The sequence below is a fragment of the Trachurus japonicus genome, chromosome 23 (assembly GCF_045865225.1).
Source record: "Trachurus japonicus isolate A0001 chromosome 23, Traja_1.0".
In the NCBI taxonomy this organism is placed as follows: Eukaryota; Metazoa; Chordata; class Actinopteri; order Carangiformes; family Carangidae; genus Trachurus; species Trachurus japonicus.
Window position 1 is genome coordinate 10,184,762 of NC_140929.1, and position 259,250 is coordinate 10,444,011.

The 259,250-nt window shown below is 43.3% G+C and overlaps 4 protein-coding genes across 6 annotated transcripts; 2 read left to right on the top strand and 2 right to left on the bottom strand.

Annotated features, from left to right (window-relative positions):
* Window positions 1-37,192: 37,192 nt before the first annotated feature.
* Window positions 37,193-209,406, bottom strand: snd1 (staphylococcal nuclease and tudor domain containing 1). Of its 2 annotated transcripts, none has more exons than XM_085769868.1 (24): window positions 209,241-209,406; window positions 206,150-206,299; window positions 205,155-205,275; window positions 204,698-204,779; window positions 200,517-200,677; window positions 198,393-198,484; window positions 197,636-197,794; window positions 197,439-197,545; window positions 196,778-196,868; window positions 190,961-191,065; window positions 180,708-180,806; window positions 171,674-171,774; window positions 169,209-169,319; window positions 167,360-167,432; window positions 163,093-163,234; window positions 152,848-152,957; window positions 101,991-102,179; window positions 77,056-77,197; window positions 62,989-63,112; window positions 61,101-61,170; window positions 58,527-58,640; window positions 53,832-54,035; window positions 40,590-40,634; window positions 37,193-38,267 (listed from the first exon to the last, which is right to left on the bottom strand). In XM_085769868.1, the coding sequence occupies exons 1-24, from the start codon at window positions 209,313-209,315 to the stop codon at window positions 38,202-38,204; spliced, it is 2,733 nt and encodes a 910-aa protein (XP_085625994.1). In that variant the 5' UTR covers window positions 209,316-209,406; the 3' UTR covers window positions 37,193-38,201. The 2 variants fall into 2 exon arrangements, with proteins under 2 accessions (XP_085625994.1, XP_085625993.1); XM_085769867.1 differs by having other exon boundaries at window positions 180,708-180,809.
* On the top strand, window positions 127,128-132,517 carry lrrc4.1 (leucine rich repeat containing 4.1). Its single transcript, XM_085769865.1, has one exon. The coding sequence runs from the start codon at window positions 129,076-129,078 to the stop codon at window positions 131,938-131,940; it is 2,865 nt and encodes a 954-aa protein (XP_085625991.1). The 5' UTR covers window positions 127,128-129,075; the 3' UTR covers window positions 131,941-132,517.
* A 5,450-nt stretch (window positions 209,407-214,856) lies between the features above and the next one.
* Window positions 214,857-218,016, top strand: pax4 (paired box 4). Its single transcript, XM_085769020.1, has 9 exons — window positions 214,857-215,010; window positions 215,124-215,339; window positions 215,421-215,502; window positions 215,684-215,827; window positions 215,923-216,005; window positions 216,087-216,150; window positions 216,296-216,378; window positions 216,716-216,821; window positions 217,286-218,016. Exons 1-9 carry the CDS (start codon window positions 214,909-214,911, stop codon window positions 217,594-217,596), a joined length of 1,191 nt encoding a protein of 396 aa, XP_085625146.1. The 5' UTR covers window positions 214,857-214,908; the 3' UTR covers window positions 217,597-218,016.
* A 3,513-nt stretch (window positions 218,017-221,529) lies between these two features.
* hgfa (hepatocyte growth factor a) lies at window positions 221,530-240,820 on the bottom strand. Of its 2 annotated transcripts, none has more exons than XM_085769133.1 (18): window positions 240,562-240,820; window positions 236,546-236,708; window positions 236,280-236,392; window positions 235,497-235,611; window positions 231,161-231,303; window positions 230,915-231,035; window positions 230,605-230,723; window positions 228,185-228,356; window positions 227,848-227,981; window positions 227,014-227,107; window positions 225,720-225,859; window positions 224,493-224,525; window positions 224,145-224,253; window positions 223,975-224,049; window positions 223,044-223,181; window positions 222,820-222,926; window positions 222,570-222,703; window positions 221,530-222,342 (listed from the first exon to the last, which is right to left on the bottom strand). In XM_085769133.1, the coding sequence occupies exons 1-18, from the start codon at window positions 240,623-240,625 to the stop codon at window positions 222,166-222,168; spliced, it is 2,151 nt and encodes a 716-aa protein (XP_085625259.1). In that variant the 5' UTR covers window positions 240,626-240,820; the 3' UTR covers window positions 221,530-222,165. The 2 variants fall into 2 exon arrangements, with proteins under 2 accessions (XP_085625259.1, XP_085625258.1); XM_085769132.1 differs by having other exon boundaries at window positions 227,848-227,999.
* Window positions 240,821-259,250: the final 18,430 nt, after the last annotated feature.

The window sequence follows — 259,250 nt, forward strand, 5'->3', positions numbered from 1 at the left end:
CAGCAGCTAAATGACCTGCGCTTAGGTATTAATTGCAATCTCTTCGTTATACGTCTTAATTAACCCCCACCCCTCCCTGCTCCACCACCAAAATAGACCCGTTTTTCTGATAAGATTGATTTTATAGCTGCTTTGTACTGTGAGTGAGTCTGTTTTGCAATTAATTGGGAAATCCTTGAGAGAGACACAAGATCAAAAGTAATAAATATAACAGCAGGGAAGGGTTTACTCTATCTTGAAGAATTATAGATTAATCACTACAAATGGGTTGAAAAAATCCTAATTTGGCTAACACAATGAATTTGCTCTTAATCTCTCTGATTAGTTTCTAATAAAGTATGAAGCTGAGTTTCTCCATCACAAAATGCACAATAACTTTTGTGCTGAGTTTTTGTCTAAACCAAATAAAACCGACGCTTTAAAGAGTTTTGGAGCGCTGGCGTGTTGTTGGCACCAATTATGCATATCAATCACCTAATACGCTACTGCAGAGTGCATGTGAAATCCTTATAGTAGAGTGGAGTCTGAATACAGCAAGTGCTTTCAAATGTGCCTGAGCTGCAGAAGTTTTAGCAGTGAAAAGTGGAGTAATTAGTCTAGTTAGGAGTTGGCAACATGCGAGCCAGATCATTTCAGATTTGGAGGATAATCAAAGGGCCAAAGAGATGGAAGGATTCCCTAACCTAACCGCATTTTATATCTGACACAGACAAGCGAGACGTGGCTTTAAAATTTGGGCGCCGAACAACAGAATTAAGCTGCGTGATTATAAAAGAGATGTTGTCCTCACTCAGGTGTTTGAGCGGGTCGAGGCCTCTGTCAGAGCAGACGGCGACTGGTATTCAGGCTGACAATACGAGGTCCTCTTGACATTTGTGATGGATCTGCTTTGTTCCGTGAATGTTTAATAACTCGCCCTCGGTTCTGCCACAAAGTAGATGGATAGTTTTCTTTTTATTGAGGCCTCTGTAATTAAATACCAAGAGATGAATTCAGATATTGTGCTTGAAAAGAATGGTGTGGTGTCATGGAGCACAGCGCTGCAATTTATCACTTTATGTTTTATTTACTTTATAATTGACATAAATACTTGATGGACTTTAGGAGAAACAACAAGATCATTTATGAATGAATAATGCAAATGAGTATGAACCTCAAACACATGTTGCTCATGCAAACTTTAATATGTTGCTGAAAATTGGAAATAATCCAAATTGCTCCGATAAAGGCGGGAGTTTTATACATGGTTGAGTCCATGTTGGCAAGTATCTCTGCTCGTGTAACCTTGGCCCATGGATCCCGATGCGATGCAGGGAGAAAGGCGCAAGGACACTTTCTGTGTAGGATCAATAAAGTATCACTTTATTTTTATGAAAGTTACCCCGGGCCTTTACACCGGCAACTTGTTTTCAGCATCAGTTGTAATGGAGTGTTTGCTTGGTCGCTCACACAGTATGCACGGTTAACTCCCCCTACATAAATGCTTTAATCAATTCCCTCTCTATTGCTGTAGACCTTTTGCTTAAAGAGTCCATAAACAACCTGCATTTACCAAGGAGGGGAGAGGGGGCACAACCCTCAGCGCCTCATGGGTGGGATCAATTGAACAGCTGTAGCACAGGCAAAAAAAAAGAAAAGAATGATTAATTAGTGCAAACAAAGTGAATTTAGTCTAATAATGTACTGTACATCCAAGGTAAGAAGTGAAATATCACATTGACAAACATTAGCAGTCTCTTTGCTCTATCACTTGATGTTCAACTCAGGTTCCTCCCATTTATCTTGGACCATTTGAAGATGTTTCTCCCCCTTGATCGGAGCCGACCTGTGGTAAATTCAGCTGATTGGACGTGATTGGGAAAGGCACATTCTTGTCTATGTGAGGTGTCACAGCTGACATTGCTAAAAGAAGTGAAAAAACAAAGGCACAAGGTGGAAAAAGTGTCTGTAGAGATCGGAGAGGGGACAGAGGAGCTGACCGCCAGGCCCATCTGATCAGTCAGGGGTGGAGGGAGATGGTGACCACCACAGCTCGGCTCTGGCTCCGCTCCAGAAATCCTGATTTTTGTTTCCTTTGTAAAGCTGTGTAAGACAAAATGTACCTGTGCACTGGAAACACTGTGAAATTGCTATTTCTAACAATATAACAAGGTCTACACAGTTCTTCATCACCTTGTATGACAAACTGTATTGTTCATGCTCTTCAGTGCACACTTCGTGTGCCTATACCTCACAGACAGAAGCCACACCTCACCCATCACTCCCCCAGGAACAGGGGAGGGGGGCAAAACATTCACCACGCAGGAGGCTATGGCAATTCTCAGAAGCTTCCTCAGCTCCATTTTTCTTTCCCTTTGCACTTGAGAGCTTCCTTTTGGCCTTGAACTCCAGTTTCCACTCATTCTTCTTTTCTTTTCATTTTCTGGCACCTCTTTTACTGGGGGCTCTGGAAGGATGGAGCTTATCCCTCCTCTTCGTCTGTCTCTGCAACAAGTTTCCTCGATCCAGCCTCAAGAAAAGGCCTAACTCAAACAGCTCAACACTGAGCGGCCAGCGGCCATGGACACAGAAGAGCCAGGGAGTCGTGGGCACAGACCAGTCAAGAGTGGAAATTGTGGCAGTCGTTGGCTCTGGACTATCAGTGACGAAGCCTGAGGCAAAGACATCTTTACTGAAGATATCACAGTTGTGTGGCCAGATGCCTCTTCATCTTAACCCTGATGTTATGTGAAATGATGTCACTGTATATCACACTATATGTGATATAATTAAACAATAAAAATGCTTTTAAATACATGCACTAACCCGAGGAAAGTTGTCCAAATTACAAAATACATAAATCATAAAAGTATCTATAACATTAGCTATATATATGATGTCATGATGTTTCATGTATCTGGCAAAAACAACAATAAAAACGCCACTATTGATCTGACAGATTGTGGTAGTTACGTTACTGTAGCCTGTTTTGCTGTCAGGCTACACACTCAAGGTTATGTGTCATCATGACCGAGTGCTGGCAGAGCCCATGGTGTTTCTGACCGACCTGCTCTCCTGTAAAACATGTCACTTATTTTGCAGTTTTTAGCAGCTACATCCATGATTATAGGGCTCTTCATTTTAACCCCCTCCACCTTCCGCTCCTGTCCGCCTTTCCTTTTTTTTTTTCTGTCCTTCCATTTCTTGTGTCTTGCATTTGAACACAATGCTGCAGATTTAAAGAGAGGAGCTGAAGCTGTAATACATTTGATTGCTGTGCGTCACCAAAAGACATCATTACATTGTTTGCAAGGAAAGTGCATTTGATTGGTCTGTCAACTCATTCTCACTTTTCTATCTTTTCACAGGTGAAGTTGACCGTTCAAGGCCAGAACGACAATCAAGCCTCCACAATCCTGGTGCTCTCAGGTAACCTGTTCTTTCTTTTTCTTAGTTATATATCGGTGTTGGGTCACATGGCAGATACTGTATAACTGCAACACCTCTGACTGACCTGCTGTGTCCAAATCCTCAGCAGCCAGGTCAAACATCTGTTCCGGATCTGTTTTCTGTGTTTGATACAGTATTTCAGCCTGAATGTTTTTCATTTTATGAGACAGTAACTACGTCTTTTTACTGTTTAAATGAGGTGGTTAAAACATCTAAGTAACCCTGTAGTTTGACAGCTACACTTCAATTTCAGTTTGCACTCGCTGTGAGGCTTGTCACATGTTTCAAAACAATGTTGCGTTGCAGGCAACAAAATGGTGATTTGTGATTTTTACACATACATCTTAGCAACTGAAAAAATGCTTGTTATAGTATGAGAGAAGAAATTACCTTCATACCCTGAAAAACACTCTCAAGCGCAGATTTTCCTCGAAACGCTGGCGAATCCTTCTTAATTTTCACTGGAAACTCTCTGACAATTGTGGGAAAGTGGCCGAAAGCGCCACGCTGCTGCTTGACCTTGTGTAAAAGAGTCTGTATTAAATTTTGCCCCGTGTCAGGTTGTTCCTTTCACTCCCTCTGTGTAATTGTAGAGTGGAGAGTTACAGGGCACGTCTGTTAAAACAGATCGCTACTTGGGGATGGAAACAGTCTTCTAATGGTGAAATAAAAAAAACAACAGCCTTGGCAACGGTTTTTTGATGTTGGGCCAGCTCCAGCCGTTTGAGAGCTGTGGAGAAATGATTTCCTGACCCCACAAGGAAATGCAGGACTTAGAGTAGATTCCTAGTTTGGTTTGTTGGGGACTTGTTGTTATTTTTCCAACTTATCAACAGTGTGACAAACTCATGGAGCAGTTTAAATTTTATTTTAGATTAGGAATTCCTTGGCATGAGCTTGAACTGTAAAATCTGTAATAAAACTTCATTTGTAGTCCTTCATACCTTGAATTACAGTTCATGTTAATACCATTTGTGAGTATGTATGTTGATATAGAAATGTCCTAATGAATGCGTGGACCACCTTGATTATCTTAATTGACCTCATTAGCATAATTGGTTATGGTTAATAGTGGTTATGGCAGCACATTAGGCGGCTTAAGTGTCCTTGTTCAAATTTTTTTTTTTGAGGCTACCTTTTTGATTTTTGCCTGGCGGAAGGCTTTTATTATCCGGAGCAGCTCAAATTATTCTCAATGACACCTAAAAGTAGAGGAGATGGCAGTCGTGACTGTATTTCAAAGAGAAAGGAAGAATAATTATGTTTTCTGAAGACACGGACTAAAGTATAATTGCATCTTTCTTACAAACAGTATTTATCTTTAAGCCTTTTTCTTTGTGTGTTTGGTCTCTAGTGTTATGTGCCTGGATGCAGTGAGTGTGTGTGTGTGTCCCTGACTTTTATGTTTTCACAGTTGTGAATAGTTTTTTTCCCCCTCCAGTCTACACATCAGTCTGTAACTCAGTGTTAACAAACTTATATTCTCTGTCAGGCTTGTTTGTGTGGTAGACTCAGGCTGTGTTCACAGTCGCATACATGCACAGAGTGTTGATATGTGTGTGTTGAAATGAGGACTCCTTGTCCCCTCAACAGGATGTCGCTCCTACTTAGACCCCATATGACTTCAATCCAAAGTGAACAGTGCTGGCCTGTTCTGTAGCCTCAGTTCCTCTGGTAAATGGCTGGCTGAGTGGCGGTAATTGCCTCCCGCTCTGCCAGTTCACGCTTGGAGCGGCTCCACAGAATGTTTGCGTTAAAAGAATCAAACCACAGCTCCCGTTGGATTACGCTAAGCAAGGTGCGGCGTCGACCGAGCTGCCACCCCTACCTACCTAGCTCTCGCCGGCTGAGGCTCCGCACCTAAATGTGTCGAGAAACAGGGGCCGCGCACATATCAGACAAGGTCATTTTTACAATGAGACGCAGAGTTGGGAGCGAGATGTTTACTTATTTAAACAGAAAGGTCATTAGCATGAGACGTAAAGAAGCTCTGACAAATGAAGTCAGGCCCAGTTAATGTTCCATTCTTGGAAAGAGGAGGAGTTCGCTGACGGAAGATGAAAAAGTAAATGGAAAATCACCCTTAATGCATATCTTGATTCCATCAGCTAGGCTAGCGTGGAGCTGCTTAACCAGAGCAGGCATCTTGAAAATGGAAGAAATAAACACAATTATATAGCGTATACACACAGTATTTTTCTTTCATATGCCTCAAACTGCCTGCGTATCCCCAACAGCCCTCAGGCAACAACTCATTTGATTTCCAGCGAATATTGTATTCTCAATATATGATGGTGCGATGCTTCTTTCCTTCAGTTCCAGTCCAGACATCTGTTTGTATGGATGAACAGATGGGGGGGAGAATACTCAGGAGGGTCTTGGCTATTGAGAAAATGCTTGCGTGACTTCCCATCCCCCTAACACTTTTGCTTTCTCAGTACATCTTGCCCTGCAGGACACAAGTGCATAACTGGCACATGCAACTATCCCACCTACAGTGTAAGACTGTAACACGCACTCTTGCATGTACACGTGCGAATACACGACGCGCACGCTCACACACATGGTCGTATACGCATGGACACACATACGAAGGCTGCAGGCCAAACTCGTATGCTACTGTAGCTGGTGGCGCACGGACGGATTTGTGGGTCAAAGATGTGTGAAAGTACACGTGCACATGTCAGTGTGATTTCTTAATTCATGCAAATGCAATCTTAAAGTGTGTATGTGATGATGGTGGGAAACAAGAAGGTGTGTACAGGAGGAGGATCTCAGTGCACCAAAATGAGGCATGCATGATTGAGTTATGTGCAGATCTGCAGTATGGCTGCTAACCACATGTCTTAGTATATAAGCAAGCTGGGTGGAGATGGTTTCAGTGTGTGTGTGTGTGTGTGTGTGTGTGGCTGACTGTGTGTGTGTGTTCTCGGGGGACTTCCTCCCTACCATCAGCTCATCAAAGTAGCATATTAAAATGAGATGACTCAGACTGATGATGACGCTGTGAGACCTGCTGTGCCAGCAGTGTAGCAAAGAATAACATGTTTGTCTCATTCCCGTCTCTCTCCCTCGACCCTGCTCTCATTTTTGATCAAATGGAGAGAGGGCGTTGTCGGTCTTACACACCCACAAATCACAGGATGCTCCATACGTGACAAAGAAATGTCCTCTTCACGGCTTTATTGATCAGATCTGTATGATCGCCATGACTGATATTAGGTCAGTTTCTAAGAGAAGGGTGTCTTTATTGTAGCTTTCAGTGACAGAGTTAAGATTGCATGTTTCTGTCAGGCTGAGTGATGCTCTCAAGGTGGATACATCCTATAAACATCAGTTTAATTTCACAGGCCTCATACTGCGGTGGCCCTGAGAGCTCAGTGCACTGCAGTGTAAGAAAATACATGCAAAGACATAAATGTGCTATAAATTCAGAAAACAACGCACATGCTGCAAAAACCCACAACACCTGCATATACTGAACACAAACACACACAAAAAAGTGACTGATGCAGCTGTTTGTTTGATTTATTACAACATGATACAGATATTGTTGAGTACTGTAGTGTAATCTAATGTTATCTCAGCACGGCCCAATCAGGTTCATCACTTTTTGTGTCCAGTTTTTGCAGCACGTGCGTTGCCCAATGATGAAGTTGTTTCCTGAATTTGCAGTGCATTGCAGCACTGTGTCGAGCTCTCAGTGGTATTGCACCTTTCCATCATCATTGTCAGTCCTATAATGATTAAGATCTGGCCCATTAATGGGCCGTCAGATTCACAGGTAGCAGTTGTAACTGGGGAGTCTGGGCTGGCACCGGGCCAAACTCTGCCACTGTGACTGGGAGTTAGACGAAGAGACTGATATCGTTTAATCTCTGTGTCCTCAGTACAGAGAGACGGGGCTTCACATATTTAGCCGAGTATTGAACAAAGACTATAAACAGAGGTTTGCCTCCTTTAAGTGAGGGAATGTGCGTCTATAAATACCAGGATTTTCTGACTCACTGAGTCATCTGAGAGTCAGCGTGGTTTTGTTCAGAGTTTAACAAGCAAAATATTGTATTTTCTAACATTCCTGCATCTGTTAAATATAGAGACACAGTGTAGAGCATTGGGATTGGGGTGGATGGAAGCCACATACAGTACACATACTGTATCTTGGTAACTAATCTGTGCTGAAATCCATATCCTCCCATACAACATCTGTCAAAAAAAGCAAATGATCACATTTCCCTAAATACCAGGTCGTCCTTTAACCGTCTCTCCTTGCGTATTAGAATCTGAGTCAAACCCAGAATGTAATCCACTGTTACGTAACAGCAGCTGCACGGCAGATGTTGTGACCCACTTGTCAATTCACTTGAGTGTCACAGCGGTGATTGGTATGGATTTAGAGTGATTATTCAATATTTAATCAGATTTGCATATGTGATCACAGGCAGGTGTGAAAGACAAATGGTCTGCCAGCGATGACCCCTATAAGGTCGCTTCATACATTAGCAAAAAGTGAAATCTGGCAGGATGAGTAGTGGGCCGTGGTTGCATCATGAAGGGTTTTCTTCTTGGAAGTAGAGCCACCTCTTGAGGAGATTTGTTAGTAAATAACAAAGAGGAAGAAAAGACACCAAATTGTGTAACAGACGCTAAATAAACTTCTGATTACTCTGGGAAACCTACAGCCATCACCACCCTGCCAGACCATCATTTTGTCTTGTTAAATCTGCATGCCTGCTAGCGCTGTGGTCGGGAGAATGCTAAGCTTGCACAAAAAGAAAATCTTTCTGGTACACACTGTGAAAAGATATGGCCTTCCAGAGTGAAATTATACCTTTCATGCAGTTTAAAAAGAAAATTGTCTAAGTGTGAAAGTTTTTTACAGAGAGAAAAAAATCTTTAGTCTGAAAAAAAGATATGCTTTTGAAGTAGCTATGGTTCTTAAATTTATCATTTGGCATTTTTCACTCATCTAACCCCCCCCATAAGAGTTACAAAAATCAATCTGGACAACTTTATTTTTTGCCACTTTTTTTTTCTGGATGATTTCTGGTGTTTGCAACCAGCAAAGCCTCCTCTGAAATAAATCGTTAATGACCTTTAGTGCCTAGGAGGGCTCCTAACCACGGCTGGAGACCCAGGGTGATGGGCACTGAGCACTGGAGTGAGTACAGCCGTTCCACACTGATAGTGCTGAATATATATGCCCTTGACATGACAAAGAGAGGTGGAGGGCTGAAAGTGGTCACAATGTATTAGCGTCGAGCAGGCTTGACTGGCTGACAGGGTAGTCTGACTGGAGCCCAGTGGTGGTAAAGGCAGAGAGGAGGAGGTGAGGGGCAGAGGGGGTCGGTCTACCATCCTCGGGGGCATTACGCGGGACAGTCGGACGGGGTCAGTCAGCAAAACCAAGCAGCCACCCATCAATAATTAAATCAGTCACAGACAATATATTTTGGCATGAGCGCCCAGGCACTTTGATCACAACAGAAGACGCTCACAAGTGGCATTAAGGAGAGAGAGATTAAGCTGCTTGTTTGACAGCAACCAAACTAGGTGCTACATAGATGCAGTGGTCTGTGCACCTGCTTGCGTGTGTGTTTGTGTGTGTGTGTGCAAAAAAGCAACAAGAAAACGCAGTGTGACTCTGCTTTCTCCTCCGAGTATGTGCACAGCATGCAGCACATTGCTCTTTATGGAGAGGATGGCTTTTCACCAGAGCTGTGGCCCCTCTGTCAAATTAGATTAAGGGCTGCTTACTCATTATTGACAGGAGCCGCTTGCAGTAATGACCCATAGTGAGGGAGTCGTTTACTTTGATGGTAAGAACACAGGCTACACTGGACATATCCCACAGCACATCTCTTTAGGGGGAAAAGCGCCCTTTGATGGCCATTAGATTTCTTGCGAATTATTTCACATGGCTGTGCTTGTTCTGAGTCTGGACAACTTTGATCTAAAAAGCGGCCTGTCTGATGTGTTTTTTTATTTCCCACTCCCCTTCTTTGGCCCACCCTAAAGTCAGCTGACAGGGAGGTTAGACTTCTTAAAGGCCTCTGGGAGTAGGTGTCGGTATTTCATTTGTTTGAGCGGGAAAAGATGACAGAAGTCACATTTAATTACAGGCTTCTTGTGTCAACTGTAGAGATAAGAGGGATATGTTGTGAATGCTTGATGCATACAGAACGAACTGAGTTGATTCTCCTCCATATGGCAAAGCAAAAAAAAAAAAAAAAAGGATCTCTGACCATCAAGTAAAGCACAGTGACTGCATCCGTTCCTTCCTCACACTCTCTGCAGCTATGTTTGTGCATATGTGTCTGTGCATCCATGCATTATATACCATCATGTGTATGTTTACATTATCTGTTCGCACACCTGCTTCGCTATGTGTGGCGCATTTCTGATCGCAGAGCGGTTTCCCAAGCCCCCGAAGCTGTGCAGCCACCCCGCGCAAAACAGCAGGGCGCTCAGTCACGTGGTAATCCTCACATTGTGTTCAGCCCTGTGTGATTAACATTAACTGTTCCGCCAGAGGAAGCGGCTACGTGCCTGTGATTAGCTATTAAACACTTGGTGTGCATTCTTTAAACCACATACCATATGAGTTAGACGAGTGGCGCACGTCCTCTGTTCTATTGTGTAACTCCTATTCATATCACATCCGTGGAGAAAATAGTGCAACGTGAGATCTCAATTGGTTCTGGCAGTTGGGCAGAGGAAGAAGTTGCTAATCAAGGTCCAGCCTCCAGAGCTGACAGCGTGCTTTACCGCCAGTGACAGAGACTGATCTGTTGTACAGCCTTGGTACCGTATGTCTCCGCAGCTGTAGATTTAAATGTGAGATTTGAGATGCCTTCCCTGTAAGCCTTGGCCTGCCCCACCTGTCACCACGACTTCAACTCCAAGACTTGACTCATGTGCCATCTCTCTTCATCTCAGTGCATATGTTACCACTGACCTTTATAGGGCGCCCGTGATGCTAACATTTCTCATGACAGCATGGTAACATTTTGAATGATTTATTTGTTTACCGTTAATGTCCATCTTTTTTTCATACGACCCTAAGGTGTATTGATAAAATCTTGCATGGGCACTGCAGGACTTTTTTTTTTTTTTACTCCCCATAGGATTTTAAAACGAGGGAATAGCACCATTTATGTGGCTGCTAGCGATAGTGGTATGCATGGTAAAATACAATAGCAAGTGACAAATGGCAATTAGTTGATGCTCTCAGGATTATGCAATCATCTCCTCTACTGACTGCTGCTGGGTATGGCCTGTGTGGTTGCTGTAATCACTGACCCACTTACATACATTATTATGATAGTTTCAGGTGCTCAACCCATATTCAGTGAGTTTGCTCCTTTAAAATCAGAGGCAAATGAGAATTGAAACACTTCAGTGTGTTGTAGTGCAAACATAGTCTCACATAGCCAGAGCTAACTCCTCAGTGCTGTCAGTTCTGGAGAAAAAGTGGAAACATGACTGCTGGGAGTGTTATACTGAACAACTTTCCTGTGTGTAGTCTTAGGCGGAAACAGATTTTGCAGGGGAGAAAAAAAAAAAACATTAGATTGTAGCTACAGAACAAATAACCTCTCCTTGTTTTTCCACCCCAGCCTCCATAGCTGTATCTGGCTCTACGTGCCCAGTTCAAAGCAATCTGGCAGGTGGAGTTAGAAAAAAGCACAATGTTGTCAAACAGAAATCTGATTTGCTCCACTCTCCATTAGCCTTAGCCCCTTCACTCTCCCCCCTGGAGATCACATTAAATGACATCTGCTATCATCAGGATAACCTGTGTCATCTCCGTGACAAGACTGCTGATGCCGGGCCACAGATTGTGAGGGGACGGAGGGAAGAGAATAGAGATGAAGGAGATACAGCAAGCTTAGGAGTACTCATACTTACATTAGCGCTTGTTAGATCTGTCCCAGGCTGTAATTAACATATAAATCGATGCTGGTTCATAAACCAGGCATGGCACGGTGTAGAGCAGGTTTATACCACTGGGTGGATGGAGAAGAGGGTGTACAGCTGCAGCTCTAGCTTCTATCGCCACTCTAATAATGCACTGTTGGACATGGAAAATGTGATCAGAAATCATGCACGTTTCACAAGAACATCTCTGGGAAATGTGGTGGGTTTCCACTGCCAGGCACAGCCCTGATAAGGGAGTCCACTGAGTGACAGCAGACTGAGTGGTTGTCAAAAGTAGCGATGCATGACCCGCCTCTGGAGCATCAGCCCCAACCAAATAGCTCTCCTTATCTTCTGACAGTACCATTTGGAGAGCTCACGCTCTTCTATCTGTCTCTCTCTCTTTCTCGCTCTTTCATTGCCGTCGCCCCTCCCCTTTCTTTTGGCAGTGCAAACGGGCCACTTCTGTTGACTCGGTAATGAGAAGATGGCTCTCTTTGTCACACTGCTTCAGCTTCCACTTCGTTTTAAGCAGCTCCCCTTTGTTGCCTATTTGAACATCTGTTTCCATCTTTTTCTCCTTCTCAAAGGCCTGTTTATCTCTCATGTCACCTCTTTACCAGCAATAGCTATCTTAGCCAAGCGGGTTTTATCCCTGCAATGCCTTTTAAGAAAACTGCACAGGACTATCTTTGAAACATGCATACATTGTGTTTCTGTTGAATCATCCAAGCTGCTAACCTCTTGAGGCCCTCTTTGAGCAGTCCTTCTTGCAAACGGTCCCTAATTGTAGTTATTGTGGTGTATAGTATGCACGCTTTGTGGCTCTCCACTGGATGTAACACTACCTCCAGGCTTCTGTCCAAGATGGTTCCATTGAGTACTAATCATCTGGCAGAATGTGGATTCTGCTTTTCTGCAGGAAATCATTATAGAGCCTCACAAAAAAGCAGCCTCCAAATAGCCAGGGCCCAGACATTGTTGGACTGAGGCGTCTGCACAGGCGCCTGATTAAAAAAGAAGCATGGGCATTAATTGGCCAGCTGATGTTAGGTTGTCAGCAGTAGCTGATGGCTCATTATGCTGCTGGAGCAGAATAGGAGGAGGAGGAGGAGGATGAGAGATGAGCGCGCCTCCTCACACATTCCGTTCTGGCCATCCTTAAACCGAGCACATCCTGTAATTTCAGCATCAACACATCATTCAAAGGATCTGGGGTATTAGATAAATAAAATCTGTCATTCCCATGGCTACGAGCTCGGCGGGAGCCGCGGTGGAGAGATGGGTAGGACTCTGCATGTGTGGCTGTTTGTTTGCAAAACTGGGATTCATGGGGATAGTTCGGTTGGCTAATGGGGTTGGCGGGCAGCACAGTGCTCTCTCAGGCGAACAGCTAATTAGCAAGAGCAGATGAGAACATAGCGAGTGTGTGTCCAGGATCCAAAGACACACTTGCTCAACCAACCAGGAAGGCACTGTTTCCCTTCTGTCCAATGAGAGGCCCTAAGCTGATGTCTCTCTTCCTTGTTTAGTGTCCATTCAGCCAATCGCTGACACCTTAACCTTTAACGGACTCTGCCGCCTCTTCAGCGAAGCTTCCATTTACCATGGAAATGGCATGTGTCAAATGGCCACTTAGCCCTGAGGGAATCGCGCAAAAACAGAATCCATCAAGATCAGGATCATTTAACGTTCACGTTTCCCTCTATGCCGTTGCAGATGAACAATTGGAATGTGCGCAGGGCTCGTCCTTGAGACGGAGCTGAGCTTTCGGTCCAATAGGAGCGGCTCTAGCAGCACAAAAGCTGAATCTCTATGAAAGCACATGTCCATGATGTACACCTTTCACATTTGAAATAAACAAGACCTTGTAGCTCCCGGGTAGAAAAATTCTTACAGTTTTACATTGGCTTATGCCATTGACCAATGAGTTGCACTTAACACAATGAAGGAAATAACTAGTGTATAAAAAATGTTAAATAAAAAAATCTTCCAGATTCATGTCTCTGCACTGAACGACTGGATTTCACTTAGCTGTAACTCCCATTCTCCAAATTACTGCTCGGGGAAACACAGTATTTTAAATGAGACTATGGAATATATCTCAGATTGCTTGCGTAACCATGGCAATGACTGCTGTTTCTCTGAAAGACTGAACAGTTTGTACAGACCAGCACCAGCTGCAGAATAGAGAGGTGAAAAAAAATCTTTCTGATTTTTTTCCCTTCAGCTGTTGTTAATCACCAAGTTGATTCCCAAATCAATCGTTTCTGTATTTCTTTTACACTGAGCTGGTGAAATAAAAGTTAGCAGCTCACAGTTTTGCTAGCTGGTTAGCCTGATAGCCTTGGTTGCTTTAGTTTACAAGGCCCAGTTTAATTGAAAACAGCTAAATGCTAAGTGCTAAGCATGTGGTGGCTGGCAGCTTCGACACTCACAGGTCATTTTATTAGGCACAATTTGCTAGTAGTGCTAGTTGGAGCTCTACTGGACACATTCCTCACAGGCTTTAGTCCATATTGACATGACAGCATCACACAGCTGCAGTGAACTCATTGTCATGCTCAAGAAACCAGTTTGAAACGATTTGAACTGTGACGTGGTGTGTTTATCTAATCCCTGGTCATCCCATAAACGGATGGACACGGTCAGCAAAAACACTCAGGTCAGAATTATCCCCCAAACCATTACATTACCGGTCTGAACCACTGATACAGAGCAGGATAGGTCCATGCTTTCATGTTTTTATACCAAAGCCTGACCCCACCATTGAGAAATGGGCACTCATCAGACCAGGCATCATTTTTCCAGTCCTCTATTGTCGTGTTTCTGTGAGCCGGGGCAGATTGTAGCCTCCAGTTCCTGCAAACATAAGTCACTGTCTCTTGGTAATAAGACTGCTGAATGATGCAATTACAATAATTGTGACAGTTGAGGCTCTGAAGGTCTTTTGTAAAAGAGGAGTTCTTTAATATGATTCACATACACAGCAGCCCTTTGCACATGGTGAAAATCTAGTTTTTTTGTCCTTCTCTCTTTTGAATCACAGCAATCCTGTGACACTGACAGTTATGGTATGGCTGAGGATTGCACACACAAGACCTCGACTTACACAGCTCATTTATCATTCATCCGAGGTTGGCCCAAGCCAGCCAGAAAATATAGGGGAATGAGATTTCCTTGGCCTCCTGGCATGCTATCTTGCTGCATGCACAAGTCACAGTCAGCCCTGCAGCGTTAGCAACACCATTTTTTATCCCCTTGCAGATATGAACACAGCTCATCACGACATTTTTCTTTTTTTCTTTTTTTACCGTGCAACTCACCTGGACATTGAACTGGCATCTCTGGGTTTTAGCCTATTTTTAGGCTTGGAGCTCACAGTGTAATCTGAAACACTAATCTGGCCATTTCCTATCCATTTTGAAGATAATGGATGATGGAGCGCTGGTAGAACCTATGATTCACCAGGTTATTAGGGGTTCTACTGTTAAAAATAAGTTTGATGTCCTATCCTCCATAGAAATAATATGATATGCCCAAAATCCTATTCATCTTCCCCGGTCCTCTCTACAACAGCCTGGGATAAGTCCCATCATTGCATTTCCTCAGTGAAGAGACTGTGCTTTCAAAGGCTGGACCCCACTACGATCCTGTGAAAATTGCTTTGTTTCTCAACAAAATCTAAATAAAAATCTTTGTTCATATCAGCTCCCTTGAATTGCCGCTGCTCATAAGTCGCAGAAAAAGACTTGTGTGTGTGTGAAGAAGTCCTAGTTTAGATGGAAAGCAGATAAAAGATAGATTGCGGAGTGCAGGCCCACTCTCGCATCTTGAAGGTGACAGATACTTGAAAAGTATAAAAGATGAGACAGCTTCATTTCAAGCCTGGTAAACAAAGCAGAGTACATGTCAGACATTTCCCAGCAGGGCACAGTGAGACTTAGGGGATACGCAAAACAGCATAGTGTGTGTCATGCACCAACATATACACACACATGCAAACTGAGCCATACTGTCCTCAACACGGCATACGTACAGCACACTGCATCTATATTTAAGAGGCTGAGATCCTGATGTATATTTCAGGAGTGACAGGTTCTTGATGGTAACTTTCGTAGCACAGCGGTCAAAGCAGTTCAACAATGTATCACTCAGCGTGTCGTCCAATCACGACGCCGGATTTTCTCTCCCCTCCCGCTCCCACGCTACAGGGCGAGCTGTTTCCTTCCACCCCGAAGACAGACAGAGAGAGAGATGCACATCTATTATACATGGTATATGTGGCTATGTGGAATGAACCGGCCACAGCAAATTGGGCACATTTCGCTCCGATGCTAGCCAGTCTCCGAGGGGAGCCAATTACTACGTCTCTCCTTCAGAGCCAGGGCCAAAATAACCCAAATTCCCCCAGCTTCCCCTGAGCACAGACAAGAAGCAGCGAGGAAAATGTCCACTCACGAGTTCCCCATCCGGTTTGCCCCACAGACACTTGCCGGAATCACACACCCCCTGCTTTCATTACCTGCTAATGACTCTCCACCCCTTAGGGACCACACGGAGAGAGAAAAGTGAGGGAAATTGAAGAGAGGGGAGGTTTTAGAGGTAAAAAAGAAGTATAGATAGAAGAAGGGGAGGCCCGTCATCACGGAAGATGGATGTTTCCCAGGAGCAGGTGATTTGCAGACTGGAACGCTGAACATTGGAGACATGGTAATATCTGATACGGCTGGTTAGTCCACGTCTGCTGGTGGCTGACGACGGTCCAGGGAGCCTGGCACTGAGAGCTCAACTGCCCACACACCTCGGCCGACCTTCACCTTGAGTGGGGAACACAGGTGCTTCACTTAATGTTTCAACCTGGAGAACATTAGACAAAACATGCACTGAATTTACCAACAGATTTCCCCAATTTACTGACATCAGACTGCAGCAATATGGAGAAAATCCATTCGTCTGTAGTTGCTTTTTTGCTTCAGCTAGACTTAGAGCCTTTAATTCACTCTCAGTGGATCACTGCAGTCTCTTTTCAAAATAATGATTGTGTGACGCTTTACTCTCTGAAAGACCTAAACACCAGCCATGCAGGCACACAATAGTCAGGTTTCCATCCACATGTATTGACATTTTTGAGCAAATCTTGTGAAAATGTGCAAAAAGAAAATGTATGCCCGTTTCCATTCGTGTTTTGCAATTATTTGGAGAAGACCTGCAAGTAAGTTCATTAGCGATTGTTTTCTCCCCTGGGATGACGACGCAGGTTCACCGGCCGCGCACCTCAGGAGACGGGGCTGCTGCCTCTGTGATGACCAGTCGCTGCTCACAAAGGTGGAGCTTCACTTCTCTGAAAAACATCGTAGCAAACTTCTAAACAGCCGTCATTTGGATAAACTAACCACACATTAGGGATCTAAACAGTTACTTTCTTGCATGAAAAAATATTAAAACAAAGTGACGTAATAACAACAGCGCTACAGCGGGAAATAAAACAGCTTTTCGCCTGTTTTACAGCTGTATGTCCCTTTTGCATTCTGGGAAACTTGTAGACTTTATACTGCGGTGTGAACGGCGTCGGTCATCGTTTATTCGCAAAACCTGTTTCCATAGCAAAAAGTTGCATTTTTCTTTTATCGATACGCTGACAAATCCACCCCCTCGAAGCGTAAAAACCTTTTTTGCTAATTTTCTGCCTTTTTTCAAATTTCTGGCGTTTCCATCCAAGTTTTTTTCACAAATTTTGAAAATGCAAATAAGAATAGGTGGATGGAAACCCCACTAATGTCGTGGTTCACTTTAACAGTCCGTACCGTGACCACAGCATTAGACATACTGCATGGACAGAGGATTATTAAGAGAAAGCTTCTTGTGTGTTTGTCCGCCTACCTGTGAGATTGTATTTATTCTGCACCTGCTGGATATTAATTAGAAATTGTGTCCAGTTCTGTGCCTCAGTTTTCTAGCCAGGGCTGGTGAACACTGCTCATATCAATTATCCAGTCTTTCATCTTCATATGCCAAACAAAAGAGCATGAGAGCATAGGGACGTGTGCACCTTCAGGCACATGGACTTTAATGAATTATCCTAGCTGATACCCTTACATGGCAATGAGAGGAGTGAGGAGGAGACTTTAATCATTCCTGCTCATCAGAAGAATCACCTGGATCATACGCTGACATGTGGAAGTAAAAACGTACACCAGTTTCAGAATCTAAAGGGTCTATGTGCCATTAATCTGTCGACTTTTACAGCTCATCAAAACACACTGGTGCACAACCATTATCACTTTGCTCTGGTGGCAGGTTTCTATTTTGGGGCATGTGCAGCTTGTATTGTTACTGAAGTGGCCTGGAGCACCCTGACAGCTCACCTGGTAGAGCCCATACCACTTAAGCTCAATCCTTTCTGAGGTGGCACAGGTTCGAGTCCGACCCATACAGGCTGATTGCTGTCATTTCCTCTTGCTTCTCTTGTTTTGTTACTGTTCCCTTCCCAGTAACAGCAAAAAAAGTGGCCCAAACTCTGCTTTACTGATTCTAAACAGCCAACAATGCTGTCCCCTTTTCTATATTGATTCACATATAAACATATATGCTGCAAATCAGTATACTTCAGGACGTAATAATAAAACTGAACTGAACTGAACATTTTGCCTTTCATGTGACAAAGAGAAGCAGCAAATCCTCACATTCAAGAAGCTGGAATTAAACAATATGTAGCTGTTTTGCTTGATAAATAATATTAATTTTTCAAGGTACTTGGTGATTTTCAAATTGACAAATAATTGCCTGATTGTTTCGGCTCCCTTAGAGACCACTCAGAGTGCTTCACAATTCACCCATACATACACACACACACACACTCTGATGAAACAGCCACCAGGCACAATTTGGGTTTAATATCTTGCCCAAGGTCATTTCAACACATGTGCTGGAGGAGCCAGGGATCAAACCACCGACCCTCTGATTAGTGGATGACCCACTCTACCTCTTCAGCCACGGCCCCTAGAGTTAACACAGATATTTAAGGATCTAGGTTTCTGACACTCAGAGCAATGGAGTTAAAACCTTGTGGTCAACTCATGAGCAGCAATGTTATTGTGTCCTGGTTTGACAATCACTTGCGTCATGTGCTTCATGTACTTTTTATACAAAAAAAAGAAAAGAAAAACCAAGAAACAATCAGCACAATTCAGTCTTTCTGTTCCTATAGAGCTTCACAATTAAATAAAATTACACCCATATGCGTCAGTCAGTGCCTGGTTAAACCATTGTGTTCTCTTTGTCCCTTAAAACAGAAAACTACAAGGAAGCTGGCAGTGCTCAGTCTTGACAAATTGAAGCACAGGCTGCGTTGTGCACTAAAAAACCAGCCATGCTTTGTTTTTCTACCGGAACCAAAATGAAACGTGCAGATGCTAATTACTCTCCACTCCAGCTAAAATGTATGAGCCACTTGTTCACAATTATGGTTAAATCCCAACCCCTACGGAGAGCTAAATTATTGCGATAGATTTTCTGTATCATCAAATGAGTGTCTTTAGAGAGCAAAATGGTCTTTTTTTTCTTCTTCTTCTTTTTTTTTGCGGTGGGTTTGACTCACACCCTGCTCCCTACAGCAAGAGATAAGGTGGGTGTTCACTGCGACATGATGAAATGATTGTATCTTTTCTGTAAGAGGTCCGCAGGGTGACTCAGAGAGACATAGGAGCATTTATTCTCTCTCTGTCTGACTACCTTTCTGTCTTTGAGTTTCCTGCCTGAAAGACAAAGTGTGTGTTGGTGTGTGTGTGTGTGACTGTGTGAGCACGCGGACAACACAGAGAGAAGGTGCATCTCCAAATCACCCTGTGGACATGGTACAAAAAAGATAGTGTTTGTGTGTGTGTGTCTGCAGGTGTGTGTGTGTTTGTGTGTCTGGAAAGTTTGCCCCCGGCTGTCTCTCTGTCCACTGTCATTCACAGAGCTCTAACCTCGGAGGACAGAGACTCTTCTCCCACAGGCCCCCTCCCGCCCCCCCTTCTCCACAAAATCCTCCTCTGATAAACTTTGACTGCTTCCTTTGTGAGCTGTTTCTCTGAAATTACAAAGCATGTTTGAGGACGAACCACATTCTTAACATCTTCACAGTTCTGCAGCACCTCTGTCAGACCGCGCCGGCTTGTGTCTCTGTCCGTCAACACTTTCTAAAGCTCCTTTCAGACGTGGAATTCATACTTTCCCTACGTCTGTCTCTTGAAGTGATGACCTGTGGTCATTAAGTCATGCAGCTTCGTTTCTTGTCATTCATTGGAGATGAGATCTGCTTTTTATTTTTGTGCGTCAATCGTTGCTTACGTATAGAGTGAGATAGTTAAAGCTTATACACTTTATATACACTTATGTGTATATACAGTATACATTTTATAACATTCTCTGGGTACAGCTCTGCAGATGTGAGGATGTTTTCTGTGATAATATTGTGAATTCAATGTACAGAGATTATTTTGGATCTAAAACACCCAGAACTGAGATTGTTTTTGTTTTAAAACAGTTTTCTAAAATGAGAAGGTATTAGCGTGGGCGCAGTGAGACACAGCGTGGAGACAATCAGCTTTTTTGTCCTTTTTGTTCCCAAGTTTAAAAAAAAGTTCCTTCATGTGCCGGAGTTGAATAGTAAAGAACTCGGTGCTTCTGTTTCTGCTGGAATCAAGATGATCGCAATTGGCTCTCGCCTGACTGTCGCTCTCACACTGTGTCAGAGGATATTTCCATAAAGCCGAGCCTTCCTCAACTTTCCCTTGTAGTGGAGCTGGGTGCGATTCAGATCTCTTTAGCTCAGTGTGAGGGGGGTGGGGGGCTGCAAAGCCATGCAGGTCTCACTCCCAAATGAATAGCAGCCGTCCCTGCTGCCCCTTTTGAATTCAGATCTGTCGGAGAACATCTCACATGTGGAATCCAGTGTCACCACGTTCACCCTGCTGATTCCTGTATTTTTTTTATTTGATTATTATTATTCTCACAGAGTTGTGACACAAAGCTTTCATAAGGTCTACAGTATAAATCACTGTGAGGTGCTGCAGTAACATAAAAGTAATCTAACCAATATCTAATACTAAAGGCAGAGCACATCTTTTATTCCCTTTTCAGTCTTTCCATCAAAGGAGCTGCAGCAGCCAAGGTGAAAGTGAAGTGGACACGGAGGGGGAGTATCTTACATCCCTGCCCCTACCGCGAGTCACAGTGAATCAAGCCCATCTGTTTAAACAATATGCAATTACCAGCATTTAAACAGCTAAACTCGTTAAAGTGATTAGCCAGTGTTTACCAAAAGCAACATTTTGTACACAAGATAACAGCACTCATTTGCATATGCTAATGCTTGGTAATTAGCTATGCTCCGCCGGGTAATTCCTATTCAGCCCCAACCTACAGGCACTTTTTTTTTTCACCTTTTTGAGCAGATAAAAAAAAAACTGCAAAAAAAATTAATTAATTCAATCAATCACGTAAAGGCTAATATATGCGTAACAAATGGCAAGGGGACAGTTTTAATGTCAGAAATCAAGAGGCAAAGATCCAAAGGATACTCTAAGGCATGAAAGACTCGGCCGCCGCCGCCAAGGTAGATTTAATTGTGCTCCTCTGACGACTTACAATAACACAAACACCTTGTTTTTTTCCGGATTGTGGGATGGCGGTTGTAATGCTTAGTGTTCTGCGGGGAGCAACATGACAGCCACTTTATCCAAAAAAGCTTCCCTGTAATCACTTGCCCACACAAACCTGTTGACGGTGTTGTTACAATAGAAGAAGAACAAAATGGCTTTTGTGTGCTTTCGGAATTAAGGTAAATCTCATTCGCCCTCCAGGCAGACATGGCTTAGAAGTGGTGACGAGAGAGGCGCTGATCTAATTTAAGTATAATATGTGTTTGCACTCCTAATTTTCCCTCTTCTCAGACATCGAAAGGCATGATAAACTCTGAGACCATTATCTGTGAGGCAAGCAGACGCCACCTCTGTTCATCTCTCTTGTCCCATTACCTCACTGCGCAGGGGTATAATGACACCCAGCAATATATCCATTCCCATCAAAGCTGAGGCCAGAGAGAGGGCAGGAGATATTTTACCCTCACAACAAATGCCAAAACTATTAGGGAAATTGAAGGCGTGCGAGCTGCTTATGTTTGTGCATGGTTTAAATGTAGTTGTGATTTTTCTCTGTGGAGAAAAAGAGAACAGCCGGGGTGTCATTCGTCTGTCATGAGACAGTTAATGCAATGATTTAGAAATGAGATTATCTGCAGCTAGAGATTGGAAATGCAAATATTTGTTCTTGTCCTCACACCACAGGGCAGCAGCAGCTCTTCTGACTTTACCTGAAATGGGAATTCATGCATGTTAAGTTTATATTATATAGAATCCAACCCACAGAGCCTCTGCTGCACGGATGACTGAACAGGTGACTTCAGTTTTTATTATGAAACTGTTATTTAAAGGCAGTTGCATAAGGCAACAATCAACTGTTTCACAAGTTGCTGTATTTTTTTTGTGGTGTCTGTGGTGCTGAATCCAAAATGTCTCCTCACTGTGGACATGATTAAGTTCAGTACGGCTCACTAGTTTCTTCGGTTTTGTGTTGAAGACGAGAACAATAGTCTAAATTTGCTGAGGGCACCAGGGCATGCAGTAGATCAGAGAGAGCTGAAGCACTGACTTCAGGTCAGCTGATTGACAGTCTTAAAATTGCAAATATTACCAATATATCAACATGATGTGATTTTGTTGGACAAAAGAGGCAGCTAGGACATTTTACAGAGTAACTGATGACTAATTAATAATGAGAGAAATCATTAATTGCAACCAATGCTGTCAAAGTTAATGCAATTATACCACAGATTCACTCTGACATCGCTGTTTCTTTTATGCACAATTAGCGCACATTCTGTTATATTGGCCCATATCGACCCATAGTTTGAATCAGATGCCAGACATGAATCATCAAGCAGTCACAAACTTCACCCCCCCTCCCCACCCTCCCCACTTTCAAACACAAGTTCACAGTGTACTGACGTGGAGCAGATGGAGCAGAAGACATGGCAGCCAGCGTTCACAGTGTCCACAACCTCATCTGACCTGATTCAGGCCGAGGAATCAAACCAATGCCAAATTTATCTTCTTCATATCAACTTGTATCGAAGTAACGCCTCATTCCTCCTCCCACAGCAACACATATGTCATTTCTTATATATATATATATCACTATGTGGTTTCTCCTCTGACATGAAAAAGGACAAATATGGTTGTCATGGCAATGCCAGAAAAAGCAACACACACACACCTCTTTTATATTCTATTAATCAATACTGGATTCAGTGTTCGGTGTCTCACAGCAGCTGCTCTGGCTCATAAGCAGCTTATTGACAGATACTAACTTATTCTTCATTAATGATGATTTCTCATTTCTTGGCCTTGACACTGATGTCAGGTAACCTACCTCTCTCGTTCACTTCAAACTGAAACATAACTGAACCGTGACAGAGAAGTTATTTGCATGTTTGTCACACAGGAATTTACCAGAAATTAGACAGTGTTCTGTATTTTCTCTGAAAGATGTTTTCATTAAGTTGAAATCAAACCCAACAAGTTTGAATTTCATTTTCACTTATCTCAAGTCTCTTGTGCCCTGATGAGATTAAACTGTGTGTGTGTGTCAGTGTGTGTGTGTGTGTGTGTGTGTGTGATGGCTATAATTCAGCAGCAGAACAGGGGGATGCAGCAGACCTGCTCTGTGGGTGGAGGTTGCCTTGGAGAATCACCTGGTGTTACCAGGGAAACAGACAAGCTGGTGGAATGGCTATTTATGTAAATTCGTGATAGCCATGGGTGGGGTGTGTGCATATCAACGCACACCTGACAACAGAGCCAGTTTCTATGGTGACCAAGAATTAAAATTGGATCAAGAAGGGGATTATTGCCGCTGCACAGGAGTCAGAAAAACATGTGGTTGCTTCGGTGCTGAGAAATGAGAGAAGAGAGAGTCCTGGTCCATTTTTTATTCTGAACGGATCTGATACGGCTCCAAGTATCAAGGAAATGTGCAAATGAAGAATTTAATACACGTTCCCTGTTGGTGCCTGGTACCTGGTCTCAGTCTGTCAGTGATAATAGCCCTCGGTGCTCCATCATACATTCAGACAGTGTGGCTGGTTGTGTTAGCACAGGACAAAATTACAAGGAAGCCGCCATGACAAGATAAATACAATAAATCTAATGTGCTCTTTGTCAAATTCATGGCTGGCTAATGAGTTCTGGAGGCTTTAACAGTAAACAGCACCTTCTTATTTCAAACAAATGGAGGGTATGTCCTCACATTACTGTCAATGTACAGTGAGTGATAGCTCAGATGGGGAGCAGTAAAGAAAGTTGCAGGTTTGTTGAAGTCAGGAGATTACAACAGGGCCTTATGGGAGTTGGGTGTTGGGTATGGGTACTAATGCCAGGATGGAAGAAGAAGAAGAAAGAAAAAAAAAAGCAAGTGCAGTCCTCAAGTTTGAAGAGATCAGAAAACGAGTATCTCGCAACTCGAAGCTCCAGATCTGCTGCGTTCAGGTCACACTTCATGGAGTATCGCAGGAGAACAGTGTGAACCGGAGCGTTTCTGCTGTCATGACAAGTGTTGTGTAGGACCTGTTATGTAATCGTACCATGTCGGCACGCTACATTTCGACATGCAGACTTCCAACTAACAGGCTCACTTGAAGGCCTGTGATGTCCCCAGCTGCCACCTGCCGCGGCAAGCGCCATCTCCAGAGTTGCAGGGCATCAGCGTGGCATGAAGCTGGCACCGCACCACCAGAACTTGCACACAAAACCCTCTGGAGGGAGAAGCAAGGCCAAGGGTGTCTCTTCTGCTTCTTCTGTTTTCTTTTTTTTGTTGTGGGATGTGTGGCTGGGTGTGTTTGTGGGCAGTGGGCACCCCTAGAGCAGTAGGATGTACAACAGAAATCTTGCAAACCACAGCAGGCACTAAGGGGGACCGGCATGCCACTTGATAACGCCATATCCCTTGGGTGGCTTACGGGATTGGCAAGCACATGCAAGCTCGGAGCAATGGCACTGGGTGAAGGGATGTGCAGAAACAAGTGTTGGCTGGGCGCTTAAAGATAGATGTGTGTGATGGGTAAGATACTAGAAGTGAGTGTGTGTGTGGTGGACTGAACTGAGTAGAGACACATGCATACCAGTACATATGGCACAGTAGTTATGTGTGCAAACTGGAAGACGAGGAGGAGGAGGAGGAGGAGGAGGGGGCATATGTGTGTGTGTATGTCCTTGTGTCGCAATGTCCTTGTGCGATATGCTTTTCTAATGCGTATGCATGCGTGTCATGTATGTGTGAGGGTGTCCTGTACTCGCATTGTGCACGCTCGGCTTGGCCACAGTGTACCGGAAGTACTGCGAGGCTCGGGGAAAAGCGGCGGCCGGCCCGGCGTGCTCTAGCAACGAGGCTCGCACCCTCTGGTGTGTGCTGTCACTTCAGTGGAGAGGCTGCACCAACAAGGTGCAAAAGGAGAAGACAGCAGAGGAGAGCGGGCACTGTTTTTACTGTCTGTGCTTGTGTGTTGGAGGAGAGGGGGGGGCTTCAGCCATGTCTGGTTCTTCCTCGTCCTCCCTCCCTCCCTCCCTGTGCGTGTTTTTAGCATTCAGTCCAGACTGCGTGCAGCTCTCCAATCAAACACATTTTAATTTGCGTCCTCAATCCTGAGTGTCTGTACAGGTGCAGCCATTCAAATTGCTGAAGCCACTGTATATATTGTGTTAAATTATACATGAGGCAGATAATTACGTCTGTCTCATGAAATGTCATGGAACACTTCTCTAATTAGATGTTCTGTGTATTGACCACTGCGCTCTGCTTGGAGACACCTTTCAATACTGCAAAAGTATCGAGCAAAGAAGCAGCTTGATTTTTAATTGACCAAGGCTTGTGTAGTTAATATATTAGCATATTTAAAGTGCTATGCATAATTGGTTTCTTACTCCATTTGCACATATGCTTTCCAATTAATGATTCATTCAAAAGTATATTGATGCTTTTTTTTTAACTTAATGGTAGACATTTTGAAGGGAATAGAAATATTTTGAGGAAAGCTGGAAAAACATTATATTTTTTATATTTTTGAGATGCTGTTGGTGCTCTTTAGTCTGCTAATTCCTTATGTATTTTCAAAACCAGCAGGTCCATCACTTTTCTGTGTCTCTGGAAACACTTCCAAAGTGGTGAAGTTGTTATCTGAACTGGTCGTGCATTTATGTCTTTGCATGTATTTTATTAACCTCCTTCAAGTGCACTGAGCTCTCAGTGCCACCGTGCGTAGTTTTGTCTAAAGTCTGAGTTCAGTAACAGTGTCCTCAGTTATCTTTACTTCATGTCGGTCTGAGTCCAGTCTCCTCTCTGTTGCTTTTGTGTGTCGTGTGTGTGTGTGTGTGTGTGTGTGTGTGTGTGTGTGTGTGTGTGTGTGTGTGTTTGCCTGCACTGCAGCCTCACCTTACAGAGAGAGCAGAGAAGCAGTGACACCGTAATAAATGTTAAATAGAAAATAAATACAAGGCTGTTAATAGTGATGAGAAATTGTAGGAGCTCTTAATAGCCTATTATTATAATTGTGTATTTTACAGATAATAAAGTCTATTAATTTGTCTGCTACTGAAGATGCTGCAGCCCACAGCCTGGGGGGTTGGGGACGTCTACCATAGTGAACGGTGTATACTGTGTGCACACACTAGTATATATTTACTATATGTGCACAGTGTATAAATCCAGTTTGTAAATTTCCCACGTAGTCACTCACCAACGTAAACATGGCTCTTTAACTGCAGATCTCAAGTCATTTACTGAAGTTTAAAAATATATTTGAAGTAATTTCACTTGATGCCCTGTGAAAATATAAATCAGTCTGTATTAAGTAGTTTGCAAAATAAAAGCCCAGGCAGTATGTCATTCTGTCAATGTTGTTCCCCTCAGCTAAGGTGAGATCAATAAGACGATGTTTAAATGCACCGACGTTAGCAGCCAACCTCACATGCTTTTTGAACCTGAGTTCTGGGTTTGATGACTTCTTCTTAGAAAGTCGCCTCCAACGACAATGACTTTCTCATTTCAGCAGAATATTAAAGCAGCATTTATCAGAATAAAACACACCAAGACACTTTTAACTGCTCTTCAAATAAGTCTGGGAGGTTTAAGTTTATCTGCCAGACAGGACAAAAAAAAAGAAAAAGGAAGAAACTTTCTTATTTGGATTATACAAAGTGTGGAGAAGGAACACAGGGCGGATGGAAAAACAAACAAATAGCACAAGTGCCTCCTTCTGAGTAGATACAGTCCACCTTAAGTCACGTTAGAAGAAATGGGCTGCTGCTGAGACACCGCTGGGAAATAACATGTCCACACAAATATGTCCTGACCCACAGGTATCCAAGTACTAACACTTAGTGCATGCACACCTTCACACACTTCTAAACACAGACAGGAGCCAGACAAAGGTGTTTGAAAGATGTCTGGAAAGCACTGCAATCTGGATTGTTATCGGGATTGTTAATGCTTATCAGAGCCTCAGAGGACTCCTTGCCCCATTGGATACATGATTAATCTCTGAACAAATTATTGTTCGGCATCCTCCGAGTCCTCTTTTTAAATTGCAGGCGCACTGTCCCTGATAGAATACCAAACCTGGAGTAGGAATATAATTTGTCTGAATTTCCAGAGTTTGCCATTTCTCTGCAGAGTGGAGTTATTCACTCTCTGTGCACTCGCAATAAACCAAACCTGCACCTGTCCCACTCATACCGCTCTGACAGCTGATGGTACATAAGTGGATTATGTAATGTCCAACCAACCAACAGACAAGTGCATTAGTGTCACATTCATGCAGTGATAGACTACTGTACTATACGTCCAAGTGGATCAGTGTGTATACGTGGATCAACACTTAATTGCTTGGTGAAGAGTCTGGAGTCCCCTTCCCTTTAAATTCATGTCGGAGTGATGCAGGGTGGGTGGGAATGACAATGACAGCATGGCTTTTTAAATCACTGTGTTTCTCCTCTTCTTCTTCCACTTCTGTCACTCAACCAGAGCCTGGTGATTTGGCAACGCAGCGAGTCATCCAATCGGATGTGTGCAACATAGAAGCCAGAAATGGCTCTTTCTTTCCTTTTTCTGGCTGGGCATATAATGAGTTTTGTCATTATTGATTAATCTGCCAATTGTTTTTGATTAATATTTTATTGTTTGATCTATTAACTGTCAAAAAACTGTTTCTCAACATCAAAAAAACCCCCAAAGATATACCAGTTGACAGCCACGCAAAACAGAAAAGCACAAAACCCTCAGAGAATTAGGTAACTGAGCTGAAGAATAACTGAAACAACACATTGATTATCAGAAAAGCTCCCTCTGATTATCGACTTATTAGTTAGGCTAATTGACCAGTCATTCCCTGCCCTGATCTGAGAGCTGAGCTCACAGTCAAAATCTTCTTTACTTATTATTATTTAATCAAATTGTTTGCTGATTTAAATCAGAAATGTGCCAGTTTGAGACCAAATCATCAGCGGCAGGTTCTTGTTCAACTGCTGTGTTTAAACAAGCAAACACGAAGAACAACGGCTTCTCTTATTAAATGAAAATGGGTTTTCAGGTTTGTTAGGTAGTGGTTTAGAAATGATCATATCTCCATTAATATAATAAGATTTAAAGCTACAGAACTATCCAAAGTTGTAAAACTGTCCTCAGCACACCCAACTCCTTTATAATAAACTTTTTATTATACAGAGCTACAGTGAAGCCAGAACTTCCAGTTTCTGTACCAAAAGTAAGAAAACGTTGTTCAAAAATCACAATGCTTACATTTTGCAATAACACAGTGATCTACTCAATATGTTTGTTTTTTCAGTATTTCTGTTTTTAGTGGCCTTCAGCAGATACAATTTCCCAACACCTTAAGCTTTCACTTTTATTTACAAGCTCCATATTTTTTTTGTGCTTGAAAAATAATCTTTGTCAGCTACAACACATTTTTCAACTTCTTATATTTAGCAGATGTTTAATGCAACTCCCCAGACACTTTTGCAGAGATTGCATTGGGTTAGAGGCCAGTGAAGGCAGCAGCTAACCCAGAGTTGACATTAAGAGTTTGGCTCATTTGAGAATTAATGTTCATCTATGTTTATTAAGGGACATTAGTTCTTCCAGCAGAATCATTGCTCCTGCTAATTTATTTAGAGCAAAGCCTTTCCTGCCAAATTGTGATTCTGTGAGGTTGGTGCGAACTCAGCCTTTGGTGATGCGATGCATCCAGATGGGTCATTTTCCACGAGTTCAAATGTCAGCATCCTAATGTGCAGCTGTGATCTTAGCCACCTCCTCGTTAGTGTAACAAGAAGAAATACTGAAATAATGACTTGACGAATTTGCATTTTGCTGGTTTTCTTTAGTTTCAATAATTCTAGGTACAAATTAAATTCTTCGCTTTGGCTTGTGATCACATTTGAATATAATGCACAAAAGCAAGTCCCAGTTAGCTCAACCCGCTTTAATTAAATTAGACTGCAGGATCAAATCCCCATTTCTGTGTCCACCAACAATAACTTCTTCACTATCTCAGACCTACAATGGAACGTACCCGCGGTCGGAATAGGAGCTTACAGAAAAAAATACTCTGGGGTGGTGAAATGTTAAGAAGCAGGATTACACTGAAAACTGAAAAGGAATTACACGTTTCTATATATTCTGGACAATGCCTACCTAATTAAACTTGAATTCTGGCTCTCGGGAGTGTCGTCTACCAACCAGTAATTCTTGAAGTGAGTAGTTATACCACAGTGTTTTTTTAAAAACTTATTTTAAGGCTGAACCTGCTTTTTCACACCCTCCTTTGTGTATTCAAAACAGTAAATTGTCTTTATGGTAGAATAATGAGCAAGTACAGCAGAAAAGCCCGACGCTCAAATTAAACTATGAGCAGCAGTTAAGACTATTGTGGGTCTGCATTCATTCAAATAATCTGAGTGATAAAACAGAAGATGAGCTGTATGTGGACACTGCTGGTCCAGTGGGAACACTGATGGCGGACTCAGATCACAGACACTAAGTCCAGCACCTCGTATTTTATTAACATTATGGGGCTTGAGGACGTTCAAATATAATGGCTGGGATAGAAAAGTTCACAGATGGCTCACTGGAATAATACTGATGAGATTGAAAAGGCAAACACCTCTCGTGAGTATTATGCATTTGAATCCCACATCGGCATTATCTAAGCTGGTTTAATTAAAATATTAATTGACAAAGATTAGCAACAACCATGCGGACCCGCCTGTTTGAAGCATTAAGAACGGTGTTAGGGCTTTCAGGAAAATCATTTCTCATAATTGAGATGCAAATTCATGCAGTAATGTGCTTCTACATACAGTCCATGGGAAATTCGCTTGACATAGATAGATAGATAGATAGATAGATAGATAGATAGATAGATAGATAGATAGATAGATAGATAGATAGAACTCTATTAGCTTTTCCTGAAAGTCTGTACAAGTATACTAACTAATGCAAACTTTAGCCTGCATTAAAACGTCTGTTGTATTTAACTAGCATGTCTACTTAAATAGCTTGCATTAGGATGCTATAGCTAACTTAAGATAACTTTAGCTGTGTAGCCAAAGGTCACCACTTCTGAATGAAAGGAATTTCAATATGAATGTAAAGTTACAAAAAACTGAGCAGGATTTCTAGTTACAGATACAAACTTTTTAAGTTGCCTTTAATTAAAACACCACCAAAAACATTTCTCAGTTAATCCCTAATTAAACAAGAATACGTTTTAAAATTTTATAATCTCATTTAAATTCTCATTTCTTTTGTGTAATTTAAAAATAACAGTTAGTATGTGTCTAATATAATGAGCTGCCAGACGGTGGCTCAAACCCTTTCCTGTGTTCATCCTCACATTAGATTGTATTTTCCGGCGTATTCTGGTCATGACAGTGAAACTACAGGGGGTTTGATGATTCACATGTTTGAGCTCTTGTTGCTGAGACTTACATTCAGTGACTAAGATGACAAATACATGGCAAGCTGAGGCTTTATACAACTCAACAGGCCTGACAGAAACATGCATTGCATAGCAAGATCCTGGTTTGAATCCACAGCCGACTGAATTGTCAGAATAGTGGAATACGTGAGATGATGAACACTAAAAAAGACACATGCACAAAGAGCTCACATGCTGGGGGTGGGGATGTAGTTTGCACTGTTGGACTTGATTGTTCACAGTAGGTAGACCAATATGAAATGAAACAACAATTTAATCTGAAAAAAAAACTGTTTATGCAGGTTGGAGAAAAGAAGAATAAGAGACACATGAGGGGAGCTCGGTGACTTGCTCAACTCTTTGTGATACACAAGGGAGGCAGTTTGAATCACCTCTGATCTGCACAGCTGTGTGTTACCATTGTGTGTGTCGTCGTAACATGACGATGTGCAGAAACGCTCTTGAAGTCACTCGGGGATGGAGCGGATGGCATCCTCCTTAAAAAGCTGTTTCAGGGTAGATTTCACCTCTGATGGTGGAAAAGTTATGTCGATAAAACACAATGTACTGCAAGTCGACAAAATGGCACGTTACGTATTACTGCACAGGTTGAAAAAGGCAAAGAGATTACACGCAACATGCACCAAATATAGTTTATACGCATTAAGAAGAAGGAGGCACAGAAAGGACTAAAAACTGCAACCACAACTACACACACTGGCACTCTGCAGAAACTAATTAGGGAAAAAAAAAAACTTTTTGGGCTAATGGCTGCTATTTCTAACTTACTTGTTTGTAGAAATGTTTTTTAATTGTCAGCCAGCTTTGGCTTTTCTCTTCCACTGCAATATTTCCAAATGATTTCAAGTGTCTCCTGTTAATGCTGCCGAGCTCCCAGTGTCTCTGTAACCTGGAGCTGCTGCAGAGTCCATTCATTCAGTCGAACATACTGATTCTGACCTTGTTTCCATTGAGCTCTCTTAGTCTTTCAAATGCAAGAGATGTTTTAGTGAAACAGATTCTTGTGGGAAAACACATCTGTAGTTTAAAAGGACATGTTGCTGCTGAGCTCGAGCTTCTTGATTTGTAATACAACCATTAAAACTATAATCTCATTACTGCTAAATCCTATACCATGACTTGACATTTATTTATTTTAAGTAAGAGATGCTTTTTACAGTAAAGAGGAGACATTAAATTAAAGTTGTTTTGAAATGTCACATTCTGACACTTAGATTTAGATCAACTAATCAAAGACAAAAAGGTTGCACAAAAAAAAAAACACGACACGTTTGGTTGAGATTCACAACAGCCAGTGATGAAGGTCAGTTATAAAACCAACACTTGAGTGAATTACACAGTGGGAAAGAAAGAAAGAATAGAAAAAAGCCACGTTTGAACCGCTGATAAGCAGCGAAACCTGTGATGAATCATTTAACCCAGAGTCATTTCATTCTAATGCTTCAATGGCATTTTATTTTCTTCCATTAACATTTTTTTAAGTTGTACAGTAAAACATCAAAATGCTGCACAACACCATCTGTTCATATCCATTAAATGTCACACACATTTCTATGTGTGCGGTCCAACTGACACCATTAAAGGCCTTTGTGCAGGTCTGTCCCTCTGACACAACTCTCAAATCTGGTTTATGCTATACATAAAAACCACGTGTGATATATAATCAGTAAATCCAAGCTCGGTCAACGTCCCTGCTGTGTTAACGTTTCCCGCTAAATTGTAAGTCACACCCAGTTAGTCACGTTTTAGCCTCTGGATTTATTGTTAGCTGTAGTGTTGTTGTGGTTTTTTGCAAGAAAAGGTGTCCATGTCACTCAGCCCCCGGGTAACACAAAACCACTCTCCTCAGTAAATACATCTGTCATTCCCAAACTCTGGTTCACTGAAACACTGCTCAGCTTGACAGCAGCAGCTAAAACATACATTAATACAATCACATTCTTTTAGTGAAAGTCTAGAGGAGGATTTAAAGGTTGACAGCCTACAGTAATCCTGCACTCAGTCCTAGGATACTCTGTTAACATCCTTTTATGACGATGTGTTAGCTTAACAGTGGGATGATTCTTTATTCTACTTCCATAAATCTGTGTGGGAATGTTGGCCTGAATTTTTTCCCTCACTTTTTTCCCCTCCAAAAAAACTGATACTATAGCTTATTATTATAACGAGAGTGACAAAACCCAACGTTTCAATAGGTTTGAATGTTTGGAGTGATGACAAAATAAAGTATACTCACAACAAGACAATCTGCCTTATAATAAAACAACTTAACACAGGTTACCTGGTGTAAATAAACTCAAGTAAACTGACAAATCAGCTCCAAGCTTTTGCCTTTTTGGTGCTTTTTTTAATACAGAGCCCAGACAAGAGAAACCCACTCAGACAGGATCAAACCCTTAAAATCATAAGTCGATCCTGGAGGAGCTGAGTGGATGTGCGCTGGCCGGCTGTGCGACCGTGGCTGGGAACCGTGGCAGCTGAAGCAGGTACGCTCTGGACACAGACTGCACCGGTGGAGGACTGAGGGCAGGATGTGAGCGGGTGTTACAGAGAGATAAGGAAAGACAAGGGAGCCATGCAGTATTTTTTTGAGGGGGACGGCATGAAATTAAGAGGCATGAACAGTAAATTAACTATTCAGAAGAGCAGATTGACATTATAAATGGAATAAAATTAACTTTGTCTGGCTCTCTTTACCCCCTCAAATATCACTTCATTTAAGCCCTTGTAAAAGAAAATCCTGCTTTGGAATGAACCAGCAAATATTTTATACAAGTTTGGCTTCTTCTTCTTTCTTTTTTTTTAATCTTAAAATGAAAGAAAACAATAAAATCCAAGGCAGAGAAGCGTGATAGAAAAGTAAAAACACAGTTTGACAACTCACATCTCTTTGCCCAGTGGTGCGTTCACTGACAGTAAAGAGAAACTGTACACATAGAAAACATATGCCTTTTAAAAGCATTTTTTCTTTTTCCCGGTCTCAGTTACTGGGATTCTTTCGTTCTCTCCTTAAACCTCTCAGAGGAGAAACATGACTTGGATTCATGACAGAAACATATTTCCTCTCTGTTCGCAACAAATTGAGTTTTTTTAATTATTTATTTTTATTTGAATTTCCGGGGCTGCCTTGTAGCCGCACTGGTGGTGACACATGTAAACACGTGGATAGATTACAGAAAAACACCATTTGCCTGATTGAATAAAGGACCTCTGTGATGGGCGCTTTTCTCTTACAAATCCTTCACAAGGCAACATTTCATGGTCTAATTGTTGTTGACACAGCTTTGATTTGGCTGCCTCCGACGCCGTGGAGGGCCCCCCCGAATAATCGACATTTCTAAGCAAACAATTTGCTGACAACGGCTCTCTGTAATCTGCCTGTTACGTCTGCTGGGCGTTGTTTCAACTATGACAGCTTTACAAGCAGAGCGGGAGATGAAACCAGAAGGCTTTAGCTTACAACTCCAACAGACAACCACTTTTCATATCTCCTATCATCACTTTCTCTCCCTTCCTCTTCTCCTTCTTTGGGCCCAGTCTCTCTCTAATCAGCTCGGAGAGGGAGAAGCAATGAGGCAGAGAGGGAGGGAGGGAGACGGGTGGAGGGAAAGTGTAGGAGACGATGGATAGTTTGTGACAAAAAAAGACAGAGGAAGGACATAGATCTAGAAGACAAAGTCGTCTCAGCCAGTCCATGAGTCAGCTGACAGGACAGACAGGATTCTTAATTGCCCTTAGAGCATATTTCTTATTCCAACCTCTGGTAATTGGACATGAACACTGGTGATAAATTACTGGAGCCATCTTTGATTTGGTGGCTCTGAGTGCTGCGTGGCACCTGGAATTAAGACTGGCATCGGGTGGGAAGGGATGCTGGCAACACTTTCTTCTTCTTCTTCTCCTTTAGTTTTAACCCATCTCACTTGAAATTCCCCACATATATTTAACAGCTACTATGTGCTGTAGTAGAACGCTCACTCATGAATAGTCATTTCTGCCTCTGGTTTGCTGTGATCATGCAAAACCTACAGTGTGTCATCTATCAACCACACAGGAAGTCATGAAAAATAGAAGTGCTCCTGCCATGTCTAATTGAAAAACATGTCTTGAAGGCTGGAGCTGTTTTTTAAAAACACAATTTGAATGTTAAGTAGGTGCATTTCTATCTTGGTTAGCCTCTTTCGGGGTAGTTTGCAATAACAACCTCTGGTCACTTCTTCAGAGTGTTTAATTTCAAGAGGAAAACATCCAGGCGCTTCTTTGTTCCCCAGTTGCAGATGTTTTTCATTTTTAACTCCAACTGAAATTAAATTGCTTTTTTTTTTTTTATACACATACACACACTATATATATATACTGTGTATGTATATATACACTGTACTTTAAACAGCTATCTCTCTACATTTGTTGTATGACTTGTGCACATATTTGCACCTTCGCTTGTTGGGTAAGTCCAACGTCATTTTCTCAAAACTGTCAGATTAAACAAGTAAAAAACAGGGCCTGACCGGTTTTAAGGGTCTTTTGGGGGCCAATATCAGGGAGTTAAAATTGCAATTAATCAGTAGATATTCCTCATGTTTATGTAAACACACCGTTTTTGCAATGATCCATTAAATATGATTTGAACCCTTGTGACAGATAGGTATTTTATGTTTAACAATAGCTTTTATTATTAAAAAATCAAATGGACTGCAGTCAAATCTTGGAAAATGTAAATAAGTTTGAATGAATGAATATACAGTAGTTGAATGAATAATGACACGCCTCCTTTCACAATCCCCCATCGGTCCTACAGTGTTGAGTGGAGCAAACCTGCAATAAATGAGAGAACCACAAACTAAATGAACTTCAAACTACATTCAACCTGTTTGTAGTCGCTCACCTGCAAAGTTTGAAGGCACAAAAAAAAGCGATCAGTCGGCTCTTATCTGCCAGAGCTCAGACTGATACTGATATGTCTGAGATCAGCTGATTAAATCAGTCGGGCCCAAAAAAAATAACTTTTCAGAAGGTGAAATTTTAATTAGTTGAGAAGTCAATGTCGTCCGTACTCTCCCAACACCACGGCAACAACACACTTTCTGATCATGGCTCTTGTGAGCTCGGCTCCAGTTCCCTGTGTACTTTGTATTAGCGGTTTCCTGCTGGGGCCCGGCCTGTCGTGGCCCCTCGCAGGCTGTGGGGGGGTGAGGTGGGGGGCCACCGCCTGCCTGTGAATGCTAAAAATCTATTAACAGTTCATTTAAACGTGACTAACACTTTTTGACTGCGGAGACTAGGATGCCGTCGATTTTGAGGAAATGAGCTGCTCATGTGATTTATTGCAGACTCGCCACCGTGGATACGGCGCTTCATGCACCGAGCTGTCATTCAGAATACCTTTAAACTGATGGGCGTCCATTGTGGCTGTACAGTACGTCTCAGACGGATGTGCCACTTCCACGTCAACAAGACGGTGAGTCACAAAAAACCATGTAAATGCCTCTTGCATCACAGTGACCTTGATGATACAACAAACTCCTGAATGGCTGCAGGCTACAGTACAGCAGCGTCGCTTCCTGTGACGGCCGTGTCCTCTTTAGCTTCCACCGCTCAGTTTCATGAAGTTTACTTTAAAACATATAAGTGATTATATGAGGAGGCAACGATGTGGTTTATGTCAGATTTGGCAGAGCACCGGAGCTCTGAGCTTAAACAGTCATTTATTTATATGGCAGGTCATATCAAATGTTTATGAGCACTTCATTACAGCTGTTTTTTTGTTTTTTTAACCATAACATGGAAGATGCGGCTGCAGAGGCTGGTGAGTATGCCCAAGAGCACAACTCAAAACTAAAGCTACGGTGCATTTAAATCCACGCCAGCTGAACAAATATAAAGAAACATGCAGTATCTTGCTGCATATTTAATGTAATTCTACACTTAGCAAACCCATTAAAGTAATGTTACAGAACATCCTCACTAAAGGATTAAGCCCACTTAGACGTATATTAGGTATTCACCCCCACATTTCCCATTTTAACTCATCTACCTTAAATTAAACCATCTAAAACATATACTTTGGGATCACTTCTTCCTGCATTAAAAAGAAAAAAACACAAATATAGATTTGATATTAGCAGATCAGATATAAAGGATTTTATACCACATGAATAAATTAGTCAAAGTTTTTCTCAAACTTCTATTGAGATTCATGTTTTATTTTGTTTCTAAGGACTGAGATCACAAAAGCACTCTTCTAACTAACCCCCTGAAAAAGAAAAAAAACAAAACACATCACCTTATGTAAATTCAGATGTTTCCCTTCTGCACCACTCACATCTTTTAATGAATGGAAATGGTCTGTTTGACACTATTGTTTGGTACAAACAGATAAGCTGAACTACTTTGAATTCATGATAAAATTTTAAATGAATTAAAGGTGAGGCTGACCTTCACCTGTTCAAGTTCACAACTGTGGCAGACTTCTAAACATCATCTGCATTGCTAATTTCAAATTCTTACCAAAAAAAAAAAGAAAAAAAAATCTGAGTATTATGCATCACAGGAGACAAAAGCTTTTATCTGTGTGAGTGCTTTTTCTTTTATTGTGGAACGAATCAAACATCAAAACTCAGGATTTTACTTGACCTCAGCCTGTCAGACTTTGTTCCACCGACTGTCAATCAATTTGAAAATAAAGACAAAAAAAACCCCTCTAATATATTTGTCAATGTTCTTTAGAAATAAATGGCAACAAAACACTTTTTACTTTGCTTATTTTTATTCAGCAGATTTTTAATAGAATGCAAAGGTCCATTATGTGGAAATAAATTCAAACACTGTTTTCGCTATGGCATACATAGACAGAAGAGAAGAGAATGCCAGAGACAGGATCATAACCATTATTAGAATGTAAACTTTACAGAAGAAGAAGATCAATGATAAAATGCCACATGACTGTGTCCATATTTACTGGTCATAAAAGTGACAGTGAATAAACGACAAAACACTCCCCACAAAAACATCCGCAAATGTCATCACCACACCGATATACACCAAGACAAAAATAAACTCCTTTTTTTTGTTGTTTTTGTTGTTTTTGTTGTTTTGTTTTGTCTGTGTGGCTCCACCTACAGTATTTCTCTAAAATAAATCAATTTACACTTTTCAACATATCCTCACATTTACATGAAAGTCATTAGGGAAGCATTTGTCTGCAATTAATGGAGTGATCTCCACCCAAAACACCCAAGCAGTGAGAGTCAGAGAGCGAGGAACACGATTGGCTGAACCACATATCTAAGTATGGTAATTATCATTCAACACAGGAAGTCTGCAGGAAGGGTAACATGGTATAAAACAAAAAAACAAAACAAAAAAACAGATTGGCAATAGTGCAGGCTGCTTTAAACTGGCAGTGGCCCGTTGGGGAAAATAAAGGATGAATGGATATTGATTCTTGCAAGATTCACTTTTTTTTTCTTTTCGCATTGCTAGCATGCTCTATTTGGAGATACAGTGGCTAGCTGGATTAAAAAAAACAAAACAACAATGATAAAGGTATACACAAAAGAGAAGTCAGGACCGGAGGGATAAAATGTCAAAAAGGAAGAGTGAGTCAATGCTTGTCGTTTAGTTATTCATCATTTCTCGATTTTGTCTTCTGTCCAATGCGTCACTCGCCGTCCATGTTGGTCTTTGGAATGGTGTTGATTGGATGGTCGGTTTTTTTTATAATTTTTTTCTCATCTTCTCCTTTTTTTCTCCATTTTTAACGGCTGTAACCGAACTCATCAGCGTCGTCCGCACGGAAGTCTCCGTAGCGCCAAATGTTGAGCTAAATGGGAACATGGAGACATATTTTAGTGACCGCAATGAAACAAATAACCATAAAAAGCTATAACATTTCCAACTGCTTTTAATAGGGCCGCAGTAATTTCTCTAGCACATTACATGTTAAATGATCAAGAGCGAAAAGAGGAGAGAAAATGCAATGTTGACGGAGACATCACAGAGCAAAGGCTGCTGCTGCATCATCATCACCATCATCATCACTGTTAAATCCAACTCTTTGTGCCTCCCCATTCAGACTGGAGGCTCACTCTCTCAAACACCACCCAGTCTATTACTTCTCCTGTTCCATTACATTCACGCTCCCGCGTCGCCTCATAAACCGTCACATGCATTTCCCTGCTAAATGTTGCCTTTATCACAATAGGATTGGCAAAGTGTGTGTGTGTGTAGCTTGGAGCAGCTTCCAGTTTGGTATGGGTTATTTAAATGTGATAGAAATTGTGCAGTTTGAGGGGTGTTTGTGTGTGAATGTGTGTGTGTGTGTGTGTGCGAGGGTCTGTGTCTGTGTGGGATGTTTCTTTTCTGGCTCTCAGAGGCACGAGCGCTCAGCTGTTAATGCTGTGATTCATAGCTAATTAGTGACTGTGCTAATTAGCACTAGTTATTAGGATGAATGAATGAATGAAGCCATTTGTACGTATTGTCATTTCCCGTCTCTCACTCCGCTGCCTTTTTTTTCTCCCCCCTCCCTGAAAACATGCTCGTAACTCTGATTGCGATTAGAGTCGGTTCCACCTCTGACTGGCTCTTTGTCTAACTTCGCTGTACAACCACGAGCTAACTGAAAAAAAATAAAAACGGCGCTGGAGGGGCGGCTTGTGAGAGGATTTGGAGACATGAAGCTTGACATTTACATGAGTAAAAACAAAATAGGATCCAACAGACTGTGCAGGCTCAAGGGTTCCTGTGAAAAGCACCTTGGATTTGTACAAACATGTCGCTGCCATTGTCTAAAAAAGAAAATTCAAAAGAGATCCACACTTTGCTGACAGGAACCAACACTCTGGAGTTAGATTTAGACAATTATTATTAATTGTTAAATTAAAAAGGAAGTCTTAATTACTTCCTAAAACATCTGGGTGCAATAGTTTTCATCTCGTTTGTGTAGCTATTTGTCGGGACTATTCAACACAGTTTGACACTCACAGGCACGTCAGCCTGTGCTAATGTCTGGCCCATTATTGTGTTTATGATAGTTTTGGGACAACTACAGAGTAATAAGCTATATTAGGTTCATAGTAGGATAGATTAATTGTAGTGTGTGTGTTTACACAAAAAAGGCTTTTAACAGACTCACAGGATGATTGAATGATTCTTTCTGGCACCTATGACCAGGTCCCTTCATGGACTATGGTACAGTATGTACTAAGATTGTGCAGTGTGATGTGATGATATGTATTGTGTTATGATAGAAAAACATCTATCTTTCATTTTTTCATCATTATCTCATTGTAACTTAAACAAAGTTGAAATATGTTAGCCTACATAAAGTTTTGTAGGCCTTATCTTGATTAACATACAGGCAAATGCACCTAAATATTAAGAATAAATGAGTTTGTGTCTGTTTAAAGAGTAAATTTAAACTTAAAAAATTCAATGTTTGTACATTACGCCTCCATTCATTATTTGTTTAAAAAGTTTTTTTGTTTTTTTTAAATTTCACATTAATTTTTTACTTCTTAAATGCTTAACTGCACATTTCCCCAAAGGTTATGAACAAAGAGAGAAAAGTTATCAAAATATTAGTATCTTTTTCAGGTATACAAATCACACTGTAATAAGAAATAATCTCATGTGCTGATTTTATATAAACTATGAATTAATTTTTATTTAGAGAAAATGTGCTGCATCATGACCTGGGTGCTTTACTGGGATCAGCTAACTGTCTCATCTCTGTCCTGTGTGTCACATGCTGCCTCCTGTTCATTCTTATCTTCTTCTTTTTTCCCATTCCCTCTTCACATTTTCACACACACCCCTCCCTCCCCACCCCCCCCATTTTTCACAGTATGGACCTGCACAGACTGTGGGCACCAATCCATATGGGACAATAGTGACTGCCAATGTAATGTGTCACATCTTGAGAGAAAGAGAGAGAGAGGGAGGGAGAAAGAAAGAGCAGAGAGGACCGACACTTTCTCTTTGGTAGTTGTTGTTGTAGAAAAGTAATTAGTGTTGTAATGTATTCTTGTTTTGGCAACATTAGATTTCTCACACACAAACCAGAGTTATTAGGAGGAGGAGGCGGCGACAGAAGCTGAAGAAAAGACAGAAAAAGATGGTTGGCTGGGATGGAGAGACTCACCCTGGCACTCTTGGCAGATTCTTGAGTGTTCAGGTACTCTGTCACCTAGGGCAGAAAAAGACGAGTCATTAGCATATCACATCACATCACTGTCACACATCGGATTTTGAAGGATTAAGGCGAATCAATGCATTCTTTCAACCTGCTCTGCCCCTGGAGATATTTCTTTTACCTGCTTACATGGAAATTTCACAAGTTTTTTTTTCTTTTTCTTTTTTTGTTTCCTTTTCGCACAAAGTTCACGTTTTCTCAGAAGGACACCGTGCTCAACCTTCGAGCCAGTGTGGATGCGAGGAACACGGTGTGCTCTGAACGTCAACACGATGGAGATTAACAGACACAGAGTGGTTATGTCACCGCGGGGAAGTAGGGACCCGCAAACAGGGGAGCGAAGCATACGGAGAGGCCGACGCCATGTCACGGCTCGGAGTTTGGGGGTCACCGGTTTATCCACAGAGGGACGGCCGTCGCTCCTGTGATGTCGTCATGCTACAACTGTCAGTCTCCTCCCGCCTGTCAACACCTCGCCGCTTTGACACTCGGGTGCATTTGCAGATCGTACCTGTGCTTTGTGTTGCAAAGCAGAGCTCCGTGGTTCAGTGTGGTGGTGGGAGCCAGCCAGAGAGTAAACAGATTAATTATTCATTTAATGAGGAATAAAAAAAGGCACCGCTCTTCAATTCAATGTCAGAACATAATGAAAAATGCTTCTCACAACTTCCCCAAAGCCAGAGTTGACAGTTGACATCTTAAAAGCTTGTTTTTTTTTGTTTCGCAAGTGACAGTACAAACCCCAACGAACAATCAGCATGTAATTAAGAAGATTAAGATGATGAGGAAGAGCAGCAGATCCTCACAATGGAGACGTTGGTGCCAGTTGTTTGAGTTTTTTAAAAATTGAGAGAAAAGTGAGAGAATAAATTAATCATTTCGCAAAATAGCTCCAGCTCCAGTCTGGTCTCTGACCAGGAGCTGTTGGTGGTTGATGTTGATAAACCTGCACTCAGACACGAGAGAGGAGCAGTTCATAACTTTGTGAAACTTGTAGGTACATTGTCTTTGTTCAGCACAAGTTACAAAAACTTACAGGCAAACACACTAAAACATTAAGTATGAATGAGTTTGATTTGTGTTGTGTGTCAGTATCAAACTGTCTGTTGTTGGAAATATTTCAAAACTCAGTGTGAAAATATTCATAGATGAGATGGTGATGTCCTGTGAAATGTGATTTTATTTCAAGTCTTAAACTTTACAGACAAACTGGTCACTTGTGTTGTGGGCCAATGTGATAAACGCCTCTCTCACAATCAGCAGCATCAGCCACTTTAAATTCTATTATTTGTCCAATATAAATGTGTCTGTTTGTCTCGGTGGACACAGAGAAGTGGACATTATGGAGAGGACATAAAACAGTTTGAAAACGAGAAAGAGAGAGAGGAGGAAGCCGATGTGCCGTGTTGAGCATATTGACTGTTTCTGCTAGAACAGCCATTTAGCCTCATTGAATGAACCGGTGATGAGTCATAGGACAGTGGGGGACGGGGGGTGGGGCAGAGTGAGAGAGGCCACGTTTGGTCAGATGGGTTCAGTGTGAGTGGACGTTTGGGCCTTGGAAAAGCTCGGGCAACAGACCCAGAGAGAGTGGAGCCGTCCTCCAACAAAACACAGTCATCAACACACACAGGTTGTTTGACCCTGAACAACTCACACTTTGTCTGTGAAGGATGACATTACGGCTCCGTCAGATTTAGACAACTGAGTTTGAACCTGAGTAAATTTCACTGGATTCTGATTAAAGGGAATTATCGACATGACAGGAAAAGGAAAAATCCTCTGAAGAACTATCAGCAGAAGTCAAGGAGACTTCACTAAAAAAGTGTCATTGTGAGAACACAATGGATTCAATTGTGCACCACAGTTTGTAGCTTATTATAGCAGCAGATGAGCTGGCTTTCACACTCAGAAGGACACACACACACACACACACCAGAACGAGGATGCCAGATGTTAAAACTGTCGAGTGTGGATTGGGCTCTAGAGTTTAATTGCTTAGCTAGCTTGTGCACATAGGTTGATTAGATTGCTACGCTGCACACGCCACCGCCAAGACAACACAACCTGCAGCTGGATCGCACAAGTCACTGTATATTAGCGAGTGCGTGTGTGGCTGTGGGAAGTGCAGCGGTTGCACAAGTCATCCATCAAAGCCAACTAACAAAAAAAAAAAAAAAAAGGAGAGATTTTTTGGAAGGAGCTGGGATGTGGCATCTTGGTCCCATCAGGCAGATGTCACCATATGGAGGAGACCACCAACGATATTTCACCGACACAAAAGGCCACTGATTCCATTTGGGCTTCGTGGTGGAGCGGCCAGTTCAGTTCCCACAGCGGCTTCGACTCCTCTTCCTGCAGAGCTGCAGTCGGTAAAGTCAAGAGGGAGGGCGGCTAAACTGAAGCCGAATAGGGTTTCACATCTGCCAAAGTAGATTTGGCAAAATTCAATCGCGAAACAGGAAAATACATTTACAGGAAAAACTCTTACACTTAAAAGAAAATATATTCCATCTGCACTTTCCCTCCCCCCAAAAACCTCTACACAGCTGAGAGTCAAGAGCACTACAGCACAATACGCTCAGATGACGGCTGCCGCGCTGGAACCATCACGGTGAGACTCTTTGTGCTCCGGCTGGAGGGGGGGGGGCTCTCCTGGCTCGCCCTCATCTTTCACTGTTCTGCTCACTTGAGCTCGGTGTAACACAACAGCCAATCAGTGCGCAGCTGAACACCGATGATGATGATGATGATGATGGCTGCCTTTTAGCCGTTTCTGAACAGCGCGCGTCGTATCCTGTCACCAGATCTGGTCTTTTCATGGCTTTCTCTATCGGCTCCAGTGGCGAAGCAGAATGGCTCATTTACAACACAAACAGGAGTTAAAAGTCGTGCAGCGATGACTTGGAGTGGTAAAGGAGAAGAATGTTTCACTTCAGGGGGAAACAAGTGTGTCATTAAACACAGAGGGAGGAGGCTGAGGGTGGGGTGGTGGGGGGTGGGGACGACGGAGGTGTGATGATCCATCAAAGCAGAGAGGCCGAGGAGGAAGTTTATGTCTGTTTGGCTGTTCAGGTGAGAAGAAGCAGAGAGGAGAGTGTGATGGTAATGACTGAAGGGAAAAAGGAAAAGAAAATTCAGTGTTCAGAGGGGGGGTGGCAGAAGGCAGCGGGTGACAGCGTGCTTGTCTGGATGACCCTACAGAGCTCCCATATGTCAGACAGATGCCATGTTTGGTGAGCAGTGGCCGCGGACGCTGGCAACGAGCAGAGACTTTGTGCCGATCGGCTAAAAGAGGAACGCCATGTGCAGAGGAGTGCGTGTGATCATTTCGTATCCTCAGTTAACTCCAAAATAAGCATCCAAACTATATTAATATGAGAAAAGTTTTGTTACAGAGGTCGATTTTCTTTTAATTTCACACCACCAGTTTACATCTGAGTGAATTCACAGCGTTCTGAGGCAAGAAAACAACTCGTCTGATGCTCCACGCACATTCAAGAAAAAGATGATTTAGCCAGAGGCTGTGAGGGCATATCTGATGCACCTTTTATGTTAAATTGATAATATAAGCAAATCAACAAACTGCAAGCAGCTCTTCAATTAAATAAGATTTCACCCATTTAAAATAGTAAAACAAAAATTGAAAATCAATGAGTAGCAGTCAATGTTGAGATTGTGGCAGGTTGTCACAGATAAATCGATGTATAGGGAAATGCTAAAAGTCGATTTGAAGTCACAGAGGCAACTTTCTAGTGTGAGTGTGCTGCTTCTGGTGAGATGAACAACAGGTGGTGTGGGTCTGGTGTTTTGGCACAAGTCTGTGCGTCTGTCTAGCTGTGAATCTGTCTGCCCGAGAGTGAGAGCCCGCGCGTTTCCCTATGCTGGCCGCTGCGCCGTGCCCAGGTGGCGTTCTGGTACGCGTGGTGTGAAAGTGATGGATCTGAGCGAGAGCTAGCGTTGCAGCTTTCCGACAGGTTGTGCGCGTCTGGTGCGTAGGTGAGCTGCCACTTTTTTCTTTCTCTTTTTTTTCCCCCTTCTCCGTTTTTTAAAGATATCGAGCAACGGCACAAAGTGCAACCAGGTTTTGGAGAGAGTGCATATGAAAAGCAAGTGACTAATCAAAGTTTCAGCAGTGGCAATGCTCTCTTGGTCCTCGTCGCTGCCGAGATGGGATGTCGGGCGACGTGGAATCCGCTCGAGTGGAAAAAGGGGAACAATGAGGCTTGTCCTCCGCGCATGTTGAGCTTTACTCATTAACAGCAATGACGATCAGACACACAGCCTCAGACAACAGCATTCAAACTCCAACCAGAAAACAAACTGCCACTAACTCCCTTTTGTCACCGTCTCTTTGTTGTTGCGTTGCTTTTGTTTTTTTTTCACCCTGCTCTCTCAATCCTCATTACATCTCCTTTCATTCTCCTTCCACCTGCCATCTCTCTCTCCTTCTGACTGCACCTAAAGCAGAAAACTGCACAAGACAGGTTGTCTTCAGAGCGGCTGCCGCAACACAAAGCCTTTTATGTCTGTAACTCACACCATTTCAGTTTGAGTGTATTTGGCTGAGCTGCGGATTGTAGTCCTAAGAGACATCCCTCATTCAACATACCACTGCATGAATACTGCATGGAAAGCAGAGAGGGGGCTGGCTAAGGTTTGGGTAAAGTCTCTTCAGGCTTATGCACGAGTGGTTTGATAGAGAGAGGCTGTTCGCACATCCACACAGGGTAGCCAGGTGGAGAATCCTCTAAAGCCTGTCCTGTGTGTCTGAGGGACAAAGGAATTACAGTGTGTTTAAGTCAATGTGGGATATAAAGACTGACGATGAATTGGCTTATGTTCAAAAAGGTTTTTTATTAAAAGTCAACAAATCATCTAAAAAAAGGTAATAGCTGAGATTAAAAAGTACAAAAATCCAGGTTTCTTGTATTCAATAACTTGTGTCAGCACCTGGTTTGAATAGACTTCCTTTTATTCTCTTTATCTTGCACTAGTGAAAATCCCTGTATGTGCTGTCATTGCTGCATGAGAACCTTGTTTACTGTAAACTGAAGCAATCGCTTTGTTTTCCCATGAGAGGAGACAACAACAACATCTGTTCATCCCTCTCTTAAATCCGACCATTTCTCCGCGAAAGCAGGAATACGTCAAAAAGCTGCGATCCCTCCACGTACGTCATGTGTACGAGTGTCACTGTCCCTATCTGAGGTAAACTGGGATTACGCCCTGTTGCATGCTGGTCCCCCCTCCGCCCGCCCCCCGGCATGACTGTCGGAGGAGATCAGGCACTTCGGCGGGAACGTGGCGTGACAAGCCCACCAGCATGGGCTCGTTGAGTTAAGGAGGACACACACATGTAAAACATGTACACACACACATAACGAACACAAGAACTAATAATGGACAGCGGAGAGAAAATTCTCCACTTCTCTCCCAGAGGCACAGGAAAGAAAACGGGTCTTATGTAAACCCTGGTATCATACAAGTACGTCACACACACATTTATATTTATAAAGGCTGTGTAAAGAGTTGCTCTCCTTTTCCCCCCAGTATCTCTTCTGCGTGGTCACACAACTCGAAATAATGTCAGTTTGAACAACCTGGTGCTTCCACTGCCCAGCTGTCTGTCAGTCCTCCATGCCCCCGGCCCCCCGGGGTGAGTGGGAGGGATGACACAATGTGACTCTCTCTGTGTGTGTGTGTGTGTGTGTGTGTACGTGTGTGTACATCTGCAGAGGATGAAATTGCGTTTGGGAAGTGGCGAGTGTCAGCTAGGACCCGTCAGAAGGGTCGGTCCTCAGAGTGGCGGCAGCAGGGGAGGCCACCGCCTGCGTGAGTGTGTGTGAGAGTGTGAGTGCAGTGAAGTCAATAACAGGGAAGCAGAAAATGTCCATTAAAAGGTCCCATCTCCAACTCCACTTGTAAATGAGGTATTGAGCCATTGGTGAGTAGCGGTCATGCTGTCACACACCCGTGAAGCTCAGTGGGTGTGTGTTTAGATGTGCCCTGTGGTGATTTTTAGGGGAGAGGTGGTGGTGGGGGGCTCTTGATGAGCTGTGACAGGCCGGCGTTGGGGTTGAACAGGGAGGGCAGTGACCTAAAAGTCAGTCAGATACGGCTAAAGGCCATTCAGAGATGACACGGTGCAGGAATTGGAGATTGCGGAGGTGGCGATGGAAACCTGACAGAAAACCTGTACTTACCATTTCCTTTTAGAGCTACAACAATTAATCTAACAAAAATTGATTATTAAACTAATCGTCAACTATTTTGATAATTGAATAATCGGTTTGAGAAGTTTAAAAAAAAAAAGTCAAAATTCTCTGATTTCTGCTTCTTAAATTATATATAATATTTCTGGTTTCTTTGTTCCTTTTTGACAATAAACTGAGTCTCTCTTTGGTTTGTGGACAAAACAAGAGATTTGAGGACGTCATCTTATGATTTGAGAAACACTGACATATTTCAACATTTTTTAACATTTATTTGACCAAACAACTAATCGATTAATCATTTAAATAATCAACAGTTTAATCGATAATGAAAATAATTGTTAGTTGCAGCCCTGTTTCCTTTTTTTTTCTTCGTCATTTTCGTCCTCCATCAGATTTTCTATTTCTGTGCTGCACTGTTTTCCCCTTCTCTACATTTCAGACCAAGAGTTATAAGTTCATGAGGGACCCCCTCCCCCAACCCTCCCCCGCACATGTACTATGTTTGTCCTCTCTGCCTGGGGGACAGCCCATAAGCAGCAACAGTCCCGCTACTACATGAAACATAGTTTGCCCTGGAGGCCTCATTTTGTTTGTGTGGACCTGCTGTACAGACACACCAACGCTCCCATGGGGCAAATCGTCAGTGTCCAGACCGGCTCCGTAACGGTGCGGGGGCAGAGAGGGGGCCAGATCACATGCACCACCTCGCCATGGCGCTCTGGATGTGTAGCAAACAGCACAATTGTACTTTGATAAATGGAACAGCCCATCCCTGGAGGCATCCTGTGTGTGTGTGAGAGCCTCCTTCCTGATTTCCTGTATGGATTCTCCACATGCCGCTGTAGGTGTGCCTGCACCACTCAGCACGCCATTTCATCTTCATCTACGGATTCCAACCCCCATTAACACAATCACTGTGCGATGCAACTGCTGCGCTATTAACTACTCGGGAGGTGTGTGCATGTAGGGGGGGGGGCTCTAACCGCAAGCTGTAAGAAAAACCACATCTCCCATGAGGCAGTTGTGAAAAGACACGGATAAATAAAAATTCCAGTATTTCATGTGAGCCGCCACTTAAAGGCTTCTCCTGGTGGCGGCTCAGAGCTACTTAAGAGTCCTCCACGCTACGTTCATACGTGGAAAACAAGGCCTCGGTGTGAATACAGAGAGAGAAAGGATAAAAGAAGAAATAAAACTACATTTCTCAAGGGGCCAGTGGGTAATTAAAGATTCCAGGACTCTCATCTGTAGCTTTCACTCTCAGGGAGCCACCTTGCAGCTGTTTTCCCCACAGTCTCTCTTCAGCTTTCACACACACATTCACGCTGTACTGTAACATTTTAATAAAGATCTTCGGTGTGTCTTCACAAACATTTGTCTAAGGTGTGTGAAGTCTGTTTCTGTACTGAAATACTTTCAGCAGGGAGCATATCGGAGAATTGGCCAAAGTCAATACAGCAATCGCTGGTGGTGATTGATAATAATTGTGCTGGCAAGGGAGTGACAGACCCTTGCGTGTTTGTAATTGACTTGTAATTAGCAAACGGGAGATTATAAGCTTGTAACGCTAATGAACTTTGGGGGCTAGCACCGATGTCACTTAGCCGAGGTGACTGGGTGAGACGGTTAGCACCCGGTGGCCTGCCAGGGTCTGAATCAGTCATGTTGTTGGAGGCTGCTGACAGGAAACAGTGGGGGAAAGCAGCAGAGCACAGAGGAGTGTGCGCCTCCAACTGCACAGCCATCCTCCAGTTAAACTGCCATGACAGACTCATTTCAGCTGCATCTGCAACGCAAAAATACCACATCTGGGTTTGAGTTTCTGCGCGTTGGTCAGAGACCGCTGCCTCGGGCGCTCACGACTCGCGTCTCCACTCAGGTAGAAATAAAAAGAAATATTAGGGCTTCTAGTTTTCTGTTAAGCTTACTACCTCTATCAAATATGACCCAACAGAAATGCAGCTCCACTGTATGGCGTCGCTTAAAAATCATTTTAACAAAAGGCATGACTTTTGAGTTCACGGGGCAGAATTGGCTGACGCAAGTTACAAATAATTGCAGGTAACAGCGTTTAAATCACAGCTCATTATGAGGCCAACGCCGGGTCTGATCTGAGCGCCTCTCCACTTTAATACCTGGAGATTATTGTTCATCATGACATAGCACTGAAAGACAAAATGCAAATTAGCACATGCAAAAGCCAAACAAGCCGCCTCCCCATCGCTGTCTAAAGAGTGCTGAAGCTCATATTGGATAACATGAATAGCACAGACAAGAGCAGAGGAGGGAGGGTGAGTGAGTGAATCTCTTGGTGAAGTGAAAAAAAAGTAATAATGACAAGTACGGTGGAGTGAGCGAGTGATGTCCAGAAGGCGTAGAAATGGAGGAGCGAGAGGAACGGAGAGTACGGGAGCGAGTAAACAAGAAAGAGGTGATGAAGAGGGGAGCACTGAAAGATAAGAGGCGGTAGGACGGAGAGCAGAAGATATTGAGTGATCTTGGGAAAGTGGTAAAGATGGGGGAGGAAGTGCGGAAAAAATCAGAACCCCGAAGAACAATGAGCAGAGAGAGACTTTAAGAGGAACGAAGGACGAGAAAGAAGTCCGTTAGTGAGTGTCGTCGTGCCAAAGTGGCAACCTGCCATTCTTACAGTGGATAGTTGATGGTGCCAGGACAATTTAAGGCCCATATAAAGATGGCTTAGTGCGTCTAGTCTGCAGTCAGCGTGAGAGAGTCTCGGGTCAGAAAACTAAATGTGGTATTTTGTGCACAGAGAACCCGACAGGAACTCTGGCAAATATCCTCCAGAGTTTCTCCCAGACTGTTGAGCTTTGCTTAACGGCTCATTTACGATGTGGAGACGATCATAACATGTACAACTGGATGTACCTGACAGTCAGTGTGCAGCATTACTGTGACTTAGGGAACAAAAGGTGAAACAAAAGACCTACAAGCTCACACGTACAGTACTTCTGTGCTACAAGGTAATTTCCACAGAAACAGAAACGGTTCTGGAGCTCTGTATCCAAATATAAAATTGTCTGAGTGGTGACAAATTTCAGGAGGAAAGAGCAGACAGACGAAATCTACGGGGGAGAAAAATATGGCTGAGAGAGAATAAAACAAAGGCTTCTCAGGCTGGAAAAGGAAATTGGTAGCACTCAGCTCGGCCTGAAACACTGCAGCTACTGTACATGAGGTAAAGTACATCGTGTCCCCTCGGAGCCGGCGATAAAGTAATGATATCACTCACTGATGATAATCTAAATATCAAAGCCTCATAAACAACACATGCAGAAGGACAACACATGATATGCCAGATGTATGACAGATTAAACTTTATACTGTGACATTAAAGCTGTTGGTGTCGGTGCACTGCAGCGTGCGAGCAGCCTCGACATGTGTGGTGGATAAACTGTACGTAATATAAACTATAAACTGGGTTATCAGTTTATTGGGAACAACGAGCTCAAACTAACAACAGTGCTGCTATAAATCCTCCTGCTGAACTGTATTATATCAAAACAACACAGAAATAATAGCAATGTGTGTTAACATAATGCAGCAGTGGCTAAAAGGACCGCACAGATGAATTAAAACCTCTTTAACATAGTTTCTAATAAAAACTGCACATTGAGGCCTTATGAAAGGGGGATTTATTATGGGATTTGTTTTATTACACTGCATTAGTTTTAGTTCAGCGTCCCTCATAAACAGATGACTGAATGTATATGATCCACTCTCTGTATGTTTGGGTCAATTCCAGACCACAGGACAAAATGTCATTGTTGCTTTAATCCACTGCTCTGCTGTCCATCCACACCTCCAGGTCAGTGTCAGCCTCCCCTCACCGACTACACTACATCACTCGTACTGTAATTTGGCTTACTGTTGGTCCACCCACCTCCCACTTCCTGTGTTTCCTGTGCCTCCCTCTTAATACCCCACTGCCCTTCAGGCACCAACCAGCAGCTGGCATACCATTATCTTTTTTGCCTTTACTTTCACAGTGACTGTTTATCCTTTGGCATGATATTGCCGTATAGCTGCAACAATAGCCATCCAGTCCATATGGTGCATATGCATAGTGGGCATCTATAAGTGAGGGGTTTAAGGCTAAAATGCGCTTGGAGAGAAAAAAAAAAAGAGAAAAACCCCAAATGGATGAATATCCCTCTCTGCTCTCCTTCTCTAGGGACAATGCTATTCTCAAAGACTGGTGTTAACCTTCAGTGCACTTATGAATGACTATTGATAGTCGCTGAAGTGCCAGTGAACATTACAGCCCATCTGTTATGCAATGCTTAGCACTACAGATTACAATGACCATGTTCCAATCCCCTGGAATGGATAATGAATAAAGAATAGAGCTAAAATGGAGCAGATAGGAAGGACAAAAGTCACTCTACAAGGAGGCTGATAGTCTGGATGAGTGAAAAGGGAGAGCGGAGGCGAGAAAGGGAGCGGGGTGTGTGCTGGTTCGGATACTCCACTATCAGAAGCTCAAGGGTAACTCTGTGGAAGATGAAAAGAATTGGGGGCACGGATCCAGAGGTCAACAAAAGGCTGCATCTTTGAGCGTTTTTGGTTCCATTGCTCCCGAAAAGATAATGTTTGCTGTTGTCGCACTGGCAGCAGCTGGAGTACTGCTCATAAATATTTGAGCCAGAAATGCACCTTGCAAACAAATGATTCTAGGTCAACTCCAGTAGATCACAGGGAAAAAAAAAAAAACTAGGATGCAGCAAATTAAGAGATTAATTTGTAAATGCCTTCATCCAAAACAAGCAAAAATCCAATAGCGGATATCAAACAGGAACAGATAAGACTGAAAGTAAAATGAATCACAATAGTTTTGACTATTTCCCTGTTTATTCCAAGGCAATTAAACTAATCTGTGCTTGATTTCCTCAATTCACTGATTGTTCTGTCCAAGGTGACGTCTTTAAATGTCTTGTTTTGTCTAACCAACAATCCAAAACCCAAACACATTGAATTTACTTCACAAAGGAAACAGAAACAATTTAAAAAGCTGCAATTAGAGAATATTGGTGATTTGGACTGTCAGAATAGTTACAGGTTGATTTCCCTTGATTAACCACTCAATAGCAAGTCATTAATGAACCAAATTGTATCAACTGCAAGAGATCTATCAGGCCTAATGAAGCCCATAGAGGAACCGCAGTAGCAGCACCTTTCTATGAATCAAGAGAAGTAGAATTTCCTCCATCCAGAGGTGTGAAAGTGGACGAACAACACTTTGGTTTGCTCGTACTGTCTGAAATATGGAGGATCTGAGCGCTGGCTTTGAACTGGGAAACAGGTGGAATCGACAAGGAAACGTGCTGCAGAACTTACTTCACCACACTCTTGTAAGAACACTGGCAACCCTGCTGCTTGTTAAATTTCCTCCAAATCAAAATATTTGTCTGTAGCCAGTGAGGAGGAAGCAAGTGGTGGAGAGACACAGCTGCTGAATACTAATGAGGAACCATTGGATCCAACAAAACCTGGATCTGTGCAGTCTATAAGCCTATTAGTTGTATGGGCTGGGAGGTTTTAATCACTGTCCATTACCCGGACACTGCATTATGCTCCCTGGCTACTCTTTAGAGGTCAGAGGTCAAAACACTCTCGCTGTGATGCACAGTGAGGTATTGACGGGAGGAGCTTTTATTGGTACCGTGCAAAAAAAACAACGAGTTAGTAACTACATGCGAGAGAATAAATTGTGTGCAATAACGCACTCCTCCCACCACCTTCTAATTTGTATAAATATACATTTCGATATGTTTATAAATAATTACACTGGTGGACACATTCCTCCATTCCCTTTGTGTGTTTCAATTTTTAAATAAACAGCAGAGTGACTAATATCAGGGATGTGCGGAAGCGGTAATTGCAGAAGAAATAAATATTCTCCATTTTTCTTTATCTTTCAAGTACAGAGTGGCTTTGAGTCTGCTGGGCGAATTAGCATAATGAGAGGGAAGTAAATGAGCAACGCTTCATGGTTTGACAAAATGGCCGCCATCGGAGGGAAATTGTAGCGTTGTGTAAATGTATACAGTGAATTGACAAGCGAGGAGAGGTATTATATCTCGCGTAGCACAGTGTTCACAGAACAGAACCCACAGGCATGTAGTGGTGTAATACAAGTTTTCATGTATCAAAAAAAAAAATCTATACATGACAAACGGCGAGATGAAAGTGGGTGGGTGGAGGCACGCAGGCGTGGACGCGGTAATTATTGGACTGTCGGAAAGCCACGGGCGGCTCGTGGACCTTTTTACGTCAAATAATCCACAAGGGGACCATTTGCAAATAAAAATGCTAAACACACTCAAGTTAAATAGCACCTGCTCGCTTCTGATCAACTGTCTTTTGTCACCGTCTGTTCTGAGCGGCGGTGGCACAAATATTGACCCATACTGTGCATTTTGACAACACCGTGAGCCGCCGAATAACAAGCAAGACACAGGTGGTGACAAATGATACCGGAGGAGATGGATGGTCCGATGGGCTGAGGCAACAAACAACGCCCGGAGCGGGGCTGGAAATATGAATCTAGAATTTACCAAAAGCGACAGTCTGACCTGCTCAATAAACTCAACCTTCCTCACACCGACCCCTCCACCTTTAACGCACCTGCTTGTACAACAACAAGTCACATCTCACCCGCAGTACGAGCCAGGAATCGCTGTCGGTCAGCACTGTTTTTCCAAATGTTGGAACTGGTGCCAAACAGAAAGTCGAATCTGTTGTTGTTCCGCAGGTTTTGGTGATATAATTAACCACGACTGCCCGCTCCACAGTCCCAGTGAGACCAGAGTGTGTCAGTAATTGGGACAGAGGAAGAGAAACAACACCAGACGCCTCATAATCAAGCTAGACTTCAATTTTAGCCTGAGCTGGAGACTTGAAATAACTGTGCTCTCCGTCTGTCCCTTCTTTGTTTTCTTTTTACACTCACCATCTTCTGCAGGTACTTTTCCTTGCGGACGTCCACCATGACCAAACCCTCCTTGACCAGGTTGAGGCCGACGTCGTCCTTGGTGTCGCCGAACTGTATCGTGACGTGTGGGCAGGTGGCACCGGAGTACTCCACGTTCAACAGGCACTGGCTGTTGTGGATGTCCCGAACCACGCAGTCCACCACGTCCGCACGGGCGTCCTCCTGCAGAGATAGAGGTTGATAAGCAGGTGGGATTAGGAGGAAGAAAGAGGAGGTGAGAGGAGGAGAAGGAAGAGGTGGGGGGTGTGGAGGAGAAGAAGGTGAGGAGATAATGGAAAAGAGGGAGAAGGTGGGAGGGAGGGGAAGCATGAGGAAGAAAGGTGAAAGGGATAATTAGTATGTTATCACTGATGACTCCTAAACAGACACGCACACACACAAACACACACACACACACACACTTGCAATGCAGAGGCTGATAAAAAACACACACACCCTCCATATGCATGAACCCAACTGTGATTGGATTTCTGTTGGAGGAAAAAACCTTTAAAAAGTGTGTGGGCAGGGGGGGGGGGGGGGCTGTCAACACGCTCACTAATCTGGCCAGTAACAACATAATCATACACATCATTCACCAATCAATAACAATTACATGATCACTCACACAGCAATCTGTCAGACTTTTGTGTGGCTGAACTATCCAACAGTCTGACTCCCACCTGCCCTCCTCCTCCTCCTCCTGTCCCTTTCTTCTTCTCCTCCTCACTCTCCTGTTAGTTATCTCACCCTTTCTTATTCTTAACCTTCTTGAATGTGAGAGGCCAACATTTTGATTGAACACATGGTGGCGAAGGAGGTGGAACAGCTGCGCTGCCGTCCTGACCTCACGTCCTCTGGCAGTCAGGGCGCCAACCAAGAAAAAAAAAAAACACACACACACACAAAAAAACTAAAAAAAACAAACAAACAAGGGAGCTGCATCTTCAAAGGCAGAAAGACACTTTAAAAACAAAAATCGGTCCCTGGCCATCATCCATCCCTCCCTTACACCATCCATCCCTTTGCTTCCCCTCTTTCTCTCGCCCTGGTCTTGTCTCCATGGCAACCCCCTTCGAGCTAGCCGCCCTTGGGTATGTGCGTGTATGGGGTGTGTGTGCGTGTGTGTGTGTGTTTTTGTGTGTGTGACAGAGAGAGAAAGAGAGCATGTGTGGGCAGAGAAGCTTGTTCAAGGCACAAAAACTAAGGGCCTTTTTTGTCCCCGCTCTCCCCCTGGTCAGCTTGTCACAGGCGCTGCAGGGGAGCTCAGGGCAAGTGAGGGAGGGATGTGAGGCAGAGGAAGAGTTAGTGTGACAGAGAGAGAGATGGCCGACACGGGGGGAGAGAGAGAAAACACAGGGAGAGAGTATTACAGAACAAGAATGCGTCGACACTAGTGAGGGGGTCATACAAAATTAATGAGAGCCTTCTAGTGACCCTCTCTTGTCGACCATGTGTGCAGTGAAAACCTGGTTAAAACACTTTGACACATTAACAACAGGCTAAAATATTTCACCGGTTACTCACTGTGAGTCAGTGTAATTGGATGTAAAGCTGTACAAGTGCTTTTTTTCATAAAATATGCAGCGCTTGAGCTAATTTTACACCTCGGTTTGAGAACCAGTACTTTATACGGTACTTTGATACTTTCTTTTAGGATTATACAATAGGTTTTTGAACAAAACCTTGATTTTTCTTTTAACAATATAACATCTCAAGTGCATCTGCGTTGAACTTTGCCTTAAAATGTGAAAGGAATTTGTAACAGGCAGCCTAAAAATGAGACAAAAAGATATTTCTGGAAAAATCTGATTAAAGAAAATGTAAAAGTGTTCATTGCAAACTTTTGATTTGTGAGGGCTGGAGGGGAAAAACACAGAATCAATAACTAAAAAGTTTAAACAAAACACATGAAAATGAGTTAAAATACATAGATCTACTTTAATTACTTTTCCCATCACAATCTAAGTGAAAAGGTAAATTCTACTGGGCTCTAAGTAATGCCCAAGAGCAAAACTAAATGAGTAGGAAAGATGCGTAACCTCAAGCAACCTTTTAATTGGAGTAGTTTCTTTCATTTGTCTGCAAACCAGTGCCATTAAGGAGTGGCTATTGTGTGCCCGGACTGTTTTATGTGGCATTTTTAAGAATTTATTCTGTTGTTCATCTTTTTTACAAATGCCCTCTTGGCATAAACTACTTTCTTTAATTAGCTGACGAGGCATAATAAAGAAGTGGCAGGGTGTCCTGAGTGCAGGCAGCTGAGAGTTCACAGCGTCCGTAATAAAACTGGATTGAAGGGCTCCAACGTGGTTTCTGGGCCCGGAGCGGGCGGCGACGGTGGCGGTCATTTGCCAAGAGCCTTGACCATCACTGCGTTTATAGATGAGGTGCAGTATAGAGGAGCAGTGCTGCTTCTTCAGGCCAGACTGGAGGCTCTAGTGACTCCCTATCAGAAACTGGTGCTAGCTCGTTAGCACGCTAATTTCAGAGGAAGAGAAGAAGTGGTAGAAACAGAAGTAAAGCAAGAGTGGTATTGGCATTGCTGGAGAAAGCTGGACTCACAACATTGCTTCTAAGTAAATGGCTGTTGATGCTACACATTTGCTGTGTAGCTTTAGCTGGAGCTGCTTTAAACAGCACCAGATCCATGGCTGCATTTTGGTTGTTATGATAGAAGTAACTGCTACAGTGAGATAGCATGGAAATAACATGCTGTGTAGCTCCTGCTTTGCCAAGTTACAAGTACACGTTTCATTTAAGACTGTTTTTCCTCACAAACCAGCCGACCAGCGAGAGCACACTGCACGCCTGCAGTTTCTTGAAGATATTGTCACTTTATGGAACATCCTATAAAGCTGTACTGGAAGCAGCAGAATGATCTCATACTGCTGGCAGAAATTTTTGGTCTTGAGCAAAGTAAGAAGAAAGATTTTAAATGCTGACGATGGAGCCCTATACGTTGTGTAGACAGACATTTTGAGGAGGGCATCAGGTGGCAGGTTTGGAGACAAAAGGCAGCAACCTTTCCCGTGGCACAGCAGCGAAGGCGCAGTGCAAGTGGGACACGGTGCTGTCAGTGTGAGTGACACCGTAAAAAGCTTCAGACAAAGCAGGCGGCACACACATGAGAGAAAAACTAAGAGAAAATAGAAAGAACGGGGGGAAAGGGTTAGATAGATGCAGAGTGACAGTGAAAGAGTGAGAAGGGGAAGGTGTAAGGTGCGTGTCAGCTTTCAACATGTGGCAAAGCTCTGTGTGTGTATGTGTGTGTGTGTGTCTGGGGGCTGTAAAGTGTAGGTGATGCCTGTGTCCCCCGGGTTGGACCAACAGATGGGCCACTTCATCCTTCAGGAGACACTGACTCATGAGACAGGTGACAGCATGCACCCAGGCACAACTAGCCTCATACACAAACAAACACACACATGCACACACATACACACTCATGTCTGCACAAATACCTTGTACCGAGTGCATCTTTGAAACTGCACGAAGCCAATGGGTTCAAATACTGGTGGAAACATATCAGCGCCTCCATCCAATAATAAACAATTTAGAATTCACTAACACTGAGGTTTATATAGTATGTCATTAACGCTCCTCAGCCACATGATGCCTGAACTTGATGCCATTAACCAGTCACCCCCCTCCTACACCAGTTTCTAATTAATAAACACAGTAATAATGATGTTTTTAATAACTACCATAGAAAAATATTTTATAAACTACATTTTGTGTTACGTTTTCAATCACAAAATAACACCACAAATTAAAAGCTTCTTTAAATGACCGTTAACCTGAAGTCAAATTAACCCCTTTATAAAAGAGTTTCTATAGAAACTTAATTATATAAAATAAAAAAAATAAAAAAGAAGAAGCTGCTATTATTGGCTGCTAATTCGTTCTAAGCACATGTGACACATTACAAACATGCAAAGTGGAACAAATCCTCTTTAAACTGACACAATCTCCAGCCGAACCAATTAAAGACCGGGGCTCAGCGCGGCGCCAATCAGGCACGTAGCGAAAGAAAACATGTTTGTTTCCAGCACTAACTTGTTCGGGATGCTGCCGGCTCAGGATGCTGCCAACGGCTTGACCCTCTGACACACTCAAAACACAGTCAGTCACACACACACACACGCAGAGACAAACACTCACCGGGGGTTGAGTAAACACACTTGAATGTAAACAAGAAGATTAGGGGCTGCAGAAGAAGCAGTAACTGCAGCTCGGCTGTCCGATGGACATTTATGCACCAACACACAACAGGTACCTGGATGATTAGGATCTGTGTATGGAGACTTGGTCGCGGAAGAAACATCTCTCCGATACTGTGTCAATTATTCTTTTTTTTCGCAACCAGGTAAATCAATGGCTCGGTGTTTGTCGTTGCTCTGTCAGCTTTGTGCTACATGCATTATGTATGAGCACAATTTTCACAAACACTTACTTGGAATGAAAACTCGACCCCGCGTCTGTCAGTTATAGACTTATCACCTCGTGCGATAAGTGAAACTCAAACAGTTTTCATGTCTTGCCAGGAAAGTCAACTTTCAAAGGCTGGCAGGAAATGAGACTGAAAAACTTGATATCTCAAAAGTTAATTCTGAGGCTTTTCGCCGGCGACACATATCTCCACTTGGCATGCGCGCTCGTCCGTGCACTTACGTCCTGCGGGACCTGGATGAAGGCGAAGGTATACTCGGTGGCCTGTGCTGGCAGGGTCCTGGTGCTGAAGGCGGGGGGGATGGCAGCCAGACGGGTGGACGACACAACTTCTCTCTGAGGAAGAGGGATGAAGGACAGAGAGAGAGATCAGACCCAGTGTGGCACATTTTCAAGACAGTCGGCGTGATGCTGCATCCACACACACAATCAAACACAGGCACACAGTGGCATCTGTTTTTCACTCCGGCGGTAATACTTTGAGTAAACACTGTAAAAGTAAAGTCCTGGTTCATGGTTTGAAATATTTACTGTGTGGAAGTGATTTGGTTCATAAGTTTGAGGTTTTGAGACGGCGAAGTGAAACTGAACAAGAAGCAGAGTGTTTGTTTGTGATGCTGACTGCGTCTAAACAAACATGTCAGACTTCCATCTCTCGCTGCACCTACAGTAAATAAGAAGTCAGAGGAGAAATGTCTCGTTCAATAAGGATACAGAAAATGATGTTGTTGAATTCTCACAGTTTACATTCTGAATTTCTGACTACAAAGTGCAGCTTTTTAAGTCAATCGGACGTTCAATGACAAAAAACAATCTCCTGCTGTACAGTATTTCCTCCTGTTACCTGTACTGTACTTCTACGTTTTCCTGATTCCTGTTCAATTCTGCGATCCATATGTCACCTAAATGATGATAGTTTACAACCGCAGAAGAAGGACAGATGCCATATTGTAGCTTGAGGGCTATATGTTGTATATGTCACCTTACCAATCATCTCACAGCTGTTTCTATAGCAGTACCGAGCCTCCTTTCACTGAGCTCCATCTGCTCTCCAGCTCACATACAAGCTACGAGTAAAGAAAAGAGTGAAGACGACTATAGACGTCTGCTTGAATCTCCAGGCTCTTGTCAGATTAGAAAACACACCAGAATGAGTGAGACGTGGAAAAGGCAACGCTGCTTGTCAGAGTTGTTGTTGTGTATTTGCATATAATGATGATTGAAGGCTCCAGCACAAATATCCATTTCGGGAAAATGAATAACATCAATTTATAGACAAACATTTTCGAAAAAGTGTTTAACCCCAGTATAACTGTGATGATTAATAATGTCATATTTATATTTGTAATGATTATGAGCAACTCATTTTTTAAATTCATAATCTTTGCTATGACATTAATTGTGCAAAACACCAGTTTGTGTATAAACTAGTGGATCTATGTCACAGTACAGCAGCCTCATCTGTACCTTGAAATGCTGATCGTTCAGTAATGTATTACACTTAAAACATATTCACTATGTTTTACTGATATGTAGCTTTGAGGAGGTAAAGTTAAGTCAGCCTGACAATTTGAAGTCAATGTGAGTGATCAATCACTGATCACCATGGGCTACGTACTGGGAGAACACACTGGTGGAAAGTCAGACAAATCTAGCCATTAGAAGTGGGTAGTTAATTTAATGACGCCCTCATCTTAGGTTAATGTGTTCATTGGACTGAACAGTCTAGACAGAGAATACCTTCAAAATTTATTATGGATTCAAAGGTTTAGATTTATCGAAGCCATATTCGTCCCTGACAGCACTGTAAATGTGGGCCTTAAAACCTAAAGACAAAAGCGCTGTGCTGTGTTTTCAAACAATCAAGTAGTAATTCAGGTTCTGAGCTGCACCTGAGACAGGTGGCGATACTCCCAACTAATATCTTATGACACAGCAGCATGAAATCGAGGCCAGAATGACTCAACCCGAAATGACGCAAAACTAGAGAATGAGGTAGATATCAGCTCCACTTTTTTCCCTTCTTCTTCTTTCTTCATGTGTGTGTGCCAGGTCGGCCTCGGAGAATCACACTTTCAGCAACATGCCAGGACGCATCGCGTCTGCCAGCCAAACCTCGAGCTGTCCCCCCCACCCCACCCCACCCCCCCCACTCTAAGGGCAGTCACACACTGTGCCGCTCCACTGCATCATGGGAAATCTCCCGCAGGCCAGGGGTTGGCTGCATGAGCCACTTGGTGATGCAAGCATGTGTGTGCACGTGGGTAGAAACACAGACAATAACGCATCACAAGGATTGAGATGGAGCGTCTTCGTCATCAGAGTAAAATATTAAAAAAAAAACAAAAGGCCCAGATAGAGGGGGAGTTCTGCTTTTGTCGTTTTTATGAAAAGAAATAAAAGTGATACTCTGAGTAGCATTCGGTGCTTCAGTCAAAAACAATAAAGGGAAAACAAACAAGGCTGAATTGTATTTGTCCTGAAAGCTCCAGCTGTAAGGACACATAAAGGCTGTTCGACTACTTTGAACATGGAAATAAGCAAAACAAATGGTGTCTGAATAGATGCAAGAAGCAGAGAAGAAATCCCTTCTCAGATACTTGATTGCCTCTGGCTGTGGCTTCGGCTGAAACAAAACTTTCCTAATGGACGTGTGTTTTGAGCCTCAGACAATCCCAGTGTTTTTTAATGATGACAATGCCACACTCAGACACACTCCTTCCTCCAGCTCAAGCTGTTTGTCACATGTACACACAGACACACACCTTCAAATTTTGTGGTTGCAAAGTTACTCACGTTGCCGTAGTCGATGTAGAAGACGTGAACCTTTGCCGGTGACTCAACTTTCTCCACTCTGGCTCTGTACCTGCAGCGGGCGAAAGAATAATTGGAAGAGAGAGGAAGACAGAGAGAGGGGAGAGCGAGAAGAGAGAGAGAGAGAGAAAGGATACAGGAGAGGGAAACAGAGATGAAGACAGAGGGCACAAGAGGTAAAGGAGATGAGTAAATGATTCCGTGCTTATTTCCCTGGGGAGAAGGTGTTGGAGGATCTGTCTGTTGTGATCGGGGGAGAGGAGCAGGCGAGGATGAGCAGGCCGGGGGAGTGAGGTGTGGAGGGGGGGAGGGAGGGCAGAGGGGATCTATCAGGACATGGCAGGGCTGTGAAAATTGCACAGAGGCCTCTTTGCAATAAAGGGCAGATATTTAAACCTATTTTCGCCTTGTAGCAAATAACTTCAGTGCATTAGCGCTAATCACAAAAACCCAGCAGTTTTCGCTTTGGAAGGTTTGATCTTCCAGCACATTTGGCAAGAAGAATTTGAATGGAAACAAACTTGATATTGCAATGACAGACAGATTATGGGCGTATTAAAGGGAAAGCCAACATGAAGTGACTGAGTGAGAGCCAAATCCTTCTCATGGATTCCTACAGATGCTACAGAGGGGGCAGGGTTTTTGTTTTGTTTTTTCCCCCCCAAGTCGGTTCATTTGAGGAAGCGTCTCTTCATCTGACTATCGCCTGTCTGACGGAAAAAACAAACGACAGCGAGAAATTGGCGGCAAACCAAGGACAGGCAGGAGAAGGCCAAATAATTAGGCCCACATGGGCAAGGAGAGAGAGACGAGAACAAAGTTATAAGTGATTAACAGGAAGAGATGAAGAACGGTAACGAGCGCAGAGAGGAAGAGTGAGAAAAAGTGCGAGTGACTGATGAACAGAGGTTTGTTCCTTTCTATTCACTCTGGATGCGTGGCGCTCTAAAAGGCCTTGAAAGGCAACGAATTTCTAATTAGCCCCCTAATGAAACGAGCCGACATTCCACAAAGATATGGACACACAAGGAACAATGAGAACATGAACATAATTAGCTTGCTGAATAATATGGAGCTGGTGTATAAGAAAAAAAAAGGAAAATGTTAAAAATATCAGACATTAGCCACCTGCTGCAGTTTTGCCATTGAAAAAGCAACGAGATATAATTGTCTGTACAAACAATAGGTTAAAGGAAGTAAAGGTTTACAGCAGATGGTCTGTTTAAAATGCTCTTTGTTTGGAGCAAGAAGACAACTTTTGGATTTGTCCCCAAAAAGCAGGAGCAGAAGACAGAGGGAGAGGAAGGAGAACACCTGTGTCGAGGGAACATTTGGTTTTTTAATCAGTTTTGTGATCTTACTCTGCCGTCACCTTCTTGACATAGACGCCCCCCCCCCCTCCCTCCCTCGATCAATGTGACTTCTATCTGTCCCCATGACCATCTGTAAACTTCCAACATCCGGTGTGTGGACAAGATGAAAAGGTGTGTGTGTGTGTGTGTGTGTGTGTGTGTCACTGTCAAGCGACTGCTGATTCTACAGGGCCAAATCAGTGGCAGAGAGCTAATTACACCCTGTGGGTGTCTGCAGTTAACGCATCAGAGGCTTAAATAGAGACAAGGTAAAAATGAAATGTCAGGTGATTATTAGAGGCAAAGAAAAAAACAACAACAATAAAACATGTAGCTCGCAAAATTACCTGTAATATCCACGTTGGAGAGTTTGATCATTTTAGATAAAAGATGCTCAGATTTACTCTTTCTGTCAAACCTTCTGATACTTGAACTCATGCTATCTGCATGTTGCCATGGGTTACGGTTGCTATGAAGCTCTCCCCGGTTTTGTCTCGGGTATGAAACTGTTTGCTTACCATTCGCCGTCAGCGAACTTGGCTATGCAGTAGTCCCCTCTGCGTGAGGCGTAGGATCCTTCCACTGGCGGCTGGGCGGCGATCTCTGCTCTCATGGTCTCCATCAGACTCTCCAGCTGACCGCCTGAAAAACACACAGTATCCATACTTGAGCTCACGGCTGCAGTGTTGATTCTTGAAGTTGCCTTTCATTACATCACTGAGTGTTTACCCCCCCCCCCTCTCTCTCCGTGGCACCGATGCCTTCACCGTTTTTGCCTCTGTTATGGTTTTATCTAATTGGCCATGTGTTCCTGCTCCCCACAGAAGACGGTAGAAACGTGAAGCTTTGATTGTGTAAAATGGCTCTAAAGTTCCAGTTAATTCTCTCAGCTTCAGAGGTGCAAACATTTTCGAGCCTGTTTGCATGTTGACAGACTGACAGGGAGCGGGTCCTAAAACTACAGCAGAAATTGAAAACATTTGTATCCCACCCCTGCAGAGCTCCTAAATAAACGCATCTATATGAATGAAATGAAGTTAAGTCTGATGCAACTTTGCAGAGCACGACTCTAATAGCACACAGTCATTTTTCCTAAGGTTGCTGTTTGTATCTGAACACTGAGTGTTTGTTATTTCTCTGGTGTTTATTATAAAAGGAAATAAGATAAATGACTTTATTTGAATGCTGCTGTATAGTATGCAATAAAAAGTGGTACTAGAAAGCTACTGTCGAATTGCATCATTGTCTCAGAGTAAGTGCTTTGAAACTCCATTCATACGGACAAGCACAAAAAATAAAAATCATCCTTGTAAATAAGATTTTTTTTTTCCAAAATGTGGATAAAAGCTTCACAGGAAATAGAAGAGATGTTGTTATTCAGGATTTTGTTTTCTTCTTTAAATACTGCAGCACTACAAGTATGAAAATATACTCAAAGCCATATTATCTCCAAGTGCCCTTTAGAGACGGGGGCCAAAAATACACAGAAGAAAAACAAAATGTGGTTTTTGTAGCCGTTAACCCATCAGCACCATGCAGCTAATGCTGGTTTGACCCTGCTGGAGAAATGCAGCTTTGAGTAAAGCAAGCCAGCTCTCCCAATGGGCCTTTATGGCCTATGAAGCCATTATATCATGCACTGCAGACCTATTATGGTGGATTCAAGCCGAGAATGTGGCTGTCGATATGGTGGGAGTTGGGAAAAATCAGATAGTGAGTCACAGCTCCATTGATTCAATCACCGCAGTAAATGGCAGTCAGATTCGCACCCGTCGGGAAGCTGATTCTGAACTCAGTAAGTATGTGCATCTCCGAGACTCGGTCCCAGGTGTTTGTGTAACACATGCGGCACATTTGTTTGCGCACATGGGTCTATTCCAGTAAAGTGGCTCGTATGAAACTCTGTGGCTCCATTTTTTGAGCCCATTTTCACCGAGTTGCCACCTGAAGGGGGTTTGTGGGCAGGAAGACAAGGATCATGAGGTAGACGGTGCATCTTTAACCACACGCAGCCAACAGCAAGAACATTAAAACCCAGCATCACTGCTGCTGCAGTGAAGAGCTTTCTAGTCACGGCAGAGCGTCCTTGTACTCCTCAACATTTCAATCCAGTGATACTTTCAAACCATCTGTATCTAAGAACCTGTAAAAACAGATTTCCACCCGTCAAACTGCTGAGGCCATAAGAATAACCTGCTTGCAAAGCCGGGTTTTGGATTCACAGGTAAATATATTCTCAGATTTTCAGTCTTAACCTGATTTCTTCCACTAACCTGGTTTGTTGTTTGCACACAAATACAGTCAGTGTGTGTGTGTGTAAAATGAATGAGTTCTGCTTACTATGCGTGTTACTACCAAACAAACAGCTTGGAGGCAGAGCACGCACCTTTACTACTGTAAGGCTGTGAGTTGTGATTAACACCTAATATTATTTGTGCTCGTATATACATAATTATATATATAATGATGCTGTTTCCCCTGTGTTACCTGTGCTGAGGCAGCCAGGCAGCTGCCAACTGACAGCAGACAGGAAATCTTCATTAGCATACTGCCAAAGTCAGAAAAAATTAATAAATAATAATAAAAAATCAACAGCAGCAAAGGGGTATGAGGGGATTTAGAGTGTGAAGCAAAAGCTGGGAGCTCAGTTTGACTGGGGAGGGGGTCAGGGCAAGAAGAGGGGGGGGGCGGGGTGGCCGAACACCTTGTTGGCCACCCACTGCTACACCAACTGCTGACGAATGCAGCAAGGGGAATAGGAGTATAAATACACACTCACGCACACACACATACACAAGCAAACAGATGCATCATCAGCCTTTTGTAGAGAAAGCAGTTTTTGGAAAACATTGTCAGATGAATTGCTTCCCAGACTCCTCGCCTCGTACGCATACACAAACACGCAGAGGTGGAGCGGCGGTTGCATCATTATGCTCCGAGCTTTTGCCACAGCGACTTGGTGCAGATGGAGCCGAATGGCACTGGGCTCTGGCCGTCACAGCCAGCCACCTCCTTGATTTATTAATCTAATTAAAAAAGGTTAGTGCGTGCCTTCCTCCCCTCTCTCACGCTGTAGTAGTGTACATTTGGGTGTGTGTATTTACACTGAATTATATATTTATTTCACTTCCTGGCCCAGGCCGTGCTCCAGTGTGGGTCCAGAGAGAACCAAATGAATGACACATGAGCTATAAGAGGGTCCTTCCTGCTATATATACAGAGTATACATATATAAATGGAGTCCTAATGGATGGAGCCTCTTAGCCTAGCCTAGTTAACAATGCTTTATTCATGTAAATGGTAAAAGCAGCACTGAGTGACCATATGTAGTTGCTGCTCCAACATGTGATATATGAAATGGAGAAGACTTCAAACATGCCACATCATGAACAGCGTCCTGATTAGCTGATGGTGAGATGATGCGACTGCCAAGTCTGTCAGAAGCTGAGCAGCCGATTCCTTGCATTCAAATCAGATGGTTAGCTTAAATGCAATACGACGCCACCCCGCTCCTGGCTTTGCGCTACACTTACGGTACGGTCATAAATCCCAATCATGCTTTTCCCGCACTACGTGCGAGCTCTTATTATAGCTCGAGTTGATTCCTCATGCTCAGATGTGTCGATGTAAACCACCTTGAAGAGCTTCGGAAAACATTCAAGTCGATTCCTTATTTTTTATCACACAAAGAGCTAATGTGTTTAATCTGATTTTCACACGTATCGTACGACGTGTTCCCGAGCAAACTAAAATTTGTTTCCCCCTGCGAGGAGGAGACACCGATCATTGCTCACTGTTTACATGATTTATGGCTTCAAAAGGAGCTCCTTTATGCAGCCTGGCCATGGAACAATGCATCCGACGTGTACATTTACAGTTGCAAAACACACATTGTTTCATGATTACCTAAGATGAACATGTTTAACCCCACTGTGTAATCAACAGTATGGCACTAATGAGCTTTCCACAGTCGGTGGCTGTTATTTTTTCATCGGTGGAGCATGTGTTAGAAATGTTTGGACTCATTTTCCTCCTGTTGTTTGATTGGTGAAAAGAAGTTTGGACGATGTATGTTAGACTATAAGTATTTTATGGTTTCACTCTGTGGTCTGGAAACACACTGCAGACTCTCTATAGGTTCTGGTTTGGGTTGGACAAAGTCAAAGGGCACTGACAGCGCCGTGTTATGGATCACCAATTTTAACAAGCTGATTTATGATCTGCTGTGACCCATAGATTCACTTCAATTACTTCCAAGTCAAGTCCAGTCACAATTTAACAATAAATCCATGCCCATCCACTGACTGACGTGAAGTCTGTCTTGTGTCTTTTCTGTCTCTTATAATGTGATTCATGATTACAACAATGTGCAATAAACTACAGTACTGTGGAGAAATCAATATGTGTGTACAGAAATGTATAATTTGTCTTTGTACATGTTTGTGTGTATTTGATTTAGTATTCAGTGAGTACTTCATGCATTATCATTACTCTCTGTTGGGATTTAGAATTTGCTGTCTAATTTGCTGTGCAGGCTTTTTGGACAGAGCCGAACCGGCCGTGGTTATGAATTGATCGGGAACACGTCATCCTTGTGTGCAGGGAGTCCAAGTTCATGTCCAGAGAAAATCATCTATGTGGTATAAATATGCATATTATCCCAACACAAATAAATCCACAGGAAAAGCAAGGAAATCGGCCACAAATGAGCACAAGAAAAGATAGTTCTCTGACTGGATCAAGCGTGGAGGGGAAGTGAAATGAGCTTTAAATGCTGCAGGCCGGCACACAAAGAAAATCCAGGGCCTCTGGGGTCAATTGAGAAAAGTCTTATACAAGTGCAGCATCCCAGTGAAATTCTGAATGAATGTGAACAGTTGCATTAGGAAGGAAGAGTGGCTAGGAGTCTGCATTACAGAGGCAGATACCCATTTAACGCTGGCATAAAGACAACTAAATATCTGCGTGCAGAAGGGGTAAACCATGTCGAGCGTGAGTGCTCATTTTGTGTTGGAGGGAGAGCCAAAGCAATGATCCAAAAAACAGCCGAACCACTGACTGCGTCTGATGCTGGCCAAATTCTCCATGTCTTCATCTCTTTATTCCTCTTTTGTTTTTTTTCTACCCCTCCCTGGTTCTGTAATTTATTTATACAGCATTACGGCTACAACTGTTTGTAAATCATATGTAATTACATCGTGAATGCCCAGTGCAGAGTGCGGGAGCGATTAGGCTTAAAAAACAAGAAAACAATGGAGAAGGGGAGAGCGAGAGAGAGACAGAGAGAGAGACTGACAACAGTTTTACAGGTTGGTTATGATCATATTTGATTATACTGTGGCACAGCGTGTGAGCAGGGGGGGGGGGGGTAACAGAAAGCCTGTGAAAACAGTGAATCATGTGCTCTTTCGCTACACATCCCAAGGCCGTACTGAATTCTATTAAGCTGTTTACGAAAGCCATTAAACCACGGAGGGGTAAATAATCACAATATGGCAGAGGCCAAGAGAGCAATGGTTGCTTATGAAAGCATTGTCATTTCTTGGCTTATAAGAACGAAGGAATTAAGAGACAAAAGTGGAGTGCATGATCTATGAAAAGGACACCTGCGAGGGGAAACGAGCGGCAGCAGAGGATCCGGAAAAACATAAACGCCGGCTGTAATTGACTATAATTCATGGAGGAAAAGGGAAGACCACATCCAGAGGAGTGAAACATCATCAAACCGAGGGCCAACACACAAATATTTTCTCTTGCCAACAGTCCTGCTGATGTTTATTAGCACCGCAGTGCCTTTGCTGTGTTTGTGTGTGTGTTTGCGTGTGTGTGTGTTTCCTGGCTGCTTGGTCAAAGACTGTGTGGACATATGGATGGTGCACCATCTACCATCTGAGAGATTCACAGCCGCTGCACAGAGCTTTTGTGCTTTAGCTCACCTGTTGCAGTGTTAAATATGCATGAGGTTTGGACAGGCTTTATCCTCTGGGGGTAGAGGAATGGCTGCGTTTCAGGACACGCGAGCAACACTTCAAAGGTAGGGCCGTGGCGACAAAACACAAAAAAACAAAACAACGGCTTGGTGCAGTATGTAGTGGCTTGGGAGGCCTTTGTTTGTTTGTGTGTCTATGTGTGTGTGTGGGCAAACATACAGCTGTTAGGAGTCGAACACCCCCCTGTGGTTGGTCAACAACGACCTGGCACTCACCCGGGGGATATTTGTACACTTTCTGAAGACGGTGTGACAAGGAGGGAGCTAAGACAAGAGAAAGGCCATTTACTCCCCCTTCCTGAGTGATGTTTAAAGTGGTGTCAGCATCTGCCAAGCGTTGAGAGGCCACTATAAAAAACAAATGATCCCCCTGCTTGACTAATGCTGCTCCACTCCCACTGGAGAGTGATATGGATTATATCTTATGTGATTCCCCCCACCACCACCACCAATTACCCTGTTCCATTCCACCCTTCCCGGCAGTCTGGAGCCTTTTACGGCAAATTACTGTTTCTGTAATTGGAAAAGCCATCACTGAAAAATCTAAACAGAGGCAGCATCTGTGGCTTCTCCTTTTGCATCAGTCTCTCCTGCACTTCTCTCTGCCACCTGTCGAGCCTCATTGACTGCAGCTAATGCCCTGTTTTGATTGTGAGGAGTCCAAATATACTCATAAGATGGCCCTGTGCACATTTGGGGAAGAGGACCGTGGGTGTGTGGGTTGGGGGGAAATGAGCCAGGCCAATTTTGAAGAGAACCCCCATTTGGGGCCGTAAAGTGGCTCACCACTGAGAAAAGTGTCATCCAGGCAGTCGGCTTTTCGGTAATAGACCCAGTAGTTGACATTAGTGCAAATCATGCGCACTAAGGAAGTGAAGGACGAGGACGAACACGCTTGTTTTCTGCCTGAAAATCAAGAGCAGCCCGTCTCAAACCGACAGGTGAGCTGACCTTTTAGAAGCTAAGTTGCGTATCAGATTTAATAATGAATGTCTTGGGGGGAAGGAGGGGGGCACAGCAGGGGGTGCTGGGGTAGTTGGGTGGTGTCATCTGGGCAGGGTCTGACCGCTAAATATTGCATCTGCTGCGGTGGCAGAGAGCAGGAAAAAGTGAAAAACAGCAACATCAGCTGCTGCTTCTGCTGCTGCAGCTTTCACTCACCTGCTTGGTTACTTTGTTCTCTGCAGGTGTATGGTCGAATGGTACCACAACACGGTCTTGAACACACTTGAGCTGAATTAAACATGAGAGATAAAAGGTGGATGGACAAAGATACACGGTTCAGGATGTGTGGAAAGACTGCGCTGAAAGAGGACCCTCTCTTTCTTCGGCTTGTTGAGAGGCAGAGCAGGCTCTCTTTAGTCTGAGTCTAAATTAAAATAACAGTCTGCTAATTAAAGCCATTCTCCCTGAATTTGAGGAGGCCATTAAACTATTCACCATAATCATTAATTCGATCCTCACATTTAGCACTTTGTTGCGTTTCTTATGTCGATTGCCAGTAATCCGAGTTCATTTTTTCGTTGTACAATTAGTTCCCTTACTTCATTGTCTTTAATTGGACTACTCAACAACCAACTTACACAATTAATGAAAAATTACTTTTGCAGATGCTTTAGAAAAAAGAAAAAACGGAATAAAGTAGTTGTGTACCACACCAGAGTAGGAGTTAATTATCTCAACCCCTGACTGACTTTGGCATGATGCCCACAGTGCCACAGAAAGATAGCTCATCCAAAATGGGGAGAAAGGAATAATGAAGTGAACAATACTAGCAGCAATGCAACAACCATTATTAAACAGGCACCCATGTTTTTTATTTATTTATCATTAAGCTATTGTATAAAGTAATCATCACTTTGCCGCCTTGACATGACATCCAATTAGCGGGCCGCTCACCCTGATCAATATTAAATGCCACAGTAATTCTCATGTCCTCATGTTGAAATGAACACCATGAATACCAGGGTTGCTCTGCAGACCTTGTACATGAAAAGAGATACTAATTCAGTGGCACTGCAAGTTAAACGGTAGGGCAGCCATATTGGCTGAAGGTGTCGTCGTTCGGGAGTGCGTGCGTTTAAGAGAAAGCCAACAGAGAGGGGAACGAGTAAATAAACCTAGATGAAAATGGTCGAGTTGCAGTAGCCCAACGAGCTCACGACAAAATAAGATTGAAACGTAGCATTTCTCAGTAATGAAATTCAGTTTCAAAAGGCAGAAAGAGGTTTGGTTTGAAGTCTAGCCAGAGAGAGAAACAGCTCCCTGCCTGCTTTGCTTCATCAGTAGCTGAGTCCAGCATCATTAGGTGATGAACAGCTGCTGTGTGTAAAAGGTAGAAGTGTGAATAATGCGGACGGAGTGGCACCTGGTTGGGGGGAACGACTCCACTCATTACGGGTCTGTATGGATGCCAGGAAACAAGCACTAGACAGGATGTACCGCCAACTGCGCTGCAGCTGAGGCTCGGGGTTGGGCAGAGAGTGTGTGTTTAGCTGAGCCGAGCCGGGCCAGGCCGGGCCTAGCTGAGCGATCCAGTCCCACGGAGGTGACGACGAAGTGAGGTCCAAATCAGTGGGAGGCCGCTAGCGAGGCAAAACAAAAACCCAGTAGGAGTGTTGCCCAGCGCTACAATCTGTTGATGAGGACAGCCCATGCAGGCAACACCTAACAGGCCGGTGTTTAAGGATCATACACAGGCATTAGGTGTGTGTGCCACATTTTAACATATGTGATAACTATGGTCACATAAATGGAGCTAAAATGTTACGGATAGCATCACACTAATTCAGTTATTATACAGAATAAGTGTACAGTATAGATAATGCTGTTTGCTGTGGGCCAAAGGAAATAAGTCAATTAGCGATCGTTTTCCATGATCTTTGTGTTTTTAATTCTCGTTTCATTTTTACCATCATCACCATCACAGCTTAGGACTAATTGTGATGTTAGATAAAAGACTTGTGGGAGAGTGGAGGCTCTCTGCCGTCCACACCGCTGCTGAAAACCAAACCTGCGATCAGAGCCTCGGACCCGGTGTCGCAGCTCTCGTCTCTGTGGCACCGCGAGTCCGCGACACATACGTGTCCCGTAAACAGTCATCTCTTGTTTATGACAGATACAGTACGACTGTACACATCGTAACATGTATATGATAATCCATCGACCCATTGATTGATTATCAAAGGCTTCACTGAAAACAAATGCACACAACCAGAGGAGGGTTAGCAACAGCGAAGAAGCGACCGGACTTGCAGATGCGCTAATGATGCAATTTATAAATCGATAAAAGTCGTATTTTAATCAACATTGCATCTGAAATTAATTATTTCACTCATAAGGCCCATAATAAGCGGGATCATGTAGAGTTAGTCTGTTGTTATGGAGAAATAAAGACTGAGACTTCCTTCATTGTAACCCATACAGTCTATGATCATAGGTGTCTTGAGGTAGGTCCTCAAGATGGCGTTGCATGATTTGGCAGTTTGACTGACAGATGGGCCATCCAACCAAGGTTGTCTGAGACCAAATTGAAATTGAAAGGACAAATTTTGGCCCCTGCTCCTACACAGATGACCAAATTTCAACATTGATATGTCAAATCACTTATGTCACTGATTACTGTCTAATACTTACCAGATATACTCAGATTTTTATAATTTTGCCAAAAATGAGCCACCATGTTTTTTGGTGGCTCTCAACAAATGCTACAGGGATCGGTCCTCATGGCAACTGAACAATGATCAGGCAAGAAAGAAGATGAAATGCAGGTGGAAGCTCAAGGAAAAGCTAGAAGGAGGACTTTAGCTGGTCCTACTTTACTGTTTTCAAAGTCAAGGATCTTCTTCAGTGCTCTACACTGTGACTATAATAGACCGTGTTAGATTATGTCACTTTCCCAGGATAAAAGTACATGGACACATCTGCACCAACCAGCTGAGTTATCCCTTAATCAAAACCTACCTATATACTACTCCATTTTGTGCAGCTGGGGCCAGTTTGAGTGTCTGCTTTATCTGTAGCTCATGTCTTTGACTGAAGAAAGCAGCGCATGCATTACTCAGGTTAGAGAGAATACTCACATTACAGCTACGCACCCATAAAGACTTCAGGCCTATATTTAGAAAGTTTTTAATTACGTCTTCTTTCCATCATAGTGGCAAAGCAACAACAACAGCGTATGTACAACACACAGCCACTTCCCCCCTGTGCCTGGAGTGGCCTCTGTCTCTAAGTGTCCAAGGTCACACAGATCTATGCAGGTCCCCCTCTGACAGTAATTACATATAGCCTCCGGAGAGAGAGAGCAACACACAAGAGGAAAATGGGGAGAGAAAAGAGAGACGGCGGTTCAAAGGAGGAACAATGTGTCGGGAGTGAGGAGAGTGAGACAATGAGAGATAAAAGCAAAGAGCAACAGATAAAGACCCTCAAAATAAACTGAGGATTAAAGAAAGCAATCCCTCAAGCTTCTCAGTGACTTGGAAATAAGAAACGTTGCCAACGTGAAATTAATCACTTATCGAGCTCGTGTAAAGATATCCATATATGAAAAACCCACACTTAAGAGTAATTTAATGGTAATAATTAAAGGGGGTAAAACAGAGCGCTCAGGACCCCAGGAGAATAAAGATATTACAAACTGCATTTCCTTCAAGAAACACTTAGAAGATAATAGCATAAAAAGTTTATAACATGGGCCGACACATGTTCATTAAAAGCATAACAACATCTGGGAGGACTTTTCTATCACCACTAGCCTCAGTGGAGCACATGAAAGAAAATAATACATCCTGTTTTAGTCAGCCATGACATCTGAACGTCAATGGCTGTAACCACACTGTTGTTATGACCTTTCTTCTCCTCCGTCCTCGTCTTTCTTCTACTGTAACAGGTACTTCCTGTATGCCACTGCATTGCTTATTATTACTACACTGCAATATCTGCTGCCATCTGCCTCAGACTTTATATGCTCTTATCAATGTAAGGCCATTATGCATCATTTTTCTTTATTGCAAATGGTGCTATCTACAGCCACCTGACCCGCATCTCCCATAACCCGCTCTCGCTAAGGTACAATTTTTATTCATTTCTCTTTTCTTTATCGTTGAAAACAGCATTTTATATAGCGCCTTCTACATCCTGCTCCTTATTGTTAGTATCACCCAGCGACCGAGAATATTCCACTACTTTTTTTTGTTCTCTTCTTCTTGCCGCTGACACTTTAATTTTCCTATGTGGAATCAATAAAGTTCATCTTATCTTATTGACGCAACGGCTGAAACAAATGGGAGCTTAACTGCAGACAGAGAAATGACTCTCTCCTCCAGAGCCAGCTGTATTTTAATCATTTTGTTTCTATAAATACATCTACCTTTCATGATCAGTTTTACACCCACAATAAAAGCCGGCGATTATTGAAGTTAAGTAAATGGCTTCGCTCCTATCATCATTATCATGTCAAAAAGCAAAGTCGTGGCAATATTGTTTTATTCTCTTACTTACACTTAGGCGTGTTGCTGGCTGCCAAAGTGAACATCAGGTGAGGCAGAGAGCACGGGGAGCAGCCAGTTACTGTAGGTTTCACTCCATGTCATTAGTGTGCTGTACCTCAAGGATGGTCAAGGAGTGCTCAATGAAAGCGTTTGCTCCATCTGGCAAATGAGGGTGCCGGCAGATGCTGCCAAAAAACACGGACTGAATTTTGTCTGAATCTCGATGTTAATGTGTAACGAGAGACACGACGAGCGGATGTGTAGAAAACAATCCAACTCTGGGGATAATGTGGGTCTGAGAAGGTCAACGCATCAGGGAAGGGCGTAGATTCAACTTCGCGGTAACTGTTGTTCATGCACCAGAGAGGTCAAACTTATTAAAGTGCCGGTTTATTGTATTATGTTAAACTGTTGTGTTGCATGCACCGTCTCTTTGCTTTGTGTAATTTTAGTTCAGCGGCTTGATTGACGCGACTTGTTCGAGGTTAATTGGGATGAGGACACGTGGGCACAGCACATACATGACGATCTGTTGTCACATGGTCTGGACTATAAACTGTGGTGTCAACTCTACGAGGTGCCGTGTTGTCATCAGTTGCAATCACAAGAGTATTTACAAAATCCAGCCTCTGCTTCCGAGCTCATCCGAGTATATAAATTATTTCACTTCAGAAATTGAGAAAGGGGGGTAAGAGAGACGGGTGGTGGTGGGTTGTTGAACATGTAATGATATTGCAAAGCACTCAGCTTGTATGATTTTACAGGCCCTAACACTTTGATGTGCTCTTCAAGGGGTTGGTATGACTTAATGTAGCTTTGAGGAAACGTCAGCGAAAATGAAAGAGACCAAGGGAGAGGAGAAAAAGATGGAGGAGAGCAGGGAGGGGCGAAACAACGTGATAGAGAGGGAGATGAGGGGAGCGAGGCAGGGGGTGAACACGGGTCAGGTTTTGCCTCCCTGCTGAGAATAACACTTTTTTTTTTTTTTCTTTTTTCCAAACTAGCACATAAGCCTCTTGGTGGAAGAACACGGGCCAATTAAAGGGGGAAATAAATAAATAAAACAGCCGCAGCATTGCTGGATCATCTAAAAATCAAGCCTTTATATGAGAAAAGATTAAATAACTCACAGCTCTCCTGTCAAAATACACTGAGAGCAGCAATATAAAAAATGCAGTTTGTGTACAATTTCTTTAAATGCAACACCTCAGGTTGCCGCTGAGAAAAAGTTGTAAATGCATTGCATCTTGTAGTTTCCACAGGTCCCTTATAGATTCAAGGAATTCAAGAGAAATGCTTTAAAGGAAAAAGCATTGATTTGTTCTTGCTGTACATGTGTGAACCGAGCACTACATGTTTCCCAAACGCTTCCAATCTAAAGCTGCCTCTTAAATTTTCCATAACATGGAATATTCCTGTAGATTGTCTCTGCTGACGGTAAGTGATGCTGAAGGCATTAACCCTCGCTTCAGGTTAACATGTGCCATGTTTCAGCCTCTTCCCAGTGACACGTGATTTTGATCAGTGATAAAAAACCTTGCACATAACCCCTCACATCACACTCAACTTGCAGGGGAGTGGAGCTGTAGTAGCCAGAGGTGGTGTAAGGGCTTTAGATTTAAATCTACAGCTCAGGGCGAGAAGATGAAGAGCAGATTGTTTCTGCACCCTGGGTAACACCTGGAGGTTTCAAGAGGGGGAGGAAAAAGAGAAGGAAAGAATGAATTCGGGGTCCAAGCGTTTTCCACATTTGTACATGTATATGATTGGATTATTATAGTCTGAACGATGCTCGGGCTCAAATTGGCAGTAAATGAAGGCAAATTAATTAATTATGGCAGTGAGGCAAATTAAGAGGTGGCCAAAGTCAATTTCATGGCCTCTGACAGTCGGCTGCCAGTGGAGCCAGATGTGGGGGGCGGCTGAGCAAGGAAGACCTCCACATCCTGTACGGCTCCCACACACACGTACGTACACACACACACTGGCAGACGATGAAGGGAGAGTGATTGGCGTGAAGGCTTCAGATCTGTTCCAACTAGTTTGTGAATGCAGGTTTGATTGTAATTGTGCGTCTCCGAATCGGCGGATTGTGTCGGAGGATAATTAAGTCACAAAAGGCGATGAGTCGATGATGGGGAGGCTCAAATTCCAAGGCTCAAGGGTCAAAATTCAGTCACATCGAATCAGCCAAAAGACGCGCTTTCAGGCTACGCTGCCTTTCGCTGCACATCACTCTGGATTATTTCAGAAAAGACAAATCTATTCTCACATTATCTGGGAGCTTCACATATCGACTGCCGTGGTACTAATATCAAAAAGCGCAGCTCTGTGAAGTGCTGCTGAAGCACAACCTCTACCTGCCCTCGAGTTACTGTTGCAACAAACTGCTCTGTGTGTGTGTGTGTGTGTGTGTGTGTGTGTGTGTGTGTGTGCGTGTGTGTGTGTGTGTCAGTCCTTATAATAAACACAGATATAATACATACTGTACATGTACACGACACATACACACAACTTGATTTTGATATTGCGGACGATGGGCCATTAAGCAAACTACCTGAAAGATGGACCGTTACCCAGCACGAAAAACAGCACAGGGGGAGGTATTACGAGTGCATTCACTCGTGTGTACAAACACAAACACGCACGCACACACTCATACTTTATACAGACATAAACAGCTTGTCAGGGGGGGCAGCCATGCGGGAGTACCAGGGATTGTTAGTTTTCCAATCTCCAAACTTTTCTCTCCCTTCCTCCCAGTGTCAGTGGTGACAAGAGGGGCCGGGGTGATTTATTCCTGTCATTCAGTAGTAATAACAAGTGGGACGTCCTTTCTTTTGTCTCCACTGGTGGGAGGGATGCTGCAGCAAGGGATGAGGTGAATGTCTGAGTGGTAGAGATAATTGTCATTCATAAAGTCAGTCTGGTGTTAACAGGGAATAAAAAGCCAGCGAGCCCTTGTGTGCATCTCTGTGTGGAGAGATTGTTGATGGCGGCGTTGCACAGGATGATGAAATAGTCAGTGTAGCATTAAATAATAAAACGCATTTACAACGCTTTAAACTAAAAGTAATTCTCATTCAAATTAGCGCACGTACCTGTCTCTACGTCCTGGGCGTAGAAGTGCAGAGTGTCGGCGATTTCGGTGACGAATACTGCTCTGTAGTTGGCCACGCGTTCCTTCTCCTCTGTTACATGCACGACCTCCTCGACTGGTTTCTCCTCGTAGTTGGCCCAGACCTACAACACAAACACAGAGGGGAAAAGGAGAGGTCAGTGACTGCAACACAAACCAAAACCAATGCATTACAAAGACACAACTAAGCCAAGATACTTCTGATTGTTCTTCTGAATACTTTGGGAAAAAAGAAAAATACATGTAAATGCAGACAATAGATGGTGTGATGCTTCATTAGTTTGAGTCATTCTCCAGTCACTAAATGTTTCGAATATTTGTTGTTTTTTTTTGCCACCCACTAGACACATAATAGTGATTCACACATTTTGCACCGCTGACTGATTTCTAGTATTTATGAGAGCACCAGGATACCGAGAGCAGCCAGATATACGGGGCTCTGGTGATGTATTACCTCAGCATCAAAATCAAATCAACATTCACATTGTTACATTTTTGTTACTCATTATCTTGAGCCAAACTCAAACCCATGACGCTGCCAGTATTTTTTTTTTGAACTGTCTATTGTTTTTACTACAGCTTTTCTGAATCACCATGATGCCGCAAAGCTTCAATTCAGAGCAGATGGTCTATGAATAATAGCAGGAAATGATCCACTGGTCCAACTTTCTCCACTGATCATTTAAAAGTAATGATGGTTGTCATGAACGACTCTGCACATTATTAGGACCTGAATAATTCTCATGATGAGGCGAGGCAATCGTTTGTATTGTAAAGCGGATGAATGGGAGTCGACTTTCTTTTGTTGGCGAATTCAAAGTGTGCGTTTCTGTTTGAAGCTGAAGATTAAAACATGATAGGATTCACAGGACTGAAAAATATATATAGACAGATAGAGAGCGACGAATGTGAGCATGAGCAAGCAGGAATGAGCCCAGTGTGTCCCAGCTCATCCCCATGATTTCCAAGGACAGGGTCAGGGGTCATTCTTCGCTTGTCCAGTTTGGCCCAAACAGGATCCACGGGAATTAACTCTGTCAGGACATTAGTTTGTGTCCTTCATGTGTGTGTTGTTGTGTGTGGGCATGTATTTGTGTGCGTCTCAAAGCCAAACTGGCTCTTTTCAGGGTTAAATCCTGGGTTAGGGTTACAGTAAGTTTAGACATTGGAGAAATGATGAAAACATCACACGGATGGGAAAGATCGTAGTTAGTAAGGTACTACCCCACAAGCATAGCATTTGTGTGTGTGTGTAAGCAGGTTACATCCTTTCTATGCTGCATCAAGGTTAGTTCTCTTTTGGCTGCCCAGGAGAAACAGAGGGCAAGAGGCTCATTAGGGAGAAGTGCTTTGCCTTGGGCCACATATCAAACTGCATGGATGTCAGCACGTGTGTGTGTGTGTGTGTGTGTGTGTGTGTGTGTGTGTGTGTGTTTGTTTACAGAAAGCAAGGGATGCGGCAGGAAGAGTGGGTGGTTGTTAAGACTGAATGCAGCTTGTTTGTATACAGCTTCGAGTATAGTAATAGTATTAAGGCATGTGCATAAACACAAGATGGTCAGGGATGAAAGCGAGCTAATCATCTCCCTGCAGATGAAACGCTGGTGAAGGGGATGTATAGGAAGAGACAGGGAGTAGAAATGGGCGGGGAACCCAAAAGTCAAAAAGTGCAACCGAGCTTCACGGTGCTCCAACTTCTAGTGCAGCGGCAGCAGCGGCGGCGGCACAGCTTGTTACCATTCATTTCTCCGGGCTATTTGGGAAGTGTTTACTTTGAAAGGTTACATAAAGAGAGGGAAAGGAGGCAGACAGATTTTTTAACAGTGCAGCGATATTAGCCAATTAGGTTCTGGCTAATTATTTAACTGCATGGTATCGTCGAGCTAATTAGATTAGCTAGTTTTAATGTTGTCATTTTTTTCACTCTGCTTTAGCTCATCTGCAGAGCTACGCTAGTGTTAAGGCTTAGTTAATCATACCCCAGGCTTTTTCTTTTTTTTTTTTTTAATATGCCGGCTCTTCAGCATGCTTATTAGATTATCATTTTACCTCATTGATGTGGTGATGTACAGCGGCATGAGTCTTATAGCTGCAAACGGTGTGTGTGTGTGTGTGTGTGTGTGTGTGTGTGTGTGTGTGTGTGTGTGTGCACAAGCAACTGAAAATGGTGAAAGAAAGAAAATCCTTCCAACTGTTAGCAATGAAACAAGCACCAGAAGAAGTGAGAGTCGCTGCCCTATCTACCCGCTAACAAAAGACAGGGTCACACTACCCAATTACATTCAATTATTCATCCCACAAATGCTGCAGAAAAAAAGAGGAGTGAGAGAAGAGAGGGAGGAAGGAGCGAAGGAGGGAGGGAGAGAAAGCAGGTAGAAATTCTGCAGATTGTGGGCAAGCAAGGTTAATGAAGACTGAAAACACGGCCACGCTTCGTAAACCCCGAGATCAGCCATGTTTTTTTTTTTGTATGGCATTATAGGCATGTGCATTATTAGCACACACACGCATAGAGCCATTTGCACACATTATATGCACAGTCACAAATGCTGGGATACACATTGCGGGGATAATAAGCATGCTTCCCGCATTGCAATGGAGCTGACATGGCTTGGCTTTTAATCAAACCTGCTGCACCACTTAGGGATGACAAAGATTAGAGTGTCACCATTCATTAGCCCGGTGGCCGTCACTGCAGCACCTTTAGGGTGGTAACAAGTGGCGAGGGCTTATGGGTAGGATCGGTAACCGAGCAGAGCTGCAGGGCCTCCTGTTGACCTCTGGCCTCGTGATGAGTACAGGTGCCACAGGAACAAGAGACGAGGTTCAACCATTTGCCTCGCTAGTGAAAGTTCTCCACACAACAACGCTGCTTGATTCAAAAGTAGAGGATGTGCAGGCGGCCAATCAGGAACAGATGAGCTTAAACAGATGCAAACAGACCGGCAGCCTCCTGCATTTCACTCAATCTGTTTTCTGGAGGATGATGCAAGCGGCCGTTTCTGCTCTCAACATGTTATGCACACATTGAGTTCTGCCTCGGCAGATGGGCAGTTGTAAAGCTGCTGTGTATTTGTTCTCCCGCGCCGGGCGACCAGCATAAGGGTTATTGTTTGATTGGAGTTGTCGAAACCAGCGTGCTTTTCACACTTCTAACATTTCTTGCCATCTTGTGTGGCAGGTTTCCACTGAAAATGACTGCTGCCTCCTTCTATTCTCTTTGAAGCTACATGTGTGAAATGGGGCTAACACTGTGTCTACACAGGAGGCGTAGCGTTAGCAGCACACTGGCAGGGCGGCTTCAGAGCTCCGTCTATAAGCTTGACGCTGCAACATACACACCCAGCGGGGATGTAAAATAGAAAAAAAAAAGGACGCGAAGCATAAAAAATGCTGTAGGTCAAGTTCACGCAAATATAGTGCGAGACAAATAGACTGGTAAAAAAAACATTAGCTGAAATAATTGTAGTCGTTGATAAATATTAAATGGTAAAGCCCATAAACTATAACTAAAACAGTCACAAAGGAGGCGACGTACACACTATTGATTGTCTATGAGCCATTTGTGGCCAAGAGCTGCTAAAAGGCTCCAGTGGTCAGTGTGATTACAGCAAGTTGAACACAGGATTTGCCTCGTCTCTGAGAGCACCATTAGAAACACTATAGTCTAATCTCCTTTTAAAGTACAAATAATGCACACACATACACACACACACACTCACACATACACGCACACACATACACAGGCTGTGCCCAGGGCTGATGACCTTCCGTGAGCAGCCAACCATCCTGTTTGTTCCACTTGAATGCAGGTATGTGACGGCTGCTTCTGCTGCTGCTCTGCAACTGCAGCCAGACGCTAGAGCCACTAAGCTGCCAGAGACAATGAGAGAGAGAGAGGGGGGGGGGAGAGAGAGAGTGAAGGGAAGAGAGAAAGAGAGAGGGGGTAGATAGAAAGATGGGGAAAAGGAAAAAGGCGGCAGGCCATTAAGCTCAGGCTGAAAGGACAACAAGTCCTAATAATGGAGACCAAACAGAGAGATGGCAGGTTAGGCTGACCTTCACAACTCCTCAATGACAAAACACACTTAGAGCCAAGTGAGTGACAAGCGAGTCCAGTGGGGTAATGTGATGATGGGGCAGGGTTGCTCTACTGCTGCACATGGCGACTATGAGAACTCACATGAAAAAGGCTGGCAGAAGTGCTCAAGCATGTGTGGCAGGGATTAGGCCTGTTCCCATTTCCATTTTACAAAATCAGTTTTTCTTTTCTTCGCCTCAACCTTTCATTCTCTTAATCTTCTATTCCCCCATTCTTTTTCTCAGGCTACACATCGGTAATCGCAATTTCAGTCCATCTTTTTAATCATCTGATTCTTTTATATACACTTACTTTAATATTTTCATATGAATCGATCGCTTCACAATTGAAATACATTTTCTTTTCATAGAAATTGCGAGAACCTTTATATTACAGCTGGATTTTAAAAGACAAATTGGTTTTCTTAGAAGTGCCAAGTGACACCTGGAAGCAAAACGCCTGGCCGTGAAGAAAATACCAGGTTATAGCCAAATTGTTGCAGCAATTTACTGGTGGCGAGTCTTCATTTCGCTGGCTGGCACGCCAGATACCTTACTGATGGAAGAGCTGCTCTTCAGCGGTCGGTAAGTGCAGCTCTGCTTCAAGTAGTTAAGTGGTCCGCTGATTAGCTTAGTGCTGATTTCTCTGAATATTTCTAATTTGATGAAGAGCGCCGCAGCTTAGAGAGACTAAGCCTCGGTGCTACATTCATAGATTTAACACATACAAGCACAGGTGGATGAATACACAGACAGATGGATGACTGAACCCACACGTAGTGCCAGAACGAGGGGGTGAGGGCTGGTCTGAACACTGATTAAAGGTGGCAGTGTGTCAATTCTTGTGGTGTGTGTACAGTCTGTAGAGACCAAAGAGGGGGGAAAAAAATTGCCATTTCTACCCACAGTGCACTTTGTTACTAGGCAGGTACCAATTTTTATAGCCAAGAGGGCCACATTAACACAAATACAGGACTATTTGGAAAAAAAGTTTTATTTTTATTCCGTCATCATCGTGTTGCACTCCTCGTATGATTACCATGGCACACTTGATGCACACACACACACTCATAAAAGCACTTGACAGCTGCAGGACGCATATGTCGCTGCACTCTGATTCAAACACACCTCAGTGGACAAGGTTGCTCTGCCCTCGCAACCCGTGACAAACTTGCGCAGGTCTGAAACAATGCAGCTGTCACAGACGAGTCGAAGCGGCGAAGTGATCCGAGAGAGATACTGCAGAGCGCGCTAGGGAAACTTACATGGCTCCATTGTTCATCTATTACCCAATCACACTTGGGGAACAATTGAAATCAATAGGAGCATGTTATTCATAAGAGTTCACTTTGTAAATCAATTTAGCCCCTATTATATCCCTGATGAATCCCCTTTAGAGAGAATGGTTCATTAATTCAATCGAGGGCACGTTTTTCTCTTTCGGTCTTTCCATGTTCACTTATAGCCTTTTTTATTTTTTTTTAATAAAGAGGCTCACATCAAAGACTCTTGGCTACGCATTAGAATAGAAAAGGAACATTTTACTTATGACTAATTTCATCTTGTTTAGAGAAATGGTGGGTGAGCTTTACTCAAATAACAAAACAAGAGCCACCATCATATCAAAGGCAAGTGTTGGTGAGTGAGTAAAGGATACATATAAAAATGAAAACCTATTCTAGTGTTTAAAACTTCACAAAAAGTGCTGCATTTTCTTCATTTTTTTAGCTTTAGAGTTTCCACGTTTTGATGTACAAATGTTTTCCTCTAGAAAGCAGTTTGATCGGCATACAAAGTGAGTGAGAGCTCATTAGAAATCTGCATTGGTGTCACATTAATGATTGGGAAAGGTTGGAGTGGTAGAGAGGTGGACGACCCTGGATTTGCTGTTGCCCGATGATGTTGTCTGTATTGACTAAGCCATTAGAGGCGGAGAATGATCAACGAGACGGACAATTGCTTCATCGAGAGGCGGTTCTGTCGCATCACATCTGAGACCTGGGACCAAACGCCGCTCTCCATGTTTGAAGTGGGAAGCAGGTAACTTGGGTAGGAAGATACTTAATCCTGTTCTTGCAGCCAAACAGAAATTGGTCAAAATTGCCTCTCCTTCCTCTTGTTTGGTGTTAAGTGCAAATGTTCCTTTTACAACTGGACTTTCAGACATTTATGAGTCAATACCAGGAAGAGATGTGATGTTATGAGAGGAGGGTGCCAACGGGTAAATCCTTGTTTTGACAACCTTCAATTCAAATGGAGTAAGTGAAAAATAATAACCTGATCCTGATTGGACAGTGAGTTTCATGACAGCTGTCATGTCAACATAGCCTGATCGTTCTTGTACACTAAAGAGAAAAGACATCATCCCAATGCAACTCGTGCCTCGCCCCTAAAACGCCTGCCTCCAAGGTTAACAGGGGGTTATTGATGGTGCGTTAACCTGGCTCACCTTGTCGTAGCGGGCCAACCAGGATATGAAGGGGTGGCGGCGGTGGTGGTGGTGATAAAAAAATAAATAAAAAACAGATTTATCGGATGAGGAACACGCTTCCTTGTCATTTCTTCCCAGTGCATCCTCATATTCACATATAATGCATGGCAGCCTCGAATAGTAAAACATCCATTCTAGGGAAAAAACACACACGTACGTGTACGAAAAACGCAAACACACAGTGGTGGCCTTGGGAAGAAATGGTCCTGTTTGAGCTACAATGTGGTACCAACATCATTCCTGCCACAATGGGCTAATACAACATGACTGCTTATAGGCCTGCAAGGCCACACACGTGGACACGGTAACAAAACATGTCAGCGGCACACAGGCCTATTTGACAAGCTGTAAAAACTGGAATCACACAACACCACTATATCATGTTTGATGCAGAGGCAATTGGTTTAACACACCAGACATCTAAAGCAATTCTTTCTCATAACAAATGCATATAAAACTAACCTGATTTGAATAACAATTTGATTTAAAATCATCTTTATAAGCAGCAAGAAAAAAGTAATAAGACAACAATTCACAGTTTGTTTGTTTTTTACAGATAATTTTTCACTGGGAAAAACTGTGCTGAACACCATGCAAGGTTTCTGACATTTTAAAAAATATATGGAGAGAGAGAAGTCTAAGGCTTTGAGACAGCGCCTCCAGCTAAGCTTCAACAGTGATCAATAAAATCTGTAAATCTATCACATTTTTGACTGCCTGCCAATGGAGAGAGGTCAAAACAGAGGTTCTGTGGTCTGTTGGTCCGGTGCCAGTTTAGCTCAGCGGCTGCAGCGTTCTCACAAAAAAAAGAAAAAAAGGTTTTGCACAAAGTAGGGGGAAAAAAAGCGCATTAAAACTGCATTCAAATAAAGTAACAACTGTGTTTAAGACCAGAGGTTGATGTATTATGAACACAGAGATACAAGCCTAAGACAGAGCGGGGTTCAGGCCGAGGCCACGGGGAAGTGTGGGTTTCAACACTTGGCTACTCCGACCACCACTGGAACCCAATCAATCCTAATCTTCTTAAATAAGAATATTAGAAAATAGGTGTCCACTTCCACGTCCCGAGCCAAAACCGCACCGAGGGGATCGAGGTGGAGGGGGGGTAAAGCAAGCGACGGATGGAGGGATGAGTCTCTCGGATGTGGTTACTTAGCAGATAAATTATGCATTAAAACTGCACAGGTGGCGCGGGACAGGGTTTTTAGGTGAAGGGAGGGAGGCGAGCAGCTGGGGAATTCATAACAGAAATGGGAGAGCGAGCGGAGAGAGAGAGGGAGAGAGAAAGAGTTACTTCCCAGCTTCATATCACAGCCAACAGATGTTCTCCCATCAAAGAGGCGGCAGGCAGGCGGCGAGGCTACTCAACCCCGGCTTACACGGCGAATATGACCCCCCTTATGCTGCCACACACACACACGGAGACACAGACACACAGAGACACACACACACAACAGTGGAGAGCTTGAAAACGACCCCGGGCTATCATGGTGGCAACTTGTTACACTTTTTTAAATTGACAGAAATTGATCCACTTAGACATGTGTGTGTTGGGGTAGGGCTGACACTAGTACTATTAACAACGAGCGCTAACTTCCACCTGACAGAGATTGGTAGTGGAGTGGTGCATGTGAGCTGAAGGCAGGGAGGGGTGGGGGGGGGGGCATGGTGTTACCATGGAAACAGGACATGTGGGTGCATATGTAATTGGGGGTGATACGTGCACACAAACGTACACCTGTTCCGCCGCCGTCCTCATGGGCACCACCCCTCTCTACTCAGGTGGGATGGAAACGCAGACGGCTGGGAGAATGAAGCAGGCATCACACGCACACACACAAAACCACACACACAGAACCACACACACGGTCCCTGGAGGCGCTGCTGCATACAGAGCATACAGACCCCCCCCCCGCCCCAACTGACTTAACCAGAGCATTGTCTATCTGTGGTCATTAAGAGATGATCAAGACAGGCAAGATGTCGTCAGAGCAAAACAAAAAAGCAGTGCGGAGGGAATAAGCGTGCAATTAAAGCTTACCAGCTGCAAGGGCACATGATACACACGCACACACACTCTTCAAATGGCCTAGACAGCGAGGCAGAGGAATAGAGATGGAAAAAAAAAGAGAGGGAGAGAGGCAAAATAATTAAATGCTCGCCAAAACAAACACTTTGTCTGATTGCGTATCATGATAACCTTGATAAAAATGAGGTGCTGCTGCACGGAGAGATGAGGGGCTGTATTGGGGGGGTGGCGGGGGGATACACTTATTTAGAGGTTTGCTTGATTTGTGTGATTATTGTTGATTATTATGTTTGTTTGCCCTCCGCTGATTCTGAATTTGTACGTGTGACGTGCCAGATGACTTCTCCTGTTCTCGCTGGCCCTGTTGTTTTCACTCTGCTCCGCGTCGGTTCCAGTCTTTCTTATGACCTTGGTGCCGAGCGGCTGAAGCTCTGTCTCCCTGCGAACACGCCCACCTGGACGAACACCATGTGGGTTAAAAAGTGGGCTGGAATTAAGAATGAATGCACAGTGTTTTTAGCCCACCCCTCGTCCCCTCTGCTCTGTTGTTCCTTTCATCCTTCCTCTATAAGATATGTTGATCAACACACTCCGCCTGATTACTGGAAATTATATAAGAGAAAGGCAAAAGAGCCGGTATAAAGCAGAGTGATTAAGAAATAGGACTACCTACATGTTACAATGTATAAGTATGCAATTAAAAGGCAATTAATCAACTTTTTAATTAACAGGCTAGTCGGTCCCAGGTTGCCACAGTGTTGCCATGACGACTGGTTTTCCAGGAGGTGGTATCTCTCCTTCGCTCTCCTCCTCGGTGGAGGACTCCTGATCACACCTTCCACTCCCTCTCCTCTCTTCATTTAGAAAGAGAGAGAAAAAATAATGGAGGTATGAGAAGGAGGGAGCCACAGAGGGAGGGAGAGAGGGAGGGAGGCAGAGCTAGTGGGGATTAAGGGAACAGGGAGAGATGCAGGATAGCAGAGAGAGGCTGAGAGTGACAGGGAGGTTAATATGGATCTGGTCATGGTGAGGAACAGCGATGGAGAGCGGGGGAAAAAAAGAAAAAAAGGAGGGAGAACTGGGAGGAAAAGGAGAGAGCCGGAGAGAGGAGACGGTGGGGAGGAGGACTGAGGGGAGAAAGAGATGGCAATATTATCACATCAGAGGTAAAGCCCCTTGATGTCTCTGAATCGCTTCCCACATCTCACAATTTGTAACACGACTCAAAGGTCTGGTGTCGCTCCTGTGAAGAGATTCTTTCCCAGTTTGAGGAAGAGCTCAGAAAACCAGCTTCTTTGTTGGTGAGACGAAGGTCGGCATCAGAGACTATGTGCCGGTATGTGAGACAGAGAACAAATGCAAACTGATAAATCTGACAAAGCTGAATCAGTCCTGAGATTTTCAGCACAAAGCACCGAAGGCAATTGTTCAGGATATCATTTTCACTTTTTAAATGAAAGAAAAAGTATCAGTCTGGTGGTGTCTACAGTTCATATAGATTGTTGGAAGTATCAATTGCATAGCCCAATGCTGTGTGTCCAAACATATTGGGCCATGGGGAAGTATTTGGCAAGACCCACACTGACACATAGAGGAAAATAACAGAAATGTGCAGGAATGGCAGGTAAAAAAAAAAGAAGAAGAAGAAAAAAAGAAAAGAATATGGGGGAAATGGGGGAAAAAGACAAATAAAGAGAGAAAAAGAGAGGTAGAGAGAGACTAGTTCAAGCACAGGAATCGGAAACGCAGAGATGACGAGAGCCTGTTTATGTAACTGTCTCTCCCTGAGGCAGAGAGAGAGAGAGGGAGAGAGAGAGCGAGAGAGAGAGAGAGACTCCCAGTAAAATGCACAAAAAAACACAGTCCCAAAACTAGCAGAGTGGTCCCATTCTCTAGATTTAGAGTGTTTTCTGCAGGCTAGCCAGCCAGGAGACTGAGCAGAGTAAAAGTGGACTGACCTAAATTACAATGGAAATGCTTCAGAGTTCATCAGAAATACTCTCAAATCTGAATCTTTACAAAAACAAAAGTGTCATATAAGTGATAAGCAAGCATTACACTTCAAAAGCCACACCTCTACATACACACACACACCAAGATTTGATGTTACTCGTGAATAACAACAAAAAAAACAACACATCAAAGATTATAAAAGGATTAATGTGTAAATCTATGGAAGAGGAATACAGATGAAATGATTGCACTAACTGTCCCTCTGCATGCATTGATCATCAACCATGACAGCATAACTCACAAACAATCCAGTCTGTCAATCCTCGGAGCAATACAGCAATCTTTCAAAACCCTACATCTTTTCCCTGCTTCATTGTTTTCATCCATCTGTTCCCCTTCCCGCACGTCACCATACCCCAGGGTTGATAGCCCATGAAAAAGGACCCATCAATTTTCTATTAGGGGCTAGCATTTTCTTATGGTCTGAGAAAACATGCTGAACACCGTGCCACAAACCAACAATGACAATCTGCAGTGCACTGGCATTTTATAACTAAAATGGGGGTCATGAGAACATATTTTATTTTGTTGGACAGTGTGACGACCCCTGAGACTTTTATTTCATGACAGCGAGAGGCCACAAAAGACACTAAAATATGAGTCTGACAGATAAAACTGGAGCTGACAGGTACAGCCCTTAATAGTTGGCAGAAATGTGGCTCGTATCATCCCCGTGCTGGGAAATAACGACGCATAAACAATACAGAAAACCTCAAAGCATAATGTAGGGTCACACAGTGAAGCCAGCAGCAGTAACCCAGTGAGCACTTCCAGTGTCCACTCTATCAAAGATCCATTCAAGAGACAAATGAGCTGGAGGAAAAAGTGTCTCACTCTGAGAGACGGCAGGGACCCAAACTTCGTTCTGGGTGCTCTTGTAAGAAATTGCACTTCGAACAAGTGCCTTTAGAAAGACCAGAGGACAGCAGGAGGGGAGAAAAAAATGCATCAATGAATCAATGCACTTTGCATTTTCCTCACAGTGAGAAAGCATTTGAGAGCATGTGAGGTAAGAGGAGAATAATAAAAAGAATGTCTAATTCAGGACTTAAGATTGGGAAAGTGTAAAGAGGGGCGAGGGAATAAGGAAGAGGGAGGGAGTTTGAATTAAAGACATGATGGGAAAAGAGAAGGATGGGGATGAAATGCTGTAGGTGCTGAGGCAAGTGCAAATGAATGACAAGAACAGTGGAGGACTTGGAGGGAAAGTGAGAGAAAGGAGAAGAATGAAAGGAAGTGGGCGAAGCTGTCATAAGGCAAATAGAGGGAGAGAATAAGCAAATGCATTTAGAAGCGGAACTGGCTGCTCAACCAAGACTGGTCTGCCAATGTGTAGAGGACTCAGTGTCTGTGAGCAGGTAATAAAGAGAACTGATGAGGCGTTAGCATCCACATTGGCTATAAGCTTCCTGTTCTGTGGAGGAGGAGGAAGGAGAAGAAGAATAAGGCGACGGCTAGAAGGATCTGTTTATTGCAGTAGCCACAGCAGCAGCAGCAAGAATAACAATTATTATAATAATACATATCCAGGAAGGTCAGAGATGTCAAATGCAATGAGCTCCTGTCAGAGCCCTTTTAGGTGACAAGGAAAAGTCAATAAGGTCTGATCTTAATGCCTTGGAACTAATAAAACCACAACTCATTAAATGGGGAAAGGTTTGAAGATCCCAACCAGCAGAGAGCGCATTTAAATGGTGCCCTCCAGAAACAAATATTTAGCATTTCATTAGACAGCAGAGAAAAGCAAGGGAAGCAGGGAGGGGAAAAAAAAAAAAAAATCAGGGAGGGGTATTTCACTGTCGACCCATATTAAATGGAGTTAAGTGTGGCTCCGAGCAGGGGCCCTAAAAAATGTCAAAGTGTGTGTAAATGACTATAACTTACGTGTCTTATTTTTAGTGCAAACGCAGATAGGCCACACTGTTTTCCTTCTTTCCCTGATTAAACAGGGACGATTAGAGAGGACACCTGAAGCATTGACGGAAAGAAGGAAGGAGGGAGGGAGGGTGGGGAGGTTTAATGTTTTCACAGCATCTGCTTGATGACTCCAAAAATACATAAATGTCAGTTATCTGCAGGGGGAAAATGTCATCGCTGCTTCTTCTCGTAATGGATGTTCACATGAATGGGATGGTCAATACATCTTAGCTGGGATGTCGGTACAAATGGCTGCAAGGACACAGGAATGTCACCAACACAAGAGCATCAGAACAATCTGAAGTATTTAAAGACATCGGTGACTAAATGAGTTTTTTTAGGATAAACTTTAAAAATATGCCTGCAAGTAGAAATTTAAAAAGCGGTATTCTGAAGCGGAGGTTTTCAAGGATAAGTGGTTCCAAATAAGTTTGTAGAGGCCTGTGACAGCATCTAAGTAAACACCCATAATGCTGCATCAATTAACAGCCGCTGCTCAAGGTAATAACCTTTGCTGCAACTGACTAATCAAAGCTCTGCAGTCTGAGGTCAAATATGCCCCCGTGTTAAAATTCAAGCCCCGCTGCCTGTATTCCATGCGGTCGTTCTAGTGGAGGTAGGAAGGCAGTCAGCCTCAACCAGTCCTCAGCAAACCAAGTGGAAAAGTGTCTCCTTACAGTGTCCCAGGAGGGACAAAGCAGAGGGAAAAAAAGGAGAACAAATAATCCGCTAGCCCAACTCCAGTCGGTGCATGTCCTTCACACTCACTTTCATCAGCAGAGATGGGGGAGAAATTGGGGCAGAGGAGGAGAGAGAGAGAGAGAAAAAAAAGGAGGGAAGCCCCAAGATATAAGAGGCAGGGGGGAGAGGAGGGGGGGACGGAGAGAGAGGCAGGCGGGCAGACCTGGGGGTTTGTGTTTTTCTATCGCGGGTGGCGTAGCTGAGCATGTGTTAATCAGCCATAATGCAACGCACTGTGTCATATCACATCATGTTCTCTCCCAGCATTTCACCTCCTCTCACTCTTTCCAGCCCTCTCTCCTCCCGTGGCCTCAGCCCCTTCATCCCGAGAGCAGAGTGAAGGGGTGGGCGGGGTGGGTGCAGTGGGGTAGGAGCGGGGTGGAGGGGTGGAGGGGGGGGGTTGGAGGGACTGCCTGAGTTATTTCTGCACTGATGAACCGGAGGCAGCCGCAAACCTGCCCCTGAGGACCTCTGCTAAGAGCCTCCAAGAATCCTGTGCATGACTGGAGAAGGCAAAGCACAAGGCCAAGGACATAAAGACAAACGCATAGAAAAAAAAACACATGCGCAGGATCAGTGGAACATAAACATGCATACAAATGCGAGTTAAAGAGAGCAACACAAAACGATGACACATGGACGGCGAGGGTCCATATGCACGCTGCTGCAATGACGAAGCAGTCCAAGTACACGAGAGAATAATGCACTAAACAAAAAAAAGGCCGACTTCCTGTTTATATGCTTCATCAAGTAGAATATTTCATCTAAAAGAGAGAGTGTGTGTCTGTGTGTGTCTGTCTGTGTGTCTGTCTGTGTGTGTCTCAGGATTGTCCTGAATGTCCTTGTGGCCGGATGCATTTTTCAGATGACATTTTCAAAGTCAGCGTGTAATCCTGCAACTCATGTGAATGTATAATTCAGCACGCAGAAGGTGAGACTGCTGAGACGGACTCGCTTCATTGAGTGTGTCTTCTGGTTCTTTTTTTTAGTGCCTTGCTCATCAAAACTAGTTTGTATGTGCCACCTTGGCCGGTGACCGCCATGCGCACGCAACGCAAACGCACGCAGCGCCCCGCGTTGTGCCGTGCAGATGGAGATAAAGGCGGAAAGGGATGTTTGCATGTTTATTCACGAGACTGCGAGTGGAGCTGACAGACTGCTGAATTTGCAGCTTGGAACTGGGGAAAAGGAGGATGAAGACAGACAGAGAGAGAAAACTGGGGGGTTGGGGGGTGTAAATAACACACACATCACTGGGCCCACTGATCTCTTTCTCTGTCTTTCTGTCTCTCTCTGCCTCGGGGCACTGAGGGTCCAGCTTGCCGTCTACAGTGGGGAGGGTGTCCCCGGAGAGAGAGAGCGTGTGTGTGTGCATGTGCATGTGTGTCTGCACTGTCGGTCTGCACATGCTCAAAGTGTGTTTGAGTAAGCAGGAAAGAGACAGTGAGAGTATGGTGCGTGCACGTGTGGCGCTTCCCTCCATCTGCAAGCAAGTTTGTGTGTGTGTGTGAGTGCAGATGTGTACACAGTGCACTGAGAATCATATTATGTAATCTTTTAGCCATATGAAAAAGCCTCCGTCAGCTCTTTGCCTTTGTGTGTGGTAGGTGGTTCATTTTGTGCACGCAGCGCTCAGAAGAAAAGGCGAGGGCTGGAGTAAAAACTCACACACGCAAAAAACAGGCCCATACAAACATTTATGGCACAGTAAACAAACACAGAAAGGAAAACGATATGCAGCTGCACACAAATCCAGACACATTGTGCGCGTGTGAGTGCCAAGACACAATACAGACATGCAAACTGAAGCGTATCTAGGAGTTTGGAGATGTATAACGAAGCGTACAGTTTCCCCCCCTCCATCTTTTCCAGAGATGTGAGGTCTCGCACGGGTCACCTCTCCCATTGTGGCCACCCTGCAGGCAATAATGTCCCCTTGCTGTGAGCCCGCTGTCCTCTCACACTTGCCAACAAACCCTGCAACCTTCATCTTGCCTGTGTATTGACACGCTGGCAATGGGGCCAAACGTTCTCTCACGAAGTATGCTGATGATTTCCAGCATGGGACGGGGGCCCCCCGGAGCCACTGATCTGAACGCTAACAGTCGATCACGAGAGCTTAAATATTGTTCTGTCGTCTCGTAAGGCGTTGCTCAGTACCAGCGAGTTCCTCTAAATCCCAGCTGATTTTTAAATGGACTGGCTCCCGTGATTTAATTTTAATTAAAACACGGTCGAAATCATTACTCAGCTATGAATTTAGCAAATTGTATGACATCTATATTGATTAATTTTTAAACTTATCTCGCTATTATGCTGTACTTTATTTTAACCACTGCAAACTAATAACCCTGCTGTGGTTTAGCAGCGGAGCAAAAAAGAAAAGTTTAGGAGCTTGAGGCATGTTCATTAGATCGCAACAGATATTTTCTGAGCGTGCTGTTAGTTAGCTTGTGCTGCGGAGGCATTGCGCTGTATTGTGCTCTGGTTTCTGAAGCTATTTCATCATCAGATAATAATCATCATCATCATAGTAGTAGTGGTGCTCTGGTGTATACCTAAAAATAGTTGTGATTTGAGCACAGTAGGCTGAGGACTGCTGCACCATGAGTCATCGAACTGTACTATCCTACTCACAGTTTAAAACATTGTGTTCTAATGAGACAAGGAGGTTAGGGCTGATTTGACGACCGGTTGCTGCCGCGCTGCACTATGTAATACTGTGGATGATGTATTCGACACACAAGCAAGACTAGCGTCAATAGATTGCCCATGGGTGAAGTGATGGACGGTGACTTTTGGCGCAGTTTTAGCAACTCATCTCCTAAAGGGCAAAAAAATGCAAATCGGCAGTGACATAATGATTCTCCTGATCCTCCATCTTTCAGACGTGGCCGCAGACACCATTTTATTCTCTCACTAGTTTTCTGCGATTTTAAAAGACCTCGCATGTCAGTGGCGTTAAACATTTGGTGTATTTTTCAGCAATTTAAAATACAACCTACAATATGCATCCTCTGCAGGATGAACACAACTTATTTAAATCCTCTTCACTAGAGGAAAAAGATGGACAGAGCATAAAAAAGGGAAAGTAAACCTAAAAAAACAGTGTTGGCAGAAGTCCTAGTTTATTAAATTAAGACGAGGGAGTTCGCTGGACTTGGCACTATATAACCAGACAAAGTGCCTTTCTTTTTTTTCCCAGAGTTCACCCATTCAAAGCCTCACAGCGGACTGCCCTGAAACTGGTCCAAAAAGCAATCGAGTAAATGCAAACAACCTGTGCATGCTCATGACCCTGAAAATACAACAGAAGCTGCAAAGATATATTAGGCTATATTAAGTAATGCTTCTCTTTTATCTCATTATCCCATTCTAATTTACTGGGGAGAGTGGTTTGTACACAAGGCAAGGCAAGAAGTCAGAGCGATTTCAAACAAATGGAAAGCCACGTGTCGAGAAATCAAGTCTTTAATGTGTAATTCATAATCAAAGACCCCTGGCGCTTCTCATTTCCATCCAGGCAGAGGCTGCGGTTTCCTCAGGCTTCACTTCTGTTCCCTGTCAAACGGGACTGGACAGGTATCTCGCCCGCTCGTTAATTGAATATCACTCTGTGTGATTGGCCATGTCATGGTCACTGTACCTGTCTCCACACCACACAGCTTCCATTTGTTAAATCATAAGACAACAATGACAGCAGTAAGCAATAGGGAGGGGAGAGGCGGGGGAAGAGGGCTGACTGGAATGATAATATGGGTGAAATCATCTTGTGTGGCCCTGGATGCCACTAAGGCTCAATTCCTCATAAGGCCTGATGCTATTTGGGTGAGAAAGGTAATAACAGTAATGATTTCATGTGCATCATAAATCTCCAGCCAGGGACTAAAACCAGAATGGCTGCAGTGAACAGGAGATAATTTGCAAGAGCAGCGAAGAGATTTGGCCAAAACAGAGCTAAATTGGAGAAACAATGGGCAGACTAAGCAACAGAATGAGTCAAATTTATTTTGTTATTCAGCTTGAAGCCTCCATAGATGAGCTACTTTAATATTAATCCCCAGCATTTTTCCATGATATTGCCTGATGACTGCCACAGGTTATTTCACTATGAGAGGCCAAGAAAAATGGGAAGGGAGAGAGAAAAAGATTGCAACCCTGAAAGCGTTTCAATGGCTTCGGGGCTTAACCCATTTAGGCCTAAAACGCCTGGAAAAAATGCCTGTAAAACCTATGGACGATTTTAAAATAACCCCCTAAAACCTGAAGTTTTTCTGGAAATTCAACATAAGTGTCAACGCCTACTAAATAATTGATTTCTCAGGCTCTGTAGCAGATAGAAATGAAATTCAAAAAGTATTTGAGAGCTTATACCTGTGGCTTTCATGAGAAGTTGAGTTTATTTGTCCAAACCTTCAATAAAGTTTTTAAAAAAATCAACAAACTCAGCAAATTGAGAAAAAAAGGCTTTTTCGCCTTTATTGAACAGGAGAGTTGACAGGAAATGGCAGTGAGAACCATAGCCTCAACACATGGGGCTAAACACTGCCCCAAGCAGCACTATTTTCAATCAAAAATGTAAAAAAATAAAGTGTCAGTACAAGAATAAGTGCCTGGGATTGGGCAGTGAGGTAGTTCAGGAACCAGCACATTTTCCAGAGCTTGTCATCTCTGTTCACATCTGCTGCCTGGTTGTTCTGGAGGTGTAGATACCTGAAAAAATATAGACACAGGTAAGCTACCTTGGATGAAAGCATAATATAAAACATAATATTCATATAAAACATAATATTTATATATTCATATAAAACATCATATTCATAATTCTCATGTGTTGTGACTATGTGACATGTAGGCTACTGTCTATATTGTAAATTACATTGGACTGTAAGCTACTGTTTACAGTTGAATAAAAATCCTATGCATAATAGGCCTACCATCTATATTGAAATTACATTGGACTGTAAGCTAACGTTACTGTTAATACTAGTACTGTATGTGATGATGACTGAATAAAAATCCTATGCATAATACAAATACATGCCCATTAGCAAGATGTAAACATGATACAACATAGGAAGAAAGACATACGGTAGCTCTCATTAGCCTACTGTAATAATAATAAACAATAATAAATACCTCCATCGGTGATCGGTGTTGCATCTGCAGGTGACTTTCGCCCCTGGGGTGCGGTTGAATCACCTTCGAGGATTACGTTAGGGTGGTAATTATTCGTCCTACTCGGTTTCAAAACCTAAAAAATCATCGTCCTCATCTTCGTCGTCTAAAAACTTATACTTCGTCCATAAATACCGGTCAATTGGTTCCAAGGGTTCAAAGTCCGGATCAGCAATAAAACTGAGTGAATAGTTTTCATCAAGATCGCTTTTTTCACTCACTTCGGAGCTCCCTCCGTCTTCCGCCATGATTTCAAAGTTTTTTTTTTTTTTTTTTTAAAGTCCCATGTGGCATTGCGACGCTCCTACGTGTATTCTGATGCATTTCATTGGCCAAGAGACCGGAAATAGGCGGAAAAAACTACAAAGACTACAAAATGACGTATCCGCTTTCCCGGTTTGAAAGGTAGAATGACGCAACAGCGCCCCCGGTTTTAATGGTAGAAATGCGGTAATGCTGTCCCGGTCTAAATGGGTTAAGGAAGCAGTGAGCATGGTATTAATAGAAAAGAGACTGTCATCCATGGAAACCAAACAGGGCTGTCTGTGTGCAATTCTACATAGACTATTTACAGACGACTGAGAATCAGCATGCCACGTATATATCAGAAAATGTTCCTTCATTGTACAAATCACATGTTTTCTTTTTAAATAACGCTCCAGGTAAAACACAAGATACCACATACACTTTCATAAAAAAATCCTATTATTGGAACTGGACAGAATGCGGCACATAGCTAATCCCTGAGAGTGAAACCAGTCCTCTGGAGGTAAACTTCCTGCATCCTGAACTAAGAGACACAAGCCTATTAGCCTCGCTAAAAGCCCAATTATCTTGATTCATCCACAGCATGTTCCTGTTTAGCCAGGTGTGTGATGTGCTGACTGCTGAGAAGACACAGCTTATATGGGAGGACAGGGAGATGCTGCTTTTAAAAACTTTCAAAACAATAATAAAAAAAAAAAGCATAAAAAGGCGAGTGGCATGGGGGGAAGGGAGGGCGAGGGAGGGGTTTCTGGTAAGATGTCGAGATGTTTGCCGTGCAAGGCGGCGAGTGGCTTGGCCCTTGAGAGGCTGAGCCAGAGGCAACTACAGGGGTAGAAACTGCACATTGCTGATACAATCAGACTTGATTACAATGCCGGTCGGCCAATCACAGCAAATCAAAGTGCTGGTCTGAGCCGTGTGTTAATGTATACTTGTGTACAGGTCCTTGGGGCACAGTGGCCTTCAAGTTGGCTGGACTCGCAACTCTGGACTCCAACCAGGAAAAGAAAAAAAAGAAAGAGAAAGCTGAAACAAGATTAAGTACTTCCATCAGGTTCCGCCAAGGACACGTCACCAAGCTCAATGTCAAAGCGATGCTGCTTCAAGTACTTTGACAAGCGGCGTTGATGGACGGGTGAAGTATAAGAACCGGCAGCACCGGATCCTGGGTTTATACTTCCGAGGGATTTTTTTCCCCCTCAATAATAAAAAAAGAAAGGGGGATAAAAGTGATGCAGGTGTCTGACGCACTGTGACCAAAGAGAAGGCCGAGGAAGGAACTGTCCTGCACAATCCAAAAAACTGTAAAGCATTTGAAGGGGAACAAGGGCACGACACAGGGCATCTGAAAGGACATTAATCCGATTAATAAGAAGGGATTCCGAGATGATTAGTTGAAGGAGGAGAGGGAAAAAAAAGAGAGAGGGGGAACAAGTGATGAGAGTTAGCAGAAGGATGCGAGAACACTGAAGAGATTGAGAAAAGGACAGTGGTCTGTGAAGAGGGCTGAGCGGGACTGAAGGAAAAAGTGGGCGGGTGGTGGGAGAAGGAGAGTCCCGTGACATGAGGATATCCTTAACAGGGGTTGTCATATCCTCTTTTGTTCCCTTCTTCCCCTCTCTCTCTCTCTCTCCACTCTGAGACCCATTGGAGTGCGTTAATCTCCTTCAAGGTTCGGTAATTACAGCAAAAAAAAAAAAAACCTTGCTCAACAGAAAGCGCACTGGTTATTATTGAGGGGCCGATTGTTGATTCACCTCTTCATAATTAGGCCACCCCAATTACTAGCACGTTTCCTTCCTCTGCTAGCTCACAGCTATTGGCTGGCTTTTTCATTTAAGCAAATGTATGCCTTAACCTGTTAATGTCCCGCCATGGGATTATATAATTTCCTTTACAGCAATGTATAAATTGTTAGCCACAAGGGGTGGTCTTCTTTTTATTTCCTATGAAAACGCCTTTAAAACAATCATTCAGGAATTTCAGATAATCATCATTTGTTGCTTGTTCTTCTCTAGAATCTACTTTTGCTTATGCCTTTACAGTATATGCCATTTCATATACTACTCATGTTCTACATTTCTATCTGAATAAAGAGACCAATGAATGGTATCCATGAAACTGTTCAGTTTCAAAAACTTACGAGAAATGCCCATTTGATTGAAAACAACTTTGTTATGAATAACATGCACTTTGATCCAATGTAGATCAGTCATCTCAAATGAATGCTGAAAAGAAATGGAAATCTTATTTGTCTACCAGTGAATGTGAGATAAATACTGTATGTGAGAAAATACACTGTTTCAAAAAAAGAACTGCAGAGCTTCTCCTCAACATACTAAATATAGCTGTTAGTCATTAATGCCTTATTATCAACAGCAAAAAAGAAAATTACCAAAAGGGATTCAACACTGGAGGATGGTTAAAAGCTCAGGCTTGCAAAGAAGAACCAAGAAGCTTGTGGAAAGGAAATGGATTCCTTTTCATTACCCCAGCTCTTCATTTCAGAGTATTTCATTTCATTTTTTGTTTCTGAGTTTAGAAAAAAGAAAAAAGAGAGAAAAAACATCTCTTGAGGGATGATCAAATATTGACAAAACACACCTTAGGTGAACTTAAATGAAAAATGCAGCCAGTGTCTCTATAGTTGAAATCTCTGCTCCCGGACCACTGCTGCTATCTTGTCATATTTATTTCCCTCAGCTGCAGCTTGGGAATACTGGAACATCATATGAATAGCTGCAATGAGCCGTCTCATATTACAATGACAAAACGCAGTGTTTTTGCAATGGGTCTTGTTTACAGAGATGCCTGGTAAGCAAGAATTAGTTTTTCTACCCCTAGGAGGATCCAAATATACACAAGAATGCTCTGCAAAAACCGGGCAAGAGATTTAAGAAGAGGGCAACGAGCATCGCTTGGCAACAACCGACTCATTGTTAAAACGACATGGAAATAAGTTTATACAGTGTCCCGGGTCCGTCTTCTAGCTGAATCATGTAAACGTTAACGCTGAAAGCGTGACAATGGCTTCTGACAGGGCGACACGCTTTAGAGAGATTTATGTAAACAATAGCTTAGCCATAAATAAACATAATGGGGAGCAAGAATTAGGAACGTGGCTCGGCCTACAACTTGAGTCTTCCCGCGTGCGTGGAGAATTAGGTTTGCTGCAAGGACAGTTCCAAGAGATGCTGATGCGCAAGATGAAAATATGCTGAGGTCTAGAAAAGGCTCTTCTCCAAACCCTTTGAAATGCTTCATTTAGAACACAATCACTTTGTCCCATTGGTCTCATTGTAGCAAAAACTCATATTCACTTAAGTCACTCGAACTAAGCAGTTTTGGTTCAGGATGCTACAGCAGCAAGCCTCAACCCACAACCCCCCACCCCAATGTTGTCCTGGGTCCCGGTTGGACCACCAACGCAAAGTTTCCTTTAATGAGTGTGTACGTACACACACACATCTTGCGAGCGCACTTCATTACGACAACCTTGCTTCCTTGTGGGGACGCCTGACACAGCAGTACCCACTGATGTCTTCCATATCCACAGCCGTAGGGACAATAAAGAGAGGGCAATGAGAAAAAAGAGGAAGAGTGGGAGGGGAGATGAGGAGGAGATGCAATCTGCCCTACCTAGCCTCAGCCTACACACAGACAAAGACCAGCCATGACTTCAAAAGAGAAAGACAGGAGGGGGGGAAAAAAAATTGCCCAGCTCTCAGCTATTCTGGAGATGGTCTCTACGGGTTAATTAGAACACCAAGTCCCACCTCATCTGCCTTCAAGTTGCATCGTATGCATTCACACACACATGCAACTAACTGCCCCGTGCTCTATTAACACAAAACACTCTCCACACACACACAAACAAATCAGGCTGTGGTTGATCCGTGCACCGGTGCCTTTGGCAAACTAACATCAAACATAATCACTGTCTGTCTGCTCGGCTCAGGCCCCCGTCCTGCCGTCTTTCCTCTCGGCCCTGTCCGCACTCAGGTTAGCTCAAGTCAAAACCTTGTGGTGAAAGTCAATCTGTCTCCACGCTGCAGAGAGGGGCTGGAAACCGGTAGTGAAATTGTCATCAGAGGTGTCAGGAATGTGAATTTCTCGCTGGAGTTAGATTTAAGATGGCAGGGTCAGTGTGCTCACATCGCTGGCAAGATCTTTTTTTTTTCCCCCTCCAGACAAAGACTCACCTGTGTGCCACAAAATCTTTTTTTTTTTGTCGAGAAAAGACGACGACACAGGTGGAGAGTGTTTGTATGAAAAAGAGGAAGGCCAAGAGAGCAAGGGAGACGAGTAGGAGCTTGCCGACTGTGATGGATTCAGAGGAGGGAGAAAAGAACACAGGCCCTCTTTTCTTGGCTCCGGCGATACATCACATTTATTTAAGAGAATAGGTATCTGCGACTCCTTAAGGACCCAAAATAGGTAGAAGTGAGCGGAGGAGCGGGAGTTCAAGAGAAGGAGAGGTGGAAAAAGAAATAAGTAACGGGGATGGGGAGAAGGAGGACAAGGATGACAGCTGGCCGGGCACTTCATGCATCTGGCAGGGGTGACTCGTGGAGCCATAATGAAAATGCAGGGTGAGATCGGGATCAGTGTGAGAGAAGCCTCCATCCATCAAAGGACTCCCATTGAGGAAAGAAAGCTTCGATGATAACGGCAAATATGTGGCTATTCTGCTGCCCGGAGGGAGCATTTCCACAACACTGTAGCTGTAACTACCACTCACTGCATGTTGTTAATACATTTGAAGCAATTTCATGAGGCACGTAGGCGGATGGACTGTATTATTTCTTAAAAGGGGGCTGTCACACTGGATAGGCTGATGTGTCCTCCTTTACCTTCATACTGTATGTGTCATGAATGGTCTCTGAGCCTGAGCAGAGGCAGACCCAGGATCTGGGCCAGTCCAGTCTGGAGGTCAGATACAGTTAAAGTTGGCATGGGGACTAGTGGGGAGTAAGCTATTGTATAATAATGAGAAATGTTACATGTATTAACAACATAGCCTTAAACCACATCCTGCTGTGATCAATATATAATAAGGTTACAACAACGTTACAGTGTTATTAATTGCAGAACCGTATGTCCCACCCCCCACCTCACCCTGACCCATTTCCTAAATGAATTCTTGTTCATTTTGTATGGTATATGTGATATGATTGGCTTTTAAAGTGTTTTAATGCGTGTTTTTTTAGGGATCCTAATATACATACTGCTTTGTTACATAATACATGCTTCTGTGTTGCACTCATTAAGATCTCTTCTGAGCAGATTTCTGTCAAACAATTCGGAGTTGTGGCTTAAAACTTTAATTATAACAGCAAACTTATTGAAAAAAAAATGTTGGGTTGAAATCAGGTTTGGACCCATAAATAGTTAATGGGACGGGCCAGACCAGGCTCGGAGAGAATGTACACAGGCTCATGTTAGGACAGACTGTATTTTTTTCTTCCTTTTTTTTTTTTTTTTTTAGGTCTGACCGAAGCTCTAGTGTGATGAAGAAAGAAGAAATCTAATTTTTGTATTGACGGAAGACAGAGGTCTTACTGCGCGTTGCCAAAAGAAGCATGTGGTTGCCAAGCTCTGACAGAATGTGCTTGTGTTGTTCCCTTATTAGAACAAACAGCTTTTTATGTGACTGCACCTTTACTTCTACTAATGAACTGCTAACAAGTACTGATGTTGAAGGTTGAGGGGAGAGCTGGCTGATGGTGGAGCTGGACTACGACAAAAAAAACAAACACAGACCCCCTTTAACAACATAAGTAAGGCCGCTTGCAGTTTTTTTGTGCACTAGCCAGACCTGGAACACCATAGATCTGGGATGTGAAAGCCAGCAAAGTAAATCCTCATGTGCTAACCCCGGGCTGATGGTTGCTGTGATACCAGACAGTTTTTCTATATAGCACCTGAAAAACATGACACCGATGGCCTTTTGCTGAATGATACTTCTAAGACATATGTATCTCGCGCCCTAACTAAATTTAAACAACACTAAACTACTGTAGATGTCCTGCTGGCGAAAAAAGAAAAAAACATTCAGGTGCTTCTTTCACCACTTGGAAGCTTTATGAAGACAGTTTTATGTCATTTGGGGGCAGTCGTCACTTTGATAGTTTAATACTATACTTTAATCTTGCAGTGTCTGTGCAGGGAGACCTACCTTTTCTTTCCTCTGCCGACATCCCTCCTCAGCTGAGACCAGGGTTTTGTAGTAGGCGCTGCGCTCTGCTGTGAAGTGGACCTTGGACAGAGCGTTTTCTACCAGCGCCACGGACAGATTCACACCCTCGATGTGCAGCCAGCCAATGAAGTTCCCCGCTTTGTCCATGCTCTCCACTTCGACCTCCACCTGGAACAGAGGAATAAGAGCAGAGGAGAGGAAGAAAAGAGGCCGGTTAATGTTCTGTGTCCAAGATTACATTACAGCAATGAAGTTGAGAGAGGGGCGTCCTCTGCAGAGACACCACTGCTCTTATGTAGAAACATTAATGACACTTGTGAGCTCGCTGCTGATTATGGGGTGTGCACGCAGAGCAATGCTTCATTCCACTGCTGTGGACAACACCATATGAGTGGTCTTTTGTCTTGGTCACCACAGCTCACACAGTTTCTGAGCACAAAAAATCCTGCAGGGGCTAACTTGCCCTTGACATCCTTAATTAAGCTCCACTGTCGGATTCTAATAGATGCAACTTCTGTGTCTTTTTCTGCAAATGATACAATTCTCAAGTGTGAAAATCAGAGGCTGCACAAACAGTGAGAGTGGTTCTGAATAACTGCTGCATTTGCACTTCAACCTAATTAAGACTCAAAATATTGTCATCTACTTTTTTTTTTTTTGCAATGTGAATCATTTGCAATTAGTGACAGCCAAGATGCAATTCCTATAAGTTAACAAATGAGGGCACTGAAACAGCTAACCCTGCTGACAAAGTAGGAAAGATCTTACAACACTGGCCATGATGGACTGTAACCAAATTCTGCCTATTCAGGCTAATTATCTATTCATTACGTTTTGTTTCATAAGTGATGGACGACCAGGGGAAAGGGAGGGGGAAAAAAAAAATCAATCGATTTTATCCTAGTCTAAAGCCTCCGTCAGCGGAAAAAAGTGAGAGGGCAGGTGTGTTGAAGAGATACGGAGAAGTCAAGCGATTAAGACTCGGGCTGCTTAGCCCTGCAGCCACAAGGGAAATCTGAAGGGAATTAAGTTTGTAAACTGCTCTGCCTTGTTCTCAGAGAAAGTTAAAAGCTTTTATTAATGAACGCATTATCGGTTCCATTATTACACATAGAATTGACAGCGTATGCATATTGCAGTGACAGACGTATACTTCAGCTTCCTGGATGCATTTTCTATTCATATCAAACCATCAGCACTTTGAGAAAATGGCTAAAAAGCACACAAACATTCTGTCGCACCAACACTTTTTACAGTGGCACGTCAATGCATATCTTTTCCCTATTAAACGCGACGCATATAATAATTACTGTACTAGTCTCTGATATGGTAAAAAGGTACTGTAAAGGCTCAATAAAAGACAAAGAGCATCTAGGACAGCGTTGTACTCTCCCAGGTCCTGACCACGATACAATCTAAGTTCACTCGTACCTCATCTGCTCTGGCGTAATCTGCATTCTCTGACTCTCTTCCCTTCTCTGCTATCTCGGATACTCACCCCCCATTTTATCTCTCTTTGTCTCTAAGTGCAGAAGCAGTTACATAACCAGGCTATTAGAGCATCACTGGTCCTCCGAGCACCCAAATGTCAAATGGGAAAGTGGGCGAGTGCTGGGAAAAAGAAAGAAAGAAAGAAAAAAAAGGCTAGAATGGCTAGAACAAACTTAACTGTTACCAACTACCACTGAGGCAGCAAATGCAAAAATAAAAATAAAACAGCACTGACAACTAAAAACAACTCCTCACAGGGGAAAAAAATTCCAATTTCGAGGGAAAATAGAAAGTATAAGTAAACTCTGACTGGTGCAGCCGTCGGCCGTCTTCTTCTGGACTACAATCTGTTATGAATTGATTAATGTAGGTGTTAAAATTAGAATTAGTTTGCTCCCGAAACCAAAAACTGTTTATTATTACTGCAAAAAACATTACAAAAGGCATCTGTACAGCAGCAGCCTTTTGAGACCCTCTAGCAACACATCTTACTTTGATTAGCCCTTTACTGTGGAGAGGAGGTCTAACCATCAGGAATAATTTATAAAATATGCCGATTTATACTGCAAAGTTTAAAGCAAGATGAAGCATAAAGAGCTGGAATAATAGCTCTACAGCCTTCACGTCAGTCCAGAGATATCACTTTAGGTGCAGGAAGTCATCTTGACGTCTGTCTACACTTATCCCTTTATACCCAAAGGTTTGCTTGAGGAAAATATAGTTCTACCGCATATGTAGCAACTACATAAATGTGATGTATGTCACAAACAAGTGGGAAAAAAATCACACAGGAAGAGAAGTCAGATCAGTCACGCTTTTCACGACATCCAGAGATGACAGGAGAACGAGCGGAAGAGATACGCCGAGAGGAAGGAGCTGTTTAAGTCAAATTACTCACAACACAGATATGTGGTCCTGCACTCTTTCCATCAGAAAGGAGCAAATTAGTCTGTGTTCGTTTCCCCAGACCACTGATAGAGGAAACTTCATTTGCCACATACTGCCAGGCTTATGGAAGAAAGATTTGCCCGGTACATGACAACAGTGCACTGTGACAAGAGGGGTGACATTACCGCACACGGCGTTAATAATTACAAATAGGGTTTCTGAAGAATGTCAGTAATATGGTAGAAAACATCTAAAATGACATCATGATTGGCGTCGCAGCAAGGTCAACAGGCTACACACACACACGCACACACACACACACACACACAGAGCAACTTGTGAAATACACAGTGAAAGGACTTGTTGTCTGCCCCTAGCAGAGATGATAATTGCCAATTCATAAGCACAAACACCCAGCTTATCTGCACCCTTTCTGAATACCAATACTGTCTTCCAGGGCAATTAGAGGAACTCCAAACGTTAAAATAAACAAATCATGTGGAGATTTTTGTAAATATTACTGAACTATGCACATTAGTTATAATTACATGCTACTCTTTCAAATCAGATGTGGTATAAAAAAGAGAAAAGAGATAAAAAGAAAAGATAAAGCCAAACAACAAGCAGAGGATTCAACATAACCAAGAAGTCAATCAATTGAAAAACTGAAGTCATTTCAACTGTTACATTTATCCTTGTGGTCAGAGTGTGACACCCACACTTAGTCAATAACATAGGAGAATTATAAACCGTGGGTGACCGAGACCTTGAGAGCGTCGTTAAATAAAGAGAAACTGGCATTTCACCGGGCAGCGGGGAGGAGATGAAAGAAGCTAATAGGAGAGGTCAAATGTGAAATTAAGAAGGACAAATTAATTTATAAAAGAGAGCGCAGGTCTAATTTTCCACTGGCAGAATAAGATCAGCTTGAAGAGGCTTTAAATCCATGGCAGGATTGCAGAGTAATACTGTTGGTACAATATGTCGCACTTAATAACAGTAAAGAGAGGGAAAAATGGAGGGATGACAGCTCCTTTATCCAGTGGCCAATCACTGCCAAAAATGAGCATATGTCACTTTCTCTCCGTGCTTTTAGATTCTTTTTCAGCCCAATTTTTTGCGTATGTTGTCATAGATATCGTTATATATACATATTGTTATATAAATGGCTCCTTTGAACAGCTGCAGCAAGTTACGTATCAACCTTTCTGGCTTTAGATAGGATGAATTTCAGTGTTTATTGGCATTTATCATGTTTTTGACATGATGATATATGTCAATTTAATTATCAGTTGATTATTTCTTAATTAGAATAATCTTCACTTGAGGATGATTGTAACAAGTCATCACTTTGTGTGTAGACACAGTGCCACCCCAGAGCTCAGGAACATGATCAGAGTTTTAGGAATACTCACAAGTGTAATTTGAGTTCCCCCTCCCTTTTAAGTAAATAGCTTTGGTCACAATGTGGAGAGGACAGGGGAGGCGGAGTGGAAACTGCTTTGAGTAGAGCCCAGATGGTTCCCAGCGGAGGCCTCCTCCGAGCCAAGATGGCTCCCGCCGGAACACAAATGGGCTCTGGTAATCTCATAAACGCCGGGATTGTGTCGACACAGTGGACAGAAAAGAGAAAAAAGGCACAAAAAAAAATACGCATACACACAAACGCATGGGGGTGTACGTGCATGCACATACACATGTGCAGGCAGCCATTCACAAGTAGACAAAGACAAAGCCATTTGGTAGCACTGAAGTGAAACCTGGCCCGAGGGCATGTTTTAAAACTGCAGCAGATTTAATTCACTTAGCTGTTTGAGAGTGAACGAAAAGAAAAAAGAAAAAATCAAAAAAGACTGCGGTAGGTGACACATCATGTCAGAGCCATACCCCACACTAAAAGAAAATGAAAGAACACAGTGGGCTGGCAATTTAAAAATTGGCAAGCAATGGGATTTCCTTTTATCGCCACATCCAAACAAAACAAATTGTGAATACCTGGAGGGCAAAAAGAAAATGCATAAACATCCAAAAAGTTACAGAGGACAGGGTGTGGCCACTTTGTACCGCAGCCCCTGTGGTCGAACCTGGCACACGTGTTTGAACCTCAATTCAAGTATTGCTCCATGCATTCATTAACCGCTGTGCTTTATCTCAGCACGGGATGAAAAAAAACAAGCTATAAACATAATGCAAGGTACAGAGGAAATTAATCTGTCAGTCAGTGCCTTCAATCATCACTGACAGCAGCTCTGCCACTACTTAAATCTGAGTTTTACAGCTCATTCCAATTACTGAGATCACACTTATCCCTGTGGAGATTTTAAGTTTGCATGAGTCAAATTACCAGTTTTGGTCATAAACTTTAAAGGCTGAGGCTTTGACAGTAGCAAACATAGCATTTGTTCTGCGCGCATGCTGCCCGACTGCTGCTGGTGTGAGTGTGTGTGTGTGTGTGTGTGTGTGTGTGTGTGTGTGTGTGTGTGTGTGTGTGTGTGTGTGTGTGTGAAGTGTGTTTGGACGTGCCTGTCAAAGGGGCCCCTGTAATGTGCAGATGCAAGCAGTGAACACCGGGAAAACAGACTGGCAGGTGGAGACGTTTTGGCATGTCTTCATTCATTCTCATTAAGGAGCAAGGAGATGGCTGCTTTTATGGCTACTGTTCTCTGGTACTTGGCTCTTAAGTTTACATGTGTGTGTGTGTGAGTGTGTCTGTCCATACGTATAAAATATAATCAAAGTGAAAATATCGGTAGTTTCAAGTGTCAAATGAAAGGATGAAGGGGATATTTTTTTCATATTTATTGGAGTGTTAAAGGATTAAGTGCTCATCACATTAATGAATCTGTGTGTGTGTGTGTACCAGATGTCAGCAACACACGGCACATGACAAGCTAAGAGAAGGCCAAAAGTTACCCACTAATTAAGAGCATCAGTTCCCCCTCTCCATCTCTAACTATTTCTTCATCTCCCTCTTAACCATGACTCCCAAGGAAAGTCATGACAGGGATAGGACGAGAGAAAGGATGAAAGGAAAAACAGAACCAAAGGATGAAAGGACAAAAGGACAAAAGAACATGGGATTGAAGGAGAGAAAGAGAGGACGATAGAAACAAAGAAAGGACGAATGAAAGGAGAAGAAAAGGGTCAGAAGAAAGGACGAAGAAAGGAAAAGAAAGGAAAAGAAAGAAAGACTGGAGTCACTCCCACCTACAGCCCTTTGCTCATCCAGCAGAATAAGCCATTTATCAAACTGAGCCTTGGAGAAGATTGAGGAGTGATGTGGAGGTGTGTGTGTGTGTGTGTTTTTGTGTGTGCTCCTTTGTGTGCCGGGGTAAAGAGATCAAAACTCCTCTAAGCAATGAGTGATCCTAAGCCGTTCCTTGAGGTGCAAAGTGGGGAGAAAGGGGAAAAAGGGGGTAGAGCAATCAGATAATCCCTACACCTTAATTCATATTCCTAACCTTCCCTATTCACTTAAAAAAATCAATGGCTCTGAACACTTAATTCAGAGTCATGAATGTCACATGAAGAGGACGGGTTGTCCTTTTCATAGCCACATGTGGATTTAAGCAGAAAAAAAAAGACTGAGCGTCAATGGGTCAGCCTCGCTGCACTGAGATCAGTCTTGCGTGAAAACCCCATTTCGGGGTATGGACGGCCCCGTCCGACGAAAGTCCATTATCTCTCTCTCTCTACTGCCCCACATGTTGGCTGGTATGGATCATTTTTCTAAGTGGACACACAGCGTCTCTTTGAATGATACATCTGTACCACCGAGGCAAAGACCTATGACCACAACTCCGATCAGATTTCAACCAGAAATCAATATGGCGGTGAAGGTGTTGCTGTTAGGCGGAGCCGTTTAATCAAAGCTAAATTGGAAACAGAATCAAAGTGTCCAGGATGAGAGATGAGCGTGGAGCAAAAACAAATAAATAGACAACTACTTCTAGGTAATAAATACACTATTAGTGTGACGGAGTTGGTAAAAGCCGTGTCAGCTACTGTATGAGAAAGGGAACGTGTGTCTACGCAGCCATCCTGTAAATGTGTGTGTGTGGAAGGTAGAAGCCTGGCTGTGATCCAGTGTGTGTGTGCTGATAGGAACATCAGTACATAGATGTTCCTGTTTGTGACGGCACTGACAGTGTGGAAAAACCAGAGAGAGGAGAAAAAAAAGACAAGGGTACATCTTAATATGTATAGTGGGAAATGTTTGCCTGAAAAAAAGGAAAAGGACAAGATGCTGGATGTATAATACCCTAACAGCCTGGAGATGTTGATGGAGAAGTGAACAACGCTGTAATTTGGTTAAACACACATATCACGAGTGCTACGACCACACCACTGCATGTCACAGCCTAAAATCATCCCACCGTCCATTATCAATAGTGCATGGCCATTACTAAGGTCCATAAACTGCTGTTAATGGAACATAGCCAGAAACAGGGACACATGCTGAACCCTTCAAACCAAACATTAGTTGTTTGATTACGGTAATAGGCTTTTCAGGTGTCGTTATCTTGACGTCCAACTGATGGAAAGACCCAAATCTAACAAAAACACTTGTCTTTCTTAAGTGCTACACTTGCTTAGTGCCTTTCACGCTATGTTATCAGGAATGCCTTAGTATTAAAAAAAAAAAAAAAGGCTAAATGTGCTGGCATGTCATTGTGGTCGAATCGAGAGAGGAAAAGGCCAGTTGGTTTCCGGAAGAAATCCATAAATATAGATCACCTTTAAAAAAAAAAAAAAAAAGGAAAAAAAAGAAAGAAAGAAAAAGGGCCGCGCCGGAGAGACAGAGAAGAATAAATGAATGAATTAAACAAACCGCTATTGATCCTTTAATGGCATAGATCAGCCAGAGATGTAAATAGCGTGTTAATGGGGCCTGTAATTAAAAAATAAAATCTTCACATGGGGAGAGAAGCTGCAGCCTGTGTTGGAGGCAGGTGAGCTGCAAACTGATGATCCGTGTATAGTCGCCACTGCAAAAAGAGAGTAAGGGGCAACGAGGGTAAAAGAGGTCACCCATGACCTAAAGGTGGTAAAATGCAGGCAATGAGACGACTCTCTGTTTTACTGACGTCAGCTAATGTGGTTGACCTATTTTATCCAACCCCTCCAAACACATGATGAAATTAAACATGAAATTAGTGAGACATCGTCAGTGTCATGTTTACTGTTGACAGGCAGTGTTGGACCTAAAAAGGAAATGAGACAGCAGCAGGTGACAGGTCTGATGATGGAAAATAAACTATTTCTATCAAGGGGGAAATATAATAAAAGTTGAGTCCTGTGGTTTGGGCGATTTTCTTTCATCACCATGTCCACACAAAACAGATTTAAAAAAAAAAAAAAAAAACTGGAGCAGATAGACTGCATTATCTGCAACAACAACATAGTGGGACTATTAGAATGAGAAAGGTTGGATGAGGTGAGGCTTCCCTGTCGGCTATCCTAAGCCAGTAGGATGCCTGTGGGTGCTGGTTATTGACTGTTCCTGCGTTGGCAAGCTAGCAGTACAGCTAAGCTCTAGGCCAAGGGCCAAACCTCTGGCAACAACCAATTCCAAACTAGGTTGGTTCATTAACTATCGGATCACGGGGTCAGGACAGACAGCTATTTGTCACATGTTGATCGAGTTAATCCTGGGAGGGGGGAAGGTTGTAAAATATGCTGGAAAAACCATGCTGAATTATTTCCAAGCTAGTGTTTATAAACACACGTAATGAATAAACACATTTGGGCAAAATAAGGGGATAAAGCAGTGAGTGCACTGCAAAATAAATACGAGTAAAACTGAAAGGGCGGGTCTGGGCTGGGATGCAGCTTTAAAAAGACCTTGCACTGAACAAGAACTGACAGGGAAAAAGGATGGCAGAGCTTGAAAGAAGCCGTCTGTTTACAGCGCGCCGTCAGGTGAAGCTTGGCCTCGGAGCTCGCTGCAGAGCTGAGGTGGATCACAATCTGTCCGTCTGAACAATTTGGTGGCAGAACTGTTTCGGGACCCACAACACAACTTCTTCAAATACCCGTCTGCAGTTATAGAAGTTGTTGCAATGAGGAAAACAAAAAAATCTTTTACCGACTCACTCACTCGACAGAAAAATTAACCACAGCACGTACACCTGGTCTGGAGCAAACTGTTCCTTCTGTTAAATTTCAGGAGAGTCAGGTTAGCTTTGATCGACAGGTTCTGCAGTCGTGAGGGACTTCCTTGGCTCTTACACGCTTCATTGAGGGGGGAAAAAGTAGCAATATCCAGTAGGAATTTGAACATTTCACTCTTTTTCCAATAGTTTTGACCAATCCAAGGATAGAGCAGCGCTGCCAGCAGTGGTACAATAACATGCACACCGGGCAAGAAAGTGTTCATGTGTGTGTGTCTCTATGTCTGTATAGACTATCCCAGGGTGATCAATGTGACTCAGGGGGTCCCATGCATCACTGTCATCGGACGGCTGCCGTCTGTCGGTGGCAGGGTGGGGAAAAGTCAAACCGCTTCTCGAATGGCCAAGGCCATTAACGGTCAGGCAAACAAGCATGATCCCCACCATTAAACCTGCCTGATGCCCATTAATGAGTTTTTCTTTCATCAATAGATAATTGATGTTTGCCCTGCATCGCCGTTGTGACAAAACAGGTGAATACAGGGGACACGGGTACAGAGGGAGGGAGGAGAGGAATGGGCGGGCAACGGCCGGATGAGCTTCTAGTTAATGCAGGTGGGAGACTGAATAATTTAGCGTCATTATCTGTTGGTCTTTTTTTGAATTTATTATATACCAACATCACTTTTTGCCATCAGTCCAGGCACCATGGGGGAAAGTGATGTTTGAACTTAGCTGCTGTTTGTCCCCGTTGTCCTCCTCAGTAAGAGTTAAGATGTTGACACGGGGTTCTGCCCGGCCGTCTTCAATGAATACAAAATAGAAACTGCCACTTTTTGCCACAGTGATCCCTTTATTGTTGATTTAAAGACAGCTTTCATGCCATTTGGCTTTCATAACGTAGCAAGCTGAGGAAGTCTCGGACCAAATGTTCTTCTCGCTGCGAGGCTTTCAAGGACAATTTTTAATTCAGTGTTTTAAACACTTATGTTTAAATGCACATTGGTCATAGACAGAGCTATTGGAATGGAGCTGTAATGCCAACCACGCTGATGAGTCCACACGGTCTGTATGCCGATTGAGAAAGTCCAAGATTTGTTCATTAATGAGCAAATTCATGAGTCATGATTAGTTGGCTAATTTGATATCTACAATAACGTGTTCAATCAATGCCCAGTGGCCTCTGCGGTCGTTAGAGGCTGTCATCTTTCTGCCAAACGTCAGAAAAGAAAAGGATATAAAAAAAAATGCCCAGGCTATAAAAATTCAAGTCTATAGTCTGAGTTACTGGCAGCGCTGAGAAAAGGTATTAAGTGGAAGAGTTAAACATAGGGAGCTTTTCAAAGGAGGGCTTTGAGAGACTTATGAAGCCTTCACAGAAAATGAGTCGAAGCAAAGATGGAGAGAGAGAAAAGGCAGAGGTCAATAGTGAGTCGATCACGGGAGAGGCTGGCGTTGTCCTTCCTGAATAACCCGCAGTAGACTTCTAAACCGGGGCAATGAATTATTGAGATCTCTCCTGCCAGAGGGAGAAGGGTTAACTTTACTGCACCAGGCATGTTACACACAGTATTGTCAAAACAGATTTGTCCCTTTTGCGAGTGACATACATTCTGAATGACTTTGCGTCCCTCGACTTTCTTTCGGCCATGAGTTGGGGGTTACGGTCAGTCCTTCAACAGCTACAGTATCCATTAACTTCACTACACTAGTGAGTTGAACTGTTACACTCCAAAAAAAAAATCACACTTGCACTTTTTTTGCAACACTGATCAGACCCAGTTATAATCCATTTAAGAGAAAACATGAAAACATGAAAACACAATCAAGGTCATGCTGAATCGTGGAAACGTAAATGGGCTCTGGTTGCGACCTGCAGGCCTTTGTGATGCTCACTGACCTTTTGTGATCTTACTTTTCTGTCATTTCACCCCCCCAAAGCCACAACATGGACAACAATTGGACACCACGGGGCTTTGACAAGTCTCACAGTGAAAGGGTCAGTGACACTGAGTAATGCAAGACCTGTGGTGATGCAATGACCGACAACCTTCTACATCAGTCATTGTCTCTCTATTCGGCCTAATGGATCAATACTGTTGTTAGGAAGCTTGATCCTTCAACTAACACATTACACTTAGCTAAGGCCTCCCATCTGAGTCCATTAACCAGATCCAGCCAGTCCTGTGATCCTCCCATTCAAATTACATGTATCCATGGTTTAAAGGGTTTGATGGAAGAAGGGGCTCAAAGCACATTTCATAAAACCTACTGTGTTTGAAAAAAGAAAAATCTGCAAGAGTCAGCAAACCTAATCATGCTAAACCTGTAGTTAAATTAGTTTATAGATTCTTTGTTATCCAGATGAAAGCATATCACAGCCCTCACACAGGACTAGAGGTAGCTGAGCAGGAGCAAGGCTCAGCATTGGGCCTGAACAGCCTGGTTATTAAAATCAATAACGGCAATAACTACAATCCATCTCATTTTTAAGAGTGGGGCGACATGGCATGTTGGTCGATGAATATTGAGCTACATTTGTAATATTACTAATATCATATAATTCTCCTTAACTGGATGGTGCTAGGGTGCAGGTGGGAAAACACAAATTGAACTAGGCTGTAAGTTATTGAATGGCCGTAAAAAAACAAATGTTACGCGGCTCTGTGAAAGTTATTACTCGGGAGCAGTTTTAATCTTTTTCAATGGCAGCACCACACGACCTGGCTACGACTAAGATCTAAAAGGAAACGAAAAAGTGGACAACTGAAGATCAATTGTGGCGCCAAACACGTTGGAATGGGCGCCGCAATTTGATTTTTAAGCATTTTTCACTCAGTTTCTACAAGTACATTGTGTTCCAGGTTGAGACACCCAGCTTCTTAAGGCCCCCGGGGGTATCGGTAAGCAGTGAGAGGTAAGACTCCAAATCTTCAAATTGCTGCCTGAAGCAGCGAGAGCTTGGTGGGTGCAGTCAAGCCACATTGAGCACATTTAGGGGTGGTCAAAATGATTGGAGAGGGCATTAAACCACATTACCTCTCAAAATGACAGCGTTGCTTTCTCGCACATCCATTTACACATACACCTTGGAGTACATAACCAGTAAACCCGGGCCATTATTTTGCAATCACCGAGCAGTGCAGCGACAGCAAGGACACAGAGTAAATAGGATATAACAACCACATGTTTTTACTGACAATTTTGAATGGTGGTTAAATTGAAGAGCAGATATTCTCTTTTGAAGGAGCATAAAAGGTGGTTATGAGAATTGTGGTTATATTGTTCATTAGGTCAATGCAGCAAACAGCATTCTGTGGTGAGCTAACAATTACAGATTAATAACAGGGTAATGCCTTTTACCATCTTGTATTATGTATTGATCTCATTCTATGTGTTTTACTCATTAAGCTATTTACTTTTTTATAAATAAGAGTAAAGCACATTAACTTAGATATATAGGAATAATAATTTGTTCAAAAAACATGGAATTTGTGATGCAGGTGGAGGACTCTCAGTAGCAACACTCAACAAATGTTTACTATTCTAATCTAAACGGGGTTTATAACTGTACAGGTAATGAGTGTAAAATAGACGGTAGCAGCCTTTACAGTTCTGCTTTATCAAACCCCTCCACATTCATATCCCCGCGGCGTGAGCAGCTGTTTCTTCACTCACGCTCGACTTGCTGCAGCTTTATGAATCGATTTAAGATTTCATAATGGAATTTTAAATATTTATAATTCTGTGGCTGCAATGACCAAACTACAGTCGTGTGCCATAGATAGCCCTGTGTGGGGGAAACAGAGGGGTTACAGGGTTCTTTAGTGGACTGTTCAGTGTACTGAAGGCTGGAGCCGTTGAGGCCGTTGAAAGAACAGTTGAGTGTCGACAAAGACACGAGGAGCGTGGACTGATCGACAGAAAATGGATTATTCCGAGTCAATTTAGATTTTTCTGCCATTCAAATGAAAATATTCCCAAGAGATGAGCTGGACACAAAATTAGGCAAAGATGTGATGTGGCTCGCTTCGTGATTCATTACTGGTTTAACAGTATCTCCTCCAAATTTCCAATTACTCAAAGAGAGATTTCATCAACAAGCCCTACATAAACACAAGCCTTGTAACTCTGGAGGAATCATTCAAAGTGTGGAAAAATTGAAAGAAAGCTTTAAAAAAAAAAAAATTGTGAAAATATTGCACTAGGGATAACATTTCTACACCTAGTGGCATTGTGTCAACATTATTTGGACTTCAATGACCTATGAGGGGAAAAAAGATGGCGGGTGAAAGCTAGAGGGGGCACGGAACAATCATGGTCGGGCCATGATCATTTGTCTCCACCTCCTTTTCGGTCCTCTTTCACCAGTTGACACGGCAAATGGCATAGCCGGCCTGTGTCACTCAAAAAGCCATTTCTGTCCTCCCAGCCTCTGCTTGCGCTGACAGAGTGAGAGAATGAGGAAGAGAGAGCGAGATGGGGAGGGGGGTGGGGGGTGGGGGGCAAAAAGGGGGAGGAGGAGAGCCGACAGAGGCATTTTTCAGTATGGCTTTTTGTCAATTTCTGTGTGCTTGTCAAATAGAGAGGCACGGTTGCTAGGCTGGTTGTTGGAGAGTTGTTAGGCAGGGGTTGAAGTTGGAGTATGAGGAAAGTGGCGGAGAAGAGCCGCTGGAGAGGTACTCCATGTTGCTATAAACTAGCAGCACAGCAAAGAGACAACATTTCATGCTGGAGGCTGCCAGAAGGCTGACAGACAGGAGGACATCCCCGCTTCATCTATTCTAGCTATTCATTAAATTTCTAAAGCGATGGTGTAAAAGGTCCAATAGAATATCCCTGCTGGTTTTTCAGTGGAAACATTATGAACGAGACACTTGCTTGCCAACAGTGAGCGACATGAATGAATCTTTCATGCCAAGAGGATGTCAGATATCATAAAACAGGAAATGATGATCTGACCCCCAGTCAGCGGCACCAGAGATAAAAAACCTCTTGAGACGAATCATCGTCTAATCATTCTTCAATTTTAAGCAATCCAATTCAACCTCACCGCGCGTTCAATCACATAAATGCCAAGTGACCATCAACACATGAGACGGCGGACCGAGGCTGAGGTTGGTGCGTGGTTGCCTTTTTTGTGTGTAGGAGGAGGGAGAGAGAGAGAGAGAGATAGGAGAGTGGGAACTGATTGAATCAAGTCATGCCTGTTTAGGAACCATGCAGTTAGTCCTGCTGGACAGCAAATGACAATTCATTGGCAAATATGATTTGCCCTCTATTTTCTTTCTTCAATCGTAGTGCACGTTGACCAGTCTGACTGCACTAGTATCAGCCCACGGCAGTTAATCTAATGAGCGCGGTGTCAAATAAATGGGATTACAGCTCTCCTGCATGTGTGCTCGGTTCCCAGGCACCTTTAGGAGCGTGCGACCATCAAACAGAGCTTTTATTACAGGAGAAACTGAATATCAACTTAATGGGCGTCATTATCTCTTGCTAGATATTTTACTTACTGTTAATGCACAGAACAAGTTTCACCAACATCGCCTGGGTTGCACCTGTTTGAAGATCGTTATTTAAAACAAACACGTCCAGGGGAAGACAAATTTACACCTCATTGTTCAATATTTGAGATAAGCCTCCGATCACACAAAGTTTCCAATGACACCATCAGTTTGTTATCGCTTCTCTCTGCGACTTTGTTCCAATCATCCCTTTCCTCTGTTTTTAAGCTTGCCATTCGGGGAAATGAAAAAAAGAAAAAAAAAATCAGTGTCAAAAACAAGACTGGGCCTCCAAACACCTCCATAATGAGGAGACAAGGGAGAGAAATGGGGCTAACATTTGTGGAATAAAATTGAGAGCGAGGAAGAGAGAGAGGCAGAAAGAGGAGGAGGAGGGGGGTGGAAATGAAGAAAAAAAAGTGTGAGGATGGGAGGAGGACAGAGAAAACTTAGAAGAGGCCACAAATGACGAAAGAGTGTTCAAGACGCAGGGTTTTTTTTTCCTCCTTCTTCTGCTTCTCCTTCCCCATTCCTCCTCCCCTCTCTGCCCCACTAGAGTACAGAAACGCAGATGCTGCTAATCAGAGCTACCTTAGAGAGGACATGCTCTGACTGGAGAATCAGCACAGTCAGAGAGAAGGAGGATGCGGCACAAGCAACGGAAGCAGAAAGTTTCATTTAGCCATTATATCGTCGTCACACAATAGCACTGGGCTGTCAAGTGTTTATCAAGGCTCTTATTTGTAACTGAATTAGACTGAATCTGAAATATAAAGCAAGAGACATCTGAATACGAGTGATTCAAGATACTTGAGGTAAAGTCTTTTTAAGTGACATGGGCTTGTATTATTTCGAACACATCCTCTCTCCACAGTTGGCTTCTTGGTACAAGGAGAGCAATGAGTCAGTCATGAATCAGTCAGCGATGTCAGAATTGCGTCTTTTCTTTTTCACAGCATCTCCGGGGCTGGAGCTTGTGTCAGAGCTGCAGCAGAGCCTCGGCCATTTCTTTTACTTGTGGACGACCTGTGCGTGATTGTGAGGCAAAACACTGTGGCTCATGTATCAGTCACCGCCGGTCAATACAATATAACACATCCCTGGTACAATATGTAGGAAGACTGAGTCATTCGTGATGGCACATGAACAGACGGACACTGAACACATGCCTAAACCACTGGACTGTGTCGGTGTGGGTTTAAACACTTTGTTAGATGTATCCGTTTGATTTTTTTTCTAGTTTAAAATTCAGGTGGAAACTTTTCTGCAGTTACTATGGTTATGTCTCCTCAGCTACCACAGCAGCAGCTTTAAAGTGGCTTATTTTTATCTTTTCAAACATGTGAATGTCTACTGAAAAGTGGCACTTACAGGATAAATCAATTATAAAGTAAGAGTTGTGGAGACATGTGGGTACTGCACATGTACATAACACAAAAAGGCACATGTTCTGTTCCTATATAATACATCTAACACACACAGAGTACATTCAGTATGTGATACTTTACACATTTGGCTTTAAATGCACTATTTCCTGCAACTAGAGCCTGTTCCACCACCAGGTGTGCAATATGACAATTGGGTTTCCAAATAGGACGGATAACACTCACTTCAGAAACAGACAGCGGCACACACACACTCTCTTCAAATTCAATTTCAACAACGTAGCCACGGGCAAAAAGCAGACACCCCACTACTGTGTCATGGAGTTACAAGCTACAACAATCTCGTGGCCATCACAACAGTCATGACGCCATCCGGACTTACAACTCTAATACCCGATGGGACACCTTCTCAGAAATAAAACCCCCATGCCCAAAGGCTGCTGTCTCGTGGGATTTCCCGCCGAATGAATAAGTGCGGAGCCCGATAGTTGCCTCATAAGAAAATCCAAACCAATGTCTCTCTGTGGTTTCATCAATTTCAGTTTCAGTCATTTATTGCTGTGTATAGCTGAGCCACTAAAATGGATGACAGAATGTGTGATAGACAACGAGAAGGAAAAAAAAAAGAAATAAAATAATGCCAGCCCTTGAAGAAGTGTCTAGACAGTTAAGTCAGCAAAGTCATCTCCAGACGAAACATGCATATTAAAACGCACACGCAGCCATTCAGTCTTTGCTAGCAGTGTGTTTAAAAATACAACAACTTGAATGAACTTACGACACATCTGAGACAACACTTCAGGGATAATCGGAGAGTGGTGCAAGACATCTGCTACCTGGATGTGAGAGAGCACTGACATGCAGTCGCTACATGTGTTCACAAGTGTTGAGGCTCTGAATTCACAGAAAAAGAATATCTATCTATCCATACAACTATTGCACAATGGTGTTACTGAAATAGAAACTTTACTATTTGTGTACTATTCCATTTGTGCACTGGTGCTGCACTCACAATCAATGCCATTTATTGTTTGTCGAAATCAATTCCAAAACACCATCGCCAAATACACTCCCCTTCATTATTTGTAATCCGATGACTCGCGATGAAACACGGTTAAAAAAAAAAATGGAGTCGCTGAAATAAAGCGATAGGCTTCGAGTCAAAATTATAATTTTCAGCAGGATGTCAAACAATGAGTGGCAGGAAAATGAAAGTGAAATCAATGTATGCCTGGGGAAATTACCACTGTTCATCCATGTGTCAAGCCTGCCCTATGTGTGCTGGGTGAGAGTGTGTGTGTGTGGTGAGGGGTTATTATGGAAAAAAAAAAAAACCAGGCCACACACCAATAACCACAACTAGGGTGCAAGTGACCTAGACTGATGCCATCAGTGTAAAAAGTGACAGAGAAAACAGAAAGAGAGCACCAGCAGGCCGTGACCTGTGTCCTGCATTGATCTATAAAACTTCTACCGGCAAACAGTGACAGAATAACAGCCAACAACTCTACAAGGGAGATAAAGTAGTAAAACATATGGAAAGCACTTAGCTGCTTATGTAAAGATGACATATTTTTGCGATATGGTGGCGATGCATTACAATGGGATTTCTCTGTATATTTAAAAAGTTAAAGAGCCCGGTGGATGAAGAATAGCTTCACTTACACTTCATTTCACTTATTCCCTTGGTTTCATGTAAAATTTAAAACGCAGATTTAAAATGCATCTGAGTATGAACATATGTGATGGTGTGCGCGGCTCCTTTTTCTCCAGATAGTTGGATTACCGCTGCAACAATCTGACACCGGGGATCGTGTGCGACAGTTATGAATCCACCCGTAGAACAACCTCCCGCTAACATACTCAATGTTTCAGATGAATACGGGGGGAAAAAAGCAAGAACTTGCGATCTAAATGTGCTTTTATCAGGAAATTGCATTTGCCTGTAAAAATCACGACTCATATAAACATGTCAGCACACGAGTGCGGAGTATTAAAACTGCAGCCTATCAACTTTTGGATTTGGGTCAGCAAAAGTAAACAAAAAGTGCCACATCCCGAACAAATCATGTCTGTTCCATGCTGTGCAGACGTGTGGGGGGTCCCTTCTATGTTGTGGTCATCAGATTCAGATACAAAGTATGTACACGCACCACGCATGCACAGCAAAACTCATGTCAGCTGGATGTCTACCCTCTCTCCCAGTCACTAACTTCCCTTCCTACCCCCGTACTCAGGGCAGGCCAACCATACCGGTTCTAATCCCCCAAAGCTATGTAGAAGTGCTAACATGCGAAAAGGGATTAAAAGGCGAAATAAGGCTGTGTGTGCATGTGTGTGTCAGATATGCCTGCATTAGCAAGATTTCATACAACAGCTCAATGTAGAATAGAGGCGCTCTCAGGTCGGGTTTGCTTAATAGTTTTCCAAATTGTATGTTCTACTGTACTGTATGTTACTTTTCATTTTTATTTTTAGATCGACCACAATTACTGTTTTACAGGTTCATTAGGCGTGCAGCTCTGATGCCACACCTCTGGTCTTCGTGTGCTGCTGACCCACACAAGCACATGTTGCCATGCGTAGCGGCACTTTGGAGAGAACTCAATCGACAGCCCGGCCTCAGCTCTCCTTAGTGACTGCGAGCGGACTGTGTGGGAGGACTGGCTCTTATAGAATGGACTGCTGTGTTATTGACTTCAATTTAGAAAGTGCTGCCTGCTGCTTTTTACCCCCCTTCCTCCCTCCCTCCCTCCCTCCATCCCTCCATCCCTCCATAGCCGGGTCCCTGCTGGCCCCCCAGTCGCAGCCTACCTCCGGGGGATATCCCTGATTGCACTTCTACAGAAAACACATTTAAGCAAGGTCGCGGGGCCTGGTGTTAAGGGTGCAGAGTGGTGTGAGGGGAAAGTGTGTGTCAGGTGGTACTTTTTCCTATTTCCATCTTCTCTTTTTTTATTTTTTTTGGTGTGTGCTTTCTTTCATTTATCCCAAAGCACCTGCTTTTTCTCACTTTACTTCCTTTAAATCTTCCCGTAGTTGCTTTGTAATGTCGTTGTCCACTCGGGTGTCTATTCCTCAGCCTTCAGCCCTCCTTATCCTGCATTGTCTCCTACCTGCTTGGCTGGACAGCTGCTCAAGTGTTGTATGGCTGAGAGCTGCAGGTAAATCGGGACCAAAACATTTGACGCTGTGCTGGTTGCGCTCATAGATTAGACACACTTAGCTTGGCTTCTCAAATCCCCAGTATGGCGGAGGGAGAGGGGGAAAAAAAGAAAAAAAAAGACGGAATAGACAGAGGATATTACACAGGAAAAATAACTGGCTGGGAGGTGAGCAGTCGTATTAGAGAGTAAATACAAGAGGCGCGTCTTCTTCACACACACAAACTCCTGCCCATTCTCTCTGCTGTAAAATGTTATTTCATGTCAAAAGAATGACCCTTCATATCTGCTTTAAATACACTTGACGAGTGTCTGTGTCTTGTTATTATGCTGACAGTGGGGAGCAGATAGTTCATTTGAATACAGATAAGGTAGACAAGGCAACTATCAGTAATGAAATCCAAATTGGAAGCACATTACAGAAAAAGAAGCTCTATTCACTCCTCACCTCCTGTCTGCTCAACCAACACTGGAAAACCATTGGAAAGCAGTTTGCAATAATGTGAAGTGTATGTACCCAGATATCTAGAACAAAGCAGAGTACACAGGAAGGTAGACCAATAGGATTACACACAACAAGGTGGTGGAAAACAAAGATTATTGGCGCCCACACACACACACACACACACACACACAGACACACAACCTCGCTATCAGTGGGACAGTGCTGCTGTAATCTGGGTGTGGCCAGGTGGATTTTGTCAAAAATGAAAAGCCGTTTCATCCGTTTCTTCCATCCCTGTGTGTGTGTGTGTGTGTGTGTGTGTAGGGCTAATCCTCACCTCACACGAGGCCAAATGGAGATTCTGGGATTAACAGTTTCATAGAAATAAAACTGTAAAGACAGTAATTGTCGCCAGGTCGCTTCGGGGAGAGGAGGATATTCGAAGGTCATGGGCATCATAGAGGGAGGGGAGATAAAGGTGGCCACTTTATTTATAACGGAAAGGGAGGTTGTCTGTGAAGCAGGTTGGTCAGTCCACCACCCAGAACTAGTTATGGAGATTTAGATGGTAAGGATTTCATATCGACATCTTGAAAGATGAGTAGTTTTAGAGGCAAAGAAAATGCTTTTTGTGCTGCTGCATCCTATTACCTCTTCTAGGAGACATATTTGTCTTGGCATTCGTTACTTGGTATTCTATAAAGGCAACAGGAAATGCTGGACAACTATTGTCATCATCAAGGCAAGACAAGACCAAGCATGTGCAAGTATGCACTTAAATCACTGTTACGACTCCCTTTTCATCCGTTAAAATTGAGTAAACTGAGTAGATATAATACAAAAGCCCAACATGGGACTAATGTCACATATAATGTTGCAGAGTAACACGCAAGGAATTTTGTTTTGACCGAGTCAAGGACATAAAAGCAAAAGGAGGAGAGGGAGAGGAGGGAGGAGGGGCGGTGTGGGTCTGAATGAAGACAGCATCTTTGCTCCAAAGGAGCTAAAAGTCCAGAAGATTTAGCTCTTCTCTGTGCGGTGAATAACTATGTTTTTACCTTCACATTGCTCAGAGAAAGAGACATCCATTTCCTGCAGGCCTGGCAGTTGGCAAGGCAACATTGTGATGAACACACATACAGGGATGCTCCATGAATCCTAATGAGGCCAGCTGACCAGTGACGCGGCCGGGGCAAGACATGGCGAGCATTAGCATGTGGTGAGAGAAATATAAAGGGAAGAAAGACATTATATAACAGACTGTGCAAAATTAAACTATGTTTTTTGAGTAAAACTATAAAAAAAACATCTTTAAAATGAATGTGGTAGGGATTAGTAAAAGGTTTTTCCAAAGGGTATAAGATTCAAGAAGCCAAAGTTGCCAAATACTCATGAAGCATCTTCCCCTATCCAGCTACCAGGGCTCATGCTGATTGGGTTAACAGTGCTAACCTAGCAGTATCTTTCTTCTGCTTCCAGCTAACATGGCGCTAGGGCTAATCCCTGCTCTGGCAGCCAGTATGAACACAGCTCAACATAATGAAGCCCATTAGTCTGGAGACAATGGCTGCTAGCAAAGCTCAAACAGGATGACAGAAAAAAAAGAGAGGAGTGAAAATGGTCATCTTTTACTGTGTGCCTTCAGTTGCCATGATCTAATAGTGCCCTCATTTGAGAGTGAGCACACACACACACAGACACACACACCATATGCTGAATGAGAAAAGACAATTAACTTGAAACAGGCCTGCAAATACTAGACCAGAGGAACACTGTAGGAAGTGGCAATTTAGAGGAGAGTGAGGGCAAGAAGAGAGAGGAGGGGAAGCCAAGAGGAAGTAAAGACAGGGGGGAGACAGCAGAGCAAGAGCACAAGAAAGAGTCAGGGAGAGAAAAAGGAAACATCAAGAACAAAGCAGGATAAAAAAGAAAAAGAGAAAGGGAAAAGGAGAAAGAGCAGGAGACTAGTTGAGAGTGGGGAGTAGAGGGGGATAAGGAGAAAACAAAAAAAAGGAAAACAAGAGTGAAAGCTAAACATATGGAACGAGGGAGAATGGAAAGTTAAAGGATTAATGACAGAGCAATTCATTACCAGCATGTATTGTTTTATTGTTGGACTAACCTAACCTTAACTGCCTGCCCAAATTGCCCTGCATTAAAGTGTCGTCTAAAAGCAATAAATGAAAATGCCATAGGACGCTCGGTGTAAGATAATGCTGGAAATGTTTTCAGTATTAGTATATTGTGCTGAGTGGAGGCCACACAAGGTCGGTGGAAGCAAACTAAGCGAGACGGAGCCAGTATATGAAGCACGACAACTCGCCCAACGTGGCCAGACGGAAGCCACTAATATACCCTATTGCCTATTATAATCTCTTCATACACTGGCGATGATTGGTGTGTGCACGCGTGAGTGTGTATGTGTGATGAGAAAAGTGATAAACAGGGAGGGGGAAAAAAATCCCTACCAAGGAGTTTAAGCTCTTACTGGGACACTGATAGCAGCATGTCTGTGTGTGTGTCTGAGTGAGTGAGAGAGTGTGTGGATGTGAATATGTGAGTTACACATAATCTGCCGCAGAATTAATTCCTGGAGATTGAAATGAAAATGGGAGAGGAGGTGTCTAATAGCAGGTCCTTTACCTCAAGGTCGGCATCACAGAGTTTGGGGGTGTCCGCGTGTGTGTGTGTGTGTTAATGCGGGGTGTGTTGGTGTGTATACACATTTAAGCATAGTGACCTGGAAAAATTGGTTTATGATAACATTGTGCCAGGGTGGGAACCGGTATGCAATCAGCCATAGGGACATTACAGGGATATTTAGAGGGCATGCTCGCCTGCTTGCGCACACATACACACTCACTTAAATGCATAAAATTTGTAATTGCTCTCAAAGCACAAGACAAGCCCAAAAATAGTGCTTGCCTTGTGTCTCCTTGGGAAAATATCGCCTCTGTCTCGCTTGTACACACGCGGAAAAACCGTATGTGGATTGCCCAAGGGTGTGGTGCTGCGAATCCTTGATTCTGGCAATGGCAGAGGCAATGACATTATCATTAGATCTATCATTCGACTGTACGTTCTTCTAATCCGATTGTCATTGCTGCTATACCATACTGCGGGCCATCCGTCCAAATGGAACTACTGACACGTACACACATGCAGACACAGGCTGCTGACCTACATGTGACTGGCCGCAGCCCAGATTTTCAAGCACTCACCCCAGGGGGATGGGTTCTGTACTGTTTTGCATATACCCCCTCGAACACGCCGGCTGACTGGTGGACAGGCCGCCACCGCCAAAGTAGGTCGTGCGGTACCCCCCGAACTACACCTAGTGACCTCCTGGCCTGGTGCAGGGTGGTGGCTCAACACAGCCCTGGGTAAGGCGGTAAGGCAGGGAGGGCAGGGATCGTACAGCGGGTGGGGGCAAGGGGCTGGCATGACAGAGTGAAGGTCCCACATATCTGACAGCTCGTCAAGCAGTTAAGTCCTGGAGGAAAGGCCTGACAACACATTTCTTGTCAAGACGCTGCGTGTTATACTGGGAACATATGGGACCACTGTTTGACCGGAGCACTGGTTACTATGCACTCTGGGCAAACTGGTGTAACCTTAACTTTGAAAGACACTGCGAATACGCGGCTCAGCCAGGTTTACGGAGTCAACACTGGCACGAGCCACCAAATTATGTTCAACCTGGAAAAGCCAGCCCCCGTCAGGAATGCCAACACGCACGCTCATGCTGGACCTTGAGAAAACCTTGCTGTGATCACAGAATTTGGCTGACCATCCGGCCATGTTGGTTCATTCCAGGCCAGGATCAAGCTATAACGCATGGGGTTGACCACTTTTGGTCAGTGGAGCATCGCAGAGTTTGGCAGGCCATGACCCGAGGACCCGAGGTAGAGAGAGAGAGAGCAGAGTGTCCGCTGACAGACACAAATGAAAAGAGAACAAAAAGAGACAGGAAGAGGGGCCGAGAGCAGAGAGCTACCCTCGCAGCGTTGGGCATGTTTTGGGTCAGTGGTTGATTTTGGTTAGATCGTAGGTCTGGGGATGTTCTGTGCTGGGTGGGTAAAACACAACCTGAACTCATTCTGGGTCACTTGCTCATCAAATGGTGGCACACACGCACGCCGCACCTACAGAACAGTGCCCGGGCGCCATCTGACACACAAAGCGGAGTGGTGCCAGTATTGCACACTGTACTACATCTGATTTTTTTTTTTTTTTTTGTCATCAATAAGCACACAGAGAACCAGAAGCCTTCATTTGCAGTTGGCTTAACTTGACAACAGATCGATGAAATGTTTGGTGTTGTTTTGAGCAGCCCATTTGCCAAACATCCTGCAGCTGTACAACCCTGCTTTTGGTATGCCCTGCAATGCATTATCATGTTTCCACTTGTTCGGAGGATGCAGCACTGCAGCGCGCCTTATATCACCTTCCACATGGTCACGGTGCGAGGGAATCCCATGTGGGAAGAAAAGGAAATAGCCTCTCTTCCCTAACACAGGAAAATCCCTCCCTATACTCCTGTGGCTGCCACCTTACTGTTATATGTGCTTCATTGAAGCCCATTCATATTCAACTGCATCGAAGTCTAGGAGAAAGTGTGTATGTGTGTGTGTGTGTGTGATATAGGAGTTGGTTCTATACTCCTGTGCCGGTGGGAATAACATACTGTGCTACAGGCAGTGTGACCTTTTCTAGCTTGCATGTTTTCTCTCCTCACTCTCCCTTTCTCTCTCTCTTTCACACGCTTACTCTTGAGCTCCAACACACACACACAGTGAGACACACACTCTCACACACCTAGCAGTACTGTCACAGCTAGCCTTACCAACCATCAATTACCCACACCGCTTCCTAGTTTAATGGACACGACGCTTGTACAAATCATTGGAGGGGGAGAGGGACGATGGGACAGTGGGGTGCGTTCATTTTGCCTCCTTTCCCGCAGTCGGAAGGTAAAGCATGTCTTGGTTTTTTTTCCTGTTTGCCTTCCTTAACATGACCTTTACAGCTGTGTGCTTCCTGGAGCGACAGTTTGTACTCAAATTGAGGGTTAAGGCCTGTCTGTTTAGAGTGCTCTAACTACCTGCAAAGGCTTACATGATGGAAAGAGGAAACAATACAAGAGGTAGAATTTATGATTTTATATTATCTACCGCATTTTATTTGATCTTTTTCAGTATTTAACAGCTCACTCCTTGGATCCTACTCCTGCACCCAGTCTGGATCGAAGTCTATCTACGTAATATTTGATATTAATAAAGCAACCCAATCCATTTTTTATAGAGAAAAGTTGTTGCTCTATTGCACGGTAGATTGAAGTTGAGATGGAGATTGCTTAAATCACACTGAAACAACCCAACAGTAAAACTAAAGACGCACACAATAAAGCCGTGACAGGGGCAAATGCAAATGCGAGCATGTAGGAGATTGTATACTCGGAGATAGACAGCTAGAGATGAAGTAGAGTGACACAGTGACGGACGAAGAGTGAGCAGAGAAGGGAAGACAGTGAGGAGGGTGAGGGTGAAGTGGGTGGGTGGGTGGATGGGGGAGTGGGGGAGTTAATGCACAAAACACACTGCATCAAACCAAAGCACTGCTCCAAGCAGGATGCGTCAGCAGTCCATTCATGTTCCTCTATTTTCCACTAAAGGACAAAACGAAAAGAGTGAGAGAGTGAGGGGAGATAAAGTGAAAAAAAAACAGAGAGCAGAGAAAGGAGGGAGGGAGTGAGAGAGAGAGAGAGAAAGAGATACAGAGACGAAGAGAGAGAGAGAGAGTGTCCCATCTGCCTGCCTTTGCCACCGAAGCAATGCTGGGAAAGCTTCGCCAGACTCGCTGGAATGCCTGGATTATTGCTGGGGATGAGAGGGTTAAAATCTGGTTGCTGTGGGGATGCCACTGTCCATCTCTGCCTTTTGCGCGGACACAGCCCGTCTATTCCCCTAAGCCACACAAAGCCCCAGAAAGCCACAAAACAAGAGACTTTGAGTATTAAAAAGAGAGAGCGGAGGACGGCAAGAGCAAACTGGTTTCTGAAGAGGTAGATCTCTAAAAAGGTCTGAGTGCTTTGAGCTCACCCAACTACCTCAGGACACTGCAGAGAGAGCAGGAGGGAGGCAGAGAGGGAGAGAGAGGGAATGTGAGAGAGTGAGAGAGAGAGAGAGTGTGACAGAGCAAGCAAGAGAGAGAGAGTGTAAAACAGAGTGAGAGAGAGAGAAAGAGAGAGAGAGAGAGATCCAAGCCAGCGCACACTCTCTCTTTTGCTGCTACAACGGATCCTTTCCACATCGACGCTACTGTTAACGTCACGCCTGTAAGCCGCGCGCTCGCCCAGCGCTTGCCTTCCCTGTCTTGCTCCTCTCCCCAGTCGGACGCTGCATTAGCGAGAGGGTGCTGATCACCACGAGGAGAGGAGGGGAGAGAAAAAAAAAAGAACTGGGAAAACAAGAACAAAAAAGAAACACGCCGGAGAGAGGAAGGAGAAACTGCGCACCACCCCTCCTCCCTCTAACCCACCTCGATCAACCCAGCTACAACACCCCCACTCCTCCCAGCACCCCCTTCCATCCCCCACCCCACTCCCCCTCTGAAGAAATTGACGGATTATTGGGAAGTGCACGGGAGGCAGGCTGCAGCTGCTGCTGTGTGTGCTCGCTACTGCTGCTGTGTGCTTCGCGGGGATGGTGTGTGCGCGTTTGCAATTGCCGCTGTCGCCACCGCGGCTGCCGAGGCTGGAGCGTGCGGCTAGTTAAGAGGTGGAAGAAGCTAATGAAAGCGGTGTGTGTGTCGTCTAGCCTTTTCAACCCCTGCTGAGCTCTCCTGGAGGAGAAAAGAAGAAGAAAAAAAATCATAAGAAATCAAGTGGACACGACGCCACAGAGGGGGAGCGAGGGGAAAAGAGCGAGAGAGGGAGAAGGGCTGTCAGACTGACCAACTGATTGACCACTAAAAAGTGAACAGAGGAATACAGAGAGGAGGGGGTCTGGTTTTTTTTCTCGGACTTGTCAACCTCCCCTCCTAACCATCGCAAAACAAAAGGCAAAAGAACATTGGAAAGGACTGTGGAATTTTCATTCAACCTTTTCATTCCCACCCCCCACCTACCTCCCCTCTTTTTGTCCTTTCTGCCTTGGCTTTTTGGTGCACAACAAAAAAAAAAAATTGTGCATGTGTGTTTGTGTGGTCGCCTGTGCTATGGAGACCTGGGTAAGGTGTCTAGCAGGGGGATCAACTGTCGGATTCCAAGGACAAGCGAGAGAAGAGGAGCCGACAGCAAGAAGCGAGCAAGGGAGCACTGCTGCTGCTTTGGGAGCCTGACTGGATTCCTATCTACAATCTTTTTCTTTTTTTTTCCCTTTTTCTTTTTTTCCTCATCAACGCGGAAAGGGAGAAAAAACATTCACTAAGGGCCTTCGAACCTTTCTCTTTGGATGTGTGGATTTACAAAAGGGCTCATCTTGGTTAAGCTCTTTGGCGTTGATACCTGTTTTGACAGAGCAAATATAAAGAGGCTTTCTTTGCTGCTCTTGGATATACATACATCTGATCTGAATACCACTGCTCTTTCTGATTGCAAAAAAGGAGGGAAGCTATATATCTCAGTTCAAGGACCTGTAATAATAACTTGAGGTAGGTGTCTAGTGTTTCAACCCCTCTTTGCATCAATTTGTAACACCTTACCCTCCCTTCTGTCTTGTAATACGGTTTTTTGTTGTTTGATTTACCACCATGTCTTTCTCATACACACGTTTCAGAAAAGCCAGCCCTTTCTATCCTCTCCTTTCCCTCTGCCCCTGAGCACAGTTCATGGGCATAAAAGCATTGCTCAATTGAGGATAGGTCAAGTCCTCTTGCCCCTTAGCAAATACCCCAAACCCACATTCTCCCCTTATCCTCCTCAGTTCCCTTGACCTTTTTACTCTGTTGCCCTTAACACTACGACCAGTCAACCAGCTACTTTCCCTGTTCCCAAAGCCCCCCCAAAAACTTGCCCCAAACACCCCAATCCTCCCCCCCAGATGATGCTGAATTATGAACGTGCCACATCATGAGTCTCCTGGGGCGGGTAGCTGTGCATCGTGCCAGGAAAGCCGCCCTGCTCTGTGTAGTCTTCCTGATGGCGCGAGCGTGGAGCAGCGCCTCCCTGGCCTTGGCGGGGGCGGCGGTGTCTCAAGGACCCCAGGGCTGTCCACCGCAGTGTTCCTGCAGTAATCAGCAGGGGAAGGTGGTGTGCACCCGACGCGGCCTCACCCGTGTGCCCCCTGGCATTCCTGCCAACACGCGACACCTCAATCTAATGGAAAACGCCATCGAGGCGGTGCAGGCTGACTCCTTTCGGCACCTGCACCACCTTGAGGTGCTCCAGCTTGGGCGAAATGCCATACGTCAGATTGAGGTGGGCGCATTTAATGGACTCACCAGCCTCAACACACTGGAGCTGTTTGACAACCGGTTGACAGTGGTGCCTAGTGGGGCCTTTGAGTACCTGTCTAAACTGAGAGAACTGTGGCTGAGGAACAACCCCATTGAGAGTATCCCTTCCTATGCCTTCAACCGGGTGCCCTCCCTCATGCGTCTGGACCTGGGAGAGTTAAGGAAACTGGAGTACATCTCAGAAGGAGCTTTTGAGGGCCTACAAAACCTCAAGTACCTCAACCTGGGCATGTGCAACATAAGAGGTGATATGCCAAACCTGAGTCCTCTCAAGGGCCTAGAGGAACTGGAGATATCTGAAAATCATTTCCCAGAAATAAAGCCTGGCTCCTTCAAAGGCTTGCGCTCACTGAAAAAGCTATGGGTGATGAACTCACAAATCACAGTGATTGAGCGCAATGCTTTTGACGACTTATCTTCACTGGTGGAGCTAAATCTCGCCCATAACAATCTGAGCGCTGTGCCACACGATCTGTTCTCCCCGCTCAGTTACCTGGTGGAGCTCCATCTCCACCATAACCCTTGGACCTGTAGCTGTGAGGCTGTATGGTTAGCACGCTGGCTAAGGGAGTCCATCCCTACTAACACAACTTGCTGTGGACGCTGTCACTCACCTGCCAGCATGAGAGGTCGACAGCTGGTTGAGGTGGATCGGGGAGAGGGTGCAGCAGTCCAGTGTTCTGCACCATTCATTGCTGATGCGCCGAGAGACTTGAACATCTCAGCAGGACGAGTGGCTGAGCTTCGTTGCAGCACAGCCCCAATGTCTTCAGTGCGTTGGCTACTGCCCAATGGGACAGTCCTGACACATGCCTCTGGTCACCCGAGAATATCAGTCCTCAATGATGGTACTCTTAACTTCTCAAATGTCCTTGCAGCAGACACTGGCACCTACACCTGCATGGTGTCCAATGCAGCTGGGAACTCCAACGCTTCAGCCTACCTCAATGTGAGTGCAGCTGAGCTTAATACATCCAACTTGAGTTACTTTACTACAGTGACTGTGGAAGTCTTGGGGCCAACCACTGAGATGCCCAAACCTAAAACCACCACAACCACAGCTGCTGCTGCAGGGGCAGGGGTTGCTGGAGGAGGAGGAGCAGGCCTAGGGACAACAACTACAACTGCTTCTCCTTCAGTGTTTCAGCCAGTCTTCATCTCTACACCAACTGTGCTACTGCAAAGCACTGATAGCCCACCAGGTGCAGCAAAGCCATCTGTGGTGCCAGGACTGCAAGGTGCCACTGGCAAGCCAGGCAAGTCTGGCCCTAGCCTGGATGAAGTTATGAAGACAACTAAGATCATTATTGGTTGCTTTGTGGCAGTGACACTCTTGGCTGCTGTCATGCTCATTGCCTTCTACAAACTGAGAAAGCGCCACCAGCAGAGGAGCACAGTGGCAGCTGCCCGCACTGTGGAGATTATCCAGGTGGATGAGGAGGACCTTCCACCACCAGCATCTGCAGCTCAAGAGACAGCTCTCACATTGCCTGAGATCCGGGACCATAACAGCATACACAAACTGGACTTTATCAGCCACAAGACTGATTACAGCTTTCACAAACCCAAGGCCGAGTACAAAACCCAGCTTGATTTCACCCTTCACAAGCCCAAGGCTGAATATACCACATATAAGCCAAATATGGACTTCAGTAGCCACAAAACCATGCCAGACTACAGCACTCACAAATCTACACCAGATTTCAGCCTTCACAGACCAAAGCCTGACTACAGCCCATTTAGACAGGACTACAGCACCCACAAACCTAAAGCAGAATACAGCCCATTCAAACCCGACTTTGGCACCCATCCAAAAACTAAAACGGACTACAGCCCCTTCAAACCGGATTACAGCACTCATCCTAGACAGAAATCTGACTTTAGCCCATTCAAACGAGATTACAGCACCCAACCAAAACCTAAACATGACTATAGCCCATTAAAATCAGACTACAACACACAGCATAAACCGAAAGCTGAATACAGTCCATTCAAACCTGACTTTGGCACTCACCCAAGACCTAAAACTGACTACAGTCCATTTAAGCCTGACTACAGCACTCAACCTAAACCGAAACCAGACTACAATTCCCAGAGATCTAAAATTGACCTTTCCTACAAGCCCAAGGACCCTTATACCCCCCATAAGACTGCAACCGATTACAGCGCCTTCAAGACTGACTTCAGCCCACACAAAGCGGATTACAGCGCCTTCAAGTCTGACTTTAGTCCACACACTCAGAGACCTAAACTTGATTACAGTCCACACAAAGTGGACTACAGCCCTCATAAGGTGGACTACAGCACTCTAAAGCCTAAATACAACACGTACAAACCAACTGGCCATGGGGCTAAATGGACAGACAACAATGTTGGGAACTCTTTGCCTCGAACCCTGCCCAGCACCATCACAGCAATGTCTGAGCCCTATGTCATAAAAACTCACACCAAGGAGAAGGTACAGGAGACTCAGATTTGAAAAGCCGCCCCCCCCAAAAAGGCTCCCACTTGTGTCCCTAGGCCCCTAGCTCCCACCTTCCCCTGTCCCACACCCCTCCCCCCTGCGTCCTTTCCTCATAAAATCATGCAATAGAATGCACAACGGAGAAAGGACAGGAACTACTTTTTTGTACAGAGTGCAAACTTAAAAAGACTGATGATTTCTTGTTGTACATGCTTATAAATAAATATATATATATGGACAAATTGAAACTACCATGGGCTGGTGATAGAGAAACATATATTAAAAAGAAATTGAAACTATTTTCTAACTTGTAACTTCTATTTAAAACAATGAGTTGTTTAAGATGCTGTCTTGACTTTGACAAATGAGGGTAGTGTTGTTTTAAAAAGGGGCATTCTGTGTGATTTTTACACCATGCTACAGAGAATGCAGTGATAAGAAAAAATATTTATACAGAGAAGACTTTCTTTAACAAAAACCGAAAAAAGGTCAGTGTCGATCTTTACAGGTTTATCTTGTAAAAGCACCAAGAATTTGTACTGTGCCAAATGTTATAAATGCAATAAAATGGATTTTTGGAAGAAAAAAGGAAGTTTTAGAGAGAGATGTTTTTTTCCCCTTCTCTTCTTCTGGCGTATACTGTAACGATCAGCCAAATGCTTTAGACACTGCAGTAAGACGCTGCAGCTATACTTTAACCCTACATGTGCTGGATGACTCAGGCAGAATGAATCACAGTGCAGGAGTGGATGGTGCTTTTTTTTCTTTTCTTTTTTATCTCACATTTCCTATTGTTATATAATTTACATGTAACACAAGTTTCTTCAGTTTTTTATTTTATAGAACCATTGAATGGTGCTTCATCAGAATGTGGTTAATCAAAAGCATGTATATAATCTGAGTTCTTAAGTTCTACAAATGCCTTAAGATCTTCAAAGATGCAGTGGTGTGTCGATGAAAAGTACAGTAGTGCTATTATAACATCTGCTGTTAACTGAAATGTTCATTACATAATGCTTTTCAGTGATGGAAGCTTATTGTGTTACCCAGCTTATTTTCTATATTACAAACTGGTATTATCAGTCTTGTATCTAATGAGTGAAAAGGTGATAAATTAAGGTGAAATACTGTTTGGGTGTTAACACTGTCTTGTACTTTGCCAGAAAATATAGATCCTCATTTCACTTTTCATTGCATTGCCAGCTGTTGTGCCTTCATTAATCAGTATGGGGGCTTTTTATGGTGACAAATGCATTCGGGTCTCCCTGTTAACTGTGCATTTCTCATCTTCGACAATATCACCCCTCTCAATCATAATACAGCTTCACAATTCTCTGCCAAACAAAGAAAGATAACATACAACACACAGAGTGGTTAGATATATAATGGGAAGGTGCGCCAGTTTGTTATTGGGAAACATGACATGTACTGTAAGATTGAAAGAAGGGAGAATTGTCCTGGGTGCACATATCAGTGAAGAACATGGTGACATGTTTGCTATGGGCAACATGTGGGTGACAAATGACAAAGAAGATACAAGACATTTCTCTGTTATCATCCTAAAACTGTACAATTTCAAAATAAACCAAGATTAATCAAAAATCACAGCAACTAGTCTCTGGAGACGTAGCACATTATCAGATCCACAGTCACAGGCCTGTGCACGCAGGCTACGCTGTGGCCTAGTAACGTAGCTGATGACACCAGTTTACATAACCAGTAAGAAGTGTGGCAAATGGAGAGCTGGTTAGGGAGAGTACCTGCGAGGGCCACAAGAGCAATACGAGGGTTTGTCTCTCCAACACTGTAGCATTTTAAAATCTGAGGCAGAGGAATTTAACAGTGAGGGTGTTTGAATAGAAAAGAGGAGCCAGAAGTTGACATGGTGCAGCACAAAAAAAAGAAGCTTTCTGATATGCTTAACCTGCAGTTGAGCCTGTCAGAAGAAGAGAGTGATATGTGTGTTTGTGATGATGACGGACCACCTCTGACAAATTAGGGAGTGACAAAAGAAGCAGAGAGTGAGACAGACAAAGTAAAGAGAGATAAGTTTAAAAGGACAGCTCGAAGAGGGTGGGTGAGCACTTTTACATTTAGCCATTTCAGATGATATCCTGTGCTTGTCAAATGTGGTAGACCAAGACAGCGTTAGTTGTAAATGTATAATTTAAAATGTCCTCCAACATTGTGCTACATTACGAGGCAGGGGTGGATATGATGATCCCAATGGGGAAAGACTATTTTTGCAGTAAAAACAGGGAGGGAAGAATTGGGCAGAGGAAGAAAGATGTAATCAGAAAAAGAAAAATCATTTAACCATATAAAAAAAGGAAGCAATAAAATGTTCCTTCCTGAAAAAATAAATTTAGTGGCAGCAGACTGGGCTGTGTGTGATCTTGGAGACGGTGGACATCCGGAATGTAAAGACAGACTGATCAAGAGAGACATCAGATCAGGAAATCTAACTACACACAGTAATAGAATAAATGTCATTTTTAGGCTGAAATATGGGTGTGGTACCATACCGAGTGGTCATGACTGCATCATCCTGTCATCACCCCAAACAGAGAATTCTATCGTCTACCAAATGTCATCAAACTGGGGTAAAAATAAGCCACTGCAGTGTAGCCTGGGCTGTCACAACTGGTCACAAGAATCAGATATGATCAAATCAACCACAGCTCTAGCCATCCACCCCTTCTTGGAAAGTCTGGTGATGACTCAGCCCGCATTTCAAATATTGAGCATTTCCTGCAGGTGTGAGGATGATCTCGATAGATCGGACATGAGTGTCTGTATGTGTCTCTTGTGTTAACTGTGTTATCTCTGTTGTGTGTTGTGTGGGCTACGTCGAACGAGTGAGACAGAGAGGATGGGAGGGGGTGAAATGCGGAGAATCAGAAAAAAAAAAGTGAGAGGGAAGCAGCAGCAGCAGCATCCAAACTTCACATTTAACATTACCATTTCATACTGCAATGACCATTTGTCTTAATGCTGACTCATACCTCACAAATCATGGCTGAGATGGGTTAGATGTAGTGTGAACATTTGTCTGAAGGACAGTATTAAGCATCAAGCTGTGTTATGGCATGCAATCATAAGTTTGGACATAAATATACTGCACTTCCTCTGCCCGTGTATGGTGTGTGCAGGATGGAGCTGATGCGACGCCATATTAGTTCAATACCGAAGTATGTTGTGCAATGTGGTCACTTATTAAGCTGTGCTGTGCTATAAAAGGCTCTGTCATACTAATCAGTCAACATGGCTACAGGGTCATCAATCAGCCTATCAGCTAGCCAGCCAGTGGAGGGCCCGTCTCCATGGGAAACACTCCTTCCCTTCCATCCATTCCTCCTCCGCATCATGTTTTTTTTTTCTGTCTGAGTGCTTCATTAGCAATCATGAAGCCATTTGAAACAGGAAGCAAGGAAAGATGCACCTATTTACCCACAGCTCACAGAGCCTGAGGGAGGGAGGGGACGGAAAGGATGGGAGGCTAGAGTTTGAGGAGGAGGAGGAGGGGTGGGAGAAGATCAAGTGGTGTAGCTGTTGTGATGTAGGGAAGAAAAGTGGCAAAGAAAAGCATGACAGATTGCTAGAAAGAAGTTATTGAGGAGAGAACAAAAGTGAAGGATTTGGTCAGAACAGAAAACACTTAGGGTTAGAAAAGGGAGGAGATCTAAGAGGCGAGGAGTAGACAGCGCAGGAAAACACAAGATACACACAGAGAAATGTGGCAGAGCCATTTGATGATAGATGGAAGTGTTTGTGGGAGTCCAATAGAAATAGCTATGAGAACAAGACGAGAGAGGTGAAGAAGGGGAATTAAGGAGGAATGAGGACGCAGGGAAAGATAGGTAGGGAGGGGGGATGCTAAAACCACAGAGAAGGAGAAAAAAAAATACAAGCAAGAGGAAAGAGAAAACTGATTAAAATGAAATGAAAATGAGAGGGTAAAAAAAGACGACAAGGTAAAGCTACCAAAAGAGGGGAGAAAAAGCAAAGCAGTGAGAGTGAAGAGGAAGAGAGAGCAAAGGCGCCTGGGAAAGGAGTAAGCAGTGCAAATGTGATGCAAGAGTGCCAGCTACAGATGGAATGGGGGATATATAGCCTGGCCATCATGGCTCCTGCATGATTGGTGACTGGCCTGGACTGCACCACGAGGGTGGGTGGCGATGGTGGCGGGGGAGGGGGAGGCAGTAGGGGTGGAGGTGGGGGTGGTGGTGGTGGGTTGTGAGTGTGATGTTACCATGGCCGAGTGCGGCAGATAAGAAGTGCTGATAGCAGTAATGGACTGGACCACTGGGGGTACTTGAAGGAAGGGAGGCCGGTGAATATGAAAGCAGAAGAGAGGATGGGAGGATCAGGAGGTCAGTGCAAATGGAACTGCAGGGACGATAAGTGCCGCGGCACAAAAAGAAAAACGCGCGAGTGGCGTGTGCGTTTTTAGTGTAATCAAGAGGACACTAAATTTCACAGGTCAAAGCCTTAAACCTGCAGCAAACACATAGTAGATTCTTTCTCTCTTTAAGAAAGGAGTTCATTCTCAACTTAAAAAGGGGTTGTTAGGACATTTTGAAACCCTATTATTTTGATGCAATCTCTTAATTGGATTTTTTTTTTTTTTCCTCATTGTAAATTACTATGCACTGAGGCGCAGAAGATGGCTGTAATAAAATGTTATTCCATTAAAATGACCTGGCCCAATAGGCTTTATAATCTCACTTACATCAGCCATTTGTCAACCAAAGCCCCAGTCAGTAACAGTAACATCAGTACAGCAACAAGAATGTTTTTACAAGAGAAACGTTTTCTGTTTCTGCCAACGAGGCTATACGTCACATTATGTCATCAGCAGCCTGATAAAACTTATCTACAAGTGTTTATGCTGGAATAATATATGTGACCTTGGCTCCAGTGAAGCAGATGTTTTATGGAGCTGAACATAATGTTGAATTTTTATACATCTTTGATCAGAGCCTGTGATGAGGGCTTGGCACCAGTATTTGTCTATATGACAAGAACAGCAAGGGTAAAAGGGGCTTCTCAGCCCATTAGCTGTTTATGCTTGATATATGAATTTGCAAGATACAGCCCCTGAGCTTCATGTGATTTATTTTTTCCCCCCTCTTCCTCTCAGAAAGCCTGCAAGTTGTGCATAAACATAATGTTTAATGTCGGAACTTCCTTTCATTATTTGCTGAATATCAAATGGAGGAGTAGAGCAGCAGGGCAGAGATTTTTTAATGGCAGTGTTATTATGATTCAAACACCTAATTTACCCAAGATGTGTGTGGGTAATACTCCGCACCATTTACTTTAATTGTTGTTTTCAGGTGTTGGTATTTTTCCTGAGCTTTTTATTGATGAATTGATTATTGATAATTAGCATACTGCTGTAGCTGACAATTGATGAGGCAAAGAGGCTAAAAAAAACACACATCTGTAGTTGTGTTAGGAATGGCTGCTGCTACACATAGTGCACGTGCTGGATTTTTGTGTGTGTGTGCACTAGCCAGTGTGCTAGTGGAGCAGACAGGAGGCTATTCTAAGCAGGCCTGCAAGCGTGCTGCTGTGTGAGTCAACATGAGTCAGGGCGAGAGAGTTGTTTGGTCCTAACGTCAAACAGAGGGACTGTATGGGGCGTGGAGTCAAAGGTGGAGACTTCACACCATCTATGCAGAGAACAAGTCTCATGACAATAGAGGAATTGATCTGGTTTAGGAGGAAGGGGATGGGATATGGATTTTAACAGCACATCATCTTTGCCTATCGGAATATATATATAAAAAAACATATATTGTAATTTATATGTGGCTCATTATTCACATGAATGTATAAATATTAAGATGTAAAGGTGAAGGTGTAGTCGGTGGGCTGGGTGCTGTTGATGTGTCTGAAGCTGACCATGTGAAACCTGATGTAAAGCAGCCATATTCACTGACCAGCTGGTGGTAGGATTTGTTGCTACCGAGGTCAACGGAAGCAAAAGGAAGATTTTTCATCTCAGTAAAGTGTTGGCAACGGGCCCGGTGCCGTTGAGGCTGTAATGTTGAATAGGTGTGTGCCAACAGGTTTTTTTTACTGGATATGTACTGTGGTCCGCAGAGTCCACACACACACACGCAGACTTTGGTGGGTGTCGTGAGCTATACGCTTGCTGTGGCGAGGACCACTCAAGTGTGTTACCTCCCTGTGACACCGAGTTTATTGCCCCTTCGGTGGGTGAAAAACACCCCTGTGTTTTCTTAGCAGCCAGCCACGATGAAGCCTTACTTTTATGATCTCGTCCAGTCGCTCAGGCCGAGGTGTGTGCGGGTAGTAAATCATGTCCACTGAGAGCAGCCAACGAGGGACTGAGACATATGTGAGGAGGGGGTGTGTTGATTTTTTTTGTGCACACAAATAAAGACAACAACACACAAAAGATATGAACATACACACAGAGCAAAGGATGAAGCCATTGTCCATTAAATTAACTGGTTCTGTTGCGATTTACAGCCCATGATCACAGGCGCAGCGTCACCCAAGGATGCTCCGGATCAACCCTCGCTCACAAACACAGACGGACATAAACACTCTAGCACAACAATAAATATCCAAAAGGAACACAGTTCAGATGCCACCTTTTCAACCTGGGCTGGATCAACGCCTTGTTTCTTACCATTTACACATGAATCCAGCACGAGCTCCTGGACTCGGCTTCTATTTAATTTAACACTTCAAGAAGCTGCAACAAGGAAACAGTCACTTCTGTTCTTCTAGTAAATATCAGTTTGTGTTGCCTTCACCTCCCCTACCTCTGGTATGGGCAGTGAGAGGCTGCTGCAGCTGAAGACATGCTTTGTTATATACACATAAACATATGTAATTATTAAAAAGATCTGAATATTTTGTGTGGTAATACTATATCAATTACTGTAGGGAAACCGAGTATCAATCTTTTATAATATAAATTGCAAATACAAATTGAAGTTTTTGGCACCATAGTGTTACTAGCACTGGACAACTTTATCTTATCGGATAAAATATATGTTGACCCAACTTCAGAAATCATAATGTATCATAATATGTTAAGAAAGTACTCAGGATATCACAAAATAATACTGTACTGTGACTCAAGTATCATGATAATATTGTATCATTGGGCTTCAGGTGAATTGAATTCACCCTCACCATAGAAACAGCAGTTTTTTTGTGTATACTGTTTTATCAATCTTCCTCCACCTCCTGTTATTCACACATTCATGTTTTCTGGTACACACTCTGCTAAAAAAGGGGTGTGTCGATCTGATTTTACAGACTTTTTTGTAGTTTCCATGGCACTCTTGCATGTTCCATGAAAGCCTAGAAGAAGGCTTCACACATACTGCGCTGATAAAGAAATCTTAGCTTTTATGCTGCATGTACGCTCTGAAGAAAGAGAGATGAGGGGAACAGGAAGGCTTCCTTGCAACAAAAAAAAAAACTAAACCAGGAGACTGGTGTTCCATGAAATAAGCAGGGCATGTTTTGGGAGGGTTAGAGAGTGTGTTTTTGGGATTTCATCTTTTCAGTGACAATGAGTGAATTCGGGCATGGCCACGTTTTGGTGATTGTAGAAGGATGGAAACGGGGTTACAAAATGGCCTCCTGCATTGCTCAAGACATGAAAGAAGAGGGGTCGGTGAGAAAAACAGACGAGAGAATTAACCGAGGTGGATAGCGAGGGCGAAACACTATCTATGACAACCTGATTTACTATGTCAGAGGACAGCAGTGCGAGATGGGAAAAGGACACGGAGTGAGAAGTGGGCATGAAAAGCAGAGAGATAAAGGGGCGAGGGATGAGGAACAAAGAACAATAGAGGTGGGAAAGAAAGAAAGAGGAGAACTGACAAGGTGACTGCAACAGAAAAGAAGCTGCTATCTGACACATAAAGAAGAGCTCAGTATTCGTTCTGTAGTAACTGCGGAGATCACGAATTTACACTGATGTGGACTTGAAGATGACAAGCAGTGTGCTAATGTCAAAGACTTGCACTGCTGAGCACAGAATGGCACATGAAAGCGACGTCGAGATGAAAGCTGTGACGAGCTGCGGAGAGCATCCGCGGGTTGAAACACAGTTTTCCTGTGGTGGCAGAATTATTCAGCCGCTGCAGCAAACTGCTGTGTGTGTTTAAATGCATGTGTGTATGTGTGTGTGTGCACAGCAGGGTCAGCAGTGATCTTTAAAGATCAAACAAATCAATAGCAAACCTCTGTTCGGCTCCGCTGCATCGTAGGTAGTGAAGTCTTTTCGTCCGCACTTCAGCTTTTTATTGTTTTCTGAGGGGTGACTGTTTAATTAGTGAATGTAAGTGGAATAAAGTGTAGATGCAACTCCAGTAACACTCAAAACAGAGTGAAGGGAAATAAGCTGGAGAGTTGTATTTTATGAGGGTGCAGGCGCTGATCCCAGCCACAAGTTTTAATGGATCCCAAATAAATGATGTCACCGAAAGTGCTCTTTTTGAAATACAGTCCTTACTTAATAGAAAGGGATGTGGGTTTGCTGGCACATCTAAGGCGACAGTGAAACTGTAAGACTGTTTGTAAACATTCCGCTCGTTCCTTTATTCCCTTTAATTCCTACTTCAAACAAATCTGGCTGGACTTCAGGACAAAGAAGAAAAGAAGAGCTGTTTGTGTACGTGTGCAGTGGTGCGTACATATGGTAGTCACTGTTAGGTTAAAACCCGCCGTCCGATGCTGCACCTGTGCAGATGTGCGATTAGATGTTGTCTGTGTCAAAGAGCCGGTGCAGGAGTGACTGCAGGTGAGCCTGTGCCAGTCTAACTGCGCCACCTCCGCACTAAAACTGATCAAAGCTTAAAACCATCCCAGAAAACAGACAGCGAGGAACATTTAAATCCAGCCGGCTGCTTATTAATGTCAGATGAGACAACATTAAAACTTTGTGAGATCTCCCAGAGCTGCACTGGGACAAACCTAAAAGATAAGTTGGTGGAAGCAGTGGTAATAAAAATATAAAGATGTTATTAATCAAATGGAAGTTAGAACTCTTAAACCTGGCAAATCCTTATAATAAAGAGGAGCTTAAAGCCCTGCAGCAAGGAGTAATACTAGATTGATTTTATTATCTAAAAACAACCGCCATAAAGCATAGTGTCTGTAGAGTCAGGGCAGATCTGACATCTTCATACATGTAGTGACAGTGAGTCTGCAGCGCCGACTTACCAGAACTACAGATTCCTTGAACGGTAATTGTTTTCAGGGCCGTGTAAAGCGTTTTAGAACCAATAACTCCTCAACAAGAGGTGAATCAGAGGCGCTGCGTAGCCCCGAGCTGAGCGTGACCTCGTCGGCCTGGCTGATATAAGAGTACCTGCCCAATGGCTGAACCGATAATTAGACAACCAGTTATACCGCTCCTCTCCCCTTCGCCCGTCCCTCACTCCAGCTAATTAAACACGGCCAGACACATCAAAGACCTGTAAGTGCACGTAGGCCTGTGTTTGTCCATCAATTATGGCTGTTGTTGCTGCAGCGAAATGACTTCAAACCAAGTTGGGAGCCTGTACTTGAGGATGTGCTCGGTGTGTAAACATCAGGGACCAGAGCCACGAGACAGGAGGAATATTATACAAGTAGGTGGTGATATGAGAAGCAGAGGGTCTATAGACTTACTACTCTAATGGGAGTTTAATACTACAGTATGAGGAGGGGAGGAGGATGTGGCTCAGCCTGTGGGATGAGTAGATGCAGTAGAGGAGGACAGGGAAGTGATGGAGGAGAGGGAGGGGAGGGGAGGAGAGGAGAGGAGAGGAGAGGAGAGGAGAGGAGAGGAGAGGAGAGGAGAGGAGAGGAGAGGAGAGGAGAGGAGAGGAGAGGAGAGGAGAGGAGAGGAGAGGAGAGGAGAGGAGGCTCAGGGTAGAAGAGACTTGGCAAGCATTCACCCTCCCACTCTGTTGGCAGCAGAGCCACAAACTGTTTGCTCACAGCAGTACATGCATCTATTAGTATTGTTCCAGGAGATAATAACTGTGTGTGTGACTGTGTGTATATATATAAATATATGTATATATATGTGTGTGTGTGTGTGTGGATCAACATGTGTGTTTGAGTGTCGGTTCTCAGCCAAAAAGTGGCAAACGACTTGCAGCGGGGTGGCAGACAAACAATATGGAGCAGCGACAGAAAATGTACATGGAAGCAAAGCGTTTGACTGTCGGTGGGTGTGTCGGCCCGTCGTGCTAAACGTCAGCGCTACGGCAACACCAGAGGGCTGACGGTGCTATAACGGCTCCCGACAGCTCCCATGAGCCTTCAGCAAGTGGAGGGAAAAACCTGTAGCTGCTGAATAATTACACACACACAAAAAAAATAGAGGCTTTATCCTAACTAAGTGTTGAAATACGACCGTCTGGTGTGCATTGGCCGGTCGCTCTCAGACACATCACTAGATAATGAAATCTACCACAGGGAAACTCGGAAGTAGCGATCACGTTTCAGTCGAGCCTATCCGAAGGCACTTAACGCAGGAGCAAAAACACTCTCGCTTTAAGAGAGATTCAGCTGGCAACAGAAGCATTTTAAGAAACTGCAGTGCCCCGGCCAGCCTTTCTTGGAACTTCCCCTGCATACACCCCTGCACATTCAGAGAGAGAGCGATCCAGCCAGCAAAGGGGTTTAAAAGAAACTACATTTCTATAGCTGGCCTCGATTGAAGCCGCCGCTCGTGCACACATACACACAGCTCCCCTGCCTGTCGCCCACTTCTGCCATTAGCTTTATCTGTCTTGAATTCAAAGCTGAGAGCCCAATCCCCGTTGGTTTTCTGAAAAGATTTTGCCAGGCTTGTTCTTCTCTTTATGCCCCCGACTTTCCTCTGGGAAAACATTGAAAAAGAAGGAGAGGGAGAGCGGAGGGAAGGGGAGGGGATTCGGAGGAGAAGAGATGCCGATCGCTGACACAGCCGCTGAGATAGCCTCTCTCTTGTCGGTGAGGGATATAAAGAAATGGAATGAGAGGAGAGGTAGATGGAAGGAGATGCTGAGATGGGGATAAGGGGAGGGGGGGGGAGTGCAGGCGCGAGGACGTTATGCTGGGGTAAGCTGCCGAAGGATTACCGCTCCAAATCTCTCCTCTTTTTGGCCTTTATTTGCCGCTTATTTATTCAGATCTTCCAGGCTCTACCCCCCCTCCTTTTCTCACGCCAGGTAATAACACACGTGCGCGCGGACAAAAGGGGAATCTGCCGAGGTAAGAAAAGGGCGAAGAGGAGGGAGAAGAAAAGGACAAGACAAGAGGAGATGGGAGGTCTAAGTAGGTGTGCCCTCTACGCAGCAGGGGTTAGGAGTTGACAACTCAATAAGCGGGCGAGTGACAGAGGAGTGACATAAAACATGGAGACACACAAACACACACACACACAGGGAGCAGGAAGTGCAGAGGAGGAACAGGTGAAGGTCGGCGGTGTGAGCAGCAGGGTGTGTGTTTGTCTGAATCAACCACATGTAAATTCTTCTATTGTTGAAAAGGGAGTAGACGGACTGGCTCTTTAGATCACCACAGTCAACTTCACTCAGTGTGTGTGTGTCTTTGCTGTATGTGCTTAAACCCCACAGCAAAGACAACACTGATGTGTAGCAATTGCTATGTTGTCAAGGGAACCATTAGCACGACTGAGAGGCTGGTATCTGCTGTGCGCTTGCCTGTACACACACACACACACACACACACACACACGTGCATCAACCCTCTTGCACAGTGATTACTGAAAAGAAAATAATTCCCCTGCATTGGACCTACACACACACACACACACACACATCTCAGGTTGAAAGACGCTACAAGGGTGCCGACTGCGAAAAACATCAACATGCCTCTTCATGGCATCCCATCTATCCGCCTATCTGCCGCGCGCATGTTGGAGACACAAAGAGAGATGAATGAGCATTTGTCTGTCAACTCTGTCAATACGCTACGCCGCCGTGGTTACGCCCCATCAGCAGAATAGGATCAATCTGAGCATCAATAAAGCATCGAGTCCTGGAGCCGTTTCCTTTAGGCCGGCTCATCAGAGATTCCACTAACATATGGCGAAGGACATAGACTATATAGCGTTCCTCGTAGTGTGCACTATCTAGGTCAGACTGCGACAGTGAAATCCACAGAGGAGACGCTCAAATTCTCACATCGAACGTCGGTTACTGTTTAATTCTGTTTTCACACAGACACGGTTTGAAAATTATCAGCCAAGGACAGAATTTATTTGTTGATAATTCATATAAACAGACAATTCATTTTCCCTCTGATGCCAATTGCGGGATGTTGTTTTTTTTTGGGGTTTTTGTTGTTTTTTTCCCACTACAGTGTCAAACAGTGTTCATGTGTAGATAACGAAAACCTAGCGGCCAGCAGCTCAGAAGGCAGCGCAGCAGGGGGAATCGTGTGTGTGTGTTGTGTGTGTGTGTGTTGTATGGGTAAGAGTGTGTGCATGCAACTGTGTGTAATAGTGTTTTCCTTGTCGGTCAGCCGCAAAAGAGGCAGACTGTGGAGAGGGTTACCGAAAGTAACATGTGCTGCACACAAAAAGAAATCACAGAGGGTGCAAGTCGGGGGTAATGCAAAAAAAAAACAAGGAGAGGAAACATTAAAAGGAGAATCAAAGTGCGTGTGTGCATGTGCGAATGCTAACATTAATTTAGCGGAGGAGCATAAAATGCCAGTCGAGTGAGAAGAACGGGGAGGCAAGACAACAATAATGGCGAATTAAGAAATAAGCAATAAAAATGAAGCTGCCTAATGGGGCTGAACAAGAGATGAAGGAGAATCAGCTGACCAAAGGAGGATTAACGAGACAGTACTCGGAGAACAAAAGCACCAGTCAAGGCTGAAGACTTCTCTGACTTGTTTTCGGGCCCAAACTATTTCATCTCCTTGGATTAGCCTGTTATCTCTTTTTATTTTTATGGTCAAGTTGGAATTTTTCAAAGTTTTATTTCCTGCCACATTTCTATTCCTAAAGCTCCCTTCAACCGGCTTCTTAAATAACCGACGGGGGCATTAATGTGTCCCTCTTGTTGGTGATAAAAACCCATAACAAGGCTAAAATTGCTCCAACTATCAGGCAGCTATTGAGCTATTGAGTGGGCCCTGCAGACTGACCTCTTTCAATAATGCCGCCATAACTCCCAACTCTGCCAATTTGTGAATTTAATATTGATTCTTTGTCTTTCTTTCCTTTTTGATGACCCTCTTCCTCCATTTGTCATCTCCTGACTCTCGCAGGCTGGACTGTGTTGACTGATGCAATAAAAGTGAGAAATTGACACCAAACTGGAAAAAAAAACCAAACCTGTCTTTTTATTAGAACAATAGACTGGTAGAGAAGGAGAGGAAGAGAAAAAAAAAGAAGAAAGAAGAATAGCAGCCAAATAATAAGACAGGTAATGACGTGTCTGTTGATACAGCCACCGGCTATTCTGGCTGTCTGCCTCCAGTGTTCACAGACGGACCAAGATTCAATATGTAGTTTAGCTATTTTCTTTTATAGAGAGAAAGAGGGACTGGAGTATAACCGGGGGAAAGGCAAACAAAGGCACAGCAGAGACAATAGAAGCCTTTTCCTGCTGCTTCAATGACTTTTGAAACTTCTTACATTTCGTGGCCTCAGGTTCAATAATAATTTAACGACTATATTTGTCTAGAAACGCGAGCACACACGCTGATGTACCGCGTCCAGCCTAACCCTCTCCTCGCTCCCTAACTGGAACTTTTAGCCTTAAGAGTGTGGCGGAAACGCAGCCAGAGTGTCGACCGACCACTGTGGTGGGAGAAAGACAAAAAAAAAGACAGAAAGAAAGAAAGAGAATTAAAAATGAGATGAATACAGTGAGTGATATACTGTGAGACAGTGCAGTGCGAGTGCATGAAAGCATTATACTATTGCCCTCATTGATGTGGAAGAGTACTGCAGTGCCCTTCATGTAGAGGAAAAGGCTAAGAGGATTCAGCTGGTCCCCAAGCACTGTGTGTGCCCGTGTCTTTGCACTGTTTGCGGGGGTATGCTTATCAGGCTGGATGGCGAAGTTGCAATTCCATCACACACACATACACACACGGCATACGCGCACGCACATAGGCACACACACATCGCACGCACGTACATTAAGCAGAAGGTCGAGCTGGGGCGATAAAGCAGCGAGCAGGTTTCTCCCCTCCTCTCATCTCTCCATCCCTACTCCGGCCCATCTATCTCTCTGTCGCTGCGATGGTGCGACTGCGTTTATGTGGGTCGCCGTGTTCACCTTCAGGCTGTAATTCACCATTTTCGTGGGGGGAACAAAGCCGCCCGACTGTGACGCTGATGCACGTAAACAGCCGAAACCGAAAAAGCTGAACTCCACCTGTGACACCGGTTAGTTGAAAAGTAATGTAGAGAGAGAGACTATTGTGAGGCGTCAGGATTTATGATCAGTGCTCAACAGAAACTGCTATTAAATGGTATTACGCTCACCAGGTGGGTTCAAGGTCAAACTCTGTATTACAAAGTCAGTGTCTATTTAAATTGCAAACGAGCAAGGTTTCCCGGTTTGTCTTCCCACCACTGCTTCACTTCAGCAAAGCAGAAACACAACCAACCGCCGACAACTACAGAGAAACACGGCTGGTACTCAGCTGCAACATGTGGACAGAATATGGGACTTCGACTACTGATGGAAACGTGGAAAACTAAGATTCAGGGTTCCTATATGGAAAAGTATGGAATTTGATTTTATACATTTCCAGACCTGGAAATGTATGGAAAATGTTGTATGGAAATATATTTATCTTAATACTTATCTGGGTTTGGCCTTATCTGAAGTTATTTGGGTTAATTATTTTGTATGTGCTATTGTACCTAGCTACAATCTCCTGGAAATTACTTGGTTACATAATGGCATACACATTCAGAATAATGAAAACAAATGATTAATTGCATGATTTTTTTTATGTTTTGTACATCTATTTACTCAAATATCACAAATTATTAGAATTTTTTTTACCAAGAAGTCTGGAAATTAGGGTCTGGAAGAAGTGTAGGAACCCTGAAGATTACATAACAAGATGTATGAGTTTTGACAATAAAAACATCAAAATGTGTTTCTATTTTCATTTTCCTGTTGATGGCAACATGAGGAGAGGAAATAAATCTACCGTGATGATTAAAAAAAAATGTATTAAATATTTCCAACATGGGTTTAAGTGCGAACTCTACAGTAGCAGGAATCCAGATGTGGAGCTGCTGCCTCCTGCACTCGTGGTTTGTTTAACTACAGTATGTGGTGGGAAAAAAAGGACCCAGGGGGCTGTTCACCGTCCCCACCGTCTGTCTGTCTCGCTGACCAGGAAACCACACCATGCATTATTCATTATGTCTGTAATGCATGGTGTGGTCTCCCCCGCACACACACACACACACACACATATACTGTGGATGCCTGTGCCAAAGGATGAGGAAGAGAAAACAAGTCAAAAATAGATGCAAAAAAAATCCCAAAGACATACAAATGCATGTCTGCAAAATAGGCCAAGATGAACAACAGAATGTGAGTCAAGTGTGTGTGAGAGAGAGAGGGAGGCAGGGGGGGGAAGAGACATGGTCAAAGAGTGTGAGATGCAGTACTTGTGTAATCGGCCTCATGCCAAAATAATTCAAGCGTGATCAGAAATCAATGTGAGAGCATGGAAGCTGTGGAGAAATCCAATGCTGTCCTGCGGCCCTGAGAGGGAAAAATAAGACGTATAAAAGAGGCACAAACGCATGAAGGAAGCATTCTGCATGCCTGGGTGTGTGTGTGTGTGTGTGTGTGTGTGTGTGTGTGTGTGTGTGTGTGTGTGTGGAATGCTAAATGAATTGATCCGAGTCACACTGACCACACCGAGAGAGAGAAAACGACAGACGGGAGGGAAAGACAGACAACCAATCTTCAATTATCCACTCGCCACACTGCGCTATTTATACTTGTGGTAGGTGCTACAATAGGAATTATCACACGGAACAGAAAGTGAAATCCTCTTCATATCGCAAAGGTGTTGGATTTATTAGCATTTAATTAAAACGCTCGTCGAGGACGGTGATTAAAAAGGAGAGAGACAGAGAGAAAGTGTGAAGATCTGTAGAGGTAGAGGCATTAGCAGGGCATCTGTGACGCCACGCTGGCACCGTGACTCATCAGCTCTCCACAACACAACCTCCTGCAGGTCTTTGAAGGCAGCCTGCGCCAACCCCCCCACCTCATGGCACACACAAACGCACACACACACACACAAGTGTTCATGTCACAAGGTGGGGAAGGTGGGTGCGGGATGGGAACCCGGGTTTGTGCGTCCTAAGAGAGGAACATGCACAGAGACAGAGGTAAGTGCCTGTTTGTGCTCATGTGTGTTGTTGATACTATTTCAATTTTGGGCTAAAATGACAAACCCATTTTTCTTTTAGTTTGTTTTTCCCCCTCCAATCTGAACGAATCCCTGTTTTGCAATGTCAAGATTTCATTTCGACTGCGGCTGGAGCGTCAGGTGGAACGAGCGCCTGGAAAATGTTGTTAACGGATGAGCTACACGGCAAACTGTCAGTCAAATCTTTTAAAGTAGGAACTCGACCATGGCCGCTCCCTGCCTTGTTCGATAAACACTGTCAACGGTCGGGAGGCAAGTTTTCAGAAGTGGAATGACTCGGAATAATGACGTGTGGCTCTTACTCCCCAAATCGCCATCAACAGTGCATAATTTAGTTTGTTTGTACGTTTAAAACGAACTTGCAGGCGCTCACCTTCGACTGTATGAACTTTAGATATGAATACAAAAGTAAACAAGATGAAAAGGTAAAGAAAAACAAAGAAGCCTGGGCCAGCAGCGCGCTCTTTACGTACCTGGTTTTAATAAATGCCAATAAAGAAAGGGAGTGAGTATGAGCTATGGGCATTTCTAAGTGTGAGATGGAAGAGAAGCTGCTGTTGAGTAGGCAGCGAGGGCAGTACAGTAGATGAGAGACCACCCAGACTAAATGAGGTCAATAGGACTGACAGTGTACGTAGGTGGGAACAGTACACTGCATATTACTGTCCACTTAGCCCGCTCTCGTCGCTGCTCAATCAAACCCTCCATCTCCGCTTCACCTGCTTTTCTTTCTCCTCCTTCCCCTCCCATCTAGTGATCGCTTACACAACCGCAAATTTATATATATACACTGTATATACACACACACACACACAGTGGTCCCAATCAGTGGGGCTTTCCTGTACTGATTAATGCAAAGTGAATACAAAAAAATAAGTTTCAAGGCTGATTATTCCAAACTATTTAATCTAGGGTAAAATATTACATACAGCACAAGTAGATGCATTTGGTAAGTATCCTTGAAAAATAAAAAAAATAAAAACCATGTATAAGGCATTGCTCGTCTTTTTAAAAAAGAAACGGCTTTTACCTTTTAACTATCATGCATCTCAGAGTCACACTTTCATCGTGGGTGTAACAATTTTCCTACTGCAGCCCTCCAGGAGAGTTCAGAGTGACGTTCATTAAACGTACAGTGTTTTAATGAGGCGCTGCGTATAGTTCAAATATTACTTCACTGACTTGTGTCTTTAACTAACCAGCGCTGCACTACTAATTATGTCTAGCTGACTCATCCCAGATAAACACGTCAATGCAGTAAAATTCCTCTGTTTGCCCCCCACCGTCCCCCCTCCTACCCTCCCGCTCCTCGTTTAGGCAGAGCTTTTGAAGTTGCCACCCAAAAGCCATAAAGAAAATCAACAGAGAGGCTCAGCAACCGAAGATAGTGAATGGATGTGCTATTTTTTTGTCAATGAAAAGGTGGGAGGTGAGAGAAATTAAATGGAAGACATCAAAAAATTAAAAAAAGAAAAAGGAAATGTCTGGGGAGTGATGTTTACCGAGGTGTTTTTCTTTTTTCCTTCTGAATTTCCGTGCTGCTGTTTTGGTTGCACGCTGAGAAACGGGAGCAGTGTCTGTCAGAGATTACCACTACACAGAGAGAGCAGGAGGGGGAGAAGTAGAAGGAGATGGGGGGGGGGCGCAGACAGACAGACATGGAGACAGAGGAAGAAGGGAAAGAAGGAGGGAGGGAGTAAAGGAAGAGTTGATAAACACAAAAACGTGATTTTTGAAAAACGAGGGACTCTGAGAGTGAGAAGAAATGTTTAAAAAAGCCAGAGAATCACAGAAGGAATGAGGGGTGTTTTTGAGGGGTGGGGGGTTATAAATAGAGGAGACAGAAACCAGGGCCTCTCCCCTCACTGGATGCCATATTAATTATGCGTGTCTGCATCAGGAGAAATTAAGACACGGCTGTTTGGCAGTTTTAGAGAAGGGGAGAGAAAATTTGAGAAAAAAAGAGGTGATGGGGAGAAACGGCAGAGAGCTACGACTCAGTGTCAGTCAGAGGTTTAAAACTGGACACCAAAGGCGAGGAGGGAGACGAGAGCGAGGGACAAATGAGTGGAAAAAAACACAAAAAAAGAGAACGGCGGGATGAGAAAAGGCTATTGAGTGACAAACCAAAACAGCAGCAGAAAGGCATGAAAAGAGCAAAGCAGCTCATGTCTGCACCCAAACTCAATTTCAAAGAAGACAAGAAGAAGAGAACAGCTAATTACACTGTGGTGAAATAGTGTGCGTGGAAAGAAGGGGGGGGTAAAAGCACATGGACCATTGAGTCAACATGTCATCAGATCAACAAAGCCCTTGAAAGCTCAAAATGGCTGTCGAGTGAGCGCGGGCGAGAAAGATATTTGATGAATGCAAATAAATACGCCGACCCCCCGAAACCCTCGGAATCAAATGCGATTCACGTGAGGGCATCTTTCTTTGGAGCCATCCTCGCAAAAAAGCGCCTCGCAATCAGATCCCATTCAGAAGGCATCAACAGCAGAATCTTATGGTAATGAAATCAAATGATCCTTATTCACGTCTGAGTGTCGCGCACCTTAATAACCTGTTTCGGCTGCGCTCGGCGGGGTGAGGAAAGTTCTTCCTCTCGCTCGTACATCATGTATTTAATTCTGCTGCTGATGCTGCTGCTAACTTGTCCCTTGTTAGAAGCTGCTGCACTTCCTCTCACCTCTCTGCTCCGTCTCATGCAGAGAGGATCCCGTCTCCCTGTCAGCCGTTGTAAAACATTAGACTATCGTTTGACTGGTTTCCAGAGACTCACAATGTGATTTCCTGAGCTAGTAACTTTTTTTTTTTTTTTGGTTAACGACTCTGCTCATCTCTCACGTGTGAACACTTAACTGTGTTATCTACTTGAACATGTCCCTTTAGTGTGTGTGTGTGTGTGTGTTTGTGTTCATATTAGCCCATAACAGCAGGTCAGCGCAGGCAGCCAATCAGCCCCCGCACTGGGCTTCAGGACTGATTATGTGGCTGGGTCCCGCCTGCTAACTCCCACCTACCTGTGAAAAAACTTGCTGACAACACCAGCGACTGGCCAGGGAGAGAATGTGTGAGAGAGAGGGTGTGTGCGTCAGAGTGTGTGTGTGTGTGTGTGTGTGTGTGTGTGTGTGTATAGATGAGGTTATGGGCCCGGTAACGAATGCTTAATTCAATCTGAGCACATGAAGTAGCATGTGGCGACGCATGTTCTTGTACGGATGTGCAGAAATAAAAGGAATCCGCATCATCGTGTACCTGCTGAAGCGCCGCTGCACTGACTCATGGGACATTTTGTCAATCACAAACATCCCCCTGTTGCTTGCATCAATGACTTCACAGCCGAGGCTTTCTTCATACAACCTATATTACTGGCTGCCACACACACACACACACAACTGAGCGCAAGTACACACTCTGACACCAGTCCACCTCTGACGCTGGCCAAGGCTACATTTCCATGACAATTAAACACCGGAGGACAGTGGAGTCATCGGCCCTACGCAAAAAAAAAAAAAAAAAAGGCCCTTTAAAAACAGGAGATAGGAATAGAGAGAGGGGGAGTAAAAGAGAGCAGGAGAGAGGGAGTGTGTGGCTTGGATAAGTGGTGGCAGGATTATAGCTAGTTCCATCATGGCTTTGGTCCGTTCACTGCTTCTTATAAAAACCTATTAGCATGTGAATGAACAGCCACACAGTGGATGGAGTTTTCTAAAGCCCAGGAGCACTGATCCACTATCAGGTGAGCTTTCTATAAACTGGGAGTAAGTGGGGGAGGATAGTTGTGTATGTGTGTGTGTCTGTGTGTAGTCAAGTTGATTGACGACCAGACTTTTGTCAGGATTTTTGCTGAGATTTCACAGCGCTCGAGGTAGGAGTACAGCTCTTTAAATGCTGTAATAATTCCCACCTGTAAGTGAACAACATAAACAGCTTAATAAAGTCAGTGACCCTGTGTTTGTACAAACTGTCCCGACAATATAAAAGAGACCCAGGTCAAAGTAAATTGATGCTTTTGGTCTATGTCTGCACAAATGTGAATGTGCAACTGGGAATATTTGAAAAAAACAAACATTTGTGCCTGTAAACTGCAGATCAAATGTGAGACTAATCAGTGCTACACATCAATTAATAAGTTTTAATATCCGTTGCCTAAATGAAATGGATCTTCACAGAGTAGCAATCACACAAAACACAAGGGGACCTCATGGTGGGAATATGACTTCATGCCAGAGTAGCTGCTTCGTGTTATTACAAAGTATAACAGCCATTCTTCTCACATCTCTGAACCAAAATGATCTTATGTTCAAAGCAAAAAACTAAACTTGGACTGCGAGTGTGAAAGTGGAAAGTGAAATGCAGCGAATGTCGGTGCCAAAGTAGCAGAAAACATCAAGTGTTGAGTTTCCAAAAGCAGGAGTGGGCATCCAAACAATAAAACAGACGTGTCGAGATCAGGGCCAGAACGTCCCCTGCTGTAGCGCTTACCTCCCTCTGCAGCACCAGCTCTTTGGTGAACAGCATGGCCTCTTCACTGAAGGGTTCAGCCACCTGCATGCCCCCGGGCGTATTCCTGGAACTGCGTGGACATTCAATACCTGGCCAGAGACAACACAATTGCAGGAGTTTAAAAAAAAAAAAGAAAAAAAAGGGACAGCACAGCACAGCAGCAAATCAAAATAAAATAGCCAGATGTCCCGAATTGTTTGAAAATTATTTGGCATGAGAAGAGCGAGGTGGGGTGGGGTGGGGGCGTAAAGTGGATCTGTTTGTCAGAAAATTCAGACGTACTCTGGGAATTCGTATTAATATTTGAAAGTCAGTGAAAAGACTCGTAGCTGCAGTTTCCAGGACCTCCGGTGCTCCCGAACGCATCAAGCATCCTTCTCATCCCTCTTAACAGGTCGACCCCAAACTCACTCAGACAGACCATTTCACAAAGGCGCGTCCGTGAGTGACACGGCGCTGATTAGCCACAATAAATGGATAATTACTCATCACGGGGGTCAATCCTGAGTGCCTTAAATCACTTTTGTATTAACCGTTTCCAATGAATAGCAGCGTTTATTGGAATGTGCGTCGTTGGGGCCCTTTGACATCAACTTTGGTCGATCATCAGAGCCTCTTTCGTCAAGTTTGTGTAGGAATGTATAAGCTCCAGGGCAGTGGTGGGAGATGGAAGAGTGAGTGGGTATAAAGGCGCTGCGAAACTGTAGAATTTCTACATGTTCGCCTCTGTTTAAAAATATATACTGCAATTCTTGTATGCAAGAAAAGGTGTATGCACAACAAGAGTTTCTGTGTTTGAAAGTGAATGGGACTGGGCTGTAGGGGAGTGCGAGCGCAGTGTGCTGATCTAAGACTTACAGAAAGTTTAAGTTCTGTGCAGAGTCTACTCTCCACATACATTTGAAATTTTTTTGCATGTGCAGCCACTATTAGAGGAGCCTACCTAGAGACTCGCTGTTTTTCCTCCTCCCCCCTCGAGACTCACAATATGTGTGCACAATGCAACACGTGCTGCGGTGCACATGAACGAGCCAACCCTGACTTATCAACTGTAGCATCACAGGAGCTTTACATTGATGCTGAGCTCCGGTTCTCTCCAGGTTTCTGAATTTATATTACATTTATGTGCACTCGCGAGAATGTTGCTGCATTGATTTATGCCGAATAACCTAATAAACGTTCCTCTTTACTCTCAGGAAAACGCTGTCCAGTGCTTGAAATACATCAGTGCATTAAAGGAAGTATGAGATGTCGTCATTGTTTCCCCCAAATTGAGAAGAATAGACATTTCTTATTGCTCCTTACGTCTTCAAACTTGTCAATACAACGGTGCTTTGCGGTGACATTAATCTGGGACACGGTGTACCAGGTGTGTCGAAAGCCTGGCTGCTGTTCTCTCTGTAAGTGCTAACAGAGGAAATCTCTCAAGATCTGCTCTGCAAGCCATATTTGTATTATTAATCTGTTGGGGTTTTGTCCCAGAGCCCATTTCCAACACGTAGCTAACTGGATTTTTTTTTTTTTTTTTTTTTTAACATCTATGAATGTTATAGAGCTGAATTCAATATCAGCGTCTAACTTTGAACGAAAAGGTTCATTCTCGTTGTTTTGTTTTCCTGCTAGACATGTGTTTCTCCTCCTTAGGTTTGTTACACGTAGTCAGGAGCAGGAAACTCTCACTAGTTCAACTGTTCACAGATAATCTAAGTATAACCAGAGACGTTCTAACCAGGCAGCTAAACGAACCAGCGTGCATTTGTTCACTTGCATGCTTCTCCTTTATTCTACACTTTTGTTCAGTACTTTCTGCTCCCTGTAAGCTCGTGTCAGTCCCATTTATGAGGACAAAAACAGGAGACATCAGCGTATTCACACACACTGGCAGAAAAGAGAAAATGACCCAGGAAAGGTAAAAAAAAAATAAAAATAAAAAATGAGGCTGCATGAGAGTCAGCACCCAAGAGTTATAAAGAACTGTTGAGTCAACCTTCTGCAGGACATAAAGGTGTTCAGTGTACAACGCTCCACATTAAAGCCAATTAGACAAATGCAAATGTGAACTTTCAGTGTATTTTCAATATAAGGTCCTGTTTTTATCATTGGTAGCTGACTAAAACAGAACTGCAAAACGTGTTACATACTTTAAAAAATGCCAAGGTTGCTGCAGTAATTAATACACGGTTGAATAGGCCGTGTCAGTGTGACATTAGGCCTCTTTCTATATTCAAATGTTCGATAAAGCACAATACAAATACAGCTTCCTGTGGAACAGAAAGAAGAAGAAGGAGGAGGACAACGAAGAGGAGGAGGAGGAAGAGACACTGATGGCCAAGATCATCTGAAAGTATTTATAGAAGTGGACCAGGACAGGGCTTCCACATGGGACACTGTGGCTACAACAGTGCCAGAATAAAGAGGAGGAGAGACGGGGGATGAGGAATGAGTAAAGGAGGAGGAAAAAGACGAGAGGAAAAGCAGTGGGAGGAGTTAAACACTGCGCACAGTTAGCAAAAAAAAGTGGTGGATGAAGTAAGTGCTGAGAGGGAGATATTTTAGTTTCTGCTTGGGTTGAACAGAACTATGATAAGGGCTGGAAACTGTGTCTGTGTTTTTCTTCTGTGGTGTAATTCACAGAAAAGAATACTGGAGAATGTAACACACACACAAGAGGTTTAATTGTATAGCGCATACGGCACAATGTCTCAAAGGGCTTTATGGGTCCTCAGGAGCAAGCATATGCAAACTAAGCTCTTTAAGAAGGCAGAGGCAGCCCTTAAAATCTTATACACTAAGAAAAAGCAATAGGATTATCGTCCCAAAAAAAGGGGGTTATTATAGGTCAAGTACTAAATGTAATAATCCTAAATGAGAAGTCCAAAGACATAGGTCTGTATCTGCAATCCAACACACACCGACATGCTCTTCTCAAATGACTTACAGCTTTTCCTGACTGCACTCAATATCTTGCAACTCACACACTCACACATACACTCACTGTAGTGTAGTGTGCTCTCTGCAGCATTTAAACCAAGCCAGGGAGTCACTTAGCACAGCCAATTTGAACCTGCACCGTGATACATAACTCATGTCTGACACCGAGATAAACATCTGGGTCAAACTACAGGATATCCATCTTATCTGATCCCGGAGATAAACAAGACGTATACTGATCACTCCTGACATCACACACACAAACACACATAAGCAAACGCACACAGACAGGACCTTGTTGTACAGCATCACAACACTGTTCCTCATACTGGCCCTGAAGCAGCGCATACCCACCTGTCAATCATCCCAGTTTGGTCTCCGAGACATAGATATTAGATTCTCCTTTTTTAAAATGTGTGTGTGTGTGTGTGTGTGTGTCGGGGGGTTTGACGACAGAACTGGAAACACACATTTAGCGACGAGTCGACGACTGCTTGTTGAAACAAATGAACGCACGACTGAATAAACAGATTAAAGAATCACTTCACGTCGTTTCCCACCCAACTCGAAAAAAAAAGACAATATGCTTTCAACGCTTTCATTTCATGGGTTTGTATCTCTTCCACTCCGCATATCCCATCATGCCTCTCTCTCTTCCTCTTCTACGCTATAGAAGCCCCGGCTCAGAAGATGGCCAGGGGAGGCCCTGCAGAGAAGATGCAACGTTTTAATCAGTGATTTGGGGGGCGAGTCATGCGTCAAATGAAATACCGCCAGCGCCCTAAGCTCAAAACACACACCTTTCTTGCTCAATCACACACACACACACACACACACACACACACACACACACACACACACACACTAACCGTCTGCTCCTCTGCCAATCATCGGTCAATCAATATTCTTAATGTGGTCATCTAAAGCTGCTACTGTTTAATTCTAATAGGAGCAATCAAACACTTAAAGCAATTAGGACACAATGATACAAACAATGCTGGCAGGTGTACACAGTGTGTACGTATTCATCCAGAACTGATCAAAGTTGTGTTTGTAATTCTTCACACAAAACAACAAATAAAAAATAACGAACTGGTTGAATTCATCTGCATTCATTTCTGCCCAGCGGTTTGGCTTCTGGCATATTTTTTAAAATATTTAATTGAATGCATTTTCAGTTGACCCGACAGCGGGGAAAAAAAGTCGACCCTCCCTTCCTCTGGTAGCCAAGCCGAGATAATGAGCTTCATCTTTTGCAGGATTGTGGTGCGGAGGGAGGAACGCTGCGCCGCATGGCCGCTGCGGGTTTGTTATCGCCGCAGCGATTTATACAAATATACATCATGTCGCTAATTTCGGCACCAAGACTGCGCATATTGATTGGCCGATGACTTTTTGTTTATATGCTGCCAGGCGCTTTGTGCACTGGCCTTTGATGTGTCTGCAGGTATAAATGGATCCTTGCAGCATGCAGTCAGCTCAGTGTGAATGCCATTAGTGTCCATACTCTATCCATTAAGAATCCCAAAGTCTAAATTAACATTAGTCCTTTTTTAAAAAGCGAGTTTAAAAAGTGTGCATAATGTTATGAAGTTACTAATTATTGATTTTTGACAGGCTGTGGACAGGACTGTAATTAACACTGTGACAGGCAAACAAACAAAGACCTAAAAGCTGAGGGGGGGGGGTGTTAGTGTGCGCACCAGTGTGTTAAAGCAGAAGTAAGTGATATATTTGTGTTAATATAAGTCTTAAATAGTTATATCTTCCGACAGCAATCACTTACATAGAGTGTTTGGACTGAAACACGGGTCTGTCAGTCACTCTGCTCTGCTCTGAGCCGAAGAGAAAACATTTATCGTATCCTACAGTTTTTATCCAATGAGGAGAGAGAACGACATGCAGGGCTGTGTGTGCAGCCAAGGGACGCCGTGAATGTGGTGACGTAGGGACGAGGACTGTTATGGTGCGTTCAAGGAAACTCGTAACTCGTGTTTTTCCGACCTGTGAAGTCATACCAGTTCAATCTGGTACGAGTTCACGGGTCGGAAGTTATGAGTGGCCGTTATAGTGACTTTCACAGGTAAAACAGGTCGGAAAAACACGAGTGGGTTGCCTGAAACGCTACAAAGTCGTAAGTTGTGACTTGAAGCTGTAATTTACGGTTTCAAAAGCCTACCTGGAACGCAGCATTAGCCAAAACGACCGGATCGCTTACTTCTGCTTTAAGTTCAAGTCGGTTTGCTTTTTTTTTCCTTCAACTGCCATCACAAGTCAGTTTTCAGGAGGAAGTTCAGCGGTGGGTGAAAGATGCAGGTGGGCATCGTACAGAGGTTAGAGAGGGGTGAAGAGGGGATGGGGGGGGGCAGGGGATGGTAGGAAGTCAAAAAAGGAACGCGTGTGTTCAGGAAAATCCTAGGATTGTATAACTCTCCCTCGCTTTCATCCTCTCAATCCGTCCCTCTGCCTCACCATCACCTCGCTACGGCTCTTGAATGTGAGGCCTCATTACCTCAGACAAGGCAGGAATGAATTCCTCTAAAGCATGCATCAGTGTCAAGGAAATTATCGAACGTTATATTTCTTATCTTTAATTTGTCGAAATAAAGCCTTCTACTTTTAATGACGCCGTCCTACCCTCGGCGTGGTGTGGTTGTCTGCAGCCCGGATAATGATGTGTTGGCTGGAGAAAGACCTGTGACAGGTTACTAATGTTTAGTAACACTGCAGTTTTCTTGCAGACCTCAGTTCAGTGGAGCACACACACAGTATATATATATATATATATATATATATATATATATATATATATATATATATATATATATATATATATATATATATATATATAATGTGGCCACCATGACTAGAAAACAGCATAAATTCTCACACATGACAAACTCAATTTGTTATTTATGCGAGTTAAATATCAGCCGTAGGTTAGACATGAGCACATTTGCAAGGGTTGAGAACTTTTTTTTTTTTTTTTTTCCTCCTGCAGTAGCACACGGTGGGGGGGAGGGGGGGGGGGGGTTATGGTGGATGACTGATTTGTCTGTGGGCTGACAGCTCACAGCCTATGTTTAGGTTCAAGATTATAGCTTACACTGCGGTAAATTTAACACCAATAAAGTGTTATTAACCAAAGTTATCATTTCTTCCTTCGCCAGCGACATCATCAGGTGACAGGCTTTAAAATGTGTCTGGAGGCGCCCGCGCATCCTGCCCCGAGGTTTCTAATAAACGTGTGAATCTAAATGAGATGCGGCGCTGCAGTCTCGAACAAGGACGCCAATATATAGAGGTCACAGCAGAGCGCGACATTTTATTTGTAGATTTTTTTTTTTTTTTTTTTTCCCTGACTGACTTGCAACTACCCTAAACTTTTTTTTATTTATTTTTTTTGCACACAGACATATTTTAAGGGAACAAGTCTACAAATTTTCTGCTCCACTTCTCCACCATCTCTCCATCTCCTGCACCCACACACTGCAGGAAGTGAAGTAGCTCACAGGTATATACACACATACACACACACACACTCGCAAACACAACTGTACACGCGCGCTCAGATATCGAAAAATCAGACAAATGGCACTAAGCCACACGCTGTGCGATGGCTAATGCTTGCTGCTGACACTGTAAATCTCTGTGTCCGAGTGATGGGTGTTTCATCTTTTTGACAGACTGCTGCTCAACATACCTTTCTGAGTAACTTTCAAAAGTACACTTCACCTGCTGTGGCCTCCGTCTGAAACTCTGAATAGCTACTGAAGCCAGTAAAAACTTTTACAGCCTTTTCACAGCTCGGTCTCCGTTAACTTCAACGGGCCTTTATACCCACGTACTTCACATCAATTGTACTTTTTTGTCTTCTCTTTTATTGCATCCCCTTCTTTTTATCCCTCCTCTGTCCTTTCTGCCTCCACGCCTCTTACTCCACCACCTCCTCCTTCTCCTTTCATCATCTCTCTATACCCCCCCCTCCCCCAACCCTGCTTTTCCTTTCAGAAACAGGATGACTCCTTTACCCTTTATCAAACTTGCATACGCAAGTGACACTGCACAGGCCGGCGAGTGAGGTGGAGAAGAAAGGAGAGGTGATGTGGGAGGCGAGGGAGAGGAGCTTCCGTTCAACTCCTGCAGCACACCTCCGGCCCTCTTTGAAGCCGGGGCTTCTCCTGCTACCCTTTGTTTCCTCATCCCCTTTTTCTTTAAGCACTGTCTCTGTCCATCAAGGAAAACTCTGGGGAAAAAAAGGAAGGAGACTATGCACAACGAAGATAGCGAGTCTTTCAGGAGCCTCACCGGAGAAAAATGAGTGGGGTTTGGTGTTAAATCAGGACAAATAATAAGGCTAAAACAGGGGGAAGAAACGCTGCTGGCAAAGCAAGCTAGGAGTTCAGATTCAAAGATGCCTGTACTGTGTTTTCTTTCTCTCCCTTTTTTTTTTTTTTTTTGGTATTATAATTTTGACTTGCAGTGTTACATCACTTACTGCCTTGGGATCGTTTCATTTGCAGCACTACTTTAAACAGTTTGTTCTTCAATGGCCTCCCACGACATTTTGAGAGAATAAAACTCTGGCCATGATGAATACAATGTGAAGAAAAACACGGCTAATGAAACAAGATGACTAATGCGAGACTTTCTTTCAACGGCAGCGTCCTTTGAACGCGTTCGCCTGCATGCAGTCAGCGTTGTTTACTCAGCACATTAGGATTCCAAAACGAGACGGAAGCTCAGCCTATAGAAAAAAAACATCTTTTAACCTTTAACACAAAATGAATGGTGTGATTATACGTAATGATGATACTTGGCCTTGGAAAAGTGCTAACAATTATTGATTAAAACTTCGCTTTAACTGCATTGTTATGGGACATAATATGAAAAGCTTTCAGTTACGCCTCAGATGCCCTGTGAGTGTATATGCATAAACAAAATGCATTAGACACAAATACACTAACCACTTCACAATAAACCACAAATTAAATGTACCATGGATACAGCTGCTGCTTCTACTATGATGACTCACCTGTTTAACTTTAAAGCGCAGAGCTTATCTAAAACATACATGTCTAAGATCAGTTCAAACAGCTCATTCTGTCAGAGATATGTAGCGGTTTTAAGAGAAAAAGGTCCAATAGCGTCTGTGTTTCATACACAGATAAATACGAGAGGCTTGGAGCAGCCGATTTATCATGCAGGCGTCATTTCAAAAACGGAGCCCATGGTGAGGATGATGGTGACTTAAACATGCGAAGATAACTTTGACAGGAAAGAGAAAGTAGAGGCAGATAGGAAGCGCGTGGAGATCACAGGTAGAGAGATAATAAGGCTTTTGTGACTTCATTTCATGTTTGGTTAAAGGTTTAACATCACTTATCGAGAAAAAAAAAAAAAAAAGAAATCCGTACATGCGGGTGCTGAAACACCGAGGTCGTGACCCAGCAGAGAGTAATATTTTATCTGGTAAGAAATCCAGTCACTGAGAAGAAGAAAAACAAGATGAAAACAAGCGCAGATAAAGAAGTGACAAGACAAAGCGTGCACCTTTAAGGGGGAAGCTCTGCAGCTAATACAGCCCAGTCTAATTGGAGCAGAAGTTAAAAACACATAAGATGGCAAAGGGGATCATTTGTATCAATCAGCGCTAATGCAGCCTAATGTTTATACTTGAGATATGTGTTGTCTCATTTTCAGCAGATGAATCTTTTCTTCTGGGGACGACCTTAATCAAATCTGCACAGGGGCCATCAGCTCTAATGTGCTTCTTACGATTTGCAAATAACCTTTGATTGAATAAAAATCATTCCAAAAGAAGAAGACTATGTAATCACCTAACATCCTTTTTTTGAACACAAGTGTTTAGACCAAGCAGTCGTATTTAAGCAGAACTGTGAGCGCTATAAAAAGCTCATGAGTCCATATGTGCAGGCCGCTGATTGGCAGGGGTCATGTCGGTACATCAAGGAACAGGCAGTGCGGGAAAAAAATGTGATTATGAAAACCATCAGTCGAGAGCAAAGACAATCAGAAGCAAATTACAAAATTAATGCATCAACAATCCGGCTACGCGCAATTACACTGAATGAGTGTTTGTCAGAAATACATGGTGTTTGTCCGACTGGAAATGGAGAGGAACTGTATGGCGGGCAAATGTCAGGCCGCAAATGGCGGAAAAAGCATTGAAACTGATTTTTTATTGCAACAATAACAAAGAGCATCATCTGTTGTGGAGGGGATAAGCAGTCTCACCATTCCCATGATCTGAGAGGATGTGCAAATCATTGTTGGCTGCCAAGATACAGTCTCAGTGTTTTTATTACTAGCGCAAACTGTCAAGACAGTCAAGGAGCGTAAATAAACGGCTGGACCCCGCTATCAAACACTGTGTATTTCATCCCATCTGCATCTTGCCCTCGACTTGCTGCTGCTTTTTTCAGCCTCGAGATGGGTAAGAAGGGCGTAAGAAGAACAGACACATTTCTCTCCAGGCCTGTAACAAAAGGATCATTGTTTATTATTGATTAATCTTCCCCATTATTTTCTCAATTATTTGTTTTGATGTCGCTGCCTGCGAAGTTAATGGTGTTACAGCTTTATAGTCTGAGATGATATAAACTTTTCAAACTGTGACCCTCTTATATACTTTGAGAAAGAGAGGGATCGAAGAAAAGAAGAAGAAAAAAGCAGGTACAAGTAGGTTTTGTGCTTCATCAATAAAAAAGAAATTATCAAGCTCATACACCGTTAAAAACCTGCCAATCCACAGAGGAGTTTTCGCCTCCCTTTACCCCGACACGGTGGCCAGTTCCTAATGAAGATGACCACCGCTACAGAGAAGCAGTGGAAAACCTGAGCTGGTTCAAAGTTGGCACAGAGCCAGAGAGAAAGAAAGAGAGAGAGAGAGACAGGATGGGTCAAAGGGGACACATGCTTCACGACAACCCTGGTGTGTTGAAAGAGAGTGAGCTGCGGTTGGCCCAGATACGCAGCTACCGGCGTGCCCCCGTCACGGTCGGCTGCTAAAAAGGTGTAGTGAAGGCTTGACCTCTGACCTCACTGCAGGTAGGAGTCACAACACGCTACATTCTGTGTATACGAGTCTAGCAGCTACGCATACACTCCAAGAACAGAACAAAACAAAACAAAACAAAAATCGATCTCGAACTTTTCCATCGCAGCAACTACTGTACAGTACCGCCTGAAAACAGACTCAGAAGTGAGTCAGTTGGAGGACGCAGAATTAAGGGACCTACGCATCAACGCGGTAAAAGAGCTTCTACCCACCGGCAAGGAGGAATGTGATGAGGCAGGTTTCTTTGGGCATGTACAGCTTGAGGCGGGAGCCGCTGAAGACGTATTCTACCACAGCTTCTGACCGGCCAGCCCTCTGCAGGAAGGGCAGGAACTGCTTGGCTTTCTGTGTTTCCTAAGGGATAAAAAAAGAAAAGGAAGACAAAGAGATGACGTTGAATAAAAGATAGTAATTCATCACAGGGTTTAATAATTTTCTATTTGTCAAAAATACACAGTGTGATTCTTCGTGTAAGACAAAGACACCTTGATAATCCTGTGCACAGCAGATTGTATTCAAGTGAGAGCTGATGAAACAAATTTGTCAAAAAAGTGTGACACAAAAAAAATCATCCTGGATAAATCATCTTTAAAAAAAAACAAAAAAAAAACACTCAGCCAAATGATAGGAAACGTAAACAAGACAAGATGGACTAAATCTACTGACGACAGAATCTGTGGGATTCTTCCAGACATCTTTAAATCTTGGTCTGGCCCTAATGAAGTCCGCCGTGTTTCTCGGTGACACGTCTGGAACCTCTTGCAATCAGAAATAATTCTCTCCCTTCGTGCCTCCATCTCCGTCTGCAAGGGGTGAGTCACTAGCGCTCATCGGAGAGCGCGGGCCAAAATTACAAGCAGAGCTAAATCATGTGTATTCGAGCGGGACTGGTGATGCAGCGGCGAGGGGAAGATCCATACACGATAAAAAAATATAATAATTTAATATGTTGCCTACTCCAGGCATGAGCATGTAGGCACAACAGACCAGTGAGTCACAGAGCAGTGTGTTGTGTGTGTGTGTGTGGCAGAGTGGACATGGGAGCAGGAGCAAAGGCTCCGAGGGAAGGACAGAGTTCAGACAAGGAAAGTCAGAACTAACAAATGTGTCCTCCATTTTCTACAGTAAGTGGATGGAAGAGCTCTGACCAGTAAAAAACTACAAAATGGGACACATTTTAGATTAGATTTATTTATAAATAATATATAAACACACACACATGTAGCAGTAATAGAAAAGACGGACATCCTGCAACATGCGTCACCGGTGAGACTCAAAAACATGATGCTTCGAGTAAAGGCCTGTGTGTTTTAGCCATGAGCTGCACCACCTGAACTTCACCCACTTAAGTCCAGAATAGCCCCTTGAGTGGGAGACGACAACAAAACCAAACACTTTCTCGTTCACACAAACACATTTGCAGCACCTGCAGTGTGTGGGCTGTGCAGTCTAACTTGGTTCAGAAAAAAGGAAGAGACATGAGAGGACCTCATTATGCAACCTTTAGAGGTACGAGGTGAGTCAAGTGCTTTATCCACTCTCCTCCCACCACCTCTGTTCATCTCCTACACTATATGTTTATAAACCTATCTCTGCTCTATTTATGACTGCGTCCCACTCAATGTACATAATCCCTTTCAGCAAACCTTTACCACCGCGCTAAAGGATGCTGACGTATAGGAGTGTGTATTTCTCCATGTGTGTGCGGGGACGCGCCTCTGCACGCGTACAGTTGTGTGTGGGCGTGTACCACAGAGGAGAAAAGGAAAAAGAAAAGAGGGGAGGGGAAGGATGTGGGGGTTGGGAGGCAATGTTGCTATTTTGGTCCTTTTATTAGAATGCTCATTACATTAGCCCTAGCCAAACAACTGGTGCATGCGTGTGCACACACACGCCTACCGGGCGCTGGCTGGCAACGGTCCTGGACTGTAGCTGCAAATCCCCCCGTGTCCTTTTGGAAACTGACAGAAATGTTAAGAGAGGGGAGGAGCTGGAGGAGCTGGAGGTGCGTGTAACGGCGGTGGCGACTTGAACTGCTGACAGGGTGCCACTAATAAGGGAGAGTTTAGAAGAGGGGCTCCACGGTGCTGATGTGCATGTCACAGACAAACGCATGACACAGCACAATCACGTTCAAAGTACACACGCCATTACAGCCCGACTGTGCAGGGTAACTGGCACACTGTGAGTTAGACGTGTGAAATCTCCAGCTGGAAGCAAGCAGGGCGTGGCACATATTGCTTTCTCTGTGTGTTATTAAAGGAAATTAATTATCCAGCACCTCCTCCCACCACTAATCCCAAGTCATTGCTACACATAAGATGTGGTCAATTTGGCTAGTTAAGTAGGGTTGGGGCTTATAAGTATAGTATATAAAAAAAACCTTGATGGTACAGCACAGATTACTCCGTCAGCACAACAATTCCCCATCATAATTATTTTTACGGGGTCCTGTAATTTAACTGTCCTGCTGACACAATGAGACACATAACAGGAAGGTTATGATGATGACAACGTGGAACAGCGAAAACATCTGAGAGCCGTTATGCAGAGCAACATCTGACTCATTAGCGGGACTCTCTGTGTTAAAGAGTTTTAATAACTTGGCTTGTTAACCAGGAACTTGCGGAGGAAATGCGGTCGATCGCTCTTTAAAAAGAAAAAAAAAGGTTAATACGGACAAAGAGCCTGATTAATTTGACCACGTGGCTCTCTTGAGCCGACTGGTACAAGTAGTGCAAGAGAGCTCAAGCGAGAGAGACAATGAGGTGCTAATGTTTCTGAAGCTCAATTTTGAGTCACTCACAGTGGATCATCTAATGGCTCATGGCAACGTGTAAGTGATGATGGCCGTCGATGAGTACAGATACGTAAAGGCCCTCGAAAGAGTCTGAACAAAAAAGGGTTATAGCTGTACTATTTTGGTCTTTTTTTTTAGTATATGTTATTGAGCTTTTTGCCTTTGATTGAGTGAAGAGAGACAGGAAATGGGGAGGCAGAGGGAGGGGGAATGACACGCAGCAAAGGGCCACCCGAATTGGGATTCAATCTGGAGCCAGCTGCAGTGAGGACTATAGCCTCTGCATATGGGGCACCTAAACTAAGCTAAACTAAGAAGAGGTCATTACACATCGGTGCGACCTATGACATGTCTTTGAGTGGAAAGTGGGTGAGTTGATTGTGTATTTGTTGCACGAGCAAATCCTAACCCTACAGGTTTCTCAGGTAATTAACCCAATTAAAAGTAAGAATGGGGGTGAATAAGGCAAAAAAGATCAAAAAGCTTATAAGAAAACACTGCGTCCTTAATGCAACAGATGCTAGTGGAGGCAAAGGTTCCAATAAACGAAACGAGGAGGGGAGCAGAAATTAATTGAAAAAAATTGTGAAAAAATAAAACACAAATACATCTAATCTGCACAAACTTACACAAGACACCTCCACAGTTGATATTACTCAATAAAAAAAGGACTGACCTGAGTTTTCAATGTTAAAAATGAACCAACAGCGAGGTACCATTACCAGCCTGGTACCGACATTTAGAATCCTTGTCAGTGCCACCAGGACACATCTCAGCTGTCAGTGCTCTCCCTGTGAAGCTCATCTAACCAGGACACTCAGTTTTTACAACTTCAGACCGATACAACACTGTGGCATAGCGAGTTAATAAAGACTGCACTCGGGTACCGGAGCACACTGTGACACCCTGGAGGACTACACTTCTCCAGGCGGGTGGAGGGGGGGGCCTTGAAAAGCACTAAAAGGAAATGTAACTTCAGGAATAAAAAAAAGATTGTCTTAACAATTAATACTGTGACAAACCAAGTCTGGCAGAATTCGCATAATTACAGTTTAAAAAAGGGAGAGAGTGGGCATGAGGTGAGCACCAGTCATGAAAACATATGGTGATGAAAGATTGAAAGGAAAAAAAAAAAAACAGCAATAAAACATAAACACATGCTGAAGAAGAATGTGCGCCGATCGCTCATTACTCATTGCTCAGAGATTTTATGGGTTCCCCGCACTAATGTTCATTTGGTGAGCACTTCCAATTAGACTTCATTAGCCAAATGATGCCTCCATCAAGCCCCTGGGCACACGTAAACAAGCTAGGACCAAGCACCGCTGATGGTTTTATTAATGGCGCTGATTATTTTTAGAGGCCGCTTTCGTTTCTTTAAGACGAGGAAACCAGCTGTGAGGATCAGAGATGAGGGGGTTGACTCAAGGATTATGGATTGTCTTTTGAGAATTATTATGTGTGATGGAACAAGTCAGTGGCTTTTGGGCATCAAGAGTCGGATGTTTCTTTGAGAGTCATGGGGGGCTGTGTGTAAGTGAGCGCAAAGTTAAAAATATGAAATGATATCAGTGCGTACTGTGAGATATTTATCCTATTATACACACAACGCAGAAGTGGAGAATATCCTGTGTGTGTGTGTGTGTGTGTGTGTGTGTGTGTGTGTAAAGAATACCTACCCCAGAGATATCGGCCACTCTGTGGATGGGAACTTCCTTCTTGCTGTGCAGACCTTTCCCGTTTTTGATGGCCCTGCAGTCAATCAAACACACAAAAAACACATACACATCACCGACACAGCTGGAGAACTGTTATAATACATTGAGAATAAGGCACGAGGGCTGGAGGCTTAACAGACCTGGAGAAATGGGAGCTCTTTGAGTAACTGCTGTAGATACAAAGAAGCAGCCATTGTGGCTTCGGAAAAGCAGGATGTAAATTTATACCAGTTTCACTTCCCCGAACTGCCATTACGGCTCAAATGGAAGCGCTGGAGGGGGGATTTTTTTTTTTTTTTTTTTTTCCCTCACCGCTCAGATAATCTATAGGCTTGGGATGATGAAAAGTGGAAATGGTAGTAAAGAAATTACATTGGAAGAGATATTATTGTAAGAATGGAGGGATGTGGAGGAGAGGAGAGGCATGGGTTGCTTCTTTTAGAGCCAGCTAGGGGGTTTAGCGATGATGACTGGTGCTGGTGATCACCGCCTTAAAAAGCCTCAAGGGCCGAATGAGATCAAGATGACCAGAGCGGCTGCAGCTCTGGAGTGGATTCATGCCACCTCTGGGTCACTGGGACGCTCCATCGACTCTGAGATAACGCGTGTGTGTACATTTATGAGAGCATGTATGTATGTATGTGTGCGTTTAATAGCCGGGAGGAGGTTCCTTGAAGGCCGCGGGGGCGAATCGGCCTCCTGCAGCGGCGGCTAAAAATAAAAAAAACCAAGGCTATAGACAGAAACCTCTCATCAACTCTAATAAGACCCCACCAGGGACACAGGGAAAGTGAGTAAGAAAGAGAGGAGGGAGGGAGGAAGGGGGATGGTGGTGGGGTGGGAGAAGAGACGACACAGAAGAGCAAGGCCAAAGAAGGACAAAATTGAAAACAGCTACGGTGGAGAAATAAGGACAAAATGTGCAAAGGAGGAAAAAGAAAGCAGGAGGAGGGAGAGAGGCAGAAAGAGAGGGCGGGCGGGCAGTGACACTGCACGAGAAAGAGAGAAAGAGAGAAAGAGAGAGAGAGAGAGAGAGAGAGAGAGAGAGAGAGAGAGAGAGGGGAGAGAAAGTTAGTCTTATAAAAAGAGGCTGTGGCTGCATCTGCTCTACCTATAGCCAGCAGATCTTAATCTATGGCAGAGTAATAAAGCCTGTACTAAATCTCTCTGCACCTCCATATAATTATATTCATAGGGCCTGTGTAAAGAGAGGCTCTGATTTAGCATCCAGCACTTGGGGAGGTGTGTGTGTGTGTATATATATGTGTGTGTGTGCAGGCATGTATGTATGTAGAGTAAGAAAAAATGACAGCAATGACATGTTTCCTATGAAAAAGCGGCAGCAGCTATGAAAGGCTGTGACTTATGAAAACAATAAACATGGGAGTTGATTCACCTGTGTCACATTGAATGCAACTGCAAATGTAAAAGCATTTTGAAGGGAAAAAAAAGAAGCTCAAGGTCATATTCAGTACTCTATCACTTCCCAAGAGCAGCTTCTGTCAAGGTCACACACACACACAACTCGCAAGTAGATGGAGGAGTGTGAGTGAGTGTGTGTGTCTGTATGAAAAGACTAGTCAAAGATTACTGTGTGTGCATGCATGTGTTTTTATTTGGAGCAAACAGAAATGTGTCCTTTGTGAGGATGAACGTGAAACATGAGAGACCCGTTGTGCCGAGTGCAGCTGCGTAGGTTCACGTCAAAAAAAAAGAGGGGGGGTGGGGAGTGGGTGAATGGGTGAGTGTGAAAGGGTTTTGTGTGTAAAGATAGTGTGTGTGTGTATAAATGTACGTGTGTGTTCCTCACCGTGCCTCTGCGGCAAGCAGCTCGTCGTAGTGGGAGGAGCGCTGGTCGTCATCCTGTCTGTATCTGATGACCGTGGCGAGGCCTTTGCTGACCAGAGCCTCTGCGATGTTGCTGGAGAAACACAGAGAGAGAGAGAGATTACTTTAATATGAAAACAACAACAACAACAAACAAGCAAAAACCCTTTGGCCTCATACGGAATACAAAGTGAGCTAGCACACCAAAAGCGAAAATAAGGACATGACAAATCCCAAAAGGTGGCTTTGCTGAGGAACAAAGGTCACTTAAATGTTGACTTTGCACACTAACGGCTTCCTCGCTGCGTTACTGATGCACAGAAAGAAAAAAAAAGGGAGGATGAAGGGCAGGAAGAGGAGTATTGTTGTACTTAATGCAGCACTTAACGGCTACCCCTTGGACATCTGTGTTCTGGTTCAAGTGTAGGAGAAAGAGGAACCAAAGGGAAGGGAAGGAACTCTTCCAGTGCATTTGTCTGACTTCATGTTGCAGCTACAGATCCAGTATAATAGCTCTGGATAGGATAACATACAGTATTTTTATGATATATAGTTGTTAAGTGGCTGAAAGCTGACGGGAAGATAACAAAGGATAATACAGCGAACTAGTGGACTATCACATTGTTTTTTGTCTGTATGAAATCTGTTTTTTTGTGTGTTTTATTTAATCTAGGGAGACTTCCTGCCTGCTCCGAGCCCTATGACCCCATCACCCCAACACGTCTGTTTTAGAGTTACTACTTGAGTAACTTCCTCCAAAGTCTGAAGCATTTCTTTCAAAACAGCCAACTAAGCCGAGCGCAAACAAGGAGGGGAAACTGTGAATAATACAAGAACATAAAACAAGGTCATACAAGGTCAACAACATCCCCTCCACTCAACACCTCACCCCCTGACCTCTAGATCCATAGAGGGGTGGGGGGGATGGGGGGGCGTCCACACCAACTGTTATCTGCAGAACAGAGCAGTCGGTGTAATTGGCCGATGTTGAGCTGCAATCGGCTGCTCGATAGGTCGGGGTTCTGACCTCCGCCGTTATGTGTGTGCGATCAGATACAAGACAACTGGTGCGATGACGAAAATGTGCGCGCGTGACTGCGCTTTGAGCTTTGACTGATACAGACGGAAAAATCCACATGATAACTGGAGCTTTCAACTGTTTTTTTTGAGAGAGAGACAGAGAACAGACTTCAGAAGGTTCATTTCAAGTCGCGTGGCATTAGAGCTCCTCGATCCAGTATTGATTAAATTTGAACTTCTGAATACTTTAATAACGTTTATATCTTGTGTAAAAAAAAAGATACATGTTTCAAATGAATAAGCTGCATTTCTTCAAAGCGCTGTTTGGAGATAGAAAATAATTGCTTGCACTGATGCGACCCTTCTCATGAAAATTAAAATACAACAAAGCACTTGCAGGTTACTTTGTGATTTACGAGCAGATTACAAGTTCTGAGCAATTACCGATGATTATTCTCCGCCACCTTACATCAGATGAACTTCACTTTTAAAGTTTCACACAGAGACACAGCAGGGCGATCAAAAATGAACCGTGTTAGTGGAGGGTCTTACACTGCCAAACTACGCACTGCATTATCTGTCAATTAAAGCTTATTTGTAACCAACTCCAACTGGAGGCTTGAGGTGGGGGGAGTACAGGGCATGTTTCATTCATGCTGCAAGCTAGACTCGACTGTGTCAACAACAGGAGACTAGTCTGGGGCCGTTGACTCGCTGTTTTGGTAAGCAGCCGGAACCAGGGTGAGAGAGACAGGCCTTTCCGTCAAAATAAAAGGACTAGGCTAATAAAATGCGGTGAAACTTTTTAATTTAAGGAATATAATTTACAAGAAAATCCCGAGCCATTAAGTTAAGCTTATTCTTTTATTGTATTTAATTGTATTACAAGTTATTGTCTATTTTATTTTAAAGGGACAACGAGGAGTTTCTATTTGGTTATAAAAAAGTCTCACGTTAATGTGGATGAATCTACGCTACCCACACTTGTTAATGGGCCCATTTTCGATAAATATATCGCTTTGTCTCTATCGTTATTTTGTTATTATTAGTGGTGGCGGAAATGCTGGTCGAGCCGACCAGCGTTTTTTTAGGTTTCTTGGCGAGTCATGAGAATAACGCCGCCGAATCGCCGTTAATGGTCGGAACTACGACGGTATGTGATCGTCTTCGAACCTCTGACTTTAATTCTTGATGAATGAAAACATGGGTCTGTCTTGCGCCGGTCAAAGAATTTCACGGTGCGCGCGGAGGCTCATAAATGTAGTTTTATGTTGGTGAAAACTTTTACTTTGGTGAATTTGGATATTTCCGTATGCGCTAGAAGACAGAAACCAGAATGCAGACAAAATTCGGAGTAAACAGAAACCAGGCTCTGCTCCTCTCTGAAGAGCCTGAGTGTGAGTGGATGGTTCAGGATTTGTTACTTACATGCCGCCAATTGTGACTGTAGCACAGGTGCGCTCTGGGAAGGCAGGGGTGCCTTCGCCTGGACCGGCAGCAGCTCTGATGTAGTCGACCGTGACGTTGACCTGAAGGGGGCGCAAGAGGGGGAGAAGGTCAAAAAACACGACGAGAGCACAGAGACGAACTGAAGGCAACACCAGTTACGGTAATAATTAGTGGAGGAGGGAGGGAGGGCTCTGACTTGTGTGTGTGTCTGTGTGTGTCTATGTGTGGGTCTGTGTGTGTGTTTGTCCCAGTTCTCAAGGTCACCCCCAGTCAGTGTGAATCACGTCAGGCAGCACTGTAGATCTCCCTAGAGGAGGAGTATTAACACAGTGTGGGTGTTTGGGACAATACACACACACACACACACACACACACACACAGGGAACAGGGAACAGTGACAGAACCCAAATAACCCTACACTGTGTGTTCTCAACATAGCTCCCGAGGGACAGACTACAATCCACCCACCCTGAAGATACAAATTTGTCACTCAGCTGTGGGTGGGTTGTGTGTGTATGCATGTATGAGTGTATGAGTGTGTGTGTGTACATATATCCACGGGCATCTGATGGGGAAAGCCTACTTTGAGGGCCAGACACAGGCAGACAGCGCTGACAGCCGCACCAGTACACACAATCGGCAGTTTAAGAGCTACGTGTCAACTTTGTCAGACCATGAGATGGAGAGGAGGAGAAAAAAAAAGGAATAGTACGGAGAAAGTAACTCTTCATCACAGTATCATAGCGTAGACACACAAGTCAAACAGAGACAAAGCAGACAGGCCCATTACAGAGACTTGAAAGAGACGCCAACCCAGGACACAGAGAGACGTCGAGTTGCCATTAGAGGGACGGGGGATGAGGACATGGAGACGTGAGCAGAGCAGAGGAGAAGAGCTTCTGTCAAGGCAGAATGGATGTATCGTAGCCAGTTGATCGGCGAGATGTGATGTCTGCATTTTTAAGAGCAGGTGAAAAATGGAAGAAAAAAAAACGGGATGATGGGAGATGGATTATGGTTTCTCGAAGCCACAGCTGGCTGCTCTGCTAAATATAAAGAGTGTGTTTTTCAAAGAGATTTATAGCACAAAGACGAAAGGTGCGGGTACTTATGTCTCTAAACAATGGAGTTTCAAGTTTAGTGTTGCACAGATGAAGGTTTTTTTTTAATGCCAGGATATTATCTCAAAAGATGAAAGAGATGGAACAAAAGGGAAAATAAAAAAAATCTAAAATAAAAATAAAAACAGTAAAAGGCTGTTTCATCTTTGAGTATTTCCCTTCCGCTGTGAAGAGGAGGCTGTAACATTTCGGCTCCACACACTTTTACTTAACCTTAACAATCCCAGCTGAGGCAACGTTTGCATCCAGGCTCAAAAAAAATCAACATCTCCTGCACCATAATGTATATTAATGGCACCCATAACGGGACTAACCATCATATTATCAGCAGCAGAATTGGTTTGTGATTCTCTCAGCCGTGGTACATTACACAAGCCCCCCCCCCCACTTTTAAAAACGCCCTCGGTTTCATTAGTTTGGTGCCCGTGCAAATAACCCATTCTCATTGTTATGAAGGAAATTATTTCATCTCGACTCCCTCAAAGCTTTTAATTTCCTCGTGGTCCAAACATGACAGAGTTTTTTTCGTATCTACTGAAAAGCGGAACTGTTTAGATTACGAAAGTAGAAATGGCACCTCACAGCTGCACGACTCCACACCCCCAACCGGTCAAGCTGCAGTTTACATGATTGACATCTGTCCAGAGTCTCTGGAGTGAAGAGTTTTGAGGGGATTTGTATCTGTATTTGTATCACGATGTCACGCTTAGGTTTTACATACAAAAAACTCATCACCTCTTCATTTGTTCCAAATTTGAAGAAGTTCCTTTGAGTCATGGGGGGTCAAACTCAAGAAGACAAGAGGCCAATAAAGTATGTATATATGGGCCAAACATGAAAACTGTACTGTCATCTCAGAAAAGGGTGTAAAAAAATAACTGAACAAAAAAAAAACATATTTAGCCTAGTTTTCTCTCCTGTGCCATTTTGTCCATGCCAGATACTTGGCCTCTTTTCTTGGCTGCAAGCTCGTTCATGTTTGGGGTTAGGTCCTGAGCCGAGCGGAGGTGTGCATCAGTGAGATGACTTCTGTGTGTCATTTTGTTGTCAACAGCGCAGCAGATGGGGCTTGGCGCTTGTCGATCTGCTGCTTGGTCATGACTGTACGGTAGCTGTTGCAGTGTATTATAATATGAAAATGTATCGCAGGCCGGCTATTGCCTCCGGGCCTTGAGTTGGACATGTGTGCTTTAAGGTGTTATTGAGATATCATGTCCACACCCTTGACCTTTGGTTTCCAAAATCTCAAGGCATTACTGAGGGATTGTGTTCATAGGAATGGGAGGACGTACCTACAAATGGATTGTCCCAAAAACAATACGTCTTTTCTTCTGACTGTTGCCAGTGCAGGGGCATAAGAAAGAGAGCCGACGTAAAAGAGAAGATCTGGAGAGGAGATTTTAAAACACACAAGCTAAACATAATGCTGGATGCTATATAAACTGAGAAACCAGAACACCAGTAGTTCCCCATTAAGCGAGGTGATGACAGATTATAAACTTTGACCAAGCGATGTTAGATTAGAGGAGTTCCAGGCCCATTCTCCACGGGCCATCTAACAGATCTCCTGATAAGGCAAAGCCATCTATAAGAACCCCCCAGAGGACAGTGAGACGGAGGGGGAAGAGGCAGCGGATGGATTAGAAAGTGGGGGAGTGATAAGGACAAGGACAGCAGCAGCAGCAGCACAAGAGAAGACGAAATGTTTTTGTTATGGCGATGCGACAAGCGGCACGGAGAGATTTGTTTCCTCCGCCGGAGGAATCGTGTTTGTTACATGTCCACACGTTTAATGAGCGAACGACGACGCAGGAGTGTTTCTGTTTATCCACCTTACATGGAAACACAGACAGCTGTGTGGAAAAAGATAGTCTTAATTGAAGCAAAATGAACCTACTGTTTGCTAGAATTAATTTTATTCCTGCCTGTATTAAAGGGACAGTTCAAAATTATTTTGCAAATTCGCCTGTTGCCAATAATCCCTATAGTCATAGTAGTAGCTTCATTACCTTTAATTATCAGTGCATGTTGTTTTGAGATCTGCGGGGCAGAGACGTGAGCTGCTCAGTGAACACAATGGAGGTGAACGGTACAGGTTCCCTGTCCCTCAAAACGCATCAAATACACAATCCAACAACTCCACAACACTCTCGAGGACAAGTTGTGACCTGCACATTCACCACTTCATGAGATAATCATGTATTATTATGTAACATTGAGACAGATGAAGCAAATACTCAGAGCTACTTCACTCCGCCCAGCAGCCGTTGTCTGGAATGTAGTTCCGGCTGCATTTGCAAAACGAAAACAACTTGGTCTTGTAATGTTACATTATTATGTCATAGCGTGGTGGATGTGAAGGTCACAACTTGGAGTTGTTGGATTGTATATTTGATGACTTCAATGAGGTACAGGGGACCTGTACCGTTCACCTCCATTGTGTTCACTGAGCAGCTCACGTCTCTGCCCTGCAGATCTCAAAACAACATGCACCGACAGATAAAGGTAATGAACCTACTGCTATGACTATAGGGATTATGGCAATAAGCAAATTTGCCAAAATGTTGAACTATCCCTTTAAACAATTTATGCAAGGTGTAATTTACAGTCACCAATCTACCTGCTGTTCATGTGAGGGAACCCACGCAGGTACAAACTGAAACAAGCACCTGTTACTTGCAGCTTTTTTAAAAGTAGGATCCCACGGGTGATTAATGATCAGCAACATTTTTAAACTGGCACGGTGTGAACCAATTTGTAATCACAGAGCATGTTTAGCGCCGTTAGGATTCTCAGAGGAACAGTGCATGATCACAGTTCAGCTGGAGTTGGCGAATTAGACACACAGGTGTTGGAACAGCCTCACGCTGCACCGCGGATATTAGCCGATCATCAGCTAATCTTGGTTTTGACATCTTTTAAGTCTTGGAAAAGGCAAAAGGAAGATGAGAACAAAGGGAGGAATATCGGCCGAGAAAATGAGCACAAGAGGGACAGCGAGGTACAAAGGTGTGGAAAGAGAAGGAGAGCGTGTGTGTGTGTGTGTGTGTGTGTGTCAAAGAGAGGTGCTGGCGTTGTTGCCGCGGTGTTTTAGCGGGCTGTAATCGCAGCTGGCTATCATTTAATGAAGTGAGCTGTGCTGGAAGGAGAAAACCTCCGACTGGGACGGCACGACGTAGAGAGGAGGGAGGAGGAAGAGAGGGGGACGAAGGAAGGAGGAAGAGGAAGCCCCATCTGGGTTTTCAAACACAGGACTTGGTGACGCTTAGGTCGACACACTTTGCATCTGCTTGAACGCACACACCTCCAGCTTTTCTTTTTTACCTCAAATCAAGTCTTTACTCTCACAAAATACATACACACACACCACATCAAATACCACATTGCACATACGGCATTCTCGGCGCATGCACACCAATAAGAGGGAGAAGTCTGTTGCTAACAGTACTACACAAGCAGCTGCATAACAGGAGCCACTTTGAGCACGCAGGATTATCCGAATGTGCTCAACCCTGATAAGTGGCTTAATGCAACATTTCCATTGGACTTTTTTTTTCTGCTGAGGCTGAGACCCAGGCGCACAAGAAGCACTACTTATAAAGTTAGCCAAATCAAGCTTTTTGGGATTATGTCACCATGCAAGCGCTGCCGTTTCAATGGGGGTGGGGATATACAGTATATATATGAGAGAAGGAGACAGATGGACGGACGGAGTGACAGAGAGAGCGGCGGAAAGGAAAATGCCTCCGTGCATATTTAGACCACCCTAAAGGGACAGTTCAGAAGTCTTTTTTTTTTTTTTGACAAGAAGGTCCAACAAGTTACTCCAAAATGGTGAAACCTGTCTCAAAATGCAACGGTGTGTCCAAACAAACACACCTCCCCTGCATATCACTTTAATTACTCCAAGTTTAGACTTTAATTGGCCCAACTGTGTCTCGTGTCGCTGGACTGGAGAGTCCTGTCAACATGACTATGATAATATTAAGTTGTTCGAGTTAATGCTGCGAACAGAAAAAGATTTCATCACCACCTGAAGCTGTAAAGTCATCGTTCAAAGACCAGACCAGGTGCTGCGCCAATTCCTCTCTGCCTCAGAGAGCTATTAAATATAGACTCTGCTTGGTCAAAAAAAAGGCAATCTTTTGAATATGGATATTAGATATGCTTTATAAAAGATCAAAAGCGCCATGCTCTCCTTATAGATATGAGGAATAGGGGGTTTAATAGAAAAAAAGCATTTAATGTAGCATTATTCTCCTAAAGCGGAGCGCTGGCACTAAGTCTTTGAGCTTTAGCTCAGCACACTGAGACTCGTAGTTAATGCTTAGTCACGTCCTAGAAGGTTTAGTCAGGGGAAAATCTGCTTGTTTCCCAATTCATGCAATGTATTGCACTCTTAGGCAAGACTCTGAATGGGATCGTTGTCAAGGGAATACCTGTGGGTCAATCTGACAACTCAACCTCGTGACGGGACAGGACGATTAGCTCTGGTCAAGTCCAGTTTGAGCCGGCCCATGCAAAAGGCACATCTTTTGTGATCCGACAATAAATCTCAAGTCACACCTCTGTTAAAGACTCGGGTTCTCTTCCCCTTTTCTTTCAGAAAGGACCTGGATCAGACAGAGTATTTTCTTTTAAATCCGCCAGGTCAAGCCCTAATTACCCCAATGCCGAGGTAAAATCTTTGTCTCGGTTTGTGTCTGAGAGAAGAAGAAGAAAAAAGAGAAAGATAAAAGTGGAGTTCTCTGGAGCAGAATTTCAGGGAAAGCAGTGGTCTTAGAGTCTTCTCCTAATGCTTACTGCTCCAAATCTGTCTCCATAGAGCTTAGTGTTCGGAGACAGGATGACAGTAAGTGGGTCGACTAAACTCCTCTCCTCTTGTTGGAGTGCAACATGCCTCCGTACACTTGTGCATCTACCTGCATCCAACTTGACAACTCAAGTAGGCCAAGGTAGCATAGATTAACATTAAAGCCTCAAGGGTTAGGATCGTGTTCACCGCCGCAAATAAACATTCACCTATAGCGAGTCTGTGATCACTTCATCCAAACTAATTCTCCTCTTGTTGCCAAGGCAGCTGATGGGCGATGCTTCTACCTTCAAAAAAAAAAAAAAAAACTGCAGTTTTTTTTTAGGACTCTGCAATTATTGAAAAAAGGAGATGATACATGGTGACAGAGGGTCTAATTCAGAGCTTTAGCCTTGTATCTTAGCAACAATAAAGGAATGGGAGGGAAGCAGCGTTCCAGAGCTCTTCCGTCATTGATTTTTCCAGAGTGAGGAGAGGGGGGGCTTTACTGCTGGCAAATGGGCAAGAGCTTTCCACTTAAACCTAACTTACTTCAAAGAGCCTACAAGCACACACTTGGGAGACACGACTTCAATACTAATCAAATGTAAAGCAATACAGTGGCAGATACTGTATGTATTTATACATCCAACTTCCCGGTGACGAGGGCAAGGCAGAGATTAATGGTCATTTGCTACAGGTGTGGGCTGCATTTTAAAGTTGTAATGATCCAGGATTGACATTTTGCATTCATACGACAATACATGTGGTTGCACAAGACTCCGATCACCATCACCACCACCTCCGCCTCCGCCTGTAGCCATAGTGATCAAATCTGTCAAAAAAAAAACGTCAGAGTGCGCCCTCCCACCTGTGTTTTTTCAAGCCGTCCACATGTGATTGAATCATGCCGGATGTATTTAAATGCAGATTGTGAAACGGGGGGTGGGGGGGGCAGTGACGCACTCTGGTGAAAAACATGCATACTCTCTTATCGCGCTTAAGACAGTAACTCCTTTTGACACGTAGACAATCATGCATACTTTCCTCTCCGATAAACACTACAAACAGCAATTTGCCCGAGGCTTAGGAAGGCACGGGAACATTTTAGCTGAGTTGACTTTTGAAACACCCTCGAGTCTAAGCAAGCAATACTGTGAAATCACACTCGGCGTAAAAAAAAAAAAACAGCAGATTGATCTGTGTGATGTCAGATGTTGTGTGCGTTTGTGTGCATGTGGATATATTGAGTGACAATTATAAAAAACATGCAGAGTGAACCTCGCAGCGCATATTCTTCCTATTTCAAACAGCTAATGACCACACAGTAGACTGGAATGGCTTTGCATGTGTTAGCACTTGTATGTTGAAAAGCCCTAAATGGCAATGTATCTGTATTATGACTTCATCTAAATGCATGTGCCCACACCTCACACACACAAACACACACAGCGTTGTATTTTAATGTCAATAACATGCAATTCTATCGACAAGCCCAACAGGGTACATTACACTCATTATATATGGGGCCTATATGAGGCTTGATGTTGCAAACCTGCACAACAATACACGTTTAATCGTCATGCTACCGGCATATTTCGTATAACGTTTTTACACCTTGACAAAGCTGTAGTCGCTCCTATTCCCATCATACACACACTCATTATCCCCCAAACACAAACACCGCAAATAAACAGCTCGGATCATTATTCTCGCTTCACTCGTCAAAAAGCCAGCTTACGGCTGAATTTTCTGTCATTAAAAAACATTAATGTGGATGATTAAAACGGCTGCAACGAGAGGCTGAGACAGGGATATGAATCTCACTCCTGTGCTGAATGCCAAAAGGAACTCTCTCGGCTTTTTGGCTTTGAGTGGGTGCATGTTTTTGCGTTTAACCAGGCTGTGCTGCAAATGTGTTTTTAACACTGTTCACTTAAGAAAGTGTGTGTGACACGGGATTGCTTGTTCCATCTATTAACTGGGTGCTGTGGTGTGGACCCCTGAAATCAGTACATTCTCAGCTCAGCAGCAACACAGGCTGTGATTTTATTTTTTTGTTTAAAAAGGACACTGAGAATTGATTTGTGAAGGTCTAAGCTCCAATGACTGATACTTGGTAGTCAGCTGCAACACAGCGTGGAATTTATGAGATAACTCCCCACTAAGGAAGTCATTTTGGCAGTATGATTGTGCATAAATGCACCATTTTGACAGCGCTTTCCATCAATTTGCACCCTCAACTACATTTTCATGTAGATTTTTGCGAGAAAGATTCCAATCTTTTTCGGCAGGGTTCCCATTATAACGCGGCCCTGTGTGCATCTGACAAGAGTCAGAGTTAACTATTTGGAAAAACATAAACCATCATTCAACTCAGGCGGTGGACAACAGCTTTGGGCATGCCTATGAGCAAGCGCTGCCTCCTCTCCCTGTGCCATTACTGCCACTGGAGGTGGCAAAATTGCTACTGTGCGGACAATGACAAGAATGCCGGAGTCATTTTTTTTTTTACAGATTTACTGAGGGTACCCTGGTGTAAAAACAATATAACTTGATCTGGGAGGCAAAGTTTGCTTTTTAAAACATTACCCCCATTTAAAGTGTTTTTCTCATACCGAAAAACCTCAATTCATAGTTCATCGGTTCAAGTTTTACACAAAAAAAGCAGATGTTCAAGCAATGGTGTGTGTTTTCTAAAGTGCTCTCTTGCTCATTGCCGAGTTGTGCTGGGTCAGATGTGTGTAAATCATAGCGGCCCCCAAGGTGTACAGACCCCGGCAGATCAATAGACACAAGAGGGGGGGAAATCAACACTGCTTGTTTAAAGGGTGCGTCCAGGCCAATACTGAGCCCCAGGGCATCCACAGGGAGCACTTGGTATTCACACGGAGGGAGGCAGAGAAACAGACACCTTCAGCTTAGGGATTCAGAATCGTGTGTTCGGCTGCTGACGAGGGGGAAAGGGTGTTGGAGCGCATGTAAAGCCACTGGGAGGGGGGGGATTCTTGTTTAGACATATTGTTTAACTAATCAAAAGCTGATTAGAAAACAATCACGTTGCATGTATAAGAGGTGACAGTTTTGAAAGTCCTTGTACCTTTTTACCGATGAGCTTCTTCCTCAGGAACTCGCGGGCCTCGAACATGTAGGGGATGTCGTAGAGTGGACGGAACCGTTTGTCTTTGTCTTTGTTCTTCTCCTGGGCGAAGATGGAGGGAGGATGAAAGAGGGGAGAGGAGAGGAGTCGGGAAAAAGAGGTGGGGATGGAAAGAAGAAAATGGAAAAGGAGATGGAGTGAAATAACGTTATTTTCATTGCAAAAGGTACAAGGCTTAACAAATCAACAAACACACACACAATAACATATAATACACAAAACTATTGCAGAGTGAAATGCAACATTTCAGCCACACAGTCAAACACACACACACACCTTCCTCAAATACAAACATCTCTCTTGCTGTCAATACTGACACACTGCACCAAAGAAAGAAATAATCCGTTACCAAGGACACACAGATGCTAGCAGCACAAGGCAGAGACGCCAGAGACGCGTTCAACAGACACACATAAAGGCAAGCTGACGCCATGTGTGCGCACACATGTGTACTGTACACACAGATGTAGCCACATGCCACACATTCACTCACACACAGCTGCACACACAAAAAAAAAAAAAAAAAAAAACTTCCCTCAATACGCTCACCCACTCTCTGACAGGAGCAGGCCACAAATAGAACCTATTTGCATTTTCAAAGGAGGCTGAGGTTTTTGTGTTGCTCCCAGTGTGAAAAGACATACACACACACACACACACACAGTGACAGGTGCCGTTTTTGTAGGGGCGGGATGAAAAAAAAATAATACAGCAAATGACAATGACGCAGTGGGAAAATAAACGACAGGCGCTAACGGGAGGAACAGGGCTATGAATGACAATCCCAGTATTCTCGCCACCCCTGCCCCTCCCACGCTCCTCTATGAGCGCCGTCATTATCTGTCACGCAAACAGAAGTAACACTACTTCCAGATGAACAAACGGAGTTGGATTAATTCCTCGTTTCCTCTTCTATTCAAAGGGGCTTTCATTCATTTTTAATGCCCCTCCAGTTGTTCGGGGGTGGAGGGGGGCTGCAAGGTGCGGCGCACAGCTGGGCAGATGGATGAGGAGATAAGACACATGGGGAGCAGCGGCTGTGTGAACATGTGCTCGTACGTACGAGCGACAGAAAAATATCTACACTGAGCGATGTTTCTGTTTTAGTGGCAGTCGGTTTTTTTTTCTTCGTTTTTTTTCTTTCCCTTCCAAAATAATGTTTGTAGTATGAATGAGTCAACATGACTGCACCGAGGGCCCGCCGGACCGGTCCTGGTGAGGGAGTACTGAGACCTGCCAAATCCACCAGCCAACAGAGTTCCCTTAACCTTGGCAGGAACGTAATAACCTTTGAGTTTTAATAGCTTTCTATCTTTCTTTTCTTACTCCCTCTTGCTCTCATCCTACTCCACTTTTCACTGGCGGAGTCAGCGCAGCATGGAACTTTCGGAGGTGAATTAATCTCACACATGGCCGGTGGAAATCCCGCGCCGCTCAGCCAAGAGCCCCGATGTCCTCCATTTTGTGTCAGCCGGGGCTTATTGTCGGGGTCTTTCATCCCTATCAAGTCGGTTGCGGTGGGATGATGGGGCCTTTTAGGAGCGCTGCCAGCCAGGAATCCTCCATTTTGTGCCTGAGCTCCGGGGCTGAGCCGTCCACTGCTGGGGATGAGGATAACTTCCACCAAGCTGACGTTACCCAGGTGAAATCCTTTCTTTTGGAAGCGAGTTGTCTTTATGTTAGACATTAAGAGAATTCACAGACACTGGATGATGGTTTGGGTGTTTACGCACACAGAACCCAATTTTCAGGGCCGGTAGAGTTCTGATAGACACAGGTCAAAACAACGAGATAACTTTTAACAGGGAAAAGTAAAGAATGAACCAAAACGGAGGGCAGAAGAGAAAAAAAGGGAAAAAAAAGAATCATTTCTAACTAATAAGCTGTTTTACGGTGGAAAGGAAGCTGTGTCACTGAGGGTGAAGAGTGTAAATGTCAGCACTCTATGCCAATTAGGCACAAGGAGTGGAGGAGAAGACAAAGAGGACAAAAGGTACTACTCCTCCTCCTTTTAGAAGGTCTGTGGGGAATGAAGCGAGACTGAGTGGAAGACGGCGAGGTGAAGGAGTCAGAAAACAAGAAAATGAGACAATGAGAGGGAAATGTTACAACTCGGAGCGCAGGCAGTCAGGATGAACACGCTGATGATCACATTCTCCACGCTGAAGTCTTACTCCGGTGTGACTTTAACCTCTGTCCTCATGATGGCAGCACGCTAAAACATGAGGGGGCAGGAAATGTTTAAAGGGCAACTATGCAACTCTTTTTTCGCTGTTTTGGTCGCTTTTTTTCTCTCGATGGAGCTCCCCCTACAGTTTCGGAGTGCATATTGTCGTAAAAACTTGCGTTGTTGTAAAACAGTGCATTTGTTTTCAACAAAGCCAGAGAGAAGGCAATCTGCAGAGCGATGTCTACCGAGGTGGGTGACGTTAACGAGATTGTAGTGCCGTGAAGCAGTCCATCTTTCTCGTGAGACGAGATCTGGGACAACAAGTTGGAAGCGATGATTGGTTTTTGGCCAAGAGATGCAACGAGGAAAGCAGAGAGCTTCCATGTTCCACGAAACAAGTCATTTAACCATCACAATTACTCCACAGCTGTTTGATTAAGGTGAAAATCTGTCATAATTCCTCTTTAAAATCAAAACACCACTCATGGTTTTTCAAAGGACCGACCCTCCGTAGATCAATATGGGATTTAATCAATGATAGATATTTCACAATTTGGTCCACATCAGTTGCAGTTCTCCCCGGACAATAACTTGTGTGGAAAACGTAGACAACATTGTGACAACTTTAATTATTTGACTCTAAACCTGACTGATGAAATTGACAAGATTAGCATCGTTAAATGAGACGAAGTCGGCGCACGTCGACCCCACACGACTGTTCTCATGCAGCTGCTGCAGGAAGGTTACAGACAGATGAGAGGAGTCACTGACTGTCTCAACCATGACCCAATAACAACAGTTTGTTCTCACTGTCCTCAGGGGGAGTTCTGTTCTATTTGGGGTAAATTCCCCTTCGTTCCAAATTACCCCAAAAAAGCTAAGGAATCATCTTTGACTATTGCAGAGGCATGACGCTAGCTGGATTGTACAGTGTCGCAGGGCTGCAGGGGCTGGACTGCAAATGTGTGGCTGCTGCTGCTGCTGCTGCTGCTGCTGCTGCTGCTGCTGCTGGAAGCATTTGCAGCTTCTGGAACTTCAAGGGTGAAATCATGACTCAGGAGCACATCATGCTCTCTGATGTTTGGCTGTGGCGTTGGTTGTGAGGGGGGAGGAGGAGGGGACGGGGTCAGTCAGTGTACAGTATTAGGCCTTTAGTTTTTACATTTTATCGGATGGAGCAGAGTGTGCGTTGTTTTTTGTGTGTAACCACCCGTCTCCTGAGAGGACCACGCCGCCGTGCTGCATGTGTCCCAGACAAAGCGGACATTATTTTTTGATTAACAAGCCCACCGGGAGTCTTAGACAAACAGTCAACATTTACTATTGTATGCCTAACAACATTACTCAATTGTGCATGCATAAACATCAAATGGCTGCAGAGGGCTGGAGTGGAAGAGAGGGAGACGGTGCAGGAGAGAAAGACAGATGGAAAGAGATCGAGAGAGAGAGTGATGGAGAGTGAGAGAGAGAGAGAGAGAGAGAGAGAGAGAGGGGGCATACACTTCCTGAAGCAAGAGCATGAAGGATATTGCCGGTTATAGAGCTACAATACAAAATCAAATGACAAATTTCAGAATTATTACCCATACAGAAGAATACAAATAAGTCATTTAGTGAACTGACTGGATCTGATCCTGGAATAGAAACAAAACAAAACAAAAATCTGGCTTTCAGAATGAAGTTACCTGTGGAAGCATAAAAACAAACGACAAAAAAAAGCCAGCCACTTAAATCATGATTAGCTCCTAACAAACTGGTGCAGGTAAAATTACTGGGGCAGCTGTGATGCAGACTGTTTTCTGACTGTGTGCTGTCATTAATAAGGATGTCGTATTTAAAAATAAATAAATAAATAAATAAATAAAGCTAAAGTACTGGCTGCCCGAGCGAGGCGGTCACACTGCGACTCAAATGTGCAGTGTTGTGTTTATAATTTCTGGACCACACAGACGGTCAGACTGGCCCTGCAGACAGATATGGTGATGCAGTATTAGACTAACTGCAGTGCCGCCCGCTTAAAGTCGCCAATATTGCAACAGACAAGTCAAACTATTGAAAAAAGGGGGACAAAGCTTATGCAAGAGGATATTTTAACCTGCTGCACCATGCTGTTTATAAATGGTCTGCTTCAAAATAAAGTCTATTAAATATTAAGGTCTGTCTATCACTCGCATCTCTCAAGAGGAACCATCACATTGTTTTTCCAGTGTAATGCCATTTGAATAACTTCCTCTGCTGCAGCAACACAAACACAAGTGAGCCAAGCCTTTAGTTTTTCAACAGTGACAGCCAAATGGTGCATTGGAGCCAACAAAAAAATAAAAAAATATTCATCCAGTGGTGAGGAGGGACCCTGGCTACTAATCTGCCTCATCCAGCCAATAGTGCACAAATGAGTCACGAAGGAGGGAGGGGAGTGAGGGGAGGGGGGGGGGGGTGACCCTCCTTTCTTGTCATCCTCTACCAAAAACTTCAGGTCAAAGCTTGTCATGCCAGGCTAGGGGCATGCTGAGGGCACACACATGGCCAGACATAAGATTTGGAGGATGGGGACATGAGCGCGGAGGAGAAAGGGAGTGGATAAAAAAGCACAGAGGAGAGTAGGAAGAAGAGAAACAAACACACAGCGGAGAGAGAGAGAGAGAGAGAGAGCAGATGGGGCCGTCTGTTTGAGGATTTGGTTATTATAAAACCGTATCTGCTCCGATTCTTTAACAAATTTTGAACGCTCTTGAAAAACGAGGATCGATTTTCGACAGCTTTATTCCAACTCATGTTGCCTGAGAATGTGTATCCTGATTTTAACTCACTTAGAAATAAAAAAACACAAATATTCAAAATATACTTGTATTTACAGCATTTTAGTTCAAGTTTTCTTAATACTTCCTTCTTCTTGCTTCCTTCCTAAGTGTCTTTCACATTGCAGAGTTGTGATTTGGTTGTTGCCATCTTCTACCCCTGTCTGTCATTCGGTCCCACACGTTCTGCTTAATGTGGTATAAATCTTTCATCTTTCATTGTATTTGAGCCCTCCGTGTCACACTACAGGAGATAATTAGCCAACTAGCTATGACAACATTACAACACATTTTCTATTTCCATATTCTACCACCTTCTCTTAAGACCTCGCAGTCTTGACTGCACTTGTGAGACAAGAGTTCATTATCCTGTGCAGTGCAGTAGCGACAAAAACCCATACTGTACTGTCTGTATTAGCTGCACAGATCAAAATAATAATATGTGAAATGACAGAAGCCGTACAGCGATAAAATTGGGTTGTTTGTGTTTAGCGATGTGTCTTCCAGTAAACTTATTCATTGTACTTCGTAGGTAATACGGAGAGGTGAAGATTGTCAAAGTCTGCCCACACACACTTCGCCAGACTTTCCAGACCTGAGCTGAAACGGCTGTATTTACAGAAATGCTAATCAATGTGCAATGTTCCAGCATAAAAATAAACCTAATAATGTGAAAGTAAAAATAAGAAGGAGACAGAGGAAAAGAAAGAAAAGAGATGAGGGGTGGAGTGGAGAGGATAGATGGTTTATGAGAGGCTGCAGCAGGAAGATGAAAGATGTACTGTGAGACTAAGAATCATCGACAGTGTCAACACACACACACACATACACACACACAGAGGTGGACTGAAGAGAGGTTAGACGAGTAGGCAGGGCTCTATGGAGTAGCGTGGGGATGAGCCATAGTCATTGTGTTGCCTTATATAAGGACAGCGGGTTGACCTCTGGATGTGCTCCATCAGCACCGTCCTGAACCCTACTTAAACCACATAACCACACATACATACATTACAATGCATGAAGAGACACACACAAACACTGGAGGCTCGACGCATGTGCATCGTCAAAAGCGGAGATACACACAAACACAATGAGTGTGAGCGAGCGAGCTAGTGAGTGAGTGAGTGGGTGTGTGAGTGAGTCACTGAGTAGCATAGACATCTCTCCACGCTCGTGTTTACGCTGGGCTTGTCCTGCTGCACACGAGAGGAGGAGGAGGAAACGGGGAAAGAGAGCAAAGATGAAAAATAAATAATAAAAAAAACAGAGGTGGGGGGGAGAAGAAAAAGCTGACTCCAACTCCCTAGCTCAAAATAACATCTGAAGATATGCCACAGCAGTAACACTGGGGGGTGGAAGGGGAGGGGTGTGGGGGCACGTGTGAGGCAAATTCGGGTCCGATGTTTTTGCTGCAGCCAGACACCATTGGTCCACCAATCTGTCAGTCTGAGCACAATTAGTGTAGTCATGAAGGGGGGGAGGGAGGGGGAGGGAGGGGGATGTGGTGGTGTTAGAAGACTAAAAGGAACCAGAGGAGTTGGGAGGGGGGGAGAAGAAGAGGAGGAGGAGGAGGAGGGGGAGGAAAGGGGCTTGGCAGGAACTGTCACAGTTCATCAGTGCACTGGTACATTGCATCTGGCCTCAGTACCCCCGAACAGTACACACACTCAGACACACCCACACACAAACATAAACGGCCTCGCTTGCAGAATGCACGGTCAAACGGTGCACAGACACATCCAGACAGACAGAGATAATAATGACAACTGGCACAAGAAAATCCCTACAGACCTCTAGAAAGTGCAACACACACACATACATACGCACAATACACACACACACACACACAATTGTCACAATACCAAATATTTCCTTGGAGCTCAGATCCACGTATAGGCTACAGTGCTAACATGCGCACATCTGGATGCGTAGGGCACATGCCTGCGTAATCCATGTTTGTTGCACACGCTGACGCCAATTTCCAAGATGTTTCCTGACATAGGCTAATGCAGCTTAACCAAGCATGTCTCTCCCATGTGTGTGTGTGTGTGTGTGTGTGTATGTGTAAGCTGTGTTGCAAACCGTGACAATGTCTTTGTGTCTGTCTGCTCGCTCTGTAAGCAAGAGGCCGGCTCTCTCGTTACACTGTTAGCCAACATGGTGTCAAGTGTGTGTACTGTGTGGGGCTCTTGTTTGAGAGATACCTGCTGTGACCTCACACTCACTTGACCTAAAGGTAAGAATAGACCCCTTAAAAAAGAAAAAAAGAAAAATCACACATTTTTTCTGTTTGTCTATGCTGTTACTCTGTGTATCCCTCTTCGATGTGCATTTCTACGCTCTCCGATTAAGCAAGGTGGAGGAAGAAGGAAAAAAAAAAACCTCTACCCACAGATTTTAGCCGTAGCTGCCAAGTGTTTCAAATACTTTGGCAGATGAGCAGCAATTTTCGGAGGTGCTACACAATAAATTTGATTGGCTTTCAATGTAGTTCAAGCAATAGTAGTGGAAAATTAACAGATTACATTGTCCCGCATAGATTCCACTGACACAATGTGAACTATAACTACATCTGCGTCTGTAAAGCAGTGTAGACAAGGCATGAAATTAAGTTTCCCTGCTCACCTAAGGAAACAGCTCACTTGTCTAATTTAGTGATCAGACACAAAGACCTGCCGGCAAATGAGACAGGACGTACAATTCTCATGTATGAATATGGAAAATATATTTAGTCGAGAGACGAGGCGGAGACATTTCAGTCCGTCTTGTGTCTGTCAGTTGTGTTTATTCTACCTTACAGTCCGAGGGCTCGTCACATCCTCGGTAAACCCGCCACAACCCTGCATTGCTGCCATAGCGACGACACTTAAAGCTGAGCCAACAGCGTTACAGACAGGCAGGCAGGCGGGCAGGCTCTTTAGCTCACAGACAGAAATAACTAGCTAACAAACAACACCAGCAGCAGCACCATGAACAACCCTTATTAAAAACAAAACACAAAATGTAAGATTTTTTTTTTTTTTTAAATGAAACACCACCACTGAAAAAAAAACTGTCCTCTAGTCAGAAAAAGCCAGGAAAAACTTTTTTTGGTTATCTGTCGCTCCAGTTTAAGATTAAGTGTAAACTCTGACCACTATGCCTTATGACCTGATATGATGCATTATGGGAAGTAGCCACATTAAGATGCATGATTAAGGTTCAAGATGCATATTGCATTAGTGATATTTTATGCAGGCGAGTACAATTCACTCTGCAAGTCAAGTGAGCAAGTACCAAAACAGACATGGTATTAACATGAGTAATCAGACTCGCAACCATACAACAACAAATTAAATATGCATGAACTGCAAGAGACGGCCATGCAACACTGTGGCAATACAACACCGATACAATACACACAAACATTCACACCTGGCCCCCCTGTCTCTCAGGCCCCCGCCGCCCCCTCTGCAACATACGACAGTGTAATGAAGCACAAAACACATACTGCTGAAGCATCTGGCGCAGACAAAGACAGAGCGACAGACAGAGGAGAGACGTGCGCTGAAAGGAAGACGAGAGAGAGAGAAAGACAAGAGTGGGAAATCAAAGGTAAAAGGAGTGCAAAGGAGGAGGGAGAGAGGGGGAGGTGAGGTGGTAAATCAGGAAAGCGAGAGAAGTGGAGAGAAGTTTCCAGGAAAGCACCAGGGCTTTAGTGTTGGGAGCTTAAGCAGAGCAATGCAAGGAAGAAGAGAAAGGGCAGGAAGACAAAATAAATGGAGAGGTGTTCTTTCCCAGAAGCTTGTTATAACCACAGAGAGCTGGAGAGAAGAAACACGTATGAAGGGCAACAGTGCAGGTCAACGATCTGACCACAGCCTGGCTACCCGGAGGGAAAGATCAGCAGGAGTAAGTGACTGTGGAGGAGAAAACAGGGGGAAGGAGGAAAAGGCAAAGAGAGAAAGAGAGAGAGATACGGAGCAGTATCTTAATGATGCAAGGCGCTAACGACGCCAGGGGAAAGACGATGTCGTGGAGAGGGGGGGAGAGGATAAAAGCTAAACTAGACAACAATAAAGGAGGAAAGATAGAAAGAGAGTCGACCATAAAATGGAGGAGAAGCAGAGAGGGAGTCAATAAAACAAAAACAATCAAAACAAAGAAAGTAAAGGGATGTTGCAAACATTCTGCAATCAGAGTTTTACAACCACTCCCTTGACAGAAACACAACACCATGACTGTCTCTTCCCTCTCTGAACAGAGAAATGTGAGACATGACTTATGTACTAATGGATATTACAGTAAACAGAGTGTCGGCTGGAGGAGCGGTTGTCAAACAGCCTCAGACATTTTAAACAAAGGGAGAGAAGGGGTTCATTTCAAATATTGAAACTCTCCCTCTGACAATAATAAAGCAAAAAAAAGAAAAAAAATCAGTACTGTTGTGACACCAAAACTTTCTAATTAATGGGGGTGACATTTCCAGACAGCTTGAGGCCTTTATTTACAAAATGATAGCCTTTATAGAGACTCAGACACCAGTGGTGATGGAGAAGTAACAACGATCGATCCCTGTCTCTCCCCGAAAAATAAAAGAAAGAGTTTCATTTCAGTCGATAAATTTCGTGATAATGAGAGATGGGAGAGTGATGGGGGAGGAGAGGGGAGGGGTGGGGGGAGGAGGGGGAGTGGGATGACGGTTGACATCCACAACAGTTGACTTTGTCTGTCCAGGTGTCACTGTGAACATGTAAGCTTTCAGGTACAGCCCAGTGTTTTCAAAAAGAAAAGAAAAGAAAGAAAGCACGTCTCCCCTGTTGTCACTAAATATATGTTTGGAAGCATGTGTGCAATCTTTTTGAGAAAAACAGGCAGTGTAGAGAAGAAAGAGGGGAGAGAAAAAAAAGAAGAAGAGGAAAAAAAATCGATCTGCCCCACTCTCTGCAGTGCTGCAACCACTGGGTGTGTGCAAGTGTCTCACTGTGTTTGCATGTGCCCCAACTACGGGGGCGCCACCATGTGGCCAAAAGTATTCCCATGGTCATTGAGAGAGAGAGCCAGAGAGAGAGAGAGAGGGCTAATGTGTTAGGGAAGAGAAGAGGGCATGGAAATTAAACAGAGAGAGATGGTTACAATAGGGAGCCTGTGTTCAGGCACCTATTCACACACAAGTGCCCACTCACTCTGTGCAAAGCTGTGGACAGACGCACATTCAGACAAACACACACAGGTTTTGTTTGTACCTCTCCTTCGATCCTGGGGGGTCGAATGCTGGACAGGTGGATGGTCTTGTATTCTCCAGAGTTGAGCTTCACCACCATGGCGTCAGCGTTAACCACCTGCATCACCTGCAGGAGCAGAAGAACAAAGAAGAGGGAGTGGTTAATATAAAAAAAAAGAAATTAAGAAAAATAGAGGGAGAAAGGTTTGGGAATGTAATCGGGCATTGTAAACAAAAATGAAATTAATTCAAGGGTCCAAAGGGGGAAAAAAAGTAAATCTATTGGAGGGGAATAAACACCCCTGCAGGATGGAGGGGTGTTGGAGCAAAAAGACTGGCGCTGCATTTTGTTGAGCGAGTGAGCAGACAGACTGAGAGAAAGACGGGAGGAGAAGGAGCAGGTAAAGGATAAATGGAGAGGAAGAGATCTATTCAAAGGCGTACGGAGAGTGACAGTGCAGATCGTGCGCTGTCACGAGCAGAAGGCACCGAGAGTGAGGTAAGAAAGAGTGATCCTTGAGTGACTGAGTAAGCAAGCGAGCTAAGTCGTCCCAGCAGGGCCGACAAGGTTTTTGGAGGACAGATGGAGGACGTTCCGCTATCTGGGGGATTGGCACCAAGGAGGGAGAGAGAGAACGAAGGGAGACAGAGTGCAAGGGAAAGCTTTAAAACATAAACATCCTGTTAAAGATAGACTTGTGGAGCATTACGCAGCCCGCAGTCCAAAAACTGACTGGCAGCACTTTGTCTTGGAGACCTTTACAAGTGTAACCACACTTTATAGCAGGTGCAGTTCAGGAGACTGCCGGTGGACGTTCAAGGCTACTGCTGTTTACTCACAGCTCGCAGGAGTGTTAGTCTAGTACTGGACTGTAACTATAAAGAACAGCAAACCCAAAACACTGTCTGGCTTGTCCGGTACACACACAGGGATGTGCAAACTAATGCCCTCCTTCAGAAATGATACAAATCTCAAGAGGACGATAAACTCACTGGTTAAATTCATGAATTATAATGAAGTGTGGAATAAATATTAAATAAACTCAGCCTTGTCTATGTTCACTGTTTATGTGCCTTCCAGTATGTGCCCTCCCCTGGTAAAGAGACAGATTGAGGGTATATGGGACTGAGATGAAGGAGGCATACAAACCAAGCACACTTAAGTAGGCCGCTTGCAAGGGACTGAGAAATCAATCGCCCTACACATGTTGCCACCCACATGTGCATTAAATGGCCTCGCCATCACTCAAGCTGGAGTTCAGATGTAGGCTGTGTGCAAGCTCCAGTCCTAAAAAGTGAGAGATGCAGCAGGTCTGAGCTGCGTTTCAAACACAGTTTGGACTGTGTGTGGGTGTTTTTTTTGTGCCTGACTGTGTGGTAGAAAAACAAAAACACCAAAAAAAAAAATCATTGTGAATTATTAAAGCTTAGTTGGACCTCTTTTTTTTGTTGATAGAGAGTATGACAGATTCAAATCCAGGTGTATGAGGTTCTTTTGGGTGATGTATTATTCCATGAAAACAAATCAGACTGCCATTGCATTTGCCACCAGAGAACAGAAATTAGACCAGCCTACATGCTAAATAGGCTGCCCACAACCGCAGCCAAAATACATCATATACTAATCACTGAGCTGAGTGGGAGAGATACAGAGACATAGGGAGCAGGAGGGAGAGAGACAGAGAGGGGGAGAGGTGTAATGAGTAAGTGTGAGGGAGGGTGGGGGGGTGGTGGGGGGCATGCATGCACACGGAAAGACACGCACACCAGCCTACACGAATTCACACTGTAACAAGGTCATTTTGTGGCCTGCCCAAGTAAATAAAGTGCAAGAGAGAGAATGTGGCAGGAGCAGAAGAAAATGGCTCAGCATTTACTGGCTAATTATCAGCCGGAGGAGGCGAGACAAGAAGAGAGGCGAAGGAGGACGGATCAACATGCAACCGAGATACAGAGGAACAGAAAGATGGAGCGAAAGACCAGAAAGACAGAGTGTAATCTCTCCGCAAATATCACACGAGCAGAGGCAGAGAGGGAAAGATGGAAAAGAGATAGAAAAATAGAGCAAAAAAAAAAGTCTTTGCAAAGTAGCTGCCATGAGGGCTGAGCGAGCAGGCAGAGGGAGGGGGGGTTGTGGGGGGAGACAAATAGGCAGGCAACATGACTCACTGGTCTAATCTGACACTCCAGAGGTGGGGATCTACTGCCACCCTCTGCCCGTGGCCGACATGACATCTGCAGTGTGGGGGCCAAGATCAGTCATAGCACAAGGAGGATTCTTGGCTACTGTCGGGGAATGTTTGGGTTGTCAGTCGAATCCATTAAGTTGGTTTTTAACCACAGGGCCAAGCGCGGGCTTAGCCAGGACTTACTCATTACTCATGGCAGATCAACTCCCCTGAAAAGCGACACCTATGGGGAGTGTTCTCGCTCTCGCCCGCCAGTGGAAGATGATTTGTCACCCAAATTGCACGGTTTCGCATCAACCGCTGGTGTGTTTTGATGCCATGATGAACACCTTACGCTGGCGTCCGGCCACTGAAGAGGCTGATGAGCATGTAATACTGTAGGAGGACATTATCCAGGGACAGGTACAAATAATCTGGAGAGACTTTTTCACCTTATTGCCCTTCCACTTGACTGATTTTAACTAGGGCAGGAACCAATTTGCCCGTTTCTCATCATCCGAACACAAAAATGACTCTTTTAATTTCTTACAAAAGAACCTGTCTGACCTTGTAACCATTCTGTCTGACTTATTTTAACTGGGACATACACAGAGCCAAAAGTGTCTTTCTTGTCATCTGTCTCTCTCTTAGCCAATGTACAGGTATATTAATTATGTCTCCGACTGCTCCTTTGCACCACTGGTTTTAAACAGCAGTCCTCTTTCCTGTCTGCCACCGAAAATGTATTCATCAGCATATATTCTTGTCATGTATCACCACCAGAGGTGGAAAATCATGTAAGCCGAGTATAACAATGTGCAACTTTGCATGGATTTCCATGCAAATAAATAAAAACGCAGCGGGATAAAGAGGTACATATGCTTCGGTGTATGCGACTCTGCCACAGTCGATTTTAAAGTGTGACAGTGGAGCTCCTCAGAGGTGTTATCGGGCAGATTGTGAAGACTGGCGTCTTTGTGATTTCTTTTTCTAACTTGGAAAATACCATTTATTCCACTTGTCAATTTGGCAACAACAGGGTAAAATCATTCTGATAAGAATTTAAGAATGAAAAGGTGCAGCATCAAATGTCATCAGCTCATGTGGGAGGGAAGCGGCACCATTACTCTTCATATAATTCTCAGGCATAACAGAACACTTTCACAGTGGGTTTTGCATGTGAACCACCGGTGCTCGTGTGGATTTGGTGGAGTGGAAAGCACCGACCGCAGCAGTGTTCCTGAAAAGCTAGCGATGAGAGGCTGGTAAAGAGGTTTACACCACGTCACCTTTTATCCATCACCTTGCAGGTCGGTGGTTACCCAGGGGATAGGAGGGGAGGGGAGGGGAGGGGAGAGGGAAGGAAAGGAAAGGATAGGAAAGGAAAGGAGGGGAGAGAACGACTATTGGGAAATGGCCTACATCCGCTCTACCCCCCCAGTCCCAGTAGAGCTGGGAGGAGAGAGGGGCGAGACAGTCAAAAAGGAAGATGCGTCAGCAGGACTGACTTGTGGGGATTGGACCTGCTCTGCCTCTCCACTCTATCCATCACTCAGATAATAAGAAGTGAAAAGTAGAGTGGACGGGCAGAGGGGAGGAGTGTATGATGATGGGATTGATGGATAGATGTGTCCCCGGGAGAGTCGGTGCATTGCAGTATTAGGTGCCGACAAATGTCACAGGAACAAGTGCAGAAGGGGGGGGGGGGGGGGGGGGGCTAGAGACAGGCCTGAGTAACCTTAGCCTGTCCAGCAGTGTACTTAGCTTTAAAGCAGCTCAACCATTTGCAGGGTCAGCAAGACATTTTCCATCACAACTGCAAGCCACTTTTAAGGGAAAGTTTTTTTTCCCCCACTGTCACATGGTCCCTGCTGCCATTTCAGAGGCCCGCGGTTTTATTCAGAACAAACTTTTAAAGCTACCACCCCCCCCTCACCCAGATCGCGTCGATGTTCCAAAAACTGACTCTGTGCTAAAAGGTGACAGTGAGGAGAAGACATCTGCCCAGAGCAGTGGTGTCTCAGGAGCTGCTGATGTCTTATTAATCCCTTAAATAAACTGACTAATATAGCAGGAGCAGACAGACAGCAAGCCTCCTCTGTGGGGTGGGGGAGCAGTAGAAAGAGTAGAAGAGAGTAGAAAGCGAGGATGGAGAAGGGTCCTACAGAGATCAAAAAGTGCATCAAGGTTTAACTGGGGGCATCAACAGCACAGCACACAGGAAAAAAAAATACCAGAAAGAGGACATGCATAGTCCCAGGGATCTTGATTGGGTGTTTTTTTTTTTCTTTCTGCCTCTTCCTCATGTCTTTTCATCCCTCTTCCCCCAAGTCTCCCTCTGCTGCGCCACACAAACACACTTTTTTCCGTCGCTTCCACAGCTCTACCTCTCTCGTCTTTTTGCTGCACCCCTCCTGAGCTCACCACCAAACGTTCCCTCACTCCCCCCCACCCCCGCTGCCCACATCCAACCCTTCTTTTTTTTTTATTGAGGGGGGTTCAGAGAGATCTGAGCACGGCTCACACTGATAATATAAATGTTTTATCCTTTCTCCAGCCTCTTCCCTCTGACTCAGGAAAAAATATACATACACAGTTTTCTTTTCTGCACATTCTTTATGTGTGTGCAGTTTATCAAATTCATTCTGTAAGCAGATTGCCAAAGCAACACCTTTTATGTAACCCTCAGGCTAGCCATGAATTTTTCAGGGTCTTAAAAGTTCAGTGTCTGGAGGGAGCAAACACAGACAAAAGACAAACTTTGGGGGTATTAAACTTTTTTTTTACATTCCTAGAGAAAATTATACCAACTACAGGGAAGGCTGGGGTGCAACTCATCATCCAAATGCACACATAGGGGACCAGATTTAAAGCTGACGTTTAAAGGCTGGAGTTGCTTTACTACGTTAAAGCGACAGATTGGAAGCTGTAATATGTCATCTCATAGAGACAATAAGGTTAGACTGTATTACCAAAATGTATCGCTGAGTCCATCTCGCTTGATTTGAACTAATGTGTGCTGACAACTTGGAGGGAGTGCACTCCGTTGTACTTGATATTAAGGACACTTCTTTTCCCATGAGGCCCCTGGCCAATAACCTCCAAAGCTAATATCTGCAGCTCTTGGCTTCTGGGGGTCATTCTGTGCCACTGTTACAGCATACGCCAGCGATTTGGCCCTAATTTGACTGGGGAGCGCTTCAAGGTTTTTGTTGAGCATTCCTCCTTGTACCTTTAGTAAAGAGATTTTTATTTTATTTTTATCCAATGGGGGTTGCGGAGCAATTGTGAAAAAAAAGAAGTATCAGGAGGATATAATTCATTAGAGGGCTCAAAGTGGCTCTGCTTCCGCTGCAGCGCATGGAGAAAATTGGAAACACTGCGGGAGACATCAAGAGAAGGAAGCGACGGGAAAAATCGAGCAGCTTTCCCTTGAGCACTGAAGCCAAGTCTTATTCATACTGGATAATGTCTGCATGTCAGGTTGAAAGTTTTATACCTTACTTCAGCTTTTTCTGTGCAGAGGTAAAGATAAGTGAGGACTTTCAATGGGAAGGAAGATGATGCAAATGGAGAAATGAAGAAAAAAAAGAAGGCTTCAGACAAGATTAAGCAGAGACAGCAGCTTCACCGAAGGGACACGGATTATAAAAGCTACATTGAGACCTCACCTTGGCTACAAATTGTCTGTCCTTCTGGTCCAAGTTGGCTGTGGGTGCCACATAGTCCTTCCAGATGCGGACCTTGCGCTCTTTAGCAGATCTGGCCAAGAACAAAAAGAAAGAAAAAGAAAATCACATCATCATCATTACTGGTGCTCTCCACCATTAGCCAGATATTAAGACATAAAGGGCTTAATCAAGTGACCAAAAATTAACAATTTGGCTGGAAAACGCCACAGCTCATTAAAGCAGGAAAATTCCTACATGACTTGCCAATGGTCATTGCAGCAGTGACTGCAGAATGAATGTCACTGCAGCACAACGGCGTGAGGCTGCTCATCTCAAACAGTGGCGACATAAATCTGTGCATCTGCATATTTAATTTCCACAAGTACTTCCAATATCTAAAGAAACTGGATGTACTCTTTATAATTACATAGGTATATAATTAAAGTGAGCTCCTGCACTTCTGTCTGTCACCTGAGCAGCAGCTGCATTTAATAATGATACGATGAGGCAGCTTGTCTGCCACCAACTCAAATGATTAATGATGTGTTTTTTAGGCATCAATGCCACCTCTTTCAAAAATGTCCTGAATTTTTTAATGTGTACTTCTTAGTGTCTTCAAACCCAGCTCATTACCCATCTGTTCTCTGCCACAGTTACACACCTTTCAGCAGCTCTGAGTTTCTCAGCTCCCTGGGTGTACACAGCCATGGACCAGTCCACGCAGCGGGCGAAGCCTTCCTTCAGCAGGAGTTCTGTAATGTTGCCGTTCTGTGGCGAAAGGGAAACGTTAATTAATTACACAGAGAAACTGAAATTTAAGGACACCGCTGCGAGCCAGTGTGGATGCCTGCGTCTTACGGGGTGAAGGATGGTGCCCAGGATGATCTGGTTGGGGCAGCTCTCCAGGATGATCTGAACATCTCTCTGCAGAAGACGCGACTCGGTGAAGAATTTGGCCTCTGCTGCGAACGCCTCTGGTGACTCTGTGCCATCCGCTTCCCGTTTGAATGTGGGACACTAGAGAAAAAAAAAACACAACCAAAAAAGAAAGCAACATTACCATAATACTCATGCCTCAATCAATAGCTATTTCGCAAGTGGTGGAAAATGTGTTAAAATAAGAAGCATGCATTTTGTCTGCTGCAATTCCCAGCAGTCAACCAGTAGTTCTGAAGAGTTTTTTTTCTGTGCACACACTCTTTTTGATATAATCTGCTGTGTGTACTACCGTTATCCTCTTTTAACTGATGTCACCTTGCTGTACATGCTATCTGTATTCTCCTTTTAAGTGTGGCAAAACACCAGACAGATATAAACACACCAAGCGCGGCGAGCAGACAAGCCTTTTAAACAACAAGACAAAGAACACCTTGCAATGGATGTAATATCTTCAAGTGGGGAGATGAGAAAGATTAGTTATCTTGAGTGGTCCATTGGCAAAGCCGGGCTTGGCGAAAGAGATTGATGGGGAAATTTAGTGGTGCGGATATGACTCCACTAGAACAAACACAGACTTAAAGAAGTGACGACGCATTTGCTTCTGCTAACTACTCGGTGTTACCGAAGTCCGTTGCCACTGTCGTGTGTAAGTGCTGCAGGTGGTGGTGGTTGTTACCTTAACTCCAGACAGCATGACGGTGACCAGGTAGTAGTCGGGGAGCAGCAAGGCACGAACTACGCTGCCGTCACGCACGTGTTCGATGATGGCTGCAGGGAGGAGAGAGAGCAGAATGTAAAGCAAACAGAAGTTAAAGCTCATGGATTAGATCTGCTTATTCTTTTATATCCACTAGTCGAGCCCGTCTTGGTCTCGTCTCGAAATCGACTACATTTTTACTTGGCCTTGTCTCGGTCTCGGTCAAGCTGGACTCAAGATTTTTTCTCAAGAACAGTCAAGACCACAGCTGCAGTGACATGAAACCTGGTTGCACCAGTTTCAAAAGTGGGAGACTTCTTCTATTCAATCCAAACTTTTGTTTCAATAAAATATGGTATAATTTTATATAAAAATCATCTTTTCTTTTTAGCTGAGGAATAATGTAAATATCAAGCCACATGATTATGATGAGGTCTGGGTCTTGTCTTGGTCCTGGTCTGCTCTGGTCTTGTTCTTGACTCAGTCTCGGGTTAGGTGGTCTTGACCACATCACTAATATCCACTGTATTTAATAGTGGAAAATTTAGGTCTGACAATTGAACACTTGGGCACCCAGGAAGAATAACCCAAAGGTCAGTCGGGCCAATCTCTGAATTTATTTCACTTATTTTAACCTTCCGTCATCCAGGGAACGTTGTCATAGCATGTTTTCCTTCTTCAGCGACGCCCTGAGTGATATTGACCAAATTCAAAACAATAATACCTGTCATCCGCTGAGGACAACCTATGTTTACCGAGCGCCTGGCCTTGAAGTGTTTTGCTAAAGGATCGCTTTCTGGTACTTCTCAAAGTGGAGAATGTCACGGCCCCGTCGACAGGACTGTGTGATCCACTGTAAAGTGATCCTCCAACCAAAAATCTCTCTTTATCAAACACTCTCTGCTGTGGGCTTAAAAGGTCTCTGGAAAAAAGGTCAGCGCTTCCTTTCTTCACAGCGCCAGGAAGTTTACAGCCACCTTTACAATGAATATCAAGTTTTCACAACAGGGGGGAGAACAAAAAAACAAAATATTGATGGGATGGGAACTATAGACAGACACCAAATAATCCTGCAGCATAATCCACTTCTCTTGTTGTAGCCAGAATACAGCTAATGCACTACTTGCTATGCTGCTGCCGTTGACGCTCGAAAAAGGTCAGACGCAGATGGGAACAAGGAAACTACAATTTTATTTTTTTATTATTTGTCAGAAGATCCACCTATGAAGCCTCCTGCAAAAACTGATTTTTTTTTTTGGGATGGACTGGCCCTTTAAGGCTTTGACAATGTTATATGCGACACATCAAGGTCAATTCTCTTGGAAAGCTTTTGAGGTATTACATTGAATTTGTCCCCGAAAATCATATCACTCAACTGTTGCGGCTGTAACCTCTAACGTACTTCAAAAAATTAGACAGGATGTGAGTCACCTGTCTGAGAGGCATTTTGCACATAAATTGTATTTTGATGATTGGTTCTCTCAGCCTATACGGTACATGCCTCCTTTCTGCGTGTGACTTGTGTGCATGCATAAGCCTGTGTGTGTGTATGTGTGTGTGTCTGCATAAGCAGATGAGAGAAATTGGTATTCTGGTTTTCACAGCGACTCAGTGCACATTTAAAGCGCTTTGCCTGGATTGCTGCCTCCAATTCCGAGACAACCCTGACTGTCTCTCATGAATGGTAAGAACAAGAAATAAAAGAATGGAAGAAGACGAAGAAAAAAAGAAGAAAAAAGAAAAAAGAAGCCTTCCCCCGGTTCATTTTCCCATTCAATTAAAGGGTAGTGAAATGAGCTGAGCCACTGTTAACAGCAGTCGCCTGGAAATGAATTGAGTGGCACATTACACCTCGGGTAGGTCAGAGATGAGAGACTGGTGGAATGAGCCGGTGAAGGGTGATACACTGTGTGCCATTACATGCCCTGAAGTGGATATTTGGAACGAAGCCTGCAAATTTGGCTTTTTACGAGGAAAATGGAGGCTTACGTAATATTGTGCATGTTCTTAGACGCCATGTGTGTCTTTCTTTTACCCAGGCAGAGCTTTTTTTTTTGTCTGTGTGCACCCCTCCTCCCTCTTCCCCCTCCCCACGTTCATTACCGTTGATGGGTTTCTGGTGCAAGGAGTCGACAAAGTTACGGGGATTCTCTATGGTGTATTTGAGGTCGCGGATGGTGTGTGTGCCGCCGCCCTCGCTCCACATTCCCTTCTTGGAGGACTTCGACTGGTCTTCCAACTCACAGAGTCTGGCCTGCTCTGGACTGGTCACACAGATAAAAAAGAGAAAAAAAGCGGGGGTTAAGACACAATAAAAAAAACAGACACATATCAAACTGAACAACTGTTAAAGTGGTAAAATCAATACGTTGCTGCGTGTGTGCTCTAAATAAAAGATGGCTGCCCGTTTGACTTTAATCCACTGAGGAGTTTTTGATGCTGCTTTTCAATGAATTGGGGGAAAAGGGGAAAAAAAAGGATGTGAACATGGAACATATTCTCCTTCTTGTTCCAAGCCATCTCCTTTAGATACACTTGCATACCGACAGTATAAAGGCTGAATGCCTTAAGATCAATGTGCCGCTTCAAATAAGAAACAGAAACTATATTAAAATTTATTCGGCTGAATTAGTTAAGCAGCATGAAACCTAGCTCGCTACTGAAACTTGCAGCTGAGTGAAGCCGACGTCGAAACTTTCACAGATGGTTCCCTTAAAAGCTTTGGAGAGCGAAGCTGCCGTCAGTGTGCACAGCTGCACTGATGCCGCGGTAGCTGCAGTTAAAATATTCCTCATAACTAGGTTACAAACAGCTCTGTGAAGATCAGAGGCTTTTCCGAGTGCCATAAAACCCCTTTGACAGCCCACTTGAAAAATAACACAGCTAGCTCAGCCTGTTAACAAGTTGCAATTAATTTCACACTAGTCGAAAAGGGACACACACCGTATCCAATGAGCAGAAAAGGTTCGCAGCCCTCGTTAAGTTGAACGAGATGTTCTAATTGCTCTTGTGCAGGCTGGGCTAACGTATGGCCTACCAGAAGTGTTGCCAGTAGGCAAATATTAGCATGTAGAGAACTACAATCACAGCAACATGTGGCAATCGTGAAGGGTCGCTTTTTTTTGGAAACTTCTGTTATGTCGGATTCATTAAAATTTTTCAACTTACAGGAAGAGTTTTTAGCTCTTCGGTGCAACTTAACTATCGCTGGTTATGAACCTCAACGTGCACAAGTGCTCATTAGCGGACTGCATGAGCTTGGTGAGGCTCCAGCTTTGTTGAATTAAGTGTCGGAGAAAGTGCTGCTCCTGACAAACTGCGCTGTTGTTTTAGTGGCAACCAGCTGATGACCAGATTATAAGTGCTTAAAAAATCTATTCAAGCGTTTTGCGAAGAGACAATAAGCGTGTTTGACAGCTCCTTCAAAAAGCAACCACGCAGCTGGCTACAAACGCCACAATTAATTCCATGCTGGCTCTCTAAATTGTGCAGCCTAATGCTTTTTGAGGGCCCTTGTACAACTTTAATTATTCAGAACTTCAAATGGCCAACAGGCTTTTGTTTTTCCAAGGAGCAAAGGAGGCCCAATTGATATAAGAGAAGCTATGTTGACTCAAGCCTTTTTTAAAAATGAACAGTGCATAAACTGAATTTTTCACATCTTGCTGCCTAAAAAGACACTGTTCAAAGTGGGTCTCAATTAAAATACCACACACACACACACACAACCTTTTCTCCAGTTGTGTGTTCCTGATTGGGCTCTTGGACTTGTGCCCAAATTGGTGTCAAGTTTGCATTCCCCACCACCGAACTGATTTAACTATGAACTTGAAATTGAATCAAAACAGTTTCTTGCTTACTGAGCAACAACAGTGAAACTTTCCCTAAGACGTCAATTGTGTTTAAGCTACTTAGAATTTATGCGATAAACAGGAACAGAAAGCTACAAAGATAGAGAGAAACGCTAACAATGCAATCAAGGGAGGCAGACATTGTAAAGCCACAGAGAGAAATGGAAAGAGAGTGACAAGCAGAGATTGGTTAAGATATAGAAATAAGTCCATGTGTGGAGGCAGATGATAGTGAACTTATCCACGTCTCCAAATAGACTGGTTTTTCCTTTTTAGGTCAGCGACTCCTTTCCAAACAAGTCGTTGCTTCAAAATCAGAATAGAGATTGAAGCGCAAGAAAAGTGCAACACTGAGCAAGACTACCGGAGGAACGAGGACCAAGGGAAAGAAAAAAAACCTTTCCAATTCCCTTATATTTGAACACGCTGTAGGCTACATCTTTCATCTCCATATGGCTCCCTTGTGCAACCAAAAATACTTAAAATAGATACAAAATGTTGAACCTTACTAAGCCGTCTTACAGCTCCCTGTTGTCTTTGTACAGTTTAAAGAGGGTGTAGGAAGTCCTGTTCCCTGGTGTGTTTAACTGGAAGGGTTCCACTCCTGAGTGAGCAGCCAGGCCCGAGCAGGCAGAGTTCATCCCCCAGACTTTTTACACCCCTCAGCCAGCACTCCTCTGGGGCTCCGGTTAAAAAGGAGCATCGGTGGTGGTGGTGGTGGTGGGGGGTTATAAAGCACAGTGTGTCTCCATGTTAATAAAGCTTCCCCTCTGCTCTGGTGGGTGGGTGTTATATAAACCAATCAGTCAACCCTCCCGCCTGTGGCGCTCATCTCTCCGAAGGAAAGAAGTGTAACGCCGTGGAATCTCACCAACTTTTCGGGGTCCAACCAGCCACCTCAGTGAATGGATTAAGCATCTTTTAGAGAAACTGAGACATAAGACTGAGCCGGAGATGCTTGATGAGTGCATTTCAAAAGCTGCGTGGCTCAGCACCAAGGACAGCATTTTTTTTTTTCTTTAAGGACTGATCAAGTCAATGTGAAATTCATCAGTGCGATGTAAATACACCCAAATCTGCCAGACACTGACATCTGCAATGTGTAGGTGGGAATACATTTAAAATTCAATCATATTTTCACTTTTAAAGTTTTTAGGTGTTTGAGAAATTAAAACTTATTATTATTTTTTTGCTCTTATGAAGTAGCCAAAGAAACAAACGGTGCCACAGCGTTCTCCGGTGCGCTCCTCGACGCTGTGCCCGCGCCCTTAAACTTATCAGCCGGCTGACCGTTTTCCTAAGTTGCAGTCAGCTTCTGAGCACATGTTTAACTGCGCTGTCTGAAGCCATCATCATTACCATCACCCCCCATAATTATCATCACATTATAGTTAGTGTGATCAGTGTAGCCAGTCACGAGGGGCAATGATATTGGAGGCTTGAGCGTTGAGGGGAAAACTGAGGCCTAAAGTCCTTGCTGAGTAATGGGCATCCCCCTTTGGCCAAATGATGCCCGCTTACACTTAAAGCATCATTTACATTAGCGGTTGTTCTGGGCCATTGCACAGAATGCTTGAAATGGGTCATTAGTGGCAAAATATTCACATCATCTCTGTTCATGTTGGAAGATACGAATGTAGCAGCATGAGTCAAATTGCTTGTAATGTGTGTAATGTGCAAACACTGCCACTGGGGGGGATATACAGTACTTTATCATATAGCTCTGGATGTGCAAGTGTATTTAGGGGATTGCTGCTGAGGGCAATGTGGCAGTAAAAGGGCTGCGGAGGTACACTGATGTAGCAGCGGGGTAATACTGCCACCATCTGGGACACCGTGGCTTAATCTGAATTCTCCACAGTCTACCAGTTGATGACTTATGTATATCGCGCCGCAGATTCGCCCAGTGTTCGAGCAGCAGATTAGATCGCGTTGCCAACAGTGATTTCCTCCTCGTTCTGTGAAACTAATTATAGAGTTGCAAACAAAAACCAGCCCTGACGTCCAAATTTACTTCGACCACACTGCCTGTGCTAACAGTTTTGGAGGGAAAGTGCTTGATATCAGTGTCTTGCATAATAACAAACCCGAGGTCGGCCGTGCCAACACATCTGATTATGTAATCACAATAAACATTATACACAGCAGAGACCTTGACATAACCGTAAGAGAGCCAAAGGCATATGGTGTAGCTATATACTGTTTGGGATGCTGGATTAAAATATAGACAAAGGCAGAATGAAGACCTTAATTTTATACAGATAAGTAGCAGTTTAGTGATAACAATCTGACATGTTTCACATCTAACAACATTGCGTTAGGCATGATGTACTGTACAGTTGAAATGTCATTCAATGTCATTCAACGCATTCATGTCAACAACCTTAACAAATAGTGGTAAAAATGAAAGCAGCACAAAAGCAAATATCTTACTTGTTCCCTCTGATTCCTTCCCTGCGGACTGTGGCGAGGCCCTCGTTTACCAAAGACTCAGCAATGTTCTCGCCTGATGTGTCTAAAACGAGAAGAGAAAAGACTTGTAGTTCAGGTCAGGTAATTTGACTGGACAAGAGCCAATGATGAGAGAGACACGCTCAACTGCGCTTCTCAGTTTAACCTCACTTGATGCTAATAAATTAGCATCAGGTACAACTCTCTAGGGTATTCAACACAAACTCTAAAGCTGTGTTAAGCAGAGAATATTCACAGCAGTTTGACAGCAGCATCCTCAAAATGCAGAACTCTGGGAGGCCTGCTGAGCTGCCCTAAATAACAGTTACATAACTGTGCGACATATGATTTCCACATTAAAAGAGAGTTCTTGTGAGTTTTTTATGACACACTGCAGAAAAATCAAGGGCAAAAGAACATCCAAGGAAGTTGCACTCACCTCTCCCCAGGTAGACCATGCCGTACTCCCTGCCAATCGCGGTCTTGATTTCCACGGTGAAGCACACTTCTTTGCCGATTAGCTTCTTGCGCAGGAACTCTCTGGCTTGGAAGGCCCATGGCTGCAACACAGACAGGAATGTGGATGTTTATGTTCATACAGTGGCCAGAGGTAAATCAAAAGTAACTTAAGTGCATCCTGAGTCATCAGTAGTAGTAGAATTTAAAAAACAGCTGAACTAACACACAGAATATTTTATTTAAAATATTGTATTATCATTATTTCTCACAGTCCGCTTTAATGAATTGAAAACATCATGGAGTAGCCCAATAATTAGTAGCGGGATAACTGCGTTAGTGAAAACTGCGGTAAACATGTTTTTCAGTATGATGCTGGTCAAAGTAAACTTTCTGTCAGGCTGATGTCAATTGATTTTTTGTTTTTTTCTATCTGATAAAAAGAAAACAGGCATGACCATCTGTTGAGGCCTAATTGGAAAAAATGTCTTAAAAAATAAACAGCGCACACTCACGTCTCGTAGATATTAATCAATGTTTAAAAAAAAAAAAAGAGAGAGAGAGAGAACCGACAGTAGTAACATCTGGCTGCCACAAACTAACTGATGGACTTCAAGTTTTCAAAGGCATGATAAGAAAACTTGAGATTACACCAGTGGTATCTTAAAGCCTTGAGATCAACGGAGCATTGACCTGTTTATGTCTAGGGTACATCACTATTTACACATAGGCATGGTGCGAATACCAATTCACACATAATCGTTAGACAACCATTTATTTAATCGAACTGGGGAGAGCAAAGTGGCATGACAAAAATCCTGAAGCCAAACTCTTCTCAACATAATCAAAACATCATCAGCATTCACCCCACTACCAGGCTCTCGTATAGTGGGTGCTGTGGGGCTACTTAGCAGGACCTTGTTCTGCCTTTGCCAAACACACATAAACATAAACAAACACAAACACAATGGGACTCACCTCGTCAGGGGTATCCTTGGTGTCGGGCTGGGCCTGGGCGGCTCGGCGGGCCATGGTCCCTGCTCGGATGTTACTGAGATTGATCTGACGCTCCGGGGGTGGGCCACCTCTGGGCTGGCCCCGAACGATGATGGCACAGCCTGACAAGACCTGGAGGAGAGATCACGATAAAAGAGTGTCAAATGGAGATAGAAAAAGATACAGTCAACAAGAAGTACTGGCCCATTGTTATATTTAGCAAGCGCTCTCTGTTCACCACAAAAAGAGGATTATGCAATTCACATGTCAGACACCCAAGGAACCACAACACACAACTCAGTCACCTGTGTTGAAGATAACAGTGATAGTTTTGAGTTTATAATTTATTCTCAAACAATACATCAGTAAAGCCTTATATCTGCATAAAAAATTGCAGCAAGTGTCATTCCGATAAGCACTAGGGGATAGTCACACTGGATTAATCTGAAATTGGTGTAACATAAACAAGATAAACAAAAAGTACAGCAGGTAAGCAAATAAAGAAATCATCAATTTCGCAGTCAATTAGATCCGAGCTCAGAAGTTGAGTTTTGCTGCGTGGATGGATGCTAAATCTGTTTTTTTTAAGTGACAAAACTCCCAGCAGCTTAAAAATGAGCAAAAGTCTTTTAAAGATGCAAGAGAGGAGGCTGCACAACTCTTATTATAGCTGCAGAAGCAACTGGGAAAGCAACTTCACATTGTACGTTGCCATGGCGACGGTCTGTCATTGAAACACAAGGTGAGATCACGCCATCTGATAACGTAGCTAAATACTAAAAAAAAAAAAAAAAAAGATAACCTACTCTTGGGTTTGACAACCACGGCATTTACACGAATCTGAGCAAACAGCTTTTATCTGCGGACTCTCCAGGGTGTCAGGCAGGGAGCATCACAGGGGGGCTGTTGATCTAAGATGTGGGCAAGATAAACTCCTCCATCAAATCCCCACTGTTCCCCACTGACTCAGTCACTTCAAGTGCGGGCTATGCAGAAGGGTTGTTGTCATTGTTACACACCGACTAGTCATTTGGGGGCAGGGGGGGGCAGAGCCAAAGAGGCACTACCTCCCTCTATCTGTTTACAAAACGGCCAAGTTCCACTTGGAAAGTACTACTACATGGCTTCGCTTGACAACATGATAACCTTTCTCAAGGCACAGAGCTGACTCCATTAAAAAGAACGAGCTACTGCATTACTAAATTATGTATACTGTATGTGTAATGAATCAAAGGCAAAATTAATACAAACCTGGAAAAAAAAAAGATAGGAGTTCATCTGAAATTCATTTCTTCTAATAATCACATTAATCCAACCACTCTGGCTCTAAGAAAGTGCTATAATTAGGCCTATCTCTTCCAAAAAACCCTCAATTCCTTTGGCAATAAACCCCTCAAGAGTACAACCTGCTCACACGTGTTACTTCTCCAGGGAGGACAGTGCCTACCTGTTTACAGCAGCTCTAAAAACAGCTCTTCTTCAAATGCCTGGAGACAAGTGTGATTATGAGCCCAGTATGCTCTCCCTGATAAAGTGCATGATTACGAGGGGATATGAGTGACAAGCACCCTTTTCAAACTAATCCCAATTTATGCAATAACTTAACATATCACAAATAAACTGAGGCTCTATCTGTTTGTTCCAAGTGTGTTGAACTAGGGATAATAACAGGATTCATGTTGATGCCATGTTTGATCTAATCAACCCCCTGCTAATTCTGGTTGTCAAAACAACACTCAAGCATGAATCTGCTACCCTGGGAAAGAAGCTGGAAGTTCAAACACTAAGTTACAATATACTAGGAAAATATGAAAAAAGAAAAGAAAAGAAAAAAGTTTATCTACATTGTCTTAAATATATTGAGTAAAGCAACATTACTTGAAGTTGTTCCTGAGTTTGCTGGTGGTTGATAAAACACAGAGGACCTACTGGACCGTTCACAGGTCAAACTACTTTGATATGCAAAAGGTATACAGTGAGAAAATCTGTTAACTTTATCTTGGTGAGTAAACGGTTAACTCGCCCTTCGACCAAAGTCTTAGTGAAAGGTCAACTAACATATGGATGAACGGACTGGAGACTCCCCACTACTATGATGACTGGGAGATAGATTATGGGGGGGAAAGAAAGCTGGAGCTGGAGCTACGTGTCAGTTTCCCGTGGTTGGTCTCACCCAGCAGCTCACTGAGGAAACGCTGCTGTCTGGGAATATAACTGGTTCACATACATATTAACCAGCTCGACTACCACAGAGTCACATCCTGTTTAATGTGAATAAAAGGCGCTTTAACCTGCTGGAATAAAAGTCACAATGACACGTATGGGAAACTCTTAAAAAGAGACTCAAGTGAAGCGACGTTAGCTTAGAGGCTAATTGGCTAGTACTACGCTTTAATTTAATTCAATTGTGGTCAAAAAGATAAGTGTGTTCAGTTTGTTTTAACGCTGTCAGCTCCGCGTTTTAGCAGCACCACACATCATGAACTTTGCTCATATAAGTTATCACTAACTGGACAGTAAACCAGCCAGCGAGCTAAGTGCTAACAGCGGTTAGCTGGGAAACTAAACATCTGTTAACCCTGCAGCTAACAAGTTGCTAAAAAAAAAAAGAGGCATGGGTGTCCTGGCAGCTAAATCACATTTGTCTCTTCACTGTGGACTTTCGACAGTTTTGATATATGTCAGTGCACTTTTACATCTACCTGTGACACGGTTAGTTTGAGTTATTTCCAGCTAACCACATAGGATAGCAGCAAGCATGTGCTAATGTCAGCTGGCTTCAGCTCATTAGCAGGCTACAGCAAAGTTGTAGCAAACCCGGCTAACTAGTGTTAGCTGTCATGCCGCCGCAGGACAGGTGAGCACAGCCCGCTTGTTAATGACAGTTGTTACAAACATGATGCCAGCACTTTCATTCAACAGATAATTACATTCATGGCGTCAACTAAGTTCAATTTAAGTTGTATGCCAAGATACAGTTTACAGATTAGCCTTCATTAGCCCCCCTCGGCTCTCTGTGCTAACTAGCTATATCACCGAGCCAGCTCACATAATTCATAATAGGAAATCCTACCATTTTCACTATTCCTCTTTGCAGAGAAGCCGTCTGGGAAGGGGCTGTCTGAGCTTGTGCCGAAACGGATGCCATGTCCACTGGTTTGAGATGTATCGCCGTAAAGAGGGGGTGACCAGGTGAGGGAGCTGGGACTCTGTAGTGAGTGCCTGTTCTACTGAAAGCCAAGAGAAAAAGGCTGACCACCGATCAACACACACGTTATACCGGAAACACACACTGTGCCATGCATACACACACGTCAAAACCTTTCCGGGTCTGAGGAGCACAAATGAATGGGAGTGAATGGAGCCTCCTTGCGACCGCGTAAGCAAATTGAAATAAAGCCTTCCGGAGCAAAAGGTGCGACACGTCAGCATAGTGTTAACCCAGCTAATGCTGCCTTCAAGGTGCGTCGGAAAAGTTACACTCCATAAAAAACTTCACAAATAAAAAATGAAATAAAAAAGGGACACAGTAAATTTTAATAACTGACTCGTATTTCTCTCATAATTGAGAGATAAAGTGAATTAATTTGGAAAGAAATGGAATAACGTGCATGAGAATCAATAAGTTTATAATGCTAAATGATTGTTGCCAATATCCAAAGGTGCATGGCCTAAGGGAATTATTAATAGAAAATGTGAAAAATAGATTTTATAAAATATTTTTAAACATATATAATTTTGTATCAGTATATAGTTATTTTATGCTTTTTCACAATCTTTTTCTGACTTTTGAGAACATAAAAGATGTGTCAATAATCTAAAATTTAAATATGTCCACTTTGTTTAAAATGTTGTTTATATACACGTTGGGCCCTGTTAGGTGACCACTGAACTGTTTATTGTTGTTTATTTGTTGATTATGTTTATTTTATTCTTTATCTATCTGTTGCAAACAAAATTCTCCTTTTAATGTTCAAGTTTTAATGTAGCATATCAATTGTGATAAGAGGAAATGTGTGGACTGTGGAGCTGCTGTGCAGCACACATTTCCTTAAGGACATTAAAGGAATTTTTAAGTTTTAAGTTTAACTGTTTTTGTTTGTTTGTTTGTTTGTTTTTTTCAGATCTGATAAATAAATGTACCCAATTCCCCAGCATATTTCCCCTTTCCATTCTGTGCCATGTGAGTTTATTCCACAAGAGTTCAAGACTGAAATGATATAAACCAAACAGGATATCATTTTAGTTTTAGTTATGATATTCTATTTCTCTAATGTTCAACAGAACAGAACAACACATTCAGCCAGACTCTTCTCACAGAAGACATTTCAACTTGTCAATGCCGGATAAGCGCAGGTGGAATTACTAACATTAATGCATGACTGCATTCCATTTATGTGAGCCAATTCCAGGCCTCTGGTAATGTGCACGCTCTGTGACCGGGTTAATCTTGCATCAGATGAAAATATATATATATTTATTTTGCTTGCTCTGTTGTGCTGGAGTGTAGTTGTGCATTGCATCTCCCAGACATGATTGTGAGTAACCATATGAGTGGGAAGCAGGGCATTGGACTTGTTGAAAAGAACATTCGTGCTCAGGGGACCTACTCTAAATATTTGGAGGCCAAATACCTTGTAATGTTTTTATATATCATGACTTTTAATGCTCAGACATTAATTCCCAAAAGGAGCAGTTTGTAATGAGTACCCTGAACTCTCTGTGTGTGTGTGTGTGAAAGAGAGAGATACAGACAGACCAACAGGCAGTGAGACCAGACAGAGAGAGAGAAAGAGGCTGAATACCCATTATCGAAGGAAACAGAAACATGTACACATTGCAAGAACAATATTTCAAAGACTCCAGAAGACTCTCTTCTTGAATTTTTTCCATGTGATACAAGCATACATTTTAATTAGGTGTTCAAATGATCCATTAGTGTTTCAAGGGTCTATTCTTGTACTTAAATAGGTACTTATTACAGTTTTATTGTTACAAATGATCCTCCCTCTCCACTAAATCTCTATGGTTTTTAGAAAAGTGGAAAGTGAAATTTTCAGGCCAGTTCACCATTTGAATAGATTGTCTACACACTATCCAGATGATATAGTTTAATATTATTGTCCCTTATGTAAGTAAGTTCCAAATTACCAGAACATCTTTTATTAAAGTAATGAAAATGAACCAGCTGGAAACGTCTTACATCTCACTCACTTTAGCAGCTTCGGGGGAGATGCTGGTATCATTATATCAGCTGCTGGAGGGAAAAAAAGAAAGAAAATATGGTGATTTACATGATATATTATGGATGAGCGATCAAATGAGCATCGTACTGAATAAATAAATGACACAATGATGCAGTACTTGGTGAAACAACACATAAATCTTGGAAAAATCTTATCAATCTAACAAAACTCTGCAGAAGGTGCTCATATCTATTTGAATGAAGATAAAATTATAAATCTTGGAAAAGCTGCATACCCAGATTGCAACAGTTAACATGAAAGATCAGCATTCATGAAAAGGAGCCAAAATGCATGCAACCTAACACTCAACCTTCTGGACAGTGTATTAAAATCCTTACTGCGTTTCTGTTCTGGTGAATCTGTAACTGTCACAGTCTGAGGTGTCTTACTGTACAATAGGTGAAGATGACCTTGGAATTGCTATAAAATGTGTACATTTGCTGATTATTCTATATAACCACATGTGTAGTGTGCATTATAAGACCACACTTGCAGGTTTGTTTTTTACCAGTGGGACGGTATTATTAATAAGCTGGCTGGGAAACCTTAGGATATCTTTATTATAGCGCTGCGTAAAGTTGCGTAAAGGAGGGAATATCTATCTACATGTGTCAATGATTGAAGCTTCCTCATGAATAAACTTAATTAAAGCAGGAGCGTCACTGGCTTATTTTGGCGTTTTATATAATAACCTTTTGAACATCGTTTTTCCATCCGGTCTGAGGATCTGATTGTCGCAGTTTCATTGAAACCTATGAGAAGCAGACTGAAGTGCAACGATCTCTGCCCATGGACACAGCACTCCACCGGTGTTGTGAGAAAATATGACGAATAAAGAGGTTATAAGACGGTTTTCACAATTTGCGTTAAGCTTTCCCCACAACAATTTGGTGCACTTAATTCAAAACGAGAGTGGGAGACTTGATAGTGCTGGATATTAACCAGATGTTATAATTACAATAATCAAAGTTTGAACTTTTACAGTTTAATAAAAAGTAGAAGATGTTATAAATCAGATTAAGATCACGTCCTTTAATGTGTTACGATGACGCATTTATGTAGTGAGAATGAAATAGTTTGTTCAGACGCGGGTTCTGTGATGCAGCTTCGTCCTGGAATCGACTAATTCATCCATGAAAATGAAAAGATGAAAAGCCTGTTTATAATAAAAGACGGAAACACACGTCTGCTTTAACAGATCAGACAAAAAACACACACGAAAGTAAAAGTCAAAGACGTGTGCTTTGCGTGTATCTCTTCGCTGTTTCAGAGCAGGAAGGAGAAACATTTCCAGACAAGCGAGCATGGATCCCTCTCCGTTGCGCACCAGGCACCTCGGTGCGCCTTGGAGAGGTTTTGGTTACCTTTTTACGCGGCTGAATTATTCACATTTCCCAGCACTTCCGGACGCATTAAGGCGCAGATTTGTGTGTTTTGTACACAGGACAAACACCCCGGACGTGTATTCACAACATGCACTCGGTCTGCTCGGTGATTTAAGCGTTTAAACTCCCGCCCCTTCCTTTGGCGAGCCCAGATTTAGATTTACGCGCCACTAATATGTGGTGCTGTTTTAACAACACAACCTAAGTACTTTAATCAGCCTCGTTTGGCACACACTGTACGTGCAATAAAGAACTATAAATCAATGACCACATCAGCTCCCCGGTAATAAATAAAAAAGGCTCGCCTTATTTGTCCTTTGTCTCGGTTGGCAAGGAGATGATGGTGTCCAAAAATGGCTGTCCTCTATCTAACCTGGCTGATTGTACACAGAGAGTATTATTGTCCTCGAACTCATGGTTAATGTATAATTTGGGCCATATGGCATTTTAAAATGTGAGCCTTTATTTCTGTGGCACTTCGATCTGTGTGGACCCAACTAATGATATTCAATTAGTCATTAAACAGACCAAAAGACGAGCCTTGTGTGGGTTTTTCACATAGGCTAATATTTGCTCGTCAAATATTTCCCTTTGAAACGTTTACAACGCATTTTTATCTGCTGGCTGCCCAAGGAACATCTGTGAGGGTTATTTTAACCTCCCTCTTATGGATAAACGAGATCCCCCAATTGGCCCTTTACTTGCGCCCATATACGAGTCTATTTGTTCACGTTTTGAAAGAAAATGTAATAAAGAGAGACTGCGTGATGGATTTATGATTTATCAAAAGCACTTTACCATATGGCAGTCGTCATTGGAGCAGATTTCCAAATGTTTGTTTTATGAAAGGAGACCAGAGATCCTTTTAATCTGAGCCACTTCACCTGGGAAAGGATGCTCAAGTCACGTGACCAACAAGGCCCCCCTAAAGGATGGGGGAAAACATGCCAGTGTTGACTATTTAGGTTCTTTGAAAGCTGAAATTTCCACCCACATGATAGAAGTATAATATTCACAGAGGTGGGAAGATGAAGGGGCTGGATTCATGCTGCACCGAAGATGAGTTTGTCTGACTGAGGCTGTGGCAGCCACTGCGCAAAAAGGGAAAAACAGCCTGAGCTCCCCCAGCTTCAGTATCACACGGTTGAGTCACTAAGATCAGTGACACACAGATGTTTTGAATTCAAACACAAAATTCACAAGTGGAAATTGGTTGGAATAATGGTTCAGAGGAAATGTGACACAGGCCAAAAAGCAAATAAAAATAAAATTCTGACGAACTCTGTGTGTCGGTGCCAATCAATTCAATATCATGGAACAGCAAGAATAAATATGGCACAAAAACAAAAGGCTGCGAAGATGATGATACAATTTCCTGGTAAATAACATCTTATGTGTTTGAGCTTCCAAAAGCTGTAACTCAGAGAGAACATCGTTTTGCATTTTATTATTTATCAACTGATTCTATTAATGTTTGATGTCTACGTATAATAAGAGACACAGCTCGGTCGATTCCTTTGTACATTTAAATAAAAGTTATTATTTAAATAAATAAATGAACATACAGAAATACAAGTGGACGTGGTTATATGTGTTTTGTCAGCAGAGGCCCATGCCCATCCTGAATCCCATTTCAAGTTTATAATGCTCCTCATTCACTTCCAGGCAATGTTGACATTTCTGCTAACAGGCCACCACCACGTCATGTGGAGGTCCGCAGGCCTATAAATATGCTGCTGAAGGGCGTGAATCCTCTCAGTGTCACTCACCACAGATACCTGGACAATTCCCCGTGGGAAACATCATCATTTCATCTTTTTATTTTTTGGAATCAGCTTAATCACCACCTGCAGGGAGCCAGAGGGGATGTGCGGAACCAACACTGATCTTCAAAATAAAGGTTCAATTTACGATTCTATTACGCGCTTTTATTAGACTTTTACACTACCTGTGGAGATTTTGATATGTAATAAGTGCAGATTTGATATAGACTACAGCACATTGAATTTTAAAATACTGTTTTTGTGTAAGCAAATCAATTTAAAGATGCTTTTAAACAGTAGAGTCTGTGTTCTGATTAGGTGGAGGACGAGTCAACCAGTTAGGAGGGATGTTTCTCAATGGCAGACCTCTCCCAGAGTCAAAGAGGAGGAAAATGATTGAGCTGGCCTCAGAGGGGGTCCGTCCAAGCCAGATATCCAGGATACTTCGGGTAGATATCACTTTTTTGTGCATAAATAATCACATTTTGGTTGAAGAAGTGGCCAAAAATGTCTCTAGGTTTATAAAAACATCAGTGCGTCAAACCACTGCGCCCCCCTCCAGGTTTCCAACGGGTGCGTCAGTAAGATCCTGAGCCGTTACCGCAGCACCGGACTCATGCAGCCCAAGACCATAGGGGGGAGTCGGCCTCGACTCCTCACCCCGGGTGTCATCTCCACTATAGTCCGGTGTAAGAGGGAAAACCCAACTATTTTCGCGTGGGAAATTCGGAAACGTCTGGCAGCAGCTCGACTCTGCAAGGTCTCAAAGGTTCCCAGTGTAAGAGAGACTTTGATTCATTTGTTTTAATGCAGCTGAAATTGTTCCACTGTGTGATTATATTTATTTTCCTTACATAAGGTCTCATCTATTAATCGGATTTTAAGAAAGATCCACTCGGACCACGGACCCATGTGCATGGAGATCAACAGGAGAGAACAGGGTGAGTCATTGGAAATCAATCAAGAAATCAACAAGGAGCTGTAAACTACAAATGATGAGTCTTAAGGGGGAATGAATTAGCAGTGAAAAGGACAGAATGAACCATTTGTACAAACACATCTCAATTGATTTATCTTGTTTTGGTTTCCACACAAAATGTCCTGATGTCATGTGTTGTGCAGATTTTGAGTCTTTGATCCAAGAAGGAGAAGTGACTCAGAGGGAGATGTTTGACACTGGGTTCGGTGATGAGCAGAAACCCAAAGGTGTCCAGCAGAGAAACCGTACCACTTTCACCCCGGATCAGAGCAAAGCACTTGAGCAAGGTGACTTCTGAAATCTGTAAAAGTCCATGCATGCATGTGTCCAACTTCTTTTGTCCACAAGTTGCCAAATATACGCCTCTATCCCCCTGAATCAGAGTTTTCTCAGAGCCAGTATGCAGACATGTACATGAGAGAGAAGCTGTCTGCTAAAATCAAACTTCCTGAAGAGACGATTAAGGTATAATACACACGACTTCCATCATGTAAATGTTCATACAAAACCACAGCCTCTCTTGATATAACCGTGTGTCTTTCAAAGGTCTGGTTTTCAAACAGAAGGGCCAAATGGAGGAGGGAAATCAAACAGAGGAACAGCACACACAGTAAGTATGTGTGTATACATGTACTTATTGGATTTGAGTTTGCATTGGACTGCCTTTTGAGTGATGCTGAACTGTACAGCAACCCAGAAACCTTTTCCTTCACACCTCACAGATATCTGACAAAAAGTTTTTTTCTCCTTTACAGCTGCAGACCTTCAAAAGCAAAGAGATTTTGTTCCAGCAGCGTGCATAAATCCATCAGCAACACACAGCTTTGCATCGCACCAGGTGGGAATTAGCACTTTGCGAGAGAAATATTTATTAATCGTAGCCAGTTTCTTCCCTTTCGTGTGACGGGGGGGTCACGCATGAACGCACCGTTTCCTGCCAAAGTTAGAACACACTTGGCTTTTTTCCGTGAGAGATTTCTGTCATTTCTTTTAAGCATCATTTGAATAAAAACAATTTTATGTTCCCTCTGCGGTCATGAATAACTAAACCAAGGCTTTGCTGTTGAGCACTCTAAAATGCAATATTGTTTATGACAACAATGATTAGAGATGACAGGAACATGCTGTGGAGATCACATAATGACCTTGTTTGTCATGTTTGTGTTGACTTGAAGACCACACCAGTGTCCAGGATCTACTCTCAAGCCTCAGAGGCCTCATCTTCATATAACACAGTTGCACGGAAATTACACAACAGCTACATTTTCCCAACAGAAACAGGTACGATCCCATGCACTGAATCATCCATTTAATGATGAAATTGCACATATCTTTATCAAGAAATGTCAGGCTGTTCATAATATGCTTTGTAAAAGGATAGTTCATTAACTGTAAACATCTTAATAATGTATTAAAACAATGGGAACAATTCAAAGTTCTTTTTATTTATAGGTTATCAAGCTATCATTTTACTGGTCCGGCCCACTTGAGATCAAATTGTGCTGTTTGTGGTCCCTGCAGCTAAAATGAGTTTGACACCCCTGGTCTAGAATCTAAAAAGCTTAAGTTGCCTGATCATATTGAGGATGAGGATGTTTTAATGGTTATAGGCAAAAATTAAAGTAACTATAATAGATTGCTGAATGTGGCAGGTGGAACCAATAGGGTCTTAATCCTGACCCTTTTCCTAACCAGTAAACAAATTTCACCACTGACTTATCTCATTCCTTCGATCTAATCTACAGGTATCAGAAATTCTGATCATCTGACATCCATCTCAATGCCGCCTTCACTCCTCCACCAATCCAACAACATGATGACCCACAGCATGACCAAGACTCCACTGCCTCTACACACAGAGAGATTCACCATCCCATTGGTTCACCATCCCTCAGACACGAGGACGGCCCTCCCTCTGACGGCGGAGACGGTCAGAGCAGACCGCCCCGTGACTCAGCGCTGGAACCAGCAGGGGGTTTCTTTTACTTGGAGCCAGTTTCAAACAGATGAGAGGTTTCTGTTTGCCCAGCAGCCATGGGATGTGAGTCTACACTAGCACCTGGAATAACTGTGACCACTTCTCTACGTATGTTTAAAGTTCAGGGGTTGATAGTGGAGACTGTTTTGATCACTAAAGTACTTTCTTTTTGGGTGCTGTTGTTCAATGTTTAGGGTGGAGGGACAGATTCTGACCAGCAGAGGGCGACAAAGGACTGAAGTTAAAACCTTGTCCCTTACACTTTTTTTTTGTACATGCACTGCAGTTTCCCTCATCACTTTCCTATGAATCTGTGCTCTTCAAATACCAGTGATAATGAGTAAAGTGTCAGAACAATTCATGTCTCAAGTTTTATTCAAAAACCAAACTTCTTGTTGAAGTCTTTCATTGGCTCCATCAAACGACCTGATGGGTCTTAAATCCATTATCTGACTTGTAAAGGAGACAAAGTTGATGCAGATCTATAAGACGTGAGGTGCTGAACAAAGTTGGACAGATAAGAAGGTAATAAATACTTTTTACTGATGTGACTTTCCAGAAAGTAAGGTGTTATGTGCCAAGGTGTGATGAAGCCTATAAACACAGGTTCTGCTCGAAGGAGTGTTGATTTTAGAGGGCAACTTTAATGCTAATGGATAATGTTATAGATGCTCTACAGTATATCTGGTCAGTGATGTACTGTGATTGTAACATAAATCATAGCTCCATGGATCATTTAAGGTGACCACTATAATAATATATGGATGTTATCTCTTTTATAGTCTTGGGCTTGCTGTGTGTCTGAGTGCAGAAGGCGGTTCAGGCGCCCCTCCAAGACTTCTTTCCAGGGGATGGCCAGTGGGAAAATCTATAAAAGTATAGCTTCAAAAAGTCTAAACATGATCTGATATCTGCTCCGCTCGGTATCAGTTTTTATGACTGCAACAGGGCAGAGGCATTGAATTCCTTCATATCCCTTTACTACAGCGAGGAGACGGTGGGACTCTTGAGTTTCTCAATAACTGGTCAGCAGGGGAAAGGTTGGGATCAGAAGGCAAACAGCTTGGTCAGCAGCATGGATGTGGCCTACTGGCAGAATGACCTGCTGAAATTTAACACTGTGAAGCCACATAGGTGGATTACACCTCCACAGTGTGTGTGTGTTTGTGTTGCGCTTTTATTTTTACATCAGTATGTCAACTTTAATATAATTTTCTCTATTTTGCATAAATTGAGGCAGAATTTATTCAGTTAGTGTGTAAGAAATTGGCAAGTACATTTATTTATCAAAGTACTGCACATACAGTATGTACATCATCTGTGTGGATGTATTTCGACTTTATGCTACATTTCACAGGCAAATGTTGTAGATTTTCACTCTACAACATGTATGTATATTTGTTTTACAGATTAGGATTCAAAATCAGTTAATCAGTTAATAAAATACAATTCATTTTCTATGGATCTAATCCATTGTAAACCAGTGTTTCCCAGCCCTTTTTGGTTTTAACCCCTGACAAAAACAGCAGTGTCTAATTGGGGCCGCTTGTCTGTTAGCAGTTACATTAAAAAATGATTAAAGTCTTGTCATGGTTTCATAACTGTTCAGGGCTCAAAATGGGGGAATGATCTAATATTTCACAATATAGCTGATTAGAAAAAATATCCAGAAAGTGGATACAGATTTGTCTCCGCATAACTTTTCTTTTGTAAAGATCATCTCACGACCCCTGTGACCTTTCAGAGGAGGAGGACCCCGTAAGATGGGAACGACTGCGCTAAACCAGCTCCAGATTGACCCACCACAGCAGTATGCATCAGTTTGACAGATCTAATAATATATAACAATATATCAGTGACAAAGGATATTTTTCTGGAGGATGAGTACTTTTATTTTCTACACACACATTAATCATGTACATCCGGAGCATTAACTATATCTTATCTCTAATTGAGCAACCAAAAGTTTTTAGGGTTGCTGAAAAAGCTTATCCAAGTTCGACTGTATATCACTTAGGCCTGGGATGTCCAAATGTGTTATCCAAATGTTTCTTACGACATGTTATTATTTATGCTCTTGAGTGGTCGTATGGTTAACCTCTGCTGCTTTCAACAACTTAAGAATATTTATCATCACACTCGAATCTGCTGCTCCGAGCGTTACGGGGAGTAAACTGTCAAAAACTGGGTAAACAGTTCCCGAGTGTGTTGCAGGCATCGTCCTGACAACTTGTTACATTTGGGGTGGAAAATGTCAAGAGAGAGGAGCAGAGGTATGGGACACGAGTCACGACGACATGTGAAGTCAAGTAGTTTATTAAAATAGGAATAATACAAAGGCTACAAAGTTCAGAAAAGGTCATAGATATAAACAAACTCACTAACGCAAAATAGCAGCTGTTATATTTAAAGTTTACATTATACAAACATATAAACAGAATGATCAGGAAGTAAAAATAGTCAAGTATGATATGTACAAAAATTACAAATCATCATTTACAGGCTATTTACATTAAGGTAAATTAAATAACAGATACAACACAGTTACACACTCGGCCTCTTAACTAAGAATATTTGGCGTCTGTCGTCTGTGATGATGAAGATTCCTTCCGTTTAAAAAAATCGCTGCTTCGTAGACCTTGACCTCGGCTGTGACCTGTGCGAGGCGATTAGAGGTCAGTCGGATGTTGTTAATGTATGTACCATTTTCCATGTGATACTCTGAACAGATCATCTTGGAGCTGAGAAGAGAATTTCACGCTCTAATTCTCGAGTAACGGCCACGCAAATACACCACCAGTAAAAATACTGTCAGTGAATGGGAATCGCAGGGCCACTGGGTCATCATTTACAAACTGATATAAACTGACTACCTGCTGTAAGTACTAGAAGTTTTGCTCCGTCAGAATAGTTTTTTACTTCTCCCCAGTTTAACTAATTAGAAAAAATTCATCTGACACTTCAATGGGAAACATCAGTCTTATTCATAATAGACGAGTGGTGACAGGAAGACAATGATTTCACATCGTAGTGGTTTGTTTCTCTCTGTCTGGATTTCATTGTGGCTAAATCAAAATTTTTAAATTAAATTTTAAATGAATGCACATGTTAACTCATCTTTGACAATTTTTCCATTGTTTCTGAGTTTATGCACTTCCTTAAATGATTAAAATTTTATCCCTGGGAGTCACAATAGTAATATAAATCCAAGATGTCTGTATTGTATCTGATGTATTAAACAGTATTCATCTATGGCAGGTTATTTTATGTTTGTGTGGCTTTAACCTGGAGATTAAAGGTGCACCAAATGATCACAGGATCTTTAATTACTCTTAGAATAAAAAGAAACAATAACCAGGTGTCACACCCAAATCTCCTGCTGATTTAAAAAAGAAAATAAATATACCTAACTACTGCTCACCGACTACCAGTCTCTTTAAATATTAAACATAATCAGAGGCAGGACGAAGCCAATCTGACATTACCAAGTGAACCAAAGATATCCCAGATCTATAAGACCTATAAAATCTTACAGCACGGCAGAAACATACTCAATAAATCTGCAGTTATGTACATAAGGAGTCACTTTCCATGAAATAAAAAAAAAGTATAAAATATCCTACTGACCACACACAGCCCGCCAGGGGCCACAGTTCCCTCCAAACTGGAGACCAAATAACCATGTTATATTTGGCATGGCTCTTCTCTCTCTCATGCTTCAAATATTAGCATAAGATTTGGAGCAGTTCGCTCAGTCCTACTTAGACCCTCTCACGGGGAAACTAACAGTTACGGCTAACTGGGGAAAAGGTAGTCCAGCTACTGCACACAATTAGCACTGAACGGTTTGCCAAGGCTGCTGCAGTTAGCTTCCCAAGCAGCAATATACTTAACCAATGGTATATCTGAAACCAATTACAGGTTTCTCATTGGGACTTTAGTGTTTATAATACTGATTTTAAAATGACCTTTTTTCATGTCTACATTTGTTCCTTCTTTTTTTTTTTTTGGTACGGCCATAGTTTCCTTTAGTAACTGTGATATTTGTAAGGTGACATTACTGGAACAACATTTTTTGTCCATCCGCATCAGTTGTGTTGGAGGTAAAAGGACACGTTTCAGTCCAGCTCAACACAATAGAAGAAATCCCAGATTCACAGGAGGCTACCTTGACTGGTGTCCAACCGGGATCTGGTTTATGTCCATATTCAAGTATATTCCAGGAGATAATACTGAGTCACAGGTGTCATTCTCATTATCTTTGTTTGCATGGCTTCAGAAATTCTGAACATGTCAAAATACAATTAGTTCGCCATCCATGTGCCTGGGACTTTGGTTATAAAAATGGTATTAAGGCTAACAACCTGCACGTCTTCATCTGCAAAGTGGAAGAGTGGGTGGGATCCCATTTTTATTATATCCAGTCTTCAACCACTCGTCTCTGTCCTCCCCACGAAATGTCAAATTCAGCCACAAAATCCCAAAAAGGCCACTTTCCATAAGGTGATTTTTCCGAATTTCTCCCCTGTGGTCCGGGCTGGAGAGGTCACGGAGAGGTCTCGGAAATTTTCTGGCCCACACTCGTGCCTCTCCTCTCGCAGGCTGCGGCGCGGTCCTGCATGGAGTTGGTTTTCACGCCACAAAGTTTTAGTTCCTTTCCAAACTGGGGTAAAGTTTGAACACTTTGTATATCCACTCTGAGTAGAAGGCAACGTTGACAAATAGCGCAGGCTGCGACGAGGCACACTTTGTCCTTTGGATGCTCACGCCGATGATGACTTTGCGCTCATGTTCCTGGCAGACCAGTGGACCACCATAGTCTTTCTGCAAGAAAAGGGTGGAGATTAACAACAGTTATACTCTCCTGGACACAAAATCAAATTCCACATGATGGGGAAATTGTAAACCATTTTTGTTGGCTTTGTTCTGCTGAGAAAAGTAGATCCAAAGACATTTAGGTGTTGCCATGGTAATGGTTATTTGGGTAAATGGCCTGATATTTGTGTTGTCGTCATCAGTTTCGCAATATAAACACAATTTGTGATCCTTACATCACATACACCTTCTCCTCTCTTGCCGCCAGCACATATCCTGCTCTCCCCAGCATCCCCTTTGATTTGTGAGCACATGTCGTTGTTGACCATTGGCATGGTAACGGTCTTCAGTGACTCATCGTATCCTGTGTCTGAGCAAAGAAGACAACACAAACCAGTGAGTGTTATGGGTCATATAATTGCATTTTTGTTTGAATAATGGTTCAAACGGAAGGTAACATGGCATATTGGTGGAAGAAGGTAGTACTTTTGGTTTCCCCCCATCCATACATGGTACAGTTGGTGCCTTCGGTGATGTGGCAGTCTTTCACTGGGAGATGGATCGTGGAGGCACCCTCCGAAACAGGCGCAGGACTGGAACAAACAAGATAATCATCAAGTATAGTCACTTACTGTATAAACCACAGTGTGTAGCCATCACAGAATGAAAAAAAGGATCCTTAAACATCTGTGGGAGCATCACAAACTTACTCTGCGAGCTTCAGCATAACCAGGTTGGATCCCTCTGGGCCGCAAATCAGGCGAGAAATGCGTAGCCTTGGATGGGCCGAGGACTCGTTGAGGTGTCGCAGACCGACCTGCACGCTATAATCCCTGAGATCTGGAACGCTGGAGACCCCAAGGACCAGTGTGAGAGAGAAACCTACAGTATTTGTGCCTTTATGATCTCACTGACCAGTGAACAAACTAATTTGAATAGGGAGCCATGGAAAACATGAGTCTTGCTTTGACCTATATTGGTCTTACTTTTAAATATAGCAAAGACAAATGCTGTAATAAGTGTTACTGCAATAGATATAGTCAGTCAAACTAAAAAACAATTTAAATACAAAATTCAAATCAGCATTCATTCATACATTAATGCGCAAATTCTTGGAAAAAAACATTAAATATTAAAGGTAATATTCCCATACTAACTGTTTGCATAAACATTAAAAGCCAAAAAGCAGGGAAAAAGAAAAGTTATAAAAACCGTGAGTCATTCCAAAACACACAGCAGCTCAAAGTATCAGCTAAAAGCTGCTGATCTACACCATATGTAATTCTTATGGTACTGTACATTACTACAGAGATAGGGAGGTTTTCATTAAAGCCATTGCTGCAGATGTCAGAGATACTATGAGCATAGTGTATGAGTGGATCTGACAACTGCAGAAGTTAAACAGATCTCGAGTCGAAACTATTTTGTTCCATATCTCAGGTCAGACCTTTCTGCACGGGTGGGGGGTAACGTCTCAGTAAACAGTATCCAGTATCCAGTCTGCATCTTCACTTTAAACAATACTGAAAGAAGCTTGTCTGACTGATATGTAAATGGAGAAGGTAAATGAGAAAAGGGTTTGTGGTGAAGGTGCAGTCAGACACAGGGAAGAAGCATGAGTATCAGAGGGTGGAGTTTTACCAGGAGGTGAAGCATTGTTGGTCGGTCAGCACCCAGTCTTCTCTGATTAGTGAGCCACCACACAAATGAACGTTCCTAAGAAAAACAAAAGAGGGCAGTTTGATATAATGAGAGAGAGAAGCATAAGGGATGAAGCTGATTATTTAAAACAATGAAATAAAATCACTCACTGTATTTGGATGCTAACAACCCAGCTGCCATCGGTACCTCTCACTTGATGTCCTCCAACTATTCTGGTGTTTATATGCACGAAGCACGATATCTTGGGTCTGGACAGATCTAAACAAGAATTTGTGATACCGTATGTTAGATGGAAGTATTTATTTTTTGCATTTCAATGAGCAAAAGTTTATTAAAACTTCAAACAACAACCATAAAATATGATTTGTTTGGTTAGGTAAATGACAACAGACGGATTTGATATAAAGAGTTTTGGGGAAAAAGGTCCAGATTAGAGATAAGAAGAGGAGGAAGAGGACTAGACTGGTAAAAGCCAGATAAGCAAAAACGATACTCACTGTTTGGCCGAGGAGCCACTGTAGCTGATTCACCTGATAGAAGTAAAAAGAAAAGCAAACCAGTAAGAGGAGACGCCACAGCAGCGGAAATAATTCAGACCTCTAACCATACATTGACACAAAAAGCATGAAACCTCATTGAAAAAAGACACCTTTCTTCACTTTATAAAGACTTAACTCTGACTCAGAATCATTGTTGGAGGCTATATCAGTTAGCAACCGCAGAGAATAAATTTGCTCAAGACCTCAGAAACTTCATGAAAGACATGTTTTACATTATGGAAATTATTGTGTAGGCATTCAAAAGAGACTCTTCAATGCGACCCGATTGAAACCAGCCAAAGAAAATGTTAGGTCCAGCTGCTTGGGTATGTGTTTGATGCAGTGACCTGCATCTGTTTGCTGTTTGAACATCATGTATTCTCTGCCAATTGGACAAAACCACAGCTAACACGTTACGTAAGCCACCAGCAAAGCTGCATAAAATAAAAGTTATGGCATTTTAGTTGGGGTTGATAAAGGCTGCAAAGTTAAATTGTTTGTGTTATTTCACTGCACTTCACTTACACACCAAAGTTGTCTTCTTCTGTGAACTAAATGCTAATGCGTGCTCTTTCAGAAGTGCTGTTTGGACAGCGTGAATGGCTCTCGAAGGATGTGCTGTGTGTATACCTGGAGGGTTAAAGGAGTCGCTTTATAAGGACCAAATCGCCCCAGAATTACTTCCTCAAGTGTAATGTAATTAAACATGGGAACACTTTAGGAGGTTATCCTATTTTGAATGTTTACAAGAAGCAGAAGGAGCACTCATTTCTCCAAATGCTATTAGTTTCCTTTCAAGGCTTTCTGCTAACTTGCTTTACATCCTGATAAGCCTTCATGTTGCAGAAAAGAAGTCTTCATTTAACAGCTCGTTTGGTTCTGTCCAAATGTAAGAAATCCTACCAACCTGCACCTGTAAAACTCACTAATAACCCTGTTACATCTAGTTTGTTAAGTCTACACTAAAAGGTATGTCAAGAACAGCACCCGTCCATAACTCTTGGCAAGAAGGCAAATGATGTTAAACTACTCCTTTAAGGGTCTGCTAAATAGATCACAAAAGATTGTACTATGCAGCATGTGCATCATTTGCAGCCTGCTGATATTTATGGCTGACATAAAACAGATGTATCTACTGTTACAGAGATATACATTAGAGGAGACAGGGTTATTTAAGCCACTCACAGTGCTTCAGTTTGCAGTAGTCCCAGGCCAAGCGGTTATTTGGATTGGTGTAACACCAGGGGCCATGCTTGTCCCGGTCTGGGTTCCGGCAGTAGTTCTTCTCCAGCCCTACATGGGATACCGTAGAGTGAGAATCCCCACTGTAAAACACACAAATACAGATTCTCATATTCCATTTGTTATTTTGCACACAGTGTATCAGAACTAACACTGGCCCATGTCTCATTGAGATCCACACACACACACACACACACACTAAAAACACACGAGTGTGTTCATACATGGAGTCGTGCATGCACTGTCATGCACATACAGTACATACACACTGTAAGTAACCATGGTACGCCTGGAAAGTCTGACTCTGGCTTTCCTATAGTGCAATGAATCCTCTGCATTTGCTGAACTCAGCCCGTAGAAGGAGAGAGTTTTGTGAAGAGTGCTCATGGGAGTATGAAAGTATGCACTCTAAGCATTCAGCAGGGCTCAGACCAGTAGGAGCCACATCCTCCATGGAACAACTTGGTTGTGCTCCCGATTTGTAGGAATTCACATCTGATCGTGTGTCTCTTTGCAGCACTCCACTTGGCTCTGCAAGAAAAGTGATCTCCTACAACACCTAGAATATTCCTGAAAAGCAATTACTCGGGGCAAATAATGTAAAGCGATAGACAACAATTTGTCAGGAGGTGAAGATAATGCCACTTCCCAGGAGATTGTTAAACAAGCTGTTGCTCTCAGCAGTTTTCCCTGGGATGACCCTTAACCTTGAGCAGGGCAGACTCGCTGGCTGCAGTCTACGCAAGGGAGCTGATTGGCTTTGATCTACCTTCCTCAGAAAGCACTTCCTGGGGTCAGGGGCCAGCTCTGGAACATGTCCATCTGTCTGTGCCATTTTGGCTTTTAAAATTCCTATAAATTAAGTAATTTCTACAGCCCAGCTTCAGCGTGAAGCAACAGCCCTGTGGCGGGCAACCTCTCTGTCAAGATGGGTCACTTGGAGAGCACCCCGGGGTTTCCTCTCGTCAGTTAGATGAATAATAATTGGGCCTTGTATTGACCCCTGAGGAACCCCTGATTTCCTCTCGCTGTTTGTTTTCACTGCTTGGCTTCATTCATATGAAAGGGATTTTCACAAGGCAATAGGAGCTAAGTTGTCAACAAACACTCATCAACTGAGCTGAAAAGAATGTCAGCCTCTCTAGGAAACATTTCCAGTGTTTCTCAGCACAGCTGAGGCTTGGCTGGGAGTTAGCAGGAGGAGCAGCACAAGTCATTTAGATGCAGAATAAATTACCTGTTTATGTGATGTGACCAGTCTGCACAGGGAATCCCAGAACGAGTTATGGATAAAGTTCCCCGGTACGCCTCTCCGATTTCTTCGTAACACTCTGAGGAAAAACAGGATAAAGTTATTTCGGACCACCTTGTTAAATATATTCCCAGGAGCGCATAGAATTACTGAAGCCCAGCAGTTTCTGAGACACCTAAATGCGATCCCTGAGCGGGCACACTCAGAAACGCACGCACTCATGCATGTACAAACACAAAGAAGGGACTTCTCCTTGTGGCTTGGATCAGTTTAATGTCTAGGGCCTCAGTGGTTCTCAAATGTAATAGAACATTTAGACCTTGCAATGTCTTTGCTTAAACAGAATCAGCGACTGGCCACTTTGTGAAATGTGTGGTCTTCCGAAATGTGAAGCAGAGAAACATGGGAAATGACAGCCAGCAATATTGCCAGCGTCTGGTGCTTTTGTTCTCCCATGAAGTGGAATTCATTGGGCAGCATGCTGCCAAGTGGCCCAGTCCTCTGGGAGCAATAGAGAAAGTGTCTGTGTAATTTCACTTTGCAAAAACATGACATGTCTTTTTTTTTTTCAAGCATCTGCAGCTCAGTATTTTAATTCTTATTCAAACCATTACTTCATAACAAAATATTTGCCATTGTTTTGAGGTTTGGAAGAAAAAGGGGTTTTTGTTTTTGTTTAAAGGAATAGTTTGAGCAGATATTATTACCAAACTCATGTTTGAACAGTAAATATGTATCTTAGCTCAGCATAAACAAGGGGGAACAGAACAGCTTGTTTTTAATAGTGTGTATAATATTTAAAGTTGTACCATAGTTTACCTATTTTTGGTGTGGCCTCAGCATCACACCTGGGGATGTGGGTGCAGTTGGCTATCCTCTGATTAGGGTCTGTAGTGAAGCACCATGGGTAATCTGCACCATCAGGGTTACGGCAGTAGTTCTCCCTCAGGTCTCTGTAACACACACACAAACTACAATTTATATGATGGTGCTGATGGCTGTAGTGTTTTTACAGCAAGGCTATCGCTTCTAAGTTTTACTTTTATCACTTTTCCTTTTGACGTCTCAACGGTTAAATACACAACGTGAACAGAGCACTTCCTCGCCACGGCAGAGAGAACTGAGTCCAAACTGCCACGAAACAAGCATTACTCACTTGCATTTGAAGTTCTGAGGCAGAAATGAATGGTTATGGGGGAACTGAGAGTCCCAGCGCTGACATGTCACACCCTCAGGAGTGACATTCATTGTTCCTCGGTAATCTGTGCCCCTTCCCTGGACACAGGATGTTGTTACATTGACATCTGCGTCTTCACTGGAGTCCGACTCTGGCGAAGAAAGAAAAACACATAGAGACTGTAACGGTGAGTGTCGGCATGAAAAAGAAAACAAAGAAAAACTTGCTAAAGAGGGTGAGACGCAAAAAACTGAAGGCAGAGAGACGGGAGGGAGAGAAGGAGGGAGATATTAATCCCCAGAAGAATGTGTCATGTTTAACCTAGAGACAGATGATCAAAAACAGTAGCACCCCCCCGTCCTCCTCCTCCCTCCGTGTCTCAACTGCGATAGGAACCTTTCTGTGTATTCATAACACCGGTGCCCCGCATTCTTGCACGCAGGGACATCCACAACAATATGCAGTAATTAACTTGCTGACGCCACAAATGTCACAGGTTGTTGTGAGAAAAACTTCATTTTTTATGAAAACACCTTTCAACATCAAAACTTCTGAATTTGTTTATTGCAGCCCGAGCAAAGATATCACATCCAGGCCGCTCTGGCCGGGGCAACTTTATCCACCGGAAAACTATTTCAAACATCTTCAGATGGAATTCTGCTTTTCAGCAGAGCAGGAATAGCAGCACATAGGGAGCGACTTCTCCCCTCCAGATTTCTGTCTCTGTTTCTTTAGCCTTTGACAAATGAGATTGGAGAAGATGGAGGAGGAAAGGGAATGTTTTGAGGCAGAAACGAGCAGGCGGGTGGAAAAGAGGGATTCCTTGGCTTGATGTAATGCATGCCAGTGTCTGTGTGCACCGTGTAGCACAGGTCAGTGGTTTTTATCTTTCTGAGGGCAGGCATTGAGGGATACACACATCTGGACAAATGCAGATCCTCCACCCTGGCTGTAAATCATAACATGTACTGTAAAGTACATGTGTGTATGTGTCCGACGAAGACAAAGAGAGATGCTCTGCTGTGTTTGTGGGTGAGCATGTGGGGATATTTCAACGTGAAAAAAAAGACCTCTTTGGCATCCCTTCTTTTTTTCTTTCGCCTCTGTCTTTTAAATTATCCACGAAGGCAAAAGTTATCTACACTACAACTCTGTCAGACCTGGCCCATGCGAGATGAGTAAGTGAAGTTACATTGTCTGCACTCATTACACTCAAAAAAACCACATAATATCAAATACAACTAGAGGCGCCACTAATGATTATATTCATTATTGATTAATCTCTAGATTGTTTTTTTGTTTTTTTGGCTCCACCAAATGAGCCAAACACCGCCCCTCTAGATTGTTTTTATGATTTAAGCACTGCCTAAAAAATATTGCTGTCAAAAAAACATCCATCTCATTTTCCAGTAGCACATGGTGCTGTTCGTGTTTTCATAGAAACCTGAAGTGATCAATCATCAACAGTTTCATTTAATTTTCTGTCCTTTTGGCAATAATTTTCGAACTGGTGTCAGATATCTTAGTAAGGAACAGCTGTGATGCTTCCTTACATTGAATCTCCTTGTTTCTAAACTCTTCTTCACACACTCTTAGATAAAAAAGATATTCCTCCATTCTGTGTTTTGGCGTTGTTGGTAGAGAGTGTTGTCTAACTAACACACCAGTCCAAAATCTCCCAGGGGCTGGTTTTAATGCTCATCACACCTTTCAATAACCCCCAGCGCCCTGCAGAGAGGCATCTGTAATTGTTTTGCTCTTCACACATTTGCCCCCTGTTTATATCTGCTACGATTTTTTAAAAGCCAATGTTCACACCACTAAATGACTATTAGGCCTTCCAGCGGCTGTGTGAGGCCTCACAGTATAGTAGCCTCCATTGTAACCTTCCACTTCATAGCCCCTTGTCATCTGTGAGTGGTCTCAATAAAACACTTGTGGCTCTCTGAAGTCAGACTCCCCCATTTACAAACAACCTATTTACTCTCCCTTGTTGAGGTAGGAAGATTTGAAGCCAAACACCACATGAAACGCTAAGACGAGTAAACAAAGGTCTTATGAGACTCTGCAGGGGAGGAGAAGGAGCTTTTTTACTCAGCTGACCGCAAGTACCCCAAAACCACAAAAGTCCTGTATGTAACAAACCCCTCGGTACACTCAAACCGCTTTCTGGCAGCACTAAAACCGACATCTGTCTATCCAAAAACCATGCAAGGGATCCTCAATGGTATGTCCAGTTTTGAATCTGGATTCATGACTGTGTGATTGTGATACAAGCTTCTTTAAGGTTGTGAGAGTCTTAAATCAGAGGATAACAATAATATAGTCTTCTGCTGTTTTGTTCTGACCATAAAGTCCCAACCCCCAGATTTGAGTATACATAGTACATATGTCCATACCACACACAGTGATGTTGCAGTACTCCCATGGAGTTTTGGGATCCATGGTGTAGCACCAGGGACGGAGACGATTATCCGGGTTACGGCAGTAGTTGTCTTTTAAATCTCTGTTCCGGTACCTGAGAGAGGGAACAGAGGGGATATAAGGAAGGGAAGAAAAAATGAGGAGGAAAGAGAAGTAAGTCATAACAACTGGTGAGGTCTACCCCTCTTGTGTATTAGCGTCATTCATGTAAGCATCTGTCATGGGGTGTGTGCTGGTGCTGTCCGTGAGAAAGGTTAGCGTGTCATTATCGGCTTTGCAGCTTACTTTTTGGGCTGGAAGTGGTGTTTGTGAGGCCTTGCCGAGTCCCACCGCTGGCACTCCTTGCCACTTTCCGTATGGTCCATTTTGCCTCGGTAATCCTCCCCGTTACACGTCATACAGATGTCTGTCAACAAAGAAACAACATTCATCGAAACCGTCTCTTAACTCGTCACGAATGCAAACAAGCGTTGACATGAGTGAATCTGGCTGAATCTTATTTTTTCCGATTGTTTCCGAGGGTCTCCTTACCCTGCGAACACAGCGGAACGCCACACTCCTCAGCTCGTACGTTGGGGTCTGTGGTGTAGCACCACGGACCACCAGGATCGTTGTTGGGATTCCTACAGAAGTTCTCCCTCAGGTCTTGCGTTGGGTACCTATCAGGATAAAACCTACAAGAGAGCAGACACATTTATTGAAAGTGTTAACTGATACTGTGAGCTATATAAATAAATGTAAGGGAGTACTTGCACACTTGGCTGCTCCACTAGTATATACAGTACCTGGCTGCCGGTGCTCTCAGTAACAAGCCAAATAAATTCAGAAGGCATTTACATTAAGATGTAAGTTTCGTTCTGTGAAATTATGGCGCCTTCAAGGTGACCAGGTTACGTTTTAAATCCTGGAATGATCGCTCATAACAACCGTATGCAAAGTAAGACAATATGTTTCTCCTCTTCGGGTTTGCACCTTTTGCATGATCGCCTTACTGATTCCTACCATATATCCCAGCTCCCTCATGTGTGTCTGTCACAGCACAGTGACCACCAACAGCACAGAACAACGCTACGAGCCACTTGGAGCAGCCCAAGCAGGTCATTTACTGGCAGCCTTTGAACACGTTTAAACTTAATCCCTCTCTGTCAACTGCTACACAAAGTCAGTGTGAACAAGCGACTGTGAGACTGTAAGAAAAGATCTAGCTGGCTTGTCCAAACATATGGGATGCAACAATGGGGAGCGGCATGGGATCCTCGTACTAAATGGACGGTGTGTGAAATTCGTCTTCTGTCAGCGCAGGATGATGAAAAGCTGGCATGTCAGCACCCCCTGATCCATGCCGACCACATTCCCCCTCCCACCCAAGGAGACAGAGAGGGAAGACAGGAGAAAAAAGATCTGGGCACCAGGGGAAGGGTGAAAAGAAACAAGTGAAGTGACTGACTGAAGTGCTTAAAAAAGAAAAAGTGTGCAAAAAGTTTGGAGCTCATTGTTTAACTGATGATGTAAAAAGTAAAAAAAAAAAAAACATGTGCAGAAAAAGAAAAAAGAAACGGAAAAGGAACCAGAGTCCACCCTCCCTTCAGCAGCTTGTCTGAACAGTCTACCCCAGGCAATGACTCTTTTCTTGGGAGAGTCTGTTCTGCTCTCCCCTCTGTGCCCTGGGGCTTACGCAAGGCTTCAACACTAATGCACAACATCATTCACCCCAGAAGTAGAAGAAATCTCAGCCAAAAAAGAAAGAGAGTGCAAAGAAGAAAGAGGGGGGAGATCTTCCAACCATATAGCAATACCTAGTGTCAAAATATAACAGGGTTAAGTCTAACACCAATATTTCACTTATGCATTTAACTAAAACAAAACACTTGTTCCCCTCCAAAAGCAGCAGTCTGCCAAGTGCCAAAACACACATACATCTGTTGTGTGTAATTCACAAACTCAATATATTTCTATCATACAATAGTATTGTTAATTTATAAATGGAATTACAAGGTTCCTCACGTCAAAAAAAAAAAAAGTAAAAAAAACTGCATCTGGTGAGAGTCCGTAAAATGCCGTGGCATGGGAACAAGTTAGCCATAATGATGTTGTGCTAACAGATGTTGGCCAGTTATTCATCTCCTTGCCAAAGTCTGCTCCCATTGGAGTGCAGGCAGACACTATGCACACACATGCTTGCTCTGCGTCGACTACACATATTGGCTAGATTTTGGAGATCACTAAAGATGAAATCTAGACCTGAAGTAACCGCTGCAAAATGTCTCGCAACATGCACCTGGTGAGTGTGGAACAAACACAGTCATGCTTTAATACCTCAGCATCCAAAAGAATTTGCATTGAGAGATTTACTCAAGACATACAGAAAATATTTTTGGAAAAAGGGCACAACAACTGAAGTTTCCCGAAAGGAATAGTTTTTGGAAGTAGCCTACACTGATTCAATTTTCTTGACAGTCTAATTTTTGTCTGTTTAATATCAAGCTACTGCTGGGACACAGTTAGCTTTTAGTTTTGCTAAGTTTCGTTAAGATAAGATAAAATAAGATAAGCTAAACTAAGCTGGCTGTGAAGCTGCAAAACATTAAATCCAAGCTTCATGGGGCGCATGACATAACTATTTCTCCGACTTCCTATTTCTCCAACTTCTCATTTCTCCGACCATACATTTCTTTATTTTTGCGTCCATTAGTCCGACCTCCCATTTCTCCGACTTAAGTAACCCTAACCCTTAACCTAACTGTAGAATAACTCAGATTAATGGGTAGTCGGAGAAATGAGTGGTCGGACTTTTGGGCGGTCGGACCGACGTATGCTCCCCGCTTCATGGACTGAGAACAGACTTGTGAGGGGGAATGTGTAATTTTTGTTTTTGCATTAAATATAAAGCCAAGGCACCGTTAGCTAAGCTTAGCCTAGATTACTTTGATCAGAAAAGCACTATTTAAATGAACTGCCTTTATATATAAAATGCAGTCCATTTATGCAGGCCTAGTGTAATAGCCAGTTTAGTTACTTTTGACAGAGTGTATCTATGTTCCCTGGGTTTTATGTTTCCCTCTTACCCCTGCAAAAAAGGTTGTATGTTCCCCTGTTACCAAAAAAAAAGTTCAATGTTGCCTGGGTTCTATGTTCCCCACTTATCCAAAAAAGGCAGGAAACATAGCAGTAACTAACCAACCCTCACCCTAACCAACTACCCTAACCCTAACCCCAAACAACATGCCACTGCTAGATGTTTCCTGCCCTTTTTCTATTAGCGGGGAACATAGAACCTTTTTTCCGGTAAGTGGGGAAACACATAGGGATAGAAACATAGGGATCACGACCCCCTTTTGACAAGTCATGCTAGCAGTTCCCCTCTGTTTCCAGTCAAGCTAAGCTAACTGGTGGATGGTTAATCTTACAGACATGAGAGTCATTTTCATTTAACTCTTGGCAAGAAAGTTGAACAGAGTGTTTTTTCTACAGAATGTCTACCTTCTCCTGTAAACAAAACATTAAGTCCAAGCTGCAGGGGTGTGCTTCTGTAGAAGACCTCCCAGTGGAAAAGTATAGAAAAATAAATTAATGTCTCTATGGGAATAAATAAATGACTGTGATTTTATCTATTATTATTAATATAAAATGAAATTTTCCATCCTATTCCTTTCTCCATGCTTGGCCACGCATGAATACACACTTCTCTCAGAGCCCTGGTTAAAACACTAAATATAGACAACAGGTGGAAGTCCCATTCCTGGAAGGGAACCTCCTGAGAAATCACCCCTGCCCCACGACGGCCAGTCAAGCGTGAAAATAATAGTTACCTGAAACTCAAATGGTGCGTGGTTCATTATGGTGGTAATTCTCACACAGCGGGACAGTCCCATGTTAGGTAACCCCACAGTGGCACTAAATCTCCCTTAAGCAAAGCTCCCTCTGACCCGTTTGGAAAGTTAAAAAGTTGTTGACAAGCCGGGGCGATGTTGTCGGTCAGACGCTACATTTGCCGTGCGGGAAGCAGACTGAGGCCGCGTGTCAAATAAACAATGACAAAGGACTTCTAATGTGAAGAACTGCTTCTAGAAAGGGAAGGGAGGCTTGGATAAAACAGGGGACCAATGGTGCAATTTTTATTTTGTCTCAGTATGTCAGTGACTTTGTGTGCTCAGCTGGACAACAGACTGAACATGACTTCAGTCCATAAATTTTCACACTGTCTTTCTTTCATTCTGCCTCGCCTCTGTACTTCTTCAAACTCTTATTACTCCGTCTTTCACCCTCCTTCCCCGCCCTCTCCCCATTGCAGTTAAAATATCTTGTAACTAATGAGCACCACTAATGAGATGCTGGCACAGCACCATCTTTCCATGCCTCTCTTGTGCAAAAAACAACTTTGGGATACACCTGATGGCCTACAGTGCAGGGGAAAAAAAAAAAAAAAACTAGCCTCATTGGGGAAGACATCCCTGCATGTGTTGAAAGCAATCTGAGTTAACTCTGGATAAACGTTCAACCGTCTCGGAGCCTCCACCTTCCCTTAACCCCTGAGGTGCAAGGGGATGATCTGGACATCAGTAAATCAGCTGCCGGGGCCTGTTCAATATCAGACACAGACAAATAGAGAAGGAGCATCCAGGAGGGTGGTGAAAGCCTAAAGATTAGAGATGTCTGGCCTCCATGGCTACAGGAATGTGGCCTGGGGAAATGAGCAATTAACACCTTCTCCTCCCTGCAACTAATTGCACAGCAGCCGAGCAAGCACCCGAACAATCAAGGTGTGTTTGTTAGCATCCCTCCTCTCATAAACAGCCCCCTTGTCCCCACATAGTCTACATAATGCAGTCTCTGTTAACTGGTTTGGATTAAAGAGGAGTGGACTTACGTGTGCTCATTGATGTTATTATCTGACCAAGCTTGGCAAGTGATGTTTGACTTCGTCCAAGACCTCCTCCCTCTGTAGTTGTCCTTGGTGTCGATGATGCACTCCCTTATATAATCTAAGCGAGGGCAAAGGCATAAAAAAGCATTTGAAAACATCCATTCATGTTTTCACTTTGATACAAACTGTCTCTGTGTACGCTTTGTGTGCCAGTTTACACAGTGTTTCAGCTGTTAGAGGTTCATTTTGCTCCCGCTGCTTTGACCACCTGGAATATATTTTCCCATGTATGGTCAATAAGACTTTTTTACAGCATGTGTTTTAGTATGTCCCAGCTTGTGTGTTATTCCCCAAACAAGACAACTCCCTGAAGTTCATTAAATGTCACTGGGAGTTTCAGTAAATTATGCAGTAAATTCTAAAGTGCTAGATTCCACAGCCAGCGCTTGAGAAAGCCTTTGCGCTCCGACTGTAAACAATGAATTTTTTTGTTTACACTCCACTTAAGTCCGCGGCATGTTTATGCGTGCGACTACCCCCACCGGGGCGATTAAACGGGAGGGGTGGCGGTGGTGAAGGGGGTGGGTTGCTTTTATTGTGTCAACAGAAAGCCCAAAGACCTTTCAAATCGAGGAGCCGACGTTAAGAGGGACAACCTGCAATCACCAGCGGAGAGTTTGGGACTTAATCCCTCTCTGCACCTGAACTTTCTCGTGAGAAAAAAAAACAAAAAACACCACAGTTCAAAGTTTGGAAAACACTGCCTCCGAAAGTGACGGCACTCACCTTTTTTTTCATACAAAGTAAAGTTGACGTTGGCCTCCTTCTTCACACCGTGGGTGAACCGGTCAAAGGGAAGCAAGTGGCATTTCCTGTTGTGCTTTTGAAAGTTGAAAGCCCTGTAGGAACACACGGGAAGTAGTTGAGAGATGACCCAGTGATAAACAACAAAAATATGTAAATACTGAGTCTCTATACGAGAGCAGAGGAGTGAGAGTGAAATACAACTGGGCTTCAGAGACAAGAGAGAGGGAGATAAAAGCATAACCCACCTACAGTTGAAGTTTTTCTTGACCTTCTTGCACTTTTGGGCGCAGTGCTCCTGTGACCGGCTGTTTCGTACCAAATGGGGCAGAGGACAGTCTGTGCAAACCAGCATGTGGCTCTCAGTCTTCTCATACCTTTGTAACGACTGACGAGTCCTTCTACAGAAACCTGCGAGAACATAAGAATACAGCGTTAGACTGAAAAACTCATTCATAACACAAGCCATTACCCAACTTAATTTAAATACTAAACAGTTATGATACACTCCATTTACTCACTTATTTATTTATTTTTTCTCGATTGTATGGAACAGCCCCCAGTTTGCCCTCTGAGGTACTTGCCATTTCAATGTTGTTCAATGTTGTGTAGAGTTTGTGTGGATGTGCTCTATATGTTCTGTGTTTTTTTGCCTTTCTGCAACATGAATTTCCCTTTGGGGACAATAAAGTTGAAAGTTGAAGTTGAAGTAGAGCAACCGGCAGTGTTGTGGTGCCGCTATTAGATTCACTGTTGCTGGAAGGAGATGGTGCTCCTAACAGGTTCACCTCATATAAAAGGATAAGCCTAGCCCTAGACCATGAGACCATGACCATCACCCTAAATTTGAATGATGAACTGGACCTGAGTCATTGGATATAGCGCTGTATTGTCAGTACATGATCAGTTTCCTTTGTTTCCTGTCTGTATCTACACTCAGCGATCAGATGAATGCAAAAAAACAAAACATGTGGAGTTTTCTCATCTCCTCTTCAGTGAAAACCATCACTCAAACACTGGAAAACAAAGCCAAATGTTTCTCTGCTGCTGCTGTCAAGATGCTCGGGATGAAGACGATCTTGTCAAAGCAATGAGAATATTTCCTTGAGTCGTCTCCCGCTGGTTTGGCTATTGGCATGGAGGAAGTGATGGGAAAACGAAACAGTGGAACCTGGTGGTCTGTGTTGTTGGTGAAAGCATCTCTCAACTGCAGTTTCCTTCGTGCTCCGTGTTTGTTGAATCACACCGAAGCATCATTGTTGTGCAACAACAGCTGAACCCCTCAAAAAAAAAAAAAACCTCCGCTGCTTCACCGGCTCTCCAGAGAACTTTTTCTTCAGATCCTGCTTCAGCTGTACCGGGCCAAATCGAGGTAGCAGACTATAGTTTATGTGTCAGAAAAGCCAGTATGAAGTGTGTCCAGGATCAAAGCCCTGCTCGAGATGCCCCCCAGCATTCGTGCTTCAAACCAAGGTAGCTGCCTGAGAAATGCAGAGTGGGTGCTGAACTATGAAGACAGCCAGGAGAACAGAATGATGTCCATCCAACAGGCCGACGTGCTTCAGTGCCGCAGTTGGAGATTTGATGCTCATGAAAGCATATCTCATATTTTACAACTTTCAAGAGCCAAAAGTGAGATTTTTTTCAAGTTTTACTACTTCATGGCATTTGTTATGCTTAAGTTTTATGTTATTGTTGATAAATTTTATGGCTATCGGTGAAAAACCATTGCAATAACTTGCTTCCATGACTCCGTACCAGTCATATGAAAATCTTATTAGAATCCCTGCTGTTTCACTACGCTGACATTTAGTTTCTTCCTCTGTTTTCTGGGCAGCATTTATTTTTCACGGGAAGAAAACAAGATGCAACCAGAATCCTGTGTCCTGGGAAAGCTTTGACGTCTCTCATCATTTCTACCAATAAAGTTTTATGTTTACATTTTTTATGTATACTCTCTTGAGCTATTGGCATCTAGCACATCCTTTAAAAAAAACATAGATGTCTCCACAGTGTGGAAAAAAAATACAAAACTGTCAAAGGTGCAAAAAGATGTATTATTATTCTTTCTTGTTTAATTTATAGGACTTTGTTGAGAGCCATTTCTTTGGAAGAGGGACATCAAAAGAGAATTATACCATTGCAAAGACATAGCATAATGTATACGAGAGATCCATGTGGGTTCAAAAGCAGGACAAAACCATATTTTAGGTCTAAATCCTCCGTGATACAAATCATTCATTTTTACCTACTGGAACAGGTTAAGAGCCCATCCTTCAGTAGAATGGAGCTCTACTGTAAATGCAGTTTCTTAAGGCTACAATAAGATCTTCAGATGCATTATGTGTTTAGTTACAATAGTTTTCTGTTTATAATTAGGGGCAAGTGCAATATAAATCACACGAGAAAATCTCATGCTACTGAGTTACAGCAACGTGCTCCTGCGCCAAGATCCGACACAAGACGTTGTGTGTGTACTTAAGATATTGTAAACTGTGGAGCGTTTAGAGGCTCCTCGTGGTTGAAAATGGTTTTCGGGGAGGACGTGTTATTAATGTTTGGGCTCCACTGGACCACATCTGGCACTCATCACACTGTTGTTCCAGCCCTGATGTCTGGCCAGGCTGCTCAATTAGATTTCACTTAGTCTCTTCCTCTCCTCACAGTCAAGCTGCTGCTATCTCCAAATCCTGAGCATTTGCCGAAGTTGGGAGATTATAATAAAAGGTGCTGGATGGGCGAGCATGAGAGACATGACATTTAATGAGAGGAGGCAGAGATAGCTTCGAGGAATACATCTGAGTATCTAGTTTAGCTGGACAGGAAAGGTGAGTAACCACCGCTCTGACCTTCCCACAGACACTTCCACTTTGGTGCTCCTGAGCAAATAACTTAAGTGTCAGCTGGATAAGTATTTTAGTCAAGCTTTCCTGTCGAAAAAGTGGAATTAATAATCACACAATGTAAGAGTTTGAAGGAAACACAGAGGAAAAGGTGTATTATTTGTAGAACAGGAAAGTAGCAGGTTAAAGGTGCGACTGTGTCTGGGAATTAAGCAGACATTACATCTGCGTCAGAGAGCGCAATATGTGGAACTGGGCTCAGCAGCCAGATGTTAACCCCCCTCCCCATCGCCCCCAACCACCACTCTCTCTATGAACACACACACACAGAGGCACACACGCCTCTTCTCTATCTCTCTTTACCGGGACAAACACACGAATACCACAGTCCAGGCAGGGCGCGCGTTTTACTTTCCCCAACTCCAGGGGCGGTCAGGGGTCAGGGTCGGCTGCACCCCTGGAGGTGGTAACTGTGGATTCAGTGCCTCAGTCAGTGACATGTCAGCGGGGCGGATGTAAAAAAGCCGGGACAGTCTGTGCGCTGCATGCAGACCCCAGATAGCGTGTGCCCCCCATAAAAAGGCGCGCGGCACGGACCTCGTTTGGATGCGTTTAAATGACTGGTGGTGGTGGTGGTCGTGTGCGCGCCCACGAGCTCTGCAGCCTCTTAGTGGCTGGCCTCAGTCCAGCAGATGCAGGAGTGTCTATTACCGAATTGGCCATGACCTATATAAAAAGTTTACTGACAAAGCAGTAACATCAGCAGATGTAGCCTATACTTCAAACCAGGCGCTTTGGCACTGGTTTGCACCTTTAGGCAGCTGGGCTGGCACGGCGGGCGCGTCCTTATGAAAAACAATTTATCATAAAATCTTAATACGCAACATAATAATAAAGCTCCAGTGGCATCGATGGGAAAGGTGCAGTTTGATAAGAAGTTCATATAATGTACTTTTTTTATAACACGCAATGTTTGACACATGTCATAAATATCCTGGAGCGGGTACGTTGCAGTAAATTCCTGTAGCAAAAGTCAATACAGTCAATACATGACAGGACTTGTGATGAACTTTCTCCGGTGACACTCATTGTCACAGTCTGTAATTAAACGTCATTATTTATCTATAAAAATTGCACTGTAGGCCTGTATTGCATTGCAAGTTGTAAATTGATATTGACAAGACACACTGCCGGTTAAAATGAGGACATAAAGTGTTATTGTTTTTGCCAACTTTTCTATCCTGTTCAATTCTACTACAATCATTTCTTGAGTTTAGTTTATTTCGCACTTAAATGCATAAACAATAAGATGCAGTAAAGCGGAAACATGTTAGATTCTAATATGAGATTAATATTAATCACTGCAGAGAAATGTTCATCCAGATATTCAACATCTCACCCAAAGTAAAGTCATATCTTACCTGTGTCCAATGTCGTGACCACAACACACACCAAAGCGTGGTAAATCCATACGTTAGTCCTCATGGTTGGGAACTTGTGTGCAGGTTAGAATCCGGATTGAAAGGAGCGACAGACTCTGTGAAGTCCAGAGTGGAGCCTGATGATCAGCACGAGACTCGCCTTCCTCTCACTGATGCCACTTTTCCAACAAACCGCAGCACGTCCTCGGTTCAACCCCCTTTTACTCGAGTTTGTGCTCCTCTCTATCTGCGGCTCTCCTCACTGGTGTCAAGTCCTGGGGAATAAATTATACAACTTCCGGTTGTTTTTTCCAAAATAAAATCGGATGTGACCAACATGCCTGATGTAATGCATTTTTCAGATATTAAAGTCTAAGTGATAGCCTAAAAAGTATTTTCCTATCGTCAACCAAAACTAGCCTTCTTAATCACACAATCAAATATTATCTGTGTGGCCTTATTTCTCTACCATGAACCACCAGTTCTCATCCAAAACAAATAAAAGCTGTATTTATCCACTTCTAAATATAGTTCCAAATAAATACACAAGTCTGTTTACTAAAAACTACAACACCCTGCTATTTTTGGTAGTTACAAAACTTTTTTTTGTAAATTAAACTGTACATTTTTGACTGATTTCCATCTTCTTACAAATACCTACCTTACTTTTTTTTAAAGGCTGTTGAGAATATAGGGTTACAGTCAAAATCTCCTGATTATCAAAAGCATTTTAGCATTCTTTTTTTATATATATATATAACTAGGTCAGTTTAAGATTACAATAATAAAAGCAGTGAGTCAGAATGAGCCAAAAACATATCCATAAATGTACTTGTTCTGTACACCACTCTTTTTTGTACAGCCTTCAAACAAAAATGTTTGTGATTTGCTTTTATTTTGAAAGTAACAGGGCTCACGCAGGAGTCAGATTGTCTTCTGGCTTAATAAACTGCCCTGGAGAGAACACATGGCACCTCTGTTCAATAAGGCATCTGTTATGTAAGATTTACAAACTGTGAATAATGACAGTACTTATGACTAATGAATCGGTTGATTATGGTTTATAGATCAATTGTAAATGAAAAACAACTGACAACAGATTTTAAGATGGCAGGCTGTGATAAATCTCTCTTGACTGCTGTTTATCCGCTTCAGTTCATCAGATTAACCTCTCCAATAGGCTTGAATAGAAATGTACACTAGGTGGTGATGCAAAATCTGGCATGGACCTGACACTGAAGCGGTGGTTGCAGTAACAGTGCCATGTACTGGTGCCATGAAAGTAATTTATGGATCTGTGTTGGGGCTGGTGGTCAACAGGCGGGACCTTTTTTTTTATTTTTTAAACAAGATCCTTGTTCTTTCTCTCCTCATTTGCCTTACTTTGGCTCAGCTGAAAAGGCAGATGGGACTCTTTGCATGGTTCTGCCAAGCAGCACTTGGAGCAAAGTAGTGATTGCGTCCTCGGTGGGTTAGCCAGTTGCAAAATACCTAGACGCAGTACCAGACACAGAACATACACAAAACAAACAGAACGCACCCTATAATGAAGTGTCCTAAAGCAAAACACCAAACCCAAACCCAAACCCTGGCCCTAAATCCATCCTGATGAGACTCAACATCTATAGCAGCCTTTGTCTGGGATGAATACACACAATAAAATGACAAATCAGGAGACCCAACCACACAAACCTGATTAAACGATGCATTGCGATGGCACACCATGACACAGCAGGGTCATCTGTTCTCATGAAAGTCAAATCATGACAAGGTTGAGAAATATCTACCAGGGACTGAGGGAATATTTGTCCTGCAGTTCAAACAATCCCCATGAGAGGGAGAAGTATGGGGGTGGGTGACGGTGCCAAGAGTCTATTCATGGTTTATTCCAATGCCACATTACACTGACCTGGGACAGCCCCTGTAAAGAAGAACTAATGTGTTTGTATGCTATTGCTTAGAGAAATACTGCATAATATTTATATTGCAATATGTTCAGGGGTAAATACTGCATATAATATCCTATATCTTTATATTGCAATGATTATAGTAGTTTAAAAGCACCATTAATGCTGGCAAGGTCACTATAAAGACAATGCTAAGCACTACAGAGATGGTATACATCCCTATAGGGACATTACAACACAAGAAGTGTGTGTGAGTGTGTGTGTGTGTTACGGAGGGGCAGCTGGAAGTGATCCAATTTAGGTACCAGCGTACAGGACTTTTGTTGGGCCCTAACCCTTATTTGACAGGAAATCCACACTTCAGCCGTTAACGGGCGGTGGACTTAAAGCCCTCCTGAGAGAGCAGCAGGGGGACGAAATGGTTTGAGGTAAATGCCAGACTCCTAACTCTCTCTCATTAAGACGCGTGCAGGTCATTTCATTTTTCTTTGGTCCCCTTTCTTCCCTTTGGTCTGAGCGCATGAGTGTGTGTGTGTGTGCGTGCCATGCAAAGTACCAGCAGGTGTAGAGGTGTGTGTGTGTGTGTGCATGCTCAGGGGACTGCAAACTGGCCCTGGCAGCAGGCACGTAGCTGCACTGTGCACCATATACACATCACACCCGCAACGTCAATCAGTGTCAGTGAAAAGAAGAAATCCAGACACTCAGAAAATCTGTCTTGGAGCAAATTTTTGTAGATTGGCACCTTTTGAACTACGGCTCGCTCTGTCCCATGTGTTTCACGAGCCTCAGGTAAATAAGTTAGGTTTGACAGCTGATTATGCATCAGGGGAGAGGATGTTGGAAGTGGGAGTGCTCTTTCATAACAGACGAAAGCAATGGGAGTATTAACTTCCATGATTTATGTTTTCACTCAAAGCCCCAGGCCTATCGTAGACGATTCCAAAATGTCAGTCATTCTGCGGCATTGTTAATTAGAACATGAGACGTTTGGTAGCGCTGTGATCTACAGTACAAGACTGATGAGCAACTTTATTTAAATACTAGCTTAAGATGTAATCAGTTTGACTGACATCAATTTCACAACTGCCAGTAACAATACAGGCCAGTTCTCGGAGAGTGTAATTACAGGCTACTTCTGATCAGATAGCAAAGTCGTTCCCAAATGATTTCCAGGTAATTTGTGATCACCCATAACAAACTGCAGCACTCTTCAGTCATCAGAGAGATAACAGTCATGATTGTAGTCACTCTTTGTTTCTGATGATTAATCTTACTGTTACTGTATTTTCCAAGTGTAGGCCAAGGAAGGAGAGTTGTAATGACACAATACAGTAGAAGCACATGTGGTAACACACTCGTCATTTCACGCTTGTACTCTCTACAGAAATGGCTTCAGGTGCATTTTGCTTTTTCCATTGCCACATAGCCTACTTTAGCATTAGCAGCTGTTTAGTTTCAGTCTAGTAGAAATGATAAGAGTTCAGCATCAAACGTCATTCCTTTGCTCTCCATGAGCTGTGTCCAGCTATTTATTTTTCTTCTACTGGTGTTTGTGTGCTACCGTAACTAGGCAGCTCCAGTCACGTCCGACTGTCTTGTCATTTTCCGATACCGAGTCGCTGTAGCATCCACTCTGATCTGAAGAGGTCTTAGAAGGTGTATTACAACCTCTTATCTTGTAAACACAACAATGACACAAGCAGAGAGTTGACAGCTGTTAATGCCAGCTGACATAAACAGAAACTTAAAAAAAAGAGTTATACAAAGTTTGAATAGACTAAAGAGAAGAAGAGGAGGAGGACTTGAAGTAGATGGTGAGTGGTGCCTGTGTTTTCTAAGGCATTTTTCCCAGAGACCATGAAGGAGGCCATACTCTCCCTGTTGTCATTTTAATATTACTAGCCTACCGATCCCTGAAATGTGTGAAACTACAGTGCTATTAACACCTCCAGTAGACTATGTCACATTTCCGAAACATCCCTTGATGAAAAAAAAATGATGACTGACCAATCAGATGAGGCTATCGTCATGCCACTGCCAAACTGTGATTGGTTAGGACTAAAGGAGGCCACAGTGAACTAAAGTCAGAGTTCATATACAACACATGTGTGCAGGACACGTCTGTATGATACAAATTCGTGTAAAATATTAACAGGTGGTCCAATCTGTCAGCAGTTCCTTGGGTTGCCTTACTCTAATACATGCAGACATGTTGGTTTATTTTTCAATAAACAAAAACACATGCCATCAGAATAATTCACAATAAGATACAACCACATAGAAATTCTTCACATTAGCTTTAAATGTTCTGTTTTGTCTCTCGTTTGAATCTCGTTTTCTTGTTTTTGTGGCCTTTTTCTTTTAATGGTCCATCTCTCTTTCTTTTTTTTATCTTTTGCTTTCTCTCTCTTGATGACCACATAAACACACACCTATTTCATGACCTGCTGAGCCATGTAAAGAGGTGTGGACAGGGGAAGTTAGGAGGAGGGAGACCCAGAGAGTTCATCATCAGGGAGAGCTGGGAGGAAGGCAAGGTTTCTGAAACCGTCAGCTCCCAAGGCCAAAACCTGTCAGCACTCACAAAAAGTGGCCTCGTTTGACTCTTTCCCTGACGTAGTCCGCACCGCACAATGCCAACATGTGTGACTCTCAGATAAACTTGTTGTTTTTTTTTACACACAGCTGATGTACTTATCAGCTGCAAGTCCTTGATTAACAACATCGCGAGCCGTTGGCTAAATTTAGTTCAAAGGGAACAAAACAAACCCATGATTTTCAAACAACCAATGCATGAAATTGTAATGGAAAAGTTCAAAATATGCTGACTCAGCTCATACACATATAAACTTTATGCACCAAATATGTAGAACTCAGATTCTGGACAGTTCTCTCCTTGAGTACCCCAGTACCTCTCTCTCTCTCTCTCTCTCTCTCTCTCTCTCAGTTTCTTCTTTGTGAAGTCAAGAGACTTTACATGAACTCCGGGGAGGTTATCAGGGTCCAGGTGTCCACGCCTTGACCTGGGGCATTATCATTAACAGCACTGACCATCCCACATACAGGATTTTACCCCTTTCCCTCTAATTATTTTACACCCCAGCTGCCCAACAAACACTCCCCCTGTCCCAGCTTCCCTCCACTCCTGCACATGAAGGAGGCTAATCACCGGTGTGATCTCCCCCTTTTCACCTCTGACCCCCCCGACACTACAATAACAACCTCTATACCAGCCCCCCAACCCCTCGACGCTTTCCCCCCCAATTAGCTGGGTGCTTTTCCCTTAGCAGATGACAGATGAGGGGTCGGGGGTTGTCAGACCCCCTTGCTAGTTTCTCCCAGTGCCCACCGAGGGATGAAACGGGAGGATGTCATTGCCTTGGGGAGCGACAAGGAAAAAGGCTTAGCTTTGGAAGTCACAATGACATAGATGGATTGCTGTCGGCCAACTGGGCACGGGAGCACACGGGAGTGGGGAAGTTGGGGTGGGCTGCAGATGGAAAATAAGACCTGCTGGATGGACTGCATGGGAGAATACTTGAAAGTTGGGACTGAAGGAAGCTCGATGAAAGAGAGTACAAACGTGCAAGGACGATATGGCTGCACCTGTGGAGGAAAGTGAGCGATTGTAGCAAGAATGAAAAAAATTCACATCATGTCAAAAGAATGAGAGGTTGTGACATAGTGAGTGGATTGAAGGATGAAACGACAAAAGGAAAAACGAATGGAATAGCAAACGAGAGGAAAAAGACAAAGAGAGATAAGGCAGCACTTGCTGTGCTGAAAGGCTGCAGCCTTTTTCCTCCGCTGCAATAAAAGCAGAGCTGCAGTCCAATGAATCAAGGCATTGGGGGCTTTCCTCTCTCTGTTGTGTGTTATGTCCACTGCTAATGGCCAGCAGATGTGGAGGTATTTCACAAGTGTGGCTTTGGAAAACATTCCCGCACATAAATCCAATTAGGTCGGACCCTGCACACGAGCTAGCTAGCGAGTAGACGAGTGCGCTCACGACCGCCCAAACGCTCCGCAGACACAGTTGACTTAAATAATCACATTTTTCACAGCAGGTAGAGGAAGATGTAGACTTAGTTATGGTTAAAGACTTTCTAAGCTTAAGTAAACCAATGTTCTAATTCAGGATTTTAGCTGTTTGGGTTTGTCTGGTTTTGATGTGGAGGTGATTGATCAGCCTTGACAAGAATGATGCTGTCATGGTCTTCTTTATATGGGTGGTCTAAATAAGTTAAACTACGCTAGAGAATAGAATCCATGAGAAAATGCCATAGATTGTATCTCAATAACAAGGCTTTTGTTAGCTGGACAATAGGATATAATATCAGGCCAAAATTATGTCATCAATTGGAAATGCTCCATCTCTCCAGATCAGATTGCAGAGGGATCAAATATTGCAGAACATTTAGTCTGTGCTAAGCTAATGTAGCTCTACCTCAAGGGCAGCGAAACTTCCACAGGGAGTCATTCTATGAAAAGAAGACATCATCGTTTCTGAAGTCAATTATCTGTATGTAATAGTGATAGTGAAAAGTCTTTTTTGGAGACTGGTAGTCTCGGTTCTAATGAGGATCTTTGAATTTATGATGTGAGATAAATGGCTTACAAAACCATCTGCATTCAAAATGTAATTGAAATCAAGCATGTGATAATTGTAACATGATTGTCATTAAATTGCAGAGTTGGCTCGCTTCAATTCAGAGTGGTCTGGAAAGCATGAATAGGATATTTGCATGGTGCAGGAATCAGTTCAGGTTGTCACTCAGAGACTGCATGAAGCCCTCCTGGAGAGGCGAAGTGAAACCAGAACTTCTGGGTTCTGTTCCAGAAGTAAGAAAACTTCATTCAAAATCCTGCTGATATTTACAACTATGGTAATAACTTAAAATCCAGCCTTGGCACTGAGCCTTTCTCAGTAGTATGGGCGCATGGCTAGCTTCATGTGTGTCTGGTGATTTCTTCGAAAAACAATGTGGTATCAATGTTTATTCAGTATTTATGTTTTTAGCGGCTTTTAATGAACACCATTTCCCAAAAGACCTAGACGTTGGTCGGCTCCACAGAAGAGGAGAGTCCATGAGCAGGTTCAGGGGGTTGTAGCGAGTTCAGACCGTGTCTATAATAACATTGGGACAGAGAAGAGCTGTCGGCAATATTAACACAGCTAGACAGTTGAAAAAATGACTTAAGAAGTGTGCATTGGTGACTTTTACAGTTTGGATATGGACAAAACCAAGATGGGACCACACCATGCTGCCATATTGTTTTTTTTGTTTGTTTTTTTTGTCCCTGCGAGCTGGACTTTTCCAATAAGTCACAACTTAAACTCTGTTGTCTGATCAAACTGAGTGTTTTCTAAGGCCCATAAAGACAAATTTGTAATAGTATCGAACGTATGCCTGATGGGAGATGCTGGAATTTAAGTTCTCCAAATCAAATGAAGAGCTAAAGACACTACACTCAGCATCAAAGCAGATAAATACAAAGTAACTTAGCTTCTAAAAATAAGACACCATCTTCCAAACTCTGTTGTATCTAGTTGATTCTTGCTCATCTTTGCACTGATATTCCCTTCTAGATAATAGCAGGAGGAAAAAGATTATGCAATTCCCACATCATGTTTAATTGTCTATCTTCTGTCTATCCTTGAAATTTTTGCGAGATGGCAGGAGAAGTAATCACTGGCAACAAATTGCCTGTGGTCTGCTGCAGTCAGGCTCAATTTTTTTTTTCTCAATGAATGATTTCCAGAATAGAATCTAATATTCAAAAAACAGTTTTCATCAACTGTCAAATAAAATGTTTTATTTACGAGCTCTGGACTTTGAATGAGAGAGAGTATTTCTTATCTTATCTTGCTGACACACCTCTCCAACAAAACTTGATCCAAGACAGCAGAACATCTTTTGATGTTACGCCGGCGAATAAAAATGATGACAAATGCTCTCTGAAAGGAGTTTTGGCGTGATGAGCTGCGTAACGTTGCATAATACTCTCCTCAGGATGCTTCACGTGATATCAAATGCAGTGAGGGCCAGGTCATAAAAAAGAAGAGACATATTTTGTCCACATTCAGGTTTGACCATTGCCAATAAGTGGGATATTTAAAAAGAAAAATGGCGCTGAACTGATCCCAGCTCACATGACCTGGACACTAGCATCATCTCAGCAATTAGAGCAGTATATATGATCTGACCTGGAGTCAGCGCTCAGCAGTCTCTGCAGCCTACTGTGTCTGGATCGTGAGCTATTGTTTCTAGTGTGGCAGCTGCTGCATGCTTGTCTGGCACCTCATTCACTGCTAACTGGCTCCACGTGTGTAAGGACAAGTCCAGATACATTACATGTATTTTCTGGACACACGCACACACACACACACACTGAGGTCTACACACATACAGGCGTAAATGCACACCTCGCCACACGCCACAGACAGACACACGTGCACACACACACACTCACTAATCCCCTGGCTTTAGTGGCACAGCGGGTGTGCGGTGGTCTTGTGTGGTTTTATTAACTGGGGTGGGGCACGGAGAGGTGAGATGGTAGAGTGAGGGATTGGAGGGGAGAGGGAGGAGGGGAGACGGAGAGAGAGAGAGGACAGAAGACGGGGTGGGGTGGGAGGTGGAGGGGAGTCCCACCAGGTGCTAATAGATTTCCTGCAGCTTTGAAACGTTTGCTTGTGCTGGTCCCCTGGAATGGAGTCGGGTTTCATCTGTGGCAAATTACCCGGACCGACGTTTGACCTCCCTTCAACACACAGCCCAGACGCACGCCTGCGACACACACTCTGACACACACTTACCAAGCAGGACAGTCGTGTGCACACACCCTCAGTTACGCCTGCAACCCCCCCAGCCACCCAAAAGAGAAAGAAAAAAAACCCCCTGCACATCCCCAGTGGTAAAATGCAAGCTCAAACCTGCATGTACAGTTAGGAATAATTCAACGTTTTGGGAAAAGTGCATGTTTTTACTCTGGGACTGTGATGTGAAGATTGATGTCAGTCTCATGTCTTGAGTTGGAATCATGACAAGCTAAGCATAAAGGCTGTGAGCAGGGGGAAGCAGCTGGCCTGGCTGTGTCCAGAGTTCAAACGTACACCTAGAAATGTTACAGCTTTTTTTTGCTGAAGTTACACATACAAAGATGTACTGTAGGCTACTGACCGATTGTCTGGTTTAAAGGTGACTGAAATTCTGGAGAAATTTCCTGAGTAAACAACAGCTGTTTAGTCTTTTCATCAAAGAAAGGGTTGGAAGTTTTGGTACTTTTATGTGACTCCAAACCCATGCTAACATCTGAAAGCTAACTGAAAATATCTGTTCGTTCAAAGTTCCTGTATGGTGGTTTCAGACTGAAAAGTTGAAAATCATGACAAGACCAGACATTAATCAATAATTAAACATCAAAATCCAAAGACAACCACGATGCTGCCAACAGATGATGCTAACATTATCACGCGGATAAAGATAAGGCTCCACATCCGTAACTGGTTAGCATGGCTCAACAAAGAGAGTGGAAAAAAGAGTAGAACAGTGAGTGTGGTTCTCCCCGAAAAGCTCTACCAACAAGAAACTAGATGTCACAGTGCTGGACCCTAACCCTAACCTTAACCTATAAAACATGAATACAGGTAAAATTCGAAAGTTATCGATATTACTTATAGGTCATGTTCAAATTGGACAAAATGTGCAGTGAATTTAGAGGTGCTTGATTGCGTACTGGCTGCACTGTAGCTTCAGGTTTATCTGGTATCAATCATTATCCAGTAACCCAATTTCCCAAAAATGTGAACTTATTTCTTTCCAGGTAGGTATCATGTACCGACACCATGAAATTAAGGCCCGCATATTAACTTCCTTATCTTTATCTACATCTCTTTATCTCTATATACTGAACTGTTCCTTTAACTCTTTCAACCACTTCCACTACACTTATTATGCATTAACACACATTTGCACTTACTCAGCATTTAATTACCCCTGTGCCACACACACACTGGCCCTTTGATAATGCTGGGAGAGTTACTGCACTTGCCTGTTTGCATGCCTGCGATTGCTCCTACCCTGCGTGTGTGTGTGCATGTGGGTGGGTTTGCGTGAGTGGTCCACGCTCGAGATGAAAGTTTGTAAATGAGTCAGAGGAGTCACCTTTGCTCAGGCAAGTCGTGTATGCCGTATGAGTGTTTATACGTGTATTTGTGGATGTTTATGGGCAGATTTTTTTATGCATTTATGTGTGTGTGTGGGCTTTTAGGAATGTGCACATCTGCATACAGCTCCAGTTGTGCGATACAGCTGTAATAGCCTCAGTTGATGGGGCTTGGCGTGTCAGAGGATCTTTAGGAGGGTCAACTTTCTGTGTTGCGCCAGACACTGGTGCTTAATCACACATTGTTATTACACGCCATCAAAATGCTGACTCGCTCTCTCCCAATCAGACACCTGGGGTTCACAGCGCAGGAAATAACTCACACTCCACCAGAATAAAACACGTCTGCCTCACTTTATGCGCCGTGTGTTATGTAATTGACTTTATTATCAGCTTGATCTTATATGTGTCTGTGTGTGACTCATCACAGCAAAGCGAGTCATTGTTTGTCACAGAGCGTGAATGCGTCTGTTTGGTCTGTCAGTAGGTAAAGGCAATCAGCCAATCAGTCAATGGGTCAGTTAAAAATCTGTCTGCCAGCAGGAAAAGGAACAACAGTCATAGCAGGACACATTCACATGCTGACAAATCACAGACAACCCAGTGAACACCACCATTCACTCAGATTGCGTGACTGATTCGTGCTGCATCACTGCCTCGTTAGCAAATAAACCTTATCTACAGACAAATAATCATTTCCTTTGGAGAGTCAGCTCACCCAAAAATAAAATACACAAAACATGTTTGCGTAATTACTTCTTGTAATTATGTCTGTATGCAGAGCTTTGGTTTAATATACCTGTTTTTAGATTTCCATCTCAGAGATTGTTGTCTTTATTCCAATACAGCAAAGATGACTGGAATCTTGTTTTCCAATAAAAGTGTTTCCTGAGACTTAATTTATCTGCAAGAGTGGATGAAATTTTTCCATGAGTAGCTGAACATTCATTTTTTTTCCTTTCCCGTTTCGGGCACCATTATTTAAAGACAAAGTTTTGACAGCTTGCTCCTTTTCACCTCCAGTCTGTCTGCAAATCTTTGTAAGTGCTCCTCTGTTTTCTCTTCTGCTCCGCTCTCCTTTCCCCTGAGATAAGGACCACTCATCTTTCCAGTCAAGGGCGGCCGATACAAAAACCTTGGGTGATGTTTGTGATTCAAAAACCACATCAAACCTCTTGCGCTGGTCACTGCCCTGCCTGATGAGGGGGGGCGTCCCGACATCTGCCCAGGATACTTTTCTGTTTTTCCCGATACAGCTGGGGCCTCCGCTTCAGCCTCACTTTCTCTGCGGCCAAGAAAACATGAAAGGAACATGAAAAGCCAATGCTACCAGACTGCTGCAATTACAACAAAGTGAGAGCATAAATGACCAGCAGATGAGTCACAAAGTAACAGAGCTCCCAACGGGGCTCCGAAGTGGTACGGAGAGAACGGAGCAGGTGGCGGATATCTGGGATTCAGGCTGTTTTTGGAAATAAGACTTTGCCAAAGTAACTGCTCTTGTCGTAAATCTTGTCTCTGAGCTTTCAGGTGGTTCAAGTTGCATAGGATGATGGAAATGATTTCTTTCGCTAATTACATCGTTGCAGGATTGTTTTCACACACTGAAGTTGATTATGCTGTCCGTCCTCATGCCGACATTGCCGACTCTTTTTACTTGTGACACTTAGACAATCTGTGATTTGATATTTTCTTTACTCAGGATTTCGAGAAGGTATTCGTCCCAATGTGAAGACCAATTTCCACATCCTAATTCCTGCAATTCTGGTATAATGATGGACAAGAAAAAGTGAGATTCATGGCTGCACCTGGATTTTAAAAAGGATTTCACTCTCGATGAAATGTACCCAACTGAACCGAACCTAACCCTGACCAAGAGTGGAAACTCTATCAGAGCTTCAGTTTCAGTTTTCCATCCTTATGTATAGTATAGTTAGGACTTATGTATGCTTCGAACAAGACCTTGGTTGTTTGTCTCTTGGTCCCTCAGTTGTCAGGATTTGGTATAACTGTGCAATAATGGCTGTGACTTTCCGAAACTGGCAACAACAACAACACAGTCCTTTTTAATTTGAAATAAAACACCAACTCCTGTTGTTTTGTGGTGCACAGCGGAATACAACAGCATCTGTGGAGGGTCTGTCTAAACATGTTTGCCATTAATCCCATTTGTACAATCACTTTGTGTCAAAACTACAAACACATACAAAAGCCACAGTTCCCGGAGAGATCAAGCAGACCAGCTGATGAAACCAAGGTGACGGCTTTGACAGCAGCAGGGGTTGTCTCACTCAAAACATTTTCCATTATTTACAGAATTTTTCTGAGAATGATGGAAAGATCTGAAAGTAATTTAGAGCAGCAGCGTTAGACAGTTGGTTCGGTGGCATCATGCTCAAACAGGGAAATGCACAGATTTTTTTCCACTGTGGACAGATCATGCAAACAGTGGACATGAAACCTGTGCTGTTGATGCAGAAAAAGCACATGCTAAAGGGATTTCCTCACCACGGAATCCCATGTTCAGAGAGTCTTACCGACTTCAGATCACTTCCCCTGAAGAAAAGATCCCCAAACTCTACAACTGAAGTGATGCCAATGCTTTAAGTCTCTATTGTGGGAGCAGAATGAGGATTCAGCTTTAAGAGAAGTTGTCCTTCCTGGTCAGTTGCTCAGTTTTTATCAGTAGATACAGTCAGGGATCAGAGTTAGATCTGCATCTGCATCTGCGTCTATGTTCATTTTTTGCCCTCATAAAGGCCCATCGAATGGAAATAGAAAATAAAACTGACAGGCAACAGATTATGATGGAACTGTTATGATTGTAACCGTCAAAATGTTGGACAACGAGAACATCTAATGAAATGTCAGCTAATGGACGACAGGTCTTTGGGGGTCTGCCTTCAAGCGTGTCCCAGTTGTTTTGAGCATGCTGAACCTTTTAGAAACCACAGTCCAGAAACAGCTGCTTATCTTGGAGTAAAATAATAATCGGAGACTCTAACACTAAATCAAATTCACAATGATAAAAGCAAAACTGATTTGGTATCGGCAGCCCAACTCTTAAGGATAAATAGGGATAGATGTAATAGAAACAACAGGCTACCTGGATCTGCTTGCTGTCTGTATGCCTGGTGAAAGAGCGCCAAACTTTCTCTGTAATCTCCTTCATCGTAATCTAATATCTACAAAAACATAAGAACGTAAGGAGTTGCATGCAGTTGACTGCTGACCCTCGGGGTACAGGCTTTCTGAATAAGAGCGGCACTGTGAAAAACGAAATTCTGTGGGGAAGAACAAGATATGCTAAACATATCAATCTCAACTTTCCTGTAATGAGATCCCCTTGTGCCTAAAGTATCACAAGATATTTACTACAGCAGTTGTGATTGGGTTTTGATCCTGTGCCAAACAAATGCCTTTATGAGGTGTTTGAATTTTAAATGAGGGGGTAAGGACTTCATTTGGGATCAGGGTGGTTACAGATGTCCCGCCTGAGCACAGAGTCAAAGTGACGAACTTGAGATGCACAGGACAAGAGATGTTGAGACAAACCCAAATCTCAACAATGCCTTGGTGGTCTTATCCCCACTCTTTGTTGTAAATTCAGGGATGAAATCTTGATGTTTTTTTTCAGGCATAACCCACGAAACGGTTCTTCCTTTCCAAGAAACATGTGCCCACTGGCTCCGTCTGTGGCCTGCATCTGTGTAAAAACAACTTTCCCAGTGTTGGTCAGCTGAGTTTTTCTTTCTGCGGGCATTAAACAGGTTTCGTGTGGGGACAATGCGCTCTTCAGTAATCCAAAACCGGTCACACTGCGGGATCGCTTCCACAGAATTGGAGGGGAGGGAAGGGGTGGAGGGGTGGGGGACTGCAGAAACCATATCGTCTTCATCTAGCGCAGTGAAGAATGTGAGCGTAAGCATTAGCCGAGAAGAGGGAAAGCGAGGGTTTCGAGGGCAGTGCATGCATATAAATGAAGCGGAAGACTCTAGTATGTGACCGTTCGCAGTCAAGCATGTGGGATCCCGTTTTATAAAAGCACTTAAAGGTTCATTCTGGTGCACAAACGACATGTGACACCGGCTCCACACTCTTTGGAAAGCCCATTTTGGAAAAACAAACCTGCCTGGTGTAATGAGACGACTGTTAATACTTACAAATGTAATTACTTACATAATAAACTTTTCGTATTTACCCTAGAGGCCGTTTACTTATGGGACTTCAGGCCCAGATATCAATCAGTGACAGAGGGACACAAGCCCGGAGACTTAGGATAACAATCAAAAACACAACAAGAATGACCTCTTCGTGTAAACCGACTGGGTCATCTTGTTGCCAGACACAAAATCCAGAGGCCCTGGCAGGAAATCCACCGTGTGCTGTTGACATCGCAACTCATCCGTGACGGACAAGGAATAACACTTTTGGAGAGGAAGAGCTCGGGAGAGAAACAGTGGAATCCAAAAAAGACAGGGTGCTGTCACCGGAAAACACAGCCTGTTTTTTCTTTTTTTCAAAGCATAATAATAAATCTTTCATGCAATACTCACTCAAGCTAAGAGAATGCATTAAAAACAGAGATTACGCATGGTGAAAAATATGCTGTGGTTCCAAAACATAACAGACAGGGCTTATAACTCAAAATCCAAGGGGGCTGAAGAAATGTACTATGTCATTTCTTTGCATTGCGATGTTGATAAATCATGTTTTGAACTGGTATACAGTTTCTTCACTGATGCAGAGTCCATCGAATCATATACTCACCTACTATGGCAGTTTCACAAATTCTTGGTGGATGTTGTTGTAATGAATTTCTGTCACAGGGTCTGTAAAATATGTAATTTCATATTATTGGTCTCTGTATAGTCATTCACCAGCTGCTCTACCAACAATAAAGGCCATTTTTTATTAAAAAATAAATATTAAAGACATTGTAATTGGTCTCATTTAAAATGTCCCCATGCACCTAAAGGATTTCAGTTTTTCTTCTTGGGCTAGCACCGGGGTTGGTTTTAACGTCCATAATAAAGAGTAAAATGAGCCTGTAGTTTGTCTTTGGGGGGCAGTGAGGAATAGTGGCTCTAAGAATCTGGATTTGACCACAGCTGGTTTCAGGTTCAAGTGTAAAGCAGACTACGCTAACGAGAAAGTCACTTACCATTTGATCAACATGCAACAGGGAAAACAGAAATTACAGAAAATTTATGAGCAGAGGCACATTGCAGGTCGTTGTTAATGGACGTGTCCTTGAACCAAATTCAATGTTGTGGAGAGATGTGGCTGGACCCCGCGCCTCCGTCGTTTCTTTTCCTGGACATTGTTGATTTTGGCTGGATGTCAGTTTCTGATGTTGGCTAGACACTGGGAGAGTAGACTCAGGGTGCTTCCTTCTCATTCTCACACACATTTGGATGGGAAATGTGTGTTGGCAATTTGACAGAAGTCAGTAACAGAAATCCGATCCACTGCTGGAAGAAAAAAAAAAAGATATTTTGCAAGAAAAGGAGATCAGCCAGAACTCTTAACGCAAAGCAACAGATAATAATCATAAACTTTTATTCTGAATATACCTTATTTGCACATACACGTTTGTCCTCCCCATGGATTATAAACATTGCTCTTTTTTTCTTTTTGTTGAGAACAACATCAGTTTTGTACAAATTTTTTACATGACTGATTCTGGAGAATCAAGTTCCACTAAAGTGTAACATCTTAAAGCACAATCGAGGGAGACTGAGAGGACGGCCCACCAAGACGCTCCCAAAGCTGCTGAGGGACAACCTGGTGGACGCCTCTATCAAGCGCCTGCCTTCAAACCGAAGGCAGGGAAAAGAGCGACCAGTCGTCTTCTAAAGAGGGGCAGCAAAGGTAACAGACACGAAAAAACACACATGAAGCAATCGTCAAGACTCCAGAAATAAAAAAGCCAACCCACACGATCCAGAGAGAGAGAGAGAAGAGCACCAACAGAATCAAAAACACTTCATATCACATTGAGAGAGAGTATATTATTTCCTGAGGTGACAGCATCTGTTTTTAGCACTTAAAGAGTCGAATGGAACATGTGGACGACTACAAAGCTCATGTTCATTCTCCAGTGTTTTCTCTGTGTTACTAGAAGGGTTCAGTTAGAGCATTAGGTGGTGTGTAATGACCATGTCAGAGCTTTAGCTAGTTTTAGCTTCTATTCTGGATTCATAATTCCATTTTTTCTTTTTTTAACATTTGGGTGTAATTTTTTCAGAGAGCAAATTTGGGGGAGTTGTGTGATGAACCACATTGAGCATTAGATCTGCATTAATCAACTATTTGTGTGTTAAACAGAGCTGAGAGTTTTTAATTCCACATAATTAGAAATTTCTAGTAAAAACACAAAGCTAGCAGAGGATTTTTAACATTTAAAGACGTTTAGAAACCCCATTTAAAGGTGTTAATTGTCCATCTAAATCTTGCAGGCCAGAAAAACTAAGTAGAGTTTGATTAAAGTTTGATGACTCGAGCCAACTTCAGGGCTGTTACCGATTTGCAAGGTAATTGTTTCTAAATGTTTGATTTGATTCGATTTCATTGCAACTCATTGCTATTAGAAAAAAAAATAGATTTAATTCCTCAGCACACCGAGTTGCTAGCTAGGGCTGATTCAGTGCTAATAGTTACTGTGATGTAAATGCCAATCAACATCTCCAACATGATTTCTTCCTTGCTTCTTCGTTTCACCAGACATGTGAAAATATGAAGAATAAAATAACAGTGACATTTTTAAAAGCAGATTGATTTGATTTTTACGCACTATTTTTTTTGTCTGTAATGACAAATATCAGTTATGACAAAAAAATTTCAGATTTCAGGTTCACTGTGATGAATAACAATCAAATAATGTACAAGAGTCAGCTATTTGATTATCATACTGGAGTCAAATGAATGGGAACTAATGGCTGCTCCATGCGAGGAACAAGATTAAAAGCTACACTAGCAGCTCTTAGCTTTGACCCAGTTGCTAAATGACCATGTAATGTGCTGATGATAGCAGGTAAACATAAAAATAAAACTTGCTAAATCACTGAGATGGTCCTGAAATTTCACTCAGAGTCACACATGGCTCGAACCAATCAGACAGAGAATAGTGCAATCAAACCTCTCACACTGGCCAATCAGACGCCCCTGTCCCTGGTCGATTCAGACCAGAGCGGAGCCAAATGCTGTCTCCCCAAGAGAAAGGCAGTAATAGCTGTTCATACCGTATCATATCATGAATAAATACCTGACACCCAGGATATTAATGCTTCCCAAACATTACACACTAAAGCAGGAGCACAGTGAATATGATATTTTTTCTTTCTTTTTCTTTTTTAAACAAACTGTCAGCCACTACCATGCAGCACAGGAAAACAATTTTTGAGACTTGCATCTTGCCTTAGTAACATTGCATAAATTTTATAGTAGGATAATAGGTTTCTCCACAAGAGAATACGAGGGTCCTATATGGCACTTGATCTTTTGGAGTGTTAGTAAATGTAAAAGTAGCATACATACCATTGTTAGCTTCACCACATTGTTTTAGTTGGAAGGTTATAGTTAAAGATGAAGGAAAAGAAAGAGTAAAAAGTGCACCTCAGACATGGAAAGTTACTGACGATGATGATGGTGGTGGTGGTGGTGGAGCTTTGCCACAAAATAAGACTGGGCTAGGATTCCTTGATCCAACATGGAGAAATGCATACAATAAAAAAGTGTCATTGTTCAGATTGATGCAACAGCAATTACCGGGCTAAAAGAACTACGAAGAGGGTCAGAGACAAATGTCAGTAATTATATGGTTTTCGCTTTCCCACAGAATAAGTAGTTTCCTGCAAACATGTGTCAGTGTTTATTTGAATAGACACTTATAAAAGATGCACTCTCTGGTTTGTTTTAGTGGTATTCTGAATTAAGTGCCCCCCCAAATTGCTACTTCTGATGATGCTCTGAATGCCAAACAGATGAACAGTGCATCCTTAAGCCGAGGCATCACACAGAACCTACAGTGGCAAGAAGAAGATGTGTGTGTATGAACCCTCTGGAATTACCTACCGGTAGATTTCTGTGGTGATAATCTAAATGTAGACAAACATCTTTATTTTTGTTGTACAAGCAAATTAAATGGGCTTGGTGCTGGTGGAAAAAGAAAGTGAACCCTTGGATTTAATGACCGGTTCAACCTGCTTTGGCAACAATAACTTGAAACCAGCTCTTCAAGTAGCTGCACAATGTTCAGGGCTGGATTTTTTGGACCGTTCGCCCAACAGAGCTGCTTCAGCTCAGACATATTCTTAGGGTGTTTGGTGAGAGTGGCTGTCTTTAGCTCATCCATCATTCATTTGTTATGGTTAATGATATCAAGCTGTCCTGAGTCAAGTTGCTTTTTGGAAACTTCAGGTACAGTGACATTTCTTTGGAAGGCTTGATTTGTGTACGGCAGACTCCTGAACAGCGATATTAACCAGATCTGTTGAGTCCTCTAAGCCTTTAGCTGCTATTCTGAGTTTTCTTTCCTGCGCGTTACTGATCATTCTGTCATCGTGTCTTCTGAGTCATCTTAGCCAAACGCCAACTTTTAGGGAGAGT

Excerpts from the sequence above, each read along its gene's own strand:
- lrrc4.1 (XM_085769865.1), top strand. The coding sequence starts at position 129,076 with ATGAGTCTCCTGGGGCGGGTAGCTGTGCATCGTGCCAGGAAAGCCGCC.
- snd1 (XM_085769867.1), bottom strand. The coding sequence starts at position 209,315 with ATGGCATCCGTTTCGGCACAAGCTCAGACAGCCCCTTCCCAGACGGCT. Across the intron at positions 63,113-77,055 it reads CGCCCAGGACGTAGAGACAG|GCGGTCAGCTGGAGAGTCTG; the intron begins GTACGTGCGCTA and ends TGTGTTTTTCAG. Across the intron at positions 54,036-58,526 it reads TCATCCAGGTCCCGCAGGAC|GAGGACGCCCGTGCGGACGT; the intron begins GTAAGTGCACGG and ends CTATCTCTGCAG.
- pax4 (XM_085769020.1), top strand. The coding sequence starts at position 214,909 with ATGTTTCTCAATGGCAGACCTCTCCCAGAGTCAAAGAGGAGGAAAATG. Across the intron at positions 215,503-215,683 it reads GATCAACAGGAGAGAACAGG|ATTTTGAGTCTTTGATCCAA; the intron begins GTGAGTCATTGG and ends TGTGTTGTGCAG. Across the intron at positions 216,151-216,295 it reads ACAGAGGAACAGCACACACA|CTGCAGACCTTCAAAAGCAA; the intron begins GTAAGTATGTGT and ends TCTCCTTTACAG.
- hgfa (XM_085769132.1), bottom strand. The coding sequence starts at position 240,625 with ATGAGGACTAACGTATGGATTTACCACGCTTTGGTGTGTGTTGTGGTC. Across the intron at positions 236,393-236,545 it reads AAGAAAAACTTCAACTGTAG|GGCTTTCAACTTTCAAAAGC; the intron begins GTGGGTTATGCT and ends GTGTTCCTACAG. Across the intron at positions 222,704-222,819 it reads TGGATGGGGGGAAACCAAAA|ACACAGGATACGATGAGTCA; the intron begins GTACTACCTTCT and ends TTCTTTGCTCAG.